The 288,358-nt window shown below is 38.0% G+C and overlaps 12 protein-coding genes across 14 annotated transcripts in view; 5 read left to right on the forward strand and 7 right to left on the reverse strand.

The window, feature by feature from the left end:
- chst3a (carbohydrate (chondroitin 6) sulfotransferase 3a) overlaps positions 1-2,003 on the reverse strand; it is a 9,547-nt gene extending 7,544 nt beyond the window's left edge. Inside the window, exon 1 of the mRNA XM_081350263.1 lies at positions 1,591-2,003. The gene's annotated coding sequence lies outside the window, so the exon portion shown is untranslated. The remainder of the gene's footprint in view (positions 1-1,590) is intronic.
- Positions 2,004-6,547: 4,544 nt separating this feature from the next.
- On the forward strand, positions 6,548-20,186 carry cdhr1a (cadherin-related family member 1a). Its single transcript, XM_081350262.1, has 16 exons — positions 6,548-6,637; positions 7,100-7,245; positions 7,323-7,373; positions 7,461-7,550; positions 7,709-7,795; positions 8,856-8,975; positions 9,133-9,276; positions 11,889-11,967; positions 12,080-12,180; positions 12,496-12,699; positions 13,233-13,385; positions 13,891-14,055; positions 15,282-15,349; positions 17,221-17,449; positions 17,540-17,794; positions 18,829-20,186. Exons 1-16 carry the CDS (start codon positions 6,601-6,603, stop codon positions 19,330-19,332), a joined length of 2,433 nt encoding a protein of 810 aa, XP_081206388.1. The 5' UTR covers positions 6,548-6,600; the 3' UTR covers positions 19,333-20,186.
- Positions 20,187-22,048: 1,862 nt separating this feature from the next.
- Positions 22,049-25,367, reverse strand: lrit2 (leucine-rich repeat, immunoglobulin-like and transmembrane domains 2). Its single transcript, XM_081350890.1, has 3 exons — positions 25,180-25,367; positions 23,962-24,737; positions 22,049-23,319 (listed from the first exon to the last, which is right to left on the reverse strand). The coding sequence occupies exons 1-3, from the start codon at positions 25,284-25,286 to the stop codon at positions 22,517-22,519; spliced, it is 1,686 nt and encodes a 561-aa protein (XP_081207016.1). The 5' UTR covers positions 25,287-25,367; the 3' UTR covers positions 22,049-22,516.
- An 88-nt stretch (positions 25,368-25,455) lies between these two features.
- lrit1a (leucine-rich repeat, immunoglobulin-like and transmembrane domains 1a) lies at positions 25,456-29,495 on the reverse strand (the record flags this gene model as incomplete). The annotated part of the gene is made up of 4 exons (XM_081350858.1): positions 25,456-27,339; positions 27,502-27,807; positions 28,478-28,938; positions 29,374-29,495. The coding sequence occupies 4 exons, from the start codon at positions 29,493-29,495 to the stop codon at positions 26,297-26,299; spliced, it is 1,932 nt and encodes a 643-aa protein (XP_081206984.1). The 3' UTR covers positions 25,456-26,296.
- Positions 29,496-33,056: 3,561 nt separating this feature from the next.
- On the forward strand, positions 33,057-39,778 carry rgra (retinal G protein coupled receptor a). Its single transcript, XM_081350536.1, has 7 exons — positions 33,057-33,455; positions 33,727-33,883; positions 34,929-35,050; positions 35,401-35,554; positions 35,708-35,825; positions 37,188-37,301; positions 37,999-39,778. The coding sequence occupies exons 1-7, from the start codon at positions 33,380-33,382 to the stop codon at positions 38,140-38,142; spliced, it is 885 nt and encodes a 294-aa protein (XP_081206662.1). The 5' UTR covers positions 33,057-33,379; the 3' UTR covers positions 38,143-39,778.
- A 7,015-nt stretch (positions 39,779-46,793) lies between these two features.
- slc18a3a (solute carrier family 18 member 3a) lies at positions 46,794-48,335 on the forward strand (the record flags this gene model as incomplete). The annotated part of the gene is made up of 1 exon (XM_081350930.1): positions 46,794-48,335. One exon carries the CDS (start codon positions 46,794-46,796, stop codon positions 48,333-48,335), a length of 1,542 nt encoding a protein of 513 aa, XP_081207056.1.
- A 1,208-nt stretch (positions 48,336-49,543) lies between these two features.
- On the forward strand, positions 49,544-55,856 carry chata (choline O-acetyltransferase a; the record flags this gene model as incomplete). Its single annotated transcript, XM_081351607.1, has 14 exons — positions 49,544-49,660; positions 50,600-50,791; positions 50,894-51,012; positions 51,869-51,922; positions 52,005-52,185; positions 52,506-52,683; positions 52,900-53,069; positions 53,144-53,244; positions 53,524-53,652; positions 54,597-54,719; positions 54,806-54,944; positions 55,097-55,159; positions 55,300-55,437; positions 55,578-55,856. 14 exons carry the CDS (start codon positions 49,544-49,546, stop codon positions 55,854-55,856), a joined length of 1,983 nt encoding a protein of 660 aa, XP_081207733.1.
- A 5,627-nt stretch (positions 55,857-61,483) lies between these two features.
- On the forward strand, positions 61,484-62,033 carry cUnh10orf53 (chromosome Un C10orf53 homolog; the record flags this gene model as incomplete). The annotated part of the gene is made up of 3 exons (XM_081350773.1): positions 61,484-61,577; positions 61,741-61,860; positions 61,969-62,033. The coding sequence occupies 3 exons, from the start codon at positions 61,484-61,486 to the stop codon at positions 62,031-62,033; spliced, it is 279 nt and encodes a 92-aa protein (XP_081206899.1).
- Positions 62,034-63,006: 973 nt separating this feature from the next.
- Positions 63,007-95,206, reverse strand: ogdhl (oxoglutarate dehydrogenase L; the record flags this gene model as incomplete). Of its 2 annotated transcripts, XM_081350760.1 has the most annotated exons (22): positions 63,007-63,699; positions 63,785-63,936; positions 64,022-64,185; positions 64,287-64,359; positions 65,416-65,541; positions 66,016-66,087; positions 66,865-67,043; positions 67,285-67,412; positions 69,795-69,945; positions 81,826-81,954; positions 83,323-83,425; positions 84,064-84,216; positions 85,330-85,509; positions 85,630-85,758; positions 85,884-86,063; positions 86,159-86,249; positions 86,336-86,482; positions 86,688-86,842; positions 87,091-87,206; positions 92,854-92,956; positions 93,768-93,935; positions 95,003-95,206. In XM_081350760.1, the coding sequence occupies 22 exons, from the start codon at positions 95,204-95,206 to the stop codon at positions 63,576-63,578; spliced, it is 3,027 nt and encodes a 1,008-aa protein (XP_081206886.1). In that variant the 3' UTR covers positions 63,007-63,575. The 2 variants fall into 2 exon arrangements, with proteins under 2 accessions (XP_081206886.1, XP_081206887.1); XM_081350761.1 differs by lacking the exons at positions 85,330-85,509; positions 87,091-87,206; positions 92,854-92,956; positions 93,768-93,935; positions 95,003-95,206 and having other exon boundaries at positions 86,688-86,809.
- Positions 95,207-103,430: 8,224 nt separating this feature from the next.
- On the reverse strand, positions 103,431-134,477 carry parga (poly (ADP-ribose) glycohydrolase a). The gene is made up of 18 exons (XM_081350171.1): positions 134,294-134,477; positions 133,329-133,383; positions 132,577-133,245; positions 131,416-131,548; positions 130,878-131,000; positions 130,441-130,518; positions 130,017-130,091; positions 122,076-122,168; positions 121,121-121,275; positions 117,101-117,180; positions 116,909-116,969; positions 116,228-116,303; positions 113,629-113,776; positions 109,230-109,308; positions 108,958-109,066; positions 108,630-108,735; positions 104,973-105,101; positions 103,431-104,385 (listed from the first exon to the last, which is right to left on the reverse strand). Exons 2-18 carry the CDS (start codon positions 133,346-133,348, stop codon positions 104,198-104,200), a joined length of 2,322 nt encoding a protein of 773 aa, XP_081206297.1. The 5' UTR covers positions 133,349-133,383; positions 134,294-134,477; the 3' UTR covers positions 103,431-104,197.
- A 250-nt stretch (positions 134,478-134,727) lies between these two features.
- myofl (myoferlin like) lies at positions 134,728-164,367 on the reverse strand. Of its 2 annotated transcripts, none has more exons than XM_081350169.1 (53): positions 164,182-164,367; positions 163,555-163,610; positions 163,350-163,441; positions 158,897-159,005; positions 158,697-158,796; positions 157,970-158,142; positions 157,757-157,885; positions 157,312-157,374; positions 156,961-157,011; positions 156,761-156,791; positions 156,500-156,615; positions 156,184-156,310; positions 155,986-156,089; positions 155,828-155,896; positions 155,651-155,694; positions 154,726-154,808; positions 154,484-154,522; positions 154,188-154,309; positions 153,802-153,915; positions 153,479-153,656; positions 153,249-153,373; positions 153,047-153,156; positions 152,080-152,272; positions 151,750-151,905; positions 150,019-150,150; positions 149,730-149,893; positions 147,222-147,336; positions 146,379-146,481; positions 145,535-145,671; positions 145,206-145,370; positions 144,849-144,936; positions 144,482-144,559; positions 144,190-144,371; positions 143,917-144,075; positions 143,549-143,650; positions 143,307-143,468; positions 142,754-142,919; positions 140,357-140,430; positions 139,999-140,097; positions 139,745-139,873; positions 139,149-139,304; positions 138,936-139,027; positions 138,676-138,846; positions 138,414-138,562; positions 137,318-137,457; positions 137,127-137,215; positions 136,950-137,045; positions 136,422-136,563; positions 136,225-136,324; positions 135,898-136,076; positions 135,683-135,792; positions 135,448-135,595; positions 134,728-135,343 (listed from the first exon to the last, which is right to left on the reverse strand). In XM_081350169.1, exons 1-53 carry the CDS (start codon positions 164,267-164,269, stop codon positions 135,308-135,310), a joined length of 6,135 nt encoding a protein of 2,044 aa, XP_081206295.1. In that variant the 5' UTR covers positions 164,270-164,367; the 3' UTR covers positions 134,728-135,307. The 2 variants fall into 2 exon arrangements, with proteins under 2 accessions (XP_081206295.1, XP_081206294.1); XM_081350168.1 differs by having other exon boundaries at positions 154,188-154,312.
- A 3,177-nt stretch (positions 164,368-167,544) lies between these two features.
- Positions 167,545-229,728, reverse strand: unc5b (unc-5 netrin receptor B). Its single transcript, XM_081350170.1, has 17 exons — positions 229,077-229,728; positions 186,353-186,577; positions 183,601-183,744; positions 183,270-183,373; positions 182,774-182,954; positions 181,469-181,636; positions 181,211-181,375; positions 179,954-179,986; positions 177,396-177,590; positions 176,727-177,089; positions 175,366-175,453; positions 174,436-174,604; positions 173,501-173,740; positions 173,249-173,398; positions 170,137-170,301; positions 169,847-170,025; positions 167,545-169,735 (listed from the first exon to the last, which is right to left on the reverse strand). The coding sequence occupies exons 1-17, from the start codon at positions 229,162-229,164 to the stop codon at positions 169,570-169,572; spliced, it is 2,823 nt and encodes a 940-aa protein (XP_081206296.1). The 5' UTR covers positions 229,165-229,728; the 3' UTR covers positions 167,545-169,569.
- Positions 229,729-288,358: the final 58,630 nt, after the last annotated feature.

Raw genomic sequence — 288,358 nt, forward strand, 5'->3', positions numbered from 1 at the left:
TAAGTTCGACTTTCAGTACCATCATGCCTGATCGTCTCAGCCAATCTGATCCAGCTCTTTGTGCCAGCCCCAATCTGTCAGTGGATCACCAGCTTCCTGACAGACAGGCAGAGGGAAAGTGAGACTGGGGAAACTCACATCCAGCACTCTCACTATCAGCACTGGTGTTCCTCAGGGATGTGTGCTGCTCTCCCCACTGCTCTTCTCCTTGTACACGAACGACTGCACTGCACAAGTCCCCTCTGTCTAGCTCCTGAATTTGCAGATGACACCACAGTCGTCGACCTCATCCAAAACTGTGACGAGTCTGCTGACCGACTGGAGGTTGAACAGTTGGCTGTCTGGTGCAGTCATAACAATCTGGAGCTGAACACGCTCAAAACAGTGGAGATGATTGTGGACTTCAGGAGAAACCCCCCAGCACTCACCATCATGAGCGGAGTCATTTAGGTTCCTGGGCACTACCATCTTTTAGGACCTGAAGTGGGACACTCACATAGACTAGATGGACACAGTTCTACTCGACCGTCATTGAGTCTGTCCTGTGTTCGTCTATAACTGTCTGGGTTGGTTCAGCTACCAAAATAAGACATCAGAAGACTACATCGGACAGTCAGGACTGCTGAGAGAATTATTGGTGCCCCCCTGCCCAGTCTCCAAGATCTTTACACCTCCAGAGTGAGAAAAAGGGCTAAAAACTGTAAAACTCCCAAGACTGTACATTGTAAATTTGTACATTACATCGCAGAACTATACATCTGTAAAATAACATATCTGTACATTCAAATTTCTATATTTCTATTACTGTACTATATTGCGTTATTTGTTTATTTTTTAAATAATATTATAATTGTGTTATATTTCATTTTTATTGCCTAATTCCTATCTATGTCAACAATATGTCTATACGTTCCTCTGCACTGGAAGCTACTGTCACCAAGACAAATTCCTTGTGTGTAAACATAGTTGGAAATAAAGCTCTTTCTGATTAAAGAGACGTGGCACCAAATGGCTCCTCTCACACACACATGCACACACATAGTAAGGACACACTATTCTTTCACTTGCTGTTTTGAAGTAATCATTGTGGACAGAAGATTGAGCATGATGCCAACAATCTAACTACTAAATAAAATAAATAAAATAACTACTAAACAGTATGGTAACATAATATTTGCATTGTAAAAAAAACACAACGAAATATTCTCTAAGTTTTTTTAGTTTTTTTTTTGTTATGTAGACGAATATAAAAAAAAATGATATGCATTACATCTTCTGTCATACATCTTTTAGATTGCAGCTTTAAGATTAGATTGGTTCAAAATTGGTCCACAAAACCGTTTTATATCAAGCTGTGTTTTTCTGTGATACTTTTTGAAATGACAAAATCTTCAAATTAACTCAGTCACAGTCATTTGATCATATGGCTACAATTATTACAAGAAGAATAACACAAGACTGACTGACAACAGACTGTTGCAGTTGTGCTATTTACAGAACTTTGGCAGTAGTGAAAGTTATTACAGCGCGACTGTGGTAAAATAAGTATATCATCGAACTTAAGCTACTGAAAGAAAAAAAAAATCTTACCTCACTGACTGAACGAGTCTCCAGTGATTCATCTGGAGCAGCCTGAATGATCGCGACCGGTACACATTGTTCCTGTGCGTATATGAAGACTCCGAAGTAGCCCACTGCACTTATCTACGTGAGTGAAAACGCTAATTACACCAAAAAGTTAATTGGCCTATTAATAATTCCGTATTTCATGCCCTGATCATCGTATTTCCACGAACAAAAGGAGATCATTCAGTAAAAAGGATCTTCCAACTTAGGCATTTTTGCTGGAACTCATAAGTTGAAGGGTCCCAAATTAATTTCCAGACTCTCGCGGCATTGAAGAAACGACTTTTGATTAATTTATTTCCATTTGCGTTTTTCTCCGGTGCAGCATGCTGGAAAACGTGTCCATTACTCGGCGGGGTCTCCAAGTTTGGGCTATACTTGGATACACGATCACGTGGTCAAATAAGAACCCCCAGTGTGAGTGTTCACAAGGGCTTTTCTGTTTGAGGAGGGCCCTGGGACACTCTTACGTGGATTCCTTCACCCCCCTTTTGCTCTCGTGAGTCGATGGGGTGTGCTAAAACTAAAACACGCTGCGGTAATTTACGGAGACATGAACCCGTACACTCACTGCATGAATAATTGGCCAAAACAACTATTTGAATTACGACGCTCCTCACTCAGTGTCCCTTTAAAAATTACTTTGTAACATGGGTTCAGCCAAAAGTTTCATTAGTTGGGCCTACTGTTAAACTGGATATTTTTAAAACAGTACGTTTTTAAACGTCTTTCTGTAGTTATTTTTAGATGACAGTGTTGGCAAACATCAGTTAGTATAACTTGGAGTAGCCTAACCTGTTCAGGCAGATGTAGACAGGCTAGGCTTTATATGCGTTTTATTTAGTGTAGTACTCTTGTGTTTGACTTTTCGTGTTTGATGTGCTGCTGATTTTGCACCGAATGGCCCCAAGGATCACTGATGTATAGACTCTTGAAATATCTTAGTAGTACCACGAGGGAGAGCCTCGAAACATTCAGCAATAACATCATGTAACCACGTGGGGGCGGTGATGTACAGTGTTACTCACAATATTTTTTTCAATTAACTACAATGACTAAAATATTCAAATTCATAGCGCTTTTGTTGTTGAATGGACCAATTGTAAACTGCAGTTGTATAATCCAAGCATATCATATAGGCCTATATATACTGATTCCAAAAGCTATACGTACTGCCAAGCTGAGTCTTATCAAACCACTATAAAAGTGCCAGAGCTGTGCAGTTGAGGAACTGTAGTGTTCTTGTCTCATTAAACGTACGGTGTAAATGAGGTTTGGACACTCTTAAAAAATGGCTGGGTTAAAAGCAACCTATTGGCAACCCCAGCGTGATTCGTTGAATTTAATCAATTTTTTTATCGTAAGTGGTTGCACACAACTGATTTTAGCTACATTTAAACAAATGCATTAAGTTGAACTAAAATTGATTAAGTTCAACTAAATGCATTTGTTTAAATGTAGCTAAAATCAATTGTGTGCAACCACTTACGATAAAAACATTTATTTGGGTTGCAGTTTAACCCAATGTCATCTAATTTTGACTAAAAACCGGGCCAATTTTACCTCATTAATAGTTATCATTTCCATTTTTTTCTTGCAGCAAAGGTTATATATATATATTTAGTGAATTTATATAAATTATTTTTAATTATTTATATTGATAAACAAGTCAAGTCACCTTTATTTATATAGCTCTTTTTACAATACAGATTGTTTCAAAGCAGCTTTATAACAGGAAATGAATGCAACAAAGATTGTTTTGGCTGTACAGCAGCTCTAGAGGAAAGTCATTGTCCAGTTTAAGTAAGTCCAGCATTGATTCATTTCCGTTGTAAAAATTATTCATTAAATTAGAATGAATGGACATTAAACAAACAACATAAGCACAGTCTATCAATTTTTATTTGAAGGCAAGTTCTTTAAAACAAAATTTCTTTATCCTCTCCATAATGACCGCTTTAACTTTATTTACAGCTTAAAAACCAGAACCACGTTTGTTTACATCTCTGAAAATACTTTGGAAATAGGAGAAACATGAGAGAAAATGATTGGCTTGGTAGACCATGTAAAAGCTTAAACTGAGCTATAATACATAATATATTTTCAAATGAACTGAAGTTTGTGAGAAGATTAAAATGACGCAAATATGTTGATGACCCAGACTTTGCATTCAGTCCAAAGCTTATTTGTAATCCAAGACATAACATTCAAAAATGTGGATTGAAGATTTCAGATCTTTAAAAATGTGTTATAGTTATTGAAACTGGGATTCTAATGAAATAGCTAATCTGTCCCAGAGGTCCCAGTTTAGACGTCCTTAACAGTGACCTTGTTATAGCCCATATGATTTGCACATGAATTCTGAAATGCTGAAATTGATTCATTAATATCGAGTTGTTTACATGATATTTTCTAGTAATTATAATTTGTTGTCTATTTTGTATGGTATCATTTAAAATCACTATGGCGAACCCTGGGTGTCATTTGAGGTTTCTTTCCATTGTAAACTTTTTTTTTCTTTTAATGTGCATGTCCAATTTTAGACTTATTTTCAGATTTAAGAAGATGATAATATTTTGCATAAAGGGCAAATCTGCCTGTCATTCAAGATTTCTATTCTGTCACATAATCCACACTGCTGATGCATGACTGACGCACAATTTACAAAAAAATTCCTGGGTAATCTTACAATAAACTGGATTTCTGACCTACTATTCTGTTTTTGTTTTCTCTCTGATTGAAAAAAGTTTCCTTTTAATGTTATATATCAAAATGATCATAATTATCTGTAATTTCATTATGTAGACAAAGTAAGAGCATTGCAACAAATCTGGTAATCATAATCAATATCAAGGCAACATTTTCATGGTCATATTAAAGTAATTGATATGTTCATGGTCTTTTCTGTGGTGCACATGCAGAGATGCTTCTGGTTTGTGTGTCCCTGTAGACTGGCTCTGAACACTACATGATGATGAAGGATTATTGTAGGTTAATCTGCTTGCCTGCCATCTGCCTGCTCCAAACAAATTAATCCTGAAAGTAAAGCCACACTCACAAATGTAGATGAAGGTAAATTGGCAGGTGTTTCGTTTTGTGATCCACACAGCTGCTCATCTGAGCAAAATGTAATACGAAAACAGTTTCACTGGATTCTGAAACATTATTAGAATTTGCATTGTCAAGAACTTGCATTCAAAGTCAGTAATACCATTCAAAGCCACTTTCACCCATACCTATGTATTTAACTGAATTAAATGTAACAGTGAACACTATATTTATCCATATAAATGTTTTTTGCAATGTTTTTTTTGTTCTACTAAATGATCCATATTAGCTCTTGACCTGGATAAACTAGGACACCGTAAAATATTTTGTTTAGCATTAAACTTCAACTAAACTGAAGCATAAATCATTGTTAAAAAAGCTCTATAATAAAGGGCATGAAAGAGAGAGGAGGAGACATTTGCTAATGCTGATGAGTATTAGATTACATAACTTTATATTTTAAATGTGGTCTGAACATGTGCTCTGAAATGTAAACTGGATTGTCCTTTTTTGTGAAGATTATGAGATTAAGACTATTCTTCCTCTAATATATATATAACTTTACATTTTGAAATATGTAACCTGAACATGTGCTCTGAAATGTAAACTGGATTGTCAGGTAAAAAGATTTCTTCCTCTAATATATATATATATATATATATATATATATATATATATATATATATATATACTGTATATGAAGTGCCATTTGATTTTTTCTCCTAGAATGATAATTTTTATCAAACTTGTATGTTTATGTTGAGTTATTTCACTTTAATGGCATTGAAAATGACCTATTAATTGTCATTAAAGTGAAATTACTGAACTTAAACATACGAGCTTGAAAAAAATGCTCAATTTAGAAGAAAATTTCAGATGGCACTTAGAGGCTTTTGCATCTGAAGTCTTCATGTATATATATATATATATATATATATATATATATATATATATATATATATATATATATATATATATATATATATATGAATTGATTCCTTTGTGACAGAGATCTAGCATTCTAAATATGGCATTTCAGTAGTACCACATATAAGAAGATGTTCTAGAACCTGTCATATCAGGTCAGGTGTTCTACTCATGAAGCCCCCTATTGGCCATTAGCTGCAAAAAGATGGGCTTCTAAAAATGTGCCATGGGTTAAGGCTTGTCATTGGATTAGGCTCTTAGCACCTGTCTTAGCTCTACTCAATCTGAAATAAACACCCTTAGAAGGACTCTGCCGTAGCTCTCTTTACTAGTGCGCTGTCTGGCCTGCTGTAAATGCTTTGCTTTATTAGGATGAAGAATACTATGGGAATACAGTTTTCATCATTTCTTCTGCTAGTGCATTTCTGCTTTGGTATGTATTCATGAAAACCTTTGAACCCGAATGTGACTCAGGCGCTTAAACGTTTCTTTAGTTGAGTATGTTATGCTTTTGACTGGTGTAGATAATCTTGACTACTGTTATGTACTTCGTTTATGTTCCTCCCTCATTTGCATCACCTTTATTCCTGCTTGACAGTAGGAGTTGAGCAAATACAGACTTGCCTGAAAGAAAACTACATCTAAATCTAAATTTAGATATAAATTCATTTCAAAAGTGAATTTATATAGTGAAATAGATTTGGTAAAGCAGGGGATATTGAGGCATGTACTGTATGACGTAAGACACCTGTAATCCCTGACAAGTGGATAGAGAGAGTCATTAGTATTATTACATTATGCAGTGTGTGATCAACCACATGTCAGTAAAATGACTAATATTGTGATAGGTACAGTTGTTGTTCTTGTCCTCATAAATCTGGTTACATTACACTGTTAATTGAGGTATGTTAATCTGATATCTGATTATTGTTGTTTATAGCTCAGGCTGACTATGCGCCGTATTTCTATGATAATGGGCCCAGCAGTAACAACGGTAATATGGCAATGTTCAATCTCTCAGAGGATACGCCAAAAGGTAAGGTAAAACTTTTGTACCATCTGATTAGAAGACTGTTTGATTTATCCTATTGTTGTCTCCTCTGTCTAATTGTAAACGGTATTAACATGGCCACTGCTGTTTTCCAAAGACCACGTGTCTTGAGCTGGGTGCAGGCTTGGCGAATTTGCCCTTTGAGCTTGGCATAATAAGAAAACATTTATATTCATTATAAAGAGTCTTTTCCAGGTCTAGAAATCACACTTTTTAAATAGGCCTCCTCATATATCCAGGTTTTTCAAGACATTGGGAACCCTGGCTCCTCAAAGATGAAAAACAAAAACAATTGAAGCTTTGAATTAAAATAAGAAATATCTTATTTTTGCTTATTTGAATGCCTTTTTAATGTCTTCTCTTAAATCATTTAAAGCCTCGTACTGCTTTAGATGTCATTTTGATTTGACTTGAACAGAAATAACTGCTTACAACTGTAAATTACAGGAACACAGATATACGTTCTTAATGGAACTGACCCCGAAGGCCAGCCAGTAAAGTATGGAATGACCTTTGAACCCGGATACAAAGAATATTTTCGTGTTCATCCCAAATCTGGAGCAGTAACTCTAATAGAGGAACTTGACAGAGAGGTACATTTCAAAACGCGTATCAAGTTTTAAATGTGCTGAGAACATTACAGTGACACTAACCCATCTGTTTATCACAGGCACAAGATGATATTGAATTCTTTGTCAGCATCTCAGATGGCCTTAACAAAGTAAGTATTGTTGATTTGTGATTCTTATCCAGTGTATGTGATGAGTTTTGCAGTGATTGTCTTTCTAATGCTCTGGTGTCATGTCAGGTCGTTGAAAAGGTTTCGGTTATTGTCACGGATGCCAATGATGAGAGACCACAGTTTCAGAATATGCCTTCCATCGTAGATGTGCCAGAGGTGAGGAATCTTGTCTCAGAGAATCTGTTCTTCTTTACTAAATCATTTAGGTTCCTATAGAATATTTTTTTGGAAAATACCTGGCCAGGAAAAATGATTTGGATTTGTATGTGATCTGGATAAACAGGCTTGTTTGAAAACTGTATGTGTTTGCACAGAACACTACATCTGGGAGCAGCATCTACAAAGTGCAGGCTGTGGACAGAGACATCGGCTCTGGGGGATCAGTCACTTACTTCCTCCAGGTAACATCTGGCATCCATTTGAAATATCAAACATGAACTCAAGGTCAAATGAAAGGGTTTGACAGGATTACTTCTTCCCCCAACCCCCGCCCCCCCCCCCTGTTTTCACCCTTTTGTTCATTACTGCAAAGTCTCATAGAATATCCATATAAACGGGTCATATTCATAACTAAAGAATAAATCTATGATGAGCACATTTAAAATTGCATTCAAAGGGGTCATATGATGCTATTTTAAAAGTTAATTATTTTGTTTATTTTTACATTTTTACACATTATTTTTCACATACTGTACATTGTAGTACCTCTGTTTCCAGTCTGTATGAAACACGCTAATTTCTATAAAGCTCCTCCTTCCGAAAAGCTCAAAGTGCTCTGATTGGCCAGCAGACCCAGTGCGTTGTGATTGGCTAAACACCTCAAGCGTGTGTCTGAAATGTAACGGCCCTTACCATAATCGTGAGCTTCAGCTTCCAAGGCAAAACACACATTTAATAATAATAAAGTAGTCAGTTTTTACCATCAGTTCGAGCCCGAGTCGGATTCTGCAAAATGCGTATGATAAAGCCAATCGATCAGAAGCAACTTTGCAAGCATGACCTGAGCAGAACGTTTCACAGCACATAGCCAGCGTTGTACTTTCCTAGGTTCAGGAAGCTGTCCTCTATAAAATGATTAATAAATAAATCTTAACCTCATCCAAAACCTGTTCTCATCCAAAAACACAGCGTCTCCGCGACATGACAACAACAGTTTTATTTAATGAAACCTCACCTTTCATTGCGTACTGTATGCCTTTGGGCGGGCATTAAGCTAATATTTCACATTGTGACGTAGATGTTTGAGGAAATATTATGTGGCCTTCGATCAAGACGTTTTAGGGAGGTCTGGATCAGATTGAGCAGAAGAAAGTTTTTATATTTCCCATTACGACACAGTATGGATATTTCATTCCTGTTCCTTCATACTATTCATTATTGACTATTTTATCACAAGCTCATAGACATATGGGAATCCATGTAGAGTGACAGTAGAATCTCTTTGTTTGTTCTCAAATCTAGAGCAGTGAACCGAGCTCAAAGTTTGCCATCGACCACCATAGTGGCGTGCTGCGGATAAAACCAGGCGAAGCCCTCGATTATGAGAAATTCCGCACACATTTCATCACTGTGGTGGCAAAGGTGAGAGGGAGTTTGTTCTCCTTGTTTTACCAGTTCAAGCTTAGTTCTTCCATTTACTACCTTTATCTGCTCTACCAATTATCATTTTAATTATTTGGCTGTTATCATTTTTTTGCATCATAATGAGATATGAAGTAACACTAACTTTTGTTTTCAGGATGGAGGTGGCGTTTACAAGGGCAAGCAACAAGTGATGTCATCATCTGCCACTTTGACGATAAATGTGATTGACACTCAAGACACTCCTCCTGAGTTTGTTGGAACTCCTTACTTTGGTTATGTCTATGAGGTCTCTTCGCCTGTGAGTATCCATCGTAACACTACACCATGACTTCTTACGAACACTCTACAGGTCCATTGTGCTTCAGTGTGATTAAAAGTGATTAAAGGCAAATTATTATATTATATAGACACACTAAAGTTTGAGGTCAGTAATATTATTTTATGTTTTTGACAGAAGTCTCTTATGCTTCATATATTTGATCACGAATTTTGAAAAACTATTTTGAAATATTATTATAATTTAAAATAACTGTTTTCTATTTTAATATATTTTAAAATGTTACATAAAGTATTATAATATGCTGATTTGATTTGAACATGTATGAATTTTTTTTAAACAAATATAATAATGCTTCATGGCAAATGTTGTCCACGTTACAGTTTGATCCTGCTAAAACATTTGCGGAACAGCTCAGCATGCAGCTAAAATCAGATAAAAATAAATAAAGACTGTACTGAGCTACTGTACACATGCTCTCAAGACAAAATAGTGTATTCCCTATCAAATATTAAGGACAAATTACAGTTGAACATAGCTTGCTAGAATACATTCCTTACTTTATCTGCTAATGTTACCCTGTTGTTGTTTTTTTAGCAAATGCAACAGCTTTCTCTGATTAATATTTTTCCCAAAATGAAGATACTTTGACAAACTGTGTCAAGTCATATTATTATGGGGATTGTCAAAGTATATACATATAGGGATTGTCAAAGTTTTTTTTTTTTTTTTTTTTCGTCACCTTACTGAATTTTTCGTCAACGATACCAGGGACACCGAAGCACCGAGGAACATGAAATTTGGTGGGCATGTAGCCCCACTAGACTTCTAAGGAAAAATTTCGTTTGGTCCCCGGGGGCCACTCCCCCCCCGCGCTGGGCCCCCCCAAACCCAAAAAAATGCAGTTTTTCCTAAATAACTACCTGAACCGTGGCACCGAGGATGAAGAAATTTTTATGGTATGTTGGTCTACTAGACTTTTACGGAAAAATTTCGTTTGGTCCCTGGGGGCCACTTCCCCCCCCCGCGCTGGGGCCCCCGTAAGTTTTTCGTCAACGATACCAGGGACACCGAAGCACCGAGGAACATGAAATTTGGTGGGCATGTAGCCCCACTAGACTTCTAAGGAAAAATTTCGTTTGGTCCCCGGGGGCCACTCCCCCCCCGCGCTGGGCCCCCCCAAACCCAAAAAAATGCAGTTTTTCCTAAATAACTACCTGAACCGTGGCACCGAGGATGTAGAAATTTTTATGGTATGTTGGTCTATTAGACTTTTACGGAAAAATTTTGTTTGGTCCCCGAGGGCCACTTTCCCCCCCGCGCTGGGGCCCCCGTAAATTTTTCGTCAACGATACCAGGGACACCGAAACACCGGGGAACATGAAATTTGGTCGGCATGTAGCCCCACTACACTTCTACGGAAAAATTTCGTTTGGTCCCCGGGGGCCACTCCCCCCCCCCGCGCTGGGCCCCCCCAAACCCAAAAAAATGCAGTTTTTCCTAAATAACTACCTGAACCGTGGCACCGAGGATGAAGACATTTTTATGGTATGTTGGTCTACTAGACTTTTACGGAAAAATTTCGTTTGGTCCCCGGGGGCCACTTCCCCCCCCGCGCTGGGGCCCCCGTAAATTTTTCGGCAACGATACCAGGGACACCGAAACACCGGGGAACATGAAATTTGGTGGGCATGTAGCCCCACTAGACTTCTAAGGAAAAATTTCATTTGGTCCCCGGGGGCCACTAACCCCCCCCCCCCCCCCCCCCAAACCCAAAAATGCAGTTTTTCCTAAATAACTACCTGAACCGTGGCACTGAGGATGAAGAAATTTTTATGGTATGTTGCTCTTAAGGGCCCACATCAACCTAGCCCATAATCACTCATTTGTGATTTGCGCCCCTCCCATAAAAAATGAAAATGCAATATTATTCTGCTTTAATCGCCCCTATCTTCAGTGGAGATGTTCAGAACTGCACCATATTTCATGTGTATGATTAACTTGACATCCTCTGGGGGTATCCTCTGCTAAGTTTCGTAGAATTTCATCCATGGGGGGGTATAAAATAAATTCATTTATGTGCACATTTAGTGACTGTACACTCATCGGCCTGTAGATGGTGCTGTTGAGCGAAGGGTTGCTGGTTTAGGATGATACTGTCACACACACACACATGCAGGAATACAAACAAACACAAGCATGCACACACACTGACATCCACACGCACAGACACACACCCATACACACACATACAAATCCACATGCACAGACACACACACACAAACACACACGCGCACACATGTACGCACACATACATACACGCACAGACACACACATACAAAGACACACACATACACATACACACACACATACACACACACACACACACACACACACACACACACACACACACACACACACAGACAGACATGCACATACTACTACTTTTTTTAGGTATATACATAAACATGCAATACAGCCAAATTACTCAACGTCATTTATTTTTGTGGAAAGCCAGTGCAGGCCTGAGCGGCGGTCATATTTTGTACCGCGATGCGGTACATCTAGTTTAATTAATTGTGCAAACTTTACTGCTCCTTGTCTAAGATCTAATTACAGGGATCTTTTTACAGGGATCTGAGATATTTACAGTTATTGCCAAAGATGGAGACATGGATAATCCAAATCCAATCATTTATTCATTAGAATCTGGTAAGTATTGTTGGTGAATATGGAAATGCATTTATTTTGCACATCTTTTTATGGCTGGAAAGGAATTTCATTATGAGCTTTCTCTTAACAAATTTCCAACCAATTTATTCAGGAGCAGATGGGGTTTTTGCCATCAATAAAACCAGTGGATGCATCACTCTGAAGGTGTATCCAGCAGACCTGAGGAGGGAAGTCTTTAATATTAAAGTCAAGGTTAAAATCATTTTTAAACTCTATTTCTAATTCTGTTCTATTCTGTCTCAAGTTTGATTGTTTTTTTTTCTGCTATCAAATGTTTGGTGACTGGACGTTGTTTCTCTCTGGTCTCTGACTTAAGACAGAGCTTAAGCCAATTTCAGAAATAAGCCAATTACTAAAATCTCTGTCCATGTTATGTAGTTACATCTCTTTTAAACTTGCACGTCCTCATTACAAGAGTATCTTGAGCCGATGAATGGCTTTTTATAACTGCTGGCTGGTATAAATGTATTTAGTTGAATTATAATCAGTAATTTCTTCCTTTCTCAGGCTTCAGAGGTTAGTCCAGAGGGGAAACGCTTGGACTTTGCAGTCACTACAGTGACCATTAAGGTAGTGGATTTGAACAACCATCCACCCACATTCTTTGGAGAGAATGGACCACAGAACGTGTTCGAGTTAACTATGTATGAGCATCCTCCTGAGGGAGAGTTCCTGAGGGGCTTGAAAATCACAGTCAACGACTCTGACCAGGTGGGCACCATTTGTTTCAGCAGCAGGTTACAGGCTCGTCTTAGCTAAAACGAGTGCATGCAGGTTTATACACATTAGAAAGAAAATCTGGCGATCTGTTCTGCGTTTTAAGAGAATTCAATAAAAGCTGATTGAGTGTTAGAGTAGTTTTGTAGTGCAGATCAACCATTATTTAAAATCAACAAGATAAGACACCATTAGTTTAATGTATTACTTCCATGTTTTTATGAGCACTGTTCAGTCATAGTTACATAAATGACAGGAAAGCACCCAGGTGGTCCCTTTCAAGCTGTTGTCATATTACGCAATAATATTTGTAGTTATTTCAGCATTTAGTCACATTGATATGTAGAATTCATTACTCATAAAAGATCACATGGATTAGCACATGATTTGTCCAACAGTCATTGTTTGCCATTCATTTAAAATGGCTTTAACTTATACCATTTCTATGTCTTTGATAGTTCTCTCTGTTAGCTCTGTGTGAAAGTTTTGTGTTACAAAATATGTTTAAACTATATGCTTGTTCTCAGGGATCAAATGCCAAATTCCACCTCAGACTGGTGGGCCCAGGCCGCATGTTACGAGTGGTCCCTCAAACCGTTCTAAATGAAGCCCAAGTCACCGTCCTTGTAGAGGATTCTGCTGCAATGGATTTTGAGAAATCACAATTCCTGACATTTAAGGTGAATAGAAATTCATGGGAACTGTTTAAGAAAAGTGTATTATACAATATGTGCTCAATCCTGAATATATGGACAAATAATGAACCAACAGATTTGTTGCATATGTTACACAGTCATGTATGTTTCAGGAAAACAGTGGATGTTGTACTTTAATTTGACTTTAAAGTGCAATAAAATAGCAAATTTCACAGGGTCTTTCTCAGGAAATTGTCCAGTTTTTCAGGAACATGTTTAAAGAGCAACAATGTTAGAAAATAACAGGCTTAATGAGTCAAATTATCCATTTTCTCAGAAATATCAATGTATCAACAAATGTTTTCATCTCAGTAAATGTATTTTTTTATTCAATGGACACGAAAATGATCTTATAAAATACAATTACTTTTGAATCTATATGTAATTGTACCAGTAATGGGGACACAAATGGCCTGAGAATGACCCTACACTATTATAATCAATAATATGCTACCAGTTGCAGAAATGTATTTATGCTCATTGTTTCCAGCTCCTCGCTATAGAGATTGACACACCTGAGAAATTCAGTGCCACGGCAGACATAATCATTCATCTGCTAGACACCAATGATAACACTCCGAAATTCACTTCTGATTTTTACATCGCTCGGATTCCAGAAAATTCACCAGGAGGATCCAATGTTGTGTCTGTGACAGTGAGTACAGAACACTCTAGACATTATATGCACAAAAAGATTAACATGTTTGTCATTCTCTCTAGACTGCTCTGTTTTTGGAAAAAAGATGCATTATACGCATTATTCATTTAAATATAACATTTGGGGGGTTGGCTCAGAATCCCAAATCATGCTCAGTATGTGAATGCATGCTAAACAGTCTATTACGTGGTAAGCTGCCAGATGGCTATCATTTTCATTCAGTTGTGTAACACTAAAACCCCAGATTTGTGCTTTAATAGACAAAAATACCATCATGATTATCTTTTTTTAATGTCAGAATACTCAAACAAAATGGTACAGCTTTTTTGTTCTACAAAACTATGATACTGATCATGTTTATTTAAAATGAACACATCATATTCAATCTAAAAACAATAAGGTTTAAATGCACTACCACTCAAAAGTTTTGGGACAGTGATATATTATATATATTTATTTATTTATTTATTTTTTTTTTTTTCATATTTTTAATCAGCAAGGGTGCATCACATTTATCAAAAGTGAATAAAGACATTTAAAATGTTACAAAAAATAGTATTTAAAATAAACGCTGTTCTTATAAAGTTCCTATTTATCAATGAATCTTGAAAAAAAAATTTACAGTGTCTGCAAAATTATACATATTACAATGATTTCTGAAGGATCATGTGACGCTGAAGACTGGCTGCTGAAAAATCACAGGAATACATTACATTTTAAAATATATTCGAAAGCAAATACTTTAAATGATAATAATATTTCACAATGTCACTGTTTTTACTGTATGATAAAAAAAAACATATAAAAAATATAAAAAAGAAAATGTTTTCCTGACTAGGACCCTGAGTTATTCTCCAAATCCAACCCTTATGCAGGTACAATGCTAAACTAATTTCTGTCCGGATGTAAACTTGTCCCACTCTGCCCTCCATCAGTGGATAGAGAGATTGAACCCTGTTGAGATTAACCCTCACCCTGTGTAAGCAAGTGCTCGCCACATGGGAGTTATCCTGTTTCTGGACTACAATTTGCTAAATGACCTGCCGGATTTTGACCTCGGAGGACATGCTACAACAAGGGAAATAATGACGTAGCCAGATTAACAAATCCCACATTGCCCCTAATGTTTTGCTTTTTGGCTAAAAACGTCATCTGTTCTGTTACGTAGATGTTGGCATCTCGGTATGCCAGTTGCTGACGTTTTCTCCTTATGCTCTCTGCAGGCCACAGATCCTGATTCTGGTCTTTGGGGTGTGGTCAGATACTCCATCTATGGCTCAGGAGCAGACCTGTGAGTACCCTACCCCCACATTTAATGTTTGTTTCCCTCCTTTTCAGAGTGTGTGTGGTCTTTTTAATGCCTGAGATCCTACTGATGAAATGCCAGCCGACTGGAATAAGCCACATGAAAAACAGTTGCTTATGCAACATCATTAATGCCAAAACACAGACTATTTAGCGAATGGGAGAACAGGAGGGATGTGAGCTCACCTCGATTCATCACACACAGCCCACAGATACTAAAGCTAGGCAGAATTCAGTTTCCAATAACTTTTTATGTTGTTGTAAGACTTGTTTTCTGACTCTTATCTTGCTGTACTCAGAACTAGCTGTACCCAGGTGGATTCAATTTTCCTTTCTTTTATTAGATTCCAAAGGCAGCGCTCAAATAGCTGAAATATTATTGCCATCTTGGGACAGAGTTCAGTCCTCCTGCTGTTCTCGGCTCTTAATTCAAAAAATCTGTCTCAAGCTTCCCAAACCCAGAGACAGATTCATGGTCTCTAATAGTAACATATTTGTTATATGTTATAGAGCATAAAACACATAAAAATAACCCATATAAATGTGTAAATGATGACTTGTTGACAGAACAGGCATGGTAAAGCTTTCCGGTAAGCTTCCTTTTTCCAGCTGTGTGAACTCTCTCATTGGCAAGGCTGAGTGAGCGTGGGATCTTTTCTGTTTTGTTTCTGCCAGACAGACCACACAGCCTGCCAATAGCAGCTTATGCCTGATTTTATTTACCCGACAACAATCCCTCTAAATTGACAGTATGCAGTCTTTTGTATGTAGTTTCATTCATCAGATTTTCATCAGACTACACACTTTGTCAAATGACAACAGTTTTTCACTATACAGAATCAATTAACTAGAACTGCAAAACTAAATTTAACTGCAAACAAAGAGTTACCTGGCCCTCCATATTAGTTAATCCACTAATGGGATTTGAGCAGAAAATAGACTGTTCTTTTCATGTTACAGCCCCACTTAAAGGTGCAGTGTGTCATTTCTGCACATTAGCTGCACAAAATGGAATTAAGTATATATAAAAATAACCAGACAGATTTTCAGAACACTTCCACAACCTCCAGGTTTAGACAAACAGGTCAAACAGCTGTTGTGTCGGGCCAGTCATATAGAGCAATATATACGTACACTACCGTTCAATAGTTTGAGGTTAGTACTTTTTTGTTTTATTTATGAAAGAAATGAATACTTTTATTCAGCAAAGACATTAAATTGATCAAAAGTGTCACTAAAGATTTCTATTTCAAATAAATGCTGTTCTTTTGAACTGATTTCAACATTGATAATAAATATGAAACGTTTCTTGAGAACCAAATCAGCATATTAGAATGATTTCTGAAGAAAATGACACTGAAGACTGGATTTATGATTGCTGAAAATTCAGATCACATGAAAAGATATCTTAAAATATCTTAAAATATAATTAAAATAAAATAGATGGAAACCTCTATTTAAATTGGTGAGCATGAGAGGCTTAATAAATGATGTAGCTTTCCTGTAGCTCAAACAGTAGAGCGTTGGCACTTGCAACGCCAAGGTCAAGGTTTGATTCCCAGGGAAAGCAAGAACTGATAAGAATGTAAATGTGTGCCTTGAAATGCAATGGAAGTCGCTTTGGATAAAAGTGTCTGCCAAATGCATAAATGTAAATGATAGTATAGACTGTATATACGTATATGATGTTTTATCCTGTTGACATCATAACAAGAAGTATACATACCAGTTTTCAAAAGGAGAGAGTGTGTTCTCAAAGCTTTAAATCATGTTAACATCTCCCTGTACAACAAGCCCTGTGTAATCCTGATTTTCCAATAGAACTCATTTCCTGTCTTATATTTTTTTTTCACAAAGGTTTCTCATTCAGGCTGATTCAGGAATCATCTACACTCAGCCCTGGGCCAGTCTGGACGCCGAGGTCAAATCCAAGTATAACTTCTATGTGAAGGCCGAAGACACTGAAGGAAAATACAGCCTTGCAGAAGTCTTCGTCACCATTATGGACCTCAATGACCATTCACCAGAGTTTAATGAGAACTCTCTAGAGAAAACAATGGTGATTGGTGCACCGGTGAAAATAGAGGTTAGCCGCTATTTTAAAGACTCCTTGAAATTTTGCTCTTCTAATAGAAGACTTGTGTAATTGTCAGTTGACTGTGTTTGATGATTGCAGGCGATTGATGAAGATGCAGAAGAGCCGAACAATGTCATTGAATACTCCATTATGAAAGCCGACCCAGACAACATATTTGACATCGATGCAGACACAGGAGAAATAAAGCTGAAGCCGTACATCAAGTCCATGGAAATAGTCCAGAATATCACCAATCAGAAAGACTGTACCTGGTCTGTGGTTGTTCAGGCCAAAGACAGAGGTTCACCATCCTTCAGCACCACTACAGTGATAAAGATTGACATCACAGAAGCGGTAAGTGGTTCTTTATTAGTGCTGTTTTTTATTGAGAATCCTGTTCATTTAGTATTGCCATTCAAAACAACTCAAGAACCTTTTGATTCTCATTTATGCATGCTATAAAAATAGTGAATCATGCACATGGAAATCTTTAACCTGCACTCTCACTATTTTATCTGTATTGTGAGAAAACCTCATATCAAACCTAGCATAAGTCTTTGTTATTGTGTGCTTTACAGATCAAATCCAGATTGATTTCATACTTCTTGAGTCTGAGAACTCGGCCCTGGACTGTTTTCAGCATTTGCTTGAGCATTGTAGTCCTCGCTATCATTCTGACCATTTTCATATCCACCGTAATTTTCTGGAAATCTGTGAAAAAGTCCCGGGTCCAGCCAAGGGGCAAGATCAGAAAGATTATTAGGAGGCCCTGACCATGAGACACTTTGACACCGACACCAATTCTTAGCTTTTTTTTTTTTCTTTTTTCTTTTTTTTCTTCCATGATTTTATTGCTGCTTAAAGGCAAGTAAAATGTCTGTAAAAGAGTACACAAGCACAGTTTTTTCAAAATAATACCTTTTTTTCTACGCTATCGCCCATTTCTCCATTCAGTCTACGTCGTACAGTAGATGTTTTTGAGATTATGACAATGAGGCTGCATGGTCTTAATTCTGGGTGCCCTATTCAACCCTTCTGATCTTGTCTTACTGTGCAACCAGACTCTGTTGTAACTTTCAAATTCATTTCGTCTTCAACTCAATTTCAAATTAATTTACATAAACACCAAATCAATTATTCAGCTGTCAAGATGCCATGCAGTCACGCTGTGTATATTCCAAGTAGTCGCCCTATCAGTGCTTTCTAACCCATGCTGGTATACCATAGTAATATTTCACACAAGAATGCTTTGTTGCCTGCTATTGGCCTCTCTGGGAATTATTTATCTGCCTCACTTTTATCATGTGTCTCTGGCCAAACAGAGAAAAGCCTACAGTATATCACCCTTGAGTCCTATGGACTTGATTTCTCTTTGTGCTCTTTTACAGACTCAACTCAAGGGACCTTTGACGTCCTTTTTATTGAAAAGTAGGGAAAATCCCATGCATTTACTAGGCTTGATCAGTGGTGTCATTATAATCATGGTTTTTGTGACAGTCTTGATATCTACTGTTATATTCATGAGAAACATCAAGTCCAACAAGATCCTACCCTCCCGTCGCATCATACGCAGGAAGCGTAAACCCCGGAGACAAGACGACTTCCAGCAACCGTTCAGGGATGGACAGGAGATCCCTACAACAGACAATATCAACTGTAACAATAACATCAAAGTGTGTCCTCATCATCGAGCGCCTCCGTCGCCTCCCCCGCCGTTGCCAAGTCACTATAGACACGGTGACCGCGAGTGGGCGGTACCTACAGTTTCCGCCTCGGTGGCCTCCAAGACAAAGAGAAAATCTCATAGGAGTAAAGACAATCCTGTCAACACAGCACTGGTTTCTGAGCTCAAACTTAGACTGGAGCAGAAGAACATGGCCAACCGGTACTGATTATGGTGAAACGCATGTAGAATTACCAGTGTTCAGCGGTGAGAAGACGTGTCCCTCTGCTAATTCTCTGTCCTGTCTCTTCTGACGAAGAAGATTGTTGGCAAGATTTGAGCAAGAACAAGATCTCAGCAGGACAACTCTGTTTTCTCACCGTATGTATGCAGAGTTCAGCTGGGATTGCAGGTTCCTAGTGGAAAAGTGTCACTTGCCAAGACTAACACCATGTTAATCCGCATGCTATGACACTGTGTACTGCCCTCTTCTGGATGGAAAAGAATTGGTTCACATTTACTCTATGCTTCTCTGACATTTCTCCATCTGTGGATACTTTTCATCCAGAAATGAAACCAAAGTCTTTTTCTTTTTTACTGTGGATAACTGGCAAGGAAAATGAAATATGTCTGTGATGTGAATTTTTATTCTTCAATATCATGTGCATTATACTCGCTACATGGTTTTTAAAAGGGAACACTAGTTGTTTTTTCTCACAGTAGTGTCTCTGCGACCAGCGAATTAAATGCTTTTTAAGGCTAATACAATATCTTTTGTCCCTTGAATGAACATTTACAATGCCAAATTTTTATGCTCTAATGCTCTAAACCAATTCTAAACACTGATTTGCTGGTTTATTTGATAAATGCTTTTGACTGATAAACCACAAACAAATCCAATATTATGCATATTTTCCTATCCTTCAGTGAGGAAAACCATACTTCATATGACATTATCATATTGTGCCGTGTTTCATCAATTTAATGTAATTGTCAGGTTTCATGCCGTTCAGTATTTAATGTAAAATAATTCGAGTGATCTGTTTATATTCAACCTTTTGTAAATAAATGGACATTTCATTCAAATGTGTTGTTTTATTTGAAGGCATTTTAAGCAAAGCAAGTGTTTATTCTTGTTTTTGAAGTGGTCCTGTGATATGAAACTGCTGAATGTCATCTTATTCTTCTGTATAATATAGGATTGAGGAAAAGTATTATTTCCTTTAATGCTGCATTTCGCCATATGGGGTTATGGTGCAGTTGGTGTGACCTAAATCTTTTTTCTGTTTAATTTAAAACAGATTTTAAAACCCAGCTTTATTTTTCAAATACAGATGTTATTTTATGAGTATTGTGACACCGAAAGTTAACTCAAATATTTCAGAAACGAACCACGTGCAGCGGTGGTTTGCTTATTTTAGCTCGTGCTTGTTCTTTGGGGGCTTAACATCAAGTTCAGATTTGGTGATCACATTAAGATTTATAAGACAAAATTATGCGCTTGCTCTCTCTGGCTTTTCAAAACGGTGTTTATATATTCAAAGACAAATGCACTGTAAAGTCTTTTAGGTGAATGTTTTTCAACATTGGTCAATTCTTTCTTTTTTAAAGAACCCCTGCACATGAGACTGTGATGAGGAAAGTCTGTTTTCACATAGTAAAAGCAGCACTGGGGGGTAAAAGCACAAATGACATGGAATTATACCCTGTAGGATTACTGTTTTTTTTTTTAGAGAGGATTACAAACTTGCAAAGTGCGCTGATGGACTAGGATAAAGGAAAAACAGAACATTCTAACCAAGATGTGGACATTTTATATGAAACTTGACTAGTTTATTTCGGAGCACTGGCTAAGGTCACAGAGCTCTGAACACAAAGTCAGAACCCTCAAAGTTTATCACTGACATAAAGAACAGAGAGCTGTAAAATTCACTTTAAGCACTTTTTTGGTACTAGCAGCATTTCCATTAGAACCGTTTACAAAACTACGTACGGTATGGGTAACTAACCATACCGTACGTGGAGCTCTGCTCTGCACTTTAGTGACGTGGAGAGTCTGAGGTTCACGATTGGTCATGTAATCCTGGTTTAGCAGCACCACAATGGAAAAAGAAGCATAGCTGTCAACGAGCCTGGATTAGTGTAGGATACGGCACGATTCTACCGCGGTAACCGTTCAGTCTGTTAGTGGAACAGTTATTTTTTATTCCAGGCATATTTACAAATAAAGTTGACTGCCTTGAATTGCAGTCAATGTGTGATATACATTTTTTTGCATTTCAGTAAAGAAACATGGTATAAGTTCAGCAACAAAATTTCATTTTAATGTATATATTTACTTACAAAGATTGCACCTATCACATTTGTAAAAAAAAAAAAAAAAAAAAAAAAAAAGGAACAAAATATCATACTTTAGGTGCAAAACCATTTATAGAAAACAATCTTCATTACATTTATTCCCCAACCCTTTCAGTAATCGGAGTTCAAATTGGTCAATTTTTTTTAAGGTCAATGTATTGCAGCCTTGCGTCGTCTTGTGGCATTTTCATTGTTTGTCAAAGGGCTTGATGACTGACGCTTGTGTCCATTTTAAAAGATAAGCATTCTGTTGGATTCACATGATACGGAACAGGCATCAAAAATCCTAATCTGCTTTTATATCATGTGCATTAAAAATAAATCTGTCACTTAAAACAAGCTACGAATTTAACAATCATACAAATGCACCTCAACCTAAAAGAATTCACTTAGTTTAAAAATAGAAATATAATCCCCAAAATGATGTTTTATGTACAGTTGTATAATGTCTTCTATACTTTGAGCGCTACTACTTGTCACTAGTTGCTTCTATAAAGTGCATTGAGATGATAAAAGGTCTGTTCTCTTTTGAATATAATTGTACTCTTAAAAATATAGGATTCAAAAGTTTTTTTTGTTTTTTTTTTCAGCGATGCCATAGAACTTTCAGTAAACAGTTCTTAAAATACCATTTTTAAAATCCTTTTATGGAATGGTTCAATGGATGTTAAAGGTTCTTCATGGAACCATTGAGGCCAATAAAGAACCTTATTTTTTTTTAATAGTGTATCCACATTATTTCTAACGCAAAAGCTGGCTTGGCTATTTGTAACTTGAATGTAGGAGGCTTCCAGTTTCAGACAATAGAAGTGTTTGATTCAGTGACTTATTCAATGGCTTCCTTTGGTTTTTGCCAGTTTGCCTGGAAAAATCCTGTCCAGCAACACCTCATCCGTAAGTTCATGATTAATCCAGACTCTCTTCTGGTATCCGTAATCAGAATATTAACTTTACTCCGATCTCCTGTTGACCTCTCAAGCTGGATGACAGTGCAGGCTTTCCTGCTCCTTTCATGGGTATTGATCAGTCTATGGATGTCTTTTCAATGCGCAGTGTCAGTAAAGCTCAGCTGTTGGTCTTCGATCATTCTTTGTTTTCTGTATCTTTTCAGCAGACCTTCGTCGGGCCTTCAGCTCCTTGCTGGACTCCTTGCAGAGGCCCTCATCACTGGCAGCCTGGAGACTGTCAAACGTGCCCTGCCTCTCGTCAGAAGTGTGCGAGTTCTCCGCGTGTCTCCTGTTTCTCCACATCTCCGTGCAGCGCTCAAAGCAGGTGAACTTGGCATCGGTGGTGCAGGCGTACATTCCCGCGGGCACAGCGAGCACCATGGCAAGCACAATGACGACGATATGAATGAGCCTTTCTCTCTGTTCCATTTCATTGAAATCACTGCCCGTCACGAACACGATGCACTGGCCGTTCCGAGGAGCCTGGTTCTTTAGAGTAACACAGATTTCATACTTAGTGACTGGTAGCAGGTCTGTGACAGAGTATGTGTTAATACCTGGTCCTATGTATATCTGCTCTTTCTTAAGTGTGTCATAGCGGCCAAAATGAATGGTGAACCAGGTTTCTGCTGGATTGTCTGTCACAGCACGCCACTCAACTGTAATGCCATACACTGTCTGCTTGGCAATACGGATATCGATGTAAACGTTTTCCTCTGCGATGGCAGCAGGGAGGTCTGAGGAATGAGACAGTGAGCCTTCTGGAGATTTCACATCCAGTAATATACCGATTGAGGAATTGCCGATGAAATTGTTGGCAAAGCAAGTGTAGAGGCCTCTGTCGGCCAGATGGAGCGAAGGAATGATCAGCTGAGACCTGATAGTGTCTTCATCCACACGGCTCTGAATCTCTGGAGGAAAAAAAAGAAGTGAAATCGAGGACAACATGGAGTATGGCCAAAAGGTATTTTTGTATATTTTTACAGTATAATAATAATAACAACAAAAATAACTTGTATTATTAATATTGATTCATAATTTATAAATTAATATGTAATAATAACAACAATATTAGTTGTAAATAATATTAATAATTATTATTATTATTACTCATCTTTTTCATTATTTGTAATCATTTATGATCATTTTTAGAAGCTTGCACAGTAGGTATCATATGCGTCACAATTGCATAATCCGAAAAGGTTTAAAGTAGTTTGGATTTTTGACAATTTTTTATCACTTACACTCTTTTTTAATGTATATATATATATATATATTATATATAAATATAAACTTTAAAAACACGTTGTCCATACACTATTTTGAGTGTTTTTAAAAACTGACATTTACTGATGAATGATGAATGTATGGATAAGGTCTAAAAGCATGTAATTTTGTAACATACAAACGGTGATGTTATTGCATATATCATTTGCAAAAGTGCAATAATATGTGTGTACAGTAATCGAGGGCTAAGTACCGATTTTTTAAAGAAAGATCTATTTAAGTAAAGACACACGTATGTAAACATGTTTTATGAGAAAATCTCTTACCACGAAATCCTCTTAGTATCTTAAGACCATATGTCCACCGAATGGCAGGTTCAGGTCTGGCCGTGGCTAAGCATGTTAGCGTGATGTTGCCGCCTAAAGGCACGGTGATGTTGCTGACTGGGGCGCTGACCACTGGCTTCACACACGTCTTTAAATCGACCTCATGGAAAAATTTCCCTGCCTTGAATTCCGGGCCAGAGCATGTCAAATATGAGTTCATTAAAATGAAGGGCGGACTCAACGATTTGATAAACTCAATGAAGCCACCCAGGCGACAGTCGCACAGCCACGGGTTGTCGTGAAGCGCCAGAACAACATTGGACACTGTGGGTTTTTCATGCTTGTTTTCTGAGTGGTAGAGAGGCCAGTTCATAAACACGTCTTTAGAAATGACTGAGAGCTGATTAGAGGACAGGTCTAAATAGGTGAGACCTGGTAAAAACTTAAGCGCGTGTTCAGGGAGGGCGTCAATGCGGTTGTGCTTCAGATCCAGAATCTTGAGGTTGGGCGTTTCCTCAAACGCTGTCCATGGTACTGAACGCAGCTTGTTACCCTGCAACCGGAGCTCCGTCAAGTTACCCAAACCTTCCAGGCTTTTGATATTTATGATGGCGATGTCATTGAAATTCAGCCAGAGATGCTTTAGACACGTAATATGGGAAAACGCTGCCTTTGGTAGTTCACTTAGCTGTGATTTCTCTATTCGAATTTTAGTCAGATCTTCCGGTATGTCCTCAGGAATCTGGGTTAATGCAATTCCCATACATGTGAGTGACCTAGAGAAAAACGTTCAATACTTTCAATTGCACGTTGATGTTCGACTACTTTACAACATAGTATAATATGTTTTTTTAACAAGTGTGGTTAATGACAAATTACTAGTACTCTTAGATATAGTAAAATGTTCATCAAGCTGTCCTAACAATTCTCCTTTTTGGAGAAACTTGTTTTCTAAAATGGTTGGTGCTTATCAGGGACAGCAATTATTCGTTATGATAACAAAAACACATACATTTTTAATGTGTTGAATTTTAACACTTTGAGGTTTAATTCATTTTTTTAAATAATTTTTCTAGGACAGAATAGCTCCTCGAATCGCCCATATATTTATATTTACAGACTAGCTCTTACATTGTGCTAAACCTATTCTCAACACAACAACATCATCTTTGCTCAAGGACACTGCTGATGTCTGTAACGAAAGAAACTGTAACTAACCTCCCAAAACGGTCAGTCCCACAGGAGCATCCTGGAAAACACTCTGAGCTAATATGACTTAATAAAAGAAGGAAAACAATCAAACGAAATATAATGGAGGCATCCATGGTCTCCTATAAATGTAACATCCACTCTATGTCTGTGCACGACATGACTGCAGGTACAGCGGAGTAAAGCCTATTATCAGTAATCCTTGACTGACCCCATGAGAGACTGATTGGAACTTAATTGTAAGTCTGACCTAATATTGTTGTTAAAAACAAGTGACACTTTTTTAAATGTATATACAAAATTTATTTTGAAGCATAAATGGGTACTACTAAGAAACCTGGGACAAAAAAAGTTTTACATGGTAAACAGAAAAAATGTCATACACAATGGTGACTATGTTGGTGCATATGAAAATCCCAAATGATTTTGCATATGTTACACTAGACTCATCATTCTGTTAGAAAAGTAACTACACTCTAACGGTTCTTTATTTAAATGCATGGTTCAGTGAAGAACCTTTAACATCTATGGAACCTTTCCATTCCACAGAAGGATCTTTAAAGTGGAAAAGATTCTTTATATTTTTTAAATGTTGAACACAAGAGAGAAAAAATGGTTCTTTTAAGAACTGTTCACTGTAAGATTCTTTAGGGAACCAAAAATGATTCTTCTATGGCATCACTCCAAAACCCCCCTTTTGGAACCTTTATTTTTTAAGAGTGTATGTGAAAGCGAATCCCCAATTCCTTACATAATATTATCACATAAATAGTTTGTTTTTTTTCTTCCATATACACAAATATACAAGAATTCATATGAACATTTCCCTTTAATCAGTTCCTTCTATCACTATCTGAAGGGGTAAAAGTCCATGAATGCATGTTCCTGGGATTGCTCAGCCACAACCCCACCACCAGCCAAATGGCTTAGTTTAGAAACCAAGTCCAAAAGCACAGTAACAAAGAGCAACATATATCTTCACTTTGTTACTTATGCAAAGTATCCTGAATCTTGTTCACGGACGGCCAGACATGTACTGCTGGTACAGATTATGTGCACTCAGGTACTGCGGCTGGGCCTGGATACTCAGGCGGCTGCGTGGAGGGATTGTGGCTGAGGGATATTGTCAGCAGAAGTATTCATTGGGCTGTCCCTCAATCTTGGCGGTGGACTCCGAGTCCAGGCTGGACCTGGCCGACAGCAGTCTGTTGGACTCCTCTGCGTTCAGTCTGGTGAGATATTCCCCCTCCAAGCCTTTGGCCTTGGTACTGGGAGACAGAGTCTCAAACGTCACATATGAGTCTTGAATGTCTTTGGACTTTTTGCCCAGAAACTTCTTGATTTTCCTCTTAAGCGCCCCGCAGCACACGATCACAGTCAGAGGCACAGCTATCACGCAGGCGACCGTGATCACTACTACATTAATGAGCTTTTGGGTTCCAGTAGCGGTAGCCGCTGCATCTGTTGAGAAGATTACACACTGCTCCTTTTTGGGGATCAGCCCCTTGACGCACACACAGGCGATGTATTTGGTTTTTGGCACCAGTCCCTCGATGAGGATCCGGTTGTTACCGGGGCTGACGTTAATTCTGCGCATATCCCTCTCCCCAAACACAGCGTAGAGGACGCTAAAAGCGGTTGTGTTCTTGGCGGTCGGTGCCCTCCAGTTCAGACACACGGTGTAGTCCGTATCGCCGATGACTTTGACCGAGCGCACGACCCTGTCAGGGTCTTGCTGAAGTGAGGACGTGTTGGCAGCCAGGTTGCTCAGATTGGTCTCCAGGAATCCGTCGGGACTGGCAGTTTGGGTATTTGTCCGACTGTTAGCAGCATTGTCGCTCTCCATACCTGGATACGGGCCTGTGTAGCTCACTGTGGCCCTGAGTTGTAGCTTATTGTTGGGTGTTGGGGAAGCGTACGTTACTATGAGTTTTTCTTGATAGGCTGCCTTGACTATAGGGTTTGCCTTCTTGGATTTCACTTTGGTTTTTGGATCCACAGTCGGATTCTCAGCTTTAGGCGCATCGCTTATGATCAAAGAAATGACGGCCTCTGCACTCCCTGCATAATTTGTGGCTTTGCAGATGTACTTTCCCGTGTCACGAAAGGACACGGCAGGCACGCTTAAAATAGACCAAACGATTCCCTCCTTTGAATTCTCCAGCTGAACTGTAAATTCGAAGGAAAAAAAGAGTAACACTTGAGTACATTTGCATAAACTAATTAGTATTGTGTAATCACAGTGCATTGCTGTGTCTGTGCCAGCTCTCTATGCAATCACTAGCACCTCTAGCTAATACTGCTTAACCGCCCGCCATTGTGCTGACTCACCTGTCCCATTCAGTGGCTTTCCATCTGCCCTTCTCCAGGCCAGCTCAGGAATGGGAACCCCAATGGTTCCGCATCGCAACAACACGTTGTTACCCACTGCGCTCCGCACACGGGCTACGGCGGTGTGGACCCGAGGCACCTGGCAGCGTCTGAGCTCGGCGTCGCTAAACAGAACTCCAGAGAGGCTCTCTGGATCAGCGCACCTGAGCCTCGTGTCAATGAAGGCCACTGACAGACTAGGAGACTTCTGGAACTGGACCAGGTCATATAGTCGACAATCACACAACCATGGGTTGTCATGGAGACCTGGGGCAACAGAAATGATCAAGTTGCAAAAAACACTTAAGTTACGAAAACTGTTGTAATTGTAATAAAAAGTGATAAGGGCATTTCCTCACTGTAAAACCCAACAAGTTAACTCAACTCAAACCGATTGAGGAAACTGATTGATATATATAAGTTCACAATACTCATATGTATTTATTTTTAAACTTAAATGGTTTGCCGCAATCAGTTTCCTCAATCGGTTTGAGTTGAGTTAACTTATGGGTTTTACAGCTTAAGGCATCTGTTGCGGGTGTTTTTTTATGCAAGACTTAATTTTATTTATTTTTTTAATTACTTATAAAGAAAAATCCTGCACCTATAAAAATTTACTTCACTCAGAAATTGCTAATAAATTTTACTAATAAGTACAAAAGAAATGGAAAGTAACACATTAAAAATGTGAAATTTTGATATAGAAAGTATTTTCTTGCAAAATGTATTCCAATAATCTTTATTTACAACTTAGATTTTTTTACAGTGTTATATATTGGTATTATTACAGTATATATTTTAAAATATATTACATATTTTAAAATATTATTTATGATTTAAAAATATAATTTAGATTTAATTTCATTTTTTATAATCATATATATATAAATTACGCCAATATATAAAATTAAGAAACTAAGACGAAGGAAAAACTTACCGAGAATCATTTTTGAACTTTCTGCTCCCTGGACGGGTTTGACCGTCAACCAAGTGTTGAGGACCTCAGGTGGCACTGTCAGTAGATTATTACTGGATAGATCCAGGTAGGTTAAGTTTTTCATGTAGAGAGCGGCCTCAGATGGGACTGAGGACAGCTGGTTGTTGTGTATATCGAGTAGCCTCAGACTGGGCATGTCCATGAGGGATTCCCACGGAAACGAAGTGAGAGAATTTCCATCTAGCCTTAGTTCCTCTAAACTGTCCAAGCCACGGAAACTGTCCGAGTTGAGAGAGGATAAAACGTTAAAAGACATCCAAAGGAATTCTAAATTAGAGAGGTAGCTAAAAGCCTCGCTCGGGATCCTCTTGATTGCAGTCTTTTCAATCCGAAGTTTCGAGGTGTCCCCTGGGAACGTGGCGGGCACCAGTGAAATTTCTGGATCGTTGCAAATCACACTCCTGCGAAACGCATTAGAAACAAGAACAAATACTTATAATAAGGGATTTTAAAGCATGCGCACACGAATCTTTAAGCAGCAGTCTTTGACTGAGTCTGACAAACGCTTGTGGAAAAAGAAAACAAATTTTGAACAAGTCAAGAATCATTATTTGCGTCATAATGTACTCACATTGCGAAATGAAAATTCTTGAAAATGTTTCTTGTTTAAACTGATTAAATGTATCATCTTTTAAAACTCGAATCAATACTAAAACATAAGTAAACTAATTTTGTGTGCAAAATAAATACATTCTAAACGATATTACGCACAATATTGTTTATGTGTAAAATACATCCATGATGTGGAATGCGCAAAATGCACCAGTGCAGCACATTTCGAACAAAAATGCATTGCATTCATTCAATAAATTTGAGATAATTAAATAAACACGAACCTGGCTCTGGAACCATCACTCAGGTTATGATAAAAACAGCTGCATTGGGAAGGACAGGTGCTCCGAACAAGTGGAAAGCCACCAGATGCCAGTAGGAGACCCAAAAAGACAATAAGAGACATTTTGCCACTAATGTCAACAAAACGCCGCGGAACGTAGTTTTAACGAAGCAGCATCCACTTGCAATTATGGAAAAAATAACCAGCATGTCATCGTCCCTCTGCTCCGATCTCCCATAATGATCTGACTGCTACGAGTCCAGCAGATAAAAAGGACAGACGAGGATTAGCGAAAGCATGCGAATTATTTTCATTTATGCGTATGCATGCTGGAATCTGATAGGCTGCATAGAGATGCATGATGTTAATTATAGGAATGAAATCTTTTCGAATTGGCCATGATGTTTAATACCCCATCTGTGGCTCTCTTTTGAACCATTCTCTACCTGACAGTTAAATTCGGAATTTGTTGTATTTTACTGATTCACTTCTAGATATACTTTGGAAACTGGTCTGTCTGTACCATGCACTGTTGCATTGAACAAAAAAAAAAAAAAAAACAGAGGACACCAGGGAGTATTGAAAGATTTAGCTTCAACATCTGTAAAAAAAAAATATATATATATAAAAAAATAAGCCCAGATCAAAAACCAGTTCAACACTAAACAACGCTCAATCAGTATTTACTTCAATGTTCCCATATATCTACTGAAGTGAGAATCCATATACATGTGTAACAAGTGCTTTTGAAAGAGACATTTTGATCAATGGGTTGCTATGGCTATTCTGAATGAAAATACTGATGTCTATTAAAGTCACGAGCATGAGAGTTGTCTCAAAGGACATCCAAAGTTGGCTGTTGTTCAGTGGCGTATCCAACAGGATTTTTAAAATATTTCCCTTCATGTAATCCTGTTAGGCCTTGGATCACAGGCAGCTTGTTCTTCCTAAGAGCCAGTTGGTTTGTAAATACAACTATATGCTTAATAGACAGAAACAATCCAATGTAAAAAAATAATCATAAAACATAAACCAGAAAATATCTTAACAGCATAAGCTCAAAACAGTAAACAAGAAAAGTGCAGGAAATAAATAATAATAGAAATCTAGAGTTTTTGGAATGAGGGCTTAATGCAAATGAGTTTCAAGGTTTTGCTTCAAGGTTTACATGTAGCTAAATCTTTCCTTGGTATAAAACTGGTCTGGTTTGTTGTAATTATTGGCCCACAAGAGTTATTTTTCCCAGAAGCCTATTTGTTTATGCTACTGTAGGTTTGTAAATACAACATGGGTTAAACCTTGGCACCAGATCGTCTGTTCTGATTAGTGGCAAGTTGTAAATATAAAACGATTTTGTCAACTACCATGAGCTTAAGTGTTTCCAAGTGTTCTCCAAGTGTTTATCGTTTTAATGTGTGGGGAATGTGTTAAAAGCGTTAACATTTCCTTTAATCTCTGACAGCCTAAACCTCTCTCACACACCTACAGTAAGGTCACATTATTCCCTTAAAGATCTTTTTGTGAGTTTCACAGTTAGAAAGTATAGCTTCAGCAAGAGTAAAAGCTACAGTAAGTACAGTAAACCTCCTGAAAATTATGGTTCTGTACTATCCTAATCCCATATGCACTGAAAAACAAAAACAAATCTGTCTTATGAATAGACAGATGAATAGAGGAGCTGTATGTGAGGAACATATGATCATAATGTGATCATAATGTGCTCACAGCTTAGAGAGATCTAGTCGTAACAATCACACGGGACTGGCATTTTCAAGACCATTTATCTTTCAAAGTATGTTTTTTAGTTTTTATAAACAAAATCTTTTAATCTAAAAATGCATATAAAACATTGCTGATCTGCAGTGTACCATAATTTGAAGATTTTTTTTCTTTTTGAAAAAAGTATTTTTAGTTACAGGTCTCATTAGTTAATGCACCATGATTCATGAACACCGCAATATATTGTACAGCATAACCTTTGTTAATGTAATACAACTACAATTCTTCATTGTTTTGTTAGTTCACAGTGCAACAGAAACAACTTGAGTTTAATAATGCATTAGTAAATGTAGAAATTAACATCAGCTAAGATGATTAAATGCTTTAGAAGTGTTGTTAATCGTTAGTTCATGTAATGTAGTTAACTAATGTTAACAAATGAAACCTTATTGTAAATTGTTTTTCTAACATACTGTTATATGTGGAGTGCAAATTTGAGTTGAACAAATTTGCTTATACAAACCTTTAAAAAATTATGTTTGCTTTAACACTGTTATATAACTTATTCTTTTCTTTTTTTAACATGTATATTATATTTCCCAGGTTTCACAACCTCATAATCTTGGCTGAGGCAATGACTGAACAATATGGGTCTTGTTTGTGAACTGTATGGTATGATAAGCCTTGAATTTGGATTTTGCCATTTCATATATGTGACTCTGGACTACAAAGCCAGTCACATGGGTCAATTTATTTAAATTGAGATTTATACATCATCTGAAAGATGAATAAATACGCTTTCCATTGATTTATGGTTTGTTATGATATGACTATTTTTGACCAAGATACAACTATTTGTAAACCTGGAATCTGAGGGTGCAAAAGAATCGAAACATTGAGAAAATTGCCTTTAAAGTTGTCCATTTACGTTCGCGATTGTGCTGCATTCACTCAAAAATAAATGTTTTATATATTTACGGTAGGAAATTTACAAAATATCTTCATGGAACATGATCTTTACTTAATATCTTCATGATTTTTGGCAAAAAAAGAAAAATCTATAATGTTGACCCATACAATGTATTGTTGGCTATTGCCACAAATATACCCGTGCGACTTGTGACTGGTTTTGTGATCCAAGGTCACATATGTTCTGCTCAAAAACTATATATTTTATGTGGAATTGCAGGACTTCATGTGATAAAGCACCAATGAATGTAGATTTTCAAAACAAAAAAGTAGGTTAGTGTGTTACTCTTTGTAACTTGTTTTTTATTTGGCTTCCACTCAAGTATGAATAATGCAATCTGGAAACAAAGCGGCTTTTAATAGAGCAAAATTCAGAGTGGTTATTGTCTAAATAAAATATTCAAAATGTTTTTATATTTCTATAAATGTTTTGAACACCGTTTATGATTATAACTGTATACACTGTATATATATATATATATATATATATATATATATATATATATATATATATATATATATATATATATATATATATACATATATACATATATATATATACATATATACATACATATATATATATATACATATATACATATATATATATATAAAGTAAGCAACCTGGTTGCCATGAAAAAGTTCATTGAAATTAAAAAATTTAGTTAATACAATGAAGGAGATTGGTTTAATCAAAAGAAACTCAAAATATTATGTTATCTGAACCAACTAAATTATCTAAGTTGAGGATGCACAGGTTTAAATGACCCCAAAATTATTTCTTAGAAGAACCACTACTTTTCTATTTGTGAAGACATTGACATTTTCAATGTCCCTCTTGTGTCTGAAGTATCTATTCAGTATCTTCTATTCAGTTATTCCCAGCATCATCCATATGCAAACCGTCAAATCCACGATGTCTATCAGTGTCTGGAGTGACAGCTCGACGACACCTGTTGTTCAGCCAACGAACAGAACACGACACACTGAAGTGACAGGCTCAACTGGTTCACATTCAGCCCGGTCTTACCATCAGTGCGCTCAAGCGTCCGACACACAAAGGCTTATTGTGTAACTGAATGAGCGCTTTACTGATGCCCTGTGTAAATGCGTATTAGGGGTCAATGGTAGGAGTTGTTATGTTCATTAATACATTCTTGCGCGGATTGAGGCAGAGGGAGAGCTTTACATAATTACGTTCATGCTTTTTCACGTGAAACGCTCCTTTAAAAGAAGGCTTCGTTTGAACACACTGAGGAACATCGCGCGCGCGAGCGGACTGTGATTCTGCACACTTTGGTGTCAAAATTGCGTTCAAAATGGTAACGTATCCATTACCGGAGGGATTCTCCGAGTTCGATGTGTTCTCCCTGGGATCTTGTCTGCTTGTGGAGGGTAAGCAGAATATTGTTCAGGTTAAAAGAGAGAGAGAGAGAGGATCGCGTGCAAACCTTACTTTGTCGATATATAGCCTTGATAGGATGTGCTTCATCCGGGAATGATATAGCAAACGGTTGCAAAATCAATAGCACATAATGTTGATTTATAGATAGAATTATCTATTAAAGGGTGCCACTTAATATATAGCCTATTACTGTTTCATAACCGCGCTGTTATGGGGCTTGGGAAGGCTCTTGATTGTTCACGTTTTCTGTGTCCTCTAAAGGTCTCCTCGGGTTCTTCCTGAATGCTGTCACCGTTGTTGCTTTTCTTAAAATAAGAGAATTACGGACCCCAAGTAATTTTCTCGTGTTCAGTCTGGCCATGGCAGATATGGGTATTTCTATGAACGCCACTATCGCTGCCTTCTCAAGCTTTCTGAGGTGAGCACGCGCACGTTTGTGTGTTGATGATGTTGTTGTTGCCGGAACCCCTAGAGGCGATGGTGCGTCACGGATGCCGGTGTGTAAATACAGCTGTGATGTAATGAGGGGTCATTTTTTTTCTTGTAATAAATTACTAAAGTGCTGCTGTTAAAGGGATAGTTGGGGTTGCAGGGCTTTTTTAATTCCCTGTGGGATGAAATGTCTTTTAATCGCATCCTTGCTATAATAAATAATAGCATAATCCAGCCTAGGATGACTTTCTGGTCTTAGCTGGTCTCCCGGCCTGGTTGGGCTGGTTTGAGGGTTTTGGGCTGCCCACAGGCATGGCCACCAAGCTGCATTACCAGCTCAGACCATTTTAAAACCAGTTTTAAAACCAGTTTTTCAAAAAACAGTTTTAAAACCAGTTAAGACCATCAAACCAGGTCTGTTTATTTTATTTTTTTTTCTTCCACAGGAATGGCCTGGTGGAAAATCCACATTATGCTGGTTTATAACTGGTCCAGGTAGTCCATTAGCTGGTGCAATTTGGTAGACCATTTTAGACCAGAAACAAACCAGCTACCAGCTGTTTTTTGTAACATTGTAGCCAGCTAAAGACCAGTTTGGAACAGAAACCAGCTGTAAAAAATGATCTTAACTTAAAAAAAAAAAAAAAAAAAAAAAAAAGAAAACAAGGAAACCTTTTGCCTTAAAATGAATAAGTAGATAAACTTCATTCGTACTTGAAAACATTAGGTTATGTGGAATTTTCAAGTTCACATAACTTTTTTTTTTTTTTTTAATTAAGCATGGTTTATTTACTTAATAATTTTAAGACAATGGGTTTCCTCACTTTACAGTGCCATGTTCCAAAATACAAATATTTTGGATATCCAAATTTGCTGATACAAGCAAAGATGTGAACAAATATTCAAGATAGGAGAGACAAAATGTTAAATTTAAGAATCTGTCACTGAGAACAATACATTACAGATTACTAAATTAATTTAATCAGCTAACTTTGAGCTTTTTTTAATATGTGATCTTCTTGAAACTCCAGATACTGGCCTTATGGATCAGATGGATGCCAGACCCATGGCTTCCAGGGCTTTATGACGGCTCTTGCCAGCATCCACTTTATTGCAGCCATTGCTTGGGACAGATACCACCAGTACTGCACAAGTGAGTAACAGAGGAACAGAGAACCTTAGTAAAAAAAAACAACGAGATGCCTTTCACCAAATAGGACCTGCGCTTCAATGGGATATTTGACAGTCTTTGTTCTAGTTCAGACCACCCATGTTGCAAAGGCCACCAGCTGAAAGTACTTATAGTGCACATAGGCTTCACCAAATGCCATTCTTTTCAAAATCACAGTGAAAGGCCATTTTAAATTAGTACAAAAGTCAACACTGTGGACTCGGGTCTAACATTATTTGGTGTTTTAACATCAAAACCTTAAAAAAAGTTTGGGATCATTAAATAAAACAATTTAGTACACAGCGCAATGTTTGATCACCTTGCATCATTAGGGACAAAGCTGCAGTGGAGCAGCGCCATCACCCTGGTGATCTTCATCTGGCTCTTCACTGCCTTCTGGTCCGCCATGCCTCTGATTGGCTGGGGAGAGTATGACTACGAGCCCCTGAGGACCTGCTGCACACTGGACTACAGCAAGGGGGATAGGTAAGATGCACAGTACATTCAAAATTCACGTCATGTTATAACATACAACATTGCTCTAGTGTCATGGTCATGGGAATGTTTCATTTACTTGTAAATCTGTTCCTTGAAATAAGACCCTTGAAGGCCTATACATGTAATTCCGTCTGTCCTCAGGAACTACGTGTCTTACTTGATCCCCATGTCCATCTTCAACATGGGCATTCAGATGTTTGTCGTGCTGTCTTCCTATCAGTCCATTGATAGGAAATTCAAAAAGAGTGGGCAGGCTAAGGTAAAGTATCCTCTGCACAATATTAGAATTTGACATGTGAGACCAAATTGCGCATGAGTACAGAGTATTTCCCCTCACATTGCATAAGACCGTTATTCACGGTCAAATAAACGTTTTGCCTGGGAGCACAAAGGCATTTCTGCAACAGCTACTGAACTGTTCTCCAGGACAGAACTATTATGTAACGCTAAAAATAGCATGCACACCAATACCAAAGTGATAGCAGAAGAAGGGGATTTCCTTAGAGACAGTTAAGACCAGCACAGAACAGGGTAATTAACCTTAACTATTAAAAACATTTTTGTTAACTGAAATAAAGCTCAAATAAAAAACATTAATATCAGATGAAAAACCTAAATGAAAACACTAAAATTACTAACAGGAAATCTAAACACAAACTAAAACTGAAATAAAAATAAAACTGAAATAAAAATTAAATCTCATTTGTAATATTTTTTTTAAACATGAACATTTTTGCACATACCAAAATTACTAAAATAAAAGAATCAAAAAAAATTCTGAAACGTAACAGTTTATAAATAATACTAAAATAACATTGGCACAGCATCACTTTAATGTAGGCCTACTACTGTATTCTACTACTGTACTACTGAACTGTATTCTAGTTTGTAAATATAGTATTGTAGGTCCTTATGTGTTTGTTAAGCCTTCGTGCCAAATTTAGCTTATTACATCAATTTTAATAAACTCTTTTTGTGTGTGTTGTGTTCACTTGTACACAAAAAATATATCTGTAAAAAAAAAAAAGTGAATTTTACGGTAAAAAAACAGTACCAACATTTTAGGTTTTACAGATTTAACTTAAATTTACAGTAAAAAAAAAACTAACTGATAATAATGTTAATAAAGTACTAATATCTGTTTTGTACCTTTGTAATAGGTACAAAGGTAGCTTTTCCACAAGCTGAGAAGGTGAATACTTATATATAAAAGGTGCACAGTGTCATTCACACAAATACTAAACACCATCATAATGCACGACACTAAAATAATGCAATACACATTCATTTAACAAAATTAGATGTAACATAAAACCCAATGTACATAACTGATTAGAAAAACTAAGAAACAAAAAAAAACGTTTTCACTTCCAAAAACTGTAAATTTAACAGTATTTTACTGTAAAGGTAAGGTTAGATCTATGACAGTTACACCGTATATAGTAAGGAAACTAACTGTTAACCAATTTACAGGATTTTACCGTTAAAATCACTATAATGTTTTTACAGTGTACCATGTTTGCTCATATGAACAGTAGGGTGTTTAATAGTGTATAAGTTACATCTAAGTTAAATCTGCAGCATGTGACTTCAAAATCTCCTGCTTGCTCTCTATGTGCAGTTCAACTGTAGCACTCCTCTGAAGACCATGCTGTTTTGCTGGGGCCCCTATGGTATCTTGGCTTTCTATGCTGCTGTGGAGAACGCAACCCTCGTCTCTCCTAAACTGAGAATGGTGAGGAAGTCGTTGTTTTAAAAGCATATCAGACATCCAAAGAAGAGTTCACTCCAAAATGAATAATCTGTGTTTTCTGGGGAGCACAAAAGATGATATTTTGTAGACTGAACCCATGAAAGTGAATGGGTTCCGATACAACATTGAACCCCACTGACTTTCATCATATTAAAAACATAAAAAAAAAAAAAATTCAGTATATTCATCAAAATATGTTCTTTTGTGTTCCTCAGAAGAAAGAAAGTCAGGTCTGGAATGAATATAATGATATCAGATAACCAGTAAATCTCACATAAACTCATAGACTACCTTTATTTGTTTAAGGAAATGAATACCTTTATTCAGCAAGGATGCATTAAATTGATCAAAAGTTACAGTAAAGACATTTATAATGTTACAAAAGAATTGTACTTAAAATAGATTGTAATTGTATAAATTATATAAACTGTAACAACTTCATAAGTAATGTTTCTTACTAAAAATGCAGCTTTGACATCACAGCAATAAATTACATATTAGAATATATAACACTGGAAAAACATTATTTTAAATTGTAATATCGCTCTTTTTTTTTAATCAAATAAAATCAGCCTTGGTGAGCATAATAGCATAAACACATGACCTGATAAATAACGTTTCTCTTCAACTATTTTCAGTACGTGCATAAAAAGAGTCTGATTTGGATGTGTTCTTACAGATTGCACCCATTTTGGCTAAGACATCACCCACTTTCAACGTCTTTGTTTACGCCCTCGGAAACGAGAACTACAGGGGAGGAATCTGGCAGTTGCTCACTGGTCAAAAGATTGAGACCATTGCTATTGAGAACAAGTCCAAATAAACAAAGCATATGATAATAACAGTTAATGTCCTGGTGGTTTCTAACGGGTATGAAACATGCTTATTGGCTTTGTGTGCTTATGTCATCCTTGCTGTATTTATGTGGACTGTCTGTGGTTGTGAGTGTGGAGTCTGTTTGTGGTATATTTTGGTCTGTTATATTTAATATAGGGGATTTCAACATGTAATAAAATTTCTAAACTGATATTTTGACAAAGCACATAAGCTGCTCCTAATGGAAATGTTACAGAACGGGGTCCAATTTTATCCGTATCATTACAAAGCACATGTAAGAAGAGAATGTGTGGCCGTCATTCAATAAGAGTTAAGCTGCTTCCATATATGCGGTTCTGAATGGAAACACAATCAGGAATCATATGTTTTGAGGTTGTTGGTGAACTGTTCAGATTTTTGATTGTATACAGTATAACGCTGTACATCAAACAGCCTTTTTAAATGTCAAGCAAACAAAAATGTGGCGCTACTAAAAAGAATAAACAGAAATGTAATTACTGCTACTGTACCTTTAAGAGTTCAATACTTTTACCATTTCTACAGTATGTTAATTTTATATGTTCATGTTAGCCAAAATGCACAGTTTAGCACACAGAACATAAAGTGTACTTTATTTTCCACATAAGGAAATTACTTGCTATGTGAGATAAGGTCTACATCCAGCTTATGAGACAGAATTAGGCGAGCAACATTTTCTAATCCCAGAAACAACGGTGCTTTTCATGAAAACACATTCCCCAGCGCACGAGATTAGTCAAAAGAAAATGATTATGCACGGGACTTACTGCAATTGGAAATGTTCTGACTGGTGATCCCGTTTTCACTTCTGCATATTCTGTCTCAATTTCAACACGAATCATTCTGGCATCTAAAAAAAGAAAATAATTCATGCCAAATCATTTCTTTATGAAGGAATTCTGTACGCTGTTAGAAAAAATATTTTCTCAGGCAACTTAAAAATGCATTTCACGTAGTATTAAAAATATTTATAGTTTCACTTTTTATGCATAACAGTAATATCATACCTACAGACTGAATATCACTTTGAAGCCAGAATTTGAAGAATTTCATACTATAATGTAGGCCTACACAAATACAAATTTGGGACATTTTCAGAAAGACATAATTTCACCCATTTTACACATTTGTAGTACAAATACTATTTATTTATTTAACATCTTCGTAAATACACTTGAAAAAGTATATAATATGCTTACCAATTGTGTGTTAGATAAGTAAACAGAATGTGTATAAATGATATTTCAAAAATGCCTGAACAATATAGTATCAACTATTAAGGATACATATGAAAGATATACTGTACTTTTTTTCTGTACCACAATGATTGTGTTAGTGACACGCTTAATAACAAATGGTTGATTAATGTTTACCCCGACGCAATATCTCTGCAGTGGTTCATGTGTCACTTGTCATGCTAGAATCAGACTAGTCTTTAAAAGCTCTTGTGTCCACTTTAAGCTTGACTTCCTCAAGTGCATTTTTCAATAACCTGTAAATAATGTGCAAAGTTGTCATGTTCAATGGATGTCTTGTGATCAACAACTGATTTGTATATCTCAGCCAAGATGCACAACAGTGAAATAAACATTGCTGTCTACATTATTGTGTTGTAATTGAATTTTTAGTTGAATTTCCAGGATTCCCAGAAGCGGAAGTCGTCATAGTTGGGTAAACTCCTATAGTGGTGAACGGGAGATGACAACAAATATAATTTTTGTATTCCTATTTGCATATATCTATCTATCTATCTATCTATCTATCTATCTATCTATCTATCTATATAAATATATATATATATATATATATATCCATGATAGCATTTCTGAGACTTTCCAAAAGACAGGAAAATATTGATAGATTGATTACAGCAGTCAAAAGATAGAATGACATTTGCAGTTGTATTAGTTTAGAAACACAGTAGTGTTAATTAATGTTGTGTAAATCACTGCCAGGGTAATATAACACTTCGCATTATAAATGTATATTATTATTATTATTTTTTTTACTGTCTGTGAACAAGGTCTATTCTGCAAACTGTGACAATGTTCATTCCCAGAATTCAAAAAGCAATTAAATTGTATATTGGTCATTTCACATTTTTATTTAAAAAATATTGACATATAAGCATAAACAGTTATTATTGTGAAACCATTCATTTAATATTTTTTATTTATTAATAATTTAATAATCTAGCATTCAGAAAACCAGACAATAACAAACTAAACATACTTTACTAACAATTCATTTTGTCCACTTATCTGCATGCCAGATTATTATACAGATTATATATACTATTCATTAAATAGGGAGGGGGGAGGGGGGGGTATTTTTTTTAATGATTTCAGAGTAAATAATGCTTTTAAAATTACATTTTTTAAAAACCTTAAATCATTATTCCAGATGAAAATGTGGTGACTTCTATTTAAAAAAAAAAAAAGCAATAAATTAGTGGAGAAAGCAGCCAAGTCACAAATCTCATAGATTAGGAATTTTGAAATTCCCCTGGTATTTACAGTGGTTTTATAGAGGTAAACCAATGCATAACTCTGGTGTAAATATGGCATTTCACTGTCAAATTATGTGTAGATAAGTGCTTTTTTCCACACTTTTGAAATCTGTTTTCATACTTGGAATATTTGTACCAGGCAGAAAGGAAAACAGTCTTCAAAACAGTCCCAAAATATCAATCTCCTAAGTATCAACACGAACGGTCCACAGCTTTGTGAAATCCAAGTGGAGATGATTTGAGAAAGTGAAATAATAAATCACACATGTGACATCTCATTGAGATACAAACAGTTCTCTCCAATTCTGATTTGTATTCGATTTATGACATGTTACACATACTGACAGCAAGAGTGTCTGACCCGCTGCACTGCAATCCAGAGTAATCAGTCACAAGCTTACGATCAGATATCCAAAGGTTCAAGAGCAGGGTGAAAGGTCAGACCAGCTGCCAGAAGCCATGCATTTGTTATTTGATTAAAGAACATTTGAAGCAGATTATGCAATCATTACGCAAATGTGCATGGGAAGCAGTCTGTCATATCAACTGAATTGTCAGTTCACGCTGGAAGCGTTTTCACAAACGGTGATACTCAATTTAACATCAGTTAAAAAGCGATGAAAGCGAGATTCATTTGGCACCAAACATATTGAGATATTAGGGATTTGTGCCACTGTTCATAAACATTAAATAAATGCATGAGCAATTAACAGTAGACATAAAAGTAAAAAAAAAAAAAATGTTTTTTTATTTTTTTTAAGAAATTGTATTTTAAAGGATTATGGACAGTGTAATCTGGATTACTGATGTGTGCGTCATTGCTCTTTAGAGAGCTCTGTGTTCTCAGTCATTTAAAGCACTAAAGTCATTTTTAACTATAGTGTGGAATGAAAAGGGATAAATACATATCGCCTACATATCTTTTGTAGTAACTTGACCTGACCTGACTTTGAAAAACTGGATAGCAAGAATGAATTAGCATATAATCCACTAACAGTGTTGTTTTAGTATTAGTATTTAGTATTAGAATTTCTTTATTATATTTGTATTGCACCTTTTCACAGATTGGGGGGGGGGGGGGGTGAAAATCTGGATTATTTCAAATTGGGCAGAATACCGAGGTGACGTTAGATCTACCCTCCAAACACCTGACTAAGTACCATGCCCCGAATGTGTTTAAAGTAATAGGATTAGCACAACTTTCTTTAATGGCTTTAACATTTTTAAAGAACAACAGGTCTTGTCATGGGTATTTTGACAAATTTGTTTCAATATCTAACCATATAAATGAGACATCCTTTGCTATCCAATCACAAATATAGTATTTTTAACCCCTAAATGCATGTATCAGGTCTTTGGTGACCCGGAACGTCATTCGCTACCCTCCTCATTCATTTTTTTAAAGTTAGACATCAACCTTCTTAGTAGTCCTTAATCAATTCATTACAAACAATATAACAAGAAAAAAAAAGATAAAATAATGCCTGTTTTCCCACACATTTTTTTTTTGTAAAAATCGTATAGGGTTGCTATCGACCCCAGGTGGGTAACTAAGTATATATTTTTTTCTGCAAAACAATAATTGAATCTTTGATGACTGAATAAGTGCAATTCACCTTTATTCCACAAGGTGGCAATGTCTGATACACAATGATGAAGTGGTTGCATTCATAGTTACCGCAGGCAGAAAACAAAAGAATAGGAAATATCATCAGCAAAACTTAAAATGACTCAGCAATGTACTGAATGCAATCAAATATACTGTAAGTGTCACTGTCACTTGATGGTGGATCTGTTGAAGAAGCTGTCAGCAATCAAAATGATGTTGAAGATGCTACTTTTAAGAATATGTTTGAGATCGCAAAAATGATCCATATGCTGAATGTACTGGGAAATGAGCGACGAGGACAGTGATGATGGTGTGAAATATCTGCTCAAACTGAACTCTTCCAAACACCAAAGGTAACAAAATATGCTTTATTTTATTCTTCTGTAATTGTTACTCTAATATCAGGAGAGTTTTATATAGCGACAGTTAGAGATCCATCCATGTTAGATATAGATCCGGGTCACTAAAGACCCGAATATGTAATAATGATTGGCGAAACATTCATGCATGTAAGGGTTAATATTTGAAATTGGCTTTTATTTTTTGATATTTTCAGTTTACATTTATGTTTTAGTACACTAAAACATTTAAAATGTTTCTATATAGCTTTAATTTATTTTTATTTCAGTTTTAGTCATTTTAGTACTTGTTGTCTTGGCAACTAACTGTAATACGATTTACAGAGTGCAATTTTTAATAATTTTAGTTAACCATAGCAACACTGTCCAAGACTCTTTTAGCATGGAGAAATTAATGTTAATGAAAAAAAAGATAGTATACTGCAATTATCAATTATACTAATATCATTAATCATTTTAGCCACTACAATCTAATAGTGTAATAAAAGCAAATCAAAGAGAAGCCAGCCAGAAATTAGTATAACTGAGCTGAATTTATTTAACAAAAAATGAATTTTATATTTTATGAAGAATTAAGTGAAATTGAGCTTTGACTCTGAGGCCTTTGAGATTATGTATTTTGTATTAAACATTTCTAAAGTTTGTCATACCGACCAGAGGACGCTGGACAGCTGGAGATTCCGAGCAAGAGATATTCAAAAAATATTATCAATTACTCTACATTTTTATGTCACATACTGTACAATAGGTGCCCAAACTGGTAAGAAGACTTTTAAATGTGAAACTGCCCCTCCATGTTTTTATATGTTCATTTAGGAAGAAACAGAGAGCTGATGATGTGTAATGATTTCTTAGCTTGGGGTAATTTTACAAGTGACTAGCTTGGCTGCTGTCTGAACCAGCCTCCATTAATGAAATTGTATTTTCTCAACAAGGTTATAGTTTAATCCTTCTGTTTATGATTCACTCAGGCACATGGATTTAACATTTTTTTAATCATTTTACCTTGCATATTTCAATTTCACATGTTCACATGTGTAGCATGTTGGTGCTTGGCATGACAATAAGATATGGTTCGATGTCAAAATAGTATTGTCATCCTCTATGTGTATGTAATAAACAACCAGTATGAAATATGAAGTATGAAAACAAATTAGCGTTCTGTATATCAAATAATTGCACTTGTTTCAGTATAGGAACAACAACAAATGAAATTTGCTCAGAACGTGCCCACCAGATAAGCAGAAATGTTGAACAAGACTCGAGAAGAGGACATTACATGATAAAAATCTTTCTAAAATAACAACTAAAGGGAAGTCTTCAGGGGCTGTCAACAGAATAAAACAATCAGAGCAAACACTGTCCAAAAACTAAAATGAAAGATAGCCTTCAACTTTTTACTAAGCTTTCAAGCCTATAAAATGGGAGTTTAACCATGATTGCTTCAACTTAAACACAGACATCATGAATTACTACTTTTTACCACAGCGGATTACATGGTGAACTTGTTTCTCATGATTTCAGATCAGATCGGAATGGAGTCCAGGCTGGAAACAGCAAGAAAATCTTTGATCCTCAGGGAACGAATCCAGTGAGGAGGAGAAGGACGGATTGGGGATGTGACGTATGTGCTTCACGCCAAGCCAATGCCAGGAATTAAAACCATATTATTTCCAGTGAATGAATAGACTGCAAAGACAGGCTGTAAAGTGGAGGATTAGCAGTGAAAAAGAGCGATAGGAAGACAGAAAGAACACATGAAAACAAAAGCTCCCAGGGGGAAACAGACTATTTAAATGCACATTATGTAGTGCACTACACGACATGAATAAATGCACCACATCATGTGATGCAAAGGTTTATTATTATTCTTTATGTGTGTGGGTTTGTTTACGATGTATTTCCTGGTATTTGAGTAAAAATAAATAAAAAAAACGTACTTAATAAAAAACATAAATCAGCAGGAGGGTTTGGCAGATTATTTTAAACTGATTTTGATGGTCTATATATATATATAAACTGTTGGCTGTGATTGCATGTATGCGCTACTATGGCCACCTTGTGGTAAAAGTTCAGTATAGCATTATTTAATTACTTAATTGTTGGTTTGTATGCTTGCATGCATATTCCCATTTATTTGTCTCATAATGCAAACATGTTCTGCACCAATTTTGTATTATGTCAAAATTGAGCTAATATCCTTACTTATCACGTACAAAGGGGATTAAGCAGGTATCATTCTTAAATATTATATAATAATTCTCTAACTAAAAATATATATATCTCTTACAAACTTTTTTGTTTGGTTATTTGGCTAGTCTGTCTGCGATTTCTAGTTAAGTCAATTAAAAATTACATTTCTGTCAAAAGCCATCAATCAACAATGATGTGTCTGCACGTCCAGTCCAGATTCACTATTTTGCACACTAATCCAAGTTTGACCCGTTGCAGTACAACGAACAAACCACCAGATGTCACGAACACCCAATTATTGTTCTTCTTCAGGCAGAAAACGCTAAACTAAGTTTGAACAGCAGATGGCGATACATCATCACTAAAATCACAGTTCATGTCCTACGTTAACTACAGCAAACATCACACCCCTGTCAGTCAACTGCAAGGAAAAACAAATCTTTAAAAATTACAATGCTTATTCCTGTCACTACCTTGAAAGCTTACGGACAAATCTTCACAGTTTACAGCAGATCAATCTTTGCTTTAAAGGACGAGGAGCTGTCCAACCCGATGTGGTGCTGAAATGCAATAAATTGCGGAGATTACCGACACAGTGATTTTTTTATACTATATATACACACACACACACACACACACACACACACACACACACACACACACACACACACACACACACACACACACACACACACACACACACACACTCACATACATACATATATATATATATATATATATATATATATATATATATATATATATATATATATATATATATATATATACACATACATACATTAAATGATAAAAAATGTTTGCTACTGTATAAAAAAATTGATGCTATTTCCCCTGCTAATGTTATGTATTTCAGAAATGTTCGTTTTGTGTTTATACACAATGAGGTCCTTAATCATAAAAAGCCTGTGATCAAATATCCCATTTTAACATTGCATGATTTAATTGCATGACAATTATTCTAGGTGTAGGGGGTTGATTACACATTATGTGCGTCATTTTTATTCCTTTCTGTCGAACAGAAATCTAAAAAAACAAAAAAAAATGAGAGGAATCACGGTCAAAGAATAATTCAACTTGTCCAAAAAAAGAAAAAAAAAAAAAAAGAAAAAAAAACTATCACGGAGCACTTATTAGCATATAACTTTCCAAAGTCTGTTTATAAAAACAAACGAAATCGTAGGCGGTGATCAATAACTTCTCAGCGAGCGAGCGAGCGAGCGAGTGAGTGAGTTCTCACTGAGCAACTTAAATAATACTTGCAGGCATCTTCCTCGCAGTCAGCATATCTGCCGAGCTCGGTGACTTAAGGTTTGTGGTCCTAAGCAGTTATAGAAGCTCGCTCAATATTTGGAAGTTATAAAGCAAAGCACAACTTGGCGTTACTGGGTAGGGGCTTGACGTGTTAAATGAGCATAAAAGACCCAGCTGGTTGGGGAAGCACTTGAGGGGGTATCAAACAGTGCGTCACATCCTTGGGAAAAAAGAGGAGCGATTCCAATGGAATCAACATGTAAGCGCATCTGCATTGGGTGGTATCAATAAGAAGACAGCTGAGGAGAAATCATGACATTGAGCTACAGGTGAATTCATCTATTCACGCTCGTTCGGGCTCCGCGCGTCCTACTACAATGCCAGTGTAAATAAGGAGAAAAACAAGAGGGCGAATTTTTTGACCTGACTGTGAGTTTTTGACTTGGCGTCCTCAACCGAATACGATGAAACAACACTGCATGACAGCAGTCGAGAGGGAGGAAATGCAAGCGCAACGAAGGACTGCGAGGTAAAGCAGGAAAAGTTGGTCCGCGCGCCGAGGCTTCACTATTCAAGGAGTGTTGGACAACCCAATGTGCGAGGACTTTTTGTGGAAGAAAAGCACATTTTAGAAGAGAGTTCAGAGTATTTTGCTTAAACCAACCAAAGTGTGGATCATGGCTACGGAGGAATCGGGTGGCTTGGCGCAAACCGCCGCCGTTAAACTATCAGAGATGGGGGAAAAAACTAAACAGTTAGGAACTGCGATCCAGGACCCCGAGCGACAAAGAAGGATTATTCTAGTCATTGTATGTGTCGCACTTCTGCTAGACAATATGCTTTATATGGTCATTGTGCCAATTGTGCCAGATTATCTAGCGCGCTTAGAGAGCGAATCAGAGCAGGCGCATGTAACGGGTAATTCTTCTATCAACAGCACGCAAAACGAGAACTTTGACTTGCAGATCGGCGTGCTTTTCGCCTCAAAAGCCATTCTGCAGCTCATTGTCAATCCTTTGACCGGAACTTTCATAGACCGAGTCGGCTATGACATCCCACTTTTAATTGGACTCAGTATCATGTTTGTCTCGACGTGCATTTTTGCCTTCGCAGAGAACTACGCGACTTTGTTCGTCGCGCGCAGTCTGCAAGGGCTCGGCTCGGCGTTCGCGGACACTTCAGGAATTGCCATGATCGCAGACAAGTACACGGAGGAGCCAGAGAGAAGTCGCGCGCTGGGCATTGCCCTCGCGTTCATCTCGTTCGGAAGCCTGGCGGCGCCCCCGTTCGGAGGGGTACTGTACGAGTTCGCAGGCAAACGCGTCCCGTTCATTGTGCTCGCCTTTATATGTTTGGCAGATGGTATACTATGCCTGACTGTCCTCAAGCCCTTTTCCAGTAGGACTAGAGAGAATATGCCGGTTGGCACCCCGATTTACAAACTAATGATTGATCCCTACATAGCAGTTGTGGCAGGAGCTTTGACCACATGTAACATCCCCCTTGCTTTTCTGGAGCCCACCATTGCTAACTGGATGGAGGGGACCATGGATTCAACCCAGTGGGAGATTGGGCTCACCTGGCTGCCTGCCTTTTTCCCTCACATTTTAGGTGTTTATATCACTGTCAAGCTGGCAGCAAAGTATCCACACTTGCAGTGGTTCTATGGGGCACTTGGCATGGTTATCATTGGTGCCAGCTCTTGTATTGTGCCGGCTTGCAAAAACTTCGAGCAGCTGATAATCCCCCTGTGTGGCATTTGTTTCGGTATTGCACTGGTAGACACAGCTTTATTACCCACACTTGCTTTTCTCGTAGATGTCCGTCACGTGTCTGTGTATGGTAGTGTATACGCAATTGCAGACATCTCCTACTGTGTTGCCTACGCGCTGGGCCCCATCGTGGCCGGTAAAATAGTGCACGATCTAGGGTTTGTGCAGCTCAATCTGGGCATGGGTCTGGCGAACGTACTTTACGCACCAGCCCTGATTTTCCTGCGCAACGTGTGCTACATGAAACCATCTCACTCTGAGAGAAACATGTTATTGGAGGAGGGAGCCACAGGTCTGTACGACACGATTAAGATGGAGGAACGCCAAAGAAAGAAGCACGGCTACAGTTCAGCCGGTAACTGTGTGCCCATCGACGAGAACGGGACATTTGCTGGACAATCAAAGTCATTCAATGAAGAAGAGACGTCTGAGCTAGAATACATATAGTCTGAGTCGTCTGTCCTTGGTCATCTGTTACAATCCTGTTAAAACCTCTGCTGAATATAAATGTTTTTCATTCACTCATTTACATGTTACTCATTGTCCTGAGGAAAACTATTGCTGATCTGCATACAGTCTTAAAATAATTTAGGCTACTCAATTTACTGAAATAATGAGCTCAATATTTTTTTCTTCAATATAAGAAATGTAATATATATATATATATATATATTTCACTGTTTAGTATTCCGCTGTTTTAAGTTTATTATTCAGGGATATAAATATGGTGCAAACATATTAAATATGAAGACGCGTGTGTACGTATTAAATAGGCCTTCGTTGAAGTTATTCCGCCGAATTTGTGCTGTTACAAATAATATGCAAAATTTCACCTGACACCTTCATAGAAAAAAATGATGGAACCGGTGTGAATCCTGCCTTTTCAGTGTCTGTTTCAAGTATTTAAATGTTTAGGGTGTATTTCTGGAATGCGTTACTGTATATTATGGAATATAATGGTGTACATATGTGCATATCAAATGTACATAATTAAAAGAAAATATGTGAAACGCCGTGTGTCTGTGACTGACTTTCATCATTGCATCTACACGATCAAGCTTTAAAGAGATACATTTACATATCTACATCGAAATTTGAATTGATTTCGTTTTTGGTTTAGGGTACATTTTTCTCACAAAAGACAATGATTCATTAGTGACAGAAAACAAAACGGAATATTCAAAATAAATGGAGTCAATACTTTTGTGTTTTTTTCTTTTTTGTGCAGTAAAAGCATCAAAGAGCAAAAAATACGACAAAGAAACGAAAATATACATATGCTGACATAACACGCATGAACAAGACATCATTATAGATATCTACTACACTATATGTATGCTATAATGAAAAGGTTGTGTTTAAAAAACAACTTTTCTGTCCATTCTTTCCACACCCAGAATTGATTCATAAATATAAAGCGATTAACCAAAATAGACGTTTATGGGGGTTTCTGTACACAATGCTTTTTGCAAAACAGACGTAAATCGAACCAATTGCTAAACCCAAAAAAAAAAAAAGGACTTTCCTCTTTTCGTTTTAATTAAATTATCGAGCGCGTTCGCGTACGGACATTTTTTCTTCAGCGAGATTTGGAGAGGTGGCCATAAATTTCTTTCAAAGACTTAACTTAAAGTGAGTGTGAGGTGGGCTGGCAGATGCGGCATCGAGCGAATGGAGTTGAGTGGGAGGAGTCTGAGAAAGGTACCGCTCCTTCAGCATCTTTCCTGAGGAGCATCCTAAGAGGCTCCCGACTTGCAATGAATGGGACGCAAGTATGCCGCCTGAAACAAGTTAACAGACACCATCAACGGCACTTTCCTCTTAATAAAACACGTCGGGACTATGAATCTGGATAAACCCTTTGAGACACCTGAGGAATCCATACAGAGTAAGACATTTTGGTGAGTACTTTTTAAATTGACACTTTTGAGAATGTAGATGAACGTTTATGCTTACAGCCTCCTCCTCAAACAAGGACCAAATAGAGCTAAAAAGCTATACAATACTTTCTACTTAATTTACATTCAAAATCTCTATTCTATGTATTTAATATTAAAATTCGAATTAATTTTGAATAATTTAAGGTTGCTAGTAGCCATATCTAATCGATGTGGCTGATGATAATAAAAATAAAAAAAACAGATAACACAGTTTTTAGTTATTTTATGGATAGTATAAATTGAATACTATTTGCAATGCAAGCTGTCTCTCATATCTGTTCCAGAGGGAACTGGGAAACGTGTCAGTGGATTTTCATCTTTCTTCATTTAATTCTTCAACTTTGAGGATGCCGGTTTTGAAAAAGGAACAAGCAAGAGACATGGGAGATGCAAGTGTAAGCAAAATACTAATATATCTCTATGTAAAAATGTTAAACTAAACTAAATGTCTTTCAAACATTCTCTTTTAACATTACAAACAGACATGGAAGTCTACAATATTGGTAAAACATAATTGATCATGTTGTTTTATACATGCCATGATCTTGTACACAGGGCAAAATAATTTAAATATAATACTTGTCAGGGATCACTTGGAGCATAAAAGATTTACTAGGACTCTATCAAGGCTAATTAAACAAGAGACTCATTAGCTTGAGAACGAATACCATATGATCTAGAAAACAAATGCTACTTAAGCGGAAGCTGTTCCTGGTGCTAAAATATAAATGGATGAATTCCAATAAAGCTCTGATCATGATCTCAATTTAGGGCCTTCCGAAGCTCCCAGTACCCCCTTTGCAGCAAACACTAGACATGTACCTGAAGTGCATGAGTCACCTCATCCCAGAGGAGCAGTTCCGAAAGACCAAGGCTATTGTAGAGAAATTTGGAGCACCTGGTGGGATGGGAGAATTTCTTCAGAATAAGCTAATGGAGAGAAGCGATCATAAGGCTAATTGGGTATGGATTGTACAACTTTGCTTGTAATGTGCAGGCACATTCTGTTAAATATTGTTTAAAAGTGATTTATTTGCTCATACTCTCTCTTGATCATTGTCTAAGGTGAATGACTACTGGCTCGAAGACATGTATTTGAGCAACAGATTAGCACTACCTGTCAACTCCAGTCCTGTTATGGTCTTTCCTAAGCAGAACTTCAAGGGTCAAAGTGACATCCTCAGGTACAGGACTCTGGGGATACAGCAGAGGCGATTTTTATTCAGTTATTTCATAACTGAGATGACAATGAACTCACTGCATGTCATCACTGATATCAGTTTATTCAAATGGAAATGCAATGTCTACATAAGTTAAGGATACTGTATAGGCATTAGGATTGTGCAAAGCTGTCAGGTCTGTAAACTATGATCTCATCCACTAACTGTGTAGCTCCATATGGCTGTGTAATTGAGGGGCTCATTAACTAAAATTTGATTTCTCATTCAGCATAGTTTAATCTAGAGACTAAAAAGCGTGTAAACAAAGTTTACCTTCCACCCTTACTTGATGTTGACTTCAGTCCTAAAATGGACATCTGAGGGAAACAATATATATCATATAATGGACATTGCTATTTTAGGCTTAACATAAGTTAAGAATAAGTTATGTTTCCTAGTGATTATTTCTACATTTTGTATTAAAAGATAAATATAAGTAGTTTCATAATGGTAAGTAAAAGTCTAGAATTAGTCTCTTACTTAGAGAATATAAACTGAAACCAATTATTTTGTTGAACCCAAATTGGATTAAGTGCTATTTTAAAACCTAATTAAAACAATTGCATTGCCACACACACACACACACACACACACACACACAATCCTTCAAAAGGTTTAGGGTTGGTCAGATTTTTTTTAAAGAAAATAATACTTTTATTCATTTAGGATGCAATGATCAAAAGTACATTTTTTTATTGCATTTTTGATCAAGCAGTCTTAGTGAGCAAAAGAGACTTTTTTACAAAATAATAATAATAATAATAATAATCTTTTAAATAGTAGTTTATTTATAAACTCTTGCATATTTTTTTCTCAACAGATTTGCTGCCCATCTCATTTCTGGCGTATTAGAGTATAAATCTCTTATTGATGGGTAAGTTTTTCTCCTTGTTTTCACATGTAATCACATTAACTTGTAGTATTGTGAACATGAAGGTATGCCGCATTTGTTGCAGACGTGCTCTCCCTGTAGACTACGCTCGCGGGCAGCTGGCTGGGACGGCCCTGTGTATGGATCAGTACAACAAGGTCTTCACCTCCTACCGTCTGCCAGGGCCAAAATCTGACACTTTAGTGGCTCAGAAGAGTATGGTTATGCCTGAGCCTGAACATATAATAGTGGCTTGTAAGAATCAGGTAGGAATTGCTTCACCTGCACAGTAAAAAAAAACAAAAACAAATTTAAGTTTAGTCAACTTGAAATGTGAAATTGTAATAAGTGACAACTTGGATATTTGAGTTGACTAAACTTAAAAATTTTAGGGCAGAACAAACACTTACCTTTTTAAGGTAAAACAACCATTTTTTTTACAGTGTGGTACTAAATCTAATTCTGATAGTTATGTTTCTTTTTATATATGGTTATGCTTTTCTTTCTAATTATGTTAAAGTTTGATTCAAAAAGTCATAAGCAATCTGTAAAGACAAAGACCATACCATGCTGTATGTGTTTGCAGTTTTTTGTTCTCGACGTGGCTATAAACTTTCGTCGACTGAATGAAAAAGACCTTTACACCCAGCTGGAGCGAATCAGAAAGATGGCAGACATTGAAGAGGAGCGTCTGCCTCCTATCGGTCTGCTCACATCAGATGGCAGAACACAGTGGGCTGAGGCTCGCAGCGTACTGATCAAAGGTCAGACATAATTTATCCTCAACTATACAAGCTGTTTCTTTACGACCTGCAATTTGACATTCATATATTAAGAAACAAAACAACTTGTGAGAGAGCTGCTTTTCCAGATAAACTCAACTACAAAAAAATTCCCCAGATAAAACAAGAAATTCCGTACAGGTTAATGGAATTCACACACATATAAAATGTAATACTGTATCTCTCAACCGGGTGCAGATTCTACCAACAGGGACTCTCTAGACGTGATTGAACGCTGTCTGTGTCTGGTGTGTTTGGATGAGCCCTCTGGCATTGAACTGACTGATACCAACCGAGCTTCGCTGATGCTCCACGGAGGGGGCACGGACAAAAACGGGGGCAACCGGTGGTACGACAAGCCCATGCAGGTAGAAAACCCACAGTTGGATCTAAATTGACCAAGAGGATGAATTCTAAAGTTAAACTACTGTAATGATTTCAGTTTGTGATAGGTGCAGATGGATGCTGCGGCGTTGTATGTGAACACTCCCCTTTTGAGGGAATAGTGCTCGTGCAATGTACAGAGTATCTACTGAGATACATGTAAGCCAAGTTATTATTTTATTTATAGAAATTAATTTCAAAGTAACGCTTTGATTATCCACAATGCACTGCTGGTCTGGCAAATTCAATGACTACATTCACTTCTGAAGGAATCTGTAATATCCTTTTGCTTATTCTCACTATAGTTGCATTTATGTATTTGCCAAAGACTCTGAACTCTAATGAGACGACAAGAGATATATGCACACACAGCTTGAGAATAGCAGCTAAGCTAGTGAAGACGCAAAGTGATGGACTGTAAGACTGTTTCTCTCACAGGAGGGGAAGCCCTTCTAAGCTGGTGAGAGCGGCCAGCATGAGCGAGCTTCCTGCCCCCAGACGACTGCGCTGGAAATGCTCGCCAGATATCCAAACGTTCCTCACGGCCTCAGCAGAAAAATTACAGAAGTAAGTCAATAAAACAGGTGATACACTAGGGTACTAAGTTCTATACAATCTAACAGATACCATTCTGATAGCTTGCAATTGATTAATTACACTAAAGTTTGTTTATCCTATCCAAGTTCCCACCTTAAATTTTAATTCAACTTAAATTACATTACATTTACTTAAAAAATTTGTTGAATCTTGTATAACTTATAAAAAAGTTGAAAAGTGCTTAACTTATTTTGATGAGTTAAAGCAATGTAAAAACATGTTGTCATAACTTATTGATCATATAATTTTTTACAGTGTAGAAAATACCTCAAATTTAATTATTCCGAGTATCACAGGCATTTTGAAAGTGATTTAGTTTATATAATTTTACTTATACATAAATAATTTTAAATAAAATTCAAATAGACAAATAAAAGGGTGTAAAATACAAGAAAAGTTTTAGCATCTTTTGGGTTTCTTACATACTCTATCGTTTATAAGTATGGGGTCAGTAAGATTTTTAGTTTTAAAGGAATTAATGCATTTATTTAGGAGGCATTAAATTGATTGAAATTGACAGTATAGGCTACATTTATAATGTTAGAAAGATTTATATTTCAAATACAGTAAATGCTATTCTTTTTTTTTCTTTTCTTTTTTTTTTTGCTGTACTGTACGGTCTATCAAAGACTCCTGAAAATGTTTACACGGGTATTTTAAGCAGCACACAATTTTCTACATTGATAATAATAAGAAATGTTTCTTGAAAACCAGCACCAAATCAGCATTTAGAATGATTTCAGAAGGATCATGAGACACTGCAGAATGCATAATAGCTGCTAAAAATTTAGCTTTGCCCTCACAGTAATAAATTAGAAAACTTTTTAATAATATTTCACAATATTACTCTTTTTTTATCAAATAAATTCAGCCTTGGTGAGCATAAGAGACTTTCAAACTGTTCATTCCAACAGACTTGCGAAAAATCTGGACATGAATGTCAACAAATTCACTGGATATGGCAAAGAGTTCATCAAGAGACAGAAAATGAGTCCTGATGCTTATGTTCAAGTTGCCCTCCAGTTTGCATTTTACAGGTCAGTCTTCTCTATAATTGAAGATATATTAGTACTACTATAGAATGAAGATTTAGGGGTTTTTTTTCTTCTTCTTTTGCATTCAGATGCCATGGACGTCTAGTGTCCACCTATGAAAGTGCATCAATACGCCGCTTTCAAGAGGGACGAGTTGACAACATTCGCTCTTCCACACCTGAGGCCTTAGCATTTGTGAAAGCTATGGCCAATAGCTCCAAAATCACTGTATGTAATTTAGTTTGTTTACATTGCACTTCATTCAAACTGCCCTGCATTTCATGCAAATGACAACTCGTTTGTAGAAAATGCTGTGTGGATTGTCAAAACAGGAATAGCTTAGGAAGGAATAATAACCCTTGCTTCCTTTATTTATTTAGGATGCTGAGAAAATGGAGATGCTTAGGACTGCCATTAAAGCCCAAACCAATTTTACAATTCAAGTAAGTGAAACGGACAGCTGAATTTAAATTACACAATCTGTCAGTTAGTCATGACTCATGTTTAACTGTGATTATCAAACTGTGATTGTCATACTGTCTGCTCTCCAATAAAATATTGCTTTTCCACTAATTGGAAACAGGCAATCACTGGGATGGCAATAGACAATCACTTGCTGGGGCTGCGAGAGATTGCCAAGGAGCTAAAACTGGAAAAGCCAGAGCTGTTTTCTGATGCAACCTATGCCACCAGCATCCAGTTCATTCTCTCGACAAGCCAGGTTCACTTTGAAGCCTAACACTTTGAAATAATGAGAGATAGACCTAAAAATGGATTTGTTATTCATAGTGCGCATGCAGCTTCATATTAGCACTAGATCACCAATCTCTTTTGTTCAAAAAATTGCTTGTCTTTGCATAGGTTCCTACCACTGAGGAGATGTTCTGCTGCTATGGTCCTGTTGTCCCTAACGGATATGGAGCCTGCTACAATCCTCAGATGGACCACATCATCTTCTGCGTGTCAAGCTTCCGTGACAGTGCTGAGACCTGCTCAGATTTGTTTGTGAAGACTCTTGAGGGATGCCTGAAGGAAATGCAAGATCTGTGCCGAAAATGCAACACTGAAGCTAAACCAGCTAATTCCACAGAAAGGAGAGAGGGAACTCCCAAGGTAATGAAGAATGGAAACAAATCATAGCCAGAAGCTACTATGTTTAAATCGCATGGAAGATGCAGGAAGTAACCACTGTGACTGTGCAAAGAGTGAACATTTCGGGAGAAAATCATAGTCTTAAAAATACAGCAAGGCAAAAGAGTCATTCTGGCAAGGCAAAAGTAGGCATTCCCCTTCTGGAATGTCCTCTATATTGCCAAATATTATGACCAACAGAAGTAGCATAGAGATTCTATGGAGATGTAGTCGCTTGAAAATAGTAACAAGTAGATCTATTTAGGTGTTTTGCCTATGAGAGTATACAGATTCAAAAAGCAGATGAAGCTCAGATTTACAGTAACCCCTGCCTTCTAAATATGAACTAGCTGAGGTCGGTCTCTAAGAATCCTACCCAGTTTTTTAGTCTGTCAAAGGGCAAGCTCACACTACAGGACTGAATTGCTGTGGTGCTCACTTACACTAAAAAGGTTTCTTGTAATCTGTCGTCGTCCTGACACTGTAGTGCACATAGTACACCACACAACACAACGCTAATGAGGTGCAAAAACTACAAGACATTTTGTCAAGAGGCAGTCCAGACCAACAACAAAAAAACGTTTTCTTACATAAATTGATTACAAGATTTTCCTGTTTATACCATCTGCACTGTGATTGGCTGGATTAGTTCCAATTTGTAATTGCATTGCACACACTACAAGATCACGTGGCGATAACATCAGATTGGTTTGAAAATAGCGTCTCGAGTGATTCGAGCTTAACTTGCTCCGATTTGGCCGAAATCCAGGGGTTTTGTCCCAGACCTTGGAAATCTGCTTCCGACAGCAAATTCCAGCCAAAAGCCGTGTAGTGTGAGCTTGCCTTAAGAGTATATTATAGTTGTCAATATCAAAGGCAGCATTAAAGGGATAGTCCGCCCAAAAATGAAAGTTCAGTAATCATTTCCCATCCTCACTTTGTCTGTAAAGCTTTCTTTCTTCTGTGGAACACAAAAGAAGATATTTTGTAGAATGCTGTTTTTGCCCAAAGCGACGGTGCTTGCCGTCGGAAACAGACCGGAATTTTTTAAGTTGCTTGACATTCTCAATGATGCTGCCTTTGAGATCATGGACAGTAGGTCTGCTTGTTTAGTATGCATGTAAAAATCCTATCCTATCCTATAGCTGTTTACAATCTATACCAGTTTTTTTAATAATCATGTCAGAGTCACCATACCTTATGGTTAGTGATGCCGTCAAGATACATACTCTGAATGACGACTCTGTGGAAAAGGACCAGAAGCTGCTATTTAACTTTATCTTTGAGCCTCACAATCACATTTCAAAGTTTGTTTAATTTAGTTCAAATCAAAGATGTATCTGTAAAAAAAACAAAAAAAAAAACCTTATATAGCAAAGTCTATTTTGGGTCTGCAGTATACAAACAAAATGTCAGGACCAGGCATTATAATATATAATATATGGTATTATAGCTTTAAAGTGTGCTGTGTTTTAAGTGTTCTATAAATTGAATTCTCAATGGGCCATATTCTGAAATGCAGTCTGAGCTCTTAAAAACAAGCCAGTGTGCATAAATGTTTAAAGAATATCATCCATTTGCGAACAATGAACATTGTTATATTCTATTCTGTGGGGTTGTCTTGATTTCCAATGCAATAATAACAGGGATTTTTGATTTCCAATGCAATAGCAGGAATTAATAGTTTATTACAGTGAAAAAAGCTTCTTTTTTTAAGTACAATCATTGTATATGTGACAATGTGCTTATGTTAAGTCTGAAAATGACACTGACACATGTTGCACAGTAGGTCTATACGGTATATCTAAATAAAAAGGAACAATATTGATGTTTGTCTAATGTACACAGATAAAAACTAAGTGAAAATATGTTTTATATTGTGAAATTCCGTTAAACACTGTGTTTTTTAAATGTGCGTAATTTGTATATCCTGTGTTGAACCAGTCATGTAAGTAAATGTAAAGTAGATGTAAAAAAAATAACTAAAACAGTGATGCCTTGAGAATTGTATTTTAGCACTTTATAACTAGATCAAATATGTACTGTAATAAAATAGCTATGCTGAAATTGACTAATTAACCACTCAATCATGTTATACTAGATTATATAGAGAATACTTATACTTACAGAGAAATGATAGTCTTAGTATCGGTAATAAAATATGTTAGTTGCACATCTTGTTATCACCTTATGTTGAGCATGAATACATAAGGATGAGGAAACATGAGGAATACAGTACATTAGGGAAACAGCAAATATGTGAAAGTGAAGATGTAACAGAATGTATTTTGTTAAACTGTAGAGTGCTTAAACTGTGATATTCTTTAACTCTGGGATATTTATTTTTCTATGTTAGAGTTCTCAAAAGATAAATGGTCTATTTATAAATATCAATGTATTCTAATGATGCTATAAAATATACTAATCAAAACCAATGATGTGTGCATTGAGTATTTCATACCACCAACTATGAATGAAATATATAGTTTACTCTGGCACAGTTTTTTTTTTTTTTTTACCACACCACAGCATAAAAAGTATTCTACATTTCACATTACATTAAGATATGCAAACTGCTTTGATTTGGGCCAAGTACATTAAAAGTCATCATAGAAAGGGGTTTTATTCATAGCAACCTACAACTGTTGTGTTAAGACTAAACATTGATTTCAGAATGTCACATCGGACTCCAAAGACAAACCTAAAATAACTTGTAATCTCATTCTGAAGAGAAACTAGATTATTTTTTAATAGAAGAAAAATGCAATAATCATTTTGAGATTACCAATGGAAACAATATTGGGCTTATATAGCCTATAATGTAACACTTCAAACAAAAAGGAATAGCATTTAAAATATTGCTAAATTAAATTAAATATTTCTATATAACCAGCTTGATACACTAAGCGCGTTTCACCCAATGATATCATAGTTCTAAACTCGCTTTTAACCCAGAGTAATGGAACGTTTCACACTTAAAATTTTTGAAGTGGGGTTAGCACCGCTTTTTACCTGGGGTTATAAAACCCTGCTCTGAACTCTGCAAAACCAAACCGATCTCACGCCAATTTGTACTTATTTTACGAGGTGGCTAATTCAAAATCTTGATTGAATATAGAGTTTTGCTACTTTAAAATTAGGTTAAAATTGCTGCATTATTTCATATATATAGATTGAGATTCACAAATAAATGTAAAAACATTCACAAAAATGAATAAAATTCACAAATAAATAAAATTAAATCAAAATGAGTTTTATAACTCCTGGCATACGTCCCATTCATTTGTGAATAGCTTCTTGTGCATTTGTAGATCCCTGCACACATTTGTGGATTTTAAAACACTTCTAGTGTCAAGTGAACTCCATCCACCGTCTAATTTAGCCAATCAGATAACAGCCACATTGCGCTGACCAATCGTAGCAAGTTCTCGCTACAAACAATCAGTTTGGCTTTACACTAGGACCAGGAACAAATTCATTTTGTACCCCTGAAATTAACTGTATTCTATGGGCGCTTCGTTCAAACTGAGCTGAAAACACCCCGTTTACAAAATATTATTGGAGTTTATCCATATTTCCATCAGGATCAGTGAATCAGAATAAACTCAGGCTTATACACAAATTATGATCATTCACAGATCCTGAGCATCATGCTCAGTAACACCCTCTCTACACCAGATGCAAGCAGCGTGACACGATGATTCATTTAATGTGCTGTGATTGGTTAGCTAGCCCAGTGTGTTGTGATTGGCAGCGCTTAGTGTGTATATCCAGCCCCTACATAACTGTGAGTTTTTCTTTAGTGTAGCCTAAATATTGAGGATGACGTCAATTTCAAATCAATTCGAGCCCAATTCAGACTCTGAAAATGTTATTTGTTTGTTTGTTCATTTGGATCCCCATTCGCCAAAACGAGTAAAAATATAAAACTACATTAATCAACAACAATAAAAGTTGAAAAAGTTGTTAATTAATAGGACTGTGCAGAACGGATTTCATGATCAGACTTTGCAAGCACGGACTGGACGTTTCATTGGACGTTTCAGAGTGGTTAGTTTTTTGTCATTTTCGTATACATTATACGATGTTATCCACCATTTAATTGTGATATTTGTCAGAAAACTAAGGTAACACAAATAGTAATCAATCACAAAACCATGGTTAATTTTTGAGATTGTCCTCACTGCAGAACATGACATCCAGGGGGAGGAGTTGGATCTGAATCCAACTCCTCCCACCTTACATAAACCTAAACCTACCCATCTCCACCCCCTGATCCCTAAACCTACCCATCTCCACCCCTTAGATCTGGATCCAACTCCGCCCCCTGGATCTTGTGTACTGCAGTGAGGTGCTACTGTAATTTTCCTTAAAGGAGTGGTGAACCATCTTAAAAAAGAGAGAGCTTACAAAAGCAATAGAAAACAAGCTGTTCTCCATTACATGTACAGCACACAGATAAACATTGGAGTTATAATGTTCAGGAACAATGTTTCACGAATTCACACTTACATATAATTAAATAGAGTAAAGGTTATTATGCGTATTTGTCTTGCTGTCCGGGGCAAGTACTCACTACAGAGTCAAACAAGTATAGGTCTCTGCAGGACAGTAATAGGAGTTACCAGATCAGTGGGCGAGGCCATAAACAGAGGGGCGTTTTCCACCGTGTTACCTGATTTGCCCACGTCACAGAGAGGGTAGGGTTTAGGGGTGGGGTCGTGTGAAGGGCATAATTTCCATTGCATTATTTATAAGAACCCACCAGTTTGAAAACACCCACAAATTTAGAAACGCCCACTTTTGTTCCACAGAGAACCCATACTCTAGTCAAATGACAACCAGCTCCTGCTCTCTGGAGCTCTAAGGGGGTGGAAGGATAGAGTTCGGAATTTGGACCAAACCCAGAGTAGCCTACTCATTATTTAAATGAGTACCTACCATTGTGACTTTATAAGATCTGGAAAAATTGTGTTGTACTCCAAATGAGCCGTTCATTGTAGTTCTTGAAAAGGAGGTTCTGTTAAAGTGTAAGTTGCAGGTTAACCACCACAACCAAAATATGTCCCTTTGGAGTGGACTTTGAGATTTGTAACCTAGGTCTTTTTTATGCTTAAACAGCAATTACACACTTACTTAAGTTGAAAAAGCATAATACGACCCCTTTAAGAGACCGTTTTAGGATACTTACCATCCAGAAAAAACATTCGGGAACGTGATAGTACAGTCGGCAATATTTGAGGACTTGAGATCCTGTAAACAGGTCGCGTGCTGCGTTCGTCCAATCAAGGACACCGACACTGCAGCGCAAATATGCAAATACGAAAGTTAACCCGGGGTTTAATAATATACGTCAGCTTATGAATATCCAGTATGATTGTTTACTCCTAGTACATTTCGAGCAGTGTGAAACGTGAATTAAGATAACATTGCATTTACCCGGTGTTTATATTGACCCAGGGTTAAATATTGTAAAAAGCCCTTATGTGTATCCTGCTGCTTCCAGTGATTTGTTTGCTTGTTTCAGTGCTCCCACTGGTTACTATGGAGAGCAGTATACACACAAACGCAGTTCTGACAACAGCCTTGCCTTGTGGTGGCTAACGGGTAGATTTTAATAGTCATTTATAATTATTATGCCTACTAATTCAGTGGTAACAGTGCGGTATGGTCCATATGAGTCGTGTGGTATTGTAGAGCACAAAACATTTCGCCTGGACGGTTTACAAGGTAATCCTTAGGTGTGTCAAAAGCTTTAAATAAGTTTCATTCATTTTGTTACATTTTTTAAAACGGATAAGCTATAACGTTACCGAGTTAACCGCTTAGTAGTAACAATAGTCCTATTGTAATTTGGCGGAAACTATGGTTACTTGTTTGTTTTTTCCCCTAGCTGTCCTAAAAGACGACGGCCACCAGTGTGTCCTCGAGAAGACAGATAACTGGAATATATTAGAGCTCATTGTCAATGGAGAGTGCGTCTACACGTGCAACATTACTGACCTTGAATTTGGTAAATTGCGTTGAGCATTTGGTAACCTCTGCTTTCTGGAGGATAAGAGATTCAATGATCATCATGAAGTGTTTTTTGTTTTTTTTTTACACTCCTCTTTGCTCATAGGGGGTGATGGACGACTTGATCCGCGGTGCCTGGAGGCCATTGACGCAGTGAGGAACGCGTATTGAACGACACGCCACGTACTGTGTGCGAAAACAAATGGAATTGAATTTAATATTCTGAATTTTCCGAATTCAATAAGGCTACTATTTAATGCATCCTGTTCAGTAGGCCTATACTATTTAAAAAATAAATATATATATATATATATATATATATATATATATATATATATATATATATATAAAATTTAACCAGATGGCGTTATTCCACAATTAAACCGTAACAGTAGTTTGCTACATAGTCAAATAACCCAACTATTTTTCTGCATTGTTTGTACACTGCTCATTTCAGCAAATTAGCATATTGTGCACAATGAACAGTAGGCCTACTTACTAGACCTATATAACGCAGCAATTGTAAGTTGTATGGTACACTACTCAAAACATAGCCATGCAGTCTTTAAATCTAGTGAGCCAAGTAGACATTATCATTTTTTGGCATGCATGTTATGAGTCCACTAATGGTGTCCTGCTGTATAAAGGCAGCACAATGCCTGTGGAGAGAGCCGGTATGTATGTGCACACAGGTATATGATAAATGATAAAAACCAAGCAAGCATCCATCGTTTGTCAGTGACACACAGTTTATTGCATTATTGCTGTGAAACGTCTATCATTCATCACAATCTATCACAGTGAATTAAATTTATGATTTTTTTCCCCTATGAGCAATGTCCGATATCTATAATATACTAAAACCAATTTTTTTACCCTTTAAACATTTGCATTAAATTCACTTTTGCAAGTATCTATCACATAAACTATCCTTGTATCTCTGTAAAGCCGCTTTGGAACAATCTACATTGTTAAAAGTGCTATATAAATGAAGATGACATGGATTACCTACAGCACAGATTCAAGTAAAATCCAGTTTACAGCTGTTTTGTCCAGTTTGAGTGACAAGGTTTAACTGTTTGAGCAGCCATAGAATGAACATTAGTGTATGTACAAATTACATTAATTTAGTATAGCTAAATTACACTACAAAAGCAGTTTGCGGACAGTAAGATTACACAGAAAAAACAATTCATCAGATACTTGTGCTTATTTGATTTAAGTAATTGTTTTATTTACCTCCTTATATTTGTTTCCCAGTGTGTATAGCATTTCAAATTTGTCACAGACATGTTGACGTTATAAATGTCCTCATTCCCATAAGTCTTCAACACCACAAGAACCCTAAAGTCTAAAAAGGAAGCATATTTTGTGGAAGCTACAGAGAATATCACCACTGCCACAGAGAATATTGTTACTTGTCTACATGCCATCTGTTTGATGTCTCAGGATGAAGCCAAGTGTGACAGTTATGGAAGACAAAAAAATAAATAAGAATACAGATTACTTAAGACGGATAAATGATTTCTGATGCAAATCTACGGCTAAATCTACAGAATGAGTACACAAATGTCTGTTTGCTGTCTTGTGCTCTATTTTTCAATATAATTCAACAATTTTACACAATTTGGCAACATGAAAATCACCTTGTCTAATAAATTGTGCGTTGATACCAGTTATATTTCATTTTAAAGGCCAATTTCCACAACAGCATCAAAAACTCCTGCCCTTGAATGCCTCAAGGTTAAACGCAGTGTCCAAGAACCTCTTCAGCTCAGCCAAATGAGTGAATTTGTTTCCTGTGGCAGGGGCTGCAGCAGGGTCACGGCCAACATACCTAAAAGTGAGTGTGAATATTTATTATTTGGTGCGTATAAGTTTGTTTAGGCTACACCAAAAATGTAGCTTAAAAAGAGACTCACCATATTGGATTCTTATGGTGCACTGTGAGGAAACGTGGCCTTACGTAGTCATAGTAGCCCATGTTCTTGTGCTCCTCTTGACACCATATGAGTTCAGCGTTGCTGTACTTCTCAACCTCAGCCTTGATGAGGTCAAAAGGGAATGGTGATATCTAAGAGGAAAGAATGTATTTGATTGTGAGTAAAGGAATTTTTGCAATGCCATTTTACTTATAATCAAGAAACTATAATGGCAACCTGCTCCAATCTGACGATTGCAACGTCCTCCTCCAACTGAAGCTGTTTTCTTTCTTTTGCCAGCTCATAGTACACTTTTCCAGTGCAGAAGATGACCCTTTTGACTTTTTCTGGGTTTTCCGATGCAGGACTGTTATCTGGAATTATCCTTAGAAAATGTGTCCCTGCAATATGAGTAAATTAAGATGCAGCCACATGTTAAACACTAAAAGCTGGACAGAGCATAAAGAGCTTGATACAATGTTTCTATACCAGAATTTTGTACCTGTGATCATCTCATCAAAACTGGAACGGGCCTCTGGCAGCCTCAGTAAAGACTTTGGTGTGAAAATGATCAGCTGAATAAAAATATGAAAATGTGGTCAGTCAAATAAAGGCAAACTGTACTTGATTCATTGCATTTACTGTAGGAACTTTTGAAACTTTAATCTAGGCTGGGGAATACACAAATAGTAATATAACACAGCTGTGAAATCAAGCAAAACAGTAAATTAAGAGCAGTTTCATACAAAACAAACAATATCATCCCCAGACGCTCTCAGTTTAATTTACTCAGGAAGAGATTTTCTCATGCTCCACAAACCTCTGCATTTCTCCACAACAGGGAATCACTTTAGACAATTGCAGTGGCACAGAAGCAAAAGAGGGTTGGGGCATACATTAAACTTTCACATTAAAGTTTAGGCTTAAGTTAATAAAGTCCATCTACCATCACACCAGCTGTGACATTAATCTAATAGCTCAAGTCTATCTAAATCTATAATACCAAATGTGCATTTGTCAAGTCATAAATATAGCCTATGTATTAGAGTTGAACGATTAAGCGTTACAAGATTGCGATCTCGATTCAAACACCCACGCGATCTAATTCCTAAATGACAACTATTCGCCTGTTTCTATTAAACAAAATCACATCGGAACATTCAAATCTGTTCGTGCAGACGCTGAGGCAGACAATGCAGTTATCGTACAGTATAGGCATGAAACAGTCTTTTCAACCACAAAGTTTTGTTATTTCTATTAATTACAAATATTCATATGGCGATGAAACAATTGCAGCATTATTAGTGAGTCACTGAATCATTCATTCAAATCGTTTTTTAAACTAATTCAATTAGATTAATTAAACATTTCAAATAGACTGCAGCTATTAACATTTTGTCAGAACCTCTAGTAAATTACACATTTTTTTAGTTGTCTGTTCAGAGGAGAATCATGATCTCTGTCGTGAAAAAAATAATAATGTGATGCTCAATTTAACCAGAATTGGACATCTCTAATAATATATATATATATATATATATATTGACAGAACAATGAATCCACAAAATCCACTGAAAAATAATATTGTACATGCTATACTGACACATAGAAAGGAAAAAGGTTGTTCTTACTGGCTTCCTGAATGGTAATAAGATCTGCCTTCTAAGCACATGGAAGTAGCTAGCAGGTGTTGAACAATTGACCACGATCCAATTACAGTCATAGAGCTGCTGGACCTCAAAGTCTCCAGTGAATTCCTTAAAAGAAGTAAATAAAACACAGCTCATTAAAGTGATCTATCATGTAAAAAAAAAAAAAAAAAAAAATTTGTCACTGCAAAAAAATTCTGTGATATTTCAGTAGATGTCCATTCTTTTAAAATATTTAACATAATTCATATTATATAGATAGCACAAAGATAGTGTCACCCAAGAAATGTACTCATGAATTCGCAAATAACTTCCTCTGCAAGAGGAGGACAATCATTAATTAATTTTACTTTTGGCTGATTTAGTCAATAGCCCTGTTGATCACGCCTAGTACCATTAGTACCATTAGTACCATTCATGTCTCCTGAAAGTCTTTATCTATGATGCCCTGCCACTGGGACTGACATACTGCTAGACTAAAAAACTATATTAAGCATCAAACAAATTGGCAATCAGTGAGGTGTGTCCGTTTCAGACTACCTGTGGCCATCAGTATGAGGCATGACCAGAATGGCTACTTACGGGATAGCGATCAGGGTCATCCTTGCTCATCTGCAGGAAGCGCTCAGGCCGTGCTGACGAGTGCTCCGGGCCCTGCTCATTAGTGCAAACACACCACCGCTAATGAGTGTAGGTCTATCGAACGGCACACTAAGCTAAAGAATTATAGCCTCATTTATTGGCTCAGACCCAGCTTGAGTCATCATTATTGATTCTAGTACAGCTATTCTGCTTTTGAGTAAAGGAAAGGATTGAAAAAGATTTTACCCTGTGTTTTATCCCTGCAGGAAATTAGATTCAGTGGTCAATAGGACTGCGATGATCTACATAAATGACTCTTAAAATAACACTTCCTTTGATATGGTCTAGGGCAATAACAGAAATAAGAAATCTGTTAAATAATACATGATATTTATGCTGCTGTCTTGTGTGTTTTCAATTACATATGCAAGTGGAACAGATAGCTTTGCATCTTTTATGTTTAGCAACATACAAGGGTTACACTTTATTTCCATAGTCTACTTTACACATTCTACTAACTATAAGTAACTTATGTCAACTAACTCTCATTGGAGAGTTAGTAGATGGTTAGGTTAGGTTAGGTTTAGGTTTAGGGTTAGCAGAATAAGTTGACGTACAGTAGTTGCAAAGTTACTTATAGTCAGTCTGTTGGGGAACCATCCAAATAAAGTGTTAGCTGATATTAAACAGAGAGTCTACTGATACTCAAATGACTGGTAGCTGACATCTAGTTGCAAAGTTACTTATAGTTAGTAGAATGTCTAAATGGAAGTGTTACCTATGTAAGGTCTTCCATGTAATATTATGCCACTTATAATATATAATAGGCCATGCCATCAGTAGACTCACCATTCCCTCCATCCCATGGGGCAACAGTAAAACGATGCCATTGTGACGGACCCACTTGGCCTGGCCTGCAGAGATGAACTGGTCAATGATGCACTGGGCTGTGTTGTGGAAGTCGCCAAACTGAGCCTCCCAGCACACCAAGGCATTAGGACTCGCCATTGCAAAACCAAGCTCAAACCCTAATCAAAATCAACATGTCAGAATCATTTATACAGTATTTTTTATGTCCAAAGTATTCTGAGTATCTATTTTGCAAGGGGATGTGTCAGTAGAAATTGGGAGAAAACAGCTTGTTCTGTACAGGCTGATCATTTCTGAAGGTAGTTTTACAGGTATCAAAAACGGAATACCTTGGATGATTAAAATTTCTGTGCACTCTGATTGATAACCAGATGCAAAATGAGCACAGGTGGTTCTTACCCAAAACCCCATATTCAGACAGGGAGCTGTTGCACACAGTGTAGAGAGCCTGGTTCTGCCACAGGTGGTTCATCGGAACGCAGAAGCGCTTATCAACTTCCTGATCATGCAAGACGTGGTGACGGTGACTGCAAAGATGAAATCACAAATTCAAGAAGCACTAAACAGGGCAGCAACAAGATAACTATTGCCTGATTTCTTTTTTCTTTTTTTTTTCATATATAAAAATTCATATAAAATATACAGACAATGACACACACATGACAATGTGTGTGTGTGTGTGTGTGTGTGTGTGTGTGTGTGTGTGTGTGTGTGTGTGTGTGTGTGTGTGTGTGTGTGTGTGTGTGTGTGTGTGTGTGTGTGTGTGTGTGTGTGTGTGTGTGTGTGTGTGTGTGTGTGTGTGTGTGTACCGTCACTTTTGATCAATTTAATGTAATCTCAGTTTGGGTTTATTAAGATGTTTTTTTTTTGCAGCAATGATGCATTAAATTAAGCTAAAGTCTATTACATTGTTATAAAAAAAAGTTATTTCAAACTATTAATCTAAAATTTCTATTCATCAAAGAATCCTGAAAAAACATGCCAAGGTTTAAACAAAAATATTAAGCAGCACAACTGTTTTCAACATTGATAACAGTAAAAACATGTTTCTTGATCACCAATTCAGCATATTAGAATGATTTCTGAAGGGTCATGTGACTAATGTGAGTAATGGCTGCTGAAATTTCAGCTTTGCCATCGCAGGAATAAATCAGATTTTAAAGTAATAGAAGAGAGTTACAGTATTAAATTGTAAAAATGTTTTAACAATACTGTTTTTACTCTATTTTTGATCAAATTCAGCCTTGGTGACCATGACCATACTTGCTCGATGGTGTTTTAAGCCCCAATGGCTCCTTAGAGGCAGCTAACACTACCCTCAACCTTAAACCTACCCATCCCCTCGCTGCCTGGAAGGCGCCGTTGGGGGCTTAAAACACCAAACACCTAAATGAATACTTCTTTCAAAAACATTTAAAAAATCTTACAGACCCCAAACTTTTGAACGATAGTGTCTGTGTATAATTTATGTAAAATAAAATAAAACCTACTGACACCTAAATTCTGTGAATTCTGGACGCAGTTTAAGGAATGCCATTTTAAGGAATATTTTCTTAAGCTGTAATGTCAAACCTCAGAACAGAGGCACTCTAAATCTTTATATCCTAGAAAGATCATGGACAGCAGTGGATTTGAGACAGGAGATGTGATATGTTTTGCTGGCTCTCTCTGATGCGATGTTCAAACCAGCCATCAGACCCATTGCGATTAGACAATCTTTAAAGTCCTTTAAATATCACAGTAATGATGTCCTGCACAGGCGGTCACATCTTACAATGAGTATATAGACGTTACATAACATTTAGTATTAACCAAGTATTTCCCCAACAAACTGGGTGATTCACATTTGACAAATATGGGCTCCTTTCTTAGATAATGTTGTGAAATGGAGAATGTAACCACAAGGAATGTGTTCTGTCTAATTGGGGTCTGTCTGCTCTGCTAATTTAATCACAAATGTAAATCAAAAGTGGCTCTTTAAGCTGAAGTGTCCTGTCCCTGAGGGTTAGCTCTGGAAAAACAGAGAATCTGGGGAGTAAACAGTGCATCAGCTGTGTGTTGGTTTCATCAATCAAGGGACCAGAGCACAGTACTCAGTGCATTCCCAAACACAGTAGACTGAATCAATTACTCATAGCCATTAACTCCCTGAGTAAAAAGCAGAACCAGCAGACTGGAGCACACCAATATGTTCACTCCCAGAGCCTTTGCATGAGAAAAAAGAATATGTGCACCAGCAGACAATCTACTTTGATAAAAAGGCTCATAACACACAGAAGCTCTTTTGCTGACGTCTTTTCACTGACATTTTTCCTTCATTATGTTCTGCAAAGCATAGAACTGTCCATTGGAGCCCATTGAGATTAAATGTAGAGTCAAAAACTATAAAGTGAACCAGTGAGTAATGATAAATTCAGCTGCGATGATGTCTCAGAGTTTCATTGATGTGTGTACCATTTCAAACAAACCTGGCTGGTAAAATTTCTTGCACAAGATAGAAACAAACAGACGTGGGAGTATGTGACTGTACTGCTGTGGGGTGACATAAAACGTGTTTCCTTCAGAAGCAGTGCCGTGACGGCACCATGTGGGTGTCTCTCTGCCACTCCCAGAGGACTCTATATGTGTGCGACAAGCTTACGTCATTTGTCAATGTGTTGACATTTTAGTTTTAATGGAGCCATAAGGCAGAAATTATATACTTGGTTATTTTTAGCGACAGAAATCTAGACAGTTAAATAGTAGAAAGTGGCCTGATACATGAAATACAGGAATATATGACAACAACTTATGGTCCCCCATAACTGCATGTGCAGAACTTTCTTTTTTTGAGTCGCCCATAACTCATAAAAGAGAACAAAAGGGAGCGGTCACCATAGTTTCAAATGGAAATGGACTGAATGTCTTACCTAAATGTTCCTCTTTCCACATCTTGTCCACTGAGTCTCACATGAATATCATCCTTCAGCAAAGAGCCAAAGGCCATGTACTCTGCCAGGGCCCAGTCCACAGTGCGTTTTGAAACCATATCCGCTCTGCCTCGAAGGATACGTGACAAGCCTGAATTAACACAGATACAAAACGTATAGAAAGTGTTACGTCCTATTAGTGTCTAGGGTTCTTTTAACGGAACGTAACATATTACAATTTTAAAGATTTTAAAGAGCATTAGTCTGGGCCCTGCCACAGCACCACAACAACAACAAGATTCTTTTTAACCCTTTTTATTCAAAGGCTCTTAACATATCACGACTTGCTCAGAAAATAAGCTTCTAGGGAGGAACAAAGGTCTCAGAAGGGGGCAATGCCAAAATAATAAACAAAAGCCAGATCTACCTGGATTTATGAATTCTTAATAAGCCTCACAAAGAATATACAAATAAATGACAGAAATCTATCCTGACTCCCTACCTCGCCACAAAACAGGAGAAAAAAAGGGTTACAAAATAAAATGGCGCCCACCTCCCTACAGTTCCCAAGTAACAAAGCAAAAAGAAAGTAACAACAAACAATCAGGAGAATAACAGCTTTTAAAGGAAAACAAATCAAAAGGTGGCTTTACAACTTGAAGGTTTTAGATGGAGGCGTCTCACAACAAAGCAAGAGATCCTTCGGCAACAGCATTCAACAGCGTTCAACAGTGAGCAGGCTACGGCACAGATCCACAACAAAAAGCACAACAGCTCCAATCAACAGGACCGGGCAGGACGCAGACCAAGCTCTGGAGAAGAGTTCTCCCCGATTGAGAGTTCTGCTGGATTTTATGCTGCTTCCCTCCTGGATGGTAAGCAGGTGCAGCTGGAGAAGCAATCAGCTACCTGCCAGAGGAAAGAGTGGGAGGAGCCAAAGGAGAGCAAGAGACAACAAAAACAACAGAAAGAAAAAACATACCACAGTACAATAATAACTCACAAAAATATACGTCTTTAGACGTAACACTCCCACCAACAAGTTACAAACAATACCCCTAAAGAAATGTTTGTAAACTAAGAATTAGGCATACTAATTGTCCACACTGTATACTCTAGAAAGTGCATCTGCTACAATATTTTCGGAACCTTTTCGGTGTTGAATGTCAAGGTTATACTCTTGTATGATTAAAGACCAGCGCATCAGTCGTTGGTTTGAGTTGCACATTCTCCAAAGGAATACCAAGGGGTTGTGATCAGTGTACACCACCACCGGGTTACAACTACTTCCCAAGTAAACTTCGAAGTGTTGCAATGCCAGAAGTAAGGCTAAAGCCTCTTTTTCAATAGTGCTGTACCTCTGTTGGCATTTTGTAAACTTCTTGGAGAAGTAACTCACAGGATGCTCTACACCAGCCGAGTCTTCTTGCAGCAATACAGCACCTGCCCCTGAAGAACTTGCATCCACCTGCAACTTGAAGGGCAGAGCAAAATTGGGAGCAGAAAGGACGGGGGCATGGCACAGCAGGTCTTTTGCAGCATTAAATGCACTGTTACAATCATGACTCCACACAAATTTTCTGGAGGTACTCAGGAGATCTGTCAACGGGACAACCACAGAAGCAAAGTTTTTACAGAAGCTTCTGTAGTAACCAGCCATACCCAGAAATCGTCTCAGTTCTCTCTTGTTAGTAGGAATGAGAAAGTTCAGTATGGCTGCAACTTTTTCTTCAACTGGCCTCACTTGCCCTTGGCCCACCTTTTTACCCAAATAGGTAACTACAGCCTTCGCAAACTCACACTTCACCAAGTTTAACGTCAATGATGCCTCAGACAACCTACTAAAAACTTGGTTAAGGCTATTCAGATGGTCTTCCCAACTAGCTGAATAAATCACTACATCATCCAAGTAGGCCTCACAGTTGGTCACCCCTGACAACACGTGCCGCATAAGACGTTGGAAGGTCGCGGGTGCATTTCGCATCCCGAAGGCCATAACAGAATATTGTAGGAAGTTGTCAGGGGTAACAAAAGCAGAGATTTCTGAAGCTCGAGGTGTGAGTGGCACCTGCCAGTATCCTTTTAGAAGATCCAATTTGGTGACGTAACGTGCAGATCCAACTCTGTCGACACAGTCCTCTATTCGAGGTAGAGGAAAAGAGTCAGGCTTGGTGACGTTATTAACTTTGCGGTAGTCAGTACAAAAACGATAGGACGAGTCAGCTTTAGGAACAAGCAAACACGGTGAACTCCAAGGGCTCTGACTGGGTGTAGCAAAACCATGTTGCAACAAATATTCAACCTCTGACTTCATTACTTCACGTTTATGCGGATTGACACGGTAAGGATGTTGTTTAATGGGTACAGAGTCACCTACATCGATGTCATGTGTGAGGACAGTAGTTTGGCGGGGAACATCAGAAAACAAGGTGGGATACTCATTTATTAACTCTACTATATTTGTGCGTTGGGTCTTAGGCAAGTGAGCAAGATACGAGTCTAAGTTACTCAAGACTGCAGAATTGTTCAGACGCGTACAAGACATTCGGTCTTCATTTTCAATAAGATTATCCTCCAATGGACAATATGCAGCAGGCAGCAGTGTAGAAGTAACAGCAGACACTACATCAGAGACAGGAATTTCGTTTGTGGTCTCGTTCGTGACATAAGCCTTCAACATATTCACATGACACACTCGACTTTTTCTCCTACGATCTGGAGTTGAGATTACATAATCAGTGTTAGTAAGTCTTTTCTCAACAGCATAGGGACCAGTGAATTTAGCCTGCAGTGCTGACCCGGGGACTGGAAGCAAGACCAAAACCAAATCGTTGGGTTGGAAGTTGCGCTTTACACATTTCCTGTCATAACGCAATTTCATCTTGGATTGTGCACTTATCAGATGAGCTTTTGCTATCTCACAAGCCTTATGGAGACGTTCACGAAAATCACTTACGTAGTCCAACACATTACAGGATACTGAGTTTTTTGATAATAACTGCTCACTTAGCAGTTTCAAAGGCCCACGAACAGTGTGTCCAAAGACAAGTTCCGCAGGGCTAAAACCTAAAGACTCCTGCACAGTCTCCCTAGCTGCGAACATTAACAATGGCAAGCCCTCAACCCAGTCTTTGCCAGTACTGAGACAATATGCACGTAGCATTGATTTTAGGGTTTGGTGAAAGCGTTCCAGCGCACCCTGGGACTCTGGATGGTATGCGCTGGATAGTTTATGATCAACTCCTAACTCTTTTAACACTTGTGCAAACACTTTTGAAGTGAAGTTAGTACCTTGATCGGTTTGGATAACTTTAGGCAATCCGAACATTGAGCAGAACCTAATTATCTCCTTCACTACCGTCTGGGCTTTAAGAGTACGGAGCGGAACAGCTTCCGGAAACCGAGTCGCAGCACACATCAACGTCAAAACATATTGATGCCCTGATTTTGATTTTGGTAACGGCCCAACACAATCCAAAATCAACCGTTCAAACGGTTCACCCATTGCTGGAATCGGATGGAGGGGAGCAGAAGGTAAAGTCTGATTCGGCTTACCCGCAAGCTGGCAGATGTGGCAAGTCTTGCAGAATTTGGAAACACTAGACTTCAGTCCAGGCCAAAAGAAGTATCGGGAAATGCGCTTGTAGGTTTTGTTAACCCCAAGATGGCCAGAGAGTGGATGCTCATGGGCAAGCTGCAAAACCACAGAACGATAACCAGAAGGCAAAACAACTTGATAGACATCTAAAGCATCAACATCATGTGGTTTCCAGCGACGCATTAGGACATCATCTTCCCAAAAAAAACCTATCCTAGCATCGTACAAGTCTCCGAACTGAACAGCAGCTTCAATGCAGGGTGCTAGAGATTGATCAGACCTTTGAGCAGCAACTAAGTGTTCCCTTTCAAATTCCAGAGCTGTTGCTTTTAAATCTGAGTTCACAGAACCATCAGGAGCTAGTTGTGGTTTAATAGATAGAGTACACTCCTGGCGACTATTTGCTGGATTCAGAAACGAGTCAGCAAGATTCACTGTCTCTTCCCATTTCTGTGCCTGAGCACGAGTTACTGCACAAGAAGGGAATACAGAAGGGAAACAAACAGCAACATCAGAGTCAGGCGATATCTCTGGTGTATCGACAACAACTGGAGAGGGGAAAACTTTACCACCTGCCAAGTCATTCCCCAAGATAAGGCTTACACCATCCACAGGCAGCTCCGTTCTCACACCAAGAGGAACCATACCTGTAACCAGATCAGACTTTAGATAAACCATATGTACTGGCACCCTCACACATCCTAACTCAATTCCACGCACCAACACATCACTACCAGAGTACGTTTCGGCAGAGAACGGCAAAGCATCTGCTAAGATAAAGGACTGTGTTGCACCAGTGTCTCTCAGGATGGAGATAGGTTTATCCAGAGATTCAGTACAAAGGGAAACAGAACCATTAAAGAGAAAGGGTTCAAACCCAGTACCATTAGCCGGTACCGAACGGTTTTTAGGGACTGAAACAGCTCGAGCAAAAGCTACACTTTTAGATTTCCCAGCAGCACTTTTCTTTTTCCACGCTTTACAATCCATAATCAAGTGGCCTGGATCCAAACAGTAGAAACAAACACGTTTGTTACCAGAGCGTTTTGCATCAGCTTTACGACTTTTCTCTGCCATCTCCCTCAAAACACTGGAAGTTTCCTTCTCCGCCTGCTCACTATTAAAAAACTGACGTTTGGACTGACGTGAAGATGGAAATACTGTCTTATGGGTGAGCACAAACTCGTCTGCTATCACAGCAGCTTCAGAGAGCGTGTTTACCTTCTGTTCATTCAAATGAACAACTACAGGTTCAGGTGCACAATTTTTAAACTCTTCCAGTAAGATAAGTTCTTGCAACTGCTCAAAATTGGTGACTTTATTAGAGAGACACCACTTCTCAAAGAGTGTTTTTTTCTCTCTCGCAAACTCTACATATGTTTGTTTGGCTGTTTTCATTAAGTGTCGGAAGCGCTGACGGTAGGCTTCAGGAACCAATTCATATGCTCTCAATACCGCAGCTTTGACAATCTCATAATCAAGAGACTGCTCAATCGGAAGTGAAGAACAGACCTCTTGTGCCTTGCCTACAAAATTGCACTGTAGAAGGAGGCCCCACATGTCTTTTGGCCACCCCAACTTAGCAGCGATGCGTTCAAAAGTGGTAAAATAACAATCAACTTCAGCTTCTCTAAAAGGTGGCACCAGTTTCACATACTTCACAACATCAAAGTTTGGCTGGGTATTGCCTACTGGGTCGTAGCTAACCGTGTTGGATCGTGAAGGTGAACTCTCAAACGTTGGTGAGGAGGGAGCTCTCAAGCGTGGAAGGGGAACAGGCTTCCTACGCAAAACCTCAGCTTCTAATTCAAGAGTTTTTAGCTTAATGTCACGTTGTGCTTCAACCTCGACAGTACGGAGTTGTACTACTTTAATATCATGTTCCTGTCTTTTTAGCTCTAACTCAAGCTCTTTTAACTTAACTGCCGTCATCGGATCTAATCGAGATTCAGTGGGAAGGGGTAAACCTAAAGCAGAAGCTTCCTCCACGGCTACATTCTCCTCTGACACATCCAGTGGTGATTCAGCAGGTAAAATGCCTGTATTCACCAGCGCACTATACAGCTCCCTTTTAATCACTTGCTTTGCAGCATCTCTGGACACAGTAACATTAAAGAAATCAGCAATTACCAAAAAATCTTTTTTTCTACACTGATTAAAAACTTCTGTAGTTGGTGCAAGTGTAAACGCCAAAAGATCAAATTCCATCTTGCCGCATGCAGTCTGCCCTCACCCCAAAAAAAATGAAAGCAGCCAAAACTTATTACCTATAATACAAAAGTCTCACTGAAAAACCAACAATATGCTTCAATGAGTTCTACCTTAAAAATGGGCGTTTTACAAGAGAAAGTCACCAAATAAGTGCCTAACTGGGCAAGTTCAAAAATAAACAACTTGGTAGAGGACAAAAGATAAACTCTACAAACTACCAAATTCGCAAGGGACGAGCCCCCAAATATGTTACGTCCTATTAGTGTCTAGGGTTCTTTTAACGGAACGTAACATATTACAATTTTAAAGATTTTAAAGAGCATTAGTCTGGGCCCTGCCACAGCACCACAACAACAACAAGATTCTTTTTAACCCTTTTTATTCAAAGGCTCTTAACATATCACGACTTGCTCAGAAAATAAGCTTCTGGGGAGGAACAAAGGTCTCAGAAGGGGGCAATGCCAAAATAATAAACAAAAGCCAGATCTACCTGGATTTATGAATTCTTAATAAGCCTCACAAAGAATATACAAATAAATGACAGAAATCTATCCTGACTCCCTACCTAGCCACAAAACAGGAGAAAAAAAGGGTTACAAAATAAAATGGCGCCCACCTCCCTACAGTTCCCAAGTAACAAAGCAAAAAGAAAGTAACAACAAACAATCAGGAGAATAACAGCTTTTAAAGGAAAACAAATCAAAAGGTGGCTTTACAACTTGAAGGTTTTAGATGGAGGCGTCTCACAACAAAGCAAGAGATCCTTCGGCAACAGCATTCAACAGCGTTCAACAGTGAGCAGGCTACGGCACAGATCCACAACAAAAAGCACAACAGCTCCAATCAACAGGACCGGGCAGGACGCAGACCAAGCTCTGGAGAAGAGTTCTCCCCGATTGAGAGTTCTGCTGGATTTTATGCTGCTTCCCTCCTGGATGGTAAGCAGGTGCAGCTGGAGACGCAATCAGCTACCTGCCAGAGGAAAGAGTGGGAGGAGCCAAAGGAGAGCAAGAGACAACAAAAACAACAGAAAGAAAAAACATACCACAGTACAATAATAACTCACAAAAATATACGTCTTTAGACGTAACAAAAGTCATAGACTTGTACATTTTGTTGTGTGACACTTTGAAAATAAATGCAGTTCGCTTTCGAAGGGAACCTCGACAATACGTCATCGACGTTATGGGGAATCGCCTCAGCGTGACCAATGACTGAAGTACCTGTGGAATCCCGCCAATCGCATTGGCTCGCGTCAGCCGTGACGTGACGCTCTGGAGTGCCCAGGAAGTATAAATAGAGCGCCCAGAGAACATGTCACCCTCTTTTCGTGTTCAGGGACTGGTTTACTGAGTGCTGTAAGTTGGTAAGAATGGATAAATCTAATAAGACATTTAGGAAGTGTGTTTACCCGTGCGAGAGGTGTCTTGCACCTGGTGATTCACACGACCTGTGTGTTTGGTGTCTGGGTGAAGAGCACGCGCGCTCTGCTCTCGAGGGGGCGGAGTGCGTTCACTGCGAGCGTCTTCCTTTGAGGACGCTTCGTTCTCGTCTGTCCCTCTTCTCGAGGGAAGAGGGACAGTCTTCTTTGCCCCGCGGATCGGGTCCCTCTCGTGCCGAGGCCCGAGAGAAGACTCAGATCGTGGGGATCACAAAGAGACCTCGCTGACGATTTTGAGAGAGGGGTGAATCTCTCTCAATCGTCAGCGCGGGATGAGGGTGAGCTGCTGGCCGATGATGATGCATCTTCAGCATCTTCTAGGACAGCAGGCAGTGCTCTTCTGGCGTCAAGCCAGGGCGAGCAGGAGGAGCGAGAGGCGGGCGAGGATGTTGAGATGCCTGAGCCTGCCCAGCCCTCCTGCCCCGCGTACGAGGAATTAATGGAGGTGATGGAGCGTGCCACTGCCAGGCTCGAGTTGCCCTGGCAGCGCATAAGAGAGGAAGCTGCTCGTGGGAGGCTTGATGAGCGCTTCCTCTCTGGCCACACCCCATCGATTCCTGGGAGCCTTCCATTCCTTCCTGACCTCCATTCTCAGGTCGTGAAGGCATGGAAGAAACCATACTCCTCGCGTATTCATCGCTTCCAGCGTTTGAGTTATGCAAACGTGGAGGCGATGCATGAGCATGGTTACGCATCGATGCCTCCCATCGAAGATTCCTTCGCCAGCTATTTGGCGGGGGAGGGGGCATCGACGCTGAGGACTCCCACCCTGCCATCCAAACCCCTTCAGACCACATCTCGGTTGAATGGCAGGGCGTACGCGGCGGCAGGTCAGGCTGGTGGGGCACTGCACACGATGGCTGTGTTGCAGGCGTACCAGGCTGACCTGCTGAAGGACCTGGATCAGGGTCAGGGCTTGTCCCCTGATGCGGTGGCCGAGTTGCGCCGCACCACAGACCTGGCTCTCCGGGCCACTAAGCAGACAGCTACGGCCAACGGTCGTTCAATGGCTGCCATGGTGGTCACGGAGAGGCACCTGTGGGTGAACCTGGCTGGCATTGTGGAGAAAGAGAGGACTTTTCTCCTCGATGCTCCGGTTTCGCCCTCTGAACTTTTTGGAACCTCCGTTGAGGCGGTGGTCGGAAAGTTTAGAGAGGCGAAGGCGCGCTCGGCGGCATATAGGTCTTGTATACCGCTCCGGTCCAGGTCCGCACCCAGACGCCCCTGGGGTCCTGGCCCGCCTCGCTTCGAGGAGCTTACAGGACCAGCGGGACTCGGTCGCCGCTCATGCCCCTCCTCTAGTGCGGAGCAAGGCCATGAGACGGCACGAGTCCAGGAGGAAAAGGCGGGGGGTAAGGAGAGAGGATTTCCAGTCTAGGCGTGAGGAGGATCGCCCTGGGAGGAGCAGATAGGTTTTGTTCCTCCTCTTTTAAGCCCGCCTTCCCTCTTTCCCCATTTTAAAGTAACATCAGGCCCAGCGGACCTATGATGATGGAGTATTAGTCTGACGGTCTGCATCAGGGCTTGGTGTATAGCTGAACAGAGTAGATATGTTTCTTTATCTAATAAGCTAGCTTGTAAACAGTATATATAGTTATTGTCGGTATATGTGTTAGGCTTCCTCTCCCTATGAGAGTCGTACTGCTGAGGCCTCCATATACATATTGCATGTTTCAGGCTTCCTCTACTTTTAGAATCATCCTGCAGAGGCCTTCATGCAAATAGCAAGCTAGTTTTTTATCAGTATATGTAGTAGGCTTCCTCTCCATATGAGGGTCGTATTGCTGAGGCCTCCATATACTTATTGAGCCTAGGAAGGGCTAGTTATTGTTAGTGTGTGTGTTAGGCTTCCTCTCCATATGAGAGTCGTACTGCTGAGGCCTCCATATACAGATTGCATGTTTCAGGCTTCCTCTGCTTTCAGAGTCATCCTGCAGAAGCCTTCATGCAAATAGCTAGCTAGCTTTTGTCAGTATATGTTGTAGGCTTCCTCTCCATATGAGAGTCGTACTGCTGAGGCCTCCATATACATATGGCATGTTTCAGGCTTCCTCTACTTTGAGAGTCATCCTGCAGAGGCCTTCATGCAAATAGCAAGCTAAGTTTTGTGTTGGTATATGTAGTAGGCTTCCTCTCCATATGAGGGTCATGTTGCTGAGGCCTCCATATACTTATTGAGCTCAGGCAGGCTAGTTATTGTTAGTATATGTGCTAGGCTTCCTCTCCATATGAGAGTCGTACTGCTGAGGCCTCCATATACATATTGCATGTTTCAGGCTTCCTCTACTTTCAGAGTCATCCTGCAGAGGCCTTCATGCAAATAGCAAGCTAGTTTTGTGTTAGTATGTAGTAGGCTTCCTCTCTATATGAGGGTCGTATTGTTGAGGCTTCCATATACTTATTGTATTGCTGATATATGTGTTAGGCTTCCTCTCCATATGAGAGTTGTACTGCTGAGGCCTCCATATACATACTGCATGTTTCAGGCTTTCTCTGCTTTCAGAGTTATCCTGCAGAGGCCTTCATGCAAATAGCAAGCTAGTTTTGTGTTCGTATATGTAGTAGGCTTCCTCTCCATATGAGAGTCGTACTGCTGAGGCCTCCATATACATATTGCATGTTTCAGGCTTCCTCTACTTTCAGAGTCATCCTGCAGAGGCCTTCATGCAAATATCAAGCTAGTTTTGTGTCGGTACATGTAGTAGGCTTCCTCTCCATATGAGGGTCATGTTGCTGAGGCCTCCATATACTTATTGAGCTCAGGCAGGCTAGTTATTGTTAGTATGTGCGCTAGGCTTCCTCTCCATATGAGAGTCGTACTGCTGAGGCCTCCATATACATATTGCATGTTTCAGGCTTCCTCTACTCTCAGAGTCATCCTGCAGAGGCCTTCATGCAAATAGCAAGCTAATTTTGTGTTAGTATATGTAGTAGGCTTCCTCTCTATATGAGGGTCGTATTGTTGAGGTTTCCATATACTTATTGTATTGCTGATATATGGGTTAGGCTTCCTCTCCATATGAGAGTCGTACTGCTGAGGCCTCCATATACATACTGCATGTTTCAGGCTTCCTTTGCTTTCAGAGTTATCCTGCAGAGGCCTTCATGCAAATAGCTAGCTAGCCTTGTCAGTATATGTTGTAGGCTTCCTCTCCATATGAGAGTCGTACTGCTGAGGCCTCCATATACATATTGCATGTTTCAGGCTTCCTCTACTTTCAGAGTCATCCTGCAGAGGCCTTCATGCAAATAGCAAGCTAGTTTCTGTCAAGTATATGTTGTAGGTTTAATGTTATATGTGTTAGGCTTCCTCTCCATTTGAGAGTCGTACTGTTGAGGCCTCCATATACTTATTGGTGTCCAGACCTTGAGCTAAAGCAGCAGGTGTACAGTTAGCCTGACGTGTAGGCTGTAGGGGCTGTTACCTGGACTTATTGTAGTGGTCAGGCATCCCCTTAGCATGGCGGCGTTGGTATAGCGTTCCCCATAACGTCGATGACGTATTGTCAAGGTTCCCTTCGAAAGGGAACGTCTCAGGTTACAAGTGTAACCTTTGTTCCCTGAGAACAGGGAACGAGACAATACGTCTCCCTGCCATGCTTTCGGTTCGGCCTGTTCAGTCCCTTCAGACGAAGAGGATGACATGTTCTCTGGGCTCTATTTATACTTCCTGGGCACTCCAGAGCGTCACGTCACGGCTGACGCGAGCCAATGCGATTGGCGGGATTCCACAGGTACTTCAGTCATTGGTCACGCTGAGGCGATTCCCCATAACGTCGATGACGTATTGTCTCGTTCCCTGTTCTCAGGGAACAAAGGTTACACTTGTAACCTGAGACGTTTTCTAGAAAGGGAAAGTTTGTCAAGACAGACTTTGTTGGCCCTGTTTGATAGATAGATAAGCTAGATAGTAAAAGTTTTCATCTGAAGTCAGTAGGACCAACAGAAAAGTTTAGGAGAAAATACATAAACGGTGTCAGGACAGACTGAACATATGTGTCAAATTTGGTGAATGTAGCTTTAAGTTTATGAAAAGCAAACCCATAAGAGTAGCTTGGTTTTTCATACACAATATCCCATTGGAATAAAGCATCATTCTTTGTCAGAAATAAGTTTGCCGGTGGGATGGTTTGATGCTCTGAGGTAGTTGTGCTTAGAGGCAGGCAATAAGCAGAGATTAGCTGGAGGGCTATGGTAGTTCGGGTGATTTAGCAGAATTTAAGGCTGCCAGATTGGAGTCGGCTCTTTAAGTGCAATGGTCCCATAGTGCAACTCCATCAATCCACTATAGCTCCCATGTGTCCGCTGCTCAGAGAAAGAAAATTATGACCCGTAAGGAGCAATGAGACATTCCTATATCAGAAGTGTAAGGATCATCTGTCAGGGCTTTGCTGATGTTCCACACCATTACCACCATCATCCTGCAATGCTCTGATGTCAGTTTCCAGTGTTTTGTCCCTAGTGGTTAAAGCTTAACAGTACATACATTAAGATATAATCTAGTTGATTTCCATTCGATTTTTAGTTGATGAACTGACTGCTGGTAACAGCCTCTGGGACTCCACAGATAGTTCAAGCAAAAGTGAAAATTATGTCAACCCTCGTGTCTTTTTGAAACCTGTATGACTGACCTTCTTGTACACTGTGTAATACAAAAGGCTCTTTTCCAAATATTGATGTCAATAGTTACAAACTCTCAGGCAAAAGATTTTCAGTTCAGAAATTGTGAATTCAACACTGTCACAATTAAATGCTTACCAATCAAAATACCTGAAACTCACCACTATGAATGGCAAAGTCCTTTAGAGGGACTGAACTGGCTACTGAACCAATGTGCATGAGCACATCTTCGCTTAGTCCGGTGGGAGGGCAGCTCATGCTCTTTGGCTCTCCATCTGGTTTGAAGAAGTCTTAAACACAAAACAGAACACATTTAAGGTTCTGAATCCATGGCTCTCAATCAGGGAACTGGGGCCCACTAGACTAGAGGGCCTAAATATGCCTTAAAATAATTTAAAATAAGACAAAACAGAAAACAAGCATTAAAATCAGCTAAAACAACTAAAAACCAATATATTTCCTATTTTAATTCACCCCCTTGAGAACCGTTTGTTTTGCAGGATGTCTTAGAAAACCTGGATATATGATGTGATTTCTAGACCTGGAAAAGTCATAAATTATCTTAAAGGTGCTCTAAGCGATGTCTTTTTTAGTTTTTTAGCCCAAAACATTTTTTGTCACATACATCTCCTCACTATCCGCTAGCTGCCTGTCCCCTGAACACACTGTAAAAAAAAACACGGTCTCTGTAGACAGCCTAGGCTCCACAAACGGCAAGAAAAACAAACTGGCCCAGCCTGGACCATGAAACATAACAAACAGTGTTCCAGCCAATTACCGACAAGAATGATTTGGGGGTGGGGGTGGGGGGTTGGTAGAGTGGAGGAGAGAGAAGCATGAAGAGGGAAGTTAGCTAGAGGAGAGATGTCCTAGACAATGACAACGACTAACGTTAAAAATGTATATTCTTGAGAATTTTGATATGGCCGACACACGACCAAAGAGACGACGTTAACAACAAAGAATAGGAAAAAGGAGAAGGAACGTGCGAAGTCCCGAATTTACATCGGAAAAACGCTCAAAAGGTGGTGAGAACTCCGCCGGCAGAAGGGCTTCCAATCCGAAATTCAGTTGGCTCTGTTTTTGCTGGACAGGTGGGTAAATCCAGTTTGTTTTTTCTAAATGGTTCATGACTGTTTCAGGAAGGGAAGGGAGGGGGGTGGGGGACAGGATGAGAAGGGGGGTTCGAGCTAACCTCCGTTTTGTTTGACAATACTTTGAATGTCAACAAGAAGTGACGTCACCCAACATCGCTTAGAGCACCTTCAAAATGCCATAGGCATTAATATAAAGAATAAACATTTTACTAGTTTTGCCAAGCTGTAAAATATTTTGTTGAGTAGAAATTGTGAATTAAAAAAAAATCTTTATCCTTAATGCTTATCCAATACATCACGAATGACTGGAAAATTCAGCTCCTAAAACTTCTGAAAGTTAATTAGTTTAGTTTTAATTCCGATTAGTTTAGTTTAATTTACAAAAACTACTGTAGGAGTGCCCATAGATTAAAGCAAGTTTTAAACTAGGACTAAGGAGCTTTCGAATACTGTTGTGCACAATGGAGGGCCTTGGAGTCAAAACGGTTGAGAAACACTGGTCTAAATCCATCTTATATTTTCACTGAAATGCCTAGTATCTATAAAGTCCTCAAAATGTACCTGGCCACGGAGAGTCAAGCCAGTTGCGGATGTGTAGGATCTTCTCATCTTTAGAGCTGGTATACGCCTCCTCACAGATCTTGTCATATTTAGCAACCTCCTCCTGGAAACAATTCACAGTACAGCACTATCCACTATATTCATCAAAATCCCAGACACATGACACATTTGTGACAAATTATTAATTAATGATTCATGGCACCTATGTGCTACGGCGTAGAGAAAACAGCAAGATTCCAGTCACAATTTATTCTCTAAGTGAAATCCCTAGAGCTATGTCAGCGAGTGAAGAGTGACAGGGATGCAGTTGTAAATAAAACGAGCTGTCGCCGGGCGAGACAAGGTGTCAGCTATCCGCACTGGAGGGATGGTTTGGTCCGACAATCGTGGTTTCTACGGCGACACAAATCTGAGGGCGGTTGGGAGGGGAGGCTATATTTGAGCCCGGGGAATGAAAGCCTGGGTCATCGGGTGAAGTATGAAACGTGTCATAGCCAGAGCGAAAAGACATTGGCTGAGCATCTGAACACAGCCTCCATCAATTGTCAGGAAACAATATACAAACGGCGCAGGAAACCCATCGCTCCCTAATAGTCCAGGAAAACAACAGCTGTGGAAAAGATTCTTTAGATGAGTTAAAAAGGTCAATTAGGGTGACCTGTGGGAGGAACAACAGCAGGTGGACATTTTCACATTACATAACGACACAATAATGAGATTTCCATAGAGTGAGACACAAACCTCAAACTCTTGCAGTGTTACAACTCCCTCAGAGATGAGCTTGTCTGCATACTTCTTCAGCACGTGTTCCTGTTTGCGGATCTGTTTGTACATGAGGGGTTGAGTGAACATGGGCTCATCCATCTCATTATGTCCAAACCGCCGGTAACACACCTATAAAACACAACAGTTTACATGTGATTAGATACATATTCAGTATCAGTAATTCAAACAATTTCTATTGTTGTATAAAAAAGACACACTATTACCAGTGTCTATCTAATTTTCAGATCTTTCCATTCTTTCTACATCTTTATCAGTTAGGATTGAAAGTTTATTTAATGTATTTTAGTTTAAATTGGTTTCATTCCCAGGTAAGGTTTCAAATAAATTTCTTCAGTGTTCAAAATATTTGGCAAGGCTATGCCACACAGAATCCCATGTATTCTTCGCTAATGGCCTCATAGCACGCTATTCCTGAAGGCGATTCATCAAGTAGCTTTCCCTTTACGAAGTGCCATGCAATGGCGCAAAATCGCTGTTTTTAATTTGCCGCTTCTTAGTGTTTTTGAACTTTTCAGACAGGCTGTCAGTCTGAGCATAACGGGTCATTCACACAAAGATAAATAACTTTAACCATGAAGTTTTAAAAATCGCTTTAACTATAAGAGAATATCGGACCTAATATCGTTGGATATTATAATCACTTTCAGAGCGTTTTTAATCCCAGCTGATGAACGATAAAGGCACTGACAGCCAGTAAAAATCCTTCCTATTTTATATTGCATACTTAGAATACTCCTAACGTTATAGTTAACATGAACGTTTTTGTCATAGTTCATTCTTATTGTGAACTGGTCTTTAGTAGTGAGGACATTTCAGCAAGCTTTTCTGCAGGTCTGTCATGAAATCATTAATGCAACCGATTCATTCAAAAACCTTGATTCATTCAGTAATGTTATGAGCGAGTCATTGCTTTATTCACTCAACCGATTCGTTCAAAAACTCAGATTCATTCCTGACATATGGTTCATTCCTGATTGATCCCACATGACATATTCTGATGTGTTTTTAAATTAGATTTTTTAAACATCAGCCCATGGCCCCCCTGCCGTATCTTCACACTCCCCTGGTTGAAACCCCTAAGTGTAACAGAAAAGATTGTGATTCTGAAACCAGAAAAATAGATCTTGTGTAATCAAGCATTATACTAGTCTTAACAAGTGATTTATTTTAAGGTTCAGTGATATTTTAATTACATGTATGATGTGTCTTCACAGTATTTACCAGATCAATCACCACATCTTTGTTGAAAGTGTTTCTCCATTCTACAGCAACCTTGCACACATACATCACAGCCTCTGGGTCATCAGCGTTGACATGGAAGATGGGTGCGTTGACCACACGAGCCACATCCGTTGGATAGGTAGAGGACCGTGCCATTCGGGGATCTGTGGTGAATCCAATCTGGCAACATCAGATAACACTCATCAATCTACAACATATTGAAAGGTTAGAGGTTAAGGTTTTGCAGAAAGCTACTCCTCAAATCGATTCTAATAGGAAAATCTGATGTTTGGTGTTAACCTGATTATTGACTACAACATGGATGGTGCCATGAGTTGTATATGAAGGCAGTTCACTGAGATGGAAGGTTTCATATACGACTCCCTGACCCGCAAATGCAGCGTCACCATGCATGAGAATGGACATCACCTGCAAAGAAAGGAATTGATGGCTTAAAATCATCCAACATGCCAAATGATGCAGAAAAAGCAGAATATGTGGTTATGTCTTGCAGTGGCTCATCTTTAAAGATAATCTGAAGATAAAAGTACAACCCTCCTTCCTTCCGTGTCTCCTCTGTAGAACTGCTCTGCCTTAGTCTTGCCCTGAACGACAGGATCTACTGCCTCTAGGTGAGAGGGGTTAGCCATCAGAGACAATGTGATATTCTTATCCGTTTCCCTGTTGATCCGTTCATGGTACATCCCCAAGTGATATTTCACGTCTCCTGAACCCTGGAATAGATTAAAGTGTGAAATGTACATCAGAAGCACAATAAGACAAGATCCGATATGACAAAAGCATCTTTCATCAGATGAAATTATATTACCTCATCTGCAGCCTCAAGTTTGGAATCAAACTGACAGAATATCTGATCCAAATCTTTGCGAACTACGTTGGCCAGGACATTCAGTCGCCCCCTGTTTGAGTCAAAGGTTGTGTTATTATTGCTGGGGTGGATTCATAAAAGCAGGATGAGATTGGATGGAGCAGGTTTTCAAGGTACCTGTGAGGCATTCCCATAATTACACTCTCTATACCAGCTTCGCTGGACTTGTCAATGATCATCTTCAGGGCAGGGATGAGGACCTCACAGCCTTCCAAACCAAAGCGTTTCTCTGAAGACCATTTGCGAGCAAGAAAGTCCTCAAACCTAGAACATTGAATCATTAACATAGAACATTCTTTGTCATTGTCAGCTTTACTTTGCTAAATTAAGCTATTTAAATGTATATTAATTCTAATACATTTCACACAGACACAACGATGACTTCCAAAACTGTGGGTTAAGCTAAGAAAAAATGAGTCTCTAATAAAGAAGCAAAAAACACACATTACATTATTTTAAGGATATGCACCGTGTTGAGCGAACCAGCCTGGCCAGCAAGGTCCTCTTCTCTCTGTCAGAAAATATCATGATTCCTGGAGATTCAAACTTCTGTCGGATCCATTGGCATTGCTCCATATTGTTGATAAACATGAATTCCACTCCAGTGTGTCCACAGTATGATGTCTGGAACATTCCAAGCAGATTCAGTTTACCCTTTCATTTATTAATGCATTCATTTTTGAAGTATAATTAAACATCATCATAATATAAGCGATGAGCTTGTCATATTTACCCAAATTACATCCTTTCAGAATAGCTAGTGAATGTCATATCTGAATCAATCCAGTCACAAAACCAGCTAATGAGAAATGAGGAAGGAGTGTTTCTTCTCAAATACTGGGTGATATCACAGTAATCCAGCATCTACCCACCTCAAGTCTGTGTATGATTTCTCTCAGTGGGAGTGTGCTTTCATTTCCCCCAATAAATGTGGTTAGTGGCAACTGAAATGATTTATCGAGATCAGATTCTCCCAAGCCGTACGACTCTAAAAATTAAAAGAGGAGAAGCATATTAAAGAAAAAACGGCAACAGCAAAAAAATACTATAATGAAATGTAATATAACCCCCACAATGTTCCTTTTTACACCAAATATTATGATTTAAAGTGAAGTAAAGATCTGGTGATTATGGTTCCAACAAGTTACTCAACACACAGTTTTCTTTACACTTAACATTTCTTTTAGAATACCATTATTCATTCACACACAAAAAATGTTGTGAATATGTTTTTTTTAATTACATGTTGTCATATTAACAACCAGTCAGAAAATAGACTGATGTAAGCCTCACAAACTTAAAGTATACATCACAATAACTGTTACCGGTCTGTTTTGAATCGGACATAACTGAAGAATGACTCGCAGCTCAGTGCGGCAGTCAGTTGTGAACTCAAAAATGACTCTGATCTGATTTAAATAGCTTTCTCAAAACATGACTGTTTCATTAAAGGGTTAGTTCACCCAAAAATGAAAATTCTGTCAGTAATTACTCACCCTCATGTTGTTCCAACCCCGTAAGACTTTCGTTCATCTTCGGAACACAAATGAAGATATTTTTTATTAAATCTGAGTGCTGGATCACTCCTCCACAGGCTTATGGACACCTTAACTTGCTGGCCCAGAAAATGTATTAAAGACATCATTAATATAGTCCAAGTGACTCCAGTGGCTCAATCTTAAGTTTCTAAAGCGACGAGATTACTTTTTGTGCGCAAAAACAAACAAAAATAACGACTTTATTCCACTTTTCATTTCCTTCTCTCTGGGCCTCGAGTCTTTTCACGTAGTGGAATAGCACGTCACAACGTAGGCTCACTATTGGCCGACGCGGGTCATGTGTGTGATACGTGGTGACGTGCAACACAGACGCGCTACGCTTAAACACTACGTGAAAAGACTCGAGGCCCAGAGAGAAAGAAATGAAAAGTGGAATAAAGTCGTTATTTTTGTTTGTTTTTGCGCACAAAAAAGTATTCTCGTCGCTTTAGAAACTTAAGATTGAGCCACTGGAGTCACTTGGACTATATTAACGATGTCTTTAATACATTTTCTGGGCCAGCAAGTTAAGGTGTCCATAAGCCTGTGGAGGAGTGATCCAGCACTCAGATTTAATCAAAAATATCTTAATTTGTGTTCTGAAGATGAACGAAAGTCTTACAGGGTTGGAACAACATGAGGGTGAGTAATTACAGACAGAATTTTCATTTTTGGGTGAACTAACCCTTTAAACTTTTCAAACACGACTCATTAAAAAGAACCGGTTCAAAAGAGTAATTCACAATCTGGACCTCACAGCTCATCATGCTGTGGTTGTTGCTTGCAGAAAACACACTAAAACTGCCTTTTCTCTTTTTCCGACAAAGACAGTCTGGAAGTCATTCATTTACAACAGAGAGTAGTACGGGATTTGTGTGGAGTTCGGTTCATGTGTGTATGCAGAATTTCCGGATGCAATTTTTTTTTTTTGCTTTGGTTGCGTTGAAATATTTAAACTTTTGTGGCAAGCATCAGAAAGGATGTGATGTATTCTAATCAAAACTCTGAGATTAGTAAATAAAAAAGTGAGAATTACCATATTCACTAAAATGTGATTGCGGTTATGAATAATTGTCAAAAATATTTATTGTATAATTGTTAAATAACTCTTTTGAGAGTGCTAAAAAAACAATTAATTACTGACTCAGGTGACTCCGTGGTCCTTGTTCTTTTAGATTTAACTGCAGCATTTGATACTGTTGATCACTCCACACTAATTTCTAGGTTAGAGTCATGTGTGGGGATAAAGTGATTTCAGTCTTATTTATCGAACAGAAAGTTTTTGGTCAAGATAGGTAATTTCTCCTCTTCTGTCGCTCACCTCTACTGTGCCCTCCCACAAGGCTCGATCTTGGCGTCCCTTTTCTCGCTGTACATGCTACCCTTGGGTTCTATTTTAAGAAGACATGGTGTTTCCTTCCATTTTTATGCTGACGACACCCAAATATATTTACCTATCAAGAGAAATTATCCATCTGCATTAACTTCTCTTTTATTATGCTTAGATGAGGTTAAATCTTCAAAACTTTCTATCTTTAAATGAAGATAAAACTGAGGTGATTGTTTTCGGCGCCACTGATCATTTTAAGACCACCAGCATCGATTTGAGGAGCTTATCTCACTTATCTGCCTTTAGATCTAAGCATGTGCGGAATTTGGGTGTCCTTTTAAATATCTTCGGTAATTGGATCTAGTTTTTATCAACTCCGTCTTGTGTCTAAAATTAAACACTTCCTAAATGACAAACCACTAGAGATGGCTGTTCATGCTTTTATTACTTCTCGTTTAGACTACTGCAACTCATATAGAATTGACTTTAAGATTATTTTATTTGTATATAAATGTCTACATGCATCCTATCTACTCACTGTATCTATGCATATCAAGCATAGATATCTATGCTCCTATCTACTTACTATACCCCTTCCAGAAGCTTAAGATCAAGTGACCAAAACCTCCTTCTAATCCCACACTCACGACTCAATCGTAAAGGGGATTGAGCGTTTTCTGTGGTTGGGCCATAGAACAACCTGCCCTTAGAGATCAGAGTGGCACCTTCCCTGAAAATGTTTAAGTATCTTTTAAAAATGTATTGGTTTTCTCTGGCATATTGATTTATTTTTTACACATTTTTTTTAAATGTGTATATTATATTTGTGCGTATTATCTTAAGTGTGTATATTTAGCATTTGTATTTAGATGTCTTGTACAGCACTTCGGTCAGTCTTGTGGCTGTTTTAAAATGTGCTTTATAAATTAATTAAACTTGAAACTTGAATTAGCCCTAGAACACCTACTATGTTTTTGTATGTATCAGACATATTGGCGATCATTTATTTTGTGTTTTGTATTTATTATTCACTCATGTTAATATAGTGAATAAGCAGAGGAAACAGGCTGTTTCACAGGCTGTTTATGATATACAACAAAACCGTATAAAGACCCACACAAAGCTTTCTAGATTTGAAAATATTGTAGAAAATCGTAATTTTTTCGATCGACACATTTTCAACCATTTCAGTCACAGCCTTGGAGCTCTGATATGTCAATCCTAACTAACATGATTACAAATTTGATGGTAAGTTACACCCCTAAACGGTGAAAGAAAACCACGCAATGCAGGCAATCGTGGTAGTTTGCAAATGCATCCTGTAGATAACACTGGGGTCTATCAGTAAGACTGTGTCTCCTCAAGAGAGGAACACACACAAGAGGAGACAGGTGCAAATGTAATTAAAGCCACAGTACAGATAAAGAGGAAAGATGCATCATACCGAAATTAAGAGCCTTCTGGTCCAATACACGCCCTCATTAGCTGCACGAAGTCTATAGGAAAAACTACGACAAAACCTGACCGACACATTGAGAGAGTAGTGAGGTAAAAGAGGCATGTTTTGAGAGGTCTTCTCACTGGCTATTACTCTCTCTTTTTCGATCTGTTGTGAGAACATGTGCTACATCCTTCTACTCTGGCGACACTAAAGGCAATAGGACCCGACAGGAGCAAAGAGAAAGATTTATGGGCCTTTATCTCAGATAACATTAACCTGTGCTTGCGATTGAGTCTGGGGCATAGCTCTCCCCTCTAGCCCCTGTCGCTGTCTGAGACTGGGGAATCTGTAATGGCCAAATGAGGAATTGTTTGCAGACCACTTACACGACTGCACGACTACAGAGCCTAAAAGCAGACACATCCACGCTCTCTCTCCCCCTTTCCATTAATCGAGCTCTATGAGTCACCAAATAACCAAAACGCAAGCACTGGTACTGGCGGTGTTACTAAACTTCATTACAATAATCTTGATCCTTATATAACATGAAGTGCTATCAGCTCTGATTATGAGGTTGGGGAAGCAACTTCCAATGGTCTTCGGAAGCCCTGAGCTAAAATGAAAAGACTGATCTAAAAGATTATATACACATGCAGGAACATCTCAGAAACAGCACGGCGTTCGGTTTTATTTGCAGAGAATTCACATATTCTATACATTCAGCATGTTTAATGGTTAATATTTCACCTTTTAATGATATGGGGCTCACAATTTGTCTTTTGTTGAATGGTCTAATAACTGGAAGTCCTCACTTTGCAATGAAAGAGTTTTTCAGTAGGCTCCAACAATCTAATTTTCCTTTCATAATTAAAATGAGATGTATGCAGCGGATGGGTGCAGCTTTGTTGCTACAGTGACGTATAAACACAGTGGCTGGGGTTGGGAAGGTCAGTCACCAATTACATTAGACACAGCTCCGGTAGCTTGTGCTGGCTCGCAATGCAAGCGAGAACTGTAGCGCTGACGTTACACAAAATAAACAACAAAGATAAAGATTGAAAGTATGTGTAGATAAAATAAAAGACGATATTTTTTGATATTTTTTAAAAGCCTGAAGTTTGTGGGTCAGTGACATATACTGTATATATATATATATATATATATATATATATATATATATATATATATATATATATATATATATAAAATCTAGTTTAAAACACATGTTCAAGTTCTTAGAAATAAACTCTTTGTATTTATGTTGGTTTTATATGATTGATAAAAAACTTTAAACCATATTCAAGAGAAGTTTCAATTTCATAACTTGCCATTTAATGTCATTTAAAATATTTCATTACAAATATCATGAATCATCATATACACTGTATCACGTTTTTGGGAAGTCGCACCACATGACATTTTACATCCTGAGCTAACCTTGCCTTGTCATAAAAAGCTAAAGGTATGATATTTTAAGAGATTTGATCTTGACACAGTAATGAGAGTTTGCCTCTCTATATCATTTCTTGTTTTAAGTTTAATGCATGTTTAATATACATGCTCCCCCCACCACCCACCCAATATCAATAAGCAATGCAGCAGTGTGTGTGTGTGTGTGTGTGTGTGTGTGTGTGTGTGTGTGTGTGTGTGTGTGTGTGTGTGTGTGTGTGTGTGTGTGTGTGTGTGTGTGTGCGTGTGCGTGTGCGTGTGTGTGAGAGAGAGAGAGAGAGAGAAAGAGAGAGAGAGAGAGAGAGAGAGAGAGAGAGAGAGAGAGAGAGAGAGAGGGAATTGCATGTTTTATGACTGAGCAAAAGAAAATGACATTGTCATGTCATCAAGTCTGTAAAATGCAATGTATTTAACAGTAATTAGGAGTTTCTATTCAAAGAGAAGTGTATTATTCAGCAGCTGCTGTATTGAATGGTGGTGAGGGAGAGGCTAAGGAAACAGAATAATAACAAAAAACACTCACAAGGATGAGCCCCAAGCAAGGAACTAAGTCAGCATTTATCAAACGTCTTCAGAACAAAGAGCCTTCTTTTCTTTAAGTAATGACTTTGGACTTTCTGTGGCTTTATTGGATAGGAAAGTAGAGCATGGGGTAGAGAGAGAGGGGAACAGGATTGGCAAAGGACCTCGAGCAGGGAATCGAACTCGGGTCGCCGGGAGGCACAGTTGCGTTATATGTCGGCGCGCTAACCACAAGGCTATTGGCGCCGACAAAAATCCTTCATTAAGTAGGACAGTGAAAGGAAGGAAGTGAGTGTTTGTAAGAATTATGAAGTTAAATATTAGTGGGAAATATGCTAAATGTATATAATCTTACCAAGCTTGTCAATTGACGTAATCAGATCTGAGGGAACAAAGGAGTCCAGGTCGGCACTAAGGATGCCAAGAGGGTCCAGCCTGGCCACATGGTGACCGCGTACCTAAAGGGGGTAAAACACAATAATTGAGTGTGATTTGCTCTCTCCATATGCAAAGAAAAGCATCAAAGTACCAGAAGCAAGACTGAGCCAGGAAGTAACTAGCGGATATCTTACCCCCACAAATATGAACCAACGTGTCACATGACACAAATCTCATAAGGATTCACAATAAGTTAAACATACAATCCCAACAGGCTGGCAAACAGGAGATGGAAAGAAAATGCTGGCTTTGCCAAAAGACAGAATTTAATAAATCCCTACGATACTTCATCTTATTAATTAGAGGAAGCAGGGAAAATGTAACCACCTGTTTTGATTCAAGCAATCTCTTTGATATTTTTATTTTCAAAAGGGAAAAACAGCAAGTCTAATTAGGTTTGAATTAATCACGTGATTTGCATAACTACACAGGGACACTCTAAAATGTACGGATGTACAGGCGCGTCTTTGATTTGTTGCAGTCCAGTGCTAGTGAATATGATTGGATTAATTTATAAAAAATCATTTTATTGTGTATTAGATTCTCTCAATTGAAAAATCTCCCCTGTAATTCTGTCTCTGATTCTCTGTCCAAAGAATGACAACTATGAAGATAATGATAACTATAATAGCATGTGTGCTGAAGTTATGTCATCTGGTGCTTTAAATGCTCAAGCTCTTTAAAGTCGGGTGGATTCTGATTAGAAAAAAATCATTTTGAAAGTGATTTCAATGATATCGTTGGCGTATAAGCTACTGTTATAGTTATGGTTATCGTTATAGTTCTCGTTCTTGATGTGAACGGGCCATAACCCAGAGCTACTCACTTTACCTGATAGGCTCTGATAAGAGTGTGGACGGCCAAATGATCCTCCACCACCTTCTGTGACATGGCAGGTGTCTGAGACTGGCCTCTTCCCTGGAGCAGCGCAGACAGACGCTTCTCTCCAGACTCCTCTGAACTGCTGGCTTGGGCGTTACGGAAGTATGTATCCCAGGACTGTTGAAAATATAACAAGTTACATATTTCAAAAGGTCAAATCTTCTTATTTATTACTTCAAAACAAAAAGTTTAAGGATTTTCTGATGTTAAAAAGATAATTTATTCTCTCTCTATTGCCATTTCAATTCCATTTGACTGTGGAACTCAAAAGGAGACATTAAGCAAAATCTCTAAGCTGTTTATTTTCTCCAGTCCCCATCCACTTTTATTGTACAAAGCAGCTTAAACATTCTGCTAAATACCACATGTGTTCCATGCAAGAAAAATTACATGAGAGTATTTAAATGATTGACAAGATAATGAGTTTGATTCTCAGGGAATGCATGAACTGATCAAACGTTATTCAGAGCAGCGCCATGACAGGTATGAAAGCGAGGTTGTGTGGGATAGACTGTCTTCAATGGCATCAACTGTAAAAAGCTATTTTCCGCAGCTCATAATTTCTCGAGTTTATTGTCTACTGAAAGTTCTTGGAAAGATATTTTTGCAGCGGTTTGTCAGCAGAACAATTCAAAAACACATTAAATAACAGTTTAGAAGAGATTTATGTCTATCCCTCAAAGCCTCGCTTTCATTGCCGTTAAAAATCTAAGATGGCGCTGCTGTAAATAAGGTCTATAGCCAGAATGCAGTGTAAGTGGCTTTGGATAAAATGCCAATGCTCGTTTAGTTTAAGTACTAAAATAACTAACTAAATATCTAAAACGTAATTAAAAATATATTATATATATATAAACCTAAAAGGCAAAAACAACAAAAATACTTCTAACCAAAATGAAAACTAACTTCATTTTTTAAAATGTAATTATAGACATAATATTGAAAAATATTACAAATTACAAAATATTAACAAAAATGGTATAGTATATCAGTGACACTAAAATAACACTGATGCAAATGTGAAAGTATTAAATGAGCATAGGGGGTTTACAGATTGGGAACATAACCCAGTAGACCTATACAATTAATGATAGCATTGCAGTGCTCTTATATTAATAGAAAGCACACTCCGTTTCTGAACTGGGACACAGTTTTAGTGTCTTCAGTATAGATGTTCATTGCACCTCATGAACGTTTTTGTGATCCTCCAACCAAGCGTAGTACATCTCTACGACATAGCTAGAGCTGCAGGCCGCCAATGAAGGCTCAGGAGCCCCGCTGGAACAGTTACGGCGTGGGTCAAAAACTCGCTTCCCTGTCCCCACGTACCCCATCATCCATTGGCTCCTGCTTCTTAGAGCACCAGCCAGGGACCTTAGCTGACTCATGTCTGCAGACCTTCATAAATAGGAAACGGCAAGGTATTATGGCAGACTTAATCAGAGACGTTCCTGAGAATGTTTTAAACATTTTTAAAATCAGAAAATGTATTTGAGTGATTTAACCCTGAAAGCATCAATACAAATCTAGATAGTGATATTCACCAATGTTTGGCGGGTTAAGATAGTGATGAGCATGGGTCTTCAATTAAAGATGGTCAAACAATGTGATATCCTTCTGGTTTAGAATTTAACCAGGCCAGTGTTATGTTGTTGTGGGGTGACTGACTAACTTCATGTAGCCTACAATAATAAAAATTTCATGTGATAGCCTATTTTCCAAAATGACTAGGCTATTTATAGGCTACTTTACATTTAAAACTTAATTCATTAAAAAGGCATTTTTAAAAATATCCTCATTGATGCCGCAAGTGTTCTTGTGGATAACCATAACCATTGCGCTGTTAAAATGCTCTATCTATATCAGTGCTGGCTAGCTACCGGCGGTTCATAAAAGGCTTTTAAATAGAGCTCGTCCTTCATCTCCACCCATTCAATGACAAATTGATTTGAACGATGTAAAATCCCGTTGTCAAAACCACTTCCAATAGCCTACATTTATGCGATGCAAATATATGAGCGAACAGTCGTATGCATCGATTGGCGATTGGTTACAGCTGTTACCCATCCATATGTTTCCATTCGCTCGACACACGCGACGGAGTCCACGTAGCTTCATCTCTACGTCATAACAAACAAATTTCACCTTGAGCTGCGCGCGGATGAAGATGGTCCGGTTGAGATCAGATGTGGTCTGTCGTGATTCAGTTTCTTTTCTGTCCTATAATCTCTCAAACGTCAAATCCGTCCCATAATCCGCAAGTGCTGAATGCGGCGCTGCAGTTGGTCCCTTTCAGCTCTAAACTGCAGCATCTAAAATAACAGCAGGTTTAGAGTTCATGTAGGCTATCATTTATTTGACGTTTTATCTTGGTACAGTTTTTCTGTCATACGCATTTTATGTTGCCATGAACAAGGCTACTTCACACCTGTATCATATAGGCTATGTATCCAGTTCAGAACAATTGCGTATATGGACACAATAAATAATGCACTATAACATATGTGATGCCTGTAGGTTTCAGATATATAACCCTGCATATCAGAGTTAGGCACCAATCAGAATTGATTTGAGAATACATTTGAAATTGCTGAATTTGAATGGTAGATGTAGAGTTTAAATTAAAGTGTACATTTCGTGTAAACTTTTTATAAAATGTAAATTCGTTCCCGCACTTTTTCATAGGGCAAGTGTGTTCACGACAAGTTGAGGTTTTCGCGGGCCAATGTGTAGTATAGCCTACTATACATCCAGATTTAAAATTCAAAGAGTCAAGACAGTCTGTCTACATTATGTGACTTTCACGTTTCCATGGTAATCAGTCACTCGTGCATCACGGCACGCCCATGCTCGCACCCGCGTATCCATCATTTTCATAGAGGTCGCAATTAGCCAAAAAACGAAAAAAGTCAAGCACTGTAAGTTGTCATGTGGTATTCGAATTGTGCTGCACAATAATGAATAACTCTGCCTATTTCTCTTGTTGAATAATTAACAAGTTTTGTTGGAAATTGAAAATATTCACTATACCCGCACAAACGTGCACTTATTTTCAGTCTTTTTTTATTATTCGTAATGTCTTTTCTCTTCACAGATATGTTATCAAAGCCCTTCAAATTAGAATAAAGATGGTGATTGTTAATGCTGAATTTGGATTTTCATGCATTAACAGCCACTATGAATCAGGCAGCGTTGTATAGGCCTACATGATGTTTAGGCTACCATATAATTCGGTAATACTTTACAATAGATAAAAAAAAGTTTGTAGACAAACTTTAAGTTGTCTTGAAAAAGCCTAATCAGAAAGTTTGAAGTAGCCTAGTTTAAAAAACTTGAAGTTTGAAGGCTTTCAATTTAAAAGTTTTAGTTTAGTAAGACAGACATACAAACAGACAGATAGATAGATAGACAGATATATATATATATAGATAGATAGATAGATAGATAGATAGATAGATAGATAGATAGATAGATAGATAGATAGATAGATAGATAGATAGAACTAAAATAGCTAACTAATGTTAACTAATGAAACCTTATTGTAAAGTGTTACATATAATTCAATATAAATGCAGTATGCAATTGTATGCATTAATGTTCTGATGTAGGTCTTAATTTATAGGGTTCATTAGTATTATTATTGTTTTTTTCTGTGTTGTCAAGATTGATCAAGAAACAGGCAGCCTAGGGTTGTCAGGACAGAAAGAGGATGACACACAAACAAAAGAAACTTCACAGGTGAAAAGTGATGGCTTTTAAAAACACCTGCTATTGCATTTTTATTTATACATTGTATTAAATCTACAACAGTAGTACCATAGATATAGACCAATTATAAAATTACCATTAGGAAAATATAGGACAAATAATTTAGGATACAAATTATTGGTTACTGTTCAGCAGTGTACTTAATTTCCTCCGTATGTCACAATTCCCTGTTTCTACATATTTCAAACACTTCTTTATTGTCAATAGACAGAGCCAGAAGTTAATTTAGAGTTGAGAGTGAATGAGGCAGAAAGTTTCAAGGAGGCTTCAGAGGTGAGGGAAAACAAATGACTGGAATAAGTTAAGAAAATTGTTTTGTTTTGTTTCCATTACACATTCATTATGTGTTTTATGTCTACACTGCCTTATAGGCAAAACAAAGTAACTACATTTGGTGAAAAGTTATAGCTAAAATTTACTTTTAAACTGAAAGGAATATACAAAATATTTAGCAGCACTGTCTAGCCTATGTTGAAATATTTCTGATACCTTTAACTTAGACTATAGACAGAGCAGAGGGCATCAGACATGTTGACAGTTGTAGAAGGAGGTGGGTCTTCAGTACCTGTATTAAAACCCCACCAACCAGATCCCAAGACAGGTGCTTCGGGACAAAACTCTAAAATTTCAGTGTCAGTGGTAGCCTACAAAGATTTTGCATGGCTCCATTTTGACACAATAATCTGCTGCTTTTGAACAAACCAGCCAAAAAAGTTTATCGGGGCAAATTATCAGAGCCAAGTGAAGAAGACGACAAGACATGCCAACATGGCTGGGAGTGTCAGATCAACTGCAGCAAGGAGCAATTAAAGACATTTAAAGATGAATTTCGGCAAAAAAATCATATACATTAACTAAAAATATGATTTAATGGATTATCACTTTCGACCAATAGGTGGCATAGTTACAAAATTGATGTGATGTGGTTAGAGTGAGGTGACAATGACAAACCTTAAAACCAGTGGCATTAGTTATTAGCATTTTTGGAAATTTTGTTATTACTTTTTTAGCACAAGGTGGCGCTGCCCTGAAACTTTTTGAGTACCTTCAAGGTATGGTGCCGATGACTTATACCGAGTTCGTAACGATACGCTAATGCTTTCATAAAGTATAGCATTTTAAATCACAGTACTGTATTGAAGTCAATGGCAATTTCATGTCGTTATCTATTATAGCGCCAAAAAAGAGGCACAATCCCACAATTTTTAGCGCAATTTTCCACCGGACAAAATTGCGCTTGTTAACTCATGATTTCTGTTCTGTGCGTCTGTGCGCACCAATCTTGCACTTCTGGTCTCAACCAGACCACCTAGAGACTTCGGGTTTTCGGCATTATGTTAAGGAAGGTCTAATCTCGGGAACGCACAAAAAAAATCCTGGAAAAGATTTACTATCTCTTAGTGTTGTGATCCCATGAGGTGAGAAAATTGCGCTAAAACACTCACTGAGTTTTTATTACTTGTTTTATGTGTCCTCAGAGTGAGCCCATACATCTGTGTGTCAATTTTGGTGAAAATATCTCAATTCGCTTCGGAGTTATAGACATTTATACATTTATATGAAAAAACACATAAAAAATGATTGACACCTGACTTTGATTGGATTTTACTACCCCTTACTATCAATATTTTTACATTTGGGCATTAGCATTTAGCCAACGGCCTAAGTTTCCAAACTTCTGACGGTGGTTTCATCAAACGGTTTTGAAGATATTGGCAAATGTTTTCTAAGCGCTAAATCACACCACTACACAAACCGTAAGGCGAAACCTAGCATGTTTGATATCGTTGGACTCTGCAAGGATTCAGGAACTTAATGAGACTGAAAATAAGTCAACCACACCCAGAGTTATAAGCATTTGAATATTTCATGTTACCACTAAGTGCCGCTGGTTCGAAACTTCTCAGGCTCGATCATACTGATGACCCATATCGAGTTTCTTAACGATACGTTCATGCGTTCATAAAATACAGCATTTTGGTACAAATTTCAAAATGGCTGACGCCTAAAATGGTCGATATGGATCATTTGACTCGACATGATGCGAGACCACTTTTAATATTTTTGGACAAACCGTTCAGAAGTTATGAGCAAAAATAGCCATTTATCGTATCTCCGGACCATTAGGTGGTGCTGCGCCGAAACGCAGCATGTAGCCTCAGCTCATACTTGTGATGAAATATACAAAGTTTGGTCTGAATACGATAAAGCGTTAGGGAGATACAGCCTTGTGTCCAATTTGGGGTGCTCTACGTCAAATTCATTTGCATGTTTTTCAATAACGGTTGGGTTTATTTAGAAGCTTTTGATAACATTTTGCCAGCATGGTCTAGAGATGATCTGGTTAAATTTTCGTGAAAATCGGAGCAACGGCCTTGGAGGAGTTAGAAAAAGTAGGTTTTTCAAAATGGCGGACAAATTTTCATGACGAAAAATGACGTTATAGGGGGCAATCGAATCGGCATGAGCTAAGAAATCATAGGAAAAAAGTTTTTTCCAGCCTTTGTGATTCAAAAGTTGCTAGCATAAACATGAGTGAAACTTTGGACAGTTAGTGGCGCTAGAGGGATTGAGTTGGAGACTCCAAATTTCAGTTCCAAAATCAGTGTGCCAAATTTTAAAACTTTCCCGCAAGCGGTTCTATGGGCAGCCATAGACTCCCAGAGCGGAAGAAGAACAATGGCCAGATCATTATGATGCTGGAGTAGGAAAACGTTTTCTGAATTGCTTCTCCAAAATACCCCAAAGTGGCTCAAAAATATTTAGATCTGGTGACTGTGCAGGCCATGAGAGATGTTCAACTTCACTTTCATGTTCATCAAACGATTCTGTCACAAGTCTTGCTGTGTGTATTGGTGCATTATCATGCTGATACTCAGCACCCCCTTCAAGGTACAATGTTTGAACCATTGGGCACACATGAAAGCACCAGAACGGTCCGGTAGTCCTTGGAATGCCATGATATTGATCCACCCCCGTGCTTCACTCTGGACACACAACAGTCCGGGTGTTAAGCCTCTTTTGGGGCTTTTCCACACTGTAACCCACGGATGTGAGAAAGTCAGCGAAGGTGGACTCATCAGAGAACAATACATGTTTCATATTGTCCACAGCCAACGATTTGCATTATTGGCATCAATGAAACTGACATTTGGCATTGGCAAAAGTGACCAAAGGTTTGGTAGTAGCCCGACAAACAGATGTGGTGGAAACAGGACAGTCGGATACCGTCAGTTGGATACCGTGCCTCTCGATACATCACAACGACTTGCTGTCCTGGTCACAGATGAGCCAGCTAGAAGTGCACCAACAATTTGTCCTGTTTTGAACTCTATGTCTTCCATTATGTTGTATGGATTGCTTTATTTTATGTACAGCTATGCTATTGCTAATTCATCGCTTACTGATGGAATTTAAAATCAGTGAAGATTGGCCACCAGGCCGCGCATATAGAGGAGTGAAACCTCCAACACTATTTGGACACTATTTTATTGACCAGTGTTTCATCTTCACTGTCCAACCTCTGTGCTTCTACGACACTGGGAAATGCTGGGACTTGACTCTTTCACTTCTTGCCATGCTTTCAATGCACTTTCCTTTTAATAAAGGTTAAACAGTAATTAACAGACACGTATATAAAATCCGCAACCACTGTGTGTTAAAAATTCAATTAAATATTTATAAAGTTGTGCCAGGGTGTAATGAGTGCATTGATATTTTCAGTAAGCTCTAATTCTTAATCACATTGGACAATTACGCTTTCCTAATTTTCTCAGGGATTGTGCAGAATTCACTCGAACATGTGGCTTCAGTCATCTAGATTGATAGTCTTCATGTTGGCGGATTTTACAGTCTGAGCTAATTGCGTTCCCTCCCCCTCAGTACCTCAAAACTAGTTTCATCACTCTTAGTGGCCAACAACCAGAAAAAAAGAAAGCATTGTCATCAATCATCACTGGGCTGCTATCATGGTTGTTTCAGAAGTAAAGCAGACATGATTAAAATACAGCATTAAGAAAATGCCAAATGCATGATTTTCAGGATCAAAGTGTCATGCGTGACACTTTTATATGTGGGAAAATATACAGCAATTCAGACTCTTAAATAAATAGAGATCTTAACAATAGATGCAAACACAGTTAGTGATAGTTTGCACAATTGTACTATATGGAGCAGCACTTGTTCAAGCTGTGACCACAAAAAAATGCAGAGTAGTTACAAGGTGCCATACGAGTCAGAGGTTCATATCGTGGAGCTGTTATACACGTCATTATAATAAAACATCTACATTTGTCCCTCTCTGCTCTTGATCAGTGCTATAATCGAAACTAACAAAAGTGTCTTGTAACCAAGCACAAGTAAGGTCATGCAATTATAAGTGAAAATGCCATTTTTGTGCTCTCTGACTTCAGCTCTTGAAACAGACGGAGCCAAGAGCCTACTTTACCAGGGATCTTATTAAAGGCAACCGTCATTTAGAATGTAAAAAAAAATAAACGTGATTTGATACTTCCATGCCCACAATTTCATTCTCTATGAAACAAATGTTGACAAGAATGTAATGCTTCTTAACTCATTTCAGTGACATTTAAATTTCTATTAAAGTCTGACCCTTTAAGGACCTCAGTATTTGAGAAAACAAGGGCATACTGCATCCGTTTTAAACCAAGAGCGCATTTATAAGGGACCATCTTTTGGTCCTCAAGTGGTACTTGTGTTCCAGGTTGAACTGATGAAAACGTTCACAAGCATTTGAGGATGATTAGAAACAGTCATAAAGGTGGTGATCAAAAGAGGTCAGTTAGGTCAAATTAGAACTATAAGTGTCATTATACAATTAAAGGAGAACTCCGGTCAATTTTAACATTGAGCTAATTTTTTTGTACATTTGGAGTGCTGTCAATACAGAGAACAACGACAAAAATCGGTGTTGCCTACACCGAGTTATCCTATTTTTAAAATTTGCACCCTGTTGACTTACAAGGGGGCAAGTTTTAAACCTGCTTTTAGCCTCTTAACAGCCTTGATGTGTCATTACAAGTGCACAGAAAATGTGAGTGATTCCTTCAGAGTGAACACGAGTGAATCTGACTGCAGTAGATATGAAAGATATAAAAATGATGTTATTTAAGCCAGCGCACATACCTGTGTTTACATCCTGTTTTCGGTTTAAGTCCAAAGTAGTCGATTGCCGAGTTCACGCGCATAGGTTTTAGTTACCTATGATCACGCGCGTGAACTCGGCAATCGACTACTTCAGAAATCACTCACATTTTCTGTGCACTTGTAATGACACATCAAGGATGTTAAGAGGCTAAAAGCAGGTTTAAAACTTGTCCCATTGAAGTCAACAGGGTGCAAATTTTAAAAATAGAATAACTCGGTGTAGGCAACACCGATTTTTGTCGTTGTTCTCTGTATTGACAGCACTCCAAATTTACAAAAAAATGAGCTCAATGTTAAAATTGACCGGAGTTCTCCTTTAAGGGGTATATGTGCTGGACAAAGCTACAATCTAGGTCTATTAGTCCGGTTGATTGTAGGATGATTAGAGTTGGACAAGAAAGATTGTTTTATATCAACTGAAATGTGACTTAAGTGAATTTAAAAGATACACATTAAAGATAAATCAACGTACCGTAACAAAGACTAAGGATACTTTTTCATTGTTATGACTTGGATAGATGGCATTGAATTTGTAATTAAGCATAAATAATTGAACACCTAAAACATAGTCTTCTGGCTCTGCACTATGTGTCAACTTGGGTAAAAGCATTAGCATGTTTTGATTAGCATGTCCTGAACATGTATATAGCAAGCAGAAAGAAAGAAACAAACAATTTTCTGAATCAACAATTTTAATTATCAAATCATAATAAAATAAAGAGCAAAACATATGAAAATATTCACTACCTTTAAATATCAACCCCATTTCTTAAAGGTGCCTTTGATCAAAACAATAATTGAAACAGTAAAAACCTTGACTGTAATAAACTGCTAAAAATGTCATGCAGAGACTAAATATTTTTACACAATTTGAATTTGAAGCAGCTCCATCAGCGTGATTATACAAGTTGCTTTTCAACAGTTAACATTCCCTTTTCACATCTTTCGTTCTTAAATCTTTTCACTTTTCAGCAAAACTTTTCCCTTTACGGCTTTGTGCAATACATTTTGCAATCGAGTCTCACGGGGGACCTTACTGTGGTTTTCATGCATACTTTGTTAATTATCTCTAAACACTTTATTCTGAATCACTGTTAGTTTCTGGATATGAACAAAAACATTTAAAAAGACTACACCTTGGTCACCCAACTCATTTAATTCCATGCAGTAAATTTGATCCCAGGTAAGTTTGTGTGGCATTCTAGGAAAAACTCCCCTGAGATCAAACCTAGATGATGTTTATCAGAAATAAGGATTTACAGTCATATTGACTATTGCTATACTTCCTGACGCCTTATTCGTAGTGACTTCAAACTTATACTCACTGGTAGAAAAGAAAGGCATAATGTGCTTCCCTATGTCTCAGACAATCACCCAAAAAGTCTGTCTAAAGGAGAAGAAAGCACTGAGGCATTTAGACAGGTTCAGTTAGCCGTTGGCCAGCATTAATGGCAGTCTGCAGGAGAGGGGGAAGGCGCAGTGGTCAAGTTGCTGTCGCTGGGGCCAGGGTTGGGCTCCGTTTCCATATTTGTACAGACCTTATCCATGATATACCCATAGAGACTGATCTGAGGCCACTGGCCATGCTTAGACACTACATTGGAGTACTGCTTTAAGTGGAAGTACAGATTGCCTAGGAGACAGAGAGAAAGAGAGAGAGGAAGAGGAAAAAAAAGATTTGAGGGATGGTGAGCATCATGGCGTCAGCCAAGTCCAGAGCCATTCATAAATCACAGAGCACACAAGTTTACTGCCGTCTCCACTTTAGTACAATAGATGGCTGACAGCGTTTTCTCAAAAAGGTTTCAATAAACGTCAGAAAGGAAAAATGGGACAGAAACAGAGAACTTCACAATACCGAAGAACACTAATGGTTGTATCATTTAATTATGTAAAACAAATGGCTCAATATTGCAGGAATTTTGAAATTGGTAAATGCATTCCACATTTAATTAGCCAGTGTATTTTTTTTTCTGGCATTCAAATATTGAATAATTAAATCATATTTCACAATGTTACTGTTAACATTGCATAAGCATATGGCTTGGTTAAGAGATCTTGCCGACCCAAAACTTTTGAACATCTGTCTGTCAGTCTATTTTTTATTCATACATAAACAATATATAAAATTACATCCACCTCCAAAAAAAACAGGACATCAATTTTTATAATGTGTGTCAGATCTGATACAGAACGAACCACACGTAGCAGGCCTCTTACCAACAGTGACGCATTTGTCTTTAAGAGAGGTGTACAAGTAATGCACGTCCCTCATGAGTGCTTCATCTCCAAATGTGAAGTAGGCCACATCTCTCCCTGCTTCAGAAGCTGCCATCAACTGCAGCAGAGCTGGAGGGACAAACAGACACAGTCGATTCAAACACCCACGCAATCTCATTTCTAAATCACAGCGATTCGGCTCTGTCTATTAAACCTTTGACAAAATCACACTGGAACATTCAAATCTGCATTTGCGCTGCCGCGGAGAGAGAGCAGATATTATGTTTAGGTATGAAACAGCTTTTTTTCAACCACACACTATCATTATTTCTGTGTTCAAGCATTCAAATGATCACTGACGTACTGGGATAAAGGTTTATAGATCGGATATAAACACTGATGACTACAGTAGCGATCAAAATAGAGCAAATCACCGTTTAAATGTAATATGTAACGATTGTATCGATTACATCGTTGCACCAGTAGGTGGCGACAAGTGACTGTTAAAAAAAATACAGTTGTGTTCAAAATAATAGCAGTGTGTTTAAAAAAAGTGAGTAAAGCTCAAAATCCTAATAATAACTTTTATTTCAATACACAAAAATGCAATGAGAACACTGCACATTCTATTCAAGATCAAAACATGAAGAAAAATGTATCAAATTTGTTATTACTTTATAGAAAGTGAAGAAAAGGGAATATTAGGCTGTTCAAAAAAATAGCAGTGTCTGCATTTTTCTTTACAAAGTCAAACATTTACTGTATAAACTGAAAAATGCTTGAAGATTTAGCTTTCTTGTGAATCACTGAACTAATATTTAGTTGTATAACCACGGTTTCTGAGAACTGCTTCGCATCTGTGTTGCATGGAGTCGACCAACTTCTGACACCTGTAAACAGGTATTCCAGCCCAGGACGATCGCACTACAGACCACAGTTCCTCTGCATTTCTTGGTTTTGCCTCAAAAACAGCATTTTTGATGTCACCCCACAGGTTTCTATTGGATTAAGGTCCAGGGATTGGGCTGGCCACTCCATAACGTTAATCTTGTTGGTCTGGAACCAAGATGCTGCTCGCTTACTGGTGTGTTTCGGGTTGTTGTCTTGTTGAAACACCCATTTCAAGGGCATTTCCTCTTCGGCTTAAGGCAACATGACCTCTTTAAGTCTTTTGATGTACTCAAACTGATCCATGATCCGTGGTATGCGATAAATAGGCCCAACACCATGGTATGAGAAACATCCCCATATCATGATGCTTGTGCCACCATGCTTCACAGTCTTCACAGTGTACTGTGGCTTGAATTCAGTGTTTGGGGGTCGTCTGACAAACTGTCTGCGGCCCCTAGACCCAAAAAGAACAATCTTACTTTCATCAGTCCACAAAATATTGCGCCATTTCTCTTTAGGCCAGTCAATGTGTTCTTTGGCAAATTGTATCCTCTTTAGCACATGTCTTTTTTTCAACAATGGGACTTTGCGGGGGCTTCTTGCCGATAGCTTGGCTTCACATAGGCGTCTTCTAATTGTTGCAGTACTCACGGGTAACTTTAGATCTTCTTTGATCACCCTGGAGCTGATCATTGGCTGAGTCTTTGCCATTTTGGCTATTCTTCGATCCATTCGAACGGTAGTTTTCCGTTTTCTTCCACGTCTTTCTGGTTTTGGTTGCCATTTTAAAGCATTTGATATCATTTTAGCTGAGCAGCCTATCATTTTCTGCACTTCTTTATAAGTTTTCCCTTCTCCAATCAACTTTTTAATCAAAGTACGCTGTTCTTCTGAACAATGTTTGGAACGGCCCATTTTATTCAGATCTTTAGAGAGAAATACACTATAACCACCATGTACAGTCCAGTACTGCCTTCGTCCTTAAATAAGGGCCACTTATTGACACTAGTTTTTTCACAGAATGATTAACCTAACTAATTGAACTCCACACTGCTATTATTTTGAACACACCCTTTTCAATTAATGATTCAATTATACAGAATTAGCAGCATACATGTCATGACTGTTGGGTCTGTTGTTTTTCTATTACTCTACTACACCTACTAGTAAATTATTTGCCATGTAGAAATATAATTTCTACCAAAAATAGTGATTGATCTGGTTAGTGATGTTGGACTGCTATTATTTTGAACACAACTGTATTTGTCATTGAATCATTCACACAAGAGATTCGTTCAAACAACGCTGATTCATCCAGTAATTTTTAAATAATTAATTCAGTCTTAACATTTTAAATAGACTGCAGCTATTAACATTTGCCAGAACCTCTAGTAAATTACAATGTTATTTTGTTTAGTTGTCTGTTCAGAATCATGGGGAAATCGTGATGTCTGCTTGAAACCAAAAAAAAAATCGTGATTCTCAATTTATCCAGAACCGAGCAGCTTTAGTCGACAAGCAAAAGCCATAAAAACCATGTAGGAAGCATTTCATATTTCGTATTTATTTCTCTTTAATGCACGCATCGCTAAACAGAAATAACATGCATACATTTATGCATGGATTCCTGTCAATGCATGGGAATATGGAATATGAAAGGGAAAAAAACAACGCAGATTTACCCCTCCCACCCCCCCCCATTAGCACAATGAAGGGTCAATCAACCGCTGCATGCTCTATGATATATTGTTAATATTATCTGAGGGTCCCCAGAAAATACTGATAGCTGCCCAACCTAAATGAATAAAATATGGTGTAATACATCATTGATGGCATAGTGTGGATTCTTTAGTTTTGCTTCATGTTCCTAGCAGTAGAGAAAATGACTGACACATCCAATTTGTTTTTAAAAGGTAAATAATCCACGTCTAACAACCCCTATTAAGAGACTCAATCTTAGTCACCCAGCTTCAAATTGAGTCTAAAGATTTTAAATATTTAAAGAGGTTGAATGTAGCCCACTGATGAATGAACGTTGTTCAAATGAGGGCAACCAATTACAACGGGTAATCTGTAGTCAAACCAGCGCTAAACTAAACAGACTGGCCCAAAATAACCCAGCATAAAAATGAATTTACTGTGTGATAAGTCAATGGGAGAAATGAACTAGCTCCACATTCAAGCACACATGGTTTCAACAATGATGAACTATCAAAGATGGAATCATCTCATTAAACGGGCTTCCATCCTTACAACAGAAAACGATCAGCTGGCAAAGTCACAAGCTAAGTTGCCATGAATTTATGGATGAGGCTGGAAAATCAGTTGCACTTGTAATGGAAAAGATAAATGTGTGTCAGCTGATCAATAACAGGAAAGTGGCAAAAACATGTCTTGGGTCAAAAAAACAAAGCAAGAGAGCTTCTCTGTTTTGTCTGAATGCCCAAACCAGAAATTAATACAAAAATGTAAATAAAAATCTAGAGATAAATATACTCAACTGACTATTTATGATTAAATACAGCATTTCACACTCTAGTCTACATTATGATGTTGTGATGCCTAAATAAAACAGCTTTGATTTTAGGTTTTATTTATTTAGTCAAAACAATACGGTCTTCTAATATCAGCCATTTATGAGTTAACATCCATAAACATGACAATAATTAACAGCTGGGATATCCGTAATGGTGAGCTTTTTAACATTGGTGCATGAAATTTGAGAAACAAAGATCGTAGCTTCACTTTGTGAGGACCTGCATGTACCTTTGAGATGAGTGTCGCCTCCAAACGCACCGCATCCCCAGTTCCCTGTGGCAACAGCCGAGAGGTTCTGAGGGCTCGTGCCATGACGCATGAAACCGCAGAATGCCTGGAAAAAGAAGTCATCCTTTATAATAGAGAAACAAATACAAGCTAATCACTGCAGAATACAAGAGACTGACAAAACGACTAATTTCATGCCTCGTTAAATTCTCTAAGCAACAGATTGACAATGTTAAGAGAATCAAAGGTCATTAGAGCTCAACAGAGGTCAAGGATTTGCCATTTCATGTCATCAGTGTGAAACACTTTGCATGAAGCCTTTACTGACCTTGTTTAGCTCCCGGGTCATTTTCTCAGGCTGAAACTGTTCCATGAAATTCCTGTATTTCAGTGCATCCATGGCCACAATCTCGGTGCACCTCCGCTGCCACTCGTCTCTGGGCATGGGTAAAGATGTTTATTTTATTTAGGGCTTCCCTCATTTTTACCATCTTGGTTGCTTGGTTATATTTAGGACAGCTAAATACATTTTAAAAAGTGCAGGAACCCATTTAAGAGGTGTTTCCTTATGTTTTTATCATCAGAAATCCATAATGTTACCTGGGTATCTCGTCTTTGTGACTGGCTTTCCATTTGAAGCTCTCTGCATAGCCAGAGTACTTGCTATATTGCTCTGTGCCTGAAAGAAGAGCAAATAAATAAAACAAATACATATAAGTGGGTCAATTCCAACAACAGTATGCATAACATTTTCTTGTCCCCACCATATCCTGGATGAGTTGCGTTAGTAGTCTGTTGAATGTCGAGGACATTGTAAGTGGTGTGACATTTCCAAAACACACTCAAAAGCGGTTGATCAATCACATTGGTCCAGTCGACCAATAAGAGCTTCTTACTGTGCTTGTAGGTAGGAGGGGCTTCATAGAGAAAGGAACTAAACAGGGCTACATTTCCCAAAAGCATCCTGAGCTAAGTTGGTCGTAGAGAACATTGGTGGCAATGGTCTCCACAATCAACATGGGCTCACAATGCTTTTGGGAAATGCAGCCCTGATGAGCTGCGAGAATTAAAAAACAAATGCATGAAAACCTATCAGTTCCATCAGAAACAGATATATTATGTATATTTGACTTCTTATTATAACTAGAAGGCCTCTCAGTAAATATTGCGCACAGTTTTCCTTATTGATTTTTTTTCAGGACACTCAAATCAAACCACTTGCTTAAGTGACCATATCTCGATGTAAAAAAAAAAAAACACTTCCAGACACTGCATGAGCCTACAATCACGAAGACCTCCAGAATCCTCCACCCTCACCTTGATTTAATTAGTGTTTTAGTGTGTGTGGCCAGTTTCAGTGGCACTCTGACAAAGAGCAATCACAAGATTAAAATCCAGTCCCTGTACCAACGCTTCAGCATTTCTGCCAACTGTACTGATGCAGAAAGTGTGCATTAAAGAGCCCTTGTCATGATGCATTACTGGCGGGATATGATTTGCTGCAAAGGCGAGTCGCAGTGCAAAAGAAACGGAGATGACGATGAATATTTCGTTTGTTGTAATAACTGTGATGGAATGGCTGGATCCATTAGAGAAGGCCGTTCCCGCAGTCATTCATTGTGGCCAGAGGTAATACTATTAAGTGGAAGGAGAGTGCAGCAGGGGTGAGAGAGAGAGGACGTAAGTGAAAGAAAGAGAAATGACTAATAGCTGAGCTTGATTCCAAGTGAGGGTATTTTGTCACAGGGTGGAAAGCTCCCAAGTTCACATTGACTTTGAGGCTGATTTCCTAGAATTTTAACTCACTAGGACAGCTCTAAAAATGACTTCTCAATGGTGTATAGCCACTTCTGCTCCATAACTATCAAATCTTTTCTGGTGTTTCAGGAAATGACATATGGGTTTAAAAGGCACAAGATTTTGATTGATTAATGGTTTGTGTATCTGTGCTTTGTTTGGAAGATGTCAGAGGGCATGGGTGGATGAGAAATGAGCATGACAGCAGGTGTGAGAGTGGGCAACAGCCAATCACAGCGCAACATTTTTACATGGCTGTGACTGCACCCGGACCTGAAAAATTAGGAGTGTTTGACTACGCGAACGATTCTCTGGACCAGGGGATTTCTTTCTGAATTTAAATGTAGGTTGTAAGTTAAGCTGAACAATATTCTGTTATGAACACAGTAAGGGGAAAATGCAAAAGTCATTTTGCATCCTGTCTGCATCACCAGGTAGGAAAATAAAGACAGAGGGCACATCCTGGTGACAACCTTGGAAGAACCTTTTTTTTTTTAAAAATAACTAAGTAGTTTTCATTTCAGTTTCTCTATGCTGTCAGTTTTTCAGGATCAAATTTCCCTTGAGAGATGCCGCTCACAATTTTGAGGAACATGTCTGACACTTCAGGGTTGTAGTTAACTAAAACTAAAACCATAAAAAACATTTTCGTAACCTGAAATAAAACAAACTCTAGCTGAAATTAAATATAAAAAACTGAATTTAGTTTGTTTAACTTAAAGGAATAGTTCACCCAAAAATGAAAATTCTTGTCATCATTTACTCACCCTCAAATTGTTCCAAATCTGTATGAATTTCTTTCTTCTGCTGAACATAAAATAAGTTATTGTGAAGAATGTCAGTAACCAAAGTAAAAAAAAAGATTCCCATACTATGGAAGTCAATAGGGTCCATCAACTGTTGGGTTACCCTTATTCTTCAAAATATCATGTTGTTCATGCAGTCAGCAGATGTGCAGTCATCATATGTTCAGCAGAAGAAAGAAATTCATACAGGTTTGAAACAACTTAAGGGTGAGTAAATGACGACAGGATTTTCATTTTGGGGTAAACTTGAATGTACTAAAATTACTAAAACAAACAAAAAAAAATGTATATAAACAAAACTATATAGACAATTTTTATAAAAACAAAAAAATTAATTAAAGTGAAAACGGAAAAAACTAAATCAAAATATTAAATAAAAAATATATTAGTATCACAATGCTGCTAAAATAACACTGTGATTATTGGATTGTCACAACAAAGAAATTTCAATCATCAAAACCAATATAATTAATCCATTTAAAACACTGGCATGTAATTTTCAAGTATTTCTCGCATTAAATAAAATTTGCTTCTTTAATTTGCAATTATTTAAATGGATAATTCACCTAAAATGAACATTCAAATAGAATGAAAATAAAAGAATATATCTTAATTAATGCCTCAGCTTTTTTGTCCAAACAATGGAAGTCAATGTTCATCAAATCAGTTTGGTTACCAATATTCTTCAAAATATCTTATTTTATGTTCCACAGAAGAAAAGTCAGTCATAAAGGTTTGGAACAACATAATGGGGAGTGTAAATTATGACAGTTTTCTTATATATATATATATTTATATATTCTTTTCAATATTGCTGTTTAATAAACAATGCAGAGACAAATTAATTTTCAAAGATATTTCCATAACCTTCGCAATCATTTGTGATTACGATATAAGGATATTTTTTTGAACTTTATCGATTGAGCCAAGGTAATGTTCTGAGTCAACACTACTAATACTGAATTGACTAGTACTAAATTTGTTTTTGTCTTTTCATATCAATTGAGTTTACTTAAGTGTGCGTATGGTTCCGCAGCAACAGAGGTGGGAATAGAACAGCAAGGTTCAGATGTAACAAACAACCAGTGGGGAAGTGAAGAGACAAGCTGTTTGTAATGTATCGGATACAAGACACTTACTCATGACCTGGGCTCCTCTCCAATGCTGCCACTCAGTCAAAGAGCACAGTTCATAAAGGAGGAACAGAGTGATGGAAGAATAGTGTAGGGACAGAGAGAGAGACAGAGGAAGAGGGAGAGATATGAAGTGAGAGGGAAGGGGGGTGGTGGTGGGGGGGGGTAGGTTTGTCACTTAACGTGTTGACTCAAGCACAGTGAGTTGGAGGGTGAAGAATAGGGCAATTCAGCTAGAGAGAAATGAGGAATAACAGGGCTGCCCTGAGTCCAGCGTGAATCAATGTAATGGATTTACGTTCAAATTGGATGAGGAGGGAAGACGGGGGAGGGAAGAATGGAGCTGAATGTATACACACAAGCTTCTATGAGCAATGGCAAATTACTTGCGGCAAAAACATGCAATGTGCTACTCAGCTCACTATGCAGTATTAGAGAACTGTGATTACAGCGACTGACTTTATAGTGGATGGAAACAAACCTGATCTCATGATTATCGAAGCCTGCATCAAACATAAATGCCTAATAACATCCATGACTACTCTATCCTAATTGCTGGCCCAATCCCACAAAACAAGCCAAATTAATTTTCATGATGTTCATTTCTATTAATGGTTTTTGAATGTCTACGATCTAAAACAATGAATTAAAATACTGTGACAGTGGCGTCATCAATGTGAATGAATCAAGATATATTCTTTTATTTTCATTCTATTTGAATTTTCATTTTTAGGTGAACTATTCCTTTAAATAATTACTTGGAATCTAAACACTTAGAAGCAAGTTTTAGTTAATCGAAAAATACTTGAAAATGACATGCTGATGTTTTAAATGGATTAATTCTATCTATCTATCTATCTATCTATCTATCTATCTATCTATCTATCTATCTATCTATCTATCTATCTATCTATCTATCTATCTATCTATCTATCTATCTATCTATCTATCTATCTATCTATCTATCTATCTATCTATCTATCTATCTATCTATCTATCTATCTATCTATCTTAATGAAGCAGAATCATTAAATTCCTTGTGATTCCCATGCCAACCAATTATATAATGAGCCATAGGTTAATCAAAGTACAAAAATATTTTTATACTTTTTAGAAAACAGGTGTTTGAACAGCCAGAGGGGAGGAACAAGACACTTCAATGATGGCTGACATCAATCAGACAGGGATGTGTGAGGGTGTGCAGGACAGACGGGAGGGAGGAGTGGACTGTTTCCACTCCTGTGCATGTGTGTGTGTGCTGACCTGTGATGATGAGGCACTCGTCGTGGTCCAGGGCTTCCGTGAAGAGGCGTGATACGATGAGCTCAGGGTTGATGAGGAAGCGTATCTCCTCCTGGACCAACCCCATACCGGTCACCCCTCCACCCACCATCCTGTTTGCAAAGTCCACCTGCAGCACAAATAAAAACACATATTCATCTGTTGCAAAAATGTTCAGCTGGAGTAAAAAAAAAAAAAGGAAAAAAAAGACACAATTTCATCCTTGAACATAGTGTGAAATTGTGCTACAGTATAGAGATCTATGATACTTATGAGACTGTGAGCCAGGCTGTTTGTCCAGGATGTCACCAGAGATTATAAGTTCTGGTAAGGGACAGGGTGCTAAAACGCACAGGGGTGGAAAATAGAGTGCTGTGCCCGGCAGCGCATAAAACTACAAAAGATGAGTAAAGTAAAAGTAGAGAATATTCTGCACAGTTCAGGACACCTTTCATTTGTACACTATTTTTGGTGCATGCACAAATCCAAAATTAACTTTTTGCTAGACCGGCTGATGGAAGATGAATTGAGAAAATGTATTGGGCATAAATATTTCTTATAAGCCATGAAATTGTATTTATAATTGGAGAAAAAACATAAAAAAAAAACAAATAAGTCCTGCAAAACAAAAGAAATCTATAAAAAAAAAAAAAAAAAAAAAAAAAAAAAACTTAAATAAACGTCTCAGGCATCCCGAGGCGCTCCCAGGCCAGCCGGGAGACATAATCCCTTCAGCGGCCTAGGTCTCCCACGGGGTCTCCTCCCGGTGGGACGCGCCCGGAACATCTCCCTGGGAAGGTGTCCAGGAGGCATCCGGAACAGATGCCCGAGCCACCTCAGCTGGCCCTTCCCGATGTGGAGGAGCAGCGGCTCTACTCTGAGCTCCTCCTGAGTGACCGAGCTCCTCACCTTATGTCTAAGGAAGGTGGTCTCATTGGTGAGAGTAGGAACATAGACTGACCGGTAAATTGAGAGCTTCGCCTTGCAGCTCAGCTCCTTCTTCACCACGACAGACCGGTACATCGACCGCATTACTGCAGAAGCTGCACTGATCCATCTGTCAATCTCCTGTTCCATCCTTCCCTCACTCGTGAACAAGACCCCAAGATACTTGAACTCCTCCACTTGAGGCAGGAATTCTCCACCAACCTGAAGGTCAAACACCACTCCCTTTATTCTGCATAATGGATCTATTAACCATTAGCCATTGAGATCAGATAACTCAAATATGTTCACAGCTTCCAGACAGACTGTTTAAGCTTTTGTTGTATGTAATATTCATGTTTTTTAATTATGAAATTATGTCATACTACTGCACATCACACTGCATTACAAAAAAAAATGCTCTAAACAAAGAGCATGAGAAGGAAGTAAGGAAGACAGACAGACAGTTATACTGCATGAGTGCATGTTTTGTGGCACGGCTAAATTTGGTTGTGAAAGACATTTCTTCAGTGCTGTCTCCTATGCATTTTTGTATTTCAAAGACTGGGAGTGTTGGCAGCAGTGCTAATATTGGCCTAGGAGAGCTTTGAAAAGGTAAACAGGGGAAGTGCAGGACCCCTTTGAGGCTGTGTTTTGCAGGCTGTCAGGCCGGACTCACTGGGCCACAGCCTCCTCAGGGAGATGGAGGAGAAAAGGGGAGGGAGGTTGGCAGGCTGCCAGATGATCTCGCTGATCAGGTCACTCAACTCCAGCTCCGACTGCCCCGCCTCTCCTCAGCACTACTGACAACCTGTCAGACCGTCCCACCCTTCCGGAAACATCCGTCAATCCGGACGGCAGGGCCCCGGGCTCCTGGGACCTCCCAGGGCTGTTCATGTGTGCCCATCAGCTGTCAGGGTGTGCCCTGCCCCGACTAGGGAGAGATGGGAAAAGGAGAGCAGGGCAGAGGACCCCGGCAGACAGACTCTGCAATGAACTTGAGAGGTGCAGGGAGGGATGTGATCGGGGCCGACGGATCTGCAGAACCTCAGTCAGCTGGGTCAAAACTGAGATATTTTAGTTGTTGTTTTTTTGCTTTCATTGCATGGCACTCATATTAGGTCATAGACTTGTCTGAAATCTTTAATGACATGGTACGCCCAACATGAATATGATATTCAAGAGGAAAGTGCCATTTGTGCTTCTCAAAAAGAAGGGGGGGGAAAAAACCACCACCAACAAAAATTATATGAAGAGATATATTTAAAAAAAAATCCAGTAATTGTATTTAGTTGCTATATTATCAAATAAGCATATTTTGATGAAAACAAAATATATGCATATTAGTGGAAAAATATGTATGCCAAACTGGATGAGGCACCCATTTCCTATAATGTCCCAATGATAGTTTGGGGCAATACTGTTTGTTTGTGTGTGTGTGTGTGTGTTTTCTCGTTCTAGATAAACTGCCTGAATTACTTACAGCTGGAACAGAATGAGCACATTTTACATAAAAAAATACTTAACAATTATGCAGACATGTCTTCTTGAGGAGAGAGGAAGGATGACAGAAATGGTCTTCTGTGTCAATCAAAGTAATCTCATATTTGACAGATGTCACAGTGAAAACTAAACTACCCATGCATGACATTCTCACCTGAAGCATCCCATAGCCCTCGTTCTCTATGGTGCCCTTACAGGTGATATGAAGACGGGTGAGCTGTGTCTTTGAGCTAAAGGTCAAAAAGAAAATTCCATCAATTCACTACAGGCAAAATAACAACATACTGAAACAAACATTAATTTACATGCACTGTAAAACAACTGCATCATTAATAGAGGCAGGCTAGAAATGCTATAGTGAACTAGGAGTGGAAGGTTACAATCATGACTTAAGCAATTTGAAATGCAACCATCTCAGCGGTAAGAGTTCTCTAATAAGCAAAACAGGGAGGTGGTTTTGCACTGCCAGGGGAAGCACACCAAAGTGACTACATGGTGCCAAAGTTCATTTATCAAGCACAAAGGAGTGATCTCTGTGAGCTACTTTAAATGTCAGAGAGCCCTCTAGCTGTAACACATTCAAAAATAAATGTGAGACTAATACTCACTATACTACTTTTCTACTTTTTCCTTTAGAACTATAAAGATAAACAAAATAAGCTTTATTGATCCCTCAAAAGGGGGATTTTTAATTAAAAATAAATAATAAATAAAAATAGAATTATACATAACATAAAACTGTATCCATATATCTGTCCTAAGTATAAATCATTGAATAAACCCAACAACAACACTGTACACTAAGCACAATGAATATGCATTTAAACTTGTGTACCTTTCCCATTTTGGAATAACGTTCAAGCACTGTCTTGTGAATGTGACAAGGCCAGTGGGCTCTGAAAATGTAAAAAAAAAAAAAAAAAAAAAAAAAAAAAAAACGGGAAAAAGATAACCATCATTTGTACAACATTAACAAAGTCAGCGCATTAAAGTGTATATTTGTACAGTTGGGCAGATGCAGACTTACTTGATTCAGTGACTCTTCTGAAATAGCAGAGCAAAGTTTTGAGTTTCTCAATCTTGCGTGAGGAACCACTTTCAAACAGTCTATAGAAAGATAAAGATACACAAGTGTTGATTAGGTACACACATTAGCAAAATCAATCCACACAATCCACACGTTTACTTTCAGAGGGCAATTATCACAGTCATAAACGACTATTAGAGAGAGACGTTTAGCTTCATATATGAGCTTCAGTGCTAACTTCTGCAGGTTAGTGCCTCCTTCTTGGGAACACGTGAGGAGAAGTAGGCCTTCCGTGTGATCGGACTTTGCCGGTTCATCTCACAAGTCCTGTTTGCTCAGCAAGCCTGCCTGTGATGGGCTCTCTGTCAGGACAACAATGATACGGACCCACGCCTGTGGGCTCAGCGCTGCGCTCGTGTCCCATTTCACAAAGGATGGACGGAGGAACACTTCTTCATTCTTTTAAAGACATTAAGGAACTGCAGGCTTGCTTTTAAAAGTCCCAAATAGCAAAAGCCTTACAGTGATCAGCCGTGATGCCTTCCCTAACCCAGCAAATGGCTTTCTCCATTTAGAATACTGCAGTCTTCAAGCTAACCATCTTCCACTTGCATTCATCCTTCCCCTCACTTGATGTCAATGGAATAAGCAGGAAAAAAAGGGTGGAACAAATGAAATGACAGAGGAAAAGCTGATGCACTAAAAGCCCTTTGGGAAGGAAGACAAGAGTTATTGAAGCTTCCTATATATATAGTCTTCTTGATGGTGTAGCAGATTTTATGTAATGTAGCCTGGAAGGCAAGCTGTTGTTGACTGAAAATAGCTGCTTTTTTAGTTAAACTGATTGTTGACCTTTAATATGAGAAACATGTATACGAAAATATGATTTGATTCAACAGGACAACCACTTATTAAAGGATTTTATACCCCTGATTTCAATAACATGACAAGCTGGAAATTTCTGGGGCCAAAATGGACAAATGGGGAGGGAGTAGGGTAAAATGTGTTGGTGGGTACACGATGTTGATTCCTGTGAATAAGAAATACACAAGGGAACAGTGCATGGCAGACGAAATGAGTTTCCGGGTCTAAAAATCTACAAACATGTTGGTGAATTGCAAATGTATAAAACCCATGATTATTTGGCTAAAGAATAGCCTTTTTTTCTTTTCTTTTTTTATTAATCATCGTAATACGCTGATTTGGTGAAATGCTGACATTTCTTCTTATTATCAATGTTGAAAACAGTTGTGCTGCCAAATTCTTTGTGGTAGAAATAACAATTTTTATAAATAGAAATTACAAAAGAACAGCATTTATTTGAAACCGAAGTCTTTTGTAACATTATAAAAGTCCTCGTCACTTTTGACCAATTTAATGCATCCTTGCAAAATAAAATACATTTATTTCAAAAACTAAAATATCTTATTGACCTCAAACTTATGACCAAGGATTTACAGCCACAAAGTTATCTATTTTAAGTCAAATTTGAGTTGGTGATAGCACACATGCAGAGTTAAAACTGTTTTTTTCTTTACAAAAGCAGAGTTAAGTAAAACCTGACACAGCTTATCCTATTCACCCCCAAATATATGGTAATTCTATGAATGCAGTTGATGTACAACACAATGCAATTCTGACATAACTGAAGTTAACAAACATGGCAATAGAAGTCAATTTGGCATCTACTAGGCAGGCTATGATTAATCTGAATCTTTTAAGAAACCATGTCAGTTGCTGAGATCTCATTGGTGGATCTGTATTCATAGTTTTGCAGGTGTACCGCAGCGTAGGAAAGCTTGCTTTGATGTGCACATTTTGAAACTAAAGTAAATATATCTTCACCCTGCCTATATGTCATTTCCCAGAGGGCAGACTTTGACAGCTCTGCCAAACAAGCAATCTCTAAATTGCCTGGTGCTTGATAGCGGCAGTGCTCAAGCCAATGAGTAAACTGATGGACAGTCACTCAATTAAAGTGGGCCGCACCGTAACGATCCGCACGTCTGGATACTCTGCGGTCTTGCTGAAACTTGTTTTCTGCGGCACGCTGTAGCCACAGCCCACATTGTCCTAAATAATATAATGCTAAAAAAACAAAAACAAAAAAGCATGGCAACATGCACTAACTTGTTTGCAAGTATAGAATGCTGGTACACAGGGTGTATCACTGTGTTCACCTGAATGACCAATTAGATTTAATGCTGATATCGCTCAGACCTTCATTATCTAGAGCACTTTGAGTATGTCCAGCAGGGAAAATAAAGGTTGAAACAAGGCAATGGATGGAAATGTAAGCCAAATATATTATATTTAGATCCTCTGTATGTCTAGGAGGTTGTATAAGTACTTAAAGTGCCTGGGGAATCAATAGCCATCTCAGCATGACAGAGTAAAACTCAGGGCTGCGTTCTTCGCCACTATGAACCACTGACGTTTTTCCCAAAGAGCTTTTAAAGGATGGTTTTGTTACTCTGACTTGCATGAAAACAACTTCATTACAGCTGAGACAATATTCGACTGCAATTTTTTAAAAGAAGCCATTTTAGCCATATTAAAGAGGAAGTGTCTCATTTCTGCACCACTACCATCATCAAATTAAAATAAATAGTTTCAAACAGGTCTCCTAAACAATTTTCCCATCTTCCATTGGTGGAACAAACAGAGAGTACCACTCAAAACTCAAAGCACAGCACCACAGTAGTATAACACTATCTACAATTATCTTACTTTTAGTTGTCACTTTTCCTGAATGCTTAGTAAAAGTGCTTCAGTTAGACAACTCGACCAGATAAGTCAGAATTTTCAGCACATAATTTACATTTGCATACAGGCCAGGACAAGGTTTAATATTCAGAATATTTATATTACATTTAGTCATTTTTAGCATTTGAAGGGATACTGGCACACTTTACCTACAGTTACAACTGTGTAGAAATGTAATATAAAACATTTGTGTGTGTACTGTAGTTTTTTAAAAATACTAATCAAACAAAACTCATTCTACCTGATGCATAAATAAATATCAACTTTATCATTTGAATCTCTGTGACAGGGAACTGTATGATGAGCCCTTCAGAATATCTAGCCATATGACAAAAAAACAACTATAGGACTGGCATATGGCAGCACAGATACCTAGTTTAAGACACATCCTACCCCCGCTGTCACACTTCGATATACTGTTGTTGAATACAAACAACATCCCCATGCAGTGAGATGAGCACTGGCTACAGATACAGGGGGATCCTGCTCAACAGAGGAAGACATCCGAGTAAACACGATGACAGACGAGAGATGGATGGCCACGCATTTCACATCAGTCTCTCTAGTATCTCATTCATTTGTTTTAATCAGCCTGTAAAGACTTGATTTAAGTACTGTACCACATGAGTGGCTTTGTTGTAGAGCTGCATTTTAAGAGGGGAGAGAAACTTCTACATGTTATTCTCTCTTCACGCTGTAAAACACTGAGGCAAAATTTATCAAACCAAACAACAGTGAATGAGGAGTTGCAAAGTCAACCAAGATCATTAAAAGAAGTCTTATTTTCTAACAACGCCGCGGAAGTCTTGAAACTCTAAAGTAGTTAATATGGCAAAGACTGAGTTTACAACACACTGCAACCAAAAATTGCAGTCTGAAGGATCAATGATGATGGAAATTTGGATTTAATGATGGAAAAGTCAGAACAGAGCAAATGTTCATTGTAAATGAAAATGAGTGGATTTGTGAACGTGTAGGAGTGTAATATTGATAAAGAGGAGCCTTCACTAAATTTGAAACGTGAGGCCTATACATGCCACATTAACAGGCCCAGAAAAAAAAATCCATTGTAAATGTAATAGAAACAGACTACTAGATAACGGGAAGCAAAATTAAATCATGTCGTGACTTACCTCACAGCCTACATATAAACCCTAATTTGGATGGAAATCTAAAACCTCAGACAATCAATAACTAGACCTGCAAAATATGTAACAGGTCTCCAGAGCGAAGCCACTGAAGAGGAGGCAGTACCTGTAAAAATTGATCTCGGGGTAGTTGCCATACTCGGACTTGCGTGAGTTGCGTCTGGGAAATGTACAGAAGAAGGCATTGGCAAGAAGGCAGGCAATTTGTTCTTGTGACATGGTCAAGGACTGATTCATCCTCGTCTTAAGCAGCGGGATTGGCTGTGGAAGAGGAGAGAGAGGCAAAGATAATTAGTTTAGCAATTGACCAAACAGGGAGACAGAATTACATTAAGCAAATGGCCAGGAGTAATTAAGGTGCCCTGCTGTATCCCACCAGCAGCCAGCAGCATTTACACAGAGCGTCATCCATCTCTGCTGATTGGTCTTAAAGACACTTAAGGGCAGTATAGATGACTAATCAATGCAAACATTAATAAAATGTACATAAATAAAAGAGAGCAGCTGAGCAAGGAGATGTGTTCCTTTTTAAGGGAAAATCCTTTAATTCTTAAATGCAAATGCCGGATAAACACTATTTCATTGGCTGAGTAAGAACTAGCTTGTTGAAGGGGAAACAGACTTGACTTGCCTAAATTTATTAGTGTGGATTGAAGTTTTTTTTTTTTTTTATGTTAAAAATACTTTCAGCAATTCTAGCTTAATATGCAACCTGTCACTCTATTAAACAGTGTTTCTAAATTGTACTTTGGAATCTTAAAAATAAAGAATAAATAAATTAGGACGCATTTAAGAAAATCTCCCCTAACAGTGTTGTTCTGGTGTCAGAAATTAGGCTGACGGATGTCTAATAGTGGCTCCTTTTTGTGCAGCTCCTAATGAGGCTGTTGTGCTCATGTGGAAGTGTCCTTCACTAGCCACTGGTTTTACACTGCAGCACGCTGGGCCCATTGACCTGTACCAGCCAGACATGATTATCACTACTGATCTATTTCTGCCCCAAAACCTGAGTGTCTGTCCCAGCCAATGTGAAGGACACCATATGACTTTGTGTGCCTTACCTGGGTGCAAATCTTGGGCGTATCCAAAACCAGTTTCACCATCTTTGGCAATGTGACGTTTAAGAGATGCTTTACTTCATCACTTACCATAGCCTGCAAGAGAGAGATTAAATGTGTTTCATAGCTGCAGCTGATAGAGGTCATTCACTGGATAAAAAACAAAAACAAATGAAGAAACAGGTCTGTTCATACTTTAAATGTACACCAAGGATGCATTTATTCCATTGAAGATAAAGTAAAAGCAGTAATATTGTGAAATTTATTTAAATTTAAAATGTTTTTTTATAGATTTTAAAATATAATTGATTCCTGTCATGGCAAGGCATGTCTTTACTCCACATGATCCTTCAGAAATCAATCTAATATGCTGAATAGGTGATCAAGAATCATTTCAATTGTTGATCATTCAATTCACAGCAATGTTGAAAACAGCTTCTTTATTTTGTGGAAACTAAAATGCATTTTTTTTTATTCTTTGATAAATAAAAGGTTTAAAAAAGCATATAAAATAGAAGTCTTTTGTAACAATGTTAAACTCGCTGCTGTCACTTCTGATAAATTAAATGCGTCTTTGTTACATAAAAGTATTAATTTCTATTTACTAACTCACAAATTAACGATTGTGACTAAACACAATCTTATGAATGCCTTCATTGCAGTGATACCTCTTGCTTAGAGAACAAATCATACCATTGACTATTACCAATTAAAGATTGACAACATTACCATGTTATGTCCTCAAACTAATAAAGAAAAAGAAAAAATCAAAATGTCAACTGTCTGGTACAAAATAGAATAAATAATGAAGCCTTTTCTCTGCTCCTGGGGCTAAAACAACATTTAATGGAAAACAACTGTCAGAGAAAAGAGCCATATTGTTGAATAAGACACTTGAACCCAGCTGTCGACTTGTCATAGACAGTATTATTCAGGTGTCAGAAAAAAAAAAAAAACGATAGGACACCATGGTGTCAGAATGACATCAATAGGTGAACAAAAATTGTTTGCATTCTGGGCTGCTGGGGAAAAAAAAACCTTGCTTCAACTTTTGCAAATAAAATGCATAGAGCCTGAGGTGCACTAAATAAACATAATAAATGTAATATTAACCTTACTAGTGGAGTTTCGATGGGCAATCCCAGCAATCACTGTATCTCTCTATTGCCTGGAGCATCAAAACAGCTGAATTCAGGGAGTTTAATAAATAAAATCCCTTGGTTTGTCAGTGTAGTCAGTGCAAGAAAAAAAAATCTCACTCATATCCGCAGAGGTAGTAACAAAGCTTGATCTACAGCACAGAGGTTACAAAAACGTAATTTTGCAGAGCTCCCACTGGTGTATGACTTCACTGAGGTGGAAATAAAGACAAAGCCCTCACTGCACTTTTCATCTTGGCTAAAATACGGCTAACCAACGCCACCGTAGATCTGATCAGACAAACAGTACCGCTTCGTGATATTCATTCTGAAGCTAAGGGTGTCAAAACAGCACACGCTAGCTCAGCAACCTTTTATGATTTCAGCAAAAATAAATACGCTACTGTTTTATCATCACACAGATTTACAACACACTTATTTATAAATATATTGGCTGCGATTGGCAGCGCGCTCAGTCACGGGCTCCATTTCATCAAGGTTACTGGGTGTGCTCAGCTGATTAAATGGGATTCCTGGAACAGATGCAAATGGGTTGAGGAAGGAGAGGCGCGGGCTCTTCTGGACGGGAAACCTTGTCTGACAATTTAACCAAGGAGCATTTATACGCCCGCAAAGGAGGCCTGACTAAATGCTGTCATAAGTAATGACCTGCTTGACATCGTAAAATGCTCCTCTGGGTCTAATAAGTGAGGAGAGCTGACAGGCCGGATGGGCCTGAGCTGAGGTTGCAGGAGTTAGACCTCACTAAATCAAATGAACTCCTTCATTCCCCTTATCCTCGGCCCAGCCAGAACCAGTTATATAACATACTACAATCTCCATCAAAATACAACCAATAAGAATTCTTAGGGTGGACGAAGTCATTATTTAATTTTTTTTTTATTTGTGAGTGTATAAAAGGAGAATAAATAGATTTTTCTTGGTGAGGTTACATTATGCGTACATGACATTATGTTTGGTATTTTACACAAAGTTGTCTGGGCATAAATGGGATAGTTCACACAAAAATTTTAATTTACATGTTGCTCCAAACCTGAATGACTTTCTTTCTTTTTCTTTTTTTTCTCCAGAAAACAAAATCATATATTTTCGAGAATATTTAAACTGTTTTTGTGCATACAAATGAGAGTCGATGAGGTACACAACAACATATTGGATTTTCATTGTGTGAGTGTGGGTGGGTGAACAATCTCAAACGTCTAAAAAACTATAAAATAAAATAAAAGAATAGGGTGATTAATATCCTATGTAAACCAACCAGAATTTCTCACTTGAAAATCAACCAGTTTCATTCATAGCATTATCCATAATAAGCATTGTTCTGCGGGTCAGTATGCTTACACAAACACACTGTGTGATGGCTGCAGGGAATCCCACAGTTCTGAGACACTGAAATAAGATGGTTGTGTAGGCGAAGGCATTTGCGGAGGGCTATAGGCTTGAAGTGGAGTTCTGTGCACTGAGCCAGTAGAGTGAATTTATCAGAGCCCACTGCTCTGACACTTTCATTTCAGGGTAGGGATGAGGCTCAACTACAATTTATGACAAGACAGTTCCTAATTTGTATTTTGCTGCTTTCCATAGCCATTACACCTCTGTTGTCAATCAAAATCCAGGAAGCTGCTCAAGTTTGTGACAATTATTGGAGTCCTGCCCAATTTTAAGACACCAGAAAGGCTTTTTATTTGCATATCTTGTATGGACGATGTGGTGTATACAATACTGTAAATTATTCTGTTGTTCTTGAGCTTTAATTGAAATTGTGAAATAATGGGATTCATATTTGATACTCGTGCAGAATATTGCTTTAACATCTTTGTTTCACCACAAATTGCTAGCCAACTTCACATCTCAGCCACCAAAACCCTAACCAGATTCAGGGGAAGTGAATTAAAATATTTAAATGATCATACCAATCATTACATGAGACTCCAATAAGACAAACACCAATCTAAAAATTAGTTCAGATGGACCGATAGTTCGGTCCAAATGAAGACGACCACTTTCCGTCCAACAGGAACATTTGTCTCAGAGTGAGTCACAAAGGCAGTTACCCTCAAAAAACACACTGATGACATCATGCTTGGCAGCAAGCTTTGCTAAAGCACTCACAAAGTGCAATACTGTAGCCAATGTATAACAAGAAATCACTTGAGTAATGTAAATTCACTACAGAACCTTCCATAACTTAATTTGATATTTCCAAGGTTTCCACGACCGTGGGAACCCTGGATGAATCTTGGTGAATTTAAAAGATGCATTTAATACATTTAATGTTTATATATTCCTTATTTCATATTTGAAACATGCAAATATAAATGACATTATGACTAAAAATCATTCTATATTTAAAAATTACAAAATACAATGAAAAGGCCTGCGCTACTGCTCCATTACACTGAGCCAAAGCAGGGAGATGCCATATTTTCAGTACGGCCTGTATGCAGCATTGCGTAAAGATGCCTTTATACTCTGATATGGTCTTGTTGCGTTATATTCTGCTGCAAAAATATATTAATTGACAGTCTAGCACAAGCACACATTTGACATGCACAATTCAGAACTCTCTTACAGTTATTAACTGACCGCTGTTCAGTGATGTTTCATTTAATCTCTTAAATTGAAAATCAATTGCCAGCTCTCCAGGCTGACATACCAGTGCCCTCTGTTGATGCAGGGAAATAAGACAGCTGGCACACAACTGTGAGAAAGTATTTAAATAAATATTTATGCTTTTAATTATACTGCAATGATATACTGTATATAAATGCATGATATTCTATAACACCCCAGACAATTTAGAGAACGGCACTAGTACAAATCCATAAATAACCATTACACAGGGGAAAGTGTGCATGCCATACATGCACCAGCATACTTAACAACAGCTGCAAGCGGTGAGAACGACACTACATTAATTCATATTTACATCAAAATGTTTAGATAACGAGAGCGATTGTTCTCACATTTATGCATCTCATTAGTGTGGACGGCCCGAAAAGAGTATTATGGCAAAAACGGAGAGAAGGAAAAACACTGAGGATGCATCGTGCAAGAGCCAAAGAGCAAAGGCACAGCTCAAGCTCTTAAGTGGACAGTTTAAGGAGCCGGTCCACTCAAGCATGCTTCATTAGAACGCGGTGCACTTTGCTAATGGCTTTGATTGGCTCTCTTATAGATTTAATGGCTCTGGTTAATTAAATTTGATTCAGCCATAAAAGTCACCGACAGCTATTGATTTACACAGGTCTGAGATTATTCTATCAAATCATCTTAAGCATGGAGGGGACACTCTGACATCTTGAATGAAGCCATACTATAAGAATATTACTGTAATAAAGAAATGGCTTTTGACTATTAAACAATGTCTGCCATATAGTAGAGCACCATGGAGAAAGACTGCACACACACACATAACTAAAGTGGTTGAAGATGTGCTTGACTGTCGGTTTAAACTATGGAAAGAAAAAATGATTACCATTATCAAACCTATCAAAATGATCAAAATTGTACATGTATGAAAAGTGTTGTCATTTTGGATAAGAAAGTGTCTGGTAAGTTATCTACATAGAAGTATCTGCTAAAAGATCCATTGCTTCAAAAACATCCTCATCCTCAGTCATGTAACAATAATATAGCAGAATGAAACTGGTGCCTGGTGGGCAACAGGTATTGTCAGGCCAGTCTGATCATTTTGCTCCACTTACTTAAGTTACACCCAGTGATTGAATCGGGCCGGTAATCACCAGTATCAGAAATGAAGGTGCGGTCACATTAGTGAAATATCCCGGTAAAAAAGTTCCTTTGTCTATGGTTCAATACATATAAAAATATATGAATCATAGCTTACGCAGAACGTCACTCCCAAACCAAGCACAGGGTTTCTGCAGGTTTTATGAGGATTAATGTAAAACTTTAAGATCTTTTTAAGACCTAGTAAAGAAAACATAAGGAATAATTTGAAGGGAAAGCAATACGTCAATATGTTCTCTATATGCATAGTCTAGAGAGAAACACAATGAGTTGTTTTAACAACACTTCAGAGTTTAAAAATACAACTTCCAACAGATATCCATTAATTTATACATTTCTTTTTTTTTTTTTAAAGAAAGGAAAGAAAGTAGCTTGAATCACTCTGCTCCCAACCACTAGAATTATTTGGAAATAACGTTTACTGTACCTTCTGATCACACGGCAAAAAAAGTGATGTTCCTAATTCTTGTTTTCCAGTGCAAATGTCTGAATATTGTTAATGTCCCCATGAAATCAAAAGTTTTTTGCCTTTTAGTATGGATATGTTAGCCTTACTGTTATCTATAAGCTAGTGTGCTCCAATACAATGACAAAATTTGCATTTAGAAGATATAAGGATTCAAAACTTACAGTCTCTCACTTCCACCAATATGGATCAATGATTTTGATGATATCACTCTGCACTTTAGCTTCTCATCAGATTTTATGTCCAATCAAATGCTCTCTAGAATCTAAAGTGCCCACCTCCTACATCATAAATGGACGCTGATGCTGCGGCTAAAATCTGTCACTTGTTCACACATTTACTATTTTCTACATGGTGAATGGCATATAATGCACTATAGGGGATAGGGAACGATTCAGAGTGTAAATATGCTTTCCATTGGGGCAAATGAAGTCTGGTCTCACATTAATGTCACGCGAACCGCCGCAGCAGTCCAGAGAAACTATAGCACAGAGCGGATCATATACCAGAAAACATATCTGACCATTTGAATTCTGCACAGAAAGCTATATTTAGGAATATGGAGGAGATTAGGAGGAGAAAGAGTTAGAGATTAGGAGGAAACTGTGGCTTTACCGTGCTCAACGGCTCTGGCCGAGCTGTGATATAAACTAAATGATATCGGCTATTTAAAAAAATGGGAGGAGCTGTTCGATATGTCCCGCACTGTTTAAGTGGAAATGAACACGTTGAATAATGTTGCGCGTTTCCAGGCACTTCAGTGGGCCTTTGAATCTTAGATGCATTTACTAGAGATACAAAATGTTTTCTGTGAAACAGATTAAAATGAAGTGAGTTTATGATTAAAACAAGAACAAAATACTGTATCTGCCAATGGGCTCAGAAAAATCAACTTAATTCAAAGGCAAGTATTCATAACTCATTGACGATATTTGCTCTTGTTTTAAGCATAAACTCGTGTCATTTTGATCCATTTCACAGAAGACCAGACTTCAGTTTTTCAAGACTTAATTTTTCATTTGCATCTCAAGAAAATCCATCTTGATTTAAAGATGTTTAGATATTTGTATCGGAAAACAGAACAAAAATACTGAGGAATATATTCAATTTTTGCAAAGCATGCAACCTTTAATGTCATGATTTTATGAACTTTCTGCTCTAATTTAAGAACTTTTTAAGGGCTTTATTTGTGTAAGGGAGAATTAAGACTTTTCAAGACCCACAGAAATCCGTGCAAGCAGCCTTCTGTTGGTCAACACGTTGAATGCAATTTTATTTTAAGTGAAAATTTTTTTTATTAGTAATATTACATGTAATATTTTAATAGGTCTTAAACCTCTGTGGGCTGGTTTTAAAAAATTTCCACTAGTTCAAAAACAAAAACTGATGTAGAATTGTTCTTCTGTACCTACACAGTTCAAAAAAATGTGCAAACTGATGTACCAAGTTAGCCAAGAACCAAGTTAGCCAAGGCCGCAAAGACTAAAGTAATGTGGCAGAAAACAGCCAAAGGGCCCCAGTTTAAGTCAAGCTCTTTGTGGAATGAGAGTACTCAACCCCAAGCGTTCTTATGTCATCTCCCTATTAGAGCCACCATCAAGACCAGCTTCTGGCTATGTATGTGGAAGACCGTGGTCCATCTGTTGAGTGTGTTTATTTGCAGTAAACAGGACCCTCATCTCCCTGGCCTTCCTCTGCCAGCTGCTGCTCGTTATGCTGAGTGCCCACCTCTGTCTTAATTGACTACTGCTGGATGCAAAGAGACCCTCGGGGACGAGGTAGCAGAAGTGGCAGACGCGGACCGCTTGGTGCGGATCCACTTGGAGGCTAACCTGCTTCTTCTCTTTGACTGAGGAGCGTAATGCCTTTAGTGTGCCAGTAAATTCAAACCAGTCAGACTAAACAATGATGGAACATTTTCAGTATCATGGGGCCTTCTGATCCTAACTGTGACACACCACAAGAAAGCAGACTTTAGGATGCTCACTTCATTAACGTCACAACATTAGAACTTTCCTTTTATGGCAGCTGCGGTTATGATATAGATCGTCAAAAATGCATCACGAAATTAAATGTAACCAACTGGGGCCACTTGACATATACTTAAAGTGTGTGTTTTTTTTTCTAGCACTGGCAGAGTACCCAATTAATCTGCCTTTATCATTGAATTGTGTTTCACTGTACAAGCATAATGTAAAACTGAATTACTCATTATTTGTGCATGTACAGTTTGTTTAAACTCATTAGTGGTTTGTGCAAGTAGTAGATTTAATTTATTATTTTCTGATTTAATTTCCACTAATGACACTATCAAATGCAAATCAACCATCTGCATGCACATTATTTGGGATGCTTTGAACTGATCCAGATGGGGCAAGTCAAATGCTTCGTACATTATTACATGATGAAACTTCGGCACAAATCCAATGGATAAATGGACACTAAGTTTTTGATCATTTCTATTTTACACACACACACACACACACACACACACACACACACACACACACGCGCGCGCGCACATGCACGCACAAACAAAAAAGGCAAAACAAATGTATTCCTTACCTTTTCACAGAGAAGGTTCAAAGCTGTGAAGTCCCATCTTCTAGCATGCACTGTGTTGTAACTCAATATTGCATCCTGTAAGATTATGAGTGATTTTTAGATATAAACCATTGAAATTCAAACCTCAAATTCTTTTAAACTTTACATATCTAAAAAAAAAATATATATATATATATATACTACTGAATCACATTAAAATAAGTTAATACTACAATTTTGGTCAAACTAAAACATTTATAAGACAACTAGAGCCAAGAAAAGCAAAAAAAACTAGAATGCTTTACATCTTGGAGCAATTCTGCCACCCTCTGGTGGGATTCACTTACTTATTTAGCAAAACTCTTACGTTTAGGCATTATACCTACACGTGTTGACATTTGACAGTTCATTTCATTAAGTTTTCAAGAGATAAACTAAAACCTACCCTAATGTCATGTGAACTTTTAAATTCTCTTCCCAAAGCAGAGCGAATCAACTTCCATCGACTTTGCGTTACACCTTCCTGAAAAAAAAGGACAACATACACATCATATATACACAATATACATTATACTGCTCAAAGGTTAGGGGTCAGTAAGAATTAAAATATATATATTTATTTCATCAAGCAAGGATTCATTAAATTGATAAAAAGTGACAATGAAGACAATTCATAATGACACAAACGATTTCTGTTCCAAATAAATGCTGTTCTTTTGAACTTTCAATTCAATAATCTATAACAGTAGTGTATGATGTAATTATGTCAAACAATCACTTCACATTAAGGTTAATTAAACAGCACTTTCATAAATAGTGCAAAGTCTATGTAATTTAAACCATTTTCTGAATGGCACGATTAACCTAAAAAAAAGACATTACCTCATTCTCCACAGGAAACAGGTTCTCTTTTGAACAAGGCATCTTTACATTCACATCATTCCATAAATCATGGTAGTTGCTTGGATATGGAACGGGGACGTGTCCTTCTTTAAGCAGGTCTGTCTATAAACCAGAGAAGAGAGAGACTAGGTATTTAGCAATAAATTTCACATTTTAATCATTATTTAATCAGGTCAGTATGTCATTCTAATATTTTAAAACAAAGGTTTTTTTTTTTGCTTTCATTGGTTGCTTCTAAAAATGTATCAATAAAAAAAAAAAAAGAAGTCTGCTACAGACTCAAATACTTGTGATGTAAAATCTAAAGTAAAAACTAGTTTCTGTAAGGACAATTTAAGTACTATCCGTCCACTTCAAATCATTTCAATAAAACATCAAAACACTGAGCTCTATGTTGTGCGGGAAAAGCGTAGAGCTGCTTGGACATCCACAGCGGTATTATTCTCAAACTGACAGGAAGCCCTTAGGCACTGGCTGAGAACATCACAGTGTCGCTGTGAAGAGCAGCGTGGCTTACCCTGATAAGTATTTTGTGATAGTGTGTTGCCCTGAGGTGTGGCAGGGTCTGTCCACACTGAGGCATTCTTCGAAGCTCCTCTACTGGGGTCCCGAGCCACTCCGACTCTTTCTGCTCTGCTGACACTTGCTGACTAGACAACCAACAAATGCCGTTACTTGCATTGTTATAATTTATTGCATTATAATGGTTAATTATTCATAATTATTATAAATATTATTGTCATCCTGTTTATTTCATATTGTCATATGGTTTCAGAGATATCGGTTATTGGATTTATATCAGATGCTATTGGATATTCAATTGTACAATGTCATTTTGCCTAGTTTTGCATTTAGATTACCTATGTAGTCACTTTAAAAACACTAATACTTTAAAACATTATTAAATGTATGCTACTCTTCAAAAGAAAAATATTTATAATAATTACATTTTATTAGATAATATGAAGAGAGATCTTGAGCAGCAAATCAGGATATTAAAATGATTTTTTTAAGGATTCATGTCAGTGACACTGAAGACTGGAGTAATGATGCTGAATATTCAGCTTTGCCATCACAGGATTATAAATTGTACTTAAAAATGTAGGCCTAGGCCTATATTCATTTTGTATGTTTAATTTGACTTTCACATTTAGTATGCATTATCTTTGTATTTTTCCTTTGCCTTTCTTTGTTCTTTTGGGTGATATTGGTATCATGGGGGAAGGAGGGTTGGGGGGTCACCTGTCAGTATAAAATATACTTTAAAAAAAATACAAAAAAGCTATTTTAAAATATATTATATTACTGTTTTTACGGTATTTCTGTTTTTTTTTTTAAATGAAGCCTTGGTGAGCATAAGAGACTTCCTACCAAAAATCTTACCAACCCCAAACTTTTGAACAGTAGTGTAATCTTTAGCAAATCTCAAAATTAATATAGATTTTTCATACTGTTGTGATGTCTAAATTCATAAGTAAAAAAAAAAAATTAAAAAAAAAAATTCATTTTTAGTGGTTTTTATGATCTATTTCAACAAAATGGTCTCAGGCAATGTACAAAAATAATTATCAGTAACAGCCAGACTTTTAATATTGGTGCATCCCTAGTAGCTATATTTCATTTCAAAACCATTTTCCAATTAAGGAAATACACAGCAATATTCCCAAAATCACAATACCTTTCTGAAGAAGACGTCGGTGCCTGGTTACTTTCAGGCTCAGGCTTATCAACATTTTCAGGAACAAAAGCACCAGCACCAGAGTTTTGCCCCTCTGTATCATCCGTTTCCATGGGTGTCACTTCAGATTCGTTTGTGACATTCTCTACAGCTTCTGGACTGGGGATTGGGGGTTTGGGCTCCTCTACTGGGCCAACTTCTGAATGGGACTCTTGCAAGTGAGAGCAGTCAGAAGCATTTTCCTCAGAATTGCTGGGCAGAGGCGCTTTGCATGCTGGACTCATATTCACATCTACGCTAGGTGTGTCACTTGCATTTACGGATACGGTCAGGTTTGTCTCGGAGCTCTCTGTAGACATGCAAGTCAACTTGTCCAGGTTGGCATCTGGTTGGTTTGATTCAAATGCCTGTTCTCCATTGCTTGGCTCCGTCAGACCGCTTGCATCATTACTACTGCTGGCATCTCTACAAGCGATGGCCTTTGAGTCCATGTTTGGCAAAGAGGACTGTATCTGGTCCTCTGGATCATCATTCTGGTCCTTACATTTTCTTAATTCACACAGCTTATCAATTTCAGCTGCTGGACCACTTTCCTCTATTTCACGCCCTAAGGCCTCGGTAAGATCACTTTCTGTACCCTCAGACTTTGTTACATCGCCCCCCTCACAGCTGTCAAAGGAAACAGACAAAAATGCTTTAGACAGTTTTTTTTTTTTATCTATTAAAAAAACAGAAAAATAAAACCAACTTACCGGTTCAGTTCTGCATCCATATTTACTGTAAGCACACTTCCAGCCAGACTACTTGCTGTAAAAAGAAAAGTGAAACTTAGAACTGCAAATAAAAGTTATAGTTACAGTCAGACCTACTGAAGAAAAGCCAACTGATAAGCCAACATAATGAAAGAATTGATTAAAAACAAGAAAGCTGACATTTCGAGAGTTACTGTAAAAAGTGAAGCAGGCTAAATTACAGTTTATGTATGTTTTTAGTATATGCTGTGGTCTCGAATTTTTAAAAAGACTCAATGGCATCTAACATTTTTATGTCATGGCAACCTTATATCCAGCCATATATCGCCCAGTCATAATTGGGAAAAATAATCGTGACAACGTGATTATATGATTTAGTGTGTGTGTGTGTGTGTGTGTGTGTGTGTGTGTGTGTGTGTGTGTGTGTGTGTGTGAGAGATTATAAAGCAGCCCTAGTTGAAAAAGCCTGATATTAACAATTACATCGCTATTATATTCAACATTATATGCTATTAACTGCTAGATTAGTGCAGATGACATACTGGGTTGCTTTATACAGTATATGTATAAATAAGGTTCATAATCATCAGGTTTATTCTGTTGTTGTGAATGGCTAAGCTAGCTGAGTGATAACAAAAGGCAGGTCAGTGTTTGTAGGTTATGGATTTATAGATTAATATATCAGCCTGGAAAACAATCTTACTGTAATGTGCATCTATTAGATCCATGGATATATGTAATATCATCATAATAACTGTAATAAAAGCGAAAACACACACCCGTCTATCAGATATCTGAAGCCTGCAAATCAACAGCACACATTTTTAGTACATTATAAATAGCCGCCATCATTATTGCTAGAAAAACAGCAATACTGCTTCAGTACTTCATGTTAAAATTTGTATATAAGACAGGCTGGTTTTCTGTCAGACTGTTCGCTTTGATTACGCATCAAACAATCATACTTGCACTCTTTTTCAGCTTTGTCTTCGTATCGCTGTTGCACGCATATTCGAGCTCTTTTCCACCAGACAGGACAATTGCACCTATGCAAAAGTTTGCTGCTTTTATCACACTATACAAGACAGAGAGACACTGAAATATAGAATTAAAGACGGACTGGTGAAGGAGGCATCAGTTCAGTTCCGGGTCGTAAAGTTGGCTGCTGATTGGGTAGATTCTTGTCACGTGATTGAAGGAAAGCGTTTTCTTTATTCAAAGTTCCTCAAAGCTATATTTTTATTTAAATGTCATATATATTTATTTATTTATTTTTTTAATAGCAAAATAAACTTGGTGGGTCAAAAATTATATAACGACTCTGAATGAAAGACAGTCCGTCACGGTTTCTTCGGGCCGTAGCGCGCCCCCTTCCGTTACAAGAAAAGTAGCTACTTTTCAGAAAATAGAGTAGTTCGTTTATTCTCCTGAGGTTGACATGACATAATCAGTGTTTTCTAAGCACCACCTTAAGTAATTATTTGTGGGGAAAAAAAGAGATAGTTTTTTTTTTCATGCAAATGAATTATTACAAATTGTGTATTATCAATGCAATTACTAATTATATATTGTATCATATACTAATAATATCATGTTTGGTATCTGAACACAACATAAAAGAATACAAGAAATAATTGTTTAATGAATAATGAACAACAAAGGAGCAGATACAGAATGGCAAGTTCTACAATGCACTGTATACATCCCATAATTACTCTAATAAACTTTTATGAATATAAAAAAAGAACATAGAAGGGAAATCAAACAAATATAGTGCAACTTCTAGCAGCATTGTAATCTGCCAACCCGGTGTTGTCAACAAAAAAAGATTTAAAAGTATAGCACTTGGAGTATGTTATACCTTCAAGTATTTTTAGACATAAAAATAGAGGAAAATACATAAAAATAACATTTCTACTGGTTCTCCATTGACTGTTTCCCACTGCAAGTTGCTGTGCCAATATCTAGACATTTTCCATTCAAAACGGCTTCACGATTTTCATGGAAATGTAGTTCTGCAAGAATAAAAGGGCAGATTTAGAAAATGCAAATCACTTAGTTACTTTGAGAAAAAGAAAATTTGCTCATTTACTAATGATAATATTTGATAAAGACTTACAGGGAAGGAATATAAGAGGATTCCGATAAACAGGATCACCAGTATTAGAATAACGAGTCCAATGAAGACCCATTTGAATCTGCGCCATATGATGAACTTCATGGTCTTGCATGGATTTGTGAACCAAAAGAAGGACGTATCTGGACGGCTGTTTACATATATTACAGAATAAAGTATTACTCACATCATCTAATTAAACATGATACTGAATGACCAAACACTGATATTCTCATACTTTGGAGGATCTAGTTTGGGGTTCATGTTGGGTTCATCTCTTCCTTTCCCAGCAGGCCTCTCGTCTGCCTCGTTCGCTTCCACCACTTCCAAAGTCATCTCCACTTTACCCTAATGCCACAAAGAGAACGGTCTTTACTGTTTGTACCGTGCATATACAGTATGCAACATGTCATATATCTTATTTTTATCCATATGCTTGCAAGCTTCACTCACAGCCAGGATTTTTTTGCCATTTTCCTCCATGGCACAAGGCCACCAGCCTCTCACTGACTTCTGGGAGAAGAGTGATGTAGGTGTGAGGTTCTTGCCTGTTTGTGTTAGCATGCTTAGAGAGCACTTTTCAGGGGTCTTAGCTGGAGGGATGAGGTGAAGCATATCCAGCTCCACCGTGCCTGTTTAAGAAGGCAGTGATATCAAAAATCTGATCCAGCAGATGATATACCAATTCCCAAAACAGAATTCATACACTCCAAAAAGAGAAAGAGAAAGATTAACCCACGTCTGGTGGGTACATATGTAGATTTGAACAAGAGCATTCACCTAAGTAATCATCCAGGGAGAATTTGTCATTGTCCCAGATTTGAATGATCAGTTTAGGAGGGACCCTGAACTCGGTTTTGTCAAGACTCCAGAAGTGTTCCTGGAAAAAAAAAAGAAAAAAAACAGGGTTCATTGTGACTATCAATGAATGAAAACACTTCATATCAAATTTAGTTACATTTTTTCAAACCGCTAACCTTTGAAGACACAAGACACAACTGTTCTGCTGGCAAATAATCAAAGCCAAAGACAAATCTCCAGTTGAAATTTCCATCTCCATCTAGAGACCTGTAATGGACGTCAGTTTTCTGCTTGTCCTCCTCCATACCTGGCATCCACCTATTAAATACATATAATAATAATTATAAATAAATTAGCTGTTTTCTATTTTATTATATTTTTAAAAAATGATGGTAAACCTGATTTTTTTAGCAGCCATTATTCAGTGTCACATGATCGTTCAGAAATCATTAAAATATTTTGATTTGGACAATTGTGCTGCTTAATATTTTTTTGAAAACCGTGATACATTTTTGTAGGAATAGAAAGATCAAAGGAACGAATATTTTGTAACATCATAAATGTCTTTACTTTTACGTTAATGAATCCTTGTTGAATAAAAGTAATTTCTTTTGAATGGCAGTGTATTAATCACAGTGATTACATACACAGTATAAATGACTTATTCCAAAATGATTATGCTAATATTATCATCAACCTATTACCCTTTCACATAGATGTCACTCATGTTTTCTCCTGTGATGCTGGTTTCATCCAGGATGACTTCAGTTGTATTCCAAATGATGGCTCGCAGTAAATACCTTCAGTGAAAGGGGACACATTAGAACAGCAAAAACAAACACATAGTAATTTTACTAGATGTGAGGAAGATAAGATGGTACTTTTTAGGTTTGCGAGGAGTGATGACACAAACGGGTCCTGGAATACCAAGGTTTTTGGGGAATATTTCAACCCACATCTGGATTTTGCCCTGCAAAGACAAAATAAACAGGAGTGACACAGACGTTACATCTGGATAAAATCACTACAAAGTTGAGTATGTATTAGAAAAGCTGGGGATGTGGGGACTGACTTGAGAGAGAGTGGGCTGGTAGGAGCTGTACAGGGTCCTGGTCTCAACATGCTCTGGAACGAGGCCTTGCCTTCTCAACACATGCAAGCAGATTCGCTCCTTAGGTGGACCCAGGTGTTGGTGCATGATTTTATTGCCCTCTATAAGCAAAGTAATATAAATTCATCTTGTCATCATAAAATGCTTATTTAGCAATATGGTGCTGTAAGTTCCACACCAAAGTAGAAATGCAATATACATCATGTACATTTGTGCTGAATCAGGTAAAACTGTAGTAACAACATGTTGTATCTTTATTTACTACCATAAAGGCTTTTTTAAGTTCATGTCTTGTTTAGTTTCATAGTTTATAGTCATGTTCTGTTTTGTTTCCATAGCCACTTTTCCACCATCGGGCCAAACCGTTCTCTTTGTTTAACCGTTCCATTCCATAGCCGGTAAGGATATGATTTCATTTTCCACTATAGTGCTGATAACGGAGAAGAACTGTTCAACCCGATGGTGGAAAAGCAGCTTTATTCATGGTTTTCCCTGTCACTGTTTTGCCTGTGTTCTCATTCATTAATTTCATTGCACACCTGTTTCTTGTTTCTTTGATTATCATTCCCTGTTTATTTAAGCCCTCAGTTTCCTCAGTTCAGTGTTCCACATTAATGCTTGTGGTATATGTGTAGCGTTCCTGCTCTATTCAATTCTGTTTCATTGTCATTCTGTGTTAAAATGTAATTTATTCCGGTGATGCCAAAGCTGAATTTTCCGTAGCCATTAATCCAGTCTTCAGTGTCACATGATCCTAAATCATTCTAATATGCTGATTTGGTACATATGAAACATTTCTGATTATTAAAGTGTTGAAAACAGTTTGCCTAACATTATGTGGAAACCATGATACATATTTTTTTCAGGATTATTTGATGAACAGCATTCTTTTGAAATAGAAATCTTTTTTCACATTATAAATGTCTTTACTGTCACTTTTGGTCGATTTAATGCATCCTTGCTAAATTAAAAGTCTTTGTTTTTTTTACTTTTGAACAGTAGTTTATGTACATGATGTTGAGGTCCAGAAAAGGTCTAATGGTTTGAATGAGCATACCCAGTTCATCTAGCCTGTACTCTCGTCCTCCAAAAGACACGAAACTGCCATCATCTGCAATATGAGGAGCAGGAATTCCTCTCATCCTGGCCAGATTCTGTAGCATCTGAGATGGTTTGATCTGGTCCCTCCACTGGTTCACCCCAGAACTTTTACATATAGTATTTTAAATAGCACTGAGTACATGAATATGTCTAGTAATAGGTAATGGGACTTTAAAACTATTATGAAAAAAGTGGCCGCTAGTAAAATAACCACTTACACACAGTGAGATTTTGGGATTCCACAATGTGAGCCAAACCGAGAAAGAAGTCGATTCTCAAGGTCTATGACGGTTTCCCCAACCTTCTCATCAGAGCTGAGCAGATCATAATCATAGATGGAAATCTTCAAGTCCTTATCTTGTGGAATGTAGCAGTTTAGCTCAAATACTCTGTGAACATATATAAAAATTGTATAAAAAATAAAAATCAGAAATACACAATTACATGTATGTAAATGCTTCACTATTTATATTCTCACCTTCCAAAATCTGGGTTTAGAGTATTTGGTTTGTAGTGATCTCTGTCATCAATCATTTTCTTTCCCAGAGAAATCTTTATGTAAGGATCACACTTCAGAAAGAAAGCATAATTATATGAGACACACAAAAAAATTTCACCAGTCAAAAGATGTAAAATGTGATGCTTACTGAACCATCAAAATCTTTTACTTGTGAATTGGCTACATACTCACCATGCCATTGTTGTCTTTAGGCTGCAGGTCAATGCAGCGTATGATGTAGATTCTGACCAGGCACTCCTGAGGACAGCTCTCAGGCAGCTCCCTAAACTGCCGAGGTGGGTCTGAGACATTTGGGTCATCTGACAAGGGATACACTCGAAACGACCCCTGCGAATGCAGATCATCAAGTAAAATTATCTTGGTTAGTCCGATGTCTACCACTAGATGGCAGCCTAATATAATTCATACTCTTAAAACTACTCTTACTTTTTTGGTCATGTTCTTTTACCCACTTTCCTCACTGTTTAGAGTGTCCAGAATCCCAGAATTTGAAAACATGCTTTTAAAATGTTTTCATTATTGCATGATACTTTACACCAGTAGGTGAACAGTTAAGTGATTATAAGCCTTACACAATGTCACAATAGTGTTTGAACAGGGCAGGTTTGAAATAGCCTTCAAAAGTCTCCACTACTTGGACTGAACTAACAACCTTTGTTTAAGCAGCCAAGCAATTTAATGATGAGGAAACCGCCACCCTTTATGAAAAGCCGATCCCTTCAAAAGTAAAAAAAATCTCTGTGAATCACTGACTGGCACAGACTTGCCTTGAACTCTCCCACTACAGAGGGGTCTTCCTCCTCATCCTCCATTTTCCCCCTCTGCAATTTAAATGTATTGCAGAAGTCTGTAAGCCCTCTGAATTCTGGGACTGCCTCAAGCTCAGTGTCATAGACCTGAAACAAACACATACTTTTAACGCTGTAGTAGTTTTAACGCACAATAGTCATTCCTTATCTTTGAAACATAAGCAGGATGCAAACATCCAAACAGGATGGTAAGAGCGGGCAAGTTAACTCACAGTTAAAGTGTCATATCCCTTCTGGAGATAAGGGCCACACTTTTCATGCTCGTTAATGGAGGCATAGAATTTACTCCACCAGTCCACTGTGTCCTCTTCCTACAATAGATTGTGGAATAAAAGGTGTGAGTTTGCCTGTTCAAGATGCTGTAACAATCTGTCTGCAGCTATTTTGCACCATAACAACATAGTTCCCAGACTGTTATATAATGACAGAAGGCTATTTATTTGCCTTTCTGCAGGCAGTGGGAAAATCACAAATGGGTAGCAAAAGGAAAGGAGATGTAAACTAATTTTTATAAAGTTTACAAATAAATGAAATTATTCTGAGGACAAAATTCATATATGTTCACTGTACCTGTTTTGAAGGGCTGTGCTTTCTGTCTCCCATATCAATAATGACATCTCTGGGAGCTGCTGACATCATAGCCACTGAGACAGAAATTACACATGAAATAATTACAGTATAACTGAGACTGAAAACGGTCACACTTTAGATTAGGCTCCCATTCTCACTATTAACTAACTATTAACTGAGTTTTGCCTCAAACTCCTTATTACTGCTTAAAAGTTAGTAAGGTAGTTGTTAAGTTTAGGTATTGGGTAGGATTAGGGATGTAGAATGTGGTGATGCAGAATAAGGCATTAAAGGGGTGTTATAATGCCCTTTTCACAAGATGTAAAATAATTATTTGATGTCCACAGAGTGTGTATGCGAAGTTTTAGCTTAAAATATTTTTAGCTTAACAGATATTTTTAAATAGCATATTAAAGTTGTCACTTTTTGAGGGAAAGCAAAAAAAAAACGCACCGTTTTTGAGTCTGTCCCTTTAAATGCAAATGAGCTGCTGCGTCTGTCCCTTTAAATGCAAATGAGCTGCTGCTCCCACCACAGGGGGCGGAACTACAACAGCTTGTGTCCTTTTACCTCACACAGACATGCACTTAAAATTTCAAAAACTTTCAGCCTTTTTTGTTCAGACCGAAGTCAGAAAGATGGAGAAACTCAAAAAGAAGTGACAACATGTAGACCACATTTCTGAATGGTTAATTGGTGAATTTATGCAGCTTATGTGTAGTTATCTTCTAGTCATTGATTAGCATATTCTGTCTTGATAATCTATAAATCGTGTTCCGGGGGCGGGGTTTATGTACATTTTAGGGTTCATGATGTCACTAACCCGGGAGGAATGTTTTGTGGTCCCTATCAGCCGTTTGTTGTAGTACTTAAAAAGCGATTTCTTTAAAAGTAAATATCTCCCTTTGCCTTAAACTTTGAGCGTTGCTGAAATGTTGCTGTTTGATGCTCAAACAGCAACATTACACACTCACTAAAGTTAGAAAAGTGAAATCATATTCAACCACCCCTTTAAAGGTGCTGTATGTAGGATCCAGCGGCCTCTAGCGGTGATGTTTCAGATTGCAACAACAGCGCTCGTGCGCGTGCTCAAACTCAAGAGCGCGAACTCACTACCGGCGGCCACACTGAGACTTTCAACACAACGGAGAAAGCATCACACAACATGCTGGAAACTCTTGTAAACTCCCACTGCAACATTACCATAATAGGCTACTTTTATCAGCTTGACGTAGAACTAATGCTCCATGCTCGTACCATGATAACGTTACATTGACTGTATTTTGCCGACATGTGGTGTTATCTAGCATTATTTCACTAACTATTCGTGTATCTTTCACAATCAGCAATGTCAACATAGGTCAATGAATGAAAACGAAAACGGTTAGTCAACTAGACTGGACAATTTCAGTGTAACAATAAGACAGTAGGAAGTAATATTACTGTACTGTACATGTCTGGAAATGTGTATTATAAACAATATGATAGTAGTGGGATGAGTGACGTTAGACAGTAGATCTAGTACATAAAATAAAAGTTACATCCTAAAGCACCTGCTTTTTGTTATCATGGAACAGTCTTTTGTATTCATTTAATGTCTTATGTATGTTATATTTTACCTTGCTATTTCAAAACGGAGGTCTCTCCATAATTCAAACGCTCTGCCTATGTTGATCCGTGTTTTCGTCGATCCGATTGACGTTTGGCCTGACGAGCTTCAGCAGATATATTTTTATATATATATATTTGGAGTTTGTGTTGGAGTCTGTGTTGTGCTGGAGGCAGGTTGTTTTTTGGTGTTATCAGACTCCATGTCGTTAGCTGCAGTGCAGTTGCAATAGACTGTAGGCTCGGGAGCGCGCATGCACGTCACATCCGGTGGATTTCGCAGAAAATCCGACCCGGAGACTTCACATAAAAATAGGATTACTGGCCTTCAGAGGTAATAGCAAAACACGAAAAGTGGATCAATGTAATGTGTGATTACAACCCCTTCACAGACGGCCAATAAAAAAAGGATTCATTTTATAAAAAAAGTTACATACAGCACCTTTAATATGTGCTTTATAAGTACTAATAAACAGCCAATATCCTAGTAATATGCATGCTAATAAGCAACTAGTTAATAGTGAAAATTGGACCCTAAACTAATGTGTTATCCTGAAAACCAACTGACATAAAGAACATTAACAAAACAAAAAATATATAGATTTATATACTACTCTTGATTAGATTGATAGATATTAGAAATGTATTGTCGTTGTGCAGAGTACAGTAATTTTATTGATTTTATTTTATGTACATATATAAGAATGTATTATATGATTTATGTTGATTTATATTTATATTAATTCATTATTTCAATTAATAAAAAAAAATATTCTAGTAAAATGTTACCCTTGGCAGACATAGCCACCTCGGTGGTGCCTGTGTTAGGATCACATCTGAACTCCTCTAGGGAGTTTATAGTACACTGTCCAACGACTGGTTTCCGTCCAAAAGGTCTGTGGTCAATAACTTTGAGCACAATGGGTGGAGTGTACATCTCATCTTTAGGAAGAAGCTGAAGAGAGAGAGACATTGTTAGGATTCTGCTTGTTCAAAAACAACAAAGCTTCATTTGTTATGGTTCTGCTTGTTCAAAACCAACAAAGCTTCATTTACAAACACAACTACTTGGTATGATTATTATTTTTTTTTTCACTGTATGTATTAGGATCAAAAACATGATTAAATTTGGAAGCAGTGCAGCACATGGTCTTTTAAAAACAAGACAACACTAGAGTTTGTTTCAATCTCTAACCATTAAAAAGAGCAATAGCGAAGCCTTAGTTTGTTCATGAGAGATGATGCTGGATTCTTTGATTTGTATACACAGATATTTCAACAGCACAGTTTCATTTTTGTAGGTTGGTAAAAGCTATTTCTTATATTTTAGGAGGTACTGTACCACTTTGAGGAACAGGATAGATCCAGGGAAGTTGGGATTTTTCTTGATGTTCTTGATGATGGCAGTCTCAACAATCTGCCCTCCACATTCAACTATAAGGCTGGGGGAAGACACGGTAGCCAACTGATATGCCTTCATGTTTCTTAAACCCCAGGCCAGGATCTGTCAAAACACACAGGATGACACACTGGCAGCAATTTTGTTTGGTTTAAGCACATTATTCATAAGGATGACTGCATTACCTCAATTGCAGTGAGCTGCACCACAGGCCTGATCCCCTGAGGAACCATGTACAGATTCTCACTTCTTCGAGGTGGGACCAGGGGCAGGTTAACGTCATTTGCCTGAGGTCGACAATGAACAGTATAGCGGATAAGCAAATCATAATGGTGGTGTGGTTAAGATGACATGCCAACAAATATGATACAAACTGTATTTAACTGTATTTGAGGACAGATGACAGTGAGTAGTCTGATTATTAAAAGCATGTATATATATATATATATATATATATATATAATTAAATATACTTTCTTGTGTTTAATAAATTAATAATGTATGGGTAGTAGAAGAAAAATAATAACAAAGGACAAATAAGAATTAAAACAACCTTATCTTTAAGCAAGAGCTCAGCTGCTACCAGTATTTCTCCTGCATTTCGTCCCTTCATGGTGACAGGGAACCAAAGGAGTTTAGGTATTAATGGGGTGGATGGGTTTAGTTTCACTACTGGAGGACACGTGCACCTGCCCATAGCTTCATCCTTCCCCTGCAACACATCCATGGATCAAGATCAAATCATCATTGAAATCATTCAAGGGTCAGCAGTACTTTTTTTGCAAATTCCATGCAGACCTGAGTTTGTATTAACAGAGAGTCATACCACTTGGTCACTATCATAAACTTCCAGAACGATACTGGGTTGGTTATGAACGATGGTCTGAGGGTCTCCATAGATTTCAATGTCATCAAAAATGAGGGTTTGGTCCCATGTGGGGTTGAGGGTGGACTTAACGATCTCTGTGGTCTTGCTTACATGTAAGAAAGACACATGCACGTAGGGATCTGTGAAAACACCATGCAAAGGATCAGTCAGCTATCATCATTAAAAACACATGTGCATAACCTTAGTGAGGTGATGAATTGCATTAATATTAGATGGAAAAATCCCTCACCAGAAAAGCTGTCTTTGTCCATAGGAAGAAGGTTCCTGGCTTGATAGACGTAGACTCTGAGATGGTAGGTGAATGACTCTGTAGAGACACATGGAGATTTGGGTGAAAAATCTGTTTATTTGGGTGAACATTTTTTTATGGGTTTATAATGTCACAATTTTGAAATAAAAAGAAATAAATATAGCATGACAAAATCAGCACCGTTCAGGATTTCTATTGGCTCCCTATCTTTTCTTGTTGTAGTTTTGTTTTTTTGCATATTGTCGGGAAGTAGAGGGGTGTGTTAGTGTTAGTCTCAGAGATATAATCAGTGTAAGGAATTTAGAAAGAGTCCTTTAATCAGCAGGCACGTATAAACATTACTCACTGTCAAATCTGCAAAACACACTGGGTGTGTTGGCACCAAAGATTTTAGCCGTGTCATTTTTGCTGCCTTTCTCGTCCTCATCTATTCCCTAATAGAAAAGGAAAATAAGTGAGTTTTTAAAAAGCTCAATATCCTATAAAATTAAGTTCTTAATGTAATAAGTCATTACAAATTGTCATTTGTAATCTTTCTCAGACATCAAACTAGAACCACAGGAACAGTCCAAAAACAAACAATAATCCTTGAAATACCGTTTAATCTTGTGTCAGAGACAAATAAATGTCATACCGAAACCAAAATAAAACATATCAAACATCTACTTTTGTTTTCCAATCTGACAGTCAGAAATGGACTAACCAAAGCCCCTTCCAGGTTAAAGATAGCCGATGCGCCCACGCGCTCAGATGGTGCCATTTTCCTCCTCCAGCGTCTGCGGCGGAAAGTGTCTGAGGAACGCTCCTTCCTGTGGAACTTCCACCCAATCAGAGACGAGTATTCCCAGCCATCGCCCAAGTCTTTCTTCTGTTGTCAAAACAGTGATTATACGTATTACGGACAATATTTGACTAATATGATTATCACTAATCCTCAATCAGAAGTTAAATTCAGTTGCAGTACAAAACATCAGTGAAAATTAACAGCGCCAATCTACAAATCAGAAAGTAACGTTAGTGAGGATTTCTCACCTCTACAGTGGGAGTGTCTGATATCTTCCTGCGAGGTCGGACCAGTCTTTTCCTGCGATGGATGTGGTACATTTTCTCAGCAGCAACCCAAGACCTGGGCTTATCATCAGGAGGAATGGTGACACCATATTCCCATCCTGACAATGGAAAAACAGATGTTAAGTTCTGGAATCAGCTCCCACATCTAAGGGATACTTCATGACCTGATGCATACTCATGATAATGCGTGGCATTTAATATGTGACATATTAGAGAATATATTTGACTGATGTACATTACCGTTCAAAAGGGTAGGGTCAATTAGATTTTTTAATACTTTTGTGAGAAGTAACTTCTTTCTTACTAAGGCTGCATTCATTTGGCCAAAATACAGTTGAAACAGTTTAATTTTGTGAAATATTATTACAATTTAAAATAAATATTTTTATTTTAATATATTTAAAAATGCACTTTTCAAAGCTGAATTTTCAGCAGCCATTACGCCGTTCTTCAGTATCACATATGCTGTTGATTGATGCTATCAATGTTGAAAACAGTTGTGCTACTTAATATTTTTGTGGAAACCGTGATATATTTTTTAAAGGATTTTTTCAATATAATTTTCACCAGAACAGAACACATTTCTTGAAATAGAAATATTTTATAACATCAAAGATGTCTTTACTGACACTTTTGATCAATTGAAAGCATCCTTGCTGAAAAAAACAAACATTATACATTTACGTACTGATCCCAAACTTTTGAAGGGTAGTATGCATTACACACAAACTGCATCTGTTCAGTCAAACCTTATCGTTATGTGTATTGTGCAATGGTTTCAATCCCAGGAGTCATACTTCCTGACCTTTCTCATCAACTGCCCTGTTGCTGTCGAAATTCCAGTCATCTACCCAAATCCATCCCGGGGGACACTCAATCTCTTCAGGGTTCTGGGCCTTCTCTCCATTCTGCACAGAACACATCCCATCATTGAATACTTCAAGTGGTAGTTTACCCAAATATGATCCTAGTTAACACACCCTCATGTTTCTCCAAACATGAATACCTAACTTTCTTGACATTTTGAATCATTTCAAGTACACAAAGTCCATAAAAGTATAATAAAAATCGTCTTCTGAAGCAATGCAGCACAATAGCTTGGTGTGATGAACAAACTAAAATTTAAATATAATTCACAGAATAATCTTCCACTCAGTGAGCTGTTAACTCGAGAACTGCTGCAATCGGATCATTGAGTAAGAGAATTGAACGTGAAAACTGGATTATTCTAATTGGATCAACTGATTCCTTAAAAAGATCTGACTAAAATGTAGCATTCATTCATGAATTATACATCACTGCGTATCTTATGAACTTATCAACTTAAGCAGATGCTCATCATACAAAGCTAGCATTAGGCATATGGTTGTATAGAAAAACGTTTATGATACATTTATCTTGCTTTTTCTGACATTTTTGAGCTGATTTAAAACACTACACCATCCATAGTGTTAACACCTAGTGATCTAAAGGAGCGGAATTGAAGTTGTGAACTTTCTATGTGTCCACAGGAAGTCGGGAAAAGGTACGTTGCTTCAAATTTCCAAACTATATTCGAAATTCAAATTTACAATGCAAATGTGAACATGCTGAATGTGACATTGAATGTTGCTCTATCTTCTTCACTGTGCAGTGCTTCTTCTCTCACCACATCAGTGAAAGGTTCAGCGGCAGGTTTCCATTCTCCACCAGGGAAGCGTGTTTCGTTTCGGTAGACCTCATCAGTGAATTCAGAGTGCCCTGCGTCAGCCTCTGTAAGCAGACTGAGTCAAGCCCATAACACACAGGCGGGGCTTTAGCGACACATTTATTTCAACACATACAAAACAGACAAACAAACACTAAGCCAAGGCCATGACAGTACGGGTAGGGAGTGGGGTCAGTATAAGAGGCCCTGGGGAATGAAAAATGAGCTGACAATATAAATACAGAGCAGAGAGCTTGGCAGAGAGACCATGTTTATGTTTCAGCAGGGCCAACTATGCTTGTATGCTACCATAGTTTCCTCTGATTGTGTGCTTTTCAGAACAGCTAACCCACTTTACTAATAACACAAATTACCGTTCAAAAGTCTGGGGTCAGTACATTTTTTGTTTTTGTGAAGAAAAAAAAAAGTTTATTCAGCAAGTATGCATTTACGGAAGCCAACCGCAACATAAAAAAAAATCCGTAACATTTAGTTTTCTAAAATTACGAGAATAAAGTCGTAGCATTTCGAAAATAAAATTGAAATATTTCGAGAATAAAGTCGGAATATTTCGAGATTAAAGTCGAAATATTTCGAGATTAAAGTCGGCATGAAACGGAAGTTGAGATTGTCATTTTTTCCTTGTTGTGACGTATATCCGAGTGAAACGGCTTCTGAAATTAGAAAAAAAATGTAGGGCGGGGCTTGATTTCGTCCTTTGGGAATTGATTGGATCGTTGGAGGTTGGGCGTTGCATACAAAATGGAGGCAGATTTGAATGCCAGTTTACATTAAGTTGTGGAGGATTTCTCTCCACCGGACTCCCCACCGTTACCCTCCCATGAAGGATTTTTTATTTTATTTTATTATTCCCACGAACCAAGATGAGTCAAGTCAGGTTATCATCCTTATTAGACATTCTCTGTTATCAGTCAAGTTCACCCTCGAGAGCATCTCGATAGCCGCACCCTCATCAGCTCTGGCCGCACCCTTTCTCCATGGCACGTGACCGAAAGAGAAGAGAGGTCGTTTCGAGGGGGGAGGGAAGGGTAATGTATTTGATTAAAGATTATAAGGGTACATGACTTTTAAAAAAATAATGAAGTGCACTGATAAATCATTTATAATAAACACTACAATATTACATATAAAAAGAAGATTTGTCAAATTTGATTTCATGCCGACTTTAAAGTCGAAATATTTCGAGATTAAAGTCAAAATATTTCGAGATTAAAGTTGAAACATTACGAGAATAAAGCCGTAATATTTTGAGAATAAAGTCAAAATTACGAGAATACAGTCTTCCGTAGAAGTTCTTTTTTTTCTTTTCTTTTTTTTTAAGAAACGCGCTTGTGAAGTCGAACTGCCTCGGACATGGAACTAAACATAATAGTAGCTTTTTACTTTTATCTGGGCTTTCAACAAAGGAAATTCTACAGGTGCAAATCTTTTGACATGGCATTACCATTTGTCTTAGGACGTTACAAAATATACTGTGCCGGAATAGACTTTACAGGTGAAAACACTTTTCAGACTGGATGAAGGTAGCCAGCTTTATATCTGAGGAAATCATGGGATCCGGCTAAATGGTTGGATACAGAATGATGCACTTAAAATGCATCCAGAAAGGATTTACGGTGAAGAGGGAGACAGTACAGTTACTATTAAGTGTTCTCGACCCAGATGGCGTTGCCTATAGACGAACACGAAGACTCCCCCAGAGGAGGTACAACAATCCTGGTCCAAACTTTATGTGGCACATACTTCCACAGAAGACTTCTACGGAAGACTGCATTCCCTTAATTTTGACTTTATTCACAAAATTCTACGACTTTATTCACGTAATTTTGCGGTTGTGGTTCAGGGCTTCTGCAAAAGGATAAATTGCTTGAATATTCGATTTCCACATGGGGCGGGCATGAAACGCCCCTTTCAGCTGATTGGTCAACCAAAAATCAACCCATGCCACTTTAGTTCTTCCACAGTTTCGTGCAACAGAACAATAGTCCTCCACTGCTGGACGGATTCTTAAAGTGTATGTTACAAATAATCTCTCTCTCATCCAACAACCGGACTAAGGAATGCTTTGACACAAATCGCACTGGGCAGGGCTTAAAGGGTTTTCTTCTCTATAGGCATGTGTTCGACAACCTAATTGCCAGAAAAATATTAGCTGATTATGAATGTAGGTTATCTTGCATCTGCACCCACATTACCCATCAGCCAACTTCTTTGGCACCCCACTGGTTTTCACGGACCACAGCCGTTTTCTCATTTTCTACTTTCAATTTTAAATCGAAAAATGAATGAACACGGACCAATACTTTTTGCAGTGTAGTTTTAAGCTAAATGTTTGTAAAAAAAAATATTTAACTCAATAATCACACTAATCATACCAACATAAATGATCATATTCAAAATATGCCTTTAAATATCGCATTGTATATTTTGCAGTTATCATCAGCTCACCTACGCTCAGGGTCAATGGACCAGTCTCCTTCCCACTCCCAGCTCCGGGGCGGCATGAAACGTTCTTGCTTCAGTTTCACCTTTCCCGTCACATCTGAAAACTTGTGCCGGCCAACTAGACCTGTGGTCCCCCACTTCCCAAAAACTTGAGCCTGGTTCTCGTACTAACACAGGAGAACAGAGAGGGACCATATAGTGTTGCTAAGGGAAGTTCCACACAACAGACCACAAAACAGATATTTCAATATGACTGTTTATATGTTTTACTTCATTGTCCACTTTTACTAACCATCTCTGCATACACACTGAATGTGCCCTCTGCGAAGCTATTGAACTTCTTCTCATGTGCAGACAGACCCAACCACATGTTCACACGCAGCTGCACAGGGATCTTGAGACCTTTGTTTTTGTCCATTGGGTACTAAAAACAATGGAAGAACCGGATTGGGAAATGTAAGCTGGAATCAAACTGGCATTGCCTGCATGTGCGTTAACTGCTATGTCTTACACACTACTCTCTTGATTCAATCAAAATGTACAAGTTATATTTTCTTTCCCAGTATGTTCAAGGGCTTTTAAGCTTATAATTACAAATAAGTTAAAATTCACAACAATGTTGTCAAAGACATAGCTACACATTTATTCTTACAGTACATTATTATAAAAATGTTCTATAATTATTATACTTTCATATTATACTTAATAATAATTCATATACATTTATTTTTAATTAATATATATTATATATATTTAATTAATATTTAACAATGATTATTATAATATACAATATTATTAAATTAAATATATACAGTATATATATATATATATATATATATATATATATATATATATATATATACACACAGCATATTATACACACATATATATACACACAATGGACCTTATTTTAACAATCTGAAATGCAAGTATCAAACGCGAAACGCAAGTAACTTTGTGGGCGGATCTCGGGCGCTGTTGCTATTATACCGGCGGGATAAATGACTCTTGCGCCCGACACAAATCTAAAATGGGTTGGTCTGAAGTAACTACATTACTCATAGGTGTGGTTTGGGCATAACGTGAAATAAACCAATCAGAGCATCACCTCACATTCCCTTTAAGAGCAGGCGTGCTTGTTCCATGGTGGCTTGCTATTATAACGGCGGATTTGCCAGGCGCACGCCAGGAGCAGTTCACAGCCGAGGAGACCGACGTTCTCGCCAGGGCCGTAAAAGACAGAGCAGTGACATTGTATGGGGATGGGAGAAACCCACCCAATTTATCTTCAGTTAAACAGGCGTATAATAATTTTGGTAAATGTGTAAGCTAGATGTATGCCTATTTTTCACATCTTCATGGACACCACAATGATTTCCCTCATGTGGAATATTTTTCCTTGTAATTATGTATGGTTTGCAAAAATGGCAACTGCTGTGTCTGTGTGTAGATGAGAGAAGCAAAGTGTATTCGCGTTGTGCACACGTTACAATATGGCCAAGCATCCGCCCTTAAAATAGCATCTGAACGCGCCACTGAAAACGCGCTACTGACTTTAGACTAGGTTTTTCCTGGTTTTCTGGAACTGCAAAATAGCACCAGGGAACGTTTGCGCCGAAACACTCCTCCTCTTTTCGCTGAACTGCCCCGAGAGTGCAAGTTCATTCCCTAATTTACCGACGAACGTATGTGGAGGGAAAAGTCTGCTGTGCGTCGGGTGCAAAATAGGAATGATACATGCGTCAGTGTACAAAGTCAATTGTGCTGGGTGCAAGATAGGGCCCAGTATGTTAGGGGTGTAACGGTACATGTATTCATCCAGAATGTCACAGTTCGGTGCATACAGTCAGACGACGAACACAGTACTAGTAACAGGCGATCCATGTAAATGTACCGAACTCGTATTGAACCGTGACCCCAAAACCAAGGTACGTACCGAACCGTGACTTCTGTGTATCCTGTGTACCCTTATGATGTGCCACAAATCAAAATTCCAGTTCCAATATGATCCTTTCTACTGTACCTTCATGAAGATGGTTTGCGTCCTGCCGCAGTACTTGCCAACAGCTTGCTCGCTTTGGGTGGAGTAGAGCACCTGATTGGCTGGGATGCGGGCATAGGCCACACGCTTCTCTCCTCTCAGCATCCATATGATGACATCAGGCATGCTGTTCTGAGGCTGTGTTGTGTATTTAAACATACATGTTAATGTTCAAGGGCTAGTGATTATGTACATTTGACTATAATATTATTTTCATGATTTGCACATGGATATACAAAATTATCTTCTGCTTACAAACTCTAAAAAGCCGTCAGTAGAATTAGATTAGTGTCTAATGAGGCAGTGTCAAACCTCCTCTGTGATCTGCTGTAGTCGCTCCAGCCAGTCCTCTATATCAGCCATTGTAGCTCTAACATCAACAGCCTCCTCCCTCATGCGAATGGCCGCCTCTTTGACACTGGCCATGGTTTTATCACGCAGATTCTTGATCTGAATATCAAGCGCTGTCAGATTCGGTTTACCCTCCAAATCTGGTAACTGGTAACTAATTGCAACAGCATCAAGTTAATCACATGTCATCAGGTTCAGCATTAAGTTAATCACATGTCTAACATGGTAGGCATCACTGGGCAAATAAAGTTAGTCACAAGGCGCTGTTCATTTTTACAAAATGTTTTGTGTTGGTCATAGTTCTTTTAATTTAGTCAGTATTTTTTGTCATATTTATACATTTTAGTACATTTTACTTTAATAGCATATGACATTTTTGGCATATAATTTTTGAACTACGTAATTACGTAATGCATGGCACATCACAGTGCTAGTGCAAGATGAGCATTTGTGGTTAAAAAGTATTTATATTATTTATTTATTTTGAAAATGACAGATCGTTTCGCTAGATAAGACCCTTATTCCTCGGCTGGGATCGTGTAGAGCCATTTGAAGCTGCACTGAAACTGCAGTTTGGACCTTCAAACCGTTGTACCCCATTGAAGTCCACTATATGGAGAAAAATCCTGGAATCTTTTCCTCAAAAACCTTAATTTATTTTCGACAAGAACATCTTGGATGACGTAGGGGTGATCAAATTATCAGGACATTTTAATTCTTAAGTGAACTACTCCTTTAATTGTTTAATTAAATATCACATTGCCTCTATTTCATCTGGTCTTTTAAACATTTAAAAAAAAAAATAATCCTATTCAACAAACATTTAGTAATTTTTTGTTGTTGTTGAGACAACAGTACTTGCTCAAGGGCAATTGTAAAAGTAATAATAAAAAGAGGGAGATAAGAAAGTTTACCCCCTGGGATATACCTGGAAAGGTCATCGATGAGTTGGGTGATAAGTTTCAGCCAATTCTCAGCTAGGCGAGAGTCAGACACTTTGGCCATTATGGCCGTCTTCAGAGAGATGATGTTAGATTGCTAAAGAAAGGCATAAAAAATATGTTATTGCTCTGAATCATTTATCTGTTTGCTAAATCGCTGCACGGCATGAAGATGCATTAAAATCATACCAGTCGGTCAGAAATGTAGAGAATGATGTTCACCGCATCCAAACGATGACTTATGTCCTCCCAGAAAGATGTGAGGATAACAACTGGCTTAGAATCAGCCCAGGGCAAGTAATAATAGTGATTTCCTGTGGGAAAAACACAAAAATGATTATCAAAATAATGCAGGTCTCAAGGTTTCATGTTTGGACTATTTGTATCTGTTATGGCTCCTGGCATTATGAGAAACACACCATCAAAAACTGCACAGCTATACTGAGTAGTGGAGGCCAGAGGTTTGCATGTAGAGTCCAGTATATTTCCATAGTTTCCGATGCTGACCTCAAACTGAATAGGTTCTCCAGGTTCTTGAAGCATACAGGCACTGTGGAACACGGCACATAAGGAATACTTCCTTCTCCTCTGGTACTTCTGCACAGTAAAAGTACATAAAACAAGAATTAGGAATTCTATTCTGCAAAAAATAATGATTGTGATATCATATTAATAGAAATTCCCTAGTTTTAGATGAATGTTTTTTCCAGGATTCAACAGAGTGGAAAATGCTTGCTGTTACCTGTGTCACCAAAATCTCATCGTTTGAAATGTCTTCAATTTTCTTGTCAGTTTTGTCATCCAGTTGAGTGGAAAGCTCGATCAGAACCCTTCCCCGATAGGCGACCCCTTCACCCTAAAACACATAGACCTAGAATAACAGCTCTGACAACTACCACAGATTGTGCAACATAATAACTGAGGGTGTGAATGTAGAATGGCGGCATGTACTGTTTGCTCATTTTTTATGCAGAGCAAACAGTGCATAACAATATTATCTTCAAAGTCAAGGTGTTGCAGAGATGTTGTCCTTCTAAGATTGTTGCTGGGTTTGGCCAGTATTTATTATGTTCTATATCGTAGCTCTCACCAAAACCCCAGCACAGCATTTTTCTTTACAGCACTCACCTTGCCGTAATTCAGATCCTCATATGGGTCAGGTAGGCCAGTAAATTCTCTTGGACTTCCATAAAGGTTAATATAACAAGGCCCAAAAGCTGGAAGAAAGCCAACCTCAGCTTCTGTGGTGTCTACTGAAAAATAATGGGTTAGAGATGCTTCGAGATGAATAATAAATCAACACAACTGAAACTTAAAAAACACACAAATATACATTATTGGATCATTGTTGGATTATTTTACTTTTTAAGTATTTTAACATAAAAAATAATACAATTCATTCACAACCATAACATTCACAATACCATTAAAGGAAGGAGGCTGTCCATTTTCTGAGTGGGATTCTGATGAAGAAATCGAGTTTTAGACAGGATGCATATTTTGCATATATATTCGACTGTAAACATTTTTCTGAAAGGTTTGCTATTTTAAAACAAAGTTTGCAGTGTAAAAGAAAAATGTAACTGACACTTCATTAACATTCTACAATGAAATCTATATTAATTCATTCCTGCACCTCATAAGACTATAAAGAATCTTACTGTACCCTCAATTTCCCCCCCAGATGAAGCTATTTTAGCCAGATTAAGGTAGGTGGTCCCAATAACATCGTTCCTTGACAGCCGATCCCTTTCAAATAGGAAATGAAAAAAATAGTATTTTGAAGAGAGAGGACAGGAAAAGATTGGAAAGAAGCAGGGGACAGCAGGATTGGGATTTGACACATTACTGATTTGACAAGCTCAATGTGCATGTTAGCCGACTGGTAGGTCACAGCACCAACATATATTTATGATTATTATACACTACTTTTCAAAACATTTACATTGGGTAACACTTCATTTCGACTGTCCACTTTAGACATTCTACTAACTATAAGTAACTTTGCAACTACATGTCAACTACCAGTCATTAGTGTATTAGTAGACTGTCTGTTTAATATCTGCTATTATATATATAGATGCTCCCCCAACAAACATTCTACTGACCATAAATATCTTTGCAACTACAATTCAACTTATTCTACTAACTCAAACCCTAACCTAACAGTCTACTAGAGTCTACTAATACTCTAATGAGAGTTGGTTGACATGTAGTTGCAAGTTACTTGTAGTTAGTAGAATTTCTGAAGTGGACCATCGAAATAACGTGTAACCTTACAGGGTACCAAAAGATTTTTTATTTATTTTGAGTTTTCTATTCATCAAAAAATCCTGAAAGAAATCTACAAATATATTATATTATTATTATTTTATTATTTATATTAAAATATAAAACAGTTATTTTAAATGGTACTGATATTTCACAATATATATACTGTTTTCACTGTTTTTTGATCAAATAAATGTAGTTGATGTAAGCATAAGGGACTTCTTTCAAAAACATTAAAAATCTTACAGACCCCAAACTTTTGAATGGTAGTGTGTATACATGTCAGCTCTGTAAAATGATTAGTCATATAAAGAACTTACCAGTCAAAGGCAGTGAGCTTGATACGTTCACACATTGATGGGAACTAAAAGGAAAGATCGAAGAGATATAGTCATATTTACATGGAAATTGTCACAATTTAATTGCTTGATTTTATATTAACCTATAATATTTTTTATTAACCTATTAACAAAGTACCAGGTTATCACCCTTCTTACCTTAACCTGCAGGTGAATCCGCTGATTCCATTCTGGATTGGCATTCTTCTCTACAATCTTTGTACATACCTTAAAAGAAAAAAAAAGCAAGTCATCACAATCCTTTACCAATCACACCAATTCTTGTACAATAAACGTTGATTCTTTTTAGTTTTTACCTTTTTGCCGGCAAAATTGACTTCTAGAAAAGGATCCACCAAATTTTTCTTTTCTTCTGTTCCACCAAATAAGTGCTTTACCGTCTGGGCAAATGCGTCATCCACTGAACATGATGTGAAAAAAGTAGCATGTTACTGACAATGAGAATAGAACTGGCAGTATATAGAATTGCAGTGGTGTGTTGCTGTCATGATTACTCTGTGGCATGTCCTCAGCTCTGTAGATTTTCAGACTCAGCGTAGCCCATCGTAAAGCAACTCCAGCTGGCAGCAGCAAGTTACTTTCAATGTCATCCTGTTCCTCATTGGCTTCTCGCTTTTCCACCTGACCAACAAGTTAACTCAAACTCAGATCGCCTAAGGTGCAACTGTACTATATGTCAGACTCTTGGCTCTGACAAATGAATCGAATTCTATATGGTGAAACTGGCAGTTGTAAAACAGAGTGAACTGTTCCTGAAAATGCCTGACAATTCTTTTAAACTTTCAGAGTGACATGTACTTAGGAACTTACCGGAAGCTCGTCTCCGGTGCCAACTATGAACATGCTGACTTTCAGGTATCCTTTGGCACCAGAAATGGAGTCATCTGGGTCACTTAACAGCAGCCACTTCCTCATAATTGCATGGCCTGACAGGGACACACCACAGATTATCAAAGATAATGTGACAATAGTGTGACAATGCTTAAACTGTTTAACCATTACACAAATTTGGATTGTGTTGCATAGCACAATATAACAGTTTGTAATCCAACAGCCAAACTCTTCACATACCAGGCTCATCGTAGACATAGCCAACATCCAGCTGTTAAAAACAGTGTTTGAAAGAGATTATAAGGACGCACGCTCAAACATCAAAGTACTCTTCACAAATGCTTGCTATGAATTAGATATTAGGATTCTAACCAAGCCATGAACACATGGTAAATATATTCAAATGACATTAGGATTGTGTGGATTATATGAAAGCGTACCTTAAACTCCCCCATAAGACTATCTGCTCTCAGGGAGTAGGCATTATACACCTAGATGAGAGAAATATATCTATTATTAGACATGCAATAAAAAAGCTGCAACCATAATCTATGAACTGAAGTGCAAACTCTCTCAGCAGCAAATATAAAATGATATTAAAATACATATATTTATTTAATGTGATTTGCACAAGGAGACATGTTCCTGGATCCTCATCCTGAGTTGATCCAGAAACAACACTGTTTTCAACCAATCAGAGTCCTTAGGGTCGGTTGATAGAATGCTACTCAAGGAACATGTCTTCTTGTGGGGATTGTGTTGTGCCAGGACCATATCAAGACCCGTCGTACCCGGATCATGATGCTCTCATCAAAAAGCTCAGAAGGCAGCATGTTGACATTGTAGAAGAAAATCTGCGGAAATTAAATCATATTCACAATGGTATGGACAAAAAGTAAATCTCACTAGCCATTAAATGCGAAAAGAAACAGCACTTTTGGTTAAAGAAGCCTCAACTGAACATTTGTGTGAATTGTGAAATTAATAGATTGTAGACTCACTGAGGCAAGTGTGAGATAGACAGAAATATCAGGACAAAGGGAAGAAAGTGGGCCAGCAGGTTTTTAGCCAAAACAGGTGCAGTGCAGAGTGAAGTGGAGCAGACTAAAGTCATGAAGCAGTCCAGAGAAAGAAAGGTTTCTCTCTAGTCTAGGAAAAACAATCTAGTGACCAAAAACAAGGCAATATGTATCACTTTAACAGGAAGTCAGATGGGCTCAATGAAAAGCAAAATACCTCATCAAAGAACGGATTGTTTCCTCGTCGAATCCTTGTTCTGTGTGTCTGTCCGCACACACTTACTTTGGTGACTGGCTTTATGTTATTGCCAGGTAACTGTCGACCCTCAATTACTCGAATACGAATCTAAGTGAAAACAATTTTAATGGATTAAAGCCCTAAAAGCTCACCAACCTTTCAGATATGACATTTAGTAATAAGAACACATACCTGGAAATCTTGGGGTTTGTTGGCCAGAGCTTTTTGCCTCTTCCGAGTTGTACGAACCATCTTTTTTGAGTCTTTTCTTCCAGGCTGTCCAGAGGGAGAGACTCCAGGTGCCCCTGGCTCGGTCACACCACCTACATCTTCATCACTATCAACACTTTTCTCCTCTTCACCAACTAAAAGCAAAGCCAACAGATATATATATATTACAGGATATATAGGATATGTAAAATATTACATATTATGGGTTTATGTGAGGATTGTTTGAAGTTCACCTAAATTTAAAGTTGTTACATTTTTTGAAGCCTAATAATTATTATTTATTTATTTTTTAAAGGGGGCTTCTCCCCCCTCAAATAACAAAGCCCTGCCAATATGCTGAATACTGTATAGGTGTTGATATGTAAATGTGGGCAGTTACATGTTGATGTCTTGATACAGGTTTGACGTCAATATTGTAATCATTTCTGAATGACCTAGCTTTTCAGTTTGGTTATGATATGAATCATTATTATTGTTCGGCACACAGACTCAATGCGGCAGCGTCCTTTTTTTCTTTTTTTTTGGGTGATCCATTTTCTGTCACTCATTTGCATCAATCATTTCCATACTGTATGTAAACACAAAGGCCAACAATCTTCCTGAAGCTCTGTAGGGCAATCTATCTCAACTGGTTAAAAAAGAAGAACAGCTTATGTAGGCCAGTAAGATGTAAGAAAATCTAAATAACCTGCAGTATCTCCAGTGTGGGCATCTCCGATGTTCTGATCATTTGGGTTTGGGACGGTACTTGCAGGTGGCTCATAACCAATTGTTAAACTGATAGTTGCCTAAAGTAGTAAATGCAGAGAAATACAGTTAGAAAAGTCATTTTAAGTTAGTCAGCATTATTTTTATTTTAGTTGATCCATACTCTACAAAAAAAATTACCCCAATTTCTTGTTTCTTCTCATTAATCAGAGGAATGTTCTTGGAAGGAAGAGATCTGGTCTGACCAGCAGCCAATTCTTTAAGAGAGATCTTTGTAGAACCAATAAATCTAGAAAGCAGAAGAAAATAATACTAAACAGGGAAGAAAACTTCATTTTTACACAAATTGGAAAGTTATGCAACTCTGTGCTTTTGCTGGTACTGTTGCATATCAAGTATATAATTACATTATGAAAACTTCCACTGCAAACACTGTTCTTTTGACACTGTTTCACTACTTAAAATCAAAAATAGGGGGGAAACTCTGATGAGATTTTGGAAATGTATATTGCATTATTCGGTTTCACTTCAACTTTTCTCACCCTGGAGAAGTTCAGACAAAACTCTCTGAGAAAAAGTTCACAAAGACACCTGAAAGAGACCATTTGTAGTTTTGCAATGGCTGGTGAATCAGGATGACACAGCAACAGGACTTATCTTAGGCTCAACCACCACATTTCAACATGAAGGAAATGTGGATGTCAAGGATCAGTCATCAGTATTATAATTATTCCACAACATTTAGAAAACATGTCTGAATCTAAAATTTCATCAAGAAGAATTCAAAACTTTGTTTTTGTCTTTGACTAAACATTATTATTAGATTTTTATTAAATGAAGTTTCCTGTAACAAAGTTCGGGAGGAGCACGTTCAGGTAATCAACCAATCAGCACAAGAGGAAGCCGGTATAAATATAGCCTTCCCTCACCTCTGTACTATGACAGTTTCACAGCATCCCTCCACCACCCCATATCCTCACTCTTGGCTGGTTTCTGGGAAGTACTCTGGGTTTCGGGCCAAATTTCGAGCTCGGAGCCCTCCCCCGGACAGCACGCCAAATACGCATTAATTTCGTGTACGTGTGAACTCATGAAAAAGAATTTACTTCTTTTATCAATAAAAATACATTCACTTCCATTCAAAAAGTTTATAGTTTTTTAATGCTTTACAAATAAGTATTTTATGCTCACCAAGGCTGCATTTATTTAATAAAAATACAGTAAAAACATTAATATTGTGAAATATTGTTACAACTCAAAACAACTCTTTTGAATTTGAATATTTGAAAATGTAATGTATTCCTGTGCTGGCAAAACTGAATTTTCATTGTTCATGCATACTTCAGTCTTCGGTGTCGAAAGATCTTTCAGAAATCATTCTAACATGCTGATTTGGTGCTCACGTAAAGTTTCTCATTATTATCAAAGTTTCAAAAGGTTGTGCTGATTGATGTTTTTGTGGAAACAGAGCAACATTTTTTTCAGTTTTCTTCAACAGAATTTATTTGGAACAGAAATCTTTTGTAAAATAATAAATGTCTTTACTGTGACTTTCAATTAAAGGGTTAGTTCACCCAAAAATGAAAATTCTGTCAGTAATTACTCACCCTCATGTTGTTCCAACCCCGTAAGACTTTCGTTCATCTTGCTGGCCCAGAAAATTTATTAAAGACATTGTTAATATAGTCCAAGTGACTCCAGTGGCTCAATCTTAAGTTTCTAAAGCGACGAGAATAGCAAAAACAAACAAAAATAACGACTTTATTCCACTTTTCATTTCCTTCTCTCTGGGCCTCGAGTCTTTTTACGTAGTGTTTAAGCGTAGCGCGTTTTTGTTTTGTTTTTGCGCACAAAAAAGTATTCTCGTTGCTTTATAAACTTAAGATTGAGCCACTGGAGTCACTTGGACTACAATGTCTTTAATACATTTTCTGGGCCAGCAGGTTAAGGTGTCCATAAGCCTGTGGAGGAGTGATCCAGCTCTCAGATTTAATAAAAAATATCTTAATTTGTGTTCCGAAGATAAACGAAAGTCTTACGGGGTTGGAACAACATGAGGGTGAGTAATTACTGACAGAATTTTCATTTTTGGGTGAACTAACCCTTTAATTTAAAGACCCCCTGTGGTGAAAATCAAGTTTATATTTTGTTTATGTCTTCTTTGTGTTTTTAATATGCTTAAAGCAAAGCATGTTCAAATGCACAAGTCATCATTGCTAAGTATTTTTTCTTTAAAACCGCAGTGAACCAAAGACAGTCTCAAAAATATGAAAAATCAGGTACAAAAAAGTTTAAAGTTGTTCAAAGAGTTTCTAAGGATGCTGATATTTACAAGGCAGCTGTCTGACTCTGTGATGGCGAAAAGGAACATGGTTTGTGTAACATTAGCAACACATTATTAGCTATTTAATAACAGTCAAGCAAAAGGCTAATATTAATTACCGTAATTTGTCTGACATTGTAAAAAGCGATACATAAAACGCATTACCATTCTGATACGTTGACTTGTAGACAAGCCTATTATAATTTACTCTTCCACTTCTTAATCAGTTTCTGGTTCAAACTATGGCTGAATTAAACCAGTATTTCGACTTGAATTGTGCAGCGTTTACCACAGTAAAGTTGAGCGAGTGGATCAGGTAGTGAGTGGAGGCGGGGCTCATTTGCATAGTCATGGCTCTGGGTGTAGAGTTACATTCAAGCTATTTTAAGGCATGAAGATATTTTTTCACAGGATAAAAACTTTAAATATGTAATTTCGGTGATCAAAGATGCGTTTTAACATTATTGACTACAGTGGGACTTTAATGCATCCTTGATGAATAAAAGTATTTGTTTTAGAAAAAAAATCCAACCTAAAGGCAACTTTTGAATGTTAGTGTAATTACAATTTTGTTGTGAGAGAGGCATTTAATTGTAGCATTTTCTTTAATACTGCTTCACTGTAAAGAATATGTGCATTCATTTGTTAATGGCATTGTGATGTCTAACGAATTGTGCCGTAAACTTTTAAGTATGTCTACGTTTTCCATGTCCCCTTTAACTCCTGATTGCTTTACAGAAGATCCAAAAGATTATATATAATGCTGGAAAGCACTGAGAAGGAAGAAAAGAGAGCAAAAAACATCTGGAAGCTATTACACTAGGCCAGGGACTTGTGCCAGGCAGAGAGGATAAATACAACTTTAGAGGGGGGATGCACAAGAACACAACTTCAGTGAAGACACACATAATGTTAAGTGAGTAAGAGTGTAACATAAATAATTTACAACACAACACAAGCATACACATTAGTAACAGGCGCATCCTGTTTACACAGCACCATCGCAGCTGATACATTCACCATGTGGACAAGACTCAACATCACATGGAGATTAACCTGCATGTTGTGTAATACATGGAATATGTACAGTCATCTGACATAATCACTAAATAAACCATACTATAGGCCTACTTTGCGGTAGGGTCCTGATCGCCCTGTCAGAGTTCATTTAATGACTGTTATCACTGGCTTTTTTTCTATTTAAAATACTTCAGAAGGCTGCCTGCATTAGCTTGTCTGTTCTGGAACACAATTCTGGAATATTTAAACTCTTTCTGTAAATATTCAATAAACTTTTTCTATTTTCTTTTGCTCTTTCATGCCAAAAATATCTGCTGGCATTTCCTTTGTCAAGCACTGCGGTCTTTATTAACGGACTTGACGCAGGCCCAGAGAATAAGTCCAAAAGAGATTGGAAATGCACATGATTTACCTTTGAGTCATAAACTATGATTAATATATGATTCCTCCAAATGAATTCCCCAACAAAAGGTATTTTTAAATGTCCAAATAAGGATAAAGGCAATCGTGATTTTAAAAAGCAGATTTCATCACTCTTAAATGCCTGTAAATTCATTGGTGATTCAGTATAGTCTGGCAACTACAAGTTTTCACAAGTTTACTTTTTTTTTTTTCCAAATTTGTTGCTAGGTTATTCTCAAGCCGGGGGGGGGGGGGGCGCGCGCCATGGAGAAGTCAGATGCATGACTCATGGAAAGTTCATTATCGTGGCAGACTTTGCACAGTAAAACATGCCACATGGAAGAAAAACTGCCTTCTGAACCAAACCAAATGTTCACTAGTTAAAGGCTGTTCTATAGGTTTCACTACATGTGTATCTAACAAAGGAAACTTTTTAAAGGAATCATCTAAAGTGCTACTTTGACTGCCTGAAATCTCTCGCCTGCATAACACTGCAAGTTTAGACAAGGTTGTTAGGTGTGGCAGTGACGTTTTAAAGGTTTTCATGTCTAGTTCTGCATTAACCAATCTTGCAAACCCATTACCAATGCTCCTATATGTCTTTATTCACAGAGCATTTACAAAAGTACCCTTTCCACTTTCTCTTACAAGACTCCCTTAGGTTTATAATTTACACTGCAGTGATTTCAACTACAGTCATATACAGTATACACATACAGTACTGCGCATGTTTGAAATCATAGGCAGGGTAGCAAGCACGCCAAACTCAAATGTAAAATACCACCTAATGTAATGCAATGATCTTTTCTTTTACCACACATGCCATATTATGACTTATTAGAATTCAAAAAGGCTCATGCAGTAAATCAATGGTGGTTGCACACATACTTGTCTTTTCCAATGGTTTCGTAGTCTTTCACAACCACATCAATGAATGACGAGGAATCCAATGGGGAACCTTTCAAATCAAACTCAATGATCTGAAATAGCAAAATCAGGTCTCGGTTATCCACATTTAAGATGCATTGATTTAAATGACATAAGTGTCCAACAACAACAACAAAAAGATAGAAAGAAAATGACTTGTACTGACCTCATTCCACACAGGATCTAATTGTTTGTCAATGGCTTTTGTTTTCTTTTTTTCACCTGAAATAATAAAATAAAAAAATACAATTTTTATGACCATCTAAACTACATTAGTTATAATATTAATATAACATCCCCACAGTTACTCAGAACAACATCATATTTAAAAATATATTTTTTTTCTTTTTAATAGGATTATAATGAAAAATGTGCTTTATGCAGTAATACACATTAGGTTTGCTCAATTGAAAGTCATTTTTAAGGGTCACATAAAAGATATTTTAGGTTGAAATAACAACTGCACATTTCCACATTTTGCAGTGCAGGGAGGGACAAGTTTTCCCTTAACGATGGGTCATTCCAATCCCTTATAAGGAAATGTGCTGTTCTTTTACATGTAAACAAACATAACACACATGAAAAACTACGATAAAATGTTAAATCGCTTTAGAAAACCTCATATTGTAAAAATTTGTAAAAATGCATCGACTTCATCTGCTCAACTTGTCAGTTATAGCCGACTCAGTAAACTATGATTAAGTTCACATTTTAAATATAGTATTTAATAAATAGGTCTCAGTAAAATAAAATGAACCTCTTGAGAGGGGAAAAAACCCCGGGAAAGACTTACCCTTAAAGAGGATAGTTGCTATAGGATCTGGAATTCCAAATGTCTTTTTAGGAATTCCTTTGGCGGATTCAACAACCACCTTCAACATTTTGCCAAATGTTGTGAATTACGGTTGCACAGAAGACATCGACCTCATAGATAAACTTCACGCAGAAACACTGACCATCAGGAAGCGCCAGTAAGAGAGATGAGAAACTCTGAATGAGAGGAGGGACCATGAGTCTGTAGTCGAGTAACAGGAACCTCTGAGAACTTTTTTCCTTTTATAGCCTATTGAACGTTAAAACACACATTTTAGGCTACTATAATTTTATTTGGCGCGTTAGAATTAATATATAAGCTTGTTTGTATTGAGGAGCTAGACTGAATATGGTAGGTCAAAGTCAAGGTAGCCTATCTGGTAGTTCTCGGGGTGAGAAACCCAACTGGAAAAAATTATTTTCCACAAGAGCGAAATGTAAACAACATAGGCTAGTTCATACTGTGCCGAATCATTTTGAGTATGGTCTTTTGTCTATATCATATAGGCTATATTTACACACAACAAACAGGCTATAATAAAATATATATATATATTTAACGTTACCTGTGCTCAAGCTCCACCACGTGGTGGCATTTATTTACATCTATTAATTTCAAAGACGCGTTTATCAAACGCGATTTAAAGTGGTGAAAAACACGATAACTTCATATAGGCTTATGTTTAAAATGTGTTTTCAAATGTGCCATTAACCACAAAAGTTACACAACAAAGTTAGTCAGGGTGCAATGTTTCACCTTGCATCAAACAGACAGGCGAACAGAAATCGCATCCACCTTTCGTTTTTGGATAGGCTACTTCACCCAAAAATTAAACATAGCCTAATTTACTCACCCTCATGTCGTTCCAAACCAGTATGACTTTCTTTTGTGAAACATAAAAGAAGATATTTTGATAAATGTCTTTACTATCCCGTTAGGTTTACTAGTCTATAAACACACTATAACGCGCGCGCGTGTGCGTGCGTGTGTGCCCTGGTAAACTGTACACAATGAGGACAAAAATGTCCCCCACAAAGGTGGCAAAATCTGAAATCCTTGTGGGGACATTTTTGGTCCCCATGAGGAAAATCATACTAAGTGATGTTTTTTGAACATGTAAAAATGCAGAACATTTTCTGTGATGGGTAGGGGACAGAATATACACTCTGTAAGGTATAAAATTCATGTCTATGGAATGTCCCCATAAAAGCCCAACATTGTGTGTATATACACAACTGTAGTTCATTCAACTACCAGATGATGGTGGTAAATGACAACTTACATAATAAATGAATATTAGGCCTACACTTGATAACCCTGACAAAATTGAGTATTGAAGTGCATTTTTGTCTCAAGCCAAATATTCTGATTGTGTAAGTTTTAAAGCATTTGTTTTTCATTTTTCTTCTAAATGTCCATGACCTAACTTCTTGTCTGGAACAGATTTATAATAGAGTTGGACCGAATGCATGTCTGGCAATTTATTTGGTGTATTAAGTGCTACAAAAGCATGCGAATTGCTCCAGGGATAGATTGAATAGATACTGAGAGCAGAAGGCAATATATGATTACATGTCTATTCAACCATTTTAACCAAATGATGAAACAGGTCTCTTGCTCAAACCAAAAAGCCCACTGCAGCAGCTGAGGGCAATATCCACTAAAAACCTTTCACTCTCTCTCAATTGCTGTTGCTTCCTCTCTGGGGCATTATGAACACTTTTATCGCAGAGATAAACGGAAGAGTGCATCCTCTCCACATCTCTGTAACAAGTCTATAAAGACTGAGGGGAAAAGGTTCTTCGCCCTGTAATACATTTAATGTCCTTAAAAAGCTTCAAATGGCCATACCACAATCAGGTTACTATGAGAATTAAATAGTTCTTATTTCTTGTATAATAAATTAAAAGTATCCATACCCCTTCATTTTTTTTCCTCCACATTTTGTTATTTAGGAAATAACAAATTTGATAACTTTGAAAATTTATTAAAAAACTGAAATATTACTTTGCATATTATTAATACCCTTTTTTGGGACACTTGAAATTTAGCTCAGGAGCATTCCAATTTCACTTGTGGATTTAACCTGTGGCAAATTCAATTGAATGGGTATGCTTTGGAAAGGCACACACCTCTCAAGCTCTAACAGCTGAAAATGCATAGAGCAAAAACCAAGCCATGAGCTCAAAAGAACTCCCTGTAGAGCTCAGAGACATGATTGTATCAAAACACAGATCTGGGGAAGACTACAAAAACAATTCTGCAGTATTGAAGGTTCACAGATCCATGTAGCCTCCATAATCCAACAATTGGGACTCTTCAGCTGAGCAATCGATGGAGAAGGGCCATGGTTAGAGTCGTGACCAAGAAGCTGATGGTCACTCTGGTTGAGCTCCATGATAATATTTGGAGATGGAGTAATTTACAGAAAGACAAACATCACTGCAACAAGCCCTTATCTGGGCTTTAGGGGCAGACTCTCCTCAGCAAAGACAGGAAAACCCACTTGGAATTAAAAAAAAAAAAAAAAAAACACCTAAAGGACTCTGTGGGAAACAAGATTATCTGGCCTGATGAACCTGTTCTAAGCATCATGTCTGGAGGAAACCAGGCACTGCTCATCACCTGCACAATACTATCCCCACAGTAAAGTGTGGTGGTAGCAGCTGGGTGTTTGACTGGGGGACTCGTCAGGGTAGAAGCAAAGCTTAACGCAGCAAAATATAGAGATAGCCTTAATTAAAACCTAGTCCAGAATACCTACACTTGGAAAAGATTAAATATTCAATTAGAGGTTCCCATAAATTCTCTTTGTCTGGCAACCCTTATTATCTTATTTCTCTGCCATAAATGTACTTCCTGGGGAGTAGTGGGATTTACTTCGGTATTGTAACTTTTTCTTTTACACACAACTCTCTATATATGAAAAAATTGACCCATGGTTTTGTGGTCCAGGTCCATAATTTAACATTATGTTTAAGTAGTTTAACATAAGGCAGCAACATAACAAAATGTGAAAAAAATGAAGGGGTTTGAAGACTACCACAAGGCACTGTGTATATATATGGTGTGAGAGAGAAAGAGAGAGAGAGAGAGAGAGAGAGAGAGAGAGAGAGAGAGAGAGAGAGAGAGAGAGTGAGAGAGAGAGAGAGAGAGAGAGAGAGAGAGAGAGAGAGAGAGAGAGAGAGAGAGAGAGAGAAATAAATTAACTACATTTTTTGTGAGTGACCATATTCACATTTTACTGCAGTCAAAGCTTAACATAATGTCCGTTATTTTATTATTTGAGCTGTATAACCATTTTCAAAAAGTGGACACACAAAAAGACACTTCTGTCTTGTTAAACTAGGAAATATAATTTATTGCATAAAAATTATATTTAGTTACAGTAAGAAGTCTAAACATTTATGTACAGTATTACTTTACAGCATTACATGAAGACTCAAAAAAGACTCCTGACTTCTTATGTACCTTCTTTGATATAAAATAACATCTGAACAACAAAAAAACAAAAAAAAGGTTCAGCCACACTTGAGTATCCATGAACAGCAACTACCATCCAGAGAGAAGCAGAGCCCATTAAGCTTCACATGTGAAAGGCTCAAAGGCGTTTTCGTGTTACATCGACTGAGAGATGACTGCAGACATTTCAGAGCCATTTAAAAGCTTCAGAGTTCACAATTTCAATGTTATTTGCCGTCTTCGTCATGTAGAGGGTTAATAATAATACTCCGAACAAACTTCTCGTTGTTCATTGTGAGGGCGCAAGACAGTGACGGCCCAAAAGCTTCCTAAACAACTGAGGAGAACGGCACAGAGGTCACGGATCCCTGACCCCCAATTACAGTCATTTTGTTTGCATTTATTACGGCTGAGAGGCCTAAGAGGTCCAGTTTCCCCCAGCTTAGATACAGCACTGATCAAAAGAGGGAAAGTAACAAGATTCCCATTCCACATACTTCATACAAGAGACATCAAGACGTCCACAGATTCACTTTTTGTTGTGCACTTGCATAGTACTTATAATGGGGAAAGGGGACAACAGATAAGATGAAGCCTGTTCATTTCCTTTTTGTTTTGTTTTGTTTGTTTCCAGACATTTGAATGTCAGACATTACTGCAATCAACAGAGCACTTACGCCACCTTTCAAGGCTACTATTTAGAATTTAAACAGCACGACTGACTGGCATCAAAACCTGAAAAGGGCTTTCTGCCATCCACACAATTTCATACTCCACTTTAACCAGTGCAGCATATATGCAGTACGCTTCCCCAAGAAGGATCAAACCATATTTAACCTCAGCGTAACATTTCAATTTCATTCCATCTCAGTTTCAATGACCAAAAAAAGTCAGCTCTTACTTGTGAGGTACATCGCAAAAACCTTTAAATGCAAGCTTTAACTGCTATCGTGCCTCTTTTCAGTCAGAGACGAATGCAACATTGCAGCAGTTTAAAAAAAGAACATAACGGCAGTTACGAACAGAAGAGTGAAAACCGGTTATCCGCAAATAGGGATAATAACTTAAGTCCGTTCCCTATAGGAAACTAATATGAGTTTACCAGAAAGCTCTCCTGCATTACAAATGATCGACTGAATATAAAAAACAGAGATAACGGAGGCTAATGGAAGTATGATCAGAGAAAGAAAAAGATTGGTCCTCTGCTAACGAGAACGCACAAATCCATTCCTGTATGCTATTTTCAAAAGACACACACAGAAAATGATGCTTCAAACTAAAGTAAAAGTGAAGCAACTCTCCGAAGCATGTGGTTTGTTTCAAGTGAAATCATTATGAAAGCTGATTTTAGTGCAGATGATTTTAGCTCCTTTTTTTTTTTTATCTGCCTTTTTTCCACCTTTACTCTTGTTTATTTGTATGAGAGCACGTTTCCTGAGGAGCTTGGCGCACTGCTGTTTTACCGGACGCAGAATCTCAGTGTCTTTAAGCATCTAGCGGTCGCTAGGAAACAAAGCCAGCTGCTCGATGTGCAATGGCGTTAGATACTTTATACTTTCACACTTGCTATGTGTGTATCAGTATGATGCAACTATCATTTAATCATGAGCTGATACCAGCAAATGCACCAAAGAACTGACTTCTTTTTCAAACAACATCTCTGTTTTGTGATTGCAGCATCATCTCACTTGCTACATTTAGATATGTTTTATTCGAAGATCATCCAGAGCGCCTGACCACAGCTCATACATGTTGCAATCCTTGGAATATTCTGCATGAGCACAAAGGAACTGAGGTAAAAGGCAAGTTGTAACGATGTACTGGAGTGCAGTTTCCATCCGCTTGCATGAATTCTAGGTTTTTAGTGGCGAACGTGTCCCTTTTCACACTTTTTTGATTGGCCGATCAGCAATCTCCGTCCGTCGTCATGACAACCAAGACCTCACTCTTGCCCATCTCTTCAAGAGCCGTCGCCAAGGAGACCAGGTCTGCGTCACCCTGGTGACAAGCTTCCCAAAGGTCTAGCAGCACACCTGTGGGACTGGGTTTGGTTGCAAAGTAGTTCAGATACCTGAGGGAGAAACGTGGAAAGAGATGAAACCGTTCTCAACGTCTACGTCACGTGTATAAATAAATATGCAGATTTTTTTTTGGTGCCGTGAAAGATGCATGCAAAAAATACCTGTCAAAGCCCAGGCTGCGAGCCAGCATTCTCCAGTCGCAACCGCGCGCGCTGGGGGCATCCAGACTGGCACAAATTTTCTGGCGTATGGATACGGGCAGTCGGAAAGCATATGGGCCCACTTGAGATGAAGGCAGACACGAACCGCCTGCTGGCAATGGCGAATGGGGAGGCAAGGTCTGAAGAGCAAACGCACAAACACAGGAAAAGAAGTCAGCGCCAGATACCATATATTATTTTCAAATCATTCACTAGTGACTTGACAGAATAGGTCCTGCTGTTTTTTGTACCTCTTGGATGTCGGTGTTAAGCTGGAATATCTGTCCCTCCCCCTCCACCTGTCTGACACAGATCTTGCAGGTGAGCTGGGAAACCACCAGGCTTCCTCTCTCCAGACTGAAGGTGCAATGCAACGGCCGCTGACTCCCACTCCAAATGTGATAGAATGGGATTTCCTGTGACCACACACACACACACACACACACACACACACACACAATTAAGAGGCTAATTTTTAGTGAAATGGAACATCATGAATTACGACGATGCTCAAATGGGTAACATTTTAATAATACTCCTACACAATTTTGTACATGTGCCATTCAAAAGTTTTAGATTGGTAAGATTTTTTTTTTGTTTTTAATAAAATTCTCCTCTGCTCACAAAGGCTGCATTTACTTGATCCAAAATACAGCAAAAACAGTAATATTGTGATATATTCTTTACTGTTTTTAACAGTAAAATGCAGTTTAGTCTTGTGATGGCAAAGCTGTATTTTCAGCATCATTACTCCAGTCTTCAGTGTCACATAATCCTTCAGAAATCATTCTAATATGTTGTTTTGTGTTTTCAAGAAACATTTATTATTATTACCAAATGTTGAAAACAGTTGTGTGCAATTTTTTTAAGGATTAAAAGAACAGCATTTAATTGAAATCAAAAGCTTTTGAACTATTATAAATGTATTTACTGTAAGTTGTCAATTTAATGCATCCTTGCTGAATAAAAGTATTAATTTCTTTAATTTGAACATTAAAGTTAACATGAAATTCCATTTGCAACTCATTCCAGTTCTGTAATCTGATGTAATTATGATGCATCAGATGCAGACAGGAACTAGCAGCCACTTGCATAAACTTGGCCACTTAAAGGGATAGTTCACCCAAAAATGAAAATGATGTCATCATTTACTCACCCTCAAGTTGTTCCAAACCTATATGAGTTTCTTTCTTCTGCTGAACACAAAGGAAGATATTTTGAAGAATGTTGGTAAACAAACAGTTGACGGTAACTTACATCCATAGTATTTTTTTTCTACTATGGAGGTCAATGGCTAACGTCAACTGTTTGATAACCAGCATTCTTCAAGATATATTATTTTGTGTTCAACAGAAGAAAGAAACTCAGGTTTTGAACAACATGAGGGTGAGTAAATGATGACATCATTTTCATTTTTGGGTGAACTATCCCTTTAAGACCGTCTTAAGAACTATTTTGAACAACTAGCAGATTATGAAGGACTAAAAATGACAGAACGAAAAATAAATAAATAAATAAATAAAAGTAGAAATAAATAAATAAATGCAGAAATAATAGTAAAATAAATACATTTTGGTAATATAAATGGCTATTTCTGTATTTTTACATGTATTTATTTATTTATTTATGCATTTCTATATGTATTTATTTATGTATTTATACATTTATTTATATATTTATGTATTTATATATTTATTTATTTATATATTTATATATGTATTTATTTATACATTTATTTATTCCTACATTTATTTATTTCTGTATTTCCACATTTCTACATTTATTTATTTATGTATTTCCACATTTCTACATTTATTTATTTATGTATTTCCACATTTCTACATTTATTTATTTCTGTATTTCCACATATCTACATTTATTTTTCCCTGCGCATGTATGCTAATTGACCAATGGCTAACCACGCCCCCTCCACTCACTCAGTCAACATTCGGTAACAGCAGCTGTCACAGTAGGAGACATTTCATAGGAGGCAATTGATGATTTTTTGGAGACAGAAAGATTATATATCATCTCGATGTCACCAAAAGGGCCTTAAATATGCATTGGAGGGTTATATTAATAATTTTATTGTTGAGAAGGCCGATAAGCTTCAGCTCCAGAACAAAGATTTACAGTTCACAGTGTAAACGTTATAGTTTGGTGCTATTTCGCTTCAAACGCTCGCTTTATACGCGTGTCCTATTCGCTTTGGATTCAAAATGTTCAAGCGTCGAACTAGACGCGGATACGCGCGAATTTGACGCTCTATTCGCGTTTGGTGGGAGCGCAGAATAATGAACAGGCTGCGATGTCAAGATTGCATTGCTGGAATGTGTGTGTGTGTGTCAGAGAGAGGCACGGGCGCGATCGAACAGTGGAAACATAAAAACATACTCCGTCATTTTGTTCATACAGGACATCATTAAAACTGCAAAGTGTTTAGCCTACTTATATTTGTGTAAAACACAACATTGTGCTTTTGTCAAACTGTAAACTCTTGTCAAACTGTAACCTACAACTGTCACCCAACCAAAATCACACACACACGCTGTTTAAAAGCCAAAATGACAAGAAAAACCATAAAAACGAATGAAAACTGATAACTGCAATGCATTGCAGTGGACGAGGAAGCAGAGAACGTCCAAGTGTATTGGGTTAGCTATGCGTACTGTGATTGGCTCATCGCGTTTGGGGGCGTGGCTTAATAAATGAATGTAGAAATGTGGAAATACAGAAATAAATAAATGTAGAAATGTGGAAATACAGAAATAAATAAATGTAGAAATGTGGAAATACAGAAATAAATAAATGTAGAAATGTGGAAATACAGAAATAATTAAATGTAGGAATAAATAAATATATAAATAAATGCATATATAAATATATAAATAAATAAATATATAAATACATAAATATATAAATAAATGTATAAATACATAAATAAATACATATAGAAATGCATAAATAAATAAATACATGTAAAAATACAGAAATAGCCATTTATATTACCAAAATGTATTTATTTTTACTATTATTTCTGCATTTATTTATTTATTTCTACTTTTATTTATTTATTTATTTATTTTTCGTTCTGTCATTTTTAGTCCTTCATAGCAGATAGCCCAGGGGTACTCATACATTTCCGTTTCAAAGAAACTAACTTTTATAAAGACTAACTTTTTAAGACTAGTCTAAGCAGTTTATGCAACCGGCCACAGGTGTTTGGAGGAGAGGGATTGAAAACTAAGAGGGATTTGTGACAAAAATAGAAGTCGTTTCACAGATGGAGCAAGCTAATACTTTAAACCAAGCAAAACAAGAAGAAATTCTAAATTCTAACCATATAACCAATAACAATCTCACCTGATACTTAGCCAGGAGTTTACTCCTCCAATGTGAATGAGGAATGTCATGGATTGATAGCCGCAGGTTGTGGTAACTGTCCTTAAAGAGGAGGGGTTTGGGATCCTCTAGTAAAACCCCTCCCAGACTTCGCTCAACTTCTAATACTTCCTGCAATAAGATAAAGACAAGATTTATACTTATTTTCAATCGAAACATTTTATTGGTAAAGTATACTTGGGAAGGCCCATTAAGTGGGGCAGGCAGACTGACCTTAAGGGCATGTGGGGTGTCCTGTAAACAGTAGACCCTCAGGCTGTAGTCCAAGGAGAGGCACGGGGCCCGAGGAGCGAAGAGGGCCAACTGCAGTCTCTTACAGGCTGGCCGAGGGGGAGCCGACTGTCCCACCAGACCATACGTCCCCAGCTGCTCCATCAGAATATGACAGCTTTGCTCCTCCACCTGTAGGTAGCAGGGAGACGACAGACTCTCCTCTCCCACAGTTAGCACCTCCTAGTGGATGGGAGGAAAATAAAAATGTTACACAATGGCCTGGGCTGAATCCAAAATCGCCCACTAAACCCTCATTCACTATTCCCTACGTTATTTCACTAATACTGTTCACTTGAAGAAGTGAATAAAAACAAGTGAGCGAATTCGGACAGCCGTTGAGCGTACATCGGTTTTACACTCGTTATTGCAGTGCAGTGTGGGATTGAATAAGTGCGCTCAATAACATCCACTATGGTTTCGGACACCACTGCAAATGGCTGTCCCCTCAGAAAACGCCCTATTTGAGGGTATAGGGGGCGATTTTGGATTCAGCCCTGGTTTCACAGACAGGCCTTAGATTAAGTCAGGATCAGGCTTTAGTTCAACTAGGACATTTAAGTAGGTTTTATAAACATGCCTTAGAATAAATACAGAAACATTACTGGTGTGCATCTTGAGACAAAACAATGAGAGCAAAGCAAGTTGCTCTCATTGCATTTTAGTGCATTTTAGTGCTTAAGCCTTGTCTGTGAAACCGGGGGTATGTTTAATGATGTGATGTCTGTCAAGAGTATATACTATCCTGATTTAACCTGTCATCCATTAACACTCATTATTCCTCTTGCTCTTTCAATTATCCAGCCTCATCCTTCACTGATTCTCTGTCATTATCCAATGATCTATAGCCACTCTCATTTTTCAGACATTATGCTCACCTCCCAGGAGCCTTGATGGTTCTGCATTTTGAGGGTGAGGGTCCAGTCTGGGGGCTCTAGCTGGGCACAGTGAGGCAGACTGAGGATTACAGGTCTGCTCAGCAGCATGCCGGAGGGTCCGCAGCTCACCACCGGACTTAATACCGTCTGACTACCATCTGATGGCAACCTGACACAAAACACAGAGCAAGAGGTGAGCAGCCTGACATCCATGCAACTCAAATTAAGTACAACATCAAAAACACAACATCCCAAATTCTGTCCTCATTTATTTTGAGTAATATTACATTAGACATAGTTTGTTTTTCATTTATTTTTTATCTTTTTTGCCACTTGTACTTATAATGATAGTGGAAAGGAAAGATTGGGAAGTGGGATACAGAAATGCTGCATGCCAGATTCAAACTTGTGTCGACCACATGAGCACCAAGGTGCTGTGCCAAAAAAGACATGCTAAGCCAGAGCTATGGCTCTAACAATATTTTTTTATAGGTTTTGAGAAAATGTATGGCACCTACAAATGGTGAGAGGAAGACAAAGCTTGCAGTCTGAAAGCTTTGATGACACGGCAATAGATATATATATTTCATATTTGACAATAAAACAAAAACAGTAAATTATAAATAAAGAAGAAGAAAAAAAGAGAGAGCCTCAGCAAAAAAGTCAGAGCTCAGACAACCATTCAAGACATATTTGTTTGTTTGTGTTTTTCTGCTGTGTCATATTTTTTAAATGTTTTTTTTTTTTTTCAAATGCTGCCACAGGGGTCAAAGCTTTTCTGCAGTCAATATTGCTTTGCAAGGACTGTCGAGATGTTTTGAACTGTTTGCAACTGCACAAAGTGACAGATAAATGCAAGTTTTATAAGTCGGGAAATGACAGTGGGATGGGGGCAGGGCACTGAGAAACTGTTTTAAGTGGCTGACTTACGTTGTTTTCTCCCATTTGTTTATAATGAGATACATCTCGTAGAACTTGCCCTGAGGAATCGTCCCTGGTGGAACCAACAGACTCACCCCTGGCAGGGAGAAGGGGGAACAGAGGTTAAAAAATTAAAACAATATAGATTTTTAATTAAATACTTTCAGAGTATTTTTGCACTGTAATGTGAGCTTAAATTTGAATTAAATATTTTTTGTCATATAAAAATTCATTATATGAAGAGTTCAGATGCAAAAGCCATCTGAAATTTTCTTCTAGAATGATCATTTTTATCAAGCTTGTATATTTAAGTTCAGTAATTTCACTTAAATGGCAATGAAAACTACCTATTAATTGTTATTTAAATGAAATTACTGAACTTAAATATATGAGCTTGATAAAAATTATCATTTTAGAAGAAAATTTCAGATGGCACTTAGAGGCTTTTGCATCTGAACTCTTCATATATACAGTATATAACTCCGCAGTGATTTTGTTTTACTTGGATCAGGTGTGGGCATGCAAAACTATTTTTTTTTTGGTACAACAAACTAACAAATGTATCTAACATAAGAGGACTTGACTAACCCTCATCCTTCCCTTGCACTTTGTAATACATCTTTCCCAAATGATCTAAAATTATACTTTTTTTTTTTTTTTCATCTTGATAATTTTTTTTTTATATTTTGAATGCAATTTTTTTTGGAAGATTTTTGGTTATTTTTTATATACTAGATTTAATCAATAAATAAAAAGTGATTTAAGCACATTCCTCAACATTCTTTCAACTTAAATTCAAAATAACTCACAATTTCATGCATAACCCTTTTAATTCAGCTCAAAATATCTTACACTGGGTATCTTTGCCGACCTCTTGAGAAAAAAAAATATATAAAGTATATATAACATGATATTAATATAACATGATATTTCATGACTCTTGCCACTAGATAGCCTTATAGCTCTATTTGGAGCAAATGAGCTGTTCCGCTGGATCCTTAAGTCAGTTCCCTTCAGTATGTATTCAGATACACATGTAGACATTATAAAATAATTTTTTGGTAAAGTTTTAGCATTTTTAGTTAGAATTTTTAGCATTTTTAGGTTTTTCTATGTGTACTGAAGCATTCCTCGCATTCCATTCATTCCTAAGGGGGTCAAATTGACCCAAGAGGGGAGCATTTGTTACTTTTTAAATTTCAACTAAAACATTTTTTTGTGTATTTTTGGTTCAAGTGCGACAAAAGTCCTAGGGTCTTTTTTTTTTTTTTAAATAAGTTTCGTGTCAAAATGACCCGAGGGAAGAATGAGGGCTTACAGAGGTGGACATTATTGGAATAAAAACCTATAAAACCTTTAAAGCCTATTACCTGTATTAGGTATGGTGAGACAGCCGCCCAGGGAGCCCAGTGTGGCGCTGGCACTGTGACTGGGCTCTCTGGGCAGTGTATGCCCACGGTAGTCTTTAGGTCCAGAGCCCACGGTCTTCAGGCTCATGATCTCCCCGTCAGTAGAGCCCGGGCCTGGCGGTAGCTCGAGGGAGGACATGGTAGAGGAGTTGTACACCTTAATCTTCAGGCTAGGAAGTGGGTCCAGCAGGGGAGACGTGGTCATGGGGATCTTATGCTGAGAGTCCAGGGTGGCCTGCTGCAGTGCGAAAAGCGGCCCGCGGAAGGTTCCGGCACTGGCTGTGAGGTCAGGAGGGGCTGTCGGATGCAGTAGGTGTGGATTATCTAACAAAGTAGAGAAGCGAAAAGAGAGAAGGAAATGTTTCTGGCTAGCTGCAAAGTTGCAAGAGAGGATTTGCCTAAGAAATGAGAGTATTAAAGGGTAGAGGATTTAAAAGAGGAGCCATATAAACAAGTTATAGCAGATTAAAATACTTTTGAGAGAGCAGGTGACAGCAGGAGAAAGGATTAAAACTTAACATATATCGGGGAAAAAAGAGAGTTTATAGTTGGCTTGAAGGGGTTGAGAGGAGTGAGAATGAAACATTAAAAAAGTGAGAAAGAGAAAGTGAGGAAACACGGATGTCTCACCCTGTCGTGGCGGTTTGTAGTTGCCAGGGTGGAAGGCTGCAGTAAGGGCCGATGACGAATCTGTGATTTCACCGTGGAAATGGCGGCAGCTCCGGCGATAGACCAGGATGCCTACACACAGCACGAGGATCACGCTCAGCAGCAAAGCCCCCACCAGCCCAGCGTACACCATTACACCAGCACCGGAGCCAAGAGCTGAGACACATACAGGTACAGATTTACTCATACATACAAACATGTCACTGATGTAAATAAATACATTATGCCACACAAAAATGTAAACAAAGGAAAATACATAGGTTGGAAAAAGGAGAAGAGCTTAGTACCCAGACTTTAAACTATCAGCATATAGTCTTGCAGCTTGTTCCATTCAAGAGATGCCCACTGAACAGCATGTAAAGAGACCAATTGCAGTTTTTGTTTTGTTTTTATGCACCATTTACAGAGGTTTAGCCACCTTATTTTTAACTTAAGTGCGGGTGCGACTGTTTGTAACTTGAATGTTTTTAGCTGTACAAAATAGCTTATTATGCAGCTTGATATTGCAAACTGGTATTTCTTAATAGTCGTAATTTAAACACTGGTTTGTAGCACAAATAGTTTAACCATTTACTGCACTTTGTTATTTTTCTAGTTATTTACCTATAGACCTTAATCAGGGTAGTGCCATATTTAATGAAAGTTGCGCTATTTAATGACATTTAATAAAAATGTTGCTGTGAGGGATAGAAGTACAGTGTGTTTAATGGATTGTGCTGTTGTTTAACAACATACTGATTGTCCAGCTGACGAAACATCTTTCCGAAAAAGAAAAAAAACTTTCAGTAGAGAAAAACTCAATAAAATACTTTTAAAAGTTGTGAGTTATAATAGCAATAATGTGATCTAGGACCTTTATGCAGTGCTTGACATTGTAAAGACTGTAAGTCTATCCCTCACAGCCTCAATTTCATCCGCTTTAAATTCGATATGGTGTCTAACCTGACTAAAGTCTAAAGCGGCTAATGTATTGGAAGTCTCACACATTCACAGAAAACAGCTTACTTCTGCGTTGCAAAATAAGGTGGATATGCAATACTTTATAAATAAAAATTCCAGGAAGTTACATAGCACCGGCCAATCATCAGATTGTAACTGGTGATGCTTGCTATTTATGTGGTCAGTAAACAGATTGTGGGTGGTCTGAGGATAATAAAAAGGGTCTAAAAGTTTGAACTTGTCTGAACAGTTGGGGGTGCTGTAGATCTAAGTCCACTGTGGGACTGATCCCTGTCTCAACATACCTTGGTATACTATAAAAAGGCTTTAGGAGGAGAGTAGAGATAGAGGTGATCACATACTGTAGGTACTGCACTCAAGAGACAAAGAGGAGAGAAAATGAGGAAGAGAGCAGATGCGTGTGAAGACTGAGAGTGGGTAAAAGGGCTCAAGTGAAGGGACGGAAGTGAATCTGACAGCCATCTTAACTTATTACAGCAAATGGAACCAAGCCGAATTAGGTGCGTTATTTTTTGGTGCTGAATGTCACATTGGTCTCAGAATATTAGCATCACTTGAACAGTAAGCTATACCATTGATCGCTCTGGGCCAGTATGATGCACAGTCATTAACTTCAATGTCTTCAAAAAGCACTCTATTTCTGAACCAAGGCTGCATACTGTATGTATTATACATCATTTTCCTGGAAGGCGTATGCACATGTTCCTGTGTGCGTGTTTATAAATTACATAACTCTGCATACTGAACAGGACAACAACATCTTACACCTGAAAATGATATTTAAATGGTAATCAAGAAAAATGATAAACCTATATAGAAGCTAAGCCAATAAAATCAAACAATATTTGGTCATTTTAAAACTCTCAGGCTAATACCATGTTCACTTGGCCTGTTAACAGAAGTAGGTGCTCCATGTCAGTTCCAAAATATTGTGACAGCTTATTGTACAATTTTAGTGAATTTTAGTGAAAATTATATTTATTTTATATTTAAATTGACAATCAATTAAAATTGATAAAATAAAAATTAGTAAGAAAGATAAGAAAATAAATAAATATATAATCATAAAAAACAACTGGCAAAGCTGCACAAAATGTCTCATGCCTGTAGATAATTTTAAAATGGACTGTTTATTCAATCAATCAATCAATCAATCAATCAATCAATCAATCAATCAATCAATCAATCAACCAGTTAATCACCAATACTAATAATAAAAAATGCCAAAGCTGTAAAAAGTTTCTGTAGATCATTTAAACAGACTGTGAGGTGCTGTCCACTATTTTTTTCACTTCATTTCACATGTCTCTGTTTTATCATGCAAGACAAGTGTGCTGCGCATCTAGAGATGAACAGGAAAGAAATGACAGAGCGAAACAGTACACACACAAACACGCACACATCATACATACAATATATTGCATCTTTTTGATTAATATTTCCAGTTGCTTTTTCATTGCTTTCACATAAGTAGCCAGGCACACAGACGGAGAGGGTGAAAAGTGGATGCAAAACAATGGCAAATAAAAAAAAACACTGTTATTAAAATGAAAACTTACGATGGCTTGAATGTTCAATAGAAACCTTTTTATCTGTTAGAAAAAGGCAAAAACAAAGAAAAAAGAAAATAATGAACACAAGGATGGATGAGCAAAGTTGAGCATAGATCAGAGATGACTGCAACTGAAAGTGGAACAAATAATCAATAAATGCAAATACAAGCAAATGAAACATCAAACCATAAACATTGAAATCAAAGGGATGGTAGGCACTCATTTGTAGAATGAGAGGAATCAATTGTGAGGAGATAATATATATATATGAATGTGTGTGTGTGTGTGTGTGTGTGTGTGTGTGTGTGTGTGTGTGTGTGTGTGTGTGTGTGTGTGTGTGTGTGTGTCTGTGTCTGTGTCTATGCTGCATTATTAAAGCTGGAATCTGGGTTGTGCTCCAACTTTAAGCCCAGACAGGCCGCACTAAAACTTCCAGTCTGCACTGTGTTCTGGCTGAGCAGTGTGTGCATATGTGAGTGTGTGAGCAAACTATTGATGTTCTCCTAAGAGTATTCACTGCTGTCAGCTGTGCTCTTCCAAAACCAGCACTGGGATGAGCACCCACTGTCAAGATGAATCTGGCTCACCGTCACATGACTGATGTGTTTCTTCACTTGCTAGTATTAAAGTACATTTTGTCTGACTGCCCAAACCTCACCGTTTACCCTCCTGTCCATCTGTGTTCGCCCGGAGCCCTGTGCCAACTCATTTCTGAGGATGTGAGGACCAGCATTATTTTAGTACCATTTAAATACCATTTTATATATATATATATATATATATATATATACATATATATATATATATATATATATATATATATATATATATATACATATATATATATATATATATATATATATATATATATATATATATATATTTAATTTTCTGTTTTCATTTGAATTTTATTTAAAATTTTAGTAATTTAATAGTGTTAGTAATTTACACTTTAAAGTTTAGTATTTTTTTTTATGTGTGTGTTTTTTTTTTCAGTTTTAGTTATTTTAGTACATCAAGTTAAACTAAATAAAAAGGGACAATGTTGCCATAGCAACTATCTAAAAATTAATGAGGTTTACGTTTTTTATATTTTATTTTATTTTATTTAACAAATTTTTTTATTTAAGGTTTTAATTTTAGGTAGCTATAATAGCCAAGGTAAGGACCAAGTTCATATCTGTTACATACTCATTAGATTGGTAGTCACATTCCAAAAAAGTTGTCATTTTGTCACTGATGATGCTGGGTCATGTGACTTACTGCGGGCACACAGTCCCTCTGTGCAGTTCTTGCTCTCCATCATGCTGCCGCTGCAGTGACGTCCTCCGTTACGCGGTGGGGGTGCTTGACATTCACGACTGCGCCAGTGCGTGCACTCTGTCCCACACGCGGACCACTTGGCCCACTCCGTCCAGCCTCCATCCACTAGGAAAATACAAAAATGGATCATGTGTGAATCTGTTAGTGGGGGGTTATACAAGTGTGTCATGTGAAGTTGTGATAGATGTCAGTCTTCACCTGGACAGAGGGTGGTGCAGGTGACTCTTTGGAATGGTGGGCCATCACAGAAGGCTCCTCCATTGAGCGGTGCTGGATTGGTGCAGCTGCGTGTCCGTCGCTGCCAGCCCCGCCCACACTGAGCATTGCACTCTGACCACTCTGTCCAGGATGACCAACCCCCACTCACTAAGGAAGGAAAACCAGATACACATATACATATCATGAGACATGCAGTTTGATCTAAGGAGAATGGAGCCTTTTAGCTACAGTAACTGGACTATAAAAGAAGAAGAAAAACAAGCAGCAATGCAAAAGGAACCACTTTGAGCCATAGAGCAGGATAAGATGTACAAGAGAGTTGCATATTATATCATATTGTCTGAGGGATAATGTACAGTCAGTCAGACATTATCATTACATAAACGACCAGGACCCCAATTTGAAGCAGAGAGGGTCTTGAAACATCCTGAAGGAGTTTGTTTTGCAACAATGACCAGATTAATGTATTTTGTCCTGTGTGGTACACAGGTGTTTACCAAATAAATAAACATGAAATATTGATTTTGTGCTGACATATTGTTATGGACACTAGTGTTTCAAAAGCTTGGGGTTGGTAAGATTTTTTGAATGTTTTTGAAAAGGAGTCTCTTATGTTCACCCAACGATGCATTTATTTGATCAAAAAAGACAGTAAAAACTGTAATATTGTGAAATATTATTATTATTATTTAATTTATGTTTTCTATTTGAATATATTTTAAAATGTAATTTATTCCTGTGATGCCAAATCTGAATTTTTAGTAGTCATTACTCAAGTCTTCAGTGTCACATGATCCCTCAGAAATCATTCTAATATGCTGAATATTATCAATTTTGCTTCTTAATATTTTTGAGGCAAGCGTGAAACATTTTTTTCAGGATTCTTTTCACAAGAACAGCATTTATTTAAAATCTTTTGTATGTCTTTACTGTCACTTTGTTTTGATCAATTTAATGCATCCTTGCTGAATAAAAATATACATTTCTTTTATCTTACAGATCCCAAACTTTTAAATGGTAGTGTATCTATTTGAACTTTTTGATTATGTGAGAAGAAAAATAACACAATAGAGAGTAATACAAAATACATCAAAGTAGCAGAGTGTAGGTCACTGGTCAAATTTACAGTTATCGATTATTATAGACTGTAGAATGCAGGAACTGACCAATAAGGATCAGGTATTTCAGAGGGTGATTCTAGGGGTGATTCTAGTACTCTTCCCCTTGATAGATTCTTTCAGTGATTCAGATGGCTGCAGGGATTCTGATTGGTCAAGTGGTTACCGTAGACGATGAGTGTGGCAGTGCTGCTGCGTCGCTTAGCGACCACATTGCGAGCCACGCAGGTGTAGTTAGCCGTGTCAGAGAGTCGAGCCTGCTTGATGATTAGGTCATGGTCGATGGTAATTAGAAAGTTAGAATCCAGCGCCGGGTCAATGAGCTCTTCGTTCTTCAGCCAGTCCACCTGTGACATTATAAAAAATTTATCCATTCAGTTTGTAGAAGAGTGATGTGTTTCTGGACCAAAAACTGCACTTAAAATTATTTGAATAGAAAATTAAAAAGCACCATGCTCTGAATACAAAAGAGGTGTAATTTAATGAAACTGAACAGTGTCAAATATCCTGTGTGGTTGAAAGTTTTATCAAAGCCTAAAAACTGTAAACATCAAGCAATCAATCACTGTTTGTTTGTTTGTTACTTTGCATTGAAAAAACTGAAAAAAACTCCAGATGGAGGTTGAGACAATAACAGAAAGGATGGGAAGGCGAGATGGCACCTCAGCAGGCGGGATGCCCTCTGGTGGACGACACTGCAACAAGACTTCTTGCTCCAGACGCACCTCCCTGCCAAGAGGCTCCTGCTCAAAGTTCTTCCTTAGGTCTGATAAACACAGAAATTATTTTTTAAAGCAAAACGAACAACAAAAAAGTGTTTCCATTTGTTTCAATTATAAGCTAAGTATTATTCATATGTGTTCTGGATTTAAGTAGCAATAGCAAAAATAGTGAGCGTTCTATAGTCAAAATTCTTGGTTTCTCTTCAGGAGCTGTCTTCTAAAAAGGCATGTCACAGCAACAGATCACATAAGCTGCTGAACACAAACTCACAGGCGATGCGGACGTAAGCCCGCCGGCTCTTTGTGGTGCCTGCCGAGCTCCAGGCAACACACTGGCACCAATAATCCTCCAGCCCAAACAACTCCTCTACCTGCGTCCGGGAGACAGAGATGTCTACTTCTCTCACTACCAGACCTAAGACAGGGAAAAAGAAAAGAATATATCAATCAAGTTTCAAACATACGTGTTACTGAGTGAAATTGCAAGCTCCCACACTGTGCTTTTTATTTAAAAATAATAGTTGCATTTACATTGATGCATTTGGCAGATATAATAAAAGATAAATAATTATAAAAAAATATATATATATATAATAAAAACTATAAATAATAAAATATATTATTATAAAATAATAATATAACATCAATACAAAATGAATAAACATTTATAAAATAAACCTTTTTTTTAAATGTTTTAAAAAATCATGAAAATAAAATGTACAAAAAATGTATAAAAAATATTTACAATAATGTAAAGCTAATGTAAATATAGTTATTAGGAAGATTATAAGTACTAAAGAAAAATAAGCTTGATAGGGGCTGACAGGGTGAAACAGTTTTGATCATTTTATGATTCAGGCTTCCCTCACAGATCTTATGGCCATAGCCATGTTCACTGACATGCAAGTAGACTATAAAGTACACAGTATGCTGACAACCACTTCTAAATAAATGACTTTGAAAGACAAATCACAATATTACAGCATACAATGACATCCTAGAGAATGAATCAAAATCCTGAAAATTGGACAAAAAAAGGGAAATTGTAGAGGAAAAAAACTACAATCCTTTGAAGCATGGCGAATGACACAATTGGATTAAAAACGACATAACTATAAAACTATTGATCTAAAGATTTTGATTGTTTATAGAAACAACATATATGTTGTATAACTTTATGGGCCCTATCTTGCACCCAGCGCAATTGACTTTGTACACTGACGCATGTATCATTCTTATTTTGCACCCGCGCAAAGCGGACTTTTCCCTCCAGAGACGCACGTCGGTAAGTTAGGAAATACACTTGCGCTCCCCAGGGCAGTTCAGCGCAAAGAGGAGGCGTGTTCTGGCGCAAACGTTCCTTCATGCTATTTTGCAGGTTTAGAAAACAATTGCGCCACTAATCAGGAAAAAATAGTTTAAAGTCAGTGGCGCGTTGCGCATGTTATTCATATGCTATTTTAAAGGGTAAGTTCGGTATTTTACACTTAAAGCCCTGTTAACAGATCGTTTCTGATGAAATAGAACGGTTAAGATTAAAATTTGGACACATGCTGCTGTCCCGAGAATTTTAGGTTTCTTTCGCTTTCCCCAAAACCTCTAGAATGGGTGTATAGGTGCACTGGAACAATACTTCATAAAACGCATTAAACTTTCGTTTACAAAGACCTGAAACTCACCGAGTGGTCAGGGGTGTTCACTGATATGCTCACACAAAAATCGCTGCAAAAGTTGCTTTCCAACAGGTGTTTTACCATTCGTTGTAAAACTGTGGATGTATTTTTCCAAACGTCTCACACCCGTAGATTCTTCCGTTGAGAGCTTGAATAATAGACACTCCAGCCCAGTTGGTGGCGATAATGCACCTTTGCCAATTGCAAGCAAACCACTGGCATTTCATTGAATACACAGAAGAAGCAGAAGAAGAAGCGGCGGAGTAATACCGTACCTCTCTCAGCACATTCAACACAAGTCAATGGAGTTGGACAAAAACTACGATAAAACCTGCTGGAAAGCATCTTTTGCAGCAATTTTTGTATGAGCATATCAGTGAACACCCCTAACCACTCGGTGAGTTTCAGGTCTTTGTAAACGAAAGTTTAATGCGTTTTATGAAGGATTGTTCCAGTGCACCTATACACCCATTCTAGAGGTTTTGGGGAAAGCGAAATAAACCTAAAATTCTCGGGACAGCAGCATGTCCAAATTTTAATCTTAACCGTTCTATTTCATCAGAAACGATCTGTAAACAGGGCTTTAAGTGTAAAATACCGAACTTGTCCAAGCATACATCTAGCTTACAAATTTACCCAAATTATCATACGCCTGTTTAACCGAAGTTAATTTGGGTGGGTTTCTCCATTTCAATGTAACTTCTCTCTCTTTTATGGCCGTGACGAGAGCGTTGCTCTCCTCGGCTGTGAACCGCTCCTGGCACGCGTCTGGCAAATCCGCCGTTAGGCTACAATAGCAATCCGCTATGGAAAAAGCGTGTCTGCTCTTAAAGGGAATGTGAGATGACGCTCTGATTGGTTTATTTCACGTTACGCCCAAATCACACCTATGAATAATGAAGCTACTTCAGACCAACCCCTTTTAGATTCAAGAGTCATTTATCCCGCCGGGAAAATAGCAACAGTGCCCAAGACCCGCCCACAAAGTTACTTGCGCTTTGCGCTTGACACTTGCGTTTCAGATCGTTAAAATAGGGCCCTATAAGTTATCGTTCAAAATCATTTCCTCTGTGGAGAAAATTAATGGATTTTTTATTTCCGGAACTCGACTGCTGCACTCTATTCTGTACTGCCAACTTTCTGGAATCAGCCTGGAAAGGGGGTTTTCCTATTCTACAGTACACAGAAACTTCAGCAGGTCAAGACCTGAACCCCACTAAACACTTGTGGGACGAACTGAAATGTCCAACTCCATATTAATGTCCATAGTAGTGAAATTAAATGTTCAACAACACATATAAGTCTTGTGTTCAGGTGTCCACATCTTTTGGTCAATATGGCAAACTATACCTGTAATAGGGTCCAGACTCTCCTTGGTCACATGGTCATTCTGGTTCACCCATTCTCCGTTGCATTTGAAGTATATTTGAGTGGCTGGAGCAGCCTTGCAGGAAAGTTTGACAGGTCTGTTTTTCACTATGAAGGCGTCCTCTGGCTCGCTCTGGAATTCCGGCAATGGTTCGGCTGGCGCAGACGGAAACGAGTCCGGGAGAACTTCGCTGTAATCGCTGCCATCTACGAAAACAAAGAGAGAGCTGTAAGAACATGTGTACGGTTTGCCCAAGTCTGTATTCACAAGCGTGTATCTGTCACAGCAAATGAGTTTGGCCTCAGGGGTAATGGCGAGACAGTCGGTGTGTGTGGAGAAAGCCTTGGTCCCTGACATTTCAAGTGTACTCTAGTAATACAGCATTTGCTCTTCTCCTTCCCGAGGAGTCCAAACAGACGAAAGATGAAGGTGGGGAGCTTGACCTTACATTGAAACACCCAGTGATCACTCATTATCCCCTGACATTTTCCCAGTGACAGATCCCTCCCAGCACCACAGCACAGCACTCATCCAGGGGGCCAGTGTGCTTCACGGCTCCGCAGCCAGGACCTGACACCTCCAACACGACAATGCTGTTAACCTTTCAAGCATTAAACGCTACACAGGCTATTGACTACCAAGTGAAAATGAGGTCTGTAGACACCTGCGCCGCGGGGCAAAATGGGAAAGTTGTTGGTCTGCACTTTCGGTGATTTGTAGCACACAACACTTTTCCAAGCTGACAAATTTTTTTAGGTTTGTCAACTGTGAAATGGTATTTTTCTGACTAACCTTAATTATAGTGGGCTGATGTGCTATAACTTAAAAGCATGTGTTCAGATAGTAAATGTCCTTCGTTTCCCCCTTCCCCCAATTCAATACAAGGTTAATGCGCAACATTTGTTTTAATTTACTATTCTTCCCTAGTCTGCACCGTCAAGCCCAAATATTTATCCCAGAGTTGCTCTTTCATTGACAGGCATAATCACAAATGACAACAAAGGCAATTACAAACAAACAAAAAAGACTCTGAGCGAGATGACAACTCCCTTTGGCCGTACCAGGGGGAAGTTCGGCCATTAAACTCCAGAGGCTCTCATGGTTCAAGAAACAGCATGAGTTTAATTATCACGCACGTACAACTATCATCATTTGGCATTGTAATGATGTGCTAAAATATTTCTGATGGCATAGGTTAGCTTTCTGCAGAGCAAGAGCATTGTTTAGTTCTCATTCATATCCTGATGCTGAAGGACATCATAAGTGCTCTGAAGGCTGACATGCGGGTCAACCGTCTTCGTGCACCTCTGTGTTTGATGGAGCAAGCGTGTGTGAGAGGTACAGGGGTCTGGACTTGTCCGCAGACTGCAGATGTGAAAGAGGTGAGGGAAGAGCAAACTGAAAATTGGATTTGGGAGGGTGTTTTCACATACAAAGAGGGAGGAACACTATACAGGTCAGTTCAAAATAGAAAGGGCAGAAAAGAGGGAAAATAAAAGAGAAAGAGAAAGAGAGCAAACAAACTGGGCTTGACCAGTTTTGTTGAATAATTGTAAACATAGATACTGTTATACTGTTATACATTTTCCCATAGGTCCATTTTCCTGGTTGCATTCGCACCACCAGTAGATGTAAGCTGGCCGAAAGTGATATTTGTGATAATTTAGATGGAATGTAAACATAAGTTATGTGATTGAAAGAGACTAAATCTCCAACGACAACTTGCAGTGCTACATATCATCGAGGCTGAGTAAAAAAAACAACGCGCAGACAGGTAAATGCCATCCACCACTGTGTTCCATGTTTGTGGAGTAAGTATAAACTGTGTGTTCACAATGCTTTTTAAAATAGCAGGTACCAGTGTTTCTGGTACCATATGGCATGCGTTCGGCCAATCAACGTACACTTCCGTCACTGGTCGTTCCTATTGTGCTGGGTTAGACCCAACTCTTAGTTAATGTAGTCCCCCCCAAAAGTTGTTCCTATAATTAAAATCTTTCCTTGTTCCTGGTGCGAACATGCCAAAAAGCGGGTAATTCCACCAATAGGAACTATTCCAAACGTTCCTCCGGTGAGAAAGCCCCTAATATCTCAATATTATTTAAGACACGGCGTCTTGAGATTTTACTTCACAACACATGCTGAAATGGGTGAAGCCCTGTGTAGTGTTATTGTGTGCGTTACACACAACAAAATCTAATTCATCAACACGCACATCAGATAGGTCAGTGGCTGGAAGGCCACTAGAAGGTCCTAGCAGAAAGTGTCAGTCCAACTTTGTGTCATTATGTGACAGCTACGTCCTTTCTCCAAGCTCACGGTGAGAAAACATTAAGAGACACATATCTATGTATCTATCTATTTAGAAATAAAGTAAAATAAAATAAAATAAAATATATTCTATCCATCTATTGATCGGGGTCACAAACCATAAAAAGCATTCTTTCGCAATTTCAACCTGAGAAGATGCTGTTAACATATCATTTTCACCATTATACTCTCCATATCACACAAAAAGCTAAAATAATCATACTTTAACACAGAGATTCAATCATTTCAGTACTTTAACAGATATTGCTCTCGTTTTCCAGAGACGAATGTGTATTGTGCCACTGACTAACTCTGCATCTCTATTTTCTCTCTCGTCCCTTTTCTCCTTTCCTCCCTTTGTGTCATTCTGTTCTCCGACAGCTGTCAGCTTGTCTTTTTCAGACTTTGACTTCTCTGTCGATAAGCAATTGTGTTTCTCTTTTTCCACACTACCTCCATATGGCATCGATTGCTACAGAAAATCACCAGTCAAAAACATAGCCTGTCATTCCCTGTCACACACAGAGAGAAAAAAAGCATGACATTTTGTCGAAACAACAAGAGAAGCCGAGTGAGAATGTTTACGCGAGTTCCTCACGTGTGTGTGTGTGTGTGTGTGTGTGTGTGTGTGTGTGTGTGTGTGTGTGTGTGTGTATGAATGCAGGATCTTTTGGGTGACAAATCCTGTGTGAAAGTCAGTGTGAAACAGACAGTGAGACAGAGATACAGACTGAGCAATGTTTATTTATTTGTCTTTCGGTTTGTCTTTCTATCAGTCTGTCCATCTATCCATTTATAAAATAGATAATGATAAAACGATAAAATAAGATAATGTTTTTGTTTTTTGTTTTTTTATTTTTGGATGAGCAGTTTGACAAACACAAAATCGTTGGCCCTCCATTGGGTTGGACACTAACTTTACAAAGATTGCTCTCAAACATAGTTTGAAGAGCAGACACGAATACCCATCAGGCATTTTTGGCAGCCCACAATTTAGCTGAAATGGTCCTGGCACTTCTAAAAAGAGGGAAGCTCTTAAGAGGCCCCCAACTGCAGGTCTTTTATCACGGTAATGATAGACAAGACACAGCCGGGACCAAAGCCTCCCAGATCTCGGTCTCTGGGAAGGGTGTAAACATCCACACATATGTGCAAACAACCACACATACTCATGAACACAAAAAAAACAAGAAAACATCCAAATCAAAGGCAGCTGCACTTTTGAGATGTGTGAGAAGCGATTCTGGAGTTAAGATTGCGATGGAAGAGAAACAGAAATGCTCAAAGGGCCAACACACACAGCTAGAAATGATGTGGACTAAAATCAGGTGTCTTGTCTCTCACACACACAAAAGAACAATGGCAAGTCAAAATTTATACACAAAAGAATGGTGACGCTCACTCAAAAAGCAACGGAGGGTGTCAGACAGTGTAATTTTGCTAGCTCCAGAAGGTCTGCAGTCATGGGAGCCACACTTTATCATTAGCTTACAAGGGCTGTCATTACCGTCCACAAAAAAAAATAAAAAAAAAATAAATATTGACTACAGCTTTACCCCCAACTTTGCAGCTCTCTTCATGATGCTTTTAAAACCTAGAGCGTCTGGACTTCATCAATGCTGAGAATCAACATTTCTCAACAGTCAAGACCACAAGTGGTGAAAATGGGTGATAAAATCCTGCCCACAGAGACTTTAAGTACTAGCATGTCTCAACTCTTCTACCCAAAAGTGATCTTGACTACTCTCACCTATATTAGCCTTTTTGATTTACAGAAATGCAGTGAGGATATACTGCTCTGAAAGATCATAATTAATGGTTCACCCAAAAAATATTTACTCGCCCTCATATTGTCCCAAACCTTCCGTCTTCAGTGAAACAAAAAATAACATTTTATGAATGTTGTTAAAGTTTTGGTGATCACCGACTACCACTGTATCGACCAAAAAGAAAAAGAAAATTCTTCCTCCTGTGGAACCTAAAAGAAGATATTTCAAGAAAATCATACAGGTTTGTAACGACAATGTTGATCTGTTCAAACACACATTATACCAATCACTCAACACAAAACAGGCAGAACTGCAAAAACACACTCTACAAATTCAAAATAGAATTACCACTTTACAGCAATTTGCATAGCAAACAGCTGGTGTTACTGACTCATTTAAGATATAACCTTGATATAACCTGAGCTACTCCAACCTGTTATGATTTATCTTTGCTCAAAACAATATCCTTCTTGTTCTTGTGATTGTATCTGATTGGATGAGGCTGAAAAAAACAAACCGGCTGATTTACAGACACCTGTTGTCACACACATCAGTTCAATTATATATTAATGCATCATGTTGCCATGTTGCTTGGCAACCGTAATCAGCCTATGGGTAATTTAATGGACAATATTACTTGGCAGAAGAACTGTGTTTGTGATTATTGTTATTAAAAAATGAAATTATGTACTGAACATTGGGTTATATTCTATTGCTGTTTATGAAAGGAATACACTACTATAAAAAATATGGGGTCGTAAGAATGTTTAAAAAAAAATAAACCTCTTATGCTCACCAAGCCCACCATTTATTTAAATCAAAATACAGTAAAATCAGTAATGTTGTGAAATATTAATACAATTTAAAATAAAGGGTTTACCATTTTAATATATTTTAAAATGTCATTTATTCTTGTGGTGACAAGAAAGCTGCATTTTCAGCATCATTACTTCTTCAGAGTCACATGAACCTTCAGAAATCATTCTTGAGTTGAGTTGAGTTGTGCTGATCAAAATTTTTGTGAAAAACATGCTACTTATTTTCAGTATTCTGAATAGAAAGTTAAAAAGATTTACCATGTTTACAGGAATTTATTGTGGTAAGATAACTGTAATGTATGACAGCTTATTGTTGTATTTGTATGGTTGTATCATCATTCCCACTGCATGTCTGAGAGAGGTTCCCTGTCTGTCTCTAGTAAACATAACATGATCATTTGAGTTATTTCTCAGTAATAGCCCAGCTATATCCTGCTGATGATGAGGGCGCTGTGTCTGAGGAAGTGACACAGAGTGGAGCTGACAGGAATATTCTCTCAGCATCTCTTCTAACCACAGTAGTCAAAGCAGAAATGATCTTATAATGGCTGCATCATTACTGACACAATCACCTCTTTCAAACACACCAACTCACTCAGGGTACAAAAATAATACTTTCAAAGCATCAAATGAGAGTAAATATTGGCTTTAGTAATTAAATAAAACAGTTATCAACGTAAGCGACACAAGCTATTTAAAACAAAGAAAACATCTGTCGTGACGTGCATCTTCTAACGACTTTTAACACAATGGAAAATTTACCATAAGAAGCTTATCTAGAAAGTTTATTTATAATGTTTATTTCAAACTACCGTTCAAAACAAGAACTTAATACTTTTATTAAGCAGGGATGCATTAAACTGATCAAAAGTGGCAGTAAAGACTAACATTTTCACAAAAGATTTAAATAAATGCTGTTCTTTTGAACTTTATATTGTTTAAATAGCCTAAACCTGTACACAACTGTACAACACAACTGTTTTCAACATTGATAATAATGAGAAATGTTCCTTGAGCACCAAATCAGCATATTAGAATGATCATGTGACACTGAAAACTGGAGTAATGATGCTGAAAATTCAGCTTTGCCATCACAGGAATAAGTTAGAGATTTAAATTATACTAAAATAGAAAGCTGTTATTATACATTATAATTGTATGTCACAATATTACATATATCTGACAAATGCAGCCAAAACACACACACCATTTTTTTATTTTTGAACAGTGCAGGTATATGGACTATTTGTTGCATTAAGCCAATGAAACAAAAACTGACCTAAATTTTTTGCAACTAAAATATATATCATGGGCAGTAAGAAATATTTATATCCAGTATACCCTCTGGCAGGTGTATAAAAAAGTTAATTTTGGGCCGACACACACCTTCTTTGTGTGTGAAGTTTCTTTATCATTTTAAAGGAGAACTCCGTTCAAATTTTTTTGTAAATTTGGAGTGCTGTCAGTACAGAGAACAACGACAAAAATCGGTGTTGCCTACACCATGTTATCCTCTTTTTAAAATTTGCACGCTGTTGACTTCATTGGGGCAAGTTTTAAATCTGCTTTTAGCCTCTTAACATCCTTGATGTGTCATTACAAGTGCCCAGCCATTGTGAGTGATTCCTTCAGAGTGAACACGGTGAATCTGACTGCAGTAGATGTGAAAGATATGAATAAAAATGATGTTATTTCAGCCAGCGCACATACCTGTATTTACATCCTGTTTTCAGTCGAAGTTCACAGTAGTCGATTGTTGAGTTCACGCGCATAGGTTTAGTACCTATGATCACGCGCAACTCGAACTCGACAATCGACTACTGTGGACTTCGACCGAAAACAGGATGTAAATACAGGTATGTGCGCTGGTTGAATTAACATAATTTTTATTCATATCTTTCACATCTACTGCAGTCAGATTCACCGTGTTCACTCTGAAGGAATCACTCACAATGGCTGGGCACTTGTAATGACACATCAAGGATGTTAAGAGGCTAAAAGCAGATTTAAAACTTGCCCCATTGAAGTCAACAGGGTGCAAATTTTAAAAAGAGGATAACACGGTGTAGGCAACACCGATTTTTGTCGTTGTTCTCTGTACTGACAGCACTCCAAATTTACAAAAAAAATGAGCTCAATGTTAAAATTGACCGGAGTTCTCCTTTAATAGGCACTACAAAAAAAAGTTTGTGTGTGTGTGTTCGTGTTCTAAACACTACCAACACCATCATCATCAGGTTCTCCACAGTAACACTGTAGTAATGGCACGCAAGTTGGACTAAAGAAAGACAATGATAAAACATCACCTGGTGCTTCTTATAGGACAATTACAAGTGATTGATATTACAAGAGTTTACAAGCACACACTAATATCTGAAATGGAGCTAGGACAAAAACACAATAAATGTCTATTAATCTTAGTCTAACACAACTGGCCATATTTAAATCCATTCAGAATTATTTGGATTTTCTCTAAATTGCAGCACAGAAAATGTGAGGAAAAAAATTTGCTGGGGAACAGAAGTACCATGGAAGAACATGAAACAAATCAAGGAAAACGTGTGAAGAGGAAAAACCACTCGAGACAGGAAGAGAGAGTGACACTGCTTACCAGAGAGTGTGTTTATATAAACACTGCGGATAAGGTGTATATTGACAGGTTTCAGCAGTCCATTAGAACATCTAAAGTAAAGAAAGTAGTAACAAGGCAGATCTACAAGGTCACGCTGAGTTCACTGCACACATAAACAAACTACATCTTTACTTGCTAAATTGCCATGCACACAGCATAAAGGAGGAGGCAAACGTGTTTGGAAAAACTGAGTGATTGCAGAGGGCAAGAGATACAAAACATAAAAGAAAAAAGCAATCAGTTAATATAAAAGACATATTTCATCCTGGATGGATTTCCCAGAATGCCCTTCAGTTTATCACTCTCCATTTTCTCTCTAATCTGAATCAGAATCAACACTTCTTGTCTAGGACAGTACAGCTTCTCATCATCACTTTCTCTCGGCTTTCTCTCTCCGATACACACAACCACACATACGGCAAGATGTAAACACTAGCATGTACAAACACACATGCTTCTACTCAAATGAGGTGTGAGATGAAGATCTAAGAATAATGGCTCTGGGAATCATCATGGCAGCAGAAATGTCACGCCTTTGATTGAATCTAGCATGTTAACAAGCTCTAGTGTGTGACAGGGCTATTTCTGTCCTCTGTGTATGTGGGTATGTGTGTGAGTGTGGATTGAGTCTCCAGGGTGGCTGGCAGATTGGCATAGGTGAGGGTTTGTGGGAAACAGATATCTGAACTGACAAGAATGCTGCGCTCAACCATTCAGCACATTTTAAGAGCCGCCGGACAAATATGCACGTGCATGCACACGCAAGCAGGTGCCTAGGTCCCTTAGGAGATGTATGTTAGTGTGTAAACAGACACAAAGAACGCATGTCATGAAGATATTTGATTATTTACATAAGAGCTGGGCTTGACTCCACCCCTCCGGTCAGACATGCCCACTCCCCCAGGCTTATAATTACCACTGAGAGAATTAACGAACAGCAGCTGTGGTGTGTTTTTTTCTTAAAGGTGGGGTAAGCTATATTTCAAAAACACTGTTGGACATTGTTGATATTTGAAATGAACCCAAACAAACACACCCCTCTCTTCAATGCTCCGCCTCCAAAACTCACCCTCCAATCCTAACCGCCCTGCTCCGAGTCGATCTCGAAACCTGATCGCCGGCATGCGAGGCAAGTGCACTAACTCAGCGCGACTCTCACCAGCTGGCCTCCGTTACGCACGCAATCTAAGAGTGGATGTCTGTTTATCATAGCAGAAGCGCAACAAAATAATGCTTCACGAAATTACGAGTAATTACAAACAAGATTTATTTGTTAGTTGTTACTCACTTGTGGAACGGAATCAAAGCAACATCCGTCTGTTTTCGGGCCTTCCCGCTTAGCTCTCTCCAGCGCTGGAAAGCTTTTCTAATATTAACACAGGTCCTAAAGATCTTTCCTGATCATAACCCTTCATTTTCCAGGGATATTCTTCTGAGCTTGTCTCTTTTGTATTGTGTTTCATCTCTATTTCTGCAGTATTTCTTCAAATCTCCCTCTTGTTCATTCTCTTTTCCTCCACCGTCATACGCCCCCTAATGCTGATTGGCTACACACGTTTGTTGTTGTTGTTGGTGTGTCGGTCCGACTAACTTCCAAACAGCGTTTTTTTTTAAATAACGTTAACCCCACCTTTAATATCAACAGTTGGTAGTCATTTCCAAAAAATATTGTATAAAATCCAATTTGCCACCAGTGTTAAGAACATTAACTTGGAATGGCAGAAAACATTAAAAATATATTTTTGATATTGAAATCTTATATATAATTAAATATATAATTAAATAGAACGCGCAAGAGCTTCAAATGACAAAGCATCATAAATGTATCATAGAAGCATAACAGTGGTCTCTACGACTCGTTTTATGAGTCAAGTCAAGTCAAGTCAAGTGTATTTGTATAGCGCTTTTCACAATACAGATTGTATCAAAGCAGCTTCACAGTATTAAATTAAAATAATACAACAAGGTTTGTTTCTAATGGAATTTATTGATTGATAAAATTAAAATTAAATATCCCCAAAATATCATATTATGAGTATGGAACAACATGATAAGTAACTGATGGCAGAATTAAATGTTTGGGTCTAAATCAGATGTTTCTGAGTTTGAAATGTGTCTACGGCTGCATCCGAAATCGCATACTTCCCTACTATAATAGTAGGCGAAAAACAGTATGTGGCAAAAGAACTATGTCCGAATTCACAGTACTCATAAGAGTTGGCAAAAAGTCCCCGGATGACCTACTACTTCCGGCGAGTTTCCAAAATGTGCATACATTGGACACTTTACTATCCCATGAGGCCACGGGAGAGGATTTATGAATGGCAGTGAACCGACGTAACTGATGCTGGTAGGTCACATGATAATGACAACATGGCGAATGTAGTACGTCCAGATTACATTCATACTACACACAATCATACTATATAGAACATACTTTTTTAGCGGTCGTGAAGTAATAACTTATTCAAAATAAGTACCTACTCAAGAGAGTATGCGACACAGCCTACAAGAATGTGACACATTCCATGGGAATGGCATGGCGATGGAGAGCCCATCAGTGCTCTTCTTCCTGTGCTGCTGACTCTGTATTTGGGCACAGCTAGAGGGCGCCGCCCCCCACTGAGCCCATTTATCAGCCACCATCAATAACTGCCCCATTCTGCTGAACCCCCCCTGTAAACCTCTCTCCCCCAACACCACCTACTGCATGGGAACAGGCAGAGAACCCCCAAACCATCAATCACCCCCAGACAAACATCAGGGCGAGAAAGAAAGAGTGAGATCAAGTGAGGGATTTTTAGCCATGTGAAAGTGGCCACTGAAACAAGCAAGTCTTAACATCAAAGTCAAGTGATGGCACTTCATGGGTGTGTAACTGTGTATGCAAGGTGGCACATGTGTGTGGCTGGTTGCCACGACGTTCAGTCACATGGACTTGATCTCCCTGAGGAGCTTTAGTTGATACACAGATCTCTATGGAACAGCACTGCACTGAATTCAACATCATCATCCTCTCTTTTCTTTCTTTTTCTCCAGAAAACTTAATTTTCAAGAGTCTTTTTCCAAAAGACAGAGGCACAAAGGGTATTTCTGTGTCATATCTGGATGGGAGAAGTGTTTCATCTGAAGTCAAACAGAGCTTCTGAGCCACTTTTATCTCTCTAGTTTTGGATATTTTGATTTCATGCAAAACGCAAAAATTATTTTTGGCGATATCTTGCTATGTTAAAAAGTTGTCTTTTCTACTGACGTTCCAGAAATTCTTCAATTAAGGTGTCTGATCATGGAATCTAATTGCCTTCACAATTTGATCATGTGAACTAATTGATCCCCTAAAGCAACCTGAGCTTATTTACACACACAACTAATGATTAGCATTAAGATGTAGTGTCATTTACACAAATAGTTAGAATATATGTAATTGTATCCCTTAATTTTGATCCACAAATGCAAATGCACTCTTTTTTATATACATGTTCTAGAACCCAACTAAGGTTTAGGCCATTTTACTTCTACAGAGAGTACAGAGAGATCCTTCTGTGCACCTTTACCCCCAACACATACCCCATCCCCCTTCTTGGGGTTGAGCTGTGGAGCCAGGCTGCTTTAAATGGGTGTAATTAGATGAGAAGATGAGCAGCATTCCTTCCTAAGGGCAGGGTGATTACAGGCCCTCTCTAGACTCCCTACAATTACCCACTCTATTCCAAACACACACACACACACACAGGAAGGTTCTCTCCCCTCAACAAACTACTCCACCTGATTACCACTCAGCGGAAGGACATATAGAGGACGAGGCACACACACTAAGTCAAGCACTCAAAACCAAAAATCCAAATTTTGAGGAGGTGAAGTGATCAGTCTGACCTCTGACCCCTGATGTCATCAGACACAAGCCTCAGGCAGTGATGGGGTAATGGCTAACATTTCAGAAACACCCCCAAAATGTGGACCCTCTCAAAACTCCGCCTCACCTTCATCTTAAATCACGGACAGACTCTTTCTTTGTCTTTCTTTCAATGTATCAAACATATCACAGAGACTGTGGTAATTATAGAAAATGGCATGTTGAGAGAAGCTCACTCGTTGTGGATTATAATGAAGACCAACCTGTGAGTCATTCAGTTTTATTCTGCGCTCAGAAGAGTCAAAGACTAAACATTACCTTTCAAACCTCACATTTCTGAAACATTCATAAATGCACTCTAGATGCACTGTTAGATCCATAGATCACAGATCCAATAATTCCCTTACACAAAATGAACAAGCAAAACAGAATAAAATGGTCCATCTTCACTAGAAAATAGCAAACATGATGATGAGATGAACATGATGTATTCCAATAGGTCGCATTAGACTCATTTTCTGAGCCAGTGGCATGTGGATTGTTAAAATCTGCAAAAATAATAACTACAGTACTGTAGTCCTGTATCTCTTATGTGTTACTAACAGTTGTTTCTCTATAATCACAGTCTTTTTGGAGCAAAGTCAGCAAAAAATTGTATTTGGTATTTTTAGTTTGATTATGGCGGAATTTGTAAACTTTTTAATTAGTCCATGCATTTCCAATTCTTTGAGCCATCCATGCAGAATGAGGAAACAGAGACCTTAGACACAGACTGATAATTGTATCATTCTATTAATACGTCACGACAAAAATAAATAAATAAATAAATAAACAAATAAATAAATAAAAAGCATGTTTGATTGGGGATTGCTCTGTTGGGGCTGGGTAGGGTTGTATATGGTGGGTATATAAAATGCAATTTGCAACAATAAAAAATCTATGACAAAAAAAATGTTGCATTTAATGAGCAATTGCCTAGTTGGGTGCGAGAGTGAACGTGTGAACTGCAGCATCATCAGAATACCAGTGTTGCCTTTGAGATTTTGTGGTGTTGGCACATGTGAAGAAAGAAAGAAAGAAAGAAAGAAAGAAAGAAAGAAAGAAAGAAAGAAAGAAAGAAAGAAAGAAAGAAAGAAAGAAAGAAAGAAAGAAAGAAAGAAAGAAAGAAAGAAAGAAAGAAAGAAAGAAAGAACACAACTAAACAAAAACCCAACACAAAATCCAAATAAAAACACAAATCAATCAACACAAGACAAAAAACAAGGAATGAAAAAGAGCAAACATCCGTGGGCTAGTGAGACATTGGTACTGTATCTGTGGCTGGGTTCTCTAGAGAGGGATACGATTAGATGTACCTTCCAGCAAAATGACATCAGGACTCGAGAGAAAATGTTAAAAAGATATGGAGAAAAGACAGAGGGGACAAAGAACATGAGATGGAGGGGAAGGGGAATTTACCTAGCAACTCTTGAAATCGGGAGAATATGAAAGTGTGCTGTGGCTAATCCTAAGAAAGAAAGTCAGAAGCCTGAAATTAAAGACATAGTTTGGAGACCAGACTGAGAAAGAGGTCGATTGTTTAAGTATCCAAGGAAAAGGGGGAACAGTGGAGACAGAATAAGTCTGTTAAGAAGGAGGAGGACAGAACCAGGAAGAGGGAGGGAATGAAAACATGTGTGCCTTGTCCAAGTAACCATGGGAAAGGCTGGAGCATGGAAAGAAAGAGCAAGCGGCGAGACCGAAAGAGAAAGCAAGAGGAAAATAAAGAGACAAGGTATTAACCCAATTCCCTGGATGAGTTTAGTGCAGCCAGGGGTATGTTGGGCCGTTATTGTCTCTGGCTCTGAGCTGTCCTCAAGAAATTTGTTGTGACAGCCCAGCATCTCTTGACAAAATGCTTTAGCAATGCTGCACCACTGTCATGTTAATGAAGACATGTGAAGACATGCAAAACCAGTTGACACATTGCGATGGACTAACTAACACACATCGGTATATGCACAGATGCACAGCGGTAAGAATAGATAGCCGACTGAAGCTCGCTGATGAGCCGACACAATGCTGCATCACTCCCGCATCCCACGAACATAACAGATGCTGAAAGACTGGCATGATCACTCATGCCTGTGAATGGATGGGATGTGATATATTGGCTGTAAACAGCCAGACACATACAGACATTCACACATGCACACACGGACGAGCATGCAAGCAGGGGGATTGGCGTCACTCATTGCGTCCCCTTGCATCAGAGTGCTCCCCTGGTGCTCGCTCAGGCAAGAACAGGTACAAAGAGCACCAACAGTGCTCCTCGCTGAAACACTACACACACACACACACACACAGTTAAGATGGAAAGAAGCTTCGAGTTGGAGCCAGAGGGTGAAATAAGCAGACAGACACAAAGTTAACCTAAGAAGAAGAAAGATAGATACATTTGATAGAGTGAGCAAGACAGAAGGTAAAATTGGAGCGGTTCATCGATCTCCTGACCCTACTTTGGCTTTGGCAAAGTGAATGTGTCTTGTGCTTAGATTAGCAAAGCTTAATGCTGTTTACATCCTTTATCTACCCTGCTTTTTGCTCTTTCCTACTGACTTTCTTTTTACCTCCACCATGCCGCTATCCATCTTATAGAACTTATTTAACCTCTCACCCTCAAACCCTCATAACCTTTCATTTTCTCTTGCACTCACCTTGTAGGTAGACAGCACAGGATTCCTGTCCTCCATCTCCATTAAAACAACAGTAAAAAAGCTCTTAAAGGCTATAATGTCTCTCACTCACATTACTGGTTGTTTTCCCAGTCTAGTGACTCAGCACTCCGATTTAAATTATTCAAAAACAGCCACTGGCATGCTGATGGTATTTTAACTATGAGCAGACATGAGCGACTGTGAACATGTTTTGGCATGGCTAGGTTGTAACAGGTCAATTGAAATGTGAGATTCGAATTAAAATGTACACAGTGAAAAGAAACGATTATCTAAATTTGTTATTAGTCCGTCTTTCGATAAAAAAAAAAAAAAATGCTGTTGTATTATCTACAGTATTTCAGATATACCCACCCCTAAATGGCACATAAAATGGACAAATTAGGGATGCACAATTTTGCACAATATTTTTATGGCGGTCTTAATTTCTTCATTTTCAAATGAGCTTTTATTTTATGTGGAAAACAGCAGACAGCCCTTGACAATAAAGGTTTGGCAAGATGGCTGCAACCCCAAATTATAGTGCAGAGATGGAGTCCGTTTGGAGCAGTATTTACTATGAACCAAACCGCTCTAAAACACTGGATCGTGAGCTGCACACGTGTAAATGAACAGAGCCACGCTTCACTCTGAAACAGGCAGCACATATATTTATTCAAACAAATCACAGATCTGATTTAATTAAAAATCTTTACAATTTGATAATCGCACTAAGCCATATTGAGATTTCAAAGATTTCAATTAATCGTCCAGCCCTGAGACAGTAGGATCTACAGTCTACAAACTGTAGATGGACACTGTAAATGTCAGTTAGACAGTCTCTAAGGGTGTGTTGTTCACCCTTGGCATGTTTGGTTTGATTTAAATAAACCCTGGTGCGATTGCTCTGTTAGTACGGTTCATTTGAATAAGTGTGAACACTGCCATCCGAACCCTAGTGCGCACCAAACGAGCGGAACGAGACCACTGAAAAGATGGGTCTCGGACCCCTTCCATACGAACTCTGGTGAGGTTAGAATGAAATATGAATGCAACACGGACCAAAGACATGTAATCGAACCAAAAACAGGACATGATGTCACAAGATGCAAAACTAAAAAGGACAGACTGCTCAAGCATATCGTTTTTTTCTCGTCATAGTCACGATGTTACCATCACAGTTCGGTACAGGCAGAACCACGTCTCGCTGAACCTCGCAGCAGATCTTTGTTTGTGTGTGTGACGGAGAAATTCCTGCCGATTTTGATTCCTTTACACATTTTATAAGCTCTTCACAAGTTCTCAGCTGGTCAAAATACCATCATATATAGGCTACGCACATAGTGTACAACGAGCAAAATGTGCTTTTTTTTTGGTCCGGACCAAACAAACCAAGTGAAACGAACTACAAGTGTGAACACCCTAAATGGGTGTTTCTTGGCCAGAATAAACTGCATGTGGACCAGATTTTATGCTGAAAGTCAAAGTCTGACTAAATTTGCACTTGTGGGAAAATATGGGAACCTCTGATGAATGAAGAATATGCTGGAAATGCAATCAGCTTCCAAATCTCCACAGAATGTCAGTCATTTGATGAGTCATGACTGATCTAATTCCTCTGACTAACTACATTTTAGCAGCATGGCTTGATCAATTTAGGCTGAAAGTGTTATATTGCATTATTAATTGAAGGAGCATTATCAGGGGTCCTATCAAATGAAAGCCCTCCGCTTGACGTACAGCAAACTGCAGGTTGTGTGAAATCCCAGCTGCACTGCAGTGATTGACAGATAGTGACAGTGTGTTACTGGGAGCTGTGGTCAAGAAAGACTGGTCCTGTCACATGTCCAGAGCCCTGGGCTTGAATGTTTTCCTCTCTGATGCCGAGACAGAGCGACTAGCGTGACGAGCCTCCATGCCTGCTATGACGTTAACAAGCAATGACATTCCCTGTCTCTTTCTCCTCTCCTTCAGCTGCTCTTCCCTCCTTCACAGTGTCCTTTTCCCACTCATTACTCAGCCAGGGCACTGAGCGAGGAGTTAAGTCTCTGTAACAGTGGCAGTGCTTTGAGGATGCCGACTCCATGGCATCAGTTCAAACAATCCTGCTGTGCATGTAACCACAACTCTGTAAGATTGCTTCCTTATCATTCTGCTTAATTTTAAGGGTATTTGTGTTGTGTTTGCAAACAGGGCAATAATACCTGAAGAAAACTTTCAGTTAGCATTCCCATTCATCTCATTAAGTGTCCTTCTGATAAAAAAGAAAAGGTGTATCAGTTTTCACACAGAAGACTGAAGTAATGGATGCTGAAAATCTGGGTGATTATCGTTAACTAAAACCACAAAAAAAAATTGTTATGTAATAAACTAAATGAACATCAACTGAAATAAATATATAAAAAGCTAGTTGCCAACACAAAATTTCTCTTTTTTTTTCTAAAGCTAATAATACTACATAGACATTAAAAGACAAAAACTAATAAAAATGACAAAACACAACAAAATTACTAAAACTTTCAAATTAAAGAGAAAACAGAAAATACACAAAAAAAATCGAATTCAAAATATTACAAAAACTATAACAGTATATCAACGATACTAAAATAAGAAAATTCAGCTTTGCCATCACAGGGATAAATACAATTTTAAATGTATAAATAATAAATCTTCTCAATCCCAATCTTTTGAGTTATGACATCTACCAGCTTGTGCAACTGAGGTCATGCTAACCATGACCTTTTAGGTACAGGCATCTCCTGAGATTAAGATCCAAGGAATTTAAGTGTTTCTATTTGTTGTTTGCAGAGTTTTCTTTTACACATATGCATCATTTTACCATTCCACTCAGTGTGCATCATAGCGCCTTTGACATGCTGCATGGATGTCTCATGCTGTTTGTATGCAGCAGTGTTCTCTAGATAGCACGGCTGCATAAGGACACTGTCTCCAGAGCAGAGAGGGGTGGAATGGGCCTTTCCGTGGTCCCTTACCGCATGCAGGCAAGCCCAGAGCTTTGTGGCTCCCATTAGGATGATAAAGAGACCTCTCATCAGCTCAGTCCCTCTGGCCAAAAGCTGACATAAGATTTACCTTCAAAACCTTCGTATAAGCCAAACAGCCTGCCGAGTGACTGAACAGATGGAGATAGAAAGGGAAAAAAAGACGGCGGACTGTACCTTGTGGCCATATTTATTATATTTCTAAGCTTGTAGTCTAGATTTCTAAGGCTGAAGTGTAATAGAGGAGCCTTCATAGTACAACAGCACTACGGCCAGGGCTTTAAATGTGGAGGGTAAATCAATAGAAAGACTGGAAGACAGATGGATGGGGAGATGCTGTGTGGACAGATAGAGTAAAATAATGAGGAAAAGGTAAGAGAAAAATGATGTAGGTTGAGTCTGACCTGCATAACAGAGAATACTATTGATTATTACTAAACTAGAGCAGGGTAGTCGACAATGAGCACAAAGCTTTAAAAGAGTAAAAAGACTAGACTGAACATAGACTTAAAGAGATAGTTCAAATGATAATAAAAACTTTTTTTTTATTTACTCATCTTCATGTCATTCCAAGCTAACTTTCTTCAGTGGAATGCAAAATTAATTTCCATGCAATTACTATGAAAGGGATAGTCCATGAAAAAATGAGAAGTCTGTGATTATTTACTCACCCTTATGTTTTTCCAAACCTGTATGACTTAGAGATGAAAGAAGATATTTTGAAGAATGTTAACCTAACAGTTTCAGTTCCCATTGAATTCCATTGTGTCTTTGTCCATACAATGGAAGTCAATGGGAACAGAAAACGTTTCGTTCCCAATATTCTTCAAAATATCTTTTTTGTTCCACAGAAAGAAAGTCATCTTTTTAGTATGCAAAAAAAAAATCGTTCATCGTTCATGAATTGCACTGATCTGTTCGACTCACTGAATCAATTATCCAGTAGTATCAGTTACAGTAACAGCTCATCAGTATGATGTGAATCAGTGAATGATGACTTAAATTTAGGCAAAGTTATACAATGGCTTCAGAAGAATGGCGTCTAAAGCACAATTCAGTGACTTTTATGATGCTTTCGTGCCCTTTTTGAAGCTTGAAAGCTCCATTCCTCATTCATGAAGAAAGTCAGAGTGGTTTAGATTAGAACAACATGAGGGTGACTGGGTGAGTAAATGAAATGTTTGGGTGAACTATCCCTTTAAACAAAGCCATACACAATTAGAGCAGGCCAGCCAGCTTAGACGAGAGGACAGAGACAAATGACATGAGGTGCTTTAGACAAATCACTTTAACTACGAGTGTGCCGTTACAGACAAATCCGTGCGGATTCCACGGCAACACGGTGACCGTTACTAAAGCCAAAATCTGAGAGAGTGGGTAAATCCACTTACGAATGTCATTAACATGAGCAAAGGCAACATATGGGGGCTCTAACGGATGATGTCATGGTATGGGTGGTCTACAGGAGCCGAGGAGAAAACAATGCCACCCTTCCCCTCACTGAAAGAGACCTCCACCCTCCTGAAAGCCCAGATTATTGCAGTCAATCATAATAGATTATCTTTCCACGAGCGCCTATAATCGCTTTGTGAAATCATAGCAAAATCACATGCAAGCCAAAAACTGTTTTCTCAGTAAAAGCTTTAGAAAAAAACATACTGTAGGTGAAATAACGGTCTCTGCAGTCTGCAGTACGTCGACACTCTAACAAACATGTGAACAAGTTACATAAAATGTAGAATTCACACACACCAGAGAATAGAAAAACCAATATGAGTCCACAATAATTTCCATCTACGCACCGCAACCTGTGTGCACACACATCCTCACACACACCCACGCTCTCAAACCAATATAATATCCAAGTGTCCCTGAGGGATGCTCTCGAACCTTTTAGGGCCAATGAACCTGCTATTTCAGTGGAATGGGCGTGTGTTTTTTGAAAGTGCTTGTTTGCTATTAGGAGAAAAGCCTGTCATATGAGCGTTACATATCTCAGGGGTCTTGTATTAACTGACTCTTCACACTTAGGCTTCTGAAACAATGCCCAGGACAACTACAAAAGACCTGAGTGGACCTTTGGCCATGGGACAACTCCGAAAAGACATGGAAGGTTATTGCACAGGTAAGAATGGTCAATAAAAGTTTTACAATGAAGATACAAATGGATGGATGCGGGTAAATGAAGTGTTCAGAGTAATCATGCCTGACCCTATAATAGTTCCATTATCATTTACACTACTGTCCAGGAGTTAGTGCAATTTTTTTTAAGGAAATAAATACTTTTATTCAGCAAGGATGCATGAAATTGATCAAAAGTGACAGTTAGACATTTACACTGTTACAAAATCTTTTTATATCACTTAAATGCTATTTAGTTTCTATCCATCAAAGAATCCTGACAAATCAGCTTTGCCATTACAAGGAATACAAAAGACTTACTTCAAAAACATTACCATCCATTAAAATTTTGAACAGTACTGTGTGGAGCACAGAAAGTTAGAATCAAGTTAAAACATTATCTAACCAGTACTGATAGTGTGGACTGCAGAACGGACCAACAGACCTGATGGAATTTAGTTTGTACATACTGTAACAGTTTTGATTATTGACTTAAATAGACAAGTAGCCACATAAATGTTTAACAATTAATAACTAAGCCGGCATTAACAGGATCATTTAACTGCACTGAATCACTGCCACAATCCCTCAAAACAATACATTCAAAGAACAAGAAAAACTAAAATAACAAGCATTTTAATATTCAATAACAGCTCCTTGATATATTAATAGCCAGACCATGAAAATAAAACGTTTAAAAGGATGAAAAAGATTAACAGATTGGTAGGTCTTCTGACTTTATACTTCAGGGTATTTAACTTGAGGTGAATAGTTACTCAGCAGACGTGACAGTTTCCCTGGAGCAACCTGAGGTTAAGCGTCCTGCTCAAAGGGCAAAATGGTAATAGTGTTTTCTTAATAATTGCCAGATCACAGGTCACCTCAGCCTGGGATCAAACCTGTAAAATAACCTCACCACTTAGCTACCAATGTCCTCTGCATGTCAATAGTACATTGCTTTTTTATTAATCAGTATGAATTCCATTTACATGGTCACACATAAAACATATATTACTTGCAATGTGCAAAATTAGGGCAGTCGTGGCCTATAATGGTAAACGAGTCTGACTGGTAACCCAAAGGTTGCTGGTTTAATTCCAGTATCGGCAGGAAATGACAGTGCCCTTAAAGGAGAACTCCGGTCAATTTTAACATTGAGCTCATTTTTTTGTACATTTGGAGTGCTGTCAATACAGAGAACAACGACAAAAATCGGTGTTGCCTACACCGAGTTATTCTATTTTTAAAATTTGCACCCTGTTGACTTCAATGGGGCAATAATTAAACCTGCTTTTAGCCTCTTAACATCCTTGATGTGTCAGTACAAGTGCATAGAAAATGTGAGTGATTCCTTCAGCGTGAACACGAGTGAATCTGACTGCAGTAGATGTGAAAGATATGAATAAAAATGTTATTTAAGCCAGCGCACATACCTGTGTTTACATCCTGTTTTCGGTTGAAGTCCAAAGTAGTTGATTGCCGAGTTCACGCGCATAGGTTTAGTTACCTATGATCACGCGCGTGAACTCGGCAATCGACTACTTTGGACTTCAACCGAAAACAGGATGTAAACACAGGTATTTGGGCTGGCTTAAATAACATTTTTATACATATCTTTCACATCTACTGCAGTCAGATTCACTCGTGTTCACGCTGAAGGAATCACTCACATTTTCTGTGCACTTGTAATGACACATCAAGGATGTTAAGAGGCTAAAAGCAGGTTTAATACTTGCCCCATTGAAGTCAACAGGGTGCAAATTTAAAAAATAGAATAACACGGTGTAGGCAACACCGATTTTTGTCGTTGTTCTCTGTATTGACAGCACTCCAAATGTACAAAAAAATGAGCTCAATGTTAAAATTGACCGGAGTTCTCCTTTAAGAAAGGCACCTAACCCCTAATCGCTCCCTGGGTGCCATAGCATAATGGCTGCCCACTGCTCCGGGTGTGTATCACGGTTGCAGTGTGTGTGTGTGTGTGTGTGTGTGTGTGTGTGTGTGTTCACAACTCACTAATCTGCTCCTAATGTGTGTGCACTAACTTGGTTGAGTTAAATGCAGAAGACAAATTCCGAGAATGGGTTACCATACTTGGCCTTCACATGTCACTTTCCCTTTTAAAACATACCTTAAAAAATGGGGTAAAGCTTTTTAGCAACTAACAAGAATGAAATCTTCAGGGAAATAAACAATCTAAACCAAATTAACAAAAACATGTCTGGGGGCTCATACAAAAACCACAGTACAGCACAATTCTGGTGAATTAAAAGTATAAATACTATTAAAATCTTTTCATTTTTATCACTGCACATAAACACATTTGACCATTTAATGTACCGTGGAGTACATCAGTCAGCTTTTAATGCAATGAAGTTCTTTTAGAGTCAATGAAGTACTTAAATAATATTACACCTTTTTAATGTATTTTAAGTGGTTATATGTTAGCCTAGAAAGTTTAACACCGCTACAAGGCAACTAACTATAAGTCACTTACATTGACATGGAGCAATTTATCACCCCACCTAAGTTCTATATATTTAATAAGTACAGCATGTACAGTGAAAAACAAAATTTCTCCCTAGTGCACAATTTAAAGCATGTTTTATCTTCTGTACGACATTCGACATGCACTTCATGTTGTATATTAATGTCCTTAGTTAACTTTTATGAAGTAAAATATTCAACGACTGGTTGAAGAGAGTCCGCATTCACTGAGACTCATGCATACTTAAAATCTATCCCAGAAGTTTGAAATGAGCGAGGCCGTTCCAAGTCATGCTCTAATCTCACTGTACCATGAAATGCAATTCGAAAACATCACGTGAGAAAAAAGAGAGCGAGTGTGAGAGAGCAAAGGAATGATAAACAGACAGACATTGCATGAGATTGCTATCAGCAAACTGAACTAGACGAGAGAAAAATAGGATGAAAACACACAGAAGAAGTGCAAGTAAATTGGATAACATCACCAATATGCTCAAATTGCGAAGCTAATATTAAAAGAAGTGGTGACCAATTACCTGTCAGCGCCCTAAAATATTCCAGCTCATAATCTAATTGTGCTCTGTTTAGCCTAGCCCAGCAGATCCTCTCAGGCGGTCCCTGGAGGAGAGAAGAATAATGAAATGTAAACTGCAGCCCGAGTCGGGCCCCAGCTGAGAGGAAGCTAGTGTAAACATACAGCAACCCCCTCAATCTCCCACATATGAGCAATAAAACCAATTCTAATATAAGGTTTGGTGCATGCTTTCATTTGTTTAGCTTAGGTGAGTATAACAGGGTCCAGTGGGAATTGATGCATTAGTAAGCTAAAGGAGAAGACAAAGTCTCCTTCTCTCTGTGTATCTCTCTATGCCTGGGGCTGAACACCTCAACGCTCACTCGCAGCAGCTCTCTGCTTCCTCTTCTTGTTTCATAATTCATCTTAAACAAGGGGGGGGGGACAAACAAGCAGTGAAGCAACAAGAGGATACTAAGAGCAAAGCCCATCTTTCAGGAGACTATGTTAGAGAAAGTAGAAGAGGACAGATGAGTGTGTATGTGTCTATGTCAGTATTAAAGATGAGCCTCTGCAATTACATAACAGCCCAGGAGCCCAGGTACAGCTTCACAAGTCCCCTGAATGACACAGTACTAAACATTCATTGAATAAGTGATGCAATTCTTAATCTCAGACAGACAGATTATTTTGGCTTGCAGTGGGGCTGGTCCTTATTGCTGCTTCAAACACACCTTTTGGTCAATGAATTTCCATAACATTTTTAGAGATTAGTAATCATTGATTACTGAAAAAGGATTTGAAAAAATAATCATTTAAAATATTGTACTCACCAAAATGAAATGGTATACATAACTAGATTTTTATGCATTATTTTACACTACTATCTGTTTGGTGTCAGTGACATGCAATATTAATTTAATTTTTAATGAAATTAATTATTCTATTCAGCAAGGATGCATTAAATTAATTGAATCTGGTAAACATATTTATGCTACAAAAGACTAGTAAATTCATCGAAGAATCCTGAAAAAAAAATCACATCACATTTTCTACATATTTCCAAAATATTTGTATATATTAATCTTGATAATAATAAGAAATATTTTCTGAGCAAAAAAAAAAAAAAAAAAGATATTGATTAATACTGATATTGAACAATTTCTTTTTCATCTGCAGATTGATTTTGAGTGGGGGGGGATCTCTTTAAATTGTAAAAAAAAATTGTTTACAGTATATATTTTATACATACGTGTGTATATATACACAAACACACATCCACACACACACACACAGACATGCGCATACACATATATAACATAATATATATATACACATTATTTAAAAAAACTTATTTTAGAATAGATTAAATCACCAAAAATATAATTAATATATACATAAATATTTATTAATACAATAAACAGTTATTTTTAATTGTTTTACTGCATTTTTTAATAAATGCATAAGAGACTTCTTTCAAAAACAAAAATCGGATGTTTTATCTAAAAAAAAAATGAAAAAATAAAAAAAAATGATAAAGAATAAAAATATTAGATCCTTTTTAAAATATATTTAAATACACTATAACAATGAAATATAATCTCATTCTTAGTAATTCTTCTATTCTTCTTTCATGACCGTTGGAACCCTTTATCTTATTCTGGTCAAGAATCACTCATTTAGATATGAAGAGATTGTCTGACAAACATGCAATGCTATAGAATTGGCTATACAGAAAACACACCACAAAAAAAAGTTTGTATAGTACTGGGATCAGAACTTCTATCAGATCAAAAGAAAAAAGCACTCTTTATTTCTCAGAATATACAGTTTGTTCATGGACGTAGTTAGCTCGCTGCTAAATGCCTTAAAACTCTAATTACTAATCTAGTGATTCATTTTCTTCAGAATTGCTCATTGTATCAACTTAACTGAACATCATTTCCAGCAGTCTGCAGTCTGCGCACTTACATAAGTTGCATTGCGCTAAACAATCAGACTTGAACTTGGATGGCATTTTTGTGCACATTATGCATCAAGCGGTCAGGCTATGTAATCCTTTGTGTGTTTTTTTGCCCCTGAGTCAGTACATAAACAGAAAGAGGGCAGTTCAGGCCAAGTATGCAGAAATAATCAGCAGAGAAAATATGTTAAAGGGGGAATATGTATGACACAATGACAGAGCTCATCAAGTAATGTTCTCAACATTGGCCTGTTCCCTCTCAATCTCAGTCTCTTCGATCTCCCCGTGGGCGAAACGTTCACACGAACAAAAGCACAAACATGCCAACGAAGAAATCAATTGCAGTATGTCACCGTCGTTGGTGAAGGGATGAATACATGTGCTGTAAAATGATGTAGTCTGTTTATATCATCACTCTGATGTCATGTTCTTGTTTTGGTCAGTGGTCAAGCATTTTAATCAATTTTCTATTAGAGTAACATGGTCGGTAAGAGCGCGAGTTGGGAACAGGCCCAGCCCTAAAAATAATACAGAATCTAATCTGAATTATGGTTCAAAGAGATTAGGGATCCATAATCCTTTGAATAAACAGGGGGGGGAAAGTGAGCACGAAAAAAAAAAAAAGCTTAGGTGGGGGGTTGAACTCCCTCCTGCGGACACCATTTGATAATAAGTCTGTGTAGGTCTTTTGAGATGGACAACACCATTTCATCAAAACCACACTAATCCCTTTGCAATTCCTCTCTCTCTTCCGTGAGTCCCCTCTATCCCACCCTCCATTCCCTTTGGCCATCCAGCTCTCTCTCTTCAGCCTCAAAGCAAATCTGAAAGCCAGGACTGAAAATCCTCTAGTGACCGAGTATGAACCAGTTAGCTAAACCTGCTCTCACCAGGGCTGTGATCCAACAAAACAGTCAGTGAAAACCTGGAGCTTCAGGAGAGACCTGATTACAGGAGGAGTAAATGAGAGAATTTCATCCAAAAATGAAAATTCCGTCATTATTTACTCACCCTCATATTGTTCCAAACCTGTACGACTTTCTTTTTCATGTGGGACACAAAAGAAGACATTTTAAAAAACGTCTCAGTGTCCATACAATAGATGTATGAATGGAATGGACAAAAACAGTTGAAACAGTCTTCTTTGTTAATATCTTTTTTGTTCCACAGGTCTGGAACAAAAGAAGCGTGGGTAAATGACAGTTTTGTGTAAAGTATCCCTTTAAGATATTATGAATCTATTTAAATGAATAGAGAAATGAAAACGAATAGAAAAGAGATCATAAATAAATATGAAACTATTTAAAAATGAATCGCTATCCCCCAAAAAAGTGAATGGGAAGGACATATACTCTTAAATAAAGGTTCTTTATTGGCTTTAATGGTCCATGAAGAAACTTTAACATCCATAGAACCTTTCCATTCCACAAAAGGTTTTTGATATCGGAAAAAGGTTCTTTGGATTATTAAAATGGGATTAAAAAAATGTTTCTTTTAAGAACTGTGGTTCTTTGGGGAACCAAAAATATATGAGTATAGAAATTAAAATCAGGGGAAACATGTCCCCTAGTGATTGCTCTGCACCCTGGTGTGAATGGTGTTTAAGTTAGCAAAAAAGGGGAACCCACACTTGCCTTACATTTTAAAGTACACTCAACATGGATTTTAAGTCATTTAAAATAAATTACATTAAACTGTCTTTAAAGGGTAACTAAACCCTAAACCAACTTTTTTTAGTTAATGATCTCTAAGAATGGGGCTTTATTAGTGCTGTTCATTGATTCGAGTAACTTTTTTGACATTTGGGTATAAAGTGTTTTAATTCTACAATATATGGTGTAAAAACGTCTGAGTGCTGCCCTCTTCAGGTTGAACGGTGGCTACTGCAGTTGAATTTTCCTATTGGATGTTTGCGGTACTACGTGATGTAAGCAGGTTCCAGCTCACCACGCCCTCCCTTGGTACGAGCTACCACGCATAGTATTGCATCAGTTAGGATAGCTTCAAGTTAGCATAGATTTATCTGTATTTAGTACAGTGGTCAGGAGGGTATGTAGGTGTAGTGTTGCTGGTTGCAAAAGCACTGCTGGACTGCATAGCTTTCCAGCAGACTTGGAAATTAGGTGCCAGTGGAGCTCAAGTGTGCAACCTGAATTTTATGCAGGATTGCTTCTCCAGCGCAATAGAGGTGGAAATGTGCTTCTCCACACAGCTCGCGCTGAAAAGCGGCGCAGTGCCAAACGCTGCTCCTCCTGCATGGACTCCACCACCGCAGTGGCGTCTTGATGTGAGTGATCATATATATATATATATATATAAAATCACAATTTATGGTTAGGCTAAAGTTAATCCTCTGGGGTCGACAAACGCGCTGGCGCATTTTGCTGGATTTTTTTCCACATAGTGGCAAAATATGAATATGCCTACAGAGAGCGCACGCTGTTGACATCAACTCGATAAAACTCATCAGATGCATGTACTTTATGCCGTCTTGCGACCCTGTGAGTCACTCTCCATTTTAGAGTCTGACAGCAGCTGTCAATTAATTCGTCACTGTGGGTCTCAGGTGCACGCCCCCCGCTCAGCCCCGCCCTCGGTTCGTCCCCTCTATCTCCGCTGGGGTCTGCCCACTTTTCTAGCATTTTTCAAATATTGCCAGTGGGTAGAGTCAGGCTCTGACCATGGATTTAGTTACCCTTTAAAGGATTAGTTCACTTTTAAAAAAAATTTTGCTGATAATTTACTCACCCCCATGTCATCCAAGATGTCCATGTCTTTCTTTCTTCAGTCGAAAAGAAATTAAGGTTTTTGATGAAAACATTTCTCCATATAATGGACTTCAATGGGCCCCAAACGGTTCAAGGTCCAAATGACAGTTTCAGTGCAGCTTCAAAGGGCTTTAAACGATACCAGACGATAAATAAGGGTCTTATCTAGCGAAACGATCTGTCATTTAAAAAATAAATAAAAAAGTTTAAGTTTTATAAGCACAAATGCTCGCCTGCTCTGTTCTGTGATGCGCGTTCGTGACGTCATGTAATACGCAATTACGTTGAAAAGGTCACGCTTTTCTGTCCTGACGAAAATGTTCTTTTAGGCTTTTCAATATTAAAACACCCAGGATACGCACACGAAATGGGCATTTTAAACGATAAACTGACACAAAGACATTTGAATATATGTATATGGTCCTCCTTCCGCACATTTGTACTTCCGCCTACCTCAAGCGTGACTAGGGCTGTCACTTTTATGAAAAAATCCTGTTCGATTTTTGAGACATAAGTGTTCATTGAATCGATTGTAAAATCGAAAATTGAAAAATAAAACGCCATATATGGGCAAATCCACGGACAACTAACAGGCATTAGGACGAACGTAAAGAGGGCGCGCCGCGCCTGACGCGCACAAGCAATATTTCTGATGATTTATTGGCGTGAAGTTTCGCGCACAATGACTAGTGCAACATTCTCGAAAAGCAATAAGCATAGTGGACTGCCATAGCACGCAGCATATGAAAAACATTACCTCATTCTTCAACATGGCTGTGTTTACAATTAGAAATGCCAAACAAATTTCGCCTACGTAGGCGATTGTAGACCGTTGCCCGAATCTGTATCTGAATGCATGAGACTGTCTGAATACCGGGAAAATTCACAGTTTTGTCGTAAAAAGAGACACATTATGCAGAAGGATCATTTGCTGTTATGCGTGTTTGTCAGAGCCTGCAGTTGCAAATGACGCGCGTTCGCTGCGGGCATAACATGACGAGCTGGACGCGCTCCGAGAAAAGACCGTTAAAATCGATTCCCTATTTTCGTTTTCGAAACTTGCGTTGGTTGGTCCGATCGATTGTGCAATCGATTTTCGAACGTAAAGTGACAGCCCTAAGCGTGACCTTTTCAACGTAATTGTGTATTACGTGACGTCACAAACGCATCACAGAACAGAGCAAGGCGAGCATTTGTGCTTATAAAACTTAAACTTTATTTTTTAAATGACAGATCGTTTCGCTAGATAAGACCCTTATTCATCGTCTGGTATCGTTTAAAGCCCTGTGAAGCTGCACTGAAACTGTCATTTGGACCTTGAACCGTTTGGGGCCCATTGAAGTCCATTATATGGAGAAATGTTTTCATCAAAAACCTTAATTTCTTTTCGACTGAAGAAAGAAAGACATGGACATCTTGGATGACATGGGGGTGAGTAAATTATCAGCAAAAGTTTTTTTTAAAGTGAACTAATACTTTAAAAATTAGTTGAATCTTGTATAACTTCTACATTTATTTTTTTTTTAATTGCTCAACTTATTTTAAATTAGTTTTGGAACATTATGAGTATATAAAAAAAATGTTGATCTGTACTGCCAGTAAGATTTTTCACACATGCACATAAAAATGCCATTAAGATGTGCATGACGATGTTTTATCTGCTATAGCTGCAAAATTAATCAACCTGCTCCTCTGTTTCATATATTTATCTGTCTTTTGTTAAAAATCTTATTTTTTTCTGAAGCCTTTGTTTTCTGACCTTTTGATAAATTGTGGTGAAATGCCATTTGAGCATACATGACATCAAAGCCTCTTAAATCTTTCAGAAGACTGCAGTCTGACGTTATTATGGTCAATGAAATCACTAAATTTATAGGCTAGTTAGTCTGGAAAATACTGTCATAATAATATAATATATTAGGTATAATACTGTATACCTTAAATAAAGTATACAAAGACATAACTATTTCTTTTTAAACTAAATTGTACATTTTAATACTTCTTGGAAGGACTGCTAAGGTTGCACCCGCCTCTCATAAGTTCTTAAATTGGAACGTAAAGTACACACTACAGGCCTAGTAATAACTAGATAGTTTGTAACTTTGTTTTGGTTGCACCATTTGTTCTTAAGACAGAACGTAGCTAGTAGGTCGTAGGCTCTCTGTAAAGTAATGTGTAGTCACAAATTGTGATGTTTACCCTCAGTGACCCAAAAGCAGCTTTTAAAAATGTGAACAGAAGTTGTGTTGAAATGCTGTGAATTTCAGTTCATCCTTCATTCTAACTTCTTTTGCCTCATGTATCCAACGGTAAAAAATAAGTTTCCATTTAATATGATGCTACTTAATCACGAATGACATCATAGATATTTTTATATGTAAATAACATTCCGAAACTGTATTTGAAATTAATAAGGATCAATAAATAAATATTGACACAAAAAACATAAGAAATGACATTTTATTTATTATGACTGATTCTATTTGACATGCACTACATGGATAGATATACACAGAAGCGTGTAGTAGGACACGCCACTAAAAAGCCACTAACAAATTTATTCACAATGCTCTCTCTCACTTAAAATGTAACCAAGTGTAAATGTCATAAATATATGTCTAAAGGATTGAAGTATGTTGGGTAAAACATGAGCTTATTGATGCAATTCGATCAATCTGCTGTTTTATTTCAACAGTTACTCCTGATTGTAGGCTTCCGTAAACATTTAGTTTATGCGTAGTTACGAATCAACTTAGTTTAAAGGTGCAAAGCAAAAATATTTATATCTGAAACTGTTTCAATACTTCTTTTCCACATTATCGATACACTGATATCAGGAGCACATTCTCACTCTCTCTTCTCTCTGATGGTGAAATGACACACACCCGCCTCCTCTCACTCACTCGTCTCATTCGCTCCGGTTGAACTGTATTATGCATAATTTTACTCATTCAAAAGCGCTTACACCACTGTTCTAAAATTGCTGCTCTCATAAAGCCGCCTCTCAAACAGCTCGCGAGTACCAAATTTACTTATTTTCCGTGGCTTATTGCACTTAAATAGTCAAATACATACAAAGTTGTCAAAATGACTGTCTTGCCAAGTATTCAGGTAAAAGCAGTCAGTTTTGGAACATTGAGAGAACACGTGTTGTGTAACAGTATATTGGGTCCGTCCATTGCTCTTAAAGTGACAGCAGCCTAATAAACCTGCTGCTGTCTGTCATGTTAATCAAAGAACAAAAGACAAAGAGAAAATAACTTAACTTTACTTGCAAGCATTAATCTGTAATTAATTATATGGCAGTTTTCACCATGGTATCGAAAATGGTATCGAATATCGATATTTTTCAAGGTATCGTATCGAAGTTGGAAATTCCAGTATAGTGACAAAAGTAGTATCTGTCATACATTACAACTTCAGTGTGACTGGGTGGGCTACGTTTCTGAATACATCATTGACATGTAAATCATATTTTATTGTTAGAAATCCAAGTAGTTTCAGTAGCTTGTCCTCTTAGGGAGGAAGTTTTGAGTAATAGCCTAAATGTTATAATATTTTTTACATGTACATATCAAACTTGAAATTCACATTTTTGGAATACTACTGCTGATCTATAAAACATCATTGTCATTGTATATTTGATAAATTATGTCTCTATGAGTGCCTTTGTCCAGTCTTTAACTTGATTTTCAACAAGCCTATTTCACACATCACACATTCTGTAAGTGAAATGGTAACAATAACAATAATTTAGAATTAGTGCTAATGTGTCTAATAAACCACCAAAACTAGATTGAAAATGGGATCATGCACACAGACTCTTCAAAGGAGAAGCAGCCTCTGGGTTCAGATTGATCAAACGAGTCAGACGACTCTTTTTATGTCCTCTGAGGTATTTAAGGTTGTATCTCTATCATGGGGTGCGACAGACACCCTTATCCAGGACGTCTCTGTGTAATTACATGCGAGAGGACCGTCATTTCAACACCGCTCCCCTCACTAGATGAAAGACAGGTAAGACATAGTCATGTAATTGGCCCTCTCGTTGAGGGAAGAGGAACAGAGAACGGACGGGTTTGTTTCGATATGTTCTGTTTATCCTTGTTCCCACCGTTTCTCTCTCTCTCTTTATCTCCGACTGTCTCCAGTCGATTATGGGTCATTATTTCCAATGTGTCTGTGCCTTCAGGACAGATGTGTAAATTGTGGCGCTAAAGTGTCCAGGCCTCATTTAGGACAGATTTATGCAGTCCACACTACTGTATAACTGTCACTCGACCTAAACATGCTCACTGCTCAAAAATGAATACATGCTCAAACACAGCTATAAGCAAGCGTATGAGACGTGGGTGGACACATCAACTAACAAAGACTTGCTTTTTTCCCTGTCAGATACACTTGGTAATTTAAATAAATGAAAGAAAAGCTTTCTTGCACTTAATAACGAGGATGTGTACACAGCAACATAATCGTTATTTGCTACTGACAGCCTGTGTGATGAAGATTTAAGCAGCAAATGACTGCGAGATAGACACATGCCTTCTTTTCTCCACCATTTTACTTTCAACATTCTAGAACTAAAACTAAAAGTACCAAACATGCATTTGGAAGTGATTATGAGGGACTTGACGTTACAGTGATGGCATCTCAAAATAATAATAAATAGATAATTAAAAATAATAAATAGTATATAATAAACAAGTAAGAGTAATAACTAAAATTATTATAATGAACAAATAAATAAGTAAATAAAAAGAGAAGAATAAAATAAAGTAAATAATAGCACAAAAAAAGAATATGTAAGTGAACAAATAAATATAGATATATAAATATATAAAATTTGTTTCGCAAAGTATAAAATCTGTACATGGGAATAAGTTAACCCTCACAGATCCCTGTAGAGTCTTTGTTGTGCCTAAATCCCTGTTATGGACAGATGGTAACAAAGACCTCCACCAAAAGTATTTTCTGACCCTGGAACAGAAGTTAGTCTTTCATGCCAGTTTGTTTCTTCCACCTGTCTACTCCTGAGTGGCATACTGTAGGGTACAGCTCTGACATCTCTCCTGACAGACCGGAGTATACACACAAAGACTCCCTGTGGGTCTGTCCTTCCGAAAGCATCTTCTATCAAACCTCTCTATCACACGGCCTGCTGGATGTCTGTCTGTCCCAGCTCAAGTCAGCTATTAAGATTCAACTTTCAGTTGTTTAATGTTAAAATGCTACACATCACACAAAAGGTTGTGAGGCTTAGCTGCGCTGTGTGTGACATATAGTTCAGATAGACGCATTCAGACAGAGTGATTTTGGTGCTATAGAAAGAATAAGGCCAACTAATTTCAGCTCTCTCTCATTCTGCAGCAAAAGACGGATGTATTCTGTCATCTTCAGTGCAAGAAACAAAATTTATTTTCAAAACAGCAAATGTCTTTTTTTATTGTTATTGGCTTTTTAGCAGTTGGATATTGAATGGTTCATGCTAAATTCTCCATTTATCGGTTATGTGACATAACATGAAAATATTGATGTGCTTGCTGGTTGAATTATCAGCTTATTTCGACCTGAATTTTAATATACATTCATCTCTACTTATTAAAGATCAATTATGTTTTTAAACTTGAAAATGTAAATCAATCGTTTTTAAAAGCTACAAGCAAGTTTAGGCATCACACTATTATGATGTACAACATCAAATATTCATATTCATTTTGAGATTTGCTAAAGATTACTTAACAGAGTTATTAAATAATTAGTGTTAGATAATAGCAAAGTTAACCTTAATGAGCAAGACAAATTAAATATGTAATATTCGCCAATATATATCCAATATCACCAATTAATATATAAATATTATAATAAAAATAAATAAATCTAATATCATACAGCCATACAAACCCCAACACTCACTGTAGAGCTATAGTCACATACAGAACTCCGTAAGGAGAAAAAAAACTCTCTCTCACCCCTGGTCTGACAACATGATGTCAAAAATCATTCTTTAAAGAAAGTCCCACCGCTTCAATTCAACATTAATCAATCAAGAAGAAACACCCTGCCCACATCTCAGCTTTCAGATCAATAAACATCTTCACAGCCTTCATGAGTGCAATCCTGCTCCCCCTCCCCACAGACCTCAGGTCTGGCTCAATTCTGTGCGGAGTCCGGAGCGAGATGTGCAGGGGCGGCGGAGTTTAGAACGGGCGCGCGGAGAGTTAATGAAGCCACACCAGTCAGCATGGCCGTCCATCTGTTTCCTTAATCCTCGTAAACATGAGCCACACTGTGATAGGGCGCTAGCCAACCCCATTGCTGTGATTTACAGACATAAGGACAGTGCTCACTGTGAATGGATGGATGGGCAGGAGGGGTTTGGGAGAGTGTTGGCCGTGACAATCTCCCAGTAAAGCACTGGGTCTGCAAGTAGCTGCACCGTGCTCCACTCATCTGCTAATCGGAGCAGAGAGGTGGAGCAGAACTGAGTGAGCAGAAAGGTGAGAGTGAGGTCGGCCGTGCCGTCCATCTGTCCATCAGCAGGTAAGAGGCTTGGGGCACAGAAGATGGGGCATAAGTAAAAATACATGTACACACAGAATATCCAAATATTACGCCAACAATACACGCAAAGATGACAATCTAGATGGGATTGAGGTAAAGTGTCAAAAGACAGAGCAAAGCATGTTCGGTTTGCACAAGTGAGGTGTGACAGGCTTTATGAACATGGACTTGCTGTGAATCCCAGTTAGAATCCCCTCTGCTTCACTGAACTGTCCAATCCGTGCTCTCTCAATCATCCCATCACCTAAAACCTGTCAGGTTCTGCTCTCTCTCACACCTCTTTTAAACCGAGATGGTGCTGGTTCTCGCACCAGAGCCCACATTTCAATTGACGGGCGAGCTGAACAATGACATACTGTAACTGGCTGTTACATTGGTTGTCTTTGTTTACAAGATTTTTGAGTTTTGTGAACATTTTAACATCTAAAGTAATCTGGCTTTCCTGATTTGATTCCGATTCCAATTCATTTGGGTATATTTCATTTATAATATTCATCTATCTTATTTTGTTCTGCTAATGAAATAAATTATACAGTATTTTAGACTCATTTAAACCAGTAATTTGTCTTTTTTAACTATTCATGAAAAGAACCGACTTGTAAGTAATGTGTTTCAGAAATCAGGACACACTGGTTGCACTGTGTTTTTGATTAAATAAAAATATTGGGTTCATGAAAGTCATTAAACTTTTGTTTGTTTTTATGTGCAGCTCATTAGGACAACTCAACAGAAATACAGTATTTATATTGCATTAAATTCAACATACACTGCAAAACATTCACAATTGATATTGGGACTATTCAAATGAAGACTGTGATTATTCGAAAAATCTCTATATTTACCCAGTTCAAAAGCAGGTTTAAGGAGCATTACAGAACCTATTTATCCTGATTCACCTTCTTATGCAGTGGAAACACATTGAACATTCAAGACTGGGCACCGGCAGCAGAACCAGAACCTGGTTGGTGGGAAAACTGCACCACAGTCTGGGAGTCATGCCAGAGGGTGTGGAAGCGGCAACAACACGCACTCCATGAGGATTAAGCATCACTATTCTGCCTGTTCCAGAACAAGCCCAGCTGTCAGGGTGCAGCCAAAATCCACGACACTCATCCCAAGGGCGTTGACTGTGGAACCAGGCCTCTTGGACTAGACATGACCTGCTTTGGATGAGTAAAGATTGACTGTCAATTGGGCTCATGTGTAAAGGTCAAATCCTACGCAGAAACTCCAGTGCATAAAACATTTACTGCATTGCTGCTACTCTGATACTCTATTTGAAGACCTCTCTCTCTCTATATATATATTATATATATATATTATATATTAACATTTATACACTTCTTGATTGTCAAACACAACATTCCCATTTCCTGGTCAAGCAGAGTCAGAGTTGCTCTTTTACAAAAGCACATTGTTTGTGGCCTTTTACATCTGGCACAAAGAAAACTAAAGCGACGCCACAAGAGGACATTACTCTTTGGTCACACACCATCAGACTGCCTTTACCAGGACGCCACACACACAGGGGACGTTTCGTTCCAGCACTTTGACATTGAAAACCAGCCGGTGAGCAAGCATGTGTGTGTTCTCGGGTAAGACATGCCACATCCCTCCCAAGAGGTCCCCTGCAGCATGCAAACCATGGTAGAACCCTAATAAAAACCCCCTAGAGATCCTCAGATCCCCATATTCCTCTATCCCTGGGGCAGATGGAAGTCTTAATAGGCGTTAAACTCCGAGAGATAGGATTCTCTACACCGCCTTTCAAAGGCAACTCCACTAACCCCCATCACAATAAAGGAGCCAGAAAGAATGAGAGCACATGAGGGAGTGCGCAAACAGGAGTGGAACGGAGATTCAATGGACTAGTAAAAAGAACAAGAGAAAGGTGTTTGACAATAAAAAAAAAATTAAATACTGAAAAGAGATGATGGCTGAAGAAATGTATATAAATGAAATCACATTTTTCCCATTTCCATTTTTTATGTATTTCTGGATGTTTTCTCATAAATGTTTGTCTAATCAAATGAATTAATAAAAAATGTACAATGTAAACACTTTTAACACTTTATGTATTACCTTTCAATAATACAGTATTCATTTTTTTAAATATATCAGTTGATTCAGTGATGAATATATCTGTGATTTTGTTTATGAACTATTAAATTAGTATTTCTAGAGTATTTCTGAAAGGCTTTTATTTTGTGTGAGGAATTTTGAGTTTGTGTGTGTTTTTAATTAAATCCCAGATTTGTAGGAATAGATAACCTTTCTACACTTGCCCCATACACTATTTTGACACTTTTTTTAAGGTGTCAAAAGTCAAAGTTATTTCAAGCAACAATCAACAGCATTCTACAGACTTGCATTTACCTGGAATATTCCTTTATATCAGTGCAAACTATCATCTCTCCTCTATGTGAGACACAGAAACACAATTATATAGTCACACCTGGGCATAAGCCACAGATTGGCTGAGGTCTAATCTTCAGGCATGGACCGGGTTGAACTTCCTTTGAAGGCTAAGAAGATGAGGGAAATCTCCATGGCCTCAGAAAGTCTCTTTCAAGGCAGGAAGCACAAAGGCAGGTGGACCGCAGGAGACCTACTCACGTGGCCCTGGCACCACCGCTTCCAGACCCCTGCCGAAAGGAATCCGACATGCTACCCAGACCCCCACAGGCACCATCAGGGGGTCTGAGCTGAAGGCCCTTCACTCCTGATTTTAATAACTCTTTTAACTTTCACATATTACTTTCAAGATCCTGATGCAAGCAGTCGTTTGCCAGTCAGACTCAGAAATGATTAGAGAGCAAAAAAAAAAAAAAAGACCAACTTTACAAGTCACATCCATCTATCAATCAAAATGAGGGGTTTGGGTTCTCAAGCCAGCACAACTCAAAGCAAACTGTTTGACAAACTGAGCTCCTAGATGTCTGTCATGCAGTTGGGCTTGGAATGGAGCTACTGTATGCAGCAGTTGCTGGACCCTGCCAGACACAGCAGCCTGGGGAAAGGCTTTCCGCCAAAGACACTGTTGGCTTGGCATGAGCATTGACTGCAGGTCTGGCTCATTGTGAAATATTCAGGCATTCCGAGTTTCCTAGAAAGGAAGAGTGAAGATTGGAGCCATTATGTTGGCGTTAGCAAGAAAAAAAGATGGAAGGCTTGGTCATATGTACAGCAAAGCCCCACGAATTCCGACTTAAACACGTCCGCTCTTGGCGGCGTTGTTTGTGAGAACTGAATAAGAAGTGTGACTATGAATGGAAAGCCAAGACAGGAAACACAAGCATACACTGTCAGTCACTCCTTCGCAGCCTAAAAGAGGTGCGAGCACACCGACCCCTCCTCCCTCTAGCCCTTCACCCCACAAACAACCCCACACACGGTGGCAGAAAAGAGTCCCATTCAGTTCTCTATTCAACCCCGGCACAAAGCCACCCCACCGAGTCATTCTTCTACGGACCCCGTCACTCTCCGCCCCTCCGACCCACCACCACCACCCAGCTGCCGTAAACCCGGGAGGGGTGAAGAGCCTCCCTCTCTTGTATTCTCATTCAACTATCCACTCCTCGCTTTGACTTCATTAAATTCTCTTTCTTTGCTTTCCCATCATTCACCCATCGCTTTACACACAACGTTCCCCCTCAACTTTCTCTGAACGGCTTCTCTGTTCCTCTAGTTCACGTACCCTTGAAGTCAATGTTTCTGCTGCTGCTGCAAGTCCAACAAGAATTTAGCAATATCAGCTGGTCGTTATTGCATAATAAACCCAGACAGGATGATCAGGACCCTGATGTGAAGCTGAAGAGGTTTATTTTGTGATAATGACCATCAGACAATGCTTAATTTCAAGACAATACTTCCCAAATAAATAAATAAATAAATAGACACATATTAATTTAAATATTGATTTGAGTTGAAATTAGTTATCTAACCTAAATTAGAATAAAGGATCTAGTCCAATATAAAGTAGAAAACAATCGGCCTATTAATCTGCAATCAGAGTTGCTTTTTACATCGACTGGTTAGCTAAAATATTTAAAAAACATTTTTTCTCTATTTTGAAGCCGACATGAAACAGAAGTTGCTATAGTCTTTTCTTCCCTATAGTGATGTATATCCGAGTGAAACGGCTTCTTGAAGAAAAATGTAGGGCAGGACTTGATTTCATCCTCGGGAATTGATTGGATTGCAGGAAGTTGGGCGTTATGAACTAATATACGTATATATATATATATATATATAGTTTGCCAAAATAGTTTTAACTACATTGAACTATCCTGGTATAAAAATACATGCAGCAAAATGATGTGGCAGATATGAAAGTAGCATGGTATGTATGTATGTTGCATGATCAACAGTGAAATGCACAATTAAATGGTCATTATTATACATAAATATATGACTGCTGAATGCAACAACGGACCAAGAATCAACTATTACAGAGACCCGTGTAATAAATCTTTTTAACCTTGTCTCTTCTTCCTTCCTCTCCCACACTATCTCTCTCCTGATTGTTCCAGATTTATGGCGGCGTACATGCACAGTATTGGCAAAGCATTAAAAATGTCCACCATTAATACAGAGAGCTCCAGGCATCGATAAGAACATTAATAAAAACATCTCCACTCAACGATATGCTCATCAAACGCTCCTTTCTGTCGCTGTCCCTCACTCTTCATCCTCCTTTCGCCCCGTCGTAGTCTTCTTCTCTCAGACTGTGCCAAGGACTTAATGATGCTTGAATGCCAATGCTTCTGACTCTTGACTTTTCAATCTCACTCTCTTTTTTTAATAAAGTCTATTTAAAAGGCAATCCCTGGGCTCCATCTATCTCAATACATCTCTCTAAGATATATTTCTCTGGCTTCACCTCTATCTCTCCCATTCTTAAGCATTAGATAGATACGGCTGCACTTTCTGAAACTGTCTGATATTCATGCTTCACACACACTTTTCCACATAAACGCATGGGTCATTATGTATACTAGAAACACAAAATCAACAGAAAAATCAGGTATTTGAGAGTTCTGGGACTGAAAACGTCCTTATCATTTATCTGTACAGTAAAGGGTGTATGCATCAGATAGAAGTGTTTGGCTGGTGAATAGCATCTCATTTTTAATGCTCTGTGAAGTTTAAAATATGGATGCACTGATGTACACCACCACACATTTGCACTATTATGATTAAAAAAAATAAAGTAAAAATGTAAAATTGTGAAATATAATTACAAAGTTTTCTATTTTCATATATTTTAAAATGCACTTTATCTGTGTAATGGCAAAGCTGAATTTTCAGTGGTTATTACTTGGTCTTCAGTGTATTATATATATATATATATAGGCTATATATAAAATATGAAATTGTCCCTGACACTTAAGATGCAGTGAGTTTAAAGATTATATCATTACGGGAGTGCGAAGAAGTCAAGAATTCTTGGAAAGGTGTGAAAGAAATGAGAGAGAAGATCCTTGATGTTAACATTCCACTATCACCTTTACTTTTTTATTTCCTTAATATCCTAAGGAGATCAAGTTAAAAAAGAAAGAGTATATATTTATGATTATATGTATTCTTCAAGCAAAACGGCTCATTTCTTTAAATTTGGAAAAGTATTTGTACACCATGTATAGGATGTTGGCTGAAAGAATGGTAACAAATACGTCAATGGAAAAGATAACTTATATTTTAAGGGATAAATATACAGTTTTTGATGGAGTTTGGGGACCATTCAGATCATTCTTAAAATGTGGTGGAGTTGGAAATGTGTTAATAGAAGACTAAGAAAAGAGGTGGTATTGAATATCAATGTAAAATACTGAGAAGCTTTTTTGTTGTTGTTTTTTGTTCTATGTACATGTGTATAGTTAAAATGTAATAAAACAGTAATAATAAATACTGACTGATACAGATACGTTGAAAATCATCTGACGGTTCAGGATGTAATCAAGTCAGGCGATAATGAAGTGCTACTAACAACTCAACAGGTGTCTGTCCCGACACACTCACACCTGCATGCACAGACAACACATGTCCAATACCACTTCAGGATTCTATTGCATCATAAACAGATCACAGACACAACCATAGACTGCTTTAAAATATTAAAGAGGGCCACTTTACAGTGATGAATAATACAGTATGGGGGGGTGAGTTGAAAACCAGCGATCTCCTCACCCCTCTCTCTGCCTCCCACAGTGGCCATAAAGCTAATGCACACCACAAGACTGGCGGTTCAGATCTCTGCCAGACCTCGCACAAATCCATGCATTCTTTCCTTCGCATTTCCCTTCCTCTAAACTTAATTACAAGGCTTACTGGTTCTCTTCCTACTTAAGTTTTCTCTCCTTTCTGCCTTTTGTAGATTTTGCATTGAAAAATGAATTTTGCTATGTGTATCTTACATTAAACAGCAAGCAAACTCAACCACAGATGACCTGTTCTCAGATATAACCAATTATCCCCACACGCCCTGGACTACCAGCGGAGAATTCCGGCAGCCTTGACTGGGAGGATCCAACATGTTATGCTCTCTGAACATGAAGGGCATGCAAGAGCACACCTCCCTCCTCCATCTTGACCTTAGGCACTTCAGCTTGACCTTTTCCCGCCCACTTTTCAACCAGCAGTGCTGGCCACTGGGCCTAAAAACTTAATCCTATTGAATTCAGAGCAGTCTCGAGTGTGTTATCTTCTCCAACTCCCAAAACACGCGCACGCAAATCTAGACAGTGCGACTCCATTACTTACACAACAGCACACGTCTCCAGTCTCGATCCAGCTCAAGCGTGTATACAGGGATGTTCAGCCAAACAAACACACTTGTATGTATACACACACACACACACACACACACACACAAACAGGGAGGAGAAAAGCTGATGGGGCAAAGGAGACAGAAATGGGTTCCTGGCAGTCTGGGTAATTAATGTGTATGTCAACACTAAGAGAGCTGTACCATACAGGAAATCTGAGCTCAGCACATCCACAATACAGACAGACAGGAGGGGGGAAAGGTAGAATACAGGAATGGACAGAATGAGAGAGAAGATAAACGTTATCCATCTTGACTCTGATGTTTTATGGATGATATGAAATATGTGCTGGCATCTCCTCAACGAGAGACGGGCTTCTGTAAAATCTAGACGGTTCATGTATGCACAATGAGTTTCTCGCATACTGTCTGTATAGGGGAGACCGGGACAAATTGTCACACTTTTATATGACTGTGAATATTTCTCAGAGTGGGTTTATCTAGTCCTTTTCTGTATGTCTTGATTACACAAAAAAGCAACTGCACATGTACACTGTTATTCTTTAGGACATAAGACGCAGATCACGGAACACAATTCCAGAAGGACATGTTGTCTCACTACAGTACTATGTGTCACAACATTATTGCTAAATTTTAACAGGAAATCAATTATAAAATTCATAAAACGACAAAACTCTAGAAGCTGATGTGCAAAAACATCAAACCAATGAAAATTTGTATCTATAGATTTTATAAAAATAGGCTATAATATTAAAAAACACGCGTGACAACTTGCCCAAATAAATATCCTCAGAACAGTTTTCAGCTTTTCAGATCGAATTCAAACTCTTATAGTTATTTTTAGACTTCTTCCCTATGAGACAACTAGCCCTGGTTTCATCCCTATTAAAACCCCCAGGGCGAAATAGGCATGTTTTCTTCTACAGGTAGGTTAGTTCATTAAGGGGAAGGGACACTTAAACTACAGTACACATCTGTCTCCACATCTTAAGTTAAATCAACCTGTCCTTTTTCTTTCCAATTTCTAACTCCCATTGGAAAACCAATCAGCTAAACACTTTGAATGTGCAATTCCATGTCAATCTGATTACATATGTGGCCAGAGAGCAGAGAGGGAGAGAGATTTCTTTGACGCTTCATTGCTTCCCGTCACTTCTAAGGTCAGACAGAAGGCAGGCTAGCCTTCATGCAGAAACAATAACACATCACAACATGATCTACTCCTGAATATTTCTCCTTTGTATGATATACGCATTACATCCATAACTTGTCAAATATGTCAGCAACTGGTTTGGTTATTTTTATTATTCATTTTCAGACTGAGTTTTTAGAGGAATGTATAGAGCTTGCTGCACAATCATTGCTGCCAAATCAACTTTGTTTCCTCCAAATTCTTCTGTACAAACTCATTAAGCAGTAGTGGGCATCTTAGGCCTTGTATATTAAATTGAAAACAAAATTAAGATACTTTCGACAATTTATTACTCCACAAAATTAAGCTTTAAAAGCATCTTCAGAGAAATGACTACAACCACTTAATCAAGAGCATGTGCTAAACGTAACCCTAAACTACATCAATCCGAAAAGTAAAATAAAAGAGAGGGACAGATTTTAAAGCAGCACACTTAAATTCAGAACTCACTATCTCTGCTTTCCCTCAGATGTTGTTTCCTTTTTTGTACAAGGTTTATTTTTTTTCTGTGTTTCAGGAGCCAGGAAGGCATTGAGCTAAACCTTAATTACTCCATGAACACCAGGGGTTCTGCTTTTTATCCGCAGCTTGGAAGCTCAGCATGGCAAGCAGAAAGAGAGGAGATCAACAGAATATTCCTCTCTGAAGGGAGAGACAGAGAGAGATGAGTGCACATGCAGCAGTCACATCCCTTCATCTGGTTCTTAGTTACCCATCACACTGCCTTACTAGAGATAGATAGATGGATGGATGAATAGATAGACCACTGCACAGGTTTTAACATTTAAACTGAACAGTGCCACCTGTTATAATTCAGAGATAATGTATGGATAGATTTAGTAATGTGGAACAACAAAAGCAATTATTCAATGCATGTTTCTCCATAATTCCTCTATTAATGCTTCAGTCTCTCGTGCAAGGTTGTAGCAGCTTTTAAGCAATAAAAAGTGTAGCCTAATAGGCCAATGTAGCTTTATTTTAAACTACCCATGAATGATCTGATTATAGGCTATAAATGAAAATGAAAAGGCATCACTTATACTTGATAGTCGACAAATGTTGGGAAATACAAATCCTGCTTGACGACCTCACTATCACTAAACTTATCTGTGTTTTGGGTGTGTACGAATGAATACCTGCTTAGAAAACGCACTCCTGCGCTACCGTATGTTTAAAGACCGAATGTATAATTAAGTGTTTAGTACAATTTCTTAAACTGTAAAAAATGCTCGTACCTGCATGTATCACAAAGGCTGCGCAGAGTACAACTAAACCGAGAAAGGGAGCGGGAGGCTGGTCGCGGTGTATCCACGCTGAGAGCATCTTCACCCGGTCACGCTACTGCCAAATTCCCCCCAGGTGCTCTCGCTCCAGTCGGCTGAAGTCTCGCTGAATCCTTTGCGAAGGATACTTCAAACTGTGTGAAATGCGGAGGCGGGTTCCTCCTCAAACTTCACAAACTTACAAAAAAAGACTGCACCGTGGTTTACAATAAAACCTACTCGCAGTCTGCTCCAGAACTTCCCCCAAATAAGGACGCGATAAAATTGGAATTACAGTTAAACAAAATGTTCAATTAAGCACACTGCAGTCCTCGTCCGTAGAAAAAAAAAACAAGATAGCAACCAACAACCTGCGTAAAGTTCGTCTCGTTCACAACTCCACTGAACCACTCAACGCGTTTTCTCTGGAACACTTTGAAAACAACCGAATCTTCCGCGAACGAATCGAAAACAAAAGTACTTGACAGCTTTATTCCTGCTGGGACGAGAAGATAAAGTTGTCCGTAAGCGTTGGATATAATGCCATAGTTGTGAGATCTCCGCTGTTATCTGTGGAGCGCCATAGTCCTGACGCTGCCGCTCGTCTGTGTCTCGAGTAGCTACTGAGTGTAAACACACGAACGCGGGTATGAAGCGCGAGCCTCCAGACTCTCATCTCCCATCAGCCAATCATCAACCTTCACACACACACACACACACACACACACACACACACACACACACACACACACACACACACACACCTATATTTTAATGATAGCTTACAATGATTTTATTATTTAGCCATATTCATTGTTTCTTAATCAAGTGAGCTGCATTATTTTGCCAGTACTAGTAGTGGTATTGTTGTTGTTAAAATGTACTATATTTTAAGCATAACAAAATAAAATTGGTTTAGTTATGTGTATAGCCATGATATTCAGTTTTGGCCTTTACCATGTAATTGCCCGTCTCTAATTCTGATCTTCTATGATTATAATTAGGCTAATTAAGGGTGGTTTGATAATGAAGGATGGTTAGAATGTAGGCTATAAATGATAGATTCAGTAATAGTGTTAGTAACACAATTACAATTCACAGTCATGCATGCCTCCCAGCATTTTTCAATCAGGTTCAATCAGTGCATTCATGAAAGTGTTTTCAAGTAAACCACAAGAGGGCGACAGATCTTATATGTGCTTTTGAGTCATTTCAGATGCTGAATATCTTGTCCAGCGTGTCCATTTGGCTTCATTGCTACAATGCTGCCCTTCAGAACACTGCAGTCAGAGCTCTCTGGTTTTGGTTGTGTAATCAGGGCCTAAAATCTAAACAGGTTATTCAAACGGCCATCCACTTACCAAAGGAAGTGGAATCTTTTGAACTGTAATTGTAATGCAGATCGAGGAAGACCATCTATTGCAGTCTGGGAAGGGCTGAAGTTCCTGACCTGCAGTATTGCTAAAAAGCAAACATGGGAAAATACTCCGTAAACAACTATTTTATGTTTATAATTTATTTATTCTTCTCACCATTTATCAGGTCTAATTCTTGTATAGGCTACGCTTTATTTACACCTGCTTAAGTGGCTAAAAAATAAATACCCATCCTGTGAAGACACGTTAAAAATGGTTGTTAGAAAAAGAAATTCTCATTAAAAGTGTCAGACGATGTTCTTGTTATAATGACAGTGTCTGGCAGTAATACAAGCCTGACTTTGAAAGCTTATAATTCCAGCAGACCAGTGATGATTCCCCTTAGTTCACCCAAAAATGAAAATTATGTCATTAATGACTCACCCTCATGTTGTTCCAAGCCCGTAAGACCTTCGTTCATCTTCGGAACACAGTTTAAGATATTTAAGATTTAGTCCGAGAGCTTTGTTCCTCCATTGAAAGTCAATGGACGGCATACTGTTGAAGTCAAGAAAGGCAATACAGACATCATCAAAGTAGTCCATGTGACATCAGTGGCTCGATCTTAAGTTTATCAAGCGACGAGAATACTTTTTGTGTTGTACGTCACACGTAGGCTCACTATTGGCCGACGCTGGTTATGTGTGATGCGTGTGACGTACAACACAGACGCGCTACGCAGTTATACTACGTGAACTAACTCGAGGTCCAGAGAGAAGGAAATGAATAGTGGAATAAAGTCGTTATTTTTGTTTAATTTTTGCGCACAGAAAGTATTCTCGTCGCTTGATAAACTTAAGATCGAGCCACTGATGTCACATGGACTACTTTGATGATGTCTGTACTGCCTTTCTGGACATGGACAGTATGCCGTCCATTGACTTTCAATGGAGGAACAGAAAGCTCTCGGACTAAATCTAAAATATCTTAAAGTGTGTTCCGAAGATGAACGAAGGTCTTACGGGCTTGGAACGACATGAGGGTAAGTCATTAATGACATAATTTTCATTTTTGGGTGAACTAACCCTTTAAGGGGTTAACTTAACTTTAGCTTCATGGAACATGGATGTATTCCAGAATTCACAGTTTTACCTGGTCATAAAATACAAAAGGAAAAAAAAAAAGATTATACAAGCACCAAACGAGTGAATGATTGACATTACTGTTTACTGTACAGATTTGTGAGCATAGACATACAGAATGACTTTGCTGCTTCTTTAATTCAGTCAATAAGACGTTGCCATTACAGCTGAGAAAACTGTCATAACGATTTGATACTCTGCCAGTGTCATCGGCTCAGATAAGTTCAGAGCTTACTAATGGAACACGGTTTGCTTTCATTACCTCACATGCATATCTCAAACGCATCTTCAGCTACTGGGCAGATGGTAATTGTGATAAGATTTGCAGTGCATTAGACTGAATAACGTTGAGATTAATTGGAAATGTAACTCATGATGAGCTGTGTAACAGTGAGGTGAGAGAAGATAAGGAGTGTGAGGGACATAAAGAGAGGTAGAGAGTGACGGAACGGTGGGGGTAAAGAGGATGAATAATGGAAAATGATGCTGTTTACTGGAGAGAGACAATGAGAACATCACGCACATGCTATTATTGTCATTATAAGAAAGATGCTCAAATAAATGTCTAGCACTACTCACATTAAATGAGCTTTGTCTTTCAAATTTTGTAAAGCACTACTTGTCCCTTAAATTCATGAAGGGAACCCCTAAAAATAGTCTGTAAGTAATGGAGTGGGATAACAGAAAATTATTTTCAGGAATTATCGAGCTGACCCAAACCACAGACTAATTATCCCTGCTGCGCCAGAAAGGAAGTAATGCCATAGATTTCAAGTAAGATATGTTTTCTTCTTCTGATCATACTATTAAGCTTTATTAGGATGGTAGCCTCCATGTTCTCATGTTACACCATGGTGTTACATTACAACTATGGGCTGTATGTATGAATGTATATGTAATATACATAAAGAAAACCATGTAATTCAAACCATTAAATACTGATACTTGAACACACACACACACACACAATATATATATATATATATATATATATATATATATATATATATATATATATATATATATATATATATATATATATATATATTCTCTATATTTTTGGGGGGAAATTGTTTATTTTCACCTCAGTGTTTGTGTGTGCAGATCAGGTTTTGCAAACTTTGTGGGCAACATACATCCTGAAAAACCTGAAATCATTTACATTGTGGAAACCTTCCCACATAAAGGGAATAATGTTTTAATTAAAAAAATAAAAATGCAAAAATGGGTCATATTTAAGTGTAGGTGTAGGTTTAGGATATAGAAAATAACTAGAAAAATAATTAACTCAATATTACACATTTTGTTCCCACAAGGATAGTATAACCCGACCAGACCTGCATTCTGGGAACCTCCCAATGGTCCCCATGAGGAAAATGACTCAATAATGTTTTAATTAAAATCTAAAAATGCAAAAGGTTTTCTGCGTGGGTTAGGAGTAAGGTTATAACATATAAAAATAATAAGCTCAATATGACAACAATGGAAAGTCCCTGCAATGATGTGTGTGTGGTTATCAGTATGACTTGTGAGTGATTCCATGCTGAGTTCACCTGTCCCGCCTTGTACTAATCCCCAGGTACACCTGGGCCTGTGGGCTGCAGGGCCTTTTAGCAGATTGCATGGGCAAGACTATTAATCTGATTGTTGCCCTAGAAACTCAGCTCTCCTGCGGGGTATGGGGAAAACCTAATGAAATTAAAGGTGCCACAACAATTGGGAAAAATGAGAATTTTGTGTCCACATGCTCCTTTGAACCCTTCCATCAGCTGCATGCTGAAATGTAAGAGTTGGCCTTAAGCTAGCAAAGTAAAAGAGCATGGCAGAGAGGTCAGACAGAGGTTTACAAGAGTCTTCGCCTTCTGACTTTTCAAATTCAGAAGTCCTAGCTTGGAATATGTGGAACCATGAATGGCTATAGCATCTTTAATGAGAGAAATAGATCAGAAGTTGTGCAAAACTTGCACAAAAAGGAATTAGTTATTAGTGATAAAGGGCCCAAGAAATTTCCTATTAAAACAGCTAAAGGTATCTGCTAAACTTACAACTAGCATACATGTTCTAAAGAATAAAAAAAAACACAAACCTTAAAAAGAGTATACCATCATTTTATAAAGAGACAAGACAAATTCATAAATTCACACAAAGGGCTCCGGCATATATCATACTCCTGTCGACGGGTGGCACAGGTAAACAGAATTTAATCGGAAATGCATGTTTTTGTCCGTAATTACATGCTGACAGAGAGAAGCACAATACATTTCAGAGCTGTCAGACCTACTGTATTCCACACAAAATGCAGGTTTGTCACTAAATAGTAGGTTATTTTTTATGTGAAAAGATTAATCTTAAATTGTTTTCCAAAGTAAACAGATCTATTCATACAGGAATGGGTCAGAGCTCCGTGAAATAGCTGGGTCCTGGCTGATGCGTACACATTGTGGCATTTAGAGCACATAAAAGCAGCGCAGATCTGAGTGATCCAGTCCTCACATCTCACTGTCTCCCGGGTAAATACCTGAACACGAAACGTGAGATTTGAGAAGATGGAACAGTCTGCTGAGAAGAAGGCCTTTGCACCTGGTAGCCAAGTTAAATGTGAAAAGGACTTACTTAAAATATTTCCTCCAAATAAGCAAATGAAGAGTTCAGATGCAAAAGCCTCTAAGTGCCATCTGAAATTTTCTTCTAGAATGATCATTTTTATCAAGCTTGTATATTTAAGTTCAGTAATTTCACTTAAATGGCAATGAAAACTACCTATTAATTGTTATTTAAGTGAAATTACTGAACTTAAATATACGAGCTTGATAACAATTATCATTCTAGAAGAAAATTTCAGATGGCACTTAGAGGCTTTTGCATCTGAACTCTTCAAATATTGTTTGAATTATATTTGATTTTACAAGTAGTACTAGCTATCTGTTTGCTATGGAAAGATATTAGTGCAATTAAATATTCTTGATTCCTCGAGGATCCACACAATTGATCGCCATGAAACCTATTTGTTCCATTAAACATTCTTGATTGAAGTATCCACACAATTACTCTATATGCATTATACATGCAACAAAACTGATTTGGACTAAGTGGCAATACAAGATTATGCTCTACTGAGGCTGCGTTTCTTTTCCCAGCGTATTGAGTTCACATCTGTGCATCCTCTCCTCTCTTTCTCTGCTCATTTATTTAGTTTGTCCTCCTCACACATTTAGCTCACGCATAATGCACACAGAATGAGCAGAGCAAATGAGTCTCATCGGGGAGATGTAAGTTGATTTATCCAAATCAAGAATAAATTTACACTATTTTTGTGTGTACATACATGTATGTGTGTGTTACATTGCTTGAGACTAAAAGGTTAATTAAATAGCCTTTGTCTGCATAAAGGCCTGTGGGAACACTGACATGAACACTTAAAGTTCAAATGTCAACATGGGTCATGTATATCAGTCTTGGTGTAAATGCTACTTGAGACAATGGTAAGATGCTCTGTTTCCCTATATTTTTAGAGCTTGTGTGGTAAATTCATTGTTAATAATCATTGGGTTAACAATTCATAATGTTTGTACGTTGTTGTATATTATATATTGTTTGGTATTGCCTCTTGTGTGTAGCCTCTTATGCAGCCCCGCCCCTTTTCAGCGCTCCGTTCATTGTGTTCTGGTTTGTGTTTCCTCAGCATGAAGGTAAGATCTTACGGATTTATGAATGAAGCGCTCATTTTTTAATCTAATTTTAATATCACATGATAATGTTCATTGGTGTGATAAACATTTAAATGTGGCTTAACCAATCAGAATTTAGAGTCTTAACTATCCACTTAATCAAACATCAGCTTAGCAAAAGTGACTAATTATGAATGTGCACTTCAGAATGAAATGGAACATTCACCACTGCAACAGTCAACAAGCAGCCATGCAGTAGCAACCGTAGGAAAAAAAAAACTGTGCTTAAGTGTTATACTGTGCAACCTATCTTTGTGTGTGTGTGTGTGTGTGTGTGTGTGTGTGTGTGTGTTTGTGTGTTTGTGTGTGTGTGTGTGTGGGCGCACACTAGAATTAATGAGCATGAGCCGAGGAAATGCCACCTACTGGCGTTTTACACAAACAACCTAGTTTGGTGACGAATCGGGGAAACACCCAAGGGCAGAAACATGTCTTTTGCTGTTCTCTCTTATTCCCTCCATCATCCTTCACTCCATCTCTCCTGGACCACCTCACTAATGATCGCTCAGAGTCTGGGACCCAGCTATGCATCATTTACTAGGAGCTCTGGAGACAGAATGGGAAAGAGGGAGAGGGGAAGAGATAGGAAGAATTAAAGAAAGGGCGAGAGACTAAAGAAAGAGGAAGACCTAAAGGGATTGGAGATAATGTAATTTGGAAAAAAGGAAGCATGACATGTGGAAAGAGGGAAAGAAAAACAAGATGAAGGAATTGAATTGAAGTCACAGAGATAGAGAGAAGGATTGAGGGGTGACGGTGGAATTGAGAGTGATGGAAAGACAGTGTGCTGGTGTTAATTTCATTGGCAGAGAGATCAGAAACAGCTGATAAAATCTGTAATGTCTTTGACCTCCCAAAGTCATGGCTCTGCTACTAAAGAAACAATAAAACCCATGGGGATAAACTTTGCTTCAAATTCAAACGACCAAAAACAAAGACTAAAGTTGATCAAGAAGGGTGCATAGAAAAGCTTGTTCAATGGCATATTTTTTATATTTAAACACAATATTGCCAGTTGTTTCATTTATTTTTGCTCCACCTACAGTACAACAATAGTTCAAAATGAAGCCTAGTGGTGTTTAATTACCGAATAAATCAGTCTTTTTGAACAAATCGATTGAGTAGATTAATCATTGACTCACTCATAAATACAATTACCCGTTTCAATGAATCCATGTTTTTAATTGAATTGATTGAGTAAATGTGACCCTGGACCACAAAACCAGTCACATGGGTAAATTTTTTTTTTAAATTGAATGCTGAATGCTGAATAAATAAGCTTTCCATTGATGTATGGTTTGTTAGGATAGGGCAATATTTGGCCGAGATACAACTATTTGAAAATCTGGAATCTGCAAAAAAATCGAAACATTGAGAAAATCGCCTTTATGTTCGTGATTGTGCTGCATTCACTCACAAAAATAAATGTTTTATATATTTACGGTAGGAAATCTACAAAATATCTTCATGGAACATGATCTTTACTTAATATCCTAATGATTTTTGGCATAAAAGAAAAATCGATAATTTTGACCCATACAATGTATTGTTGGCTATTGCCATAAATATACCCGTGCAACTTGTGACTGGTTTTGTGATCCAGGGTCACAAATGAATCAGTGATTTACTAATAGTGGCGCAGGGATGACATTTTTGTAGACCTAAACCTGGAAACCAGTTAGCATTTAGCACTTCCAGTTACAGTTCCATCATCCCGAAGTCAATGGGTTTTTTGATTAAAAGCCTGAAATAAGGTCTGTCGTTAACAGGCTCAAGCTATTTCCATGTCTTATTCTAAAATATAAAACACACCAGTAATACCCCAATCATGACTTTTTTAAAGCTTTTACGTGTCTTGAAAAAGACGGTTTGCTAACAAGTAGCTAAATGGTTCTGTTGTCGGGGACATTAAACGTCATCACATCGAACATGTAGATGAGTTTACCTGTTTGATGTTATGACATACCTGACAAAGTATGTAGTCTAATTTAGCAACAGCCTAAAAACACTAGTCCACTTTCACAGCTTCATTGTGTTTATAATCATGCTCTTTCAAACTATTCTGATTCACACTTTTTTTTAATGAAGACTAAAGGAGTTGGTGGAATGGACAGACTATACGCACAAGTATTATAAACTTTTGTTGATCACAGAGCTTATTTTTTGCAAATATTATTAAAAAGATTTGGAAAAATCCGGTTGGGACACGTCATCCCTTCACCACTCAATAAAGACAGTTGCCCGTTTCATTCCTGAATGAATCAGTGTTTTTGAATGAATTGATTTAATTAATGATCAAATGACTCGCTTATTAAGTCACTGAAAACCCCCATATGTATATGAAACACGCAAACGCAGAACTCTGATATAAAAAGTGAAACATCTACCGTTCTTGAAACACCCCTCGGACAATCAGATTGGAGGAAAGGAACTAAATGTTAAACAATGCTCAACTGTAATCACACCTCACCTTCTATGTTGTGGAATTAGAAAGGAAACTCACATTTCTGTGTTTGGCAGTGTAAATAATATCTTGACTCAAAGGTTTACACCTAGATTAAACCCACAGCTAAACACATCCACCCAATAAAGCGTTTAAAGGGTTGTCGATCTCATAAATGTCTTGGTTTTATGAGCAGTTGGATGTGTATTGACTGTTCTGCAGTATCACGGTAAAATGAAAGTATACGTAACGATTGTCAAGGATAGCAGAAAGCATCAGCCTGCCACGTGAGCAGAGCTTCCCAATGTTATCGGACAGGAGAGAGAAGGAGCGCTGTGCACAGAGTACAAATGGAGAAGGTGAGAAAGCGCTGGAGGCTATATGAAAGAAAGGCCCATTCTATTAATCATGGTTTTGATGGAGGGTGCCATGGAGTGACAATAAGTTCTGGTGTTCCTGCAACAAACCACGGGTCTAAGCTGCTGCTGGCCTTCACTGCAGCTACATAGAGACCCCCATGGGCCCACTGCTCAACCCCACTCTATAAAAGAGACAAGTGGAGACTAGCTTTAGGTAGCAAGGGATAAAGTAGAACAGAGTTATGGAACAGCAGCTCTTTGGAAAAGCTATAAAAAGGGAGCAAAACAGACACAAAGTGAACCTTTTATTTGAAGTCAGACAGAGAGATGATAGGAAAATGCTTGTAAATTATCTATCACAATGGATTTGAGAAATCTAATAACCACCTAAAGCCACCTTCGGTCACCGTTGGTTGTGAGCAGACTGTGTTAGATTAGTCTTATGACCTCAAGAATAATAACGTGTGAATGTTCTATTCTAGAGCACATCTGCGTGCTGTGTTGGTCACCTTATTAGAGGCCCATATAAAGGTCCAGGTGTGTGTATACGCTCTGTTTGCCTTCAAGCTCCTGCATCACACCAATCTCACCTCCTCAGGGGAGGAAGGATGGAATGAGAACATAAAAAGAAAGATTTCTTTAATACCGTGGTTCTTTATGTGGCCATTTGTGAAGTGTGAGATGTTACATTACTGCTGCGCTCAAGCAATAAAGCATGAATTGTCTAATAAGGAATGTTTTCAATATATGTTTTTGCCTGTTTTCAATATAACAATGTGTTTCTTTTAATGTTTTAAAAAGATGGCTTGGATGTCTTGGTGTTTTATGCTGCTTTCGGCTGTTGTAAAAGTAACCATTTCAACTAAATATTTTTCTCACACAAATCCGTATCAGTTACAATACATATGAATTTAATACATTTCAACTTCATCTGGACCACGAGAAGCATCTTTCTCAATTTACAGCCATGCAAACAAACAAATACACTTGATTGAATGATCATTTAATAAATAAGCATATCTATATTTTCCTCCACATTATCATATACCATGATATGTATTATAATTTAACAGTATTTGATGCATCATTAATTTTTCTAACTCTTTAGAAACTATTTACCATTTACTTTCCTGTATTTCACTTTAAATTGAGGTAATATTTAAAAAGCAGACTTATAATAATAAGAAATGTATATGTATATATGTAGGATATGAAGAAACCTTCCTGCAAAGCTACCTGAAAAACTATGCGCAAGTGTACCTGGACAAAAGCCGTTTTAAACTCAAAGGTTCGTTACACCATATATTGATTTGAATTAGTTAATAGAAGTTAAATCATAAATAAATTCAATTTGTGATTTTATTTTTGAACGCATTCTCACTTTACAGCATTTTAACACAAGTGCCAGTACTTTTCACAGTACTGTAGCTTTGCAGGAAGGTTTCTTCAAGCATCTTGGAGACGTTCCCGCAGTTCTTCTGGATTTAGTTTGTCTCAGTTTTTTCTGTTTCTTCATGTAATCACAGACGGACTCGATGATGATGATCAGATCATCCTGGCTGTTGTCAGATTCCTTGTCCATACAGAAATCTCACTGGATTATTACAATTAATGGCAAAAAGAATGTTTGGAAATGTAAACTGATATTTCCTACTGGCACACTACAGCAAAAGATATAAATAACTGACTTAAAACCATTTTTTTTTGGTGAAGGGGGTGGGGGGGTGGGGGAGAGATATTAACATGCCTAAGACTTTTGCACAGTACTGTATATATATATATATATATATATATATATATATATATATATATATATATATATATATATATACACTACTGTTCAAAAGTTTGGGGTCGTTTATTGCTCACCAAGGCTGCATTTCTTTCAATACAACATTACATACAAACAATAATATTGTTATATTATACAATTTTGACATTACTCCAGCCTTTAGTGTCACAGGATCCTTTTAGTCAGGTCCGAATCTTCAAGATTGTGTAACCCTGTAGGCATTTTTGAGGAAAAGTTGTTATACCACATTTTTAGAAAGTTCAATGTCTCCTGAATAAGGATCCACCGTATAACATTGAAATAAGGGTCCCATTTTCTTGTAATTGTCATTGAAACAATAGGTGCATTATTCACAGCCAAAACACTACAGGTGGATAGGGTAAAAAATTTAAGTTATAGATATCACCATAAAACCTTTCCAGTTTTTCACTTACATAGAGACAGACATTTTTTGTATTACAAGTTTTCTGAAATGTCATGTTTACATATGCAAATGAGGCATACCAGTATATATATATATATATATATATATATATATATATATATATATATATATATATATATATATATATATATATATATATATATATATATATATAATTCGAGGGGCAGGCATACCAGTGCGCGGTTCTCCCTTTCGGGCTAGCCCTGTCTCTTCGCGTCTTCACAAAGGTTGTCGAGGCAGCCCTTGTTCCTCTCGACGACTGGCTGATCCTAGCTCACTCTCGAGACAAGGTTTGCGAACACAGGGACCTAGTGCTGCGGCACCTAGCTTGTCTGGGCCTTCGGGTCAACTGGGAGAAGAGCAAACTCTGCTCCGTGCAGAGGATCTCTTTTCTCGGTATGGAAATCGACTCGGTCGCCATGTGCGTGCAGCTTATGAGCGTGCGCGCGCAGTCACTGCTAATTTGCCTTCGTCAGTTCGAGGGCAAGAGTGCGGTTCCACTGAAACTATTTCAGAGGCTCCTGGGGCATATGGCATCCGCAGCCGCAGTAACGTCGCTCGGCTTGCTTCATATGAGACCGCTTCAGCTTTGGCTTCGCGATCAAGTCCCGAGGTGGGCATGGCAACACGGCACGCTCCGAGTCCCAGTGACTGCCGTCAGACCTTCACCCCGTGGACGAACCTCAGTTTTCTATGGGCTGGAGTGCCCATAGAACGAGTTTCCTGGCATGTTGTTGTATCAACAGATGCCTCCATAATGGGCTAGGGCGCCATGTGCAATGGACATGCTGCCGCAGGCTCCTGGACAAGACCCCAGCGCCTTTGGCATGTCAATTGCCTCAAGTTGCTGGCTGTACGTCTCACCCTGCACCGCTTCTGTGCGTTGCTCAGGGGTCAGCACGTATTAGTCCAATCAGACAATACCGCCACAGTAGCGTACATCAACCGACAAGGTGGTCTGCGCTCCCGCCGTATGTCGCAACTCGCCTGCCACCTCCTCATATTGAGTCAGAAGCATCTGAGGTCGCTTCCAGCCATTTATATCCCGGGAGACCTGAACCGTGCAGCTGATATGTCTCGGTTTCGGCCTCTCGCTGGAGAATGGGGACTCCATCCCCAGTCGGTTCATCTGATTTGGGATCAGTTCGGGGACGCACAGGTAGATCTGTTTGCCTCCCACGACTCTTGCCACTGTGACCTGTTTTATTCTCTGACCGAGGGCACGCTCGGCACGGATGCACTGGCGCACAGCTGGCCGCGGGGCCTCCGCAAGTATGCGTTTTCCCCCAGTGAGCCTTCTTACGTAGACTTTGCGCAAGATCAGGGAGGACGAGGAGCAGGTAATTTTGGTTGCCCCGTATTGGCTCAACCGCACCTGGTTCCAAGAACTAGTACTCTTCGCGACAGCACCTCCCTGGCCAATTCCTCTGAGAAAGAACCTGCTTTCTCAGGGACGGGGCACCCTATGGCACCCTCGTCCCGATCTTTGAAACCTCCATGTGTGGTTCCTGGACGGGACGAGGCAGGTTTGAGTACCCTACCACCAGCGGTGGTGGCTACCATCACTTCCGCTAGACTAGAGCATCGTCCACGAGACATGCCTATGCGTTGAAGTGGAACCTCTTTGTCAACTGGTGTTCTTCTAAACTTAAAGAACCCACGAAAGGCCCGATCAGTGTCGTGCTTTCCTTCTTGCAAGAAGGGTTGGAGCGAAGGTTGTCTCCCTCCACCCTGAAAGTGTATGGTGCCGCTATTGCCACACATCATGATGCAGTTGATGGTAAGTGCATTGGAAAGCACGACCTGATCATCAGTTTCCTGAGAGGAGCGAGGAGACTGAATCCTCCTCGCCCTCCTCTCGTTCCCTCTTGGGACCTCTCTGTGGTTTTAACTGCTCTGCAGAGTGCTCCCTTTGAGCCTTTGCAATCAGTGGAGCTTAAGTTCCTGTCAATGAAGACAGTGCTCCTGGTTGCATTGGCCTCCATCAAGAGGGTAGGGGACCTGCAGGCATTTTCGGGTGACGAAGCGTGCCTGGAATTTGGACCGGCTAACTCTTACGTGATCCTGAGACCCCGGCCTGGATATGTGCCCAAGGTTCCCACCACACCCTTTCGAGACCAGGTGGTGAACCTGCAAGCGCTGCCCTTGGAGGATGCAGACCCAGCCTTGGCACTGCTCTGTCCAGTACGCACCCTCCATGCTTACGTAGACAGGATGCATTGTTTCAGGACTTCAGACCAGCTCTTTGTCTGTCATGGTGGGAAGCTGAAGGGAAAGGCTCTCTCCAAGCAAAGGTTGTCTCACTGGATAGTGGACGCCATTGCTTTGGCTTATCAGCAGCAAGGTCGACCATGCCCCCTTGATGTGACAGCCTGCTCCACCCGGAGTGTGGCATCCTCTTGGGCTCTAGCGCATGGCGCCTCGCTAACAGACACATGTAGATCTGCAGGCTGGGCGACACCTAACACGGCCTCTGGGCGACCCCCACGTGTGTAGTCCACTGTAAGCCTCTCTGAGCATGTGTCTTTCCCTCGGCAAGCTACCTTGCCACCCCTGGGTTTGAAATATTCCACCTGCAGCTGGACACCCCAGTGATTCTCAATATGCAGCCCCCTGGGGTCATGTGTATTCCAAGTCCCCCCCCTTCGGGCTGGGCATAATTGCATATTTCCACTGATATATGCTTCCTAGTGTTCCTTGGCATAATTCCAGCAGCCATTAAAAACTATCCCTTTCATGTTAATGTTGTTTTTTCATTGTTTACATGTTTAAATATTCTGAGAATGCATAGTTTTAGTTCTAATGTTTAATGTTTAAACTGTAATAAATGCATTAAAACTTTTTTTTTTGGCAGCCATTTTGTTTTTATTGTTTATGACAAAACAGTGATGTTTACAACTTGTTATACGGCAGAAATGGATTCAGCACCTAAAAATCATATAGAAACAACACTTGAAGTACTTTTCCTCAAAAATGCCTACTGCATCTTATCCAGGGCTATTTATCTATTTTGGGACCTGACTATTTTCTAAATCATTCTAATATGATGATTTGCTGCTCAAGAATTCTTATTATTAATGTTGAAAACAGTTTTTTTGGAAACTATTTGAAGTATAATTGAAATATATATATATATATATATATAGTCGAAATGGCACTTGTGATTAATTCAGTACATCTAAAAAAAAAAAAAAAAATCATAATGACCCAAAACGTTTGACCAGTAGCGTATATAAATATTTATTTTTTTATTACAAGTGTGTTAAAAGTGTCTGATTCTTGGAGGGCTATTTAAACAAATTACTTATATATTTTTCCTTGTCTGCTGCCTTGTGCAGGGCTCTAAAACTAGATTTTTTATTCATTGGACAGTTCTCACTTACTAAATATCCTCAACAAGAGCACATCAACAGCAGCATGTAAGCCCAAGTTGAAGGTTCGATTCCACCTCCTGTTGATCCTGTGATCAAATCCGCCAACCACCCGATGATACTCCTATCTCAAACCGCATGAATCATCCACCAGTCTAAACCGTCTTACACTTTTCTGTTTGAACTAACAGTGATAACAGAAGCTGAACTGCATTAAGTTATGTATTGAACTATTAGGAAAATTTAATAATGTTTTAGCACAGGTCAATTTAAAAGACTCAATCAATATTTTCCCGTGTATGCTCTTACTCACTCTTATTACAGACACTGTCCTGAGTTATTAACTGACATTTGATGCCAGTGAATAGAGGCAAGACGAAGAGGAGATGCGCGGGAGCGACACATCCAAATGTTAGAACCATAAAAAGGGGAGATGATGGGGGGTTGGGGGTATTGGGGGGGGGGGGGAGACATGTGACAGAATAAAAGGTTTTTAGCCTGCGGTGTTTTAGCTTTTCTTGGAGAAGTGTGAGGAGAGCATATATTTCCCAGAGTCTAAACGGGAGCAGGACAGCTCAAAGAGGTGCTAATTTAAACGCAGAGAGACACCTGGACACCTGATTCCAGCTATCCACGGTCCTCACACTATGAGCACACAAGCCAAGCTAAATATAACTCTGACACACGCTTGTTCTGGCTCTCACACACACACACACACACACACACACACACACACGTGTCATACCCTTACCGCTAGCATATGTGTGTCTACCATCTCAGGCATCTGTCACACCAGGAAGGATGAAAAATAGATTTATTAAGATTTTAATAATTTAAGATCGAATGTTTAAAAATTTGGTGGGGAAACGACTGTGCCCAAATTACTGTTTCCCTACTGACTTTAAACTTCAAAAAAGATATTTCAGATATCTTTTAAGATATCATTGTCTATAGCAGGAAATTTTCTGTGCAAAACACACACTTATTTATGTTATATATGTAGCTCAAAGGGGAGAGTATGGTGCTTGCAAGATCATGGGTTTGATTCCCAAAGAATGTAAACCTTACAAACTTGGTCAGTTCCAAAACCTAGTGAGCTGACTCTAAAGTGCTCAAATGCCAAAACAAATGCAACATCTTATTTATGCTGCTTCTTATGACACCTAATGGGAAAACTATGAGGAAACAATTATATAGTGCATTGCAATGAGTTTAGTAAAAAAAAAAAAAAAAATCCAAGATGGCAGAAATGGTAATAAATGCATATGCAGTACTGAAAAATATTGACAAAAATAGTTTTAATGTTAATTTAAATGTACTATTTACCCAATAATGGTTGGAATGAGGTTGGTAAGACTTTTTAATTTTTTTAAAATAGCCTAAGTGTTTTTAATTTTCACCAAGGTTGCATTTATTTGATAAAAAAAAAAATACAGCAAAAACAACAATATTGTGAAATATTATTACAATATTATTACATATTTAAAATTGCTGTTTCTATATGTATATATTTTAAAATGTATTTTTTTTATGTGATGGCAAAGCTACATTTCATACTGTCATCACTCCTGTCTTCAGTGGCATATGATCCTTCTTGGCGCTCAACATTTGTTATTATTATCACAGTTGAAAATGGTTGTGCTGCTTAATTAAAAAAAAATAATAATAATAATAATAATAATAATAATTTGTGGAAACAAAATTGTCATACATTTTTTTCAAGTTCAAAAGAACAGCATTTAAAAAAAATTTGATAATATAAAGATCTGTAAATTATAAATGTAAAAAAAAATCTTACTGACCCCAAACTTTTCAAAGTGTACTATTTAGAATGTTCTCTTAGAAGGCTGCTGCCTGGTTAGTAGGCAATTCACTTACTTTTGGCACACACAGCTTATGCAAAAACATCATGCATTCTCCTTAGCAAAAATTGTGGTGTAGGCTATTTTGGAATAAAATCGAATGTCTTCAAAGCTCAACCATGAAGCATAATTCAATCGTAAAGACTGTGTCAGATGAAGAAAAAAAAATCAACAATTTAGAAGAAACTCACTGTGCGCTTTTAACTCGGGAACGGGCTCTACGCTGTGTGAACCCTTAGCACAGAAATCAGAGTCCGAGTTCAGTCAGGCCCCTGCAGTGGGCTCTTTTCAGACAGCAGGAGTCCAGGGAACACAGAAGACAAAGAACTGCTCTCAAACCCAACACAGAAGGGGAGAACGGCTGCAGCTCTCGGGAGAGGAGAAACGCTTTTCTTTATTCTCCTTTCTTTCTTATGTGTGTGTTTTATGTCTCTTCTCCAGGGCAGGCGCGGCACTAGGGAGCTCTTCAAGCCGAGGATGTGCATCGTACACAGATGTAACAGAACACAACCTCTTTAAATCTGCAGCGAGTCAATGCTACAATCACTTTTTTAGACGCATTTTGAACAATTGTTTATACTGTAAACGCTGAATTACAATTGTTCTTCACAGCGATTTTGCATGATTGTGGTTAGACTGAAAATCCCAAATGGCTACCAACAAAATATAATACAACAAATACCTAAAAAGAAAAGAAAATGAAAAACAACGTTTAAAAAGGAGGGGGACAGAGACAAACAGTTGTTGGAGTCAGGCATCAGAATCAGATTGTGAGGTTGCCCGAGCAAGAACACGCTGGACAAGATAAATGATTCAGATACAAATTACCAGGCGCACAGAGAGATATTCTGGCGCCATGCAATCCATTCAGCATTGTACCGAATGCCCACTACACTGATGTTCAAAATCAATAAGAAAGGAGTGAAGAAGAAAAAAACAAGTAAGAGAAGAACACCTGAATCGATGAGCTCCTTGATGATAAGTATAGGTTGGAACTGCACCGTATGCAAATATCCGTGTATACGTTTTTGTGGTGGATTTCTGATATGAGGAGGCAGCATCTAATATGAATTCATGTTGTTTAGTTTCTTTAAGGCATATGGAATACCATTTACAAAGCAATTTGTGACCACAATTTTTATTAAAACCACAGCAATGTTTATTTAACATTGCTTCAAAAACACAGAGTGCACAATCTACTGTATAGTTTTATTCAGTACACAACCAATATAAATCAAATATACACGTAATTAAAGTTGGAAAGATGCAAGCTTGATTTTTATATGCCTAAAGGTCGACTATCGGTTTAATACAGTTTTGTTAACCAAGCCTGTAGCAATGAAAGTATCCAAACTGCATTTGATCTCTGAATGAAATATTGTATGGTAATACATACAAAATATGATTTACGTACTAAATCCAGCAGAAACAGCTCAGTCAGCATATTTTGAAATGCATGACAGACGTCACAACCTGCACCTCAAGGCGATACATCTGTCTCACATTGGCATAAAGTTGAGCATTTTGGGTCCCCTGTCCGAATGTATAGCTCAGTTCCCAAATGGAATAAATTGAAAAGTAACTCATCTCTGCATCGGTGAACATGCAGCGTTGTAGAATAAACAACTTTATTGTTCATTGTACGGATGCTAATAATTATCTCTACAATTTTCCTTCTTGGTTTGAATAGACCTCGTCATTATCTTAAAGGAGAACTCCGGTCAATTTTAACATTGAGCTCATTTTTTTGAAAATTTGGAGTGCTGTCAATTCAGAGAACAACGACAAAAATCGGTGTTGCCTACACCATGTTATCCTCTTTTTAAAATTTGCACCCTGTTGACTTCAATGGGGCAAGTTTTAAACCTGCTTTTAGCCTCTTAACATCCTTGATGTGTCAGTACAAGTGCACAGCTAATGTGAGTGATTCCTTCTGAGTGAACATGAGTGAATCTGACTGCAGAAGATGTGAAAGATATTACACTCTAAAAAATGCTGGGTTGTTTTAACCCAATGTTGGGTCAAATATGGACTAACCCAACGCTGTGTAATAAAAATGATGTTATTTCAGCCAGCGCACATACCTGTATTTACATCCTGTTTTCGGTCGAAGTCCATAGTAATCGATTGTCGAGTTCACACGCATAGGTTTAGTTACCTATGATCACGCGTGTGAACTCGACAATCGATTACTATGGACTTCGACCGAAAACAGGAAGAAAATACAGGTATGTGCGCTGGCTGAAAAAACATCATTTTTATTAATATCTTGCACATCTACTGCAGTCAGATTCACCCGTGATCACTCAGAAGGAATCACTCACATTAGCTGTGCACTTGTAATGACACATCAAGGATGTTAAGAGGCTAAAAGCTGGTTTAAAACTTGCCCCATTGAAGTCAAACAGGGTGCACATTTTAAAAAGAGGATAACATGGTGTAGGCAACACCGATTTTTGTCGTTGTTCTCTGTATTGACAGCACTCCAAATTTACAAAAAAAAATTAAAATTGACCGGAGTTCTCCTTTAATAATTTACTAATAATTTCCTAATAGCAGGGTCGGATATTTGTGAAGTTCTAATTTTATGATTTACTTTATTTGCTACATTAAAGCAAACTTACATGTGTGTTTCAGCCTCTGGTCCACTTCAGACAAGGGGAGCATGCAGACCTTCGAAGAGCGCTGAAACAATTCAAATACTAGAACAACCCTTTTTTAGCCTTCAGTGCATGTTGTTGCATGGATTTTTTGCTCATTATTGACTTGTGAATGTGAAGCTTCTTCCTGAATCATGAAGTGAGAGAACAAAAAGATACCCCACACCATTCAGACGTTCTTTTATTAATAAAACAAGGAAAAGTGTGGGAATACATGTGAAGCGGAAGCAAATACAGTATAGGGCCCCTAAAGCGCACAGCATGCCGTCAGTGCTAAACTCAACAGATATATCTTCAGCTGCTGGAGTGTAATTCTGTATAACACTTTTGATTTGTGCTGACTTTGTTATTGCCTTTTTGCAGATCGAGTGCCATTACAGTAACGACTACGCCAATGAAAGTTTATTAATCAGAAAAAATCATTATCATGAATATCCTGCAAAGTTTATGTGTAATTGTTTCCTGAAGTCTTCTGAAGTGTTGCAGCAATAATTAAATCAATTCAATTAAATCAATCAAATAAATAAATAAAAAAGATACCCAGGCATATTGAGGAAATAAAAAGTTATAGATTAAGATTTGATCTGATATGCTAACGGTATGTATTAAGCAATTTCACATCTTTGCATGATTTGGGATCTGTCTTTCAGGGACAAATGTTTAAATGCTTGTTTTTATTTCATTATTTCTATAATGCAGTAATCCGTTCTATTGATCATTTCTGTGCGCTCTTAGATTAGCATAATCTTACACTTGAGCAAATACCATTATGTGAACTGGATAAAGAGAGTTAATCTGGCCTTAGTCTTTATCAACATGAAGAATAATCCAAATTGATGAATTAATTTCACTCTAACGACCACAACAGGAAATTGTTCTTTTGTTCCAATGACAAATTGGTTCTGTTAAATGTCAAATCAGGTCAGAGGTATGTAAATTAGTCAATATGAATAATTGTTTGATGATTTTTTAGAATAACTGCAGCATAAATCTATTGGAGCTATTTTTGAAACATATATAATTGGACTTTTGACTCTTCAATTTTAAAATGATGAAATGTTTTCTCTATAAAATGGCTATAGTGTAGGCCTCAATGTTGTTACAAAATGTTAAAGTGCTTTCAAAAAACAATATATAAAAAAACAATAATAGTCTGACTAGTCCCAGTCTACATATCAATAATATATTGGTATTCCAGTCTTTCTGAATATATCCATGATGATGATGCAGTGTCTCCACGGTGCAAATGACGTGTGTAAGTAAGTAAGTCTGAATTTTAAACATATAATTGAAAAGCTGAAAATGTGTTTGTGTGTATTTGTGCTTGCGGGCTGTCGGATGTTAGACTCTCAGCTAAAGGTGTCAGACATATGGCTGAAATTAGATTACACAATCAAAAATGTACCAATCAAGACCTCATGCATAATTCATAGCTGCGCCTCACGGCATGATAATTACTTAATTAATATCCTGCCAACCTGAGGCTCCACTGAGACAGGACCGCCTGTAATCCCATGCCATCCCAAAGCAAGCAGCGTGCCCTTTGGGATGGGTGAACCTCCACCGTGGGAGCTCCTGATGAGCATTCAGCGTCGCAGACTCCCACCCCGTCACTGACAGTCTCCATAGAGCTAAATCCGGCCTGCTTGGACCTTCTTTTTTCTTTGCTTTCTTCCCCATAATCTGACCGATCCAATAATGTTCTCAGCTGGGCCTCGAACAGAAAGATTTATCCCCTGTGCCATTCCCAGAGCCACATTCAGGAGCCACGGGGTGACGGTGGATTTGCGCTGTTTTCCCTGAAGACAGATTAGACATGATTGATATGAGAGGACGGGTGGTTTTCAATAAAGGTCTCAATCACACAAGTATGCCTTTTCATATCCAAGGCAAAGCTATTTCTTGTGGTCCGCATTAGTCTGTCACATTAAACGCTATAAAAAAAATCCCAAAAACTAAAAGCTTAAGCTGAATTTGATGAAAACATTCTTGTTCTGTATATTTGGCCAAGCTGATTATTGTCAAATAATTGGAATACTTAATCCATTGCTGTTAGTACTCTATGATGGCCAAAGCAAATTTTTCAGTATCCCAAACTGACCTTGTTAACAAACATACATGTCCTCCCACGTTCAACTGCTTTTTCCCCCAAGCAAATTTCTTATTATGTGTAAATATTTGTATGACCATAAAAATATTCAACAACTGAGACATAAACGAAACAAATTTCACAAACGTTTGATGAATAGACATGGAAAATCTTTTTCGGCAACGGGAAGGGTCACAGCACTTGCATATTGTTGTCCTATTGTTAGTTTAATTGCTTCTATTGCTCTCCTCATTTGTAAGTCGCTTTGGATAAAAGCGTCTGCTAAATGATTAAATGAATAATGAATCCCTGAACAGAGCGGGGGGTCAATATCAAAAGTGGCGGTTAGTATTTGGTGTGTCCACCACAAGCTGCTTCAAGTCCTACAATGCATCTCATAGTGTGATTCTGGCCACAAATACAATTTCATGTGTGCATAGTCATGCATGAAACGTATCCAATTAAAGCATTGACAGCAACTAAATTTAAACATTTTGCATGTGTACAACTTGATAGATGTTACAATGCTTATAGGATCAAAACAATTAATGGAATTAATATGCTGATTTATTGTATTCACCCAATGTGATTTATTAAAAAATGTTCTCTGTAACGCTGGGGCAAGGGAAGGTGAGATGAGTTGGATCAAAGTGTAACGGAGGCCAGCAAGTGGGAGTTGTGCCGGTAAACCTCACTCCCCTGATCTCAAGAGAGGCGCACTAGCGACTGATGCCAGAGGCTACAGTCTTTAGCGTCCTTGTTAGCGTGCATGCGCCCCATGCTGGAAATGGTGGTTCGAATCCTGCTAGGAGCAGGGCGATTAGGACCAAAGGGTTTATATTGGTGCCGTGACCCGGTCCGGACGGCAGTGAGGTTTAGGGGGGTGAGTGTAACGGAGGCCAGCTAGTGAGTGCAGAAAAAAAAATAAAAAAAAAATAAATGAATAATGTAATTATTAGTTAATCTTTTCTTAGTTTATTTTAAAATGTGAGGCTAAAATATCTATAAAAACATCAAACAAAAATAATTGTCAATGTTAATTTATCTGCCTATTAGGTTATACAAATTGTTGAGGTTAGGGTCTATTGAATCAAATATATAAATAAATCATAACATAATAAAAGGACTGCATAAGAATTACATTCATGTTTTTGTTGTCAGTACATCTATATAGTAAGTTTCAGCATTTATCCAACACACACAAATTTACGAATACCAAAGAGGTAAAAGAAAAAAAAAAATTGCTTAAGGCAAAAGCAAGTAATATTTATCACTCACGTAAACAGCAACTTCTGTTTGAAATAGTTACTTAACCTTTACCTCTTCTTCTCTCTTGCCAATGAGGATTGTGTTGACAAATATAAAGCAGTAATTAACATTATTCTCTGAATATAATTAATTAATTTAAGGTTGCATGGAATTAATTATAACCTTAGCTAGAAGGAATATTGTTTTTTTACCAAAGCGTATGCACAGAGGTGTCAAAAAAGTGGCAAACCAGACAATAAAGTGTTAATGAAAGTGTAGGAGAGTGTGTGTGCACACCTCCATCCTCTGGGCTCCCAGTACCCAAGCATCAAGAGACATGACAGAGAAACATCCTTCCACTACCTAATCAATCAATTCCCACTCTGTGGGCCAAATCCATGTTACTAATTACCCAATCACAGTGGGCAAACTCCTTCAGCCTGTCACACCAAACCCCACGGGGGTCCCTGGAGACCTGCTCCGTCTCTTCCCCTCATTAACTTCTCCCGTCCGCTCCCCTTGTCCAGACACTCCCGAGAGCAGCCAGGAGTTGTGGGTAATTCAGTGGGCAGTCTCTGAGGTGACCATGCGCCTCGGGGCTGGAACGGTAGAGGACACATTGCTCCCTCTCTGTCTCTTCTCACTTTCTCTGTCTCTCTTAAAATCCCTCCATCTCCTCTCGCTCTCATTCGCTCATGAGAATCTCGCTGTCCCATCCATGTCTCCGTTTAACCTAACTCACTCTTTTTTCCTGCCTGTCCCCTTCCCTCTTTATCAGAGATTCCACCTCTCTGTTCCGTCTGGAGAGAGCAAATGCATCCGCCGGTTACTAACAGCTCTGTATTCTCACATTTCGTCTACACCTCCGGCGTTTTCACTTCTATGTCGTTCAAATTAAAATCACTACACTGAAGGAGAAGGTCTGTTGAGCAGCAATGTTATTATGCTAATTAAACAACAGATAAATAAGAATGTCTGCCTGTATTAATGGCTAAATGTACAGAATTACTAAACTGGGCACAAAATGTTTTTTTCTCCCATTGATTAACTATCCTGAATTTCCAGAGTAAGTCAAAGAGATAAAATAAAATATGTCTTAATATATTCATCCTCATCTTGTTCCAGAACAGTATGACCATTTTTGGGGACATACTGTTAAGCTTCTGAAAGGTATGTTTTGTGTGAGAGAAAAAATGATTCACCATCTTGCTACTCTTTGTGCATTCATGAGATAAGTAGAGATGTCTGATTGGTGAAAGAATCATTCTTTTGATTCAGATCTTTTCAGTGAATCAGCTGATTCAGTTAACAAAATGGGCTGCATCAGAAATCGCATACTTCCCTACTATATAGTAGGCGAAAAACAATATGTGACAAAAGAATTAACAGTAGGCAAAAAGTCTTTGGCCTTTGGAATTAAAACAGCCCCACATCATCACATAGCCTTCACCATACCTAGAGATTGGCATGGTTTTATTTCAGTTAGCCTAATAGCTGGTTTGATTTGCATTGAGAGATGATCTTATGGAAAGTACCCCATGTCAATCTCTAGGTATGGTGAAGGCTATGTGATGATGTGGGGCTATTTTAATTCCAAAGGCCAAGGGAACTTTATCAGGATGCATAGTATCCTAAAAAATAAAATAAAAATAAAAAAATACTTAAAAATAAAAATCTGCCTGCCTCTATGGGAATTTAACATAGTGTCCAAACTTATGCACCCTGTATTTTAAGGAAGTACATTTATTTATTTACGATACATTATTCATTCACAAAGAAAATTGGTGTCCTTAAAGATTGGATTTTTCCTAATTTTTAAATTAAGGCATTAAGTTCAATTTCCAAAAGATGATTTTTTATTCCTCTTTTTAGTCAACTTTAGCATGGGTGTCTAAACTTATGCATAGCACTGTACATGTTTAGAATGAAGAGACTTTGCATGTACTTAAGTTCTACAAAAACATTGTCCTACTCACAAGAGATGATATCACTGCACCAGTTTTCTCCATTATCTTGGGCCACATAACAGTGTGATTATGACCTGTGATAAATAGGGAAGCTTAACTGAGGCAATAAAACATAGGATTAGTGTTTAATGGGCTACAAACTGCCATCTGCTTTTGTGAAGAGGCCACTTTCACTGGCCAGATCTCTTTCTTCATTTTCTGATGTCTCTCATTCCCCATTTGCACTTGATTCTTCTTTAGCTCGCTCACACTAGGAGGTAAGAAGATGTTTTTCCGACAAGTTGATGCAACGGAGGTACCATTTTTGGAGCTTGCGCACAGACACGCATTCGAAGGAGGAAGTTTCAAAAACAGTACAAACAGTCATGGTGTGAGCTGTCACACCTACAGAACTCTGCCACAGCAAATAGGAAAACTATTTGGAGAGGATTTAAACATGAATTAAAGGTTTTCTCTAAAGCAGCTCAATGACTCAATCACATTTTTCCCCTTTCCTTCACAGAACAAAAGATTGTTTCATGCTTTTGGTTTTAATTGTGTAGGGGAAACTAATAATATAAAACATACTTTATACATACAGTATATATGCGCTACAGATTTTTAAAAATTTTAAATTTAATATTTTTAAAAATAAGTTTCTTATGCCCACCAAGGTGGCATTTATTTGATTAAAAAATAAAGTAAAAACACAAATATTGTGAAATATTATTACAATTTAAAAGAACTCTTTACCATTTTACTCCAATAAAGCCATTATTATAATATGCCGATTTGGTGCTCAAGAAACATTTATCAATGTTAAAACAAGAGAAAAATTAATAGTTTTAATCAATAAGGATTCATACATTTAGCAAAAGATTCGTAATTTTGCTAAGGTGAAATTAAAATAGACGCTGCTCTTTTGAACTTTTTAATCAAAGAAAGAAGAAAAATATGTCACTGTTTTTACAAAAATAGAAAAGACCAAAATCTATAATATTAAGAAACTTTATTAATAAGTGAGCACCAATAATAATTGATATTTATTGAGTGCCGAATCGAAATATTGGAATGATTCCTAAAGGAACACTTTTGACCATAAAACTATCAGATATACATCAACATTTTTTATTGGAAAATATATGACACTAAATGATTCTTGCAGATACTGTGACTAGAAAACTGAAAGAATCATGGTGAATCAATTTCATAAATCTTTCATAAGCCATAGCAACACAAATCCAACTCCACACAAACACACATGTCCAGATACGACAGACATGATAGGCCCTTATGACAGGTGTGGCACGCCTCATCGGGCTCAATAGGTGACTAACACAGTGTGACAACTGAATAAAAGCAAAGCGGTCATTTTTAATCCAATCAGCATCCACCACACCCGCTCCTGCCCCACCCGTCCCACTCTCCTTCACCTGTCACCCTCTGCCACTAATGCTTATCTGTCCGGTTACAATGTCCCAGCGGAGATGGGTTTGGCCGACTCTGCAGTAAGATCAAGGTGGGAGAGTCGCGCCTGTCTTGAACACATCATTGCCTACTGCCCAAAACCTCTTTCCCTGATCCCCCTTGGGGCATTGATAATGAATCCTCTCCCTTCTTTGCATTTGGTGGGTTTCCATCTGAAATGGTCAGGGAGATTATCATATCGGAGCTGAGATTATGTTTGACTCTGGTGGTGTTTGAATAGAGTTGAACAGAGGTGGGAGGTAATGAGAAAAAAAAGACTCTCTCCATTCACTAGCATCCGGGGAACGGTAAATGATTTGATGAAAAGCAAGCAGGCATCCACGGCTGCTCTTTATTTTAGGTCTGAGTGGTGGCAGAGGGGCATGAAGGGATTCTAAATTACTTTTTGTGGGTGGATGAAGTATGAGTTCAGAGATTTACAGTCTCACGAAGGAGAGACCCATGGCGTGAAGATTAACTGGGACGCACGTCACGCTACTAAACAGTACCTTGGGTATACGGTGTATACGCTCAGTTTCGAAAAGGACTGACTAGCCTTAAGCATGGGACAAACAGGCAATGCTGTGTAATTTGTCCTTTGTGTACACGAAATGCATATTAAATAAGGGGTCACTTTTAATTAACCAATAAAAAGTACACTCTAAAAAATGCTGGGTTGTTTTAACCCAATTTTGGGTCAAATATGGACAAACCCAAACGTTGGGTTAAAAATGTAATTAAAAAAATTTAACCCAATGGCTGGGTTTGTCCATATTTGACCCAAAGTTGGGTTGAAACAGCCCAGCATTTTTTAGAGTGTAGAAATATAAGATGAAACTTCATGTTTCAAAAAACGTAACATTTAAAACCACCTAAATTAAAGTTAAAAGTATTGCATGTTTTAGGTTGAAACTTTAAAAATAAGTAACTGTTACAATACACACATATTTTACACTGTAAGATTCAAAATACCTGCACAATATTAATTCGATTTTTAAAAAATGCGCCTCTCGTTTTTCTACAAATATCTTTTTTACACTAGGGTCCCTTATGTATTGTAGGATTAAATGTATGCACTTGACTGTATGTGAGACACGTGTATGGATGTGAGTGTGCGTCTCATGCTGATGAATGAAACATTTCCCATGGCTTGACACTAAACATGTTGTCCAGCTGGCTAAACGCCTAGTGTTTGAATGACCTCGTGGCTTGGTACAAACTGTTGACCCTCCTGGCCATGTTCTGTTTAATGGATTCTGTGTATCTGCTGCCAGCTCTGCCATGCCCTGGCAAAGACATGGACGCCCAGCTGACCTCCTCTGCTCCCTTCTCTCAGTCAAGCCAGGAGCAGCTAACCCCAATGGATTTCTCATTTGTGGCTTGTGCACAATCAATGCACCTTCTCCTCCTTCCCAGACGGGGACCATGGATCAGCACTTTCCTGTATGCGTGTGTGTGTGTGTTTGTCCACTTCCTTTGTTTTCACTAACCTTTCCCCATTGCCTGCCCTTGCGAAACCGCAGTGTCCACCCGCATATCTTCATCATTCTCTCTCTTTCAGCCTTCCTTGCTTGGTGTGCAACTCTCCAGCCTGTTCCTCTACCCCCTTCTTGTTCTCTCAGTCTGCGACAGCTGGAGTAAACAGAGATGAACAACTGAGGCGTACAGCTTCATTCCCTGATCCTCTGCATCTCCTTTGCCCACCGGTGTCTCCTTTTCTCTTCTTTAATGTTTCCGTAGCTTGGATTGGCCCGTTTCATGACCATGGCATGTCTGGATATGCTGCAGAGGGAATTGCGAGCAATTTGGAGCCTGTGGGAGAAACTGGGGCAAAAGCCAAATCCATCTATGGCAAAAGGATAAAGCCTCATCTATTTTCATGTAGAGCAAACAGACTATCCTGCTCACAGTGGTGCTCATTCACTAACCGTGTGTACGTATCTGTGAATAAAACCTGTACGCAAATGTTTTCACTCTGAAATTATTCATCAGTATATTTGCACTTTTTTATTGAGTGTACAATTTCTCCCAGTGGCCTTTAGTAACATGAAATGTGTCATGCAGACATGTATATTCATGTTTTTGAAAGAAGTCTCTTATGCTCACCAAGGTTGCATTTATTTATATATTTTAAAATGCAATTTATTCCTGTGACGGCAAAGCTGAATTTTCAGCAGTCATTACTAAATCATTCTAATATGGTGCTCAAGCAACATTTCTTATCATCATCAATGTTGAAAACAGTTTTGCTTTTTAATATTTTTGTGGAAACCACAATAGACTTTTTATAGGATTATTTGATTAATTAAGGTCAAAAGAAGAGCATGCATTTGAAACTTTTGTTTAGGTAACATTATAAGAACTGCTTTTTTTCATGCACTTTAAAGTTACATATTTTATAGCAATTCTATTATTCTATATTGAAGTATTCTAAAATAGGAAATTAACTGGTTGTGTATGATAGTAGATGACATTTACACATTTCCTTGTGTAGCTGTTTTGCTTTTTGCTGTTCCGCTGCAGTCAGATTCTATTTCATATGTAAGTGTGTAAACAGAGAGAGTGCTTGAGGGTGATGGCCATGTCCTCATGCTAAGGGTTACACCGCAGGCATCTATATGTCAAGAAAATATACTTTAGGTCTAAAACAGGCAACTGGATAATCAAATAAAACTTCATTTAGTGGTATTATAAGTATATTTCCCTTTTAAAATGTACTCTAGGCAAGTAATTATGGTTATCTTGTTAAGCATCCCTGAGGCAGTAGAACAACTGTAAGGCAATTAACACTAGATTTTGAATCTTAAAACCTTTTTGCCCTTATAATGTTGGACCATACAGATAAATTCATGTTACTCACTGACTCACATACTGAGAACGAGAATAACATTTAAGATCTTTGGTGCAATATTTGTGCAAGGGTATTGAAAGAGGCGATTACACCATATCTCTGGATTGCAAAAGAAATTTGAGGACAATTTCTGTACACTGTAAACAAACTATTCCCCATCTTCAGCTGCAGCCTTAAAAAAAGAAGGCAGATGTCTAGGAATACGTTTGCGATGAAGGCATCCGAATCCAATGGGAGTGCACACACACACACACACACACACACACACACACACACACACACACCTGCGCACATGCATGGCTAGCACAGATCTGACAGCTCCCTGCGGCCCTGCATGTAGCGCTTTATGAGGCTGTAGCTTCTCATTATCAGAGCTCAGGAAAAGACCATCGCCATAAAACATTCCCTTCCCTACTGCGTTTAATTGAGACCAGCGTTTTGTGTCACTTCCTTTTGATGCCAACATCAAATCTCAAATGGCTTTCAAAACTTTCTAGATGCTGCTTACCAAAGAGCTCTGTAATAGCTGGAGAAAGCCACTGTAGCTGTTAACATTACCATTCATCTCAATAGCAGTTGCTTGACTGGTGAAGAACTCCCTGGTGGTATGAATCTTGAAACCTGACAGCCTTGCTCACGGCCACTCAATAGATACAAGTTTTTTTTTTAGACATTCATCTGAGCCATAATGCTACATGACCAGTTTTACTCAAAATGAAAAGACATGACAACAACACTAATGGCACAACAAGAAACTGTTTACTACTGAATATGCTGAGCAGGAAAAAGAATTGGCCACTGGCAAGCTATAATATAATGAAATACGTAAATATTAATAATATACACTAGCAATGAAGATGGGGGGGGGGGTTAATATTTTTGAAAAGTCTCTTATGCTCACCAATGCTGCATTTATTATGATTTAAAATAACTGTTTTCAATTTTAATAAATTTTTTAAATGTTATTTATTACTCCAGTCTTCAGTGTCGCATGGTCCTTCAGAAATCATTCTAATATGCCGATTTGCTGCTCAAGAAACATTTCTTATCAATGATAAATGCAATTGTGCTGCTTAATATCTTTGTGAAACAATTTTTCAGGATTTTTTAATAGAAATCTTTTTGAAACATTATAAATGTCTTTACTGTCACTTTTGATCAATTTAATGCATCCTGTCCTGAATAATAAAACATTAAAAACAAAAAAAATGATGAACTTTGCAGCCAGATGATGCAGGTACAGAATCTACCAGCAGGGGCTAGCTAACTAAACCTAAATGTATGCTAATCAGCAAACATTCAGCAGTGTTCATTTGAACAGATCCACACGCATAGTACTAATTACAAAATTTGGACAAATATGTTGCCTAATTAAATATAATGATTGTAATCTAATGATAGACATCTAAAAAATATGAATTTGTGCACCATGCAAGTTTGAGGGATGCACGTGGTATATTACACACACGGGCAGTGGCAAGCTTGGATGAGAATCTGCAATGGTGGATGGGACACAGGTGTGCGGTTGATGGTGGGCCAGGGGTGGATATTGGCGTGAATAGAGCTAGTAAACCTGAAGATGGGTGTCCAATGCTTTTGGTGAAGAAAAGGAATGGAAAATGGATGTTAGTGAGGGGGAAAAAATCACAAACATTTCTAGAAAGTCTACTTCTTCACTCCTAATATTAAAGTGCCCGGTTTGTATGTTTCCCCAACGAACCTTTCAGTGAACAGTCTTTTGAAGAGCATTTTAATCTGAAGAACCTTTTGGGTTTTTTTTTTATAAAGGAACTATAGATGCAAATAAAGAACCATTCTTTTTAAGAGTGAACTATTTTTTGACAATCAAAAGGTGAAAGTTTTGGCACCCTTGGCATGAGGTGCAATAAGGTGCCAGGAAGTCTGCGAGGGGTTAGACAGGTAAATGCTACAGAGATATATGCAAATATAAAACATTTTACATTGTGCCAGAGACTAACTTCAGCTCAACAACACAACTCTGAGTCTCAAAGGTGTATTTATGTAACTTCCACAAACCCAAGCCTCGAGAAGCATTGCCTTCCCTCCCGGGCCGTGGACCGTAATGACAGGAAATGATATGGTGTCAGAATAGCAGCACTTCTACAGGGAGAAGCAGAGCCGTACTTACTCTCAACCCTTCAATGAACCAGTTGAAAATTAAAATCCTCCCTTTTCTCCTCTCTGTAATTACCCACCTATGGGGAGGATGGATGAAGGCAGGTAGATGGATTGAGACGGGGAGGAGAGCGAGAGAAAGAGAGGGAGTCGAGGAAAGAACGAGTGGAAATAAATGGAGGCTCAGAAGAAGACAAGGCAGAGAGAATGTCTTTTTATTAAGCTTCCTCCCCCCAGATGTGTTCTTAATGTGCACTCAGCACAATCTTTCCCTCTATTCTTCTCTCCTGCATCCAGCCTCATGCTGCTGGAGGGAGAGATCAAGTGGAAACAGAATGAAAGAGAGAGCGAGAGAGCGAGAGAGCGAGAGAGAGAGAGAGAGAGAGAGAGAGAGAGAGAGAGAGAGAGAGAGAGAGAGAAGAGACGCATTACCCAGTGAGTCAGTAATTCTATTGCAATGAAATTTAGTGCTGTTTTCTTAACTCTCATGTTCTGCTATAGGGGTAGAAGAGACCCCAAGGCTCTTTTTTAATATCTCAACAAAACAATCTTATTATTGAAGTATATAAGAATGATACATCTTGAGTTTTCCTATATGATTACAAAGTTGATAACACACTTCAAACATCCTCTACATGCATTTGGGGTCTTATAGACCCCAGATATAGAGACCCAGGTGTAAAACATGTTTTAATGCAATTAATATTTATATGATGAGACTCAAAGTGAGTTTTATAGGTATTCTATTGACATTGCATTCCATAGGTCTGTTACTTCGCAAAAACAACGAGCTGGTATGATTTCAACTGGACTAAAGCATTTGACATTTTAGAAAGGCAAATTATTACTTGAATCCAACTGAACTTTTAAAGTGCTTGTAAACATATTGAGTGTGTCACTGCATAAAGATGTGAGATATATACTGAAACTGTTCAATGAAGTGTTTTCCAAATGGTTCAAGTATATACAAGTCTGCTGGTGTAAAAAAAAAAAAAAAAAAAAAAAAGATATAAATAAGAAAGAAAATAAGAAATGTTCTTAAGAAACAAAATTGCAAAAGACATTAAGACTAGTTTTCAGTGTATATGTCTTGAACTACATTTATTTTTCTTACCCCAATGGCAAATTGTCTTTTCTTATGTGTAAGAAAAAACAATAAGCCAAAGGCATATGAGAAAAATGAACTTCAAGACATATTCTATGAAAACAAGTCTGGAAGTTTATGCAGTTTTACTTGTCAAGTATGGTTTATTTTATTTTAAGGCAGTTTAGAGTTTTATATGAAGACATTAATAATAGTGATCATCAAGTAAAAGAAAGTCAAGTAAAGACCTCATTTACATATTTAGCACTGTCCAAGTTCAAATCATACAGGAAATGCAATATCATTTCTTAATATCTGAAAGCTCTTCCAGCACACTCTACATATCTAAGGCATGTTGTTTGCTTATTCATAGAAATGCATAATTTCCACTGCTGTGATCAGTGTTTTCTATAATGATGAATTTGATTCAGTATTACTCAATATGGTCTAAGCAAAATTGTCACTGTTTTAACTGATCTAGAGGACACGGTTATCTGCAATTCCTTTAAAAGAAAGGTTTGTGACCTATTTTATGAATTCATGTCATCCTGTTACAAGATGATTATATGAACTTCTTCACATGTGTTATGAATATGAAACAGCTCAGAACCATTTACTCTTTATCTCAAGTGAATTGTGGGCTTTCTTCGGCAGACATCAGATATACTGTGGTCTAGACTGTCAAAAGCCTGCTTCATTTAACTTTATAATCATCTTGATTTTGTATATTCTTGTATATATGTTAACAGATATATTAACAACACTATCGTTCAAAGGTTTTGGGGTCAGTAATTAAAATAAAAAAAAGAAATGATCACTTTTATTCAGCAAGGATGCATTACATTGAGCAAATGTGACAGTATAGTGAACGTATTTATTCAATTTATTCATTTCAAATAAATGTTGTTCTTTAAAGAATCCTGAAAAGGTGCATCACTGATTCCACACAAAACATTAAGCAGCACAACAGTTATCAATATTGATAATTAGAAATGTTTCTTGAGCACCAAATCAGCATATTAGAATCATTTCTGAAGGATCATGTGACACTAAAGACTGAAGCTGGAAATAACGATGCTGAAAATTCAGCTATGCCATCACAGGAATAAATAACATTTTAAATTGAGAACAGTTATGTTAAATTGTAAAAAAAAAAAAAAAAAAAAAAAAAAAAGTAGAATCTTACAATTTTACTGTATTTTTGATCAAAAGAATGCAGTCTTGGTGAGCATATGAGACTTCTTTCAAAAACAAATAAAAAATATTGTCACCCCCAGACTTTTAAACTGTTTAAAACAGTATATAGGCTTCACTTGGGTGTATTTAGCCACTTCTGATTACTGAAGAAAAGTTGCCCGAACAAATAAAAAAACAATCACATTATGTCAAGGCAATAATTCGACAGAATTAAGCCCAGCCAACCCCTCCTCCCAATGTGAACACTGCATAAGACACATCTCATGCAGTTTAACCTCCTGCCTCTCTGCAGCTCTGCACACAGCCCTTGATATCATTGCCCATTTACAAAAACTGGCCTCGCAAAACCAGAAAGGCCATAAAAAATCTCCAAGCGCAGAGAGGAGAGGAGGAATCATTACGCGCAATTTATAAACCATTAAGAGACTTATAAAAGAAGAGAGGCAGCAATCTGATGGAGGGAGGAGTGTGATGGAGCTTTGAGACTGAGGGGGAGAAGCTTTTCATTTGGGAAATGTGCTCTGGCTGCTGACGGTGAGTTTGGGTAATAGGGCTGGGGGGTCACCTCTAGCCCACTGATTCACACACCTAACATGTGAGAGAGAGAGAGAAAGAAAGAGTAGATTTGGATGAAGAGAGGACTGCAGCGGGTCTCTGCCTGCACGCCACAGAAGCCCTCAGGATGCAATGGGACCACTTCCCGTGTAACTGTAGATGAAATGATAAAAGGAAAGATGAATGTATGAAGGAACTGATAAGAAGTCATCTGGGTTCTACAGGGTCAGGTAAAGAACAGAACTGGCATTGGTGCAGCAATCCTTGTGAAATACTTCCAACCCATGCAGCATGAATATATATTGGAGGTCATAAAGTTTTTTGTTTTGAAAGAAATTAATACTTTTATTCAGCAAGGATGCATTAAAATGGGCAAAAGTGACAGTAATGACATTTATAATGTTACAAAAGATTCACATAAATGTGGTTATTTTGAATTTTCTACTCATCAAAGAATCCAGAAAAACATATATCAGTTTCCACAAAAATATTGAGCGAAATATTAAATGTTTTCTGAGCAGCAAATCAGCATATTAGAATGATTTAAGAAGGATCATGTGACACTGAAGACTGGAGTAATAGTATGGGATGATTATAGTCTCAAAAAGATTAACACGTGTAAGCACACTTATTAATGAACTTGATACATGTTGCAGAAATGTTTTATCCATGCCTTTCAACTTGCGTGTGCAAAATTCAAAATTGAATGAATGTGAAGCAATTTGTACAAATAGAGACATTTTTGTGAATACAAATGTTTTCCTTTGTATTAGTGTATCATAGTTTGCGCATGCAACACAGAAGATGTGCATGTGTGGATCAGGTGACACGCGTGCATTCATTGACGTCTCCTCTGAGTCGATCTCATTTGATTCATTTGAATTTTGAGACTTTCTTTTCGCGGTTTTTAAGCATTTCACAACCCACACACAAACAACTACAAATGAATAGGCCTGGTGCTAATTATTAATGTGTGCACAACTACCCATCTATTTGACAAATTCACAAATGTGTGTCACTACATTTAAACTAATACAATACAACTTGTGTGTGCAAAATCCAAAATCACATGAATGTGCAGCATTTTGAACAAATAGAGACATAGTTGTTAATACAAAACCTCGATCTTGTATTAATGTAGGCCAGAATTTGTGCATGCAACAAGTAAGATGTGCATTTGTGGATCAGGTGACACGCGTGCATTCATTGACTCGTTTCTGAGTCGATCCTATTTGATTCATTTGGATTTTGAGACTTTCATTTCGCAGGTTTCGCTTGCACGATCCACACACAGCTGTCTGAGAAAACCTGCTACCACTAGATGGCAGTATTCTGCTAAAACAGACAACGGCAGCATAATAAAGCGTTCTTCCCCATTTAAGACGCTTAATGAGAGTGATATTGAAGCACCACATTTAGTACACAATATTGGCCTACCTTATTAATAAAGCATACTTTATAGAGGCAAACAGATTACATCAGATTATGAACAACACCCATAGAAAACCACTATAAAACGCTTAACGTGCAATCGCGCGTTGAATGTTCAATAAGGTGTATAAGGCTACTGAGTTTAAATATCACCGTCTTACTGCATTGACGTTAAGCTTTTTCTTTATAATATGCTCTATGGGAGGAAAACTATAGAGCCTACAGACAAGAGCCTATATGAACGCGACGCGCGGCGTTTCATGTTAATGGCATTTCCCTTCCTGAGCCTGTTAAAAGAAGCTTAACATGAAATTCTGCAGTTGCGTTTAACTTTGCGTGTGTATGGGAGAGAAACGCTCCGAGAGCGCAGTGAAGTAGGCCTACGTTTTAGGTTTGATATTCGCCGCATTTTCTAAAGGGACCATCTGCAAATTCCACTCACAGTCAAAAAATATAAACGTCCAGTCATTCATTCAAATGAATACTTCCAAGGTTGTGGTAAATGCCTAGTGGGCAGACTGACTTAGCCTAGTGTATGTCCAGCCAATATCCCGATTGAACAGTACGATTTTTTAAATTAGCCTACTGTAAATTGTTTTTCTATTCATGTTCCAAAGGTTGTATTACGTTAGTGATAGTCAGGTGAAATGTTGCATTATTCACCTTTAGTAAGTCACCAAAAACCTGTTTGGTTAATTACAGTAATTTTTGTTAAAAAAAATATTGTTTACTGTAAATAGGCAAGGGCGGTATTTGGACAATTTCACCTGTAGTAAGCCAGTCTAGTCACTAGGAACATACTACAGCCATTTTGAACATGAAAAAACCCTTTTAGTGAATTACAGTATTTTTCTGCAGAATACAGGCTACATACAGTACATGAAGTAAAGTAAGAAAGTAATTAAGCTACATTTTATTTATAAAGCACATTTAAACATAGCAGGGCTATCCAAAGTGCTGAACAAAGTAAAAACAAACAGAATAAAGCATAGAAACAACCAAACAGAACAGGCAGAAACAGCATCAGGAGATCATTAAAATGCCAGGGAATAAAAATAAGTTTTCAATTTAGATTTAAAAATAGCAATTTAAAAATGAAGGGAAGACTTGTCCAAATTTTACTTGTAAATCCGTCTTACAGGAACCTTCTACAAGCTTTGGAATTTGAAAATGTCTGTTTTTAAATATTAAAAGTAATTTGAATGAAAACAAATTATACGTTTTAACGCAGTGGAATTGGCCGACGTTCCCTTGTGCATCACAAGCCGTGGTTAGCGCGTCAAAGCATTCTCATGTACAAATATGCAGCTACACACGTAGGGCCAGTTGATTTTCAATTAATATTTAATGTCGATATACAATGGTTGCATATTGTTAAAACTAATCGTGCTATAGTAAGACTAGCCTATAACAATGGCTTAAGGGTCAAGGGAAAACAAATGTACTGTGAAAATCGTCTATAACATTTAAAAACAGACATTTTCAAATTCCAAAGCTTGCATACTATGAATATTATGTGTAGTCAGATAAAAAATAAGCATAATATGAACGCAACTGCGAAACATTTTTTTTAACAGGAAGGGAAATGCCATTAACATGAAACGCCGCGCGTCGCGTTCATATAGGCTCTTGTCTGTAGGCTATATAGTTTTCCTCCCATAGAGCATATTATAAAGAAAAAGCTTAACGTCAATGCAGTAAGACGGTGATATTTAAACTCAGTAGCCTTATACACCTTATTGAACATGCATCGCGCGATTGCACGTTAAGCGTTTTATAGTGGTTTTCTATGGGTGTTGTTCATAATCTGATGTAATCTGTTTGCCTCTATAAAGTATGCTTTATTAATAAGGTAGGCCAATATTGTGTACTAAATGTGGTGCTTCAATATCACTCTCATTAAGCGTCTTAAATGGGGAAGAACGCTTTATTATGCTGCCGTTGTCTGTTTTAGCAGAATACTGCCATCTAGTGGTAGCAGGTTTTCTCAGACAGCTGTGTGTGGATCGTGCAAGCGAAACCTGCGAAATGAAAGTCTCAAAATCCAAATGAATCAAATAGGATCGACTCAGAAACGAGTCAATGAATGCACGCGTGTCACCTGATCCACAAATGCACATCTTACTTGTTGCATGCACAAATTCTGGCCTACATTAATACAAGATCGAGGTTTTGTATTAACAACTATGTCTCTATTTGTACAAAATGCTGCACATTCATGTGATTTTGGATTTTGCACACACAAGTTGTATTGTATTAGTTTAAATGTAGTGACACACATTTGTGAATTTGTCAAATAGATGGGTAGTTGTGCACACATTAATAATTAGCACCAGGCCTATTCATTTGTAGTTGTTTGTGTGTGGGTTGTGAAATGCTTAAAAACCGCGAAAAGAAAGTCTCAAAATTCAAATGAATCAAATGAGATCGACTCAGAGGAGACGTCAATGAATGCACGCGTGTCACCTGATCCACACATGCACATCTTCTGTGTTGCATGCGCAAACTATGATACACTAATACAAAGGAAAACATTTGTATTCACAAAAATGTCTCTATTTGTACAAATTGCTTCACATTCATTCAATTTTGAATTTTGCACACGCAAGTTGAAAGGCATGGATAAAACATTTCTGCAACATGTATCAAGTTCATTAATAAGTGTGCTTACACGTGTTAATCTTTTTGAGACTATAATCATCCCATATAATAGCTCCTGAAAAATCGGCTTTGCCAGCACAGGAATAAAACACATTTTAAAATAGAAAACAGTCATTTATATATATATATACACACACACACACACTCTCACACACTGTTTAAATGATTTTGAAAGTATATGCTCCGTAAGGCTGCATTTATTTGATCAAATATAGAGTGTAAACAGTAATATGCAAACAGCATGTGCAAATAAATAACACTATCAGTGGGTGCAGTTTGTTCCTAAATTCCTCAGTGTTCATGGAAAACTACAGCAAGATGAGATAAACACTGATGTCTGAGATTAAAAATTAGGCATTTGGGAGGGATGGCACTGCTATGCACTTCTTTACACTTTCATAGAAATCATTATTGAGAAGATTAGGCAGCATGTATGAAATAGAGCTGTTGGAAGGTCAGTGGGGTCAATAATTGCGGCCCAGCGCGCGTCTGAGTGGAGCCTGAGGGCAAGTCTTACCGTATCATAACACTACCACAGTCAATACACTCCAAAGTGAGCCTTCATCCTGCAAGCAAGAAACGGGAACAGAAATCAATAATCTCAAAAAGATTATACAATAAAACTATTAAATATATTATTGACCCAATCCAATATCTATTGCACTGCATGTCTATTTGGAAATGTTTCACCATCTGAAAAGTGCATGGAGAAAATGAGACTATTTAAAAGAACATTTAATGGGTATTTTCGAGGCATTAAAGATAAAAAGGACTCGCCTCAATTGTTCGGCCCGTGACGCCAAAAATGCAACCATTTACACTCCGTTTTTCACAAGGTCTTACAGCAAGGTTATTTTTGGAAATTTCCAGGAAAAAAAGGAGGAGGAAAATTTCTCTTAAACCAATTCATCTTATTTCTAGTGGCTGTCACCAGTGTAAGCTGGGAAAGAAATTGAACAGCCTGGAGACTGGGATATCGGTGTGATGGCGTCTCTGTCAAGGAATTTGATTCCATGTGGTTCAAACCACATCACCTCATAACATAAATCAGGGTCTGTCAATCAACTATCAGCAGAGACACAATGCTTATGTAACAAGCCCAGAAAAGCCCATATCTCACAGGTAATGGAGCACTGAGAGAAAGACCAAAACAAAACATCTGATTGGGTCAGGAAGGAGGGAAGAGAGCTATGATTGACTAAACAGATTATAGGTTCTAGGTACATGCGAGATAATGAAGCTCCTGAGCAGAGGAAAAAATAGAGGAGAAAAGAGTAAAAGTGTTGTAAGGCGGAGTGTGAGAAGGGAATGTGAGATAGTGAAGGTGAGAGAGAATGAATGCAAGAAACAGTGAGATGAATGACAGAAAAGGAGCAAAAACGTGCCTGTTAGTTAGGAAAGGATGTGAACGGCACGTTGTTTTTGAAATGTACAGGAAAAAACGAGAGTGGAAGAGGGTGCGACAGCATGTGAGAGAATAGTTACCTGGTGCTTCAAATGAACAGGTACAAAAAAGGACCAGAAATGCTTCTTTAAAAAAAAAAAAAGAAAAAAAAGTTCTCTCAACAATTGGTCAAGAGGTGCTAAACCAGGGGTGGGCAAACTACGGCCCGCGGGCCACATACGGCCCGTTAGGCTGTTTAATCCGGCCCGTCGAGTATTTAAAAAATTGTCTTAAGATCGCATTAATTTAGCCTTTTTCTTGCAATACTTTGCGTTATATATAAATTGCGTTGCATATATTTGACAATCGGAATATCAGATATTTCATGCCATAGCTAACAAATGTAAAAAAAGGAAAAATGACATAAAAGCAGATCATCATTCATTCAGCGCTGTTGTGGCTGCGGTGTGTCACGTAACAAGCTAGACGCGTCACCATGGAAACCAAACAGACAGCAACTTAAGCGCATAGACTTGGTGCAGGTTAATGTTTTTTCCTTTTTTTGAAAACTCACAGAGAAAAAAATGTTTGGTAACCGCTTGCACACGTTAAGTTTTTCCTTTGATTTTTCTGCTATTTAGTTTTGCTACTCTGGATTTGTGGATGTATCCTCCTGACTGATTCCGTTTACAAAACCTTTATCGCCCGGCTTTCGACTACGCTCCCCTGACGTCTGCCATGTACAGAACCCGGTTTTGTTCATTAAATGTTCTGATCTGCATTTGCTTTTTATGTTTTATTTTATTATACTTAAAATAAATTTGTATATTCGTTTATTTCGTTTTTTTCCAAATTTTCGTTTTTTAAAAATTAACCTCAAAACATAACATGCTAAATGGGGGATATCTAGCATAAAAAAAATGTATTGTCAGAATGTCGTCTCTCAGTTGTTGAATTTCGCGCAGACGTTGCCACAACGTAAATGTGTTTGCCCAGCCCGATCTCATGAAAGTGCGAATACCACGAATTGTATTTGTAGTTCTTATGAAACGCAGTTTTCGCGTGCATATGATACGCACTTAAAGGGATAGTTCGCCCAAAAATGAAAATTCGGTCATCATTTACTCACCCTCAAGTTGTTTCAAACCTGTATGAATTTCTTTTTTTCTGCTGAACACAAAAGAAGATATTTTGAAAAATCTCGGGTAAACCAAACAGTTGATGGACTCCATTGACTTCCATAGTATTTTTTTTCCTACTATGGAAGTCAATGGGGTCCATCAACTGTTTGGTTACCGACATTTTTCAAAATATCTTCTTTTGTGTTCAGCAGAAAAAAGAAATTCATACAGGAACAACTTAAGGGTGAGTAAATGACAGAATTTTCATTTTTGGGCGAACTATCCCTTTAATAGCGTGTAATAGGCACGCACTCTGCACCCCTAATCCTAACCAAAGGGTTTACAGTGCGCAGCATATGCACGCAAAAAAAAAATATTTTTGGCGTATAAATGGCACGAGAATTTAAATTCGTGGTATAAAGATACGCAATTTAATGAGATCGTGTTTTATAATCTGCTACTGGGCCGGCCCTCTGTCAAATTTTAAAACCCAGTGTGGCCCTTGAGCCAAAAAGTTTGCCCACCCCTGTGCTAAACTATATTAAAAAATGTTGATGGACAGTTTATTTTTAAAATGTAATATTTTTTTTTTTTTGTATCTCTGTTCCCAGTTTAAAATCCTGATTTTCATTTTGTGATAAAAAACAAAACAAACAAACAAACACTAATTTTAGCAATAAAATTACATTAACAGATCTAAATTTAAATAAAACTAATTAAAGATAAGAGTCAAAATCTGCTAAGGGGTCATTAAATTAAACAAATCATTAAAAAGCTCGGTATACGCAACAATTGACCATTCACAGAAGACCCGCCCCCTTTGGTTACTGTTGCTATGTCCGAAAAGCCATGCCGCTCTCACGCCACACCATGTTTTCACACAGTGAAAAATACATCGCGGAGCAGAGAGGACACTGACAATGTGCTGACAGACAGGACAGACCAGGTAACTTATGCTATGAGACAAAGTCTCAACTTTCAAATTTGGTCATTTTTTAAAGAAATTTAAACAATAAATACCGTTTTGTGGCTCTTTAATGTGTCTGTCAGATCGCTGTAGAGCCTCAGTTAAAGCTGCTCGTGAACTGATAATCTCTTCCTTCTAGTTAATTTATAGCATCAAATAAACATGAAAATCATAAGAAGGAATGTTGTTTTAACCACGGAAAGATGTCAGTACACTCCGTTTTTCAAAGTTCAAATCCTCCAAGTTAATCTACTAACTCTCCTGACTGCTTTATCTGACAAAAATGGCGGATTCGGCGGATGGCGGATTATGATTGGTCAGATCGCCTGTCAATTAAACTCCCTGCTAAGGGTCAATAGGGCTTGGCGTGGCGGCCATGTTGATGGCCTCGCGAATGTAAACATACAGCAAGTCGAACGAGGAGAAGCAGAGTTTGGGGAAGAAAAGAAAGAAAAAAGATGTTAAAATCCCGAAAAGGATGTGGAGTTTACCGGGATACGTTAAATAGGGAAACCAGGGACCAGTATGTGGACAAATTTTCCTGTAAAATATCCCGTATTTTAATACCTTACTCTGATAACATTAATGTTAGCCCTTCCATCGGACCTGTCAGTCTCTGTACTGTTGTCCTGTTGCTACCCCCTTGCCCTTCCAGCGAAACAGATGTTTTCAAAGCATCATTTTGCTTACTTGAAGGCAACCTTAGCGTGATATTGGCCTTTTTAAGATAACAGCGTGGTTGTTCTGAGAGCACGATTTCACGCCAATCTGTAAGCAAAGTCACGTTAGACCTAGCTTCACAACTCGCTTAACATGCTGCAGTTTTGTAGTACGAATTTTTGCTGTCAGCAGAGGGATAGCAACAGAAAGATGAATGTTGAAATTTTCACTTTTCGGGATATTTTACAGGAAAATACTAAAACGGGAAGACAGCGGGAAAAGAGCTCAAATGCGTGAGAAACCCGGAAAAAACGGGAGGGTTGACAGCTACTAACTACACTTTTTTGCCGATTTTGTCCACATAACGTTACTGGTCCCTGGCTTCCCTATTTAACGTATCCCCGTAAATTCCACATCATTTTCGGGACTTTAATATCTCTTTTCTTTCTCCCAACTCTGCTTCTCCTCGTTCGACTTGCTGTATGTTTACATTCGCGAGGCCATCAACATGGCCGCCACGCCAAGTATGACGTCACGACGCCCAAGCCCTATTGAAGACATTAGAAGACATGTTTGTCTTTTCATCCTGAAATGCGAGGCAAATGTTGGATCACAATAATTAGGAACCACAGTTTCCACAAATTTTTGCCACAAAAACATCCGAGCGTATTTTGCAGTATTAAACAGGTATACCGATTTCATCAGGCTCCGAAAATTCTAAGAACACAAAGAATGGCCTTCTCAGCTGCCATAGTTGCAACTGTCGCGTCATCAGAACAGGGTGTTCAGTGCACCACCGTTTCCGTTTAAAAAACGTTTTGCAACTTTTTGTTTGGGTTGAACGCAGCTCTGGTAGAATATTGCATTGCTGGAAAAGGCCCTCAGCCAATCAGAATCAAGAACCAGAAAGAACTGTTGTATATAATACAATATAATATAATTAAGTTTAAAAAAAGGACATTTTTCTTTTGCAGAGGGTAACGGTTGAAAAACATGCAGGAACACATTTGAGCAAAAAAAATTTATAATAATAATAATAATTCTTTAAAATGTCCTTTGATTATGAAAATGCAAAATAAAACCTTGAAGATTGTTGGACAGAGTGATAGAAACATAGACAAACTAATGCAATAACACATTAGTCTTCAGTGACCGGCCATAATAATGCAAACAGGGGGGGAGGATGACACAGCCAGAGTGAAAATCAAGAGCAACAAAAATGTGCTGGCAGTTATGAATGTGTGATCAATACAAGACAGAAAGTGAAAGAGATCGAAAAAGAATGGAGAGAGTGCTAAAGCAAAAAAAAGCCCATGCGCATCATGGAGAGGGGGAATGAAAAATGATAGCAGTTACCGACGTCTGGTGAAAGATCGGTTATTACACAAGCTGAGAGACAAACAGCTTCTTTTACGGAGAAATAAAGACACTCATCCATTTAAATCATCAAGGGCTCTTGGGGTGGCCACGCTCATTCACGGCACAGGTAAGGAGGACGCCGGGTGGTCTTCCGTGCCATCCTTCAACGTAATTCATCATGTTAGGGGTGCGTCCTCTCTTCTCCCGGGGCACGCTGGGTAATTTCGTTGACCAGAATGTGGCGCTGTCGACGGAGCCCTTTGTTATTTACTGCACACTTAGTTCCTTTCCTCACCCTGACACTCACACAATTTATGAGGACAATTGCAAGGCCCGCCGCGCTCCAACGGAGCCCTCCCTGATGGATAGAAAGCCAGAGATGGGGGAAAGATGTAAGAAATGGGAAAGAGAGAAGCATGCGGGGCGGAGCAGAAAAGAGACAGTCTCGAGCGAAACTTGATGAAAAGTTTATGTTTCTTTGCCTCGCTGGATTTCAATCTTTCAAGAGCGGAGAACATGAGTTTATGATCAGGGTCACAGCGACAAGAGGGGATACATGGTTTTCTCCTTTCCACTGCAAGTGGAAAAGAAACATGAGAACTCAGAAGATTTTGACAGCTTGTATGAGAGAGAGAATGACAGAGTAATGCCTGAATGTGTGTGTATGCACATGCGTTGGAGGTTAGTGCATGTGCCTCAGGATAAAAGAGACCCGAGTAAAGCGGTTTTGTGGAGCGCCTGGTCTTAAACTCAGCTGAAGTGAAGCTTGCTGTCATCTATCTTGTAAAATGCCAGTAAGCCACCAAATGTCACCCGAATGTCACTTCCTTCTCCGTCTGTATATACTTCACGTTTGAGAGAGAGCGACTCTGTGGTCCGACACTAGGGATGTGCCCAAAGTCCTTATTCATATTGGCAGCTGACTATCAGTAGGCCTAGTGGTTTTTGGCACGGCGAACCGGGCAATCGCCCGGGGCGGCATTTTTGGGGGGGCGCCGCCGGCACGAGCAGAAAAAATAAATAAATTGCGCCGCGAAATTTCACTGTGTGGGGAATTGGTAAATTTGCATCTTCATCTTCTCAACTGCTTGCTGAGAAGATGCCTTGCACAGAAGCTGTTTGTTTGAGAAGGGGAAAGGAGGGGGGGCGCGGAGGCGCGGGCGCGGATGACAGTTCACCTCTGGGTCTCTTCCAAATGGAACGGACAAGAGGGGGGAACGGGGGATCCATATACTGTAGTTATCTAAGTAAGTGACACCTCGACTTTCTTTCAAATAACGCACATTTCATTCATAATATTATAAATACAGGCCTCTATATTTCCTGCACATTTTTGTTTTTCTGAATTGTCTGAATGGCTAATAAAAATAGGTAATACAAAACGATTACTTGGTCACCACCACCAAGGTGAATTGGTTTAGTCTTGACTTCTGGTCGTGACTCGTCGTGAGTGACAGTTGTTATGGGGGGGGATCAGGGGAAATCTGTTGATTGTCGATGTCGAGTGCCAAATAAGAGATGGACAAGAAAGGTCAAAGCCATCAGGTGCCCAATTTAGAAACGAGCGAAAGATAAAGGTATGCAACTATGTTTTCTCTGTATGATTACGGTATCCATGTCATGAATGAAGGGACAATATTAATTGGTGGGTATAACTCTTATTTGTTAGCCTTTTTGCTATGATTCTTGCTATGCTTAACAATAATTCAGTTTTAACTCAAACACGAGATCTAATTTCACCATAATATTGTGCTTTGCAACAAAACTGTTACAAGTTCAGTTATTACACTGCAAAAAATGCTTTTCTTACTTAGTATTTTTTTCTTGTTTCCAGTCCAAATATCAAACATTTCTTAAATAAAGATGCATAACGTTATTTTACTAAAGTAGTAAAATGACATAAGATATTAAGTCTTGTTTTTTGGAGAAATAAGTAATAATTGGGGGGGGGGGGGGACCGCCACTGCTGACTATGACTTCAATATGAATAACAAATAAAAAATAAATGCAATAATACATTTAATAAAAAAAAATTACATTATACATTATCATTTAAAAGTCATGTACACTAGTACACTATACTCTTGTGCTCAACAAGGTTGCATTTACTTAACTTCCATTAAGGGAACATAGTGAGCATCGATGCACCCTGGTTTTCATGGTGCATTGTGGGACTTTTTAGGGAGCGAACATTTCAGTGCACTGGTAGGATTTTGCAATTGAGACAGCCCTTAAAATGGCAGACTCCCTGATCAGTGACCTGATTAGGTAGCTGATTGAGACGGGCCCTTAGTGAATTTGTAGTATTCTAAATGAGCGGCCGTATGCACGAGGTTAGTGGTTTGCATAAAACAAGCCCAAACCATCTCCATATAATGGCTTTCCGCACAACCTTTTCTTTACAGCCTTCAGTCACTCTTGTCAAACATATGCCACTCTCTGCGAAAAGCTTTGTGATATTATTTCACCTCTAGTGGAAGTCAGGTAATATTTACCTGATTTCTGTAAACGAATACTGAACCGAGCAGCATTGTATCGGATTTGAGCTCGCCTAGATGCACGTTGCAAGTCAGGACTACAGTTGCTGTTGAAATTTACAGAAGCCTATGATGTATACAGTTGTAGACATTCAAATCTGTCGCCGTTGACATTTATACTCGCACAACCAATAAAGTTTGCGAACTGTTTTTTTTTTTTATGCGCACGCAGAACCAATGAAGTTTGCATGGCTTCTTCTTCGTCCACTACGGTGCTTGGTGGGCGGTTCTTCCATTGCACGTAAATCCTCTTCTCGGCAGGCTTGAAGTTGAAAATTTTATAATGTATAACATAAATGATTTGGAAATTTACAGCCAATATTTCCAACTTATACAAGCTGTATGGGTAGAACAGTCAGTAAGGTGAGTCTTTGTGGGCGAGCCACGGCCAAAGAGCTATTTCAATGGTATCGCTTAAGTCATTTTCAAAACATTTTTCGAAAAAAAAAAATTGTATGAAAGTTTTGAAAATGTCCGTACGCAGATTTCAAGCACAACTTTGTGTGTACGCATGCTTAGTGAATGAGACCCACTGTTTGCAAAGTGCTTTTGTTTTGATAGAACAAAATTCAAACAAAATAAATCAAAGAAAGGCCCTACAGTGAACAAACATGTTTTGAGATACTTCATAAAGGTGCATAGTGAGTCAATTGCTCATAGGTTGTCAGGAAGAAGTTCCACAGCTTGGGACCGAAATGACTTAAGGCTGACTCACCAATGTTTGGCTGTGTTTAAGTTCAAGTTACTATTGGATGTTCAGAGCAATCTTGCTGGAGTATGTTTATTCAACAAATTAGAAAAAGTATATTGTGGCAGTACCATGAACACATTTAAAAACTATTAAGAGGGTCTTGAATTTAATTCTGAATGATACAGGTAGCCAGTGATGGGATCTGAGTGTTGTAATGAGATTTCTCATTTTAGAGCAAGCTGCATTCCAAACTCTTTGAAAGTGTTTAATAGAGCTCTTTGGTAACCCATTGCAATATGTAAAGTCTAGATGTAACAAATGCATGAAGAAGTTTCTAATTGTCAGAATGGGAGAGAACATCACATACTTAGGAGGTGATTGTAACCACTCTCAAACCACTCTTCGGAAATCATTCTAATATGCTGATTTGCTGCTCCAGAGACATTTCTTATTATTATCATCAGTTTTATTTTTGTCTTTCCACAAATATTTTTGTGGAAACAGTTATTTCTTCCAGTATTCTTTGATTAATATAAAGCTTGAACAAACAGCATCTATTTGAAATAAAAACCTTTACAGTCACTTTTGAGCTCGCTGAATAAAAGTATTCATTAAAAAAATTATACTTAATGATAGTGCACCTTAGCTTTGAATAAAAAAGAAAATAGCATATATGCCTTGTATAATTCATAAAATTATATGTAAATGCAACTGAGTTGGGCTTTCCATTTAGTTTAAGAACAGCCCATAACCGATTCAATCTGAATACAGATTCAAAAACAAATACTTATGTCAACGCAACCGATCGATAAAAATACAAATAACAGCTGCACACCCCATCTGACATTTCTATCCATTCCACCACTGATTCTTTATGTTTCTCTCAGAAGAACCTTCCTCACAGGCTCCCTAAACACTTACAGCCATCAGATCATAACAATCCATTAAAGTAATCACTCTGGATAAGTCAATTTTCATAAAGGGTGTTAGATTAAACTTTAATGAGATTAGTCCAATTTATGTACCATTTTATTCTAGGTTATAAATCGATAATCCGCTGATTATATTATTCACTCAAGCAAAGCGCTTACAGACCCAGTGCCTCTGATTTGGGCTTTATTTGATCAGTGTGTACACATCCTGTTCCATTGCTAGGGGTTCTATTGGGACCATTCACTAGCAAACACATATATTTTTAGTCTCTTCGACACTGCCTGGTGTAAAAGACAACAAACAGGGTGGAGAAAAGAAAGTACCTAGAGAGATGAGGAGCGAAGAGGAGAGGGAACAAAACCAAGGCTGTAAAAATAAAGCAGATGGGGAATAGAGAACTTTGTTTTATTTGTTCCTTCTTTATATTCAAAGTTATTTTCATTGGGCCTTTTCATTCTTATTGAATTGGATTCTAACAATATAAATACAAAAGGTACATCTCCAACTGTCACGGCTCAAATCTCACTGCTTCTCGCCAGACCTCTATCACACCAGAGGAGCCATCGGGTGATTGAACAGAAGAAAGGCGAGATATGCCCCTAATAGAGCATTGTCCAGTGGTGGGTAGCTCTGATGGGGCTCCCGGCGGAAGGGCTTGTGAAGCAAGCAAGGTTAATTTGAAATGTGTCGTGGGCAACGGTGCACAAAAAAAGCTTTTCCTAACTCCAGCTGGCCGCTCTAGTCCCTCCCCCACCCCTCATAATCGCTCTAAGGTAACAAAACTCCACAGGGACACTGGGAGAGGACCATCAAAGTCTGACAATTTCTATGGTGCTTTATTGATGTGTGCCTGGGAACACATACTTCTACTCACTTTGCTACTTCTGCAAACCCTTAAATGGATAGTTCACCCAAAAATGAAAATTCTGGTTAACACTTTATTTTGATGGTCCCTTTTGAACATTCTGATGACTATAAGTAACGTTGCAACTACATGCCAACTAACTCTCATTGGAGTATTAGTAGACTGTCTGCTTAATATCTGCTAACTCTTTATTGTGATGGTTCTCCAACAGACATTCTACTGACTAGAAGTAACTTTGCAACTACGTCAACTTATTCTAACCCTAACAGTCTACTAATACTGTACTAACACTAATGAGAGTTAGTTGACATGGAGGTGCAATGTTACTTAGTCAACAATGTATTAAAGGGACCATCAAAATAAATTGAAACTAAATTCTGTCATCAACTGCTTACTCTCATGTTGTTCATAAGACTTTCGTTCATCTTCGAAACACAAATGAAGACATTTTTAATGAAATCTGAGAGATTGAATTTACATATACTTTTATTTACATATACACAACAGTGACCAGCGAATGTAGCCTACATAGCTCAAGCATGCTTGCTTGACATGCGATAACCAATGAGCTTCATTCTCACGTAATGCCAGCATGTATGAGCTTCTGCGAGAACCAATAAGGGTTTGTTATCGCCCATCAAGCAAGTACAGTTGAGCTTCGGTTTACCATGTACAGTAGTGGCAAAAAGTGCTGTCTGGCCTATGAAAATTTACATCTTCACCCTTTATCTAAATATTAGTAAAAAAAAATTAAAGATGCACCCAAATCGAACTTAGCCAATGCTCATAAGCCGATAAATATTTTCATGTTACGGCAGTAACTAGACCATTTTATAGACCAATATTACTTTGTTTAAAAATAATAAAAATAAAAATTGTTGAATTTAGACAACAAAATAATGTATATTTTGACAAATGTTCATTCTGAAATTGGCTACACAAAACAGTTTAAGTTACCACTTGAAAGTGCTGTAGGATTTTTTGCCTTATTTTCTCAGTTATTCGCAATTATTTTCTATGGTAAATCACTATAATTCAGCAAATGCTGTCGACTAAACACATAAACGCATTCATATCCGAGGATTCTAATTGAAACACCCAAAATGCGGTGCTAGGAACATATGGTGTGATCAGATACGGACATGCATTTGTATCATTGCATAATAAAAGACAACGTCCCCAATGAACTTGAAATCCTCTCTGTGGATCCCATCCAGCTAAGCAGAGCACATATGGCCAACGAATGGCTCCCGTCCTCTGCTTCCAATGTCGGTTAATGCATTCATTGTCAGTCAGCTGGTGTGGTCATCATATTTTCTGTCTTCACACAGAAACACCCACACCTGACTACCTCTGTGTCAGATTGTTGCACACTACAGTTTGAGTGCTCCGTGTGGCACTATATGCTGGGCACGGGACCAGCGTGGGAGTGACTAGGGAAGGGCGATGCAGAACAAGCGGGATGTGCCCATTCATCAGCAAGCATGTCGGGAGCTAATAACACACACAAATGTGTGATTCAAACATTCATCACTGCTCTGTAGGAGGTGCAGTCTGGCTTTTGTTTGAACATGTGGGTGTGTTATAATTATTTTTAAGAGTGAAAACATGTCTTGCCCAAGCAAAAAAAAATATTTTCGTGATTTTCACACTACTGACATCAGCAGGTGTGAATATTGGCTCTCACAATGGTCTTCCTCCATCTGAAGGTGGCATGTAGTCGGGTCAGACATCTCGGACTCAAACAAACATTAATAGATTTGCCCTGGTAAAGACAGACACATCGATGGAAACAGTGCAGGGAACAACAGACTGCCCAGATAAGGACGGCTGGCTTGGGGGGGGGGGGGAAATACAATTCAAATGGCATTCTTTGTTCATTTTTAATTGAATCTATTTTGCTGTTATATCTTTCGAGAGGACAATTACTCACAGCAACGTTGCCAAGGGTTTCAAAGCTTGAGCAATAATAGAAAACAACATAATATCAAGGACGGCAGGAGGAAATATTCCTTCAGGACTCAGCTGAAATGTTGCAGTTGTAAATGTGACTATTTCCATGTTTATCATCTTTAAATGAGAAACTAAAATAGGAGAGTTATCCACAATGTTTATGACAAATGCGAGAAGGGGTTTTATAGCAGATTTTTACTGCTTTACAAATGAACGTGGGCTGATTAGTTTTTTACGTAAGAAGCGATTATTTACATCTGTTTAATTAAAATGTATTTAAATGGGAGAATTTGAAACCTCTGCCCAGTTTTTTTTCATTGTTTTCATTTACATTTTCTTTTTGCATTAGGCAAAAGCACCTTTTATCCAAAGTGACTTAATTTGCATTTAAGGTAAACATTTTATCAGCCTTTGGTTTACCTGGGAATCAAACATAACCTTGAAATTGTTGTTTGCATCATACTGTTTCAGCTACAGAAATGGTGGATCTTGGTTACAGGATTATGACCAAGTCTACAGTGCAAATGGTCTAATTTCTAATGCCAGCTTACCATTCCTGTACTTTCTGACAGTAAAAAAAGGGGTCAAAAAGGTTTTTTTTAAAGAAATTAATTATTTTATTCAGAAAGAATGCATTAAATTTTTAAAAAGGGACAGTCAAAATATTGATAATGTTAAAAAAAGTTTTCAATTCAATGAATTCTGAAAAAAAAAAATCAGTTTTCACAAAAAGATTAAACAAAAATATTAACAGTTTTCCACTTTGATAATAATAAGGAATGTTTCTTGAACACCAACAAAAAAAAAAAAAAAAAAAAAAACTGTTTTTACTGTATTTTTCATCAAATAAATGCCTGGTGAAACTTCTTAAAAATGTATTTAAAAAGACATTTTTAAATAAATTTTTGTACATTTTTAAAAGAGCTGCTTGGCTCACATTCACAAATCTTATTGCTCCTTAACTTAGCAAAAAGTGCACAGATGTCTGCTATCATGAATAATGAATATTTGGCCATCCACACTTTTTCATTATGTTTATTTTTATTTTTTTGCATACTATGTAAGACTGAAATATGCATATTGGGACACAGAAAGAGACATGGAAAGAATTGAGTCCAAAATTGCTTGTTGAGACTTTTACTGAATGAATGCACTACAAATCCTTATCACCCAACATTATGAACACACCTTTGCCCAGCGCAAACACCTTTTTCTCTCAATACAGGTCGAGCGACCGGACATGCTGAGCAGGCAGAAGGTTCCATCCCTCCCTACTTCCAAACACTCCTCCTTTCTCTTTTCTGTAACTGCAAATGAGACAGAGACCAAGAGGTCTGCTCTACAAGCAGCAGCTTAAAGGATTACCATTAATTAGATGTCAGGGACAGAAAAGGGCTTTGCCTGTCTTGGCCATGATACAATATCTCCTAATCTTGCTGTGCTCCTGGATAAAAAGAAATCAGTCCATTGACAGAAAAGAGCATATGAAAAAAGAAACTACGAGAGGGGAGGGGAAGAGAAGAGATAGTCTTGGGGAAGGTAGAAGAATAGAGAAAAGAGAGTGAGTACTGAGATATAGATGAAGAGAGGGATGTAAAAAGTCTAGGAAAATAATAGTGCAGGAGATCTTTAGGACTTTCTGTGTCTTGCACTCAAAAGGACAATGAACCATCTCTATGGAAACAGAGAAGAAGAGAGCAAAGAATACTGATGGGGATGAAAGGATGTGGACAACAGACAGGAAGTGACAGAGTTAATAAAAAGGGGATATGGGGAGAAAGAGCGAGGGCATGTCAAGGAAAAGAACAAGGAATGGGAAATGATAGCACCATGAATGAGATGTAACTCACACGAGCCAAAGCACACATGCAGGTGGATGAACAAGAGGTCAAAATCACACCACCTGCACACTGAGGCTGCGTCCAAAACCTCAGGCACTGCTCTGTTGAGCATGAAGACACCTTGCCTATCCAAAGAATAACTAGATACATGACATATCACAACTAAATAAAAAAAGAAAATCATCTTATCAGTACCGGCTAATCGGTGAAATAAGCAGTGGTTGCATTAGTGAAACTTCAGTGAAATTTTGCAAGCATATAGGAGGTCCATTTTCCATCGTCAATATGCATAAATCACTGGTTACTCAGAGGTCACTTCCAAACCAAGCAGCTTTATATTGGTAAATGCAGTGAATTTAAGTGTTAAAAAAAAAAAAAAAAAAAAAAAACTCAAACAATTTTTTTGTAACATGTAACACACGAAATTCCAGATTGCGTAGATTGATTCCTATTTAGGTGACAGCATTTTACCCATGAAATTTCACCATACAAAAGGTAAACATCAGAGGTGTCAAGTAACGAAGTACAAATACTTCGTTACCTTACTTAAGTAGAAATTTGGGGTATCTATACTTTACTATGAGTAATTATTTTTCAGACGACTTTTTACTTCTACTCCTTACATTTTGACGCAATTATCTGTACTTTCTACTCCTTACATTTTAAAAATAGCCTCGTTACTCCTATTTAATTTAGGCTTGTTTTCATTCCGGCTTGTCGCGTAAAAAAAAAAAAAAATTGGCCAATCTGGCTCAGATCTGGCTCAGTTTAGATCTGATTCCCGCCTCCTGAATACACATCGCTAAACTGATTGGCGTTGTGGTGTCTTTCTAACTTGTGAGAGGCTGTAGTCACATTTGGTTGTGCGCAGCGCCAAAAGTCCTCCGAAGGAAACCTAGATGCGGTAAGCGAGGGAGAAATCGGGGGAAATCGCGTCAAATATCGCGTCAAAGCTTGAGTTGATACTTCAACTTCTACAGAAGTCTTTTTAAACCCTAGTATCTATACTTCTACCTGAGTAATGAATGTGAATACTTTTGACACCTCTGGTAAACATGACCTTACTTTTATGATCTAGACCCAATTTAGAAATAACCATATTACAATATTTAAGGAATACAATGGTAAATTCACAGTAGAAATTAAATTAGAAAAGTTGACAAATGGTTTCATCAGACTACAGTTTATTTCTTTCCACCCACTGCCAATCACAGGCAAAGGATATGGGATATCATAGACAGCGAAGGATACATCTATGTTCAAAAATAACCAAATTAAGACATATCAGGTAAACCTCGTTGCCTTCCTACTGTATCTCCGTAAGCAAAAAAAACAACAACAAAAAAACCTAGACACAAACCAACCCAGTGCGTAAAGCTTTCCCTCAAACCTGCAGGCCATATTACCTCATGACAGAATGCAGATTGCCGACAACCAGGTTCACCAAACAGCCACAAAAACATCAGATATGTCTGCTGATGGGCATTTGACAGCTTAGTTTTTGATAAGATTTATGCCTTTAATGGGTAATAGGTGCCCTGACCTGGCCTACAGCCATGTTTCACCAGACCTGCATGGAGATGAGGAGACATGTTGTCCTTATCTAAGACAGACGCCGTATTGCCCCTGAGGCATGTAAACACCCTTATTCCCACAGTGTATATTTTGGACAAGGAAGGACAGTAAAACCATTTTGCTAGTAAATAAGAGTTTTCTTTTGTGTACAAAAACATTTATCTGACACATGTCACTAAGATTTTTTGTGTTGTTTTATCTCAAAAATGTTCGAAAACTACCCCCTCCAGCAGATGCGGTTTAGAAGAAATGCGGTAAGCATGTGTACGAGACCGTACACTGGAACAGGACGACCCAGCGCTCCAGAGCTGATACATAATGCAAGTAAGATCTGAACATGAAAGCTGTTTTGCAGTGTTGAACACATGACAAAGTTTTAGCATTTAAGCATCACACTCAACATTATAGTTGGAGAAAGGGACAATGCGTATACATTGAACGGAGAGCAAGGTTTGAGAAATGGACTAACTGTGTGTGTGTTCTTGAGGGACTGAATCTGTGGCGCTAAGGGGTTCAGAGGGGCTTCCCATAGAGCCCCCCATCTCGCCTGAGACGCTAATTACTTAAGGGACCTTGAGATTTCATGGAATTTAAAGCAAAGATTTTCCAATTTACTCCGATACTTGATGTTTGCTTCCATCAGAGTCACGATTCGACGTCTAAAAGCAAACACGCTGAGTGCACACTGGTTTATCCTGATAAAGTAAAATGCTATTAAGACACTGTCTGCCTGCAGGGTTTATCCCTCAGGACTGCATATAAGGTAATAATATCCAGGACAAACAAATTGTCCCTCCCGAAAGACACAAAGGCAAATATATAGGACACAAATTCCCATCATACTTGCATCCAACATTTGCCTGAGAGAGGAATTTTCACATTTCCAAAGACATCAGACCCCTGTGAGCATTTAAAGACGGGACGAGAGGCTTCATTTGTTGATGAAGTCATAATTCAAGCATTTTAATAGAGCAGGACATGGACATTTACTGAGAGCAGTGAAAGGACAATGATCTGTTTGTAGATGAGGACTTGTCCTACACTGCCTTTGTCCTCTACTTTTCCTTTTCTTATATCCAACAAATTCCCTGGAATTGAAAGAAATTCAGAGGCCTTTTTTTTGAGTGAGCTATACGCGCCCCATAATATTAGCATGTGATTATGCATGTTGCTAGCATCAGTTATGGTTCCTGTTACTCTGGGGGCCAACCATAATACTGTATCTCACACTGAGATAAAGGGTGTTATTCACTTCTGACAGCTGTTTGCTAAATGCGACGCTGCTCTTGCGTAAATGAGAGTAAATAAGAAATACCTCGCATAAGATATGCAACCTTTCATGTCATATGGTAAAAGACTCCCATAATCTTCAGCACCACATTGATTAATGTGCTTTATATCAATGAAATGCACAAACAAAAGTGTCACCTATACTAAATCATGATGCCCTGGCATGACAAATGTTAATTACTTTTGAGTTGAAAACAGATAAGGCGTAATGCTAGGTAAATGAGCGAGGTTGAAACAAAGCCATAGCAAGCTCGTATATTTCACAGCGTAATACAACAGAGTCACACTTTATCAACAAAGAGTTCGCATCATAGCGCAGATGTGTCCTAACGGAGTACGTTATAAGCTGGGTTGTGTTGCGTGTGTTTACGTGTTTATTTGCCCGGTTTCCCCAGGCCTACGCGTGTGTTCCCAGCAGGACCCGTTTGAGAACACAAAGTGGAGCTGTCATGCCTTTTATTGATGCAAGTAAATGTGAAAGTTATGCAAATGAAGGCAGAGATTTGCATATCGCTAAGAATAAGGATAAGTATTTTTGCTTTAACTTTATGCAAATGCCTTAAGAATTAAAGACCATATGGAGCTCATATATCTACATTAATGGGTTATGCAGTCGTCCTCTTTGAAAATAGATTAGGCAGAATAAGACTCGCATTTCTCCACACTTCAGAATTAGCAATGGTATTGTTAGAAGCTTTGGTTATCATCTGCCGCTCGACTTGAAAGACCCCTTAAGCACCTGCCCACCCACATGCACAGCACAGTGACCAATAAAACCAGGACTAGAGGAACCGTAAACCACTGCTCATCTCCATTCTTCCACCGTCAATCCGCTCTCAACATTACTGCCGGTTTTGTCATTTTAACAAGGAAGATGCTTTCATTTCGCTGAAGTGAGAGACCCTAATAAATGTGTAGCGCTTTATGTCGATTAAACTGGTTATTGAGATCAGTAATCTGATCAAAAATGCACCATAAATTCACCTGAAACGCTGCATCCCAAGTCTTCAGAGGCCTTAGCAATGACTTTGTTTGAGAACCAAAGTAGTAAAACAGTAAAATCCGCGAATGACTTGTTGGGCTTCACAATTTTTGGTGGGGGTTGTGTTGTCAAGTTTTAATAAAAACGAAAAAAAATTATTATTATTTTTTTTTTTTTTTTAAAGCTACAGGTTTGATGTGCATGTTTGATGTTATGATTAAATATCAATGTGATAATAAAATTATAATAATAGTAATTTTATTATGGTTATTATTATTACTAAATATAAATATTAGACAAAAAAATCTCACTATTATAAAATTTAAATAAAAATATTATAGTAATAATAATTCAATTTTACGGTACTACTGGAAAATTACAGTACTTATAATAACAGCTGTCCTCTTATTTTTCAAACTTCGAGGTTTTATTCTGGGGATAAAATGTTATTGCAAAGTTAATGTAATTTTAGAAGCAAGATCAACAAGGTTATTGAAAAGAATTGGTTCACAAGAACAGTTTTTTTCACTGATCCAGTTCATGAGTTCAACTTACTGAGCCTGACGTTTCAACTGCTCTAGTTCACCCAAAAATGAAAATTCTGTCATCATTTACTCACCCTTAAACCTGTATGAGTTTCTCTCTTCTGTTGAAAGAATATCTTTTGAAGAATGTTGGTAACCAAACAGTAGTTGCGTTTACATGGATAATCTAATCGGACTACTAGCACAGTCAGAATAAAAATGAAAAAAAAAAAGTCACGTGTTACCACGTCAATCGGAAAGAATTGGCCAAATTCTATTAAAATTTCATTTGGATTGAAAGGGGTAGTTTATTCCTTTTCTAATCCGATCGAGAGGACATGTACTAAACAGTTGATTGGATTGAAAACCATTACTGGAAAGTACTACGCATGTGCAATGATGTATAAACAGCGTAATGATGTATATGACACGAGGAACTGTTGTATTTTCTGTTGTTATTGTCGAATAGTGTCAAATTAATGTTGTGTCAATTTTCCTTCCACTCAACGTCTGTGAAGCGGAGCAGGACAATGTCCTACCAGTCTTTGTTTCGGACTCTCATCCACAGACACGTTGCTCAGATTTTTGTTTTTACTGATTAATTAATATAACCAGCACAGAATAATGGCTCATGTGCTCGTTGTCTCCTAGGATCCGAAATAGATAAATTAATAACGTAAGGGAAAATATACATATCCGTGCAGTGTTCGCATGTCAAAAAATCTATTCGAATTTGAAGCTTGTAACATAAACACGCACATCAACCCATACACAACACATTATTTAGCGTCCATGTAAACACTACGTTCGGATTCAATCTGAAAAAAGGTGTCCATGTAAACGTAGTTAGTTTCTGGTCCACATTGATTTCCATAGTATTTTTTAATAGGCTACTATGGAAGTCAATGGCGACCAGAAACTTTACTAAATATCTTCTTTTGTGTTCAACAGTAGAAAGTATAGAAACAATATAAACCTCATACAGGTTTAGAACAACTTGAGAGTGAGTAAATAAAAAAAAAAAAAATTGGTGAACTATCCTTTAACAGCCACAAAGTTATCATATGGATACAGAAGATGTGGAAAATAGAGACCTTTTGTGTTCCACATAAGGATGAAACTCGTGAAAGTGAGTAAATGATGACTGAATTTTCAGGTTTTGCTGAAATATTGCTTTAAGTGTAGAAAGAAAAGGGAGGGGAGAGAGAGCAGAGGAAAGAGAGGGGAATAAATCCAAAAATACAGACAAATTTAGAAGTATGATTGTTTGTGTAAGAGAGTTTGTATACATGTCTGTAGGGGGTAGCATTATTAAATGGCATATATCGCATTATTAAATGACAGAGGTCTACGTTTAGGGATAAAGGCATAAATGCCATGGATTTCTCCTTTAATTGACCAGTGGGTGGGCGAAATGTCAGCCTCGGCAGCTCTGTCGGGTCGTAGATGGGGCTTAAGTGTGTGTCCTGTGTGCGTACAGTGTGAGTGTGGGTGTGTGACAGACATTCAATTGTGGCGAGAAAGGTGTGTGAGAGAGCTATAGTGTAATCAGAGAGCAGGATAAAGGCTTTCTGCAAAAACATGGAACAGAGTCTGGGGAACAGGGACAGGTACAAACAGGCTGTGTGAGCGTGTGTGTATAAGTGTTGGGGGGATTTTTTTGGGGAACAGTCATTTTTTTGTGGTATTTTGGGTCAAACTGTGCCTATGTCACACGCTTCTTCTGACATGCACATCAAACTAACTCCTCTCTCAGCTACTTTCAACGACCTAAGAGGCTCATCCTGTCTGTTTGAGATGCCCATGCCCTCTGCACATGACCTTTTGTCTTCTATAATGTGTCATGTGGATTTTCCTTCAAATACTACTATCCCTTTGCTTGGGTTAAGTACCCTTTGCTGGAAGATTCATATTGATGTATTGAGTCGTTAAGCTCCACCATCATTGTGAGGCTCAAGGGCTACAAGACCATAGAATGAGATTGATTTGAATCCCTGTGATTTCCTTGAATATTAAATTAAGTCGTGCCACTGGCACAGACACTAACTCGGGGGGAAAAAACGAAAAGGATTGAACTATTGGTTAAAAAGCAAGTTCTCAGCTAAGCTACTTGTGCATGAAATAAAATAAGTAGATCGCTACAACAACAAGAACAAACAAATAAATTGATTTAAAAAAATATATATTTTAAAATTGTAATAATTAATATTAATTTTCAGTAGTAGTAGCAGTAATAGTAATAATAATAACAATAATAATACATTTGTTTACAAAGTACCAATGTCATAACTGCTATAGAAATTAAGAAAATACCATAGGGGACATGCAAAAGTCAAACAGTAGAATTCATATATTCATATTATTCTATAGGCCTATGGTAAATCCTGATTGTAACAATGAGTTTTGGTATGTGTTGTAGTAAATGACAGATAACCAACAAAATTTCTCTTTGAAAACACTTTGTGGCAACCCTGTCATATTCAAAATATTTTGAGGTTGAAAGTTAATAACAAAAGTGCTAATAATGGCCCTAATTAGCAAATATCATGGAACCACAACACATTATTCAGTCAATTATTTTGTAGGCTATTTTTAAGAAAAACTGATACCACTGACCCCCCAGAGTTAAATGACTAAATTGACAAGAATAAACAAAACAAAATACTAATAAAGAATGTAACAGTTCAACGTGTGTGTGTGTGTGTGTGTGTGTGTGTGTGTGTGTGTGTGTGTGTGTGTGTGTGTGTTACA

Source organism: Scardinius erythrophthalmus (genome assembly GCF_964197995.2).
Source record: "Scardinius erythrophthalmus genome assembly, chromosome: 21".
In the NCBI taxonomy this organism is placed as follows: Eukaryota; Metazoa; Chordata; class Actinopteri; order Cypriniformes; family Leuciscidae; genus Scardinius; species Scardinius erythrophthalmus.

Bases quoted from the DNA above. Each gene is read 5' to 3' on its own strand.
- unc5b (XM_081350170.1), bottom strand. From the start codon at position 229,164: ATGCTCTCAGCGTGGATACACCGCGACCAGCCTCCCGCTCCCTTTCTC. The intron at 183,745-186,352 runs GTATAGTTTGCC...TCCCTGTCTTAG, and splicing joins GAGTCTGGACCCTATTACAG to GTCTGGTAGTGAGAGAAGTA. The intron at 169,736-169,846 runs GTATTTTTTGCA...TTTCTCCCTCAG, and splicing joins CGCAGCCTGGGCTTTGACAG to GTATCTGAACTACTTTGCAA.
- cdhr1a (XM_081350262.1), top strand. From the start codon at position 6,601: ATGGCAATGTTCAATCTCTCAGAGGATACGCCAAAAG. The intron at 7,246-7,322 runs GTACATTTCAAA...TGTTTATCACAG, and splicing joins TAGAGGAACTTGACAGAGAG to GCACAAGATGATATTGAATT. The intron at 14,056-15,281 runs GTGAGTACAGAA...TGCTCTCTGCAG, and splicing joins CCAATGTTGTGTCTGTGACA to GCCACAGATCCTGATTCTGG.
- lrit2 (XM_081350890.1), bottom strand. From the start codon at position 25,286: ATGGATGCCTCCATTATATTTCGTTTGATTGTTTTCCTTCTTTTATTA. The intron at 24,738-25,179 runs GTTAGTTACAGT...GTTTTTCTCTAG, and splicing joins GGGACTGACCGTTTTGGGAG to GTCACTCACATGTATGGGAA. The intron at 23,320-23,961 runs GTAAGAGATTTT...TTTTTCCTCCAG, and splicing joins GATACTAAGAGGATTTCGTG to AGATTCAGAGCCGTGTGGAT.
- myofl (XM_081350168.1), bottom strand. From the start codon at position 164,269: ATGTTGAAGGTGGTTGTTGAATCCGCCAAAGGAATTCCTAAAAAGACA. The intron at 155,695-155,827 runs GTAAGAAGGGTG...CTTTCCTTTTAG, and splicing joins GGATTCACCTGCAGGTTAAG to TTCCCATCAATGTGTGAACG. The intron at 154,313-154,483 runs GTATTGTGAATG...ATTATTTTTCAG, and splicing joins ACAGCCTCCTTCCTTTAATG to TAGACACCACAGAAGCTGAG.
- parga (XM_081350171.1), bottom strand. From the start codon at position 133,348: ATGGATGCAGAACTGAACCG. The intron at 130,519-130,877 runs GTAATGTCTTTT...CTTTTTTTTCAG, and splicing joins TGTTTCCTGTGGAGAATGAG to GAAGGTGTAACGCAAAGTCG. The intron at 116,304-116,908 runs GTACACAAGTTT...TTTGACCTTTAG, and splicing joins GTTATTCCAAAATGGGAAAG to CTCAAAGACACAGCTCACCC.
- rgra (XM_081350536.1), top strand. From the start codon at position 33,380: ATGGTAACGTATCCATTACCGGAGGGATTCTCCGAGTTCGATGTGTTC. The intron at 33,884-34,928 runs GTGAGCACGCGC...TTGAAACTCCAG, and splicing joins GCCTTCTCAAGCTTTCTGAG to ATACTGGCCTTATGGATCAG. The intron at 35,826-37,187 runs GTAAAGTATCCT...CTCTATGTGCAG, and splicing joins AAAAGAGTGGGCAGGCTAAG to TTCAACTGTAGCACTCCTCT.